This window comes from Homo sapiens, chromosome 5 (assembly GCF_000001405.40).
Source record: "Homo sapiens chromosome 5, GRCh38.p14 Primary Assembly".
Taxonomy (NCBI): Eukaryota; Metazoa; Chordata; class Mammalia; order Primates; family Hominidae; genus Homo; species Homo sapiens.
Genome location: NC_000005.10, coordinates 74,296,150 through 74,553,664, shown reverse-complemented (window position 1 = coordinate 74,553,664; position 257,515 = coordinate 74,296,150). Strand labels below are relative to the sequence as shown.

Sequence of the window (257,515 nt, the reverse complement as noted above, 5' to 3'; positions counted from 1 at the left end):
ACCTCCTACCATGACTGTGAGGCCTCCCCAGCAATGTGCAACTGTGAGTCCATTAAACTTCTTTCCTTTATAAATTACCCAGTCTTGGGTATGTCTTTATTAGCAGCATGAGAATAGACTAATACAGAGGGGCAATAGGGAGTTAATGTTTAATGGGTACAGGATTTTAGTTTGGTATGATAAAAAAGTTCTAGAGATGGATGACGATGATGGCTACACAACAATGGAGATGTGCTTAATGCCACTGAACTGTACATCTAAAAACAGTTCACATATAAATTCTATTATGTATGTTTTACCATAATGAAAACAACAACAACAAGAGATTTAAAAATTCTTAAGTTTTTTAAAAAAGAGATTCACTTGACTAGGTGGGATGCATTTTTCTTTTTCTTCTTTCTGCCCTCATTCTAGATTTAATGACTGGTGCTCTAGCAGCCTCCTTGATCTAGAGGCAAACTTGAGTACATAAGGATGCAGTGCAAAGATAAAATAAGTCTGGATCCCTAGTGCTGCAGAAACATTATATCAGTTTGGATTTCTTAGCTCTCTTTTGTGTAGAAGAGAGAAAACTGTATCTTGTTTGAACCTCTCATTTTCGTTTTCAGTGATGTACCAGTAAACCTAATCTTAATGAGTACACTCGTTCTTTTATTTGTTGACTTATTATTTTATAAAACATGTATTGAACTCCTACTATGTTTGAGGCACTGGAGATACAAAAATGAAAAAAGGCCAGGCACAGAAGCTCATATTTGTAATCCCAGCAACTTGGGAGGCTGAGATGAGAGGATTGCTTGAGGCCATGAGTTTGAGACCAGTCTGGGCACCATAGCAGACCTCGTCAATATGAAAAATAAAAAATTTAAAAAATTGGCCTGGTGTGGTGGCATGCAACTGTAATCCCAGCTACTTGGGAGGCTGAGGGGGGAGGCTCACTTGAGGCCAAGAGTTTGAGGTTACAGTGAGCAATGATTGAATGATTGTACCACTGCATTCCAGTCTGGGTGACAGAATGAGACCTGACTCAAAGAAAAGAAAAAAAAAACAATTCTGCTCTCAAATCTCAAACCCTTGCTTTCTATAAGGAAGAGCAATAACCAAAAAGCCTAGTCAGGACCACTGATGTGATGTCCGGTTGCTTCCTCTCTGGTAAGCCGGTGAATCATACTTTGTACAGAAATCTTTTTAGATAAAGCCTCTTTGTAAAGAATTCAACACCTTAATAACTTTCAGGGGTGAGACTTTGCCAAGCTCTTGGCTACAGCACACGGCTGGGTATGAGTTGTACTATCTATGACTGGGCTAATTGTATGTTGCTGATGGCATATGTATATTTATTCAATATCAACCCACGTTTATCTGAGTCCCACTTTGTACTTGCAGTGAGCAGCAATGAACAATAGGCCTGACTGAAGCCTCAGTGATGGATCTTATTGCAAACCACAGACTTTTAAAATTCCCCATTCAGTGCAGAGTCTTCATAGAGGGAAAGAACTAAGATCCCTATTGATAACTACAGACACCGTGATGACCTCATTGTCTCTGCCTCTCTCCACCGCCAGAGTATTTCTTAAGGTCCCTGGGTAATGGTAACACTAACAGGCTTCTTTGCAGATCAGTCATTAATTTCAATTTTGAAAAGCCTTGGAAATTACATTAGAGCTCAAGGTTAGAAGAATGAAGCACTTGTACCCAAGAGTGGTTGAGAGGTAAGTGGAGAGGAATGCAGAAGCCACCTTGGGCAAGTCTCTTCTCTTCAAACTTGAGTTCCTCATTTCAGAAATAAAAGTGTTGAATGTGATATTTCAGGGTCCTTCCAGAGCTGATATTCTGTGATTTCTAGTTATTAATCTGCTTGAGTGAAATGGCTTACTGGAAGATTCGAACTTGTGCCTGTCTGGAATCCTAGAGTCCTGGGTCACAGGGTGTTCAATCATTCCTTCACTCACTCATGCATTCATCCACTGAACGTTTCTCAAGTGCCTTCCAAGTGCCTGTTCTTAGGTGCTGGAACTGTCGAGATGGATATAACACAGTTGTTACCTGAAGAAACTCAGGGTGCATCTGGTGAGGCACAAATACTTTATGAGGCAGTAAGAGTGTTAATAAAGATGAGAACACAAAGGAGGAAATACCTGTGGTAGGTGGGGAAGGTTTTCCCAAGGCAACCAAATGAGAGTCATGAGGGACCACTCATGTTAAGAATTTTTGTTCATTTTCTGGTTGATACAAGGGAGTGATCAAAAGTAGTTTCTAAAAGCATCTCACTTCCAAGGAGAGTTCAGGATAAGAAAATACCCAAGGAATTGTTCATATTCATAACTTGGTGGAATGTGACAGCAGAAATTGAAGGGGCTCCCAAGAAGATTCCATGGGCTCAACAGATAATCATTCCACTTGTCTTGCACCATTAACTTAACATAGTAACATGCTTTAACATGTCGTAGAATTCAATGTCAAATGCTCGGTTTAGGTCCTAATTTTCAATAGCGTAAAAATGCAGCGGGGTAAGACTTTGAACTTAGACCTAGGCCAAATCCCAGTCTTATGTAACCTTTGGCTGGCTTCTTTACCTGTCTGAATCCCAATTTATTTTTCCATAAGTTGAGAGCAATACTGCCTACCTTTTAGGGTTATGGGAATCAAAAAAGCTAATGAAAGTAATGTTTTTGGAATTTGTTAGTGCAATGATTCACTTGTACCTGTGATTTTTAAAACTGAAATCTCTCCCCACTAGACTGGGAATTCTGAGAGGGCAACAACTCTGCTTTTACTTCCCCTTGTACCTACAGTGCCTAGCACAGTGCCTGGCTTATGGTAACAAGTGATGATGGTGATGATAATGATGATGCTGATGTTTTCTTGTAAAACATGTTGGATGATGATGAGGGACACCCTTTCAGGGTTTCCCTCTGCAATATTTGTGAAAGGACTCAGAAGTCAGATGCAATGGCTCATTCTGTTTGTATAGGCCTTGTTTCCAGGCTCTACACAGCCATGCAAGGTGTTTCTTAGATGTCAGCTGGATCAGGCAAATTCTCATAGACTATCAGATTCACAGTGTCAGCAGGAAGGAAGTCCTGGGGCTATAGCTGGTTCATTTCCAAAGTAAGGTTCAGTCATCCATTATCATCCTTATATCCAGCCACCGGATCATTTGAGTAATACTCTCTCATTTTCTCTGGGGCCAGTCTCTGTAGGAATTTTCTAAAGCATGGAGTTTGGGAAATGTAGAATATTAAGGTCTAAGTATTCTTCTCCTACTTGGATTAAATATATTCAGATATCTTCCTCTGTCAGATTTGAAAGTTAAAGACACATCTGCATTGGACCATTTCAAAATACAAGTTTGGTGTTTTAGGCCTTATTCTCACTAGGATATGCGAAGAGAAGTGTCTTTCATAAGCGTAATTCTCTGCTTGGCAATTCGTTTCTGAACATGAAAGAAAGTGGCCCCTTCCTGTTTTCTTTCCTCTGAGATTGAACCTTTACCTATAGTTTCCTGGGACAATCTCAAGATCGTGGTGTCTTACAAAAAACATGGGCTTCAAAGTCAGACAGGTCTCAGTTCCAATTTGGGCTTTCTGACTTAACTGCAAAAATGAGGACAAGTGATTTAGACTTGCTGTGCCTCAGGTTCTTTATCTATAAAATGGAAATAATAATATATACTTCAGAGGGTTATATAAATGTCAGAAAATTGAGGACATTGTATTTGCCTTAGTTTCTCATATAGAGACTAATATACTTATTTGGAAGGAATACTTGGATAAGGATAAGCCACTTTGGGTAGAGGACGAGACCCCCAAGAGCAAGCTGAGATGCATAATATGATTGATACATTGAATTGCATTAGATAAAAAAGGAGGACTTTATTTAGCTTCTAACTTGGGGCAGGTGGGACAGAAAGGGGGCGGGAGAAACAGTGAGAGGTGGAGGGAGCTGTGTTATTTGCTGGGCTCTTTCTGCATTTCTGCAAACATCTCTCTTTCCTACCCACTTGCAAATCTGTAAATTTGATTAAACTGACCGGATTGGTGTGGAAACAAGCAAAGGGGGGCTGGTTTTCCATTTGGGTGGAAAGAAAAGGCAGCAAGTGTGAATGCAGAAACCAGATGCTGAGAGATTACTCTAAAACTCCAGGAATTCATGGAAATTGAGAGGAGGGCTTTGAATTTTCACAGCTTTTTTTAGAGTTGGAAAGTTTAAGCCAAGTTTACTAGAGCTCAAGGGACAAGGAAATCCCACCGGATAGCCAGATTCATGAGGATTTGAGTTAATGTCCCTAAACAATGTACTCCATAGTGATCACCTAATAATTGGGGGCTACTATCTTTGGCTGCAATCAAATCCAAAGTTGAGTAAAGTGTTTGACTTGAATTGTCCTTTCAATGTTGGGGGCCGAGGCTAGACCAAGAAAAGAGATGCAAAAATTAGTCACTTTCTTCATCCAGCCCTGTGCTGGGAAGTATCTGCCCCTGAGTCCAGACACTAGCGTTCTTGTTTTTGGTCTCCTGATAACTAGTTGTTGAGTTTTTGACATATCTTCTAAATCTCACCTTCAGGTTTGGTGTTTACTTTTTTTTTTTAATGAATTTCCCAACAATGATCTCAAAGGAATGTCGTTGTCAGGTTTGAATGGACAGTGGAAGTGCTTTGCCAACTATAAAGTATTATAGAAGAGTAGTGGTTAAGTGTTATCCTGGCTTCCCTGGCCACACCCTGCAAGCTGCAAAAGGACATGGACTCGCTGTCTGCTCAAGACTGTATCTCTCTGCCTAACACAAAGAAAGTACCAAAAAAGTATTTGTTGAGTGAATAAATGACAACGTACAGCACTTTTCTATTTTAAAATAACCACATGCGATAATGGACTCTCTGGCACTGTCTCTCTAGCATCTATGCTGACACTCCTGTGTTCCTCTGACTCCCCACTTCCATTTTCTCCTCTTCAGCCAATGACCTTGTCCACTGCCTTATGGAACACTTAAAAACTCGTTATTGCCATTCTTCCTCTTGAACCAACTGTACCTGCAGTTTCTATTTTTTATCCACAAACCCAAGCAATCTGGTTTCTACCCTGGCACTTGACTAAAATGATCCCCAACAGTTGATGCAAATTCACTGATTGGAAAGCCAGTGACCTCTTCTCAGACCTCATTCTCCTTCACATCTTTGCAACACGAAAGACACTCTGCTCACATCTGCTCTCTGGAAGTGTCATCCCTTGGCCGTTTGACTCTACCACCCCTGGTCTCCTCATGCCCTTCTGACCATATATGGTTGCATATCCTTGTTGGCTTTCCTCCCTTCCTCTATCCCTCCCCACCAGTGGACCAAATATGCATTCCCTGCTTACCTGGTATCCACTGGGCTCCACCCTTTCAGCCTGTCCAACACGTGCCATGCTCTGGGCACCAGCGGCTGCACCGGTGCCTTCTTGCTTAGACACCTGCTTCCCATAAGCTCCAACTCATTGCTTGATTCTTCAGCAAGGGCATTCTGTATTCTTGGTGCTTGGGATCCACCACCACCCACTGTTAGCCTGGGCTGATCTCCCCTTCATGAAGCTGGCGGGCGGGAGCGGATGTCCCTTCCTCAATCTCCCCCTTCTTGGAATCCATCACAACATCCTCTGGGATCTCTGTGCAGATGATGCACAGACCTGTTTCTCTGGCTTTCACCTTACCCTCACATAGCAGCTCTGTGGCTTCCTAGCTATTTCCACATGAAGCCCCTGCCACTCTCTCAGACCCAGCTCTACTGGAATCACATCCATTTTCTTACATAACCTGGAGTCACTTTCTTCACAATCAGTGACACCACCATTTGCCCCAATTTTTCAAGTTTGTCTTTGGTTCTGGTTTTCAATTTCACCTTTGATTCCTCCTGCTACTTCTATTTCTGCCCACTCTATTCGATTATACTAAAATAATTTGTTGCCTCTTCTCCATAATGTCCTTTACACTTTCCCGTCTTTCCATTCCCATGCCATTTACATTCCAATTCCAATTTAGTTCATCATCTCTAGTCTGAATGAATACCATATTCCCCAGCCCATCAGGAGAGGGTAAGGTTTGGTTCTACATTTGGAGTTGGGTTGTCTGGGTTTGTGCCAAGGCCTTGCTGCTTCTTACTGTATATTAAAGGGCTTGTCCTTGTCCCAAACCCCTGGCTGCAAGTGCATGGTCTGCTCCCTTTCTCTGCTGGAATCCTAATCTTCCTTTGTGGCTCAGTTTGCCTCCCCTCTTCCATGCAGCCTCCCTGACCCAGCTAGTTCACATTGCTTTCATGATCCTCTGAAACACATTGGTACCTGTGTATTAACAGTACCATGTCCTAGTTAGAAAACTTCTATCAGACCAGATTAATTCATTTAGCAAATGTTTACCAAGCTCTTTCCTAGGGACTGGGAAAATACTGTGGAACAGGACATATAAGAAAACTTATATTCTAATTGTGTGTGTGTCTGTGTGTGTGTCTATGAGAGAGAGAGGTAGTTAACAATCACATAAGTACATAAGCAATCAAGAAGGTATCTAGTGATAAGTGCTATGATGAAGATTTAACGGTGATGGACTTGAAAGTATTTGATGGTCTATTTTGGGTTAGCTGTGCAGAAAAGGATTTTCCAAAGAGGGAACATTTAAACTGGATCTGAGTCATAAGATGTGTTAGCCCTAGGAAGATCTGGGGAAGAATTTTCTAGGTAAAGAGGATAGCAAGTTGAATGCCTCAAGAATAGAACAAGCTTAGTGGTTGCCAGAAGAGAAAGAAAGCCTATTGCCTGTGGGGATGAGGAAGGGCAGGTGAGAGAGGTGGTCCCAAGGGCAGGGGAACCTCTGGTAAGGCACAGCTTGGTAGCCTCAGGTAGAAGGTTTTATTATTATTATTATTTATATTTTTGGGACACAGTTTCGCTCTTGCTGCCCAGGCTGGAGTGCAGTGGTGTGGCCTTGGCTCACTGCAACCTCTGCCTCCTGGGTTCAGGCGATTCTCCTGCCTCAGCCTCCTGAGTAGCTGGGATTACAGGCACCTGCCACCACGCCCAGCTAATTTTTGTATTTTTAGTAGAGATGGAGTTCTACAATATTGGCCAGACTGGTCTCAAACTCCTGACCTCAGGTGATCCACCCTCCTCAGCCTCCCAAAGCGTTGGGATTACAGGCATGAGCCACCATGCCTGGCCAGTAGCAGGTTTTAGATTTAAGTTAGGTGTGACAGGGAGACGTTTGAGGGTTTTAAGCCAAAGAATGATATGTTTAAACTTACTTTAAAAATATCAGTCTGTCTGCTGTGTGGGCAAACAGTGGTAGATCAACCAAGTGGAGATAGAGAGCCTAGTGAGGAGGCTATTGCAACGGTCTGAGTGAGTGATGGTGGTGAGTGCAGAGAGAGAGAGAAGGGTGCAAATTGGGGTATGTTTGGAAGACAAAGATGGTGGTCCTGGTTGACTGATTGATGTAGTTGTGGGGATGTCTTGGTCTTGGCTTGGGAAGTTGGGTGGTAAGTGTTGCTGTTTACTGAGGTCAAAGTGGCAGAAGCCTGACAGGGGCACAGGTTAAAGTGTTTTTTGATGGCCTCATAGTGACTTCATAGAGGGGGTGAGATAAACTGAGCCTTGAAGAAGGATTAGGAGAACAGTGAAAGGGATGGGTCAAGATCCTGGGAAAACCAGGGTCTGTTTTGGACATGTTAAAGTTCAAGGTGTCTACTAGGCCTCAAAGTGGGGATAGTGTCTGAAATATATATATATACACTTTTTTTTTTTTTTTTGAGAAGGAATCTCGCTCGGTCGCCCAGGCTGGAGTGCAGTGGCACGATCTCGGCTCACTGCAAGCTCTGCCTCCTGGGTTCACTCCATTCTCCTGCCTCAGCCTGCTGAGTAGCTGGGACTACAGGTGCCTGCCACCACGCCCAGCTAATTTTTTGTATTTTTAGTAGAGATAGGGTTTCACCGTGTTAGCTAGGATGGTTTCAATCTTCTGACCTTGTGTTCTGCCCGCCTCGGCCTCCCATAGTGCTGGCATTACAGGCATGAGCCACCGTGCCCGGCTTGGCGTCTGAAATATTTTTATTCACCTTTTTTATGTGCACATTTCTTGCTTTGCAACCTAGAGAGCAAGCAACTCAGGGTTAGGGATCGTGTCCAATATGTTTTGCATCTCTCACAGTGCTAGGGAAAAGCCCTATGTACAGCAGGCCTTCATTAGATTGGAATGAATGGATATATTTGATCAGCGGGAAAACTAAGGACTAAAGATGACTGAAGATGTCAAAACTAAGCCTTTTCTAATTAGCTCCAATAATTTTTTTGAAGTCAGACTTCATTGACTCTAGCAGTTTTTCAGCCCATGTTGCGAGACTTAGTATTGGGGAAGAGAGAATCCTAAAGAGCTTTGGAGTCCAAAATTCACTGCAGAGGGACTTCTGTTACAATTTTGACCCTCTACAAAACCTCAGACTACCAAACAATGGCCTTTTCTGTTCATAATTGTGCTAGGTCTATGCTTTCTGACTTGTCTTCTTGCCTGCGATAGCACCCCAGGTTCTGTTCCCTGTGGGGCTCCTCTAACACCCCTCCCCTCACTGATCTCCAGTCTCCATTGCCTGAGGAACTCTCTTTCTTTATCAAAAGCATGTCATCAGGAACCTATTTAACACCCTGCTGTGGGTTAGGGAGCTAGATATGCTCCTGGCCTCAAGATTTCTGACAACACTTTAGAATCTTTCTGCAGAAATTGTCATGGCTCACTCATTTCCATCACCATCTTCAGAGGGTTGGGGAGGTGACAGTGAGGACATCGTTCAGGCTCTGCAGCATGTGCCTGGATATGGGTGTTAACCTAAAGCAATGCACATCTCCCGGGCTGTCTGTGTTTCAGTGAAGTGGCTGAGAGAAAATGCTTGGGAGTCAGACAGCGCGGGCTCTGAGTCCTGACTAGTACTTTCTAGCTATATTTCTAAACCTCGGTTTCCTCATTTGGATCATAGGCTTTTAAAGATCTACTTTGCAATGAACAAACAGTTATCAATGAACAAATGTATGTAGGGTCACAGTGGCTGACACAGTCAGCATTCAATAAATGGTAACTTCTGCTATTATTATTATTATTATTATTATTATTTGAGACAGAGTCTTGCTCTGTCACCCACACTGGAGCACAGTTGTGCGATCTCAGCTCACTGCAACCTTCACCTTCCGAGTAGCTGGGACTACAGGCATGTGCCATCACACCCAGGTAATTTTTTGTATTTTTAGTAGAGACAGGGTTTCACCATGTTGGCCAGGCTGGTCTTGAACTCTTGGCCTCAAGTGATCCACCTGCCTCGGCCTCCCAAAGTGCTGGGATTACAGGCATGAGCCACCACACCCGGCCTCCTGCTATTAATAAAATTGGACATACCACGTAGAACACCAACAAGGGACTGAAAACAGACACAGATACAGCAAGAAAGTGCTGATAAAATCTTTTAGATATGAGAGAGGACAAAACAGAAAAAGGAAGAGTTTTTGCAAATGTAGGTGGTGAATGCACACGTGGAAACCTGAAGGCTATGTTATCAGCCTGATTCAATTCATGGGGACCTGATAAGGGAAAGGTAATATTTCCTGGAACTCACTCCATCAAGAACACAAAGATTTTATGACTTCTCTTCTTTCAGACACGCACAAAGCCAACAACACAATAGATTTTCTTTCCCAAATCCCTTCTTTAGAAAGCTTTGCGGCTAAGGACAGTATCTCTATGTAAAAATCCACTCCAGGGGGTCACTGACTGCCTCTGGGGTCAGGAAATGGCTCTCTGAAGAGCTTGCTGGGCTTTGTGGTTGGATGCCAGGGCTGAGGATTGCATTAAGTTCTTCGAATAAGCCTGTAGTTTGGCAAAAAGGCTTTCCTCCTGGGCAGCTGAATAATTTTTAGATGATCTAGCTGGCACATCGTGGAAACACGCTAATGAGTCAGGAGTGATCTGACTCCTCCCCTCACCCCACACCCCCGTTGCTCAAGGGTAGAGAATTTCCAGGGAAGCCAGTGAAAGATTTATGAGACTAATCCCGGAAATATTTCTTCCCCATCTATTCTTCTCAGCAGGGGTGCCAGCAGCCCTGGGTCTGGAGTGTGAGGGGTAGAGAGGGCAAATTAGAAGGGGACAAAAACGCTGACTTCTGCCTTCAAGTGCTAGAGAAATCGGCGACTATAGAAACCACCTAATTAGGGTTCCACTGTCAATAAAATATTCAGGTCTTTTTTTGGAATGTGCCTGCCTGCAGGCCCCACAGAGCTTCATGGATGAATTTGAGGAGGCTTGGAGCATTGTGGCTTGTGGAGCATGGAGTGGGGGAAAGCTTGTTTCAACTCTGGGCTGGGAGGAGTCTGACAAGTGAGCTCTTCTGACTCACTTTTACAGGGATGAGGGGGAGGAGGCTGCAGGGATTTAGCGGCGTAGGGCAGTGTCTCCCGTCACCCGTGAACTTCCCTCTCCACACCCTGCATGTGCTGCATCTTCTTTGGGTGGGCTGACCTCTCCATGACGTCCTGGTTTGGAGGGCTGTCCTGTCTTTCTTATAACTCCAGGCTCCTTTTATAGAAAAGCGAGGGGATGGGAGTTGGGTCACTGGAGAATATCTATAACAGGGTGCCACTCTTGGGTTAAAGAAAAGCTCCTGTGTGCCTTCAAAATATGATTTTAAAAAATATATAAAAAGGTAAAATAGAGTAAGAAAATTCAATCCTTCTGGCTCAGTTTCAGTCACGCATGGGCAAAGGGAACAGAACTATCAGGCATGATTATTTGCCACGACTTTCCCATTTTTTGTTCAGAAAAATATTTTAGTTGTAAAGGTTGGGAAAACTAGGCTATTTGAGTTTTGCCTCTTATGTCTTCCCCCACCCTGTTTTCTGTAAAGACACTGCTAGAAATGGCCAAAAAGGATGTCAACACTGGAAGAGGCTTCAGGCGCCAGCAGAGCCTGCTGGTGAGTAATGAAGAGAGGCATAAACCACAGGAAAGGCCCTTCTCTTGATTAACACGGATTCCATTCAGCATCACCTTTCCTCCTTGTTTCAGGTAGCCTCAGTCCTAAGATGGAGAGACCTTCTAGTCTCTGAGGAGAATGGTCCTGGGCTAACCTTTGGTTTGGACTTCCCTCAGACCCTCAATGGCTGCTGCCACCTGGGCACAAGGATGGCCTTCCTACCTGGGTCCTCTACCCAAAGCTTTCCAAACACAGATGTACTGTTTAATAGGGAAAAGGGACCTTTTTTTTTTGAGACAGGGTCTTGCTTTGTCACCCAGGCTGAAGTGCCCCAGTACAATCACGACTTACTGCAGCCTCAACCTCCCATCTCAAGCAATCCTCCCATCTCAGCCTCCTGAGTAGCTAGGACCACAGGTGTGCACCACCATGCTTGGCTAATTTTTAAATTTTTTGTGGAGATGAGGTCTCCCTATGTTGCCCAGGCTCGTCTTGAATTCCTGGACTCAAATGATTCTCCCACCGCAGCCTCCCAAAGTGTTACGATTGCAGGCATGAGCCACTTCCCATCTGGGGACTTTTAATAATATAATTTTGTGTAACTACTGACAGTCTTGGTAGCAGAAAGGGCATCCATGCCATTTCCCTTCCAGAAATTTCCAAATGGTCTCTGAAGATCTCAGAAGTAAGACTCTCATTTTTGCTAACAAAAGGAGGTTACCTAGCTAACTCCACCACTGCATTAATGTGTACATTTTGAGTACATCATTTTTTTTGGTACATCTTTTTTGAGTACAACTTAGTACACTAAGTTATAAATGGACTGGACTTGAAAATATTTAAATTTTAACCAAGCATCTAAGAAAACTCCAATTTGACTACAGGCTTCAGGTCCTTACCATATATGTCCCAGATTTCTGGGACAGTCCCAATTCCAAATATTCAGTATTGTGGTCAGACAAGTATTTTGGTTCAGGAAGTATGAAGTCTGCCTCAGGGAAAGAGGTAGGTGGCTGTCATAGCCCTAGTTTGCATTTTATAGTTTGCTTATATGGAGAGCAGATCTTGGGCAGCCTTCCAAAACACCAGCATCTGAATTATCTGTTTAAAATTACGAAAAACACCAAGTCATCCAATGTCAGGACTATTTTCAGTTTCCTGTCACTATATTCAACCTGAGCCCAATAGATTGTGTAATCTATTTAATAAACAATTTCTCCCTACCTGGCTAGCCCCAGAGATGAACAATTGTCACTAATCCAGGAAAGATTCCATTCAACATGTATTCACTCATAGCCCTGGGTTCCGTATGAGGTGAGGTATGTTACAGCAAAATTCTTCTCCTTTCAAAACCAGAAATAATAATAATTAATAAGCTTCTGATAATGGTTCATCCCACATTGTCAATTTATCTTTTGGAAGAAGATCAAAATGAATTAACCATAGAGAAGTGAAGCCAAACGGCACAGTTTCAAGATTTGACTGTGAGAACAAAACTTTTAATTAGGAGTTTTGAATTCTTCTCATGAGATCTGCAGGATTCCAGACCTTATCAACACTTGGGAAAATCCAGTGGATTTTTTTTTTTTTAAATAACCCCATGTTCTTTGCTAACAGGAAACAGAAAAAGACTTTTTTTTTTTTAATTTGGAATTGGTTCTGTTGTAAATTAGGATGACACTACTAAACAGTTTCAGATATAAATTACTTTCAATGATTTTTTTTTCCCTTTCATCCAGAACTGGAGCTTGTATTTCCTGTTGATAAAAGAAAAAAAAAAAAGGCACTGTATTTACCAACCTCCCTGATCCAGCCAATCCCTCTGGCCTCTGTCTTTCAAATGAATGTGGAATTTGCTTGAATCTGAGGAAGTTTAGAAGCGGAGCTCCAGACCACCCACTTTCAGGATCTATAAGATGGTGCTGGAGTTAGGCTGAGCTGAGGCACTAATGCAAGCTCATGGGTTAGACCAGAGGTTCTCTTGACTCCATCAGAAAAAGTAGTTTGCAAATATCTTCTTGCTAGTGTCCTCCAGTGGAGGGGCTGACTCCAGGGCCCCTGGCTGCTGACACAGGTTGAATCAATCTACTTGCATGTGTGGAGGAGCCTCTTTTTATACACAAAATGTATTTAGGTGTCTTCATTTTTTATAAAGTGGGATAAGAATGCCGAACATCCTTCCATCCATTACCTATTATGTCTTTCTACTAGGAAAACTGCCTTGAAGTCAGGGTTGCTTCGCATTTTCTGGTGAAGCACTAGTGCTGATTTTACCAAGTCCTAGAATCATAGAATATTCAGCCTGGATCCTTGTGAGTTCTTTTATTTGACGGGTGTGGCGACCATGGTCTAGAGCGCTATGAGGACTTTCCTAAAGTAATAGTGCTACTACTTATTTATTTGCTAATTTATTCATGCAACAATTTTTTCACATCTGCTATCTTCTGTCCTTAAAGAGCTTACAGTGTGTTCTGGAAGATTGCCGATAAGAAAATAAACATTACAGCCAGGCACTGTGGCTCATGCCTGTAATCCCAGTACTTTGGAAGGCCAAGGTGGGAGGATTACCTGAGGTCAGGACTTCAAGACCAGCCTGGCCAACACGGTGAAACCCTGTCTCTGCTAAAAATATAAAAATTAGCTGGGCGTTGTGGCGGGCACCTGTAATTCCAGCTACTCAGCTACTCAGGAGAATCGCTTGAACCTGGGAGGCAGAGGTTGCAGTGAGCCGAGACCGTGGCATTGCACTCCAACCTGGGCAATAGAGCAAGACTCTATCTCAAAAAAAAAAAAAAAAAAGAAAAAAAAGAAAGAAACATTACAAATGGTGATATATTTCATGAATGAAACAGATAGGCTGCTCTTGTAGAGAAAGAACAGGTGAGTGGTGGGAAGGGCCTCTTGGGTAGGGTTGCCAGGTTACGTCTTTGGGAGATGCGGTTTTAGGCAGTGGGAAGAGGAAATTGGGGGTGTGCTGAGAGTACGTTGCTGATAGAAGGAGGCAGGGGAGTTATGGTAAAGAAATGAAGACAACCTCAGGCCTTGATTCTCTGGCAGAAATCCTTTTCAGATTTCAAATGAATATCACTAGATCTTGAATGACCAGTAAGGTTTATTATTAGATATCATTCTAAACTGCTCTTTTTTTCTTTCATCTATCACAGTGGAAATAATATAAAGGCTACACCAAGTGAGGTTTTAGATAAAAAACTTATTCCATTACATTCTGATATAGAGAAGAGATGACGTTTACACCACCAGGCTTGCTGGGTTCTAATAGAGATAAATAAGCTCTGAGTACAAGATATGCACAAGGATAACTCAACACAGCCCAACTCCTGATTGCCCCTCCTCAGCTAGAAATGGACTTGCCTTTGGCTGGGTGTGGTGGCTCACACCAGTAATTCCAGCACTTTGGGAGACCTAGGCGGGCAGATTGCTTGAGGTCAGGAGTTCAAGACCAGCCTAGCCAACGTGGGAAAACCCTGTCTCTACTAAAAATACAAAAATTAGCAGGGTATGGTGGCATGCACCTGTAATCCCAGCTACTCGGGAGGCTAAGCCATGAGAATTGCTTGAACCCAGGAGGCAGAGGCTGCAGTGAGCTGAGAACGCACCACTGCACTCCAGCATGGGTGACAGAGTGAGACTCTGTCTCAAAAAAAAAAAAAAAAAAAGAAATGGACTTGCCTTCCATGTGGCTCTAGGTCTCCCCAATGGCACTTAGAACAATCTAGTTTTTCTGCATCCATCTGTCCTCTATGGTGTCTTGTAAGTTCCTTGAGGGCAGGGATGAGTTGAACTCATTCACCAGCAAACCCATCACCCAGCATATTGCCATGCTCATGAAGACTGCTCAATGAATGGTTGAATGGTTGATATAGAAATACTTAATCTTTAGGAAGATGTGATGCTGGAAAAACAGGGCCATTTTTCCCTTTTATGGCTTTTGCACAGTGCTTGTTATAGGGAACCCACAATTATTACTGTTCTTACCAATAACTGAAAAAAGGCTGTTAGAGGATCCTTGCTTAGTTCCTTTGATGAGGCCATTGGCTCAGTGACAAGAATATTACTGAGGATGGAGAACCAAACATTGAGCTGTTTAGCAGAACTTGCAGCAGAGCTATCATTGCATCATTCTGCTGAGATGTGAAGTAATGTCTGAGCCTTCGGTTCCCACTGTAGGGCAGCTCAGCCTGTGCTCCCAGTTCGGACAGTGACATAAACCCTGCATCCTGTCTCCTGACCCTTGCTCTAGAGGCTCCAGGTCAGTCCCACAAGAGGCAACTTGGCAGCCAGGCCCATTAGGAAGTACATGCAGCCCCAGGAGGTTCTCACAAGTATAGATCAACACTGTGTTTGCCATGGAAAGTTTGGAGGAAAGACTGTACGCCACTCAGTGAAATCCTTTCCTCTAATTCTCTGCTCCTGTCCTGCTTGCAAGCAAAGGAGAACAGCACAAGGAAATTGGGAACTGCATTGTTCTGAGGCCATCTACCCAAATGAAAAACAATGTAAATATTTCACACAAATCCCAGGTCAAATTCCTGTATATACCAAAGCAGAGAAATTTCTCTGAAATGATGGTCGTGGAGAGTAGTACCAATGATGAGAGAAGTTAGGAGTAGAACCCAGAGCCAGTCTGTCCCTGCGTGATGGGTACCGGGGGAGATCCCTCCTACTGTACCACCGTTCTGCAGTCACACTACTTCCTCATTAGAAAAACGCTTTCTCAGTGGCAGGGGAAGGGTTTAAACGCTCCAGAATCTGAGCTGACAATGGGATGTTGTTGCAGGTCAGAAGTGAGAGATAAAAACAAAGATAATAAAAAGGATCAATGCCCCTAATTTGTTGATTGGCTCTCTGCCCCAGCTAAACACTCAGCCAACACCCAGGGAAACTGGGCCACAGTTAACTGGGCATTTGGGCCAGAGGCACTAAGAGGTGTTTATTATTTAGTAGTGGATTCCTGGCTGGGCACGGTGGCTCACGCCTGTATTCCCAGCACTTTGGGAGGCAGAGGTGGGCAGATTGACTGAGGTCAGGAGTTCGAGACCAGTCTGGCCAACATGGTGAAACCCCGTCTCTACTAAAAATACAAAAAATTTAGCTGGACATGGTGGCCTGTGCCTGTAATCCCAGCTACTCGGGAGGCTGGGGCAGGGGAATTGCTTGAACCAGGGAGGCGGAGGTTGCAGTGAGCTGAGATCACGCCACTGCACTCCAGCCTGGGTGACAAGAGTGAAACTCTGTCTCAAAAAAAAAAAAAAAAAAAAAAAAAGGTGGATTCCTGAGAAGTCCAGTGTGGTGCTGCTTGACTGTTGTCCTAGCTACTTGGGAGGCTGAGGGAGTATCCCTTGAGCCCAGGAGTTTGAGTCCAGCCTAGGTGACATAGATTCTGTCTCTAAAAAAATTTTTTTTTAAATTGTTGGATTCCTATGTCCATAAGGAAGACTTCAGGAATGACAAGCTTGCCTCCTAATTTGGCTCCTCCTGAAGATACAGTATGACCTGCTTTACTTTGGGTTTAACATCCTATAATTACTGTCAGATGAAGAGAGACAAAGATTCACTGTATTTCTTACTAGTTTCTTTTTTCTTTATTTTTACCTAAAACATAAGCTGAAAAGCAGCAGAAAAAGAAAGACCCAGTACTTCAGACTAGCAGTGGGGCAAAACCCCCACATTTAAAAAGAAATACTAGTTTATTATGTTTGGGGTTGGAATCACCAAGAGACCAATTAACACCTTATTTTTAGGATTAGCCATTCTGGTATTTGCAGATAGTTTCTTAAACAGGACTGTTTGGAGTTCACACTGTAGGAGTAAGTGAAGTGTTGATAAAAGAGATTCCAGAACAAATAAAGATTTCTACAGTAAAAGCTGGGGAGGTGTGTAGGGCTCCAGTCTTTGGGTTCACAGCTTGGCTCTACATTCATTGCTGGAGGAATCCAAGCCTCACAAAAGACCGCTTTTAAAGAAAAACTCTATTTTTCTTAGAAGAACTAGGTAAGTCTAGTTTTTCTCTGAAGTTTGTTTTGTTACGTGTCTCTGTTACCACCATCCATGCAGTTCTGGGGGCCTGCATTTCCCAGGATTTGTAGCTTTCGGCTGAATTGAAAGTTTCTAGCTTGGGAATCAAATCTTTGTTGTTCTTGCTTGCAACTCGTTGTTATTTTAAATTGCTTGCATAATTGCCAAGGTAATTTGCATTTAGAAGAGATTGACTGCATTTTCTTTACCCATCCTTTGCTGTATTCGTTTGGTAAGCTTTTAAAGAATAAGTTTTGTAACGGGGAAGGTGGAGGTCAGATATTGAGGGTCAATTTGGTGTCTCACTCAGAACCTGCCTCTCTGCAGCATTAATGTGGTTTCTCTATGCTGTACTTTCCCACTGCCATCTCCTGGGGAAATAAGGCGGGGGGCTTCTTTCGAAGAATCTATAAAGATTAGATTAATTACTGGCCCACAATCCCATTATGTGAACTCACAGAGCCAAAGAACATTAAAGCTGGCAGAGAATAATTTAACCTTATTTTATAGATGAGGAAACTTGGGCCCAGAGAGGAAAAATAATCCCCCTACTTCTCCCACAGTCTCAAAGCTAATTACCAGCAGAACTGGAACAGAAACCAGGTCTTTTGATTTCTAGATTAGGATTCAACAAGTATTTAACTCATTAATTAGAATTTTCCTAGTTCCAACCTGGATGTCTTTCAGAATGGGTGGCTCAATTTTTATGTTTGCTGTTAAGATTCCCTCAGGGCTGCCTGGCTAATTTTATTACTATTTTGATTTTACTCAGTCAACATTTCAGAAATTTGCAGTCTTCCCATCATCTGTGTCAGAACTATCTGTTAAAAATGCAAATCTCTAGCCTTTTCCAATCTTCAGAATCCGAGTCTCTTAGAGTGCCCCCAGGATCTGCATTTTAATAAGCTTCCTTGGAAGAGTCCAAGGCACTTGAGAACAATTTTACTTGGCTCAAAGTCAAGTAAGTTAATACATTTTGTCGATTTAAAATGTTAACGTTTTGGAAATCAGGTGGCACCTTCTCATCAATGGTCAAGTAGGAAAAAAGTTGTTTTTTACATAAATGTTGTATCTGATAATCAATAGCGACTTAGGAGTTGAGGCCATGTTAAATTTCTCTTTTAAATCCTTTAGTTACTAAAAAGCAAAAACTTAAATTTGTATCTGAATTCAATTTCATGGCATTTGATTCTTTAGTGCTTAAGTTCTTCTTTAGTAGCAAAGAAAAAATATTGGGAAATTTTATTTTTTCAGGCCATGGGCAGCCTTTACTGAACCGTTATCTCCACAACTCAAGTCCTGTTCTACAGATTTTTCAAGACTGTTCATTATAAGACTCTGCCTTCTATTTTATAGTTTTTACTTTCTGAGATTACCTCTAAATTTTCATGCATATTTATTGTAAAATTTCTAACAAAATGTAGAATGATTAACTATCTCTATATTCCTGAAAGGGTTAAGGAACTTACCATGCATTTTCTATTCATTGAATGCCACTCCCATAGTATTGCTATCTAGGTTTTTAGATTTACCTTTTAAAAACACACATTAGTTACTTAAAGTAAATAGTTAATCATATTTATCAATGATTTCTCAATTTTGGGGCTTAGCATGTGAGTGATAACACACTCAGTCTTTTTTCTTGAAAATGATTTATTTTACTCTGCTGTGAATGATAGTTTACCTGGGTATAGAAGCCTTGGTTGATAATTGGTTTTCCTCAAGGCTGTGAGAAGATTATTCTGCTGTTTTCTGGCACCCATTGTAGATGAGAGTTAGTCTAATTGTCTTTTCCTTGCAGGGCAGCTGTCTTTTTGCTTTGGAAGCTTTCAAGATTATCTCTCTGCCTTCAATGTTCAGTAGTTTCACTGAAAAATGTTTCCTGTTATAGGTTCGTTACTATGTATTCTTTTTGGCACTTGGTGTATGTAACCTTTTCTTCTGAGAACATATATCATTTTCTTCCATCTGAAAAGTTTATAGTATCTCTTTGACTATTGATTCACAGATATTTTCCCCTATTTTATTCTTGAACTCCTATTAGACATATGTTAGATCTTCTCAATATGTCTTCCATGTCTCTGAATTGCTATTTCATGTTTTTTCCCCTTCCTTAACTCTTTATTGCTCATTCTGGGTAAGCTCCTCTATATAACCTTCTAATTTATTAATTCTCCGTCTTGTTATACCCAAGACAGAGTTAATCCTGTCTATTGAGTTTTTTACTCAAATACTATGGTTTTTATTACCAGAATTTCCAACTTGTCCCTTTTAATATCAACCTGCTCTTGTTTCATTTTTTAGTTATTTTCGTTCACAATTTACTATTCATTTTTATGAATATTCCTCCTTTCTTTTTCTCCTTGATGGTTCTAACAATCCCTATTTTATTTTATTTTTATTTTTCTGAGACAGGGTCTTATTCCAGTTGCCCAGGTCAGTGTGCAGTGATGCAATCTTGGCTCACTGCAGCCTCAACTTCCCTGGCTCAAGTGATTCTCCCACCTCACCCTGTTGAGTAGCTGGGACTACAGGTGCATGTCACCACACCTGGCTAATTTTTTTGTATTTTTAGTAGAGATGGGGTTTTGCCACGTTGCCCAGGCCACAATCCCTATAGTAAATTCACTTTCAGATTCTATTACAGGCATATCTCAGAGACACTGTGGGTTCATTTTCAGTACAATGCAATAAAGCAAATGTCACAATAAAGTGAGTCGCACAAATTTTTTGGTTTCCCAGTGCATATAGAAGTCATGTTTATACTATTCTATAGTCTAAGTATGCAACAGCGTTATGTCTAAAAATGTACGTCTCTTAATGAAAAAATACTTAATTGCTAAAAATGCTAACAATCATCTGAGCCTTCAGCAAGTTGTAATCTTTTTGCTGGTGGAGGGTCTTGCTTTGATGTTGATGGTGGCCGACTGATTAGGGTGTTGGTTGCTGAAGATTGGGAGGTCTGTGGCCATTTCTTAAAGTAAGACAACAATGAAATTTGCAGCATCAATTGACTCTTTCACAGAAGATTATTCTGTAGCATATGATGCTATTTGATAGCATTTTACTCACAGTAGAATTTCTTGCAAACTTGGAGTCAATTCTCTAACTTTCCCACTGCTTTATCAACTAAGTTTATGTAATACTCTAAATCCTTTGCTGTCATTTCAACAATGTTCACAGCATCTTCACCAGGTCTAGCAGATTCCATCTCAAGAAACTACTTATTTGATCATCTGTAAGAAGAAGCAACTCCTCATTCTTTCATGTTTGATCATGAGATTGTAGCAATTCAGTCACATCTTCAGGCTCCACTTCTAATTCTAGTTGTTTTGCTATTTCCACCACATCTGCAGTTACTTCCTCCACTGAAGTCCTGAACCCCTCAAAGTCATCCATGAGGGTTGGAATCAACTTATTCCAATATCTTGTTAATGTTGATATTTTGACCTCCTCCCATGAATCACAAATGTTCTTACTGGTATCTGGAATAGTGAATCTTTTTTAGAAGATTTTCAATTTACTTTGCTCACATCTATGAGAGGAATCACTATCTATGACAGCTATAGCTTCATAAAATGTGTTTCTTAAATGGTAAGACTTGAAAGTTGAAATTACTTCTTAATTCATGGGTTGCAGAATAGATATTGTGTTAGCAGGCATGAAAACATTAATATCCTTGTTCATCTTGATCGGAGCTCTTAGATGACTAAGTACACTGACAATAAGCCCTAATATTTTGAAAGAAATCTTTTTTTTTTTTTTTCTGAGAAGCAGGTCTCAACTGTGGGCTTAAAATATTCAGTAAACCATACTATAAACAGATGTGCTGTTTCCCAGGCTTTGTTGTTTCACTTACAGAGCACAGGCAGAGTACATTCATCATAATTCATAAGGGGTCTAGGATTTTCAAATGGCAGATGAGCATTGGTTTCAACTTAAAGACACCATCTGCGTTAGTGCCTAACAAGGAAGTCAGCTTGTCCTCTGAAGCTTTGAAGCCAGGCATTGACTTCTCCTCTCCAGCTAGGAAAGTCCTAGATAGCATCTTCTTCCAATAGAAGGCTGTTTCATCTCCACTGAAAATCTGTTGTTCAGTGTAGCCACCTTCATCAATGATCTTAGCTAGATCTTCTGGGTAACTTGCTGCAGCTTTTATATCAGCACTTGCTGCGTCACCTTACACTTTTATATTACGGAGATGGCTTCTTTTCTTAAACCTCATGAACCAACCTCTGTTGGTTTCAAAGTTTTCTTGTGCAGTTCCTCACTTCTCAGCCTTCATAGAATGGCTTAAGTGAATATTGTGGCTGGTATGATTTTCTATCCAGACACTCAAACTTTTTCTATATTAGCAATAAGGCTGTTTTGCTTTCTTATCATTTGTGTGTTTACTGGAGTAGCACTTCTAATTTCCTTCAATAACTTTTCCTTTGTATTCACAATTTGACTAATCATTTGGCCTAGCTTTCAGTCTGTTTCAACTTTCAACATGCCTTCCTCACTAAGCTTAATCATTTATGGCTTTTGATTTAACATGAGAGTTGCGGGACTTTTCCTTTTACTTGAACACTTAGAGGCCTTTATAGAGTTATTAATTGGCCTAATTTCAATATTGTTCTGTGTCAAGGAGTAGGGAGGCCTGAGGAGGAGAGAGATGGGAAAATGGCCGGTTGGTGGAGCAGTCAGAACGTATACAACATTTACCAACTAAATTCATTGTCGTATGTGTGTGTGACTTGTGGCACTTGAAAATAATTACAATAGTAATATCAAAGATTGCTGATCACAGATCATCATAACAGATTAATAACAATGAAAAGTTCGAAATATTGTGAGAATTTTCAAACTATGACAGAGACATAAAGTTAGCACATGCTTTTGGAAAACTGGCATGATAGACTTGCTTGAAGCAGGATTGCCACAAACCTTCAATTTGTGAAAAACAAAGTGTCTGCAAAGAGCAATGTAATAAAACGAGGTATGCCTGTATTTCCATTTCTTCTGGAATGAATGTATCCCAAATATTGATTTTCTTGGCTCCCTTTCTTAATGTTAGTTTTCTTTAATTGTTTTAGAATTTTAACTTGTGTGATGTACATTTCAAGTGGCATCACACACACTTTCTCTCTTCTTGCTATACCTTTCCCTCCCTGCTTGGTCACAGGGCCCCAGTCCACAACTTGGTTTTATGTTGGTGGCCCTGAACTTTTATCTTACGATGATATTCAGATATTACAGATTTAGTCACTGAATCAGGAGGCAGGTTGGCCCAAGTCTTGGTCATACCTGCTTGTTCCTACTTTTCTAGATGCACATTTATATAAGCCCTAACCTTAGGTAACAGCTGCACCTTTTTTTAGGGCAGAAGTTCCTCACCGCATTTAGGTTCAAGCAATAAGCCTGGATCCAGGCACCAACCACCTAGGGCCCTTTTACTCCCAATACTGCAGAGGAGTTATCTTGCCTATCTGTGTGTGTCTCCAGAGCCCACAAGCTCACAGCTTTAGTAACTACTGTGTTATATTTCTGGTCTGTTTCTAGCACATAGATATTTATTTTTCTTTATGTATGTATGGGCATGTGGTTTACTTTTTTTAAAACTTTCTTTTAAATTCGTTCTTAAAATATTTTATTTATAATTGCTAAGTGTTTGGAGTGCAGGTAGCGACTTCAAAGCATGAGCTTACAATGTCATTTTGATCTGCAGAGGCAGGCTCTGGGGATGAAAATAGCAGCAGTTCCTATGATGCCATCTTTGAGACATCTACCATTACCGCTACTGCTATGTTGATATTGTCCTTTGTTTCCCATCTATCAAGCATTATTCTCCTAAAAATGGCTCTGTGTCTGACAAAGCCCACTCAACATAGATTAATTCTCTCTTAAATGACTTTATTAAGCTCATTAATGATTCACTTAGCAACCCCTTTTGTAATAAATTTGCAATATTCTCTAAAGAAATCGATCTGGAGAAAAGCCAGAGTGATTTAGGAAGGAACATGGTTTAAAAATGAGTGAGTCATTCTCAAAAGCACACAACATGGCTGTAGAAATATTTTAATATGTTTATATCTTCCACAGATTAAACTAAGATCCTTTGCCAATAAAAAGACAAACAATAGAAAATTCCTACAGATTAAGAATACCAACCAAGATTTCAGTGAACTTACTTGCTTCAGCTCTGGGAGAACAGTTATGACATGGTGCTGAATTACATCAGTGAGGAACTAGAGGTGAGACTGGGATACAGGGGAATTTGGGTTTAGAATCCCCTTAGCAATGCAGTATGCAAATCATGAAACAGCATAAAGACACATGAATTATGCAAGAATATATAAGGGGTTTCCAGAGAAACATCAATTTCCATTATTAAAAATGGTTTGGTAAAGCAGTCCAAAAAATCATTTTTGGCAGGTCACTATTTTTAAGTGAGTTATTTGAAGTTCATCTACATTTTTTTCCCAGCGTTACACTTGGTGGTTAGGACCCCTTGTTACAAGGGGCCATATTAACACATAATTGTGGAAATGGACAAAGAAACAATTTTAATTCATATGGTAAGAGACAGGATAAAGATATGCAGGTGAGGGGTTCCCTAACACAGTCTATGAAGGTCAGAGAAGACTTCCTAGAGGAGGTAATGTCAGAGCTAACCTTTCGTGGAAAAATAACCATGCATCAGGCAAAATGGGGTGGTGGTGGCAGGTAAGAGTAAGGGGAGTTGCAGTATTTCAAGTATGGAGAAAAATAGGGTCATGACATACATGATTATTACTTTTCAGATGACCAGCATCTGCACCCTCTTCCTTTTTTATGTTAACATGATGATTTTATTTTTTAAATTTTTATTATTAATATACAATATTTGCACATATTTATGGGATACATGTGATATTTTGTTAAATGCATAGAGGGTGTAATGATCAAATCTGGGCTTTCTATCACCTTGAGCATTTATCATACCTATGTGTTGGGGACATTTCAAGACCTCTCGTATAGCTATTTTAAGATAATACAATACATTGTTGCTAACTATAGTTATGTTACTCTGCTATGGAACATTAGAATTTTTTCCTTCTGTATAACTATATGCTTGTACCCACGAACCAACCTCTCTTCATCCTCCCACCTCCAACCCTTCCCAGTTTACCCCCTTCCTTATATTGCACCGACTTCCTTTGGAGAATTACCTCTTCCTGTACCTGTCCTCCATAGTTGTATTATTGGCAGGAGGTAATGTAGGGGTCGCTTCCTTCTACTAGGGAGTTGAATGAATCACATTCTCCTTTAGCTGACCTCGGTACAACCATGGTACGAAGCTGCGGTGTACCGCTCAGATGCTTTTTGCTGAAACTTTGTTCCTGATCCAAGGCTGGACCGAAGCCTGGGAGGAAATTCATTGCAAGGTGGCAGGCCTGCTGGACTGTTCCTATTAGAACATTCTTGCTATACTTTCCTCCCAAGTGTCCACTGTTCCTGCCTTTTCCCAAACTTCAACCCTCAAATCATTTCAGTAAATTTCATTTTGTTTTTAAATGGTGAAACTATTTCATTTTGGGAGACAGCAAGAAGTTCAGCATGGGTGGAGCACAGCACATGCATAGTGGTAGGAGGAGGTCGTTGAGAGGCTAGAGAGATGGGTGGACTAGAAAGTGTCTTTTTTTTTTTTTTCCTGAGATGGAGTTTTGCTCTTGTTGCCCAGGCTGGAGTGCAACGGTACAATCTCAGCTCACTGCAACCTCCACCTCTTGGGTTCAAGCTATCCTCCTGCTTCAGCCTCCTAAGTAGCTGGGATTACAGATATGTGCCACCGTGCCCAGCTAATTTTGTATTTTTAGTAGAGACAGATTTCACTATGTTGGTCAGGCTGGTCTTGAACTCCTGACCTCAGTTGATCCACCCGCCTCAGCCTCCCAAAGTGCTGGGTTTACAGGCGTGAGCCACTGCACCTGGCCTAGAAAGTGTCTTATATGACATCAGAAGCATCCCAACTTTATTCCCTAGGCATTGGAAAGCCTCTGAATGATTTTAAGCATGAACAGATTAATATTATTTTTGTGGCAGCTCCATGGTGAACTATTTGGAAAAGGGTGGGAGAGAGGACAAGATTCAAAGGAGGGAGAGGGTACCTAGAGAAGATGCAGTAATCTAGGCAAGAAGGGATGATGGCTTGAGTTTCCAGGAGCTGGACTACTCAGTAGATGGACTATTCATGAGGAAGGGTGAAATGTGAGCCCTTGCTGTCAGGTATGGAGAGCTAAAAGAACAATGGATCCATACCAGAGATAAGGAGTATAGAGAGAGGGGCAGGAGTGTGTGTGTGTATGTTAGCTGGAGGGCTCAGCTTTGGTTCCAGTTCCTAACTTTGGACAAGCAACGGCTCTTCTGCTGCTGCAGCAGTGAGGAAACATCTGTCTACCAACTAAGATGCTGACTAACGTGGTCCAGGCTGGTGATTCCACCTGGGCAGGCCTGGTCTGAAAGGTGGGCCTGGAGCCTAGTGGAGAGAGACAAGCTGGGCATGGTGGGCCGTGGTTTGGTGAGAGTTCCAAGAAGTTCAGACATAAGAGGCCAGGCCTCCTGCCAATATAAGTGCTGTTGCCTCTGCTCACTCCTTTATCCCTCTGGTGGCCCCCAGGGCTGGTCTGTCTTGTTCCCTTTCCCCCTCCCCACACCTGTTGCCTCCTGCAAGATTTCCATCTTTCAGTGACGCACTGAAAAGTTCCTCTGACAGTGGAGAGAATGGTTTTGGTTTAGAATTGAACTGGGGTCCACACAACAAGTGTTTGGCTTCCTTGGTGGCAGAAGTAGGACTAGGAAACAGAAGTAACATCTGGTTCAAGATTGTTTATTGAGTTGATTGGTGCCAAGGTAGTTTAAGGCACCAGACCGTGTGACCATACTTTGCCTACTTTTACGGAGCTCACAGCCTGAGATTTCTTTACATTCTGGCAAAGTAGTTACTGGTAAAACTCAGTTTTGCAGAACATGGCATTCTAGAAGCAAAGGGAAAAATTACAGTTCCAAGGGAGAACTTTCATTCTATTGGGGAAAAGTCTATGGGGAAAAAGAACAACTTCCCTTTTCTTCTTCCTCATTTCCTTGGAAGTAGAAAAGAGGTACTCAAAATGCTCAGACCACCTCATCTCTGTACTTTACCATAAAATGCTTTGATTCCAGGACATCATTTCATGTCAGCTTTGGCTTATGGATCTAGGAAGAACATGGGGTCGTTGTAGACAGGAAAGGGCAGATCCCAAAGATAATTTTAAAGCAGGGCAATCTAGTTTTTAACATGAGGTGTGTTTTCTCCAACCTTATTTTTCTTTGGACTTCTCATCACAAATGATAATATGCTTATCATTTTGAATGATATTTGCTTATCACTTATATCTTCTCCTGGATTAAGAACTTCTTGAAGACATGACCTTGGTTTTACTCACTTTCTTACATTGTAGGGCCTCATGCAGAGCCTAGCACCCAATTAAAAAAGCTCAGTAAGTGATTGTGAAAAAGATGTGAATGATTTTCAGAAACTTCCTTATTCTTCATGTTTCCCTCCCTGCCTCCCCTTTCTAGAAGGCCCTCACCTATTCAAACTTAAGGATAAGGGAAGCGGAGGAGAGCATATTCAGGGATCTAACACTTCCCTACAGGAATCTGTATCCCTTACCTAGTTCTGACTTCTCCGTACCAGGAAAAGAATCTATTATTCAGTGAAGCCTCTGAAACTTATTAACATTAAGGTCCTTAATGACTGGTAACGGCATGCTTCCTTATCAAAACAAACCCTTTTATTGATAATATAAGGCTAAACCTTGATTTTTTTCTCTCTTTTTTCTGAATCTCCCCAATTTCTCTTTCTTTCTGATCACCTCTGTATCACTTTCCAATCACCTACTCACAAAGAGATTGAATAATTTTCAGCCTCTCTTGGTTTTTAGTAAACTCTCATTTGGGGTTATTTTAAGAGACAAGCAATGGTCTGAATGTATATTAAGAAGTCTAAGAAGATAGGACAGTCTCTAAATTAATTCATCTTTTAAATAAAAGAAAGCAGCAAGTCTTCTAAGGGACAAAAGAGAGGGAAAAAAGTCTAGGCTTATGCACCTGTAGCAGGCCCAGCCAATGTGTAGCTATGCTGTTGCAGAATCTTAGAATCACTAGTGTGTGCTGTACTTTGATGTTCACCTAGCTTTTGTGTGTGCTTTATTTCCCTTTCTAATTTCTCCTTAGAATCTTAGCAAAATTCTTTTGAAAAGCCCACCATATGTCAGCTGAACCAAAAGAGGGAGAAGAAAGGGAGCTTTGTGTACATTTAGATGAGAAAACAAGACTTGTGGTAAGAGTCTGATATAGCCCAGGGCTGGGATTTCTAATTTTGGGGGGTGCCAGACTCCTTTGAGAATCTTATGAAAACTACGGACTCCTTTCTTAAAAGAATGTACATATGCACAAAAGTTTGTGTCCAGTTTTAGGGAGCCAGAAGGCTCTGTAGATCCCAAGTAAAGAACCCCTCTCTTGGCAGGAGGAGAAACTGTGGGTGAAAGCTGATATTGGTTGAGGCCCTCATTCCTTCCAACCTGAATCAGTTCTTTTCTGAGATAATTTTTGTCTTGTCCCTTGGATTATTTTATTCCATCAAGATCACTGTGATTAATAGGTTACATTTATTATTTGTTAGCATGTGATCTCACTTAATCCTGCCAACAACCTCATGAGGTAATTCTATTATTTGCATTTTGTAGATGAACCTGAGATTTATCAAGGTTCAGGAACTTGTCCTCAGGTCCGACAGCAATTAATTCAAATCCAGCCCATGCCCTTAATCCCTTTGCTAAACTCGTCCATATTTTTTGTGTTCTGTTGTTTTTAAGGATGAGATTCCTTCACACATCTCAATGATAAAGAACACCAAGATGGTCCCCAGTTTTACAACCATGTACAGATGCATCCATTTCTATGAATGTCATATTCTTAACAGAGCAAGCTGTTTTCAGAATGTTCAACTGCCATTCTTTTTGACATTCTGGGCAAACCCAGCCCTGTAGGGACTCTTTTTCCAATAAGTGCTTGTCAGAGGCAAAGAAGATGATATTGTTCTCATTAGAGGACAACTGATGTCCTTCATTTCCATAACTATTATTTGAGCACCTACTGTAAGCCAAGGCCCTATGTTGGTACCTCAGTAGATCTCTCTGCTTATTGCTGACAACTCAGTGGGGGAATGGACACTGCTTAGGCAAATGTTGACCAGAATTGGTATATTTCAGACCAAAACTTCTGCAGAGTAATGGTTCAGGAGACTTAAAGTTTTCCTCCTAAATAACACGAATGGAGTGATCAGAACTTGAAGGGGAGAAGTTTATATTGCTATTGGAATGTAACCCTCATTAAGGAACAAAGAAAGATGAACTGGAGAGGGGCCTGGGCTTGAGCTTCCCTTATGGTTTTCCCATAAATTCACCATTATAGCTGGGAAAGCTATCAGCAGCCACAGCGTATTAGCCCATTTTCACGTGCTGATAAAGACATACCAGAGACTGGGCAATTTACAAAAGAAAGAGATTTAATGGACTTACAGTTCCATGTGCCTGGGGAGGCCTCACAATCACGGCAGAAGGCAAGGAGGAGCAAGTCACATCTTACATGGATAGCAGTAGGCAAAGAGAGTTCATGCAGGGAAATTCCCCTTTTTAAAACCATCAGATCTTGTGGGATTTATTTACTGTCATAGGAACAGCACAGGAAAGACCAGCATGAGAAGAACAGCATGGGGTCCTTCTGACAACATGTGGGAATTCAAGATGAGATTTGGGTGGGGACACAGCCAAACCATATCATTCCACCCCTTACCCCTCCCAAATCTCATGTCCTCACATTTCAAAACCAATGATGCCTTACCAACAGTCCCCTAAAGTCTTAACACATTTTAGCATTAACTCAAAAGTCCACAGTCTAAAGTCTCATCCAAGACAAGGCAAGTCCCTTTCACCTATGAGCCTATAAAATCAAAAGCAAGTTAGTTACTTTCTAGATACAGGGCGGGTACAGGCATTGGGTAAACACAACCATTCCAAATGGGAGAAATTGGCCAAAACAAAGGGGCTCAGGCCCATGCAAGTCCAAAATCTAGCAGGGCAGTCAAATCTTAAAGCTCCAAAATGATCTTCTTTGACTCCATGTGTCACATCCAGGTCAGGCTGATACAAGAGGTGGGCTCCCATGGCATTGGGCAGCTCTGCCATGTGGCTTTGCAGGGTATAACCTCCCTCCTGGCTACTTTCACAGGCTGGACTGGTGTTGAGTGTCTGTGGCTTTTCCAGGCACACAGTGCAAGCTGTCCGTGGATCTACCATTCTGGGGTCTGGAGGTTGGTGGCCCTCTTCTCACAGCTCCACTAGGCAGTGTCCCAGTAGCAACTCTCTGTGGGGGCTCTGACCCCACATTTCTCTTCCACACTGTCCTGGCAGAGGTTCTCCATGAGGGCCCTGCCCCTGCAGCAAACTTCTGTCTGGACATCCAGGCATTTCTATATATCTTCTGAAATCTAGGCGGAGGTTCCCAAACCCCAATTCTTGACTTCTGTGCACTTGTAGGCTCAACACCACATGGCAGCTGCTAGGGCTTGAGGCTTGCACCCTCTGAAGCCATGGTTCGAGTTCTACGTTGGCCCCTTTCAGCAATGCTGGAGTGGCTGGGAAGCAGGGCACCAAGTCCCTAGGTTGCACACAGCAGACGGACCCTGGGACCAGCCCATGAAACCATTTTTTCCTCCTAAACCTCCAGGCCTGTGATGGGAGGGGCTGCTGCAAAGGTCACTGACATGCCCTGGAGACATTTTCCCCATTGTCTTGGTGATTAACATTCTGCTCCTCATTACTTATGCAGATTTCTGTAGCTGGCTTGAATTTCTCCTCAGAAAATGGGATTTTCTTTTCTATTGCATTGTCACGCTGCAAATTTTCCAAACTTTTATGCTCTGTTTCCCTTTTAAAACTGAATGCCTTTAACAGCACCCAAGTCACATTTTGAATGCTTTGCTGCTTAGAAATTTCTTCTGCCAGATACTCTAAATCATCTCTCTTAAGTTCAAAGTTCCACAGACCTCTAGGGCAGGGGCAAAATTCTGCCAGTCTCTCTTTGCTAAAACATAACAAGAGTCACCTTTGCTCCAGTTCCCAACAAGTTCCTCATCTCCATCTGAGATCACCTCAGCCTGGATTTCATTGTCCATATCATTATCAGCATTTTGGTCAAAGCCATTCAACAAGTCTCTAGGGAGTTCCAAACTTTCCCTCATTTTCCTGTCTTCTTCTGAGCCCTCCAAACTGTTCCCACCTCTGCCTGTTACCCAGTTCCAAAGTCGCTTCCACATTTTCAGGTATCTTTTCAGCAATGCCCCACTCTATTGGTGTCAATTTACTATATTAGTCTGTTTTCACACTGCTGATAAAGACATACCCAAGACTGGGCAATTTACAAAAGAGAGAGGTTTAATGGATTTACAGTTCCATGTGGCTGGAGAGGCCTCACAATCATGGCAGAAGGCAAGGAGGAGCAAGTCACGTCCTACGTGGATGGCAGCAGGCAAAGAGAGGCCTTGTGCAGGGAAACTCCCTGTTTTAAAACCATCAGATCTTGTCAGACTTATTCACTATAATGAGAACAACACAGAAAAATGTGCCCCCATGATTCAGTTACCTCCCACTGGGTCACTCCCACAACATGTGAGAATTCAAGATGAGATTTTGGTGGGGACACAGCCAAACCATATCACATGGTGTGGCTGAATAGGACAGGTACACACCCACTTTGCAGTGTGGGCCATTAACAACTGTGGGGCATGCCATTTTATTGATAATTGTATTACACAATATAGAATTGTAAGATTTAACAGGTAAAAGGGCGATGTTAAGAATGTGTTGTGCCAGGTGTGGTGGCTGATGCCTGTAATCCCAGCACTTTAGGAGACCAAAGTAGGTGGATTGCTTGAGCCAGACAGACCAGGCTGGCCAACATGGCAAAAACTCTGTTTTTACAAAAAATACACAAAATTAGCCAGACATGGTGGTGCACGCATGTAATCCCAACTACTTGGGTTGAGCGGGGAAGATTGATTGAGCCTGGGAGGTGGAGGCTGCAGTGAGCTGAAATTGCATCACTGCATTCCAACCTGGGCAACAGGAGTGAGACTCTGTCTCAAACAATACAAACAACAACAACAAACCAGAATGAGTTGTGTAGAAGATTTTAGATTTCATTCTAGGCCAGGGCTCACCAGGTAGGATTCCTCACTTTCCTCACCTTTCCCATTTTCCAAATCCTAAGTGTGACAAAGACACATAGCACACCCTCCAGCCTTTTAGAACACACTACACACCTCTTGCACAGGGGAGAACAGGCCTGCCCTCATTGTTCTTTTAAAACAAATAATTCTTATAAGATGTTGCATCATGTCAAATATAAACACAGGAATTGTCTTGGTGCACACAAAGCACATCTGAAGAAGTGGCTTTGATGAATTGTTTTTGTTTGAAAAGTTAATACATATTTCCAGGGAGAATGAGCTATTCTAAATAGGATATTTTCTTTCATTCATACACAGTCACAAAATTCAGCAAAACTCCATGTAGGTGGTATTCATGCCATGTCACAAATGCACAAAAAGCAGGATCTTCTCCACAAATGCAGATGTTGCCTTCACTCTTCCTAGCTGACATTTGTTTTTACAGTGGTGAGAGTCAAGGATAGTGCCACCTCTCCCTGTGAACATCCTTCCCCACGAAGCTCAGGAGCCTGTGCCATTTAAATATATGTCTTGTGCCCTGAGAGTTAATGCTGGCGGTACCTTTAGGTGCAGTTATTTCCTCACTAGCTCAGAAAAACCAGAATGTAGCTTTTTCAAATAGGCAGAATGGAGCTTTTGAAAATGCAAATGTGTGTGTGCGCTTGAGACAGAGGATGGCTTATAATTAATGAATTTTGTGTATTGCTTTTTGTGTGTGGGGGGGTCAGCTCAATAAAAAACACATTGCCTTTTTTTTGTCAGTGACAGATATTCTTATCAGAAACAAGGCTCTTATCGTACTAGTTTCCCTCTGACAGAAGAACAAGGGACTGCTGTGCATGGTGCTGATGGGGAGTGCAGAACAGACACTGGGAGTGGCCAGGGGTTTCTTTAAAGACCATCTGAAAACATTGGCATATTTATTGGAATAGTCATTAAGAAGTATTTTACTTAATACTGCAGTGTGAGGTCCACTATAGGGTTAAAGTGGGGATTCCTCACTGTGGTCTGTAGTTTTTAAGGGGTAAACTTGCCAACTCTTTAGAAGAGACTGAACACCCATCACCTACTTTGTAGATGGTAAATTTAAAAAAAAAAAGCAAAAGAAACACATTTCTTTCCATGGACTTTCTGAACTTATTCATTTTTAACATAAATTTAGTATCCTCCATGAACATTCAAGAAACAATGCCAGCTGGGCACAGTGGCTCATGCCTGTAATCCCAGCACTTTGGGGACGCCAAGGCAGGCGGATTGCCTGAGGTCAGGAGTTTGAGATCAGCCTGGGAAATATGTTGAAACCCCGTCTCTAAAACACAAAAAACAAAAAATTAGCTAAAAACACAAAAAATTAGCCAGGCATGGCAGTGCACACCTGTAATCTCAGCTACTCAGGAGGCTGAGGCAGGAGAATCTCTTGAACCTGGGAGGCAGAGGTTGCAGTGAACCAAGATTGTGCCACTGCACTCCAGCCTAGGAGATAGAGCAAGACTCTGTCTCAAACGAAACAAAACAAAACAAAACAAAAAGAAACAATGCAGAAAACACTAAGTAGAAGTTTAGGGGCTCAAAAAGAGACCTCATCTCACTGAAGTAAAGGCTGAAGAGCAAGGGCCCTCTCTGTGGGGTGTGTATGTGGTGAGCAGGGGTCATGTTTCTGAGACCCTTTCTGAGCAGTTGCCTTTGTGAAATTCTTTTACCTGGTGACTAGTTTGAGGACAGTCATTGAAAAATTTAGGGCTTCTAAACAGATTCCAAAATTGACGTTGATGTTTTACTTTCTGGAATAAAAATAATTCTAGAAGGTTCTTTTTCCTGAAGGTGTAGACACATGGAAGCTCTCTGAAATGAGTTTAATTAAGGAATTAGAAGTATCCTTTGGTATGCTGAGCAGTCTGCCCAATTTTCATTTATAATGAAACCTACCTAGTTGTGTGACTTGGCCCAGCTACTTTTATTTCTCTGTGCCTCAGTGTTCTCATCTGTAAAATGGAGATGCTAATAGTATCTACTTCGTGGAATTCTGAGGATCAGATGAATTGGTGGCTATAAAGCTTGTGGCACGTAAGAAGTACATAGTTAATGCTATGTGTTAGCCCTTCTTCTTCTTCCTTCTCCTCTTCCTCCTCCTCCTGCCCCCCACCCCCACCCTTCACCTACCCATCTTCCCTACCTCTAAGCAATTATTGTCACCAGATCATGTGATCACACTGATCTTCTAGCCCGAAATAGTCTCATAATTTTCCAAAAGAAAAATTCCCTTGAAAACAGAATAACCAAAAGAAGACAGAGAAAGAACTCACGTGTAAGATTCTCCTTTAGTCTTGCTTTTCTTCAGGTCTTCTCTCCAATCTCACAAGCCTAAGGGCCAGGGCTTGTTTTCCTTGCTTTGGCCAAGGAGGTTAGCCTGGTCTGGGGAGCCTGGTCTGGAGGAAGGAGCACTGGTCCCAGAGCCTTGTTCTGGTCTTTGTTCTGTTTTACCTCTGTGCAGGGTTGCGCAAGTCATTCCACCTCCCTGAGACTCGGTTCCCTCCAGTACAAATGAGAAGATTGGACTAATCGATCTTTAGGCCTCTTCACAGTTTGGACAGCCTGGGGTTTCAGCCCCCTTTGAACCTGCAAACTGCATGTATAATTAAATATCTCCTGACTGGAAATGTCCTCTGAGCTCAGGATGGGCAATATCTAAGATTCGGGGTGTCAGTGCATTTCAGCCCTATTAACGCCTGTATTTAGGATGGGAGCTTCGTCTGTCCCAGGGCTGTGGTCATCATTCACCACCGGGAATCTATAATGACTGTGAGCCATTCCCTTTTTCTCTCCTGACCCTGACCCCAACTTCTTGGGACTTCCCCTTAGGAACAAAGCAAGAAGTGCTCAGATGAAGGCGCTGTGCTATGATGAGCAAGGCCACAGAACACTGTGACTTGGCAGAGCCGGCACGGTCAGTCAGGGAGAGTGTCACTGAAGAAAGTAAATCCATCAGCTCCCCTTATTACTATGTAAATGAATTTATCGTGACTGGGGGGCGGGGCAAGGACAGGGAGGCCTCCTGGAGTCCCAAGGGCTTCAGCCCTTCTGATTTGCTGGGAGAGCTGCAAACAGGAAGACAGCCCAGGACCACACCTATGTTTGAGAGCAGCTCCAGGGGCAGCTCTGCAGGGAGTGTGGCATGCCCTGGGGGTGTCGTCATCATTGCCATCTTAGCACTAAGTGTTTCACTGGACTCAGTCTTTCCAGCAGTGTCCTGAGAAGAGTGTCCTAAGTATGGGGTGGGACAGGGTGGGCACTGGAGAAGAGGAAGGGTTTTTTTTTTTTTTTTTTTGAGATGGAGTCTCATTCTGTTGCCCAGGCTGGAGTACAATGCCATGATCTCGGCTCACTGCAACCTCCGCCTCCCGGGTTCAAACAATTCTCCTGTCTCAGCCTCCTCAGTAGCTGGGATTACAGGTGCATACCACCACGCCCGACAAATTTTGGTATTTTTAGTAGAGATGGGGTTTCACCATATTGGTCAGGCTGGTCTCAAACTCTTGACCTCAGGTGATCCACCCACCTCGGCCTCTCAAAGTGTTGGGATTACAGGCATGAGCCACTGCGCCCAGCTAGGAAGGGGTGATTTTGGAACAGAAGTAGCATGGAGGGTAGAAAAACCATGAGGCAATGGTAGAAAAACCATGAGGGTAGAAAAACCTGGGGAGGGGAGATGCTGTTGGCAGGAGCTGATGCGGAGGCAGAGACAGATGGACATCCTGCTAAGATGGCAGTTTCTACATTGAAGTAATCAATGCCTGTGATTAGGCCTGAAGGAGTGCTTTCCGGGAGTGCTGGAGCTGTTCGTGTCCCTGGAGCTCGGGGCCCTGGCAGGGGTTTGCTCACGGTGGCTGCTCTTGCGCTCTCACATTTCTGTCTTCCTGCCCTGGCTCATGGATCTCCACGTGCCCACACCACCCCCCTCCCAACCCAGTTCTGATCATAGTTTTAGCTTGTAAGTTTGCTCAGAGACAGTTTAATTTCATTTCTTCTTACAGGCAAGGAACCTGAGGTCCAGAGATGTGAAGAGAGGTGGCTGATGTCACACAGCAGGGCAGGACTGGAACCCACGTCTATGACCACTGATTCAGTGCCAAAGGGAGAGAAGGGGGAAGGGGATTCAAATTTATTTAGAGCTTTTCTGTCCTCAGCAGAGAGAGCTCTAGTTACTTGTATATCAGCTATTTCATTCAATGTTACTCTGTGGGGTAGGTATTATCATCCCACTTTACACATGAGGGAGTTGAGATGTTGGAGAGGCAAATTAATTTGTGCTGACAAATTGTGAACCCTCATCAGATTCCAAGCCCCATCTTTGGGACCTTCACACTCATGTTCTTTCCTCTGTGCCTTGTAATACAAATGTCCAGCATTTCCATTACTCATGCAGCTGGTGAATCAAACCAACATTAAGCCTGTCCCTGGCTCTTCTCCCATCAAAACATGGCTGATCTATGCTCCATTCATTTTCCATCCTTGGGAGGTCATGAGTTTCAAACAAATTATTTGGCTTACACAGTACAGTACTGAAGTGAAATTTTGTCTTTTGTCCCTTCCAGGTATCCTAAGCAAGGGGTGTCTTCTGTCCCCAGGAGTTACTTGTCAATATTTTTGGCTGTACAATGATTGTGTGGTGGTACTGGCAATTAATATCCTGGGATTAAGGAGGCTGAACATCTTTTAATACTCTAGACAGTACTATACAATGAAAAAATATCCTAATCAGAATGTCAGTTGCACCCTGTCTGAAAAACATGGTACTTCTTTAAAATGAACGTGTCTTCCCAAAGACTGTGTTTCATTGCAGGAATTTGGGACAGAGGTAAGCCCTCTGGCTTTTGGTCTGGAGATCCTTGCTGCAGTAGGACATAGTAGATGACTGCATAGTGTTCAGAGAAGTCTGGCTCTGCTTAAATGCATCCTGTATAACGTTCCTACGTTCTCTAAGCTTCATTTCCCTATGTGTTAAATGGGGATAATTATAGCATCTGCCATACAAGGATTGTTGTATTGTTTTAATAAGTCACTATGTATGGAGGGCTTACAATAGTGCCTGGTATAATTAATCAATAGATGTTGGCTTCAATCCTATATATAATGTAATGCATTATACAGAATCATTAGGACTCCTTTGTAAAATGCTCAGTTATGTGTATTAACACTTTGAAATTCCAGGCCAGGCGTGGTGGCTCATGCCTGTAATCCCAGCACTTTGGGAGGCCGAGGAGTATAGCTCATTTGAGGTCAGGATTTTGAGACCAGCCTGGCCAACATGGTGAAACCCTGCCTCTACTAAAAACACAAAAAAATTAGCTGGGCATGGTGGCACATGCCTGTAATCCCAGCTACTCAGGAGGCTGAGGCAGGAGAATTGCTTGAACCTGGGAGACAGAGGTTGCAGTCAGCCGAGATTGTGTCACTGCACTCTAGCCTGGGCAACAGAGTGAGACTCTGTCTCAAAAAAAACAAAAACAAGAACAACAACAAAAAACACACACAAAAAAACAAAAAAGACTTTGAAATTCCTATTGTTTCTTTAAATTTGGAGTAAAAGAACCTCCCAAATTTTAGTATTCTTAAAATATCCACCAGCTATTGGAGAATAAGGGTTCTAGTAGAAGTTGAAGTGTTACAACTATATCAAATTTAAAAAAACCAGATACACCTATGAACATTTTCCCAGGCTTGAGTGATGCCTCTGGGAGTGAGTTGTCTCTTCTTATCTGGATCCTGGGATGGACACTGGTGTCCCTGGGGTAATCCATCTGCGCTCATGTCACATGCTATGGCTAGGAATAACCAGGAAATACTGGAGTGAGGATTCACACTGGCTCTTTTACATTTTCCCAAGGAGGAGGAGGAAAAGAAAGAGGAGGAGGAGGAGGATGGTTATAGTGGTTCTTACAAATCCCTCAGCTGGATGGCTGGATTTAGGGCTGGGCATTTGTGCTTTCAAGAGCCAGGTCATTCTAAAGGAATGTGAGAAGTGCATCTCTGAGGACAGAGATTAAACAGTGGGAAAATAGATAAGTGATCTGGGGGTCTGTCGACTAATTGCTAGCTAAAAGTTAACATTTCACTAGCTCCTGCTGAGAAGGTAATGGCCAGGCTTCACACATGGAGTTTTATTATGAGAAGAGAGAGTAGCAAGTGTGGGAAGATGAATTTATCATCCCTGCACACACACCACCTCAAAACACACCTGTTTTTTTCTTAAACAGCTCCTTGTTTAGCATTCTTACAAAAGGCATGATAATGTTGGAGGATCAATGTAACATACTGTAAGTGATAAGAAGTCCTAAATGTCCTAAATTTATTAAAGGCCTGTTGTGTCCTGGAAGCTGTACTAAAGCCTATGGAAGATGCAAAGAAGAACAAGGAGTGAGCCTTGGCCTCAAGAGATTTACAATATATTAAAACACCTAAGACACCAAATACGAGTGCTTTTCAGAGTGGTTCTTAGAATCACAGGTCTGTTACAAAAGGAGATTCTTAAGATCCAAAGCAGATGGGACCTAGGAATCTGCCTTTAAAACAAGCCCTCCAGGTAATTCTGATCTACCCTGTGGTTTGAGTAGCATTGGCCCAGAGCAAATGTAGGCTCTAAGCCTGGGGTATAAAGGCTTCAATTCTGTGTTATATAAGCAGTGTAGCCATATCTTGTAGGAGAGCATCAAGGCATATTTGAAAGAAGTGTGCAGCCTATAGGCCTCAAGATGAGAAATATGTGGCAGGTGTGTTTGCAAAGTGGGGGAATTAGCATTGGGAGGGAAAGAATAGCATGACCTTCGTGGTGACCAGTGGAATAAATAAATATAATCCCAATGTTTATGGAACGTCTTGTTGAGTTACTGATGTATTCATCATTAGGGTTTAAACCTAATGCTTTTTAGTGTGCTGTCAGATCAGGAGGGAAATCCAGAGGCTTGCTTCTCCACAAATATTTATCAATGGATGTTTTGGGAATTAAAACATGCCAGGAAATAGGGGCAAAGTACACAAGTGCCTGTCTTTGTGTGGGTAGGTTGTGTAGATTGGGATATTCACTGGATGGAATAGTTGGTGACCTGTATTTATTTGGGGTATTCCTGTTTGTGATGTTGAAGGCTAATTCCTAGGAGAAGAAACTGTGAAATTTGCAAAGAAGAATTTATAGAGGGCCAGTGAGCAGACAGAGGAATGATTGTGTTGGGAACAGGAGGCAGCTTGGGAAGCTCAGGAGTTGTTCTATTCCCTGGCTGTCTCCCCGGAGGACTTTCTGTGGCAGAATCCAGGGCATGTTGTCCAGCCTGGGATCAAGAGGCTAGGAAGGAGGTGTAGGAGTGTAAAGCCTAGAAGTGGACCTATGGCCGAGCAGAATGGTCCCTGCTTTCTGTGACTAAGGCAGCTCAGAGAGTGCTCAATTTAAGCCTGGAGTGGAAGTAGATGAACTTGCTGGAAAGGAGCATGATCCTCTGGTGGGGCTGCGGCAGAGTGGAAACGTGAGGACATGGAAGGAAACTGGTTCATGCTGAAAGCGCAAGTCCCGTTAACTGAATTGCAGAGAACAGTGTCTGTTAGCCTAACCTTGAACCCTGAGATGTTCCTCCACTGCTTTTATGTGACTAGCCATGGGAAAAAGGAGAAATAGAGTCGTAGGCTGGGAGAGTGATAGACTGGGGTGGAAATCTTTGGACAAATCCATTTCTTATTCTCTAGGTAGTAATGGGCCATGAGTTGAGGAGTCAATAGCAAGAACTCATAGGGGAAGACTTTGGTATGTGTTTGGGATTGTGCCTTTGGGAGTTTTTAAAATCCTGAGATGAGGGAACAGACTACTGTGAAGGCATGATGGATCCTGTGAACTGAACTTTTTACTCTGTCCTTGGGACAGTTATAAATTGAATGTTATCCTGGCTGGAAAACAAAGGACACTTAGTTTGCCCCTTTCCTGGCCCCTGATTGGGCACTTTGGCTCAAGGTAGACTGCACTATTTTTGTTTAGTAGCTTCTCCAGGCTGTTCTTTTTGTTACTGTAATAACTAGTTAAAGGTTGTGAAGCATGTTCTCCGACCTGTGTTATAACTCTTGATCCATCTGCAGGGCACTGGGTAACCTCATCCTCCTGGTCCTGGGTTTCTTTTTGGCCCCAAACAAGTGGTGAGGGGATGCTGGGCTCCATCACACCGGAGGTTCAATTTTGCATGGTGAGTAAACAAGCAGAGAAGGCTTAGAAGAGTCCCTTTTCCAGGAGTACCCCACAAGGCTGGTTTGAAGCAAGGCTGGAGCCCCAGAAAGCTGTTCTTTAGCTCCACAGTGGCAGCATGCCCTGTAGGAACCCCTCTGATCCTTTGTGACACTCTTGTTCACAGTCCTGTGAAACGGTGCTCTGTGGGAGACTCTAGTCTGCTAGGAGAGCTCCCTTATTCTCAGCACGGACAGAGGGAAACCATGAAGCAAGGGACCTAATTTATTTTTCAACAACACAACACACCAGTGCATACTCTTCCAAGTAAGTGAGTGTTAGCCCTTTCAAAGTAGCTCCAAAGTGGAGTGAAAATTCCCCCTTGTCCCTCTGTCATTTTCTCCGACTGTATTCAGTGAGGAAAAGTCTTTATGCTTGGAAGGTAAATTGATTCTCAAAGACCATCCACAGTCCTTAGGAGTCAGGTTCAGTAAAAAAAGTAGGCCTAATTGTAATATCCTAATATTATCTTCTTCATGTAAAATGGCTCTGAAAGCAATGACAACAATAATTCCAAAATGATTCCAAAAAATGGCAGCCCAGTTGAAATAATCCTTCAAGATGAATATTTTCATGATAATGTATAAGCCCCTTAGTAATGTGGCTAATCTATTTTTTAAACCTATTTCTCTCATATATATAATTCATATGCCTACTATTATTTGCCAACTAATACTAAATTTATAGTTCTCAGTGAGAATTGTTGTTTATCTAAAACAAACTGTTTCTGTATTTATAAGGTTCTTTACACAAATAAGGTGTTTAAAAAATTGGCTTTGAGCAAACAAAAATGCAGTATGATTTTACTAGAATGATTGCTTTGGTCAGCACAACTATGATGGACTAACAGCTTTTCTTCACTACATGTTGATAGAGTGAGAAGATTTAAAACAAGCATTATGTACATTAGCTGGGACACTTACTATTAGTGACAAATACTAGGAGAGAGGCTCTACTTGAACAGGCTCAAACTTAACTTAAAAATTATTTCTGCCTGTAATGGACCTTTTAGTTGTCTGAGCAATTGAGTGCTTTAAATAACCCCCATACATATCAAGGACATTCTAAATTTTTTTCCTTGGCATTTGGAAATTTCAAGTTAAGGATGCCTGCCCTTGCTCAAGTTACACACTCTTCAACTTGGGCAGTTGAGCAGAATTCAAAAGATAAGATGCGAATGAGTCTATCTATTCATGTCATCACACTTTGCTAAATTGCCAGGCTATTTGATGAAAGGATAGCTCAGTTCTCACTAAACTGCAAGTGGCTTTGGCAGATCTTTAGCTGGAATCCACTGAGGAGCTCTCATTTCTGAACACTGATTGGGAAACCAGTTGTATTTTAAAAGATTCTAACGATTTAGAAGCTCTGAGACCCCTTTAAATCTCTGTTTTGAGAGACCCATTGATTTATAGTAAAATATGAATGTAAGAGATGAACCTGTGGCATCATAACTAAGGGCGCTTGGCACTCTGGAAACTGGCTCAGAAGGTAATCAACATAGAGCTAGAGCCATAGTCTTAGTTTTTGCTGTAGTCAATCAAGCAAAGGGGAAATTTCTACTCAAAAACACATAAATAATTTTGATTTTTTCTGTATTACCTTGAAACTTCAAATGGGCTTATAAATAGGAAGAGAAAATATTGCCAGATGGGTTGTATTCAGTAGTTATTTTTAAATGAAATAAAAAATTATGGCTAAATCTATTGCCTAAAAATTGTGCTGTAAAATATGTAAATAGCCTGTATCATTAAAGCCTTTTCTTCGAGATACAAATAAATGGTTCAGAGTCCAAACTCTTCCTTAAGAGTTCAATTTACTTCTTCAAATTCCTTAAACTTGAGATAGGTTTTGCAGTTAAATACTCCTCATTTGCATGCTTAGTCAGAAGGGAGTATTATATATAGATTATATGGAATCTTAGCCTATTTACAAATAATGAATGTTACTGAAAATATTCTGTCATAGAGACACATGCGTGTGTATGTCCATCACAGCGCTATTCTCAATAGTAAAGACATGGAATCAACCTAAATGGCAATGATAGACCAGATAAAGAAAATGTGGTACAATAACACCATGAAGTACTATGCAACCACAAAAAAAAGAAGATCATGTCCTTTGAAGAAACATGGATGGAGCTGGAGGTTATTATCTTTAGCAAACTAATGCAGCAACAGGAAACCTAATACCACATGTTCTCACTTATAAGTGGGAGTTAAATGATGAGAACACATGGACACATAGAAGGGAACAACACACACTGGGGCCTATCAGAGGATGGAAGGTGGGAGGAGGGAGAGGATCAGGAAAAATAACTCATGGGTACTAGGCTTAATACCTGGGTGACGAAATATTTTGTACAACAACTCCCCATGATGCAAGTTTGCCTATATAACTAACCTGCACACATACCCCTGAATTTAAAATAAAAGTTAAAAAAGGACACATTATACAAACGATGTCAAAGGAAGTTTTGAAAACAAAAGTTACTCATGACCCCACTACCCCAGCATATTTTTTTATTTTTATGTATTATCTTCCAATTATTATTCATGTACATTCATATTCTTATGTACTTGCAATCATTATATGCACCATTTTATAGTCTACATTTTCATTTAGGATATCTGTGCTGGTTATTGGTTATATTATTGAGAATATTCAAAAAATACAAGAAAAATAAACAGGATGTTTGAAACTCATAAGATGTGTTAAGCACACATTGCTGTGTAAGCAAGTAGCTCATGTGATATAGGCAAAACTCACTAGCTGTGTTAGGCATGCAGATAAAGAAGAAGCAAGCAGACTGTGCAATGTGGGCAAAATATAGGTAGTGGGTATATGTTAAATATAGGTAGTGGGTAACCTGAAAGATGTGTTAAGAATGGAATGGAATATATAATGGAACAAATAAGATGAATACTTTTAGATAAAGAAGAAACAGAAAGATTAAATCATATGATTTGGTCACTTCTGGGATGACAGCTATGCCATCCCTAAATTGGCACCTAATAGGAACATCCATTATACCCACTATGGGCCCATATGTACTTGACCCCAAAAATGCAAATAAAAATCTATAGTTGCTCAGCAGGCTGTTTGGCAAGTTACAGCTATAGCCAGCTTTACTTGCCCTCAGATCTCTGTGGAGTATGAGCACATCTTAGCTCCAAGCACATTACATTTGCTGGGCCTCTTTTTTTAAACCTCATTTTGGGTCCTTATAACCACATCAGTAGCAGAGGAGGCTCATGTGGAGGAGAAAGAGACAAGGCATATGAACAATTGTGTAAGTAGGAATCAGGCAGTGTGGTCCTCCCAGTTGGCTTATATTTACCTTACCCTAAGTGTGTTAACCTAGCCTGTCTAGTTCCCCTTACATCTTGCCATGTGTTTTAAATAAATTTAATACATTGTGCAATATCAGCATCTTATTGCAAATATGTGAGTCTGTGACTCTTTCTATTCCATGACCCTGGGATAGCCTGCCCGGTAGTGTACTAGGAGGCTGCCATATGACAAGGGCTAGCAAATGAGCTAGGTAACTTGAAGGGAGGAGAAAGAGAGTTATTAGGGTTTTAAACTGGGCTTAAGGGTATAAATCAACTGAATAACATGAGACTGTACCTGGCACTCATCGGAGGCCATTTGTGCCAAAGACCCTTGGCTCTGCAAGCCAAAAAGTGCCGACTAACCAACTGTTTTTTTCCTATAATGGAGAAAGCCCAAGAGAAGGGAAAGAGGGAAGAGTTGTGTCCTAGAAGCTGTATCTTTAAAAAACAAAATGCTTCCATTAAAGTGTTGTAATTGAACATACTTCAGAATAGACAGTGTGAACCAAGCATGATTTGCTGCTTATAATAAACTAGGATAGATCAAACATTTGAAGTTACCTCCTAATCAGGGATTCATACTCTAGGGTAGTAAGTGAGCATTTGAAAGACCCTAATTTGGAATTCATACCCAGAGGCCATTACCATAAGTAGACTTTAAATAGGCCCATCTAGATCTGCCTTAGAGAATTTGTTAATTCTTATAAGGGATGCTAGAAATTTTTTATTGGGGAGCTGAATGACATTCTATTTATGTGCATTGAGTAGAAATATTCAATTGCATGAACAGAAGACAAGACTCTGGTAAGTCCAAAAGCCTAATACCCTTTGGAGTGGTGGGATACTTGGTTTAGAGCTTCAGTCTAGTCCAGTGTTCTGCCACTTGATAGATGCTTCTGTCACCTAATCCAAATAGAATATTAGCTTAATCTTGCCACTAGAATATGGCCACATCTACCTCAGGTAAACTTTTCATGGAAAGTGTTTGCTGACATGCTTAAAGGACAGAGAAGCAGGAGCTCACCCATTAAAAGAACAGATTACATGACTTTTTTGGCCTGTTTGTTAATAAATGTTTACATGTGTGCTGAAAGGTAGCTTGATACTTGTTGTTATTATAATATATTGTCAAGAACTGTGAATGGTCTGAGACTTAGCCCTACTTACAAGTTAACAAGGTGGTCTGCCATAGTTTCATGGATGTTGGTAGAAGACATGAGACTCTTCAGTCAGAGATGAAGGACAGTTTATCCCTCACAGCAAAAGCAGTAGCCAGAGTATTAGCATTTTTGTCCCAGTTCCTCAAGCCTCAATCCCCAAAGTGTGATGGGAAGGCCAGGTGACACCAATACATGGAGTGGATTATGTTACAGGAGATGACCCCTTCATTGAGGGAAACGGGATCTTATATATCTTATAATGGGAAGCAAACTCTGGAGAGAGACACTCTGTCTTCCAAGATTATTCACTATACAAACACTTTTGAAAAGGTAGTCCAGAACAAAGGCAGTCAATGTCTTGCTAACAAGACATGCAGAAAGTGAGGGAATCATGGAGAATTGTCTCTAGGTCCATTTTCTGTTGTTTATAACAGAATACCTTGAAATTGTGTAATTTATAAGGAATGAAATTTATTTCTTACTGTTCTGGAGGCTGGGAAGTCCAAGGTCAAGGAGGGACACCTGGTGAGAGCCTTCTTGCTGGTGGGGACTCTCTGCAGAGTCCTGAGGTGGTGCAGGTATCACATAGTGAGGGGGCTGAGCATCTTTGTTCAGGTTTCTCTTCCTCTTCTTACAAAGCCACCAGTCCCACTCCCATGATAAGCTATTTACCCATGAATCCATGAATGGATTCATCCACTCATAAAGGCAGGGCCCTCATGACCCAATCACCTCTTAAGGCCCTGCTTCTTAATATTGTCACATAGGGGATTAAATTTTAACATAAGTTTTGCAGGGGACAAATATGCAAACCATAGCCTAACATATAGGCTCTAGGAATGAGGTGTGAGGGAGGAGTCCTATTGCCTTCACCATCTAAAATCCCGGGAGACAACCATATTCACCAAAAAGAATACGAAAATTGTGGACAGCCAAATTGTTCCAGCCCCTCTGAGCGACGCCAGCTGAAATCTCTCAGCAGAAGTGGTGGGAAGTCCCTGGCTGGGAGCATTCTGTTTGGTCCCCCTGCCTAGTTGGAGAATCCCACCGCCTTCCAATGCAGCAAATGGCTGTGAGGAGACTCCAGAGTCAGTTAGCTTTCCCTCATATGAGGGAGCTTCAGGGCCAGGGGCAGGCCCTAAGCAAAGATGCCTTGGTTCTGTGGGCTAGGTCACTGGGCAAGAAGGCCAGCACTTAGGGAGCAGACTTCCAGGCTCTTTGTACTGGATTTTCTGGATTCTGTTTGGTAGACTCAGATACAAACATATAATTATGTCACTGAAAAAAGGTTTTACTGAAAAAGACAAAACGTATGAAAGGAGTCTCAGTAAACAGAGTGCACAGAGAGTGAACAGAAGTGTAAAGTGATGGGTTGGGGAGGTGGGGAAGGAGGCTTCGGGAGAAACTAACAAGCAAAACAAAACCATTTCTTGTCTAATCTTATGTCCCTAGCAAAGGTGCAAACGGAGCTATCAGTACTGCAAAAGATAGCAATCATATTGGTAAGCAGGGGTAAGCATGTTCTTGTTTTAAGCTTACTTTAGATATCTACCCCCTTAGGGACTGGTTTCTTGGAAGAAGCAAGCAGGGCATTTGCCAAAGCTATCAGTTTCTAGATATTCAATACCTGGCTTTGGTAAAGCATGAAGGGGAACATTCCATCAGGGCAAGACTGAGATTAAGACATAGAGACCTGATCGAGAAACAGATCAGCGTTTTAACACACCCAGTCAAGGGGAAATGAAAGGCTTCCCTAGCTGCCCCATTAACTGCAAATCCTCAGGCCAACCGGGGGGCAAATGACAGAAGGGAGAGGCTCCACAGAACACCATTAAGCAGCTGCAAATTGAAACATTAATCTCTGTGATTCGGCTTAAAGGAACACCAGTTCTCTAGTTGATGAAAATGCTGATAGGCTCCATGCTGGGAAAGTTCTGGTTAGAAGGGTGGCCCTCCCTTTGGGGAGCTCCAAGGACTGGCTTGGGGGATGGCAATTCCCATGGCAGCATCCAAGCATTTTATTACAATCGCAAAGGGGAATGCGTGGTACTCCTTTGGAAACACTCTCCTGGAATTTGCAAATATTTTCAGCTCCAGCAACTTAATGGCTTTTCTCAGAAGCACCAGATGAGGGAAAGGGATCCTCTTCTGCCATGATAGTGCCCATTCTTTGTGTTGAGCCCTAGAGAAGGGATTGGGAGTCTTGTCAAATGAAATGTGGGCTATCACACACTATCTGTACGCTGCTGCCCACGGAGCTTAAAGCAGATTGCCTGGGTCTTAAAGCAGATTGTCTTCTTCCCTCTCAGAGCTGGGACTGTTTGTGTGAGGGGTTGCTGGATATGGGGCTACTGTTGGGGCTCCAAGGCTTCTCACAAAGGACTCTGCCTCTTTGGAGTCGAAATAAATTAATGGGGTCCCAGGCCTGCTTCAGAACATTCTTGGTACATAGTAATATCTAACAATGACCACCCACTGTCTATGTTCCCGCATCTGCTCCGAGTGCTTTATATGTATTCATTCCTTTGAATCTGCAAAACCTCTCTGTTCGGTATTGGACACTGAGGCAGAGACTTTAAGTCACTTGGTCAAGGTGATCCAGCTTACAGAGGGTAGAACCAGCATTTGAACCAGGCAGCGAGGTGTTAGCCTGGGATATACCACTTCTCGTTGTGTGCACCCAACTGTTAGTCACTGACTGGTAGGCTGCTGTGGCTGGTGGGGCCTCTGCTCTGCAGAGATTGCCCAGCCACAGCTTACCTGACCATGCGGCTGTCTGCATGGCACCCACTTCTGCATCCTCTAGGCTGGGCTCTGCTCGCCAGTCCGGACACCCTGATTCTCTGTCCAGCTGCTTTACTGGACTATTCTTACTATTACAGCCTCCAGTGCCTGTGCTCTATCTGCAGGGCTGGACTCCTTCCGGTGGGGAGGGAGGACAAGCTGTGACCCCCTGGACACCACAGTTGTCCCTTTCTTCAACAGTTAGCTGGGCGCTGCCCCACTGTGTCCTCAGCTCAGCTACTGAACCTGCTGCTGGCTCATGAAGCATCAGAACTGCGCTGTGCTGGAGTGGAAAGAAGAAGGCTTTGGGGCCGGTGAAGTGAGATTGAATGCTATCTCTCCAATGGATCGGCTGTGTGACCTTCATAAGGTCATTCATCTTTCAATCGGGGCTTCCCTTGGAAGAAAAGATGAGCTAACCTTTATGAAAGCACTTGACACAGGGCTTAGCACACAGTAGGCTGTCAATAAATCTTAGCTCTCCCGCCCTGCCTTCTCCATGTGAAATACGGCTATTCAAAATAAAGAAGTGTTAGCCACAGGCCCTACGAATTTTATGTGTTTGCTCAGCCCCCCAGGGGAGGAACTGTGAGTGTATGTGGGGTCGATGTATGAGCGGGTAAAACTGGGCAGTGTATATACCAGGCTATTAATAATGATGTGGCTCATATGTTTGAAATTCAAGGATATGTTCATACAAGACCTAAGTATGTTTTTACAGCTCCACAAACCATTCATCCACCCCAGCATAACTTTTTTAGTGCCGGTTTTAGAATTGTGATGTTTTCTCTTTTCTCCTTAAAAAGCGATTTACATTGCAGAGCAGTTTCTGGCCTTGGCATGCTGTGGAGTTAGTGCCTGGACATTTCTTTTCTTTAACTGTTTATTAAGGATGAAGAATCTAGCTTGGAGATATCTTAAATCCTACGAATTTTGTCAAAAATTCAGCTCCAACCACTTTTTGAGCATAAAGAGAAAATAATTGGTTTTAAAATACGTACATAAGTTTAAACGTTGGGATCCCTGCCGAGACCTGGGGAGGAATTACGGGAATGTCAGAACCTGGAGAATTCCCAGAAAGGCTGGGATGAGGCGCTCCTGGGGCCCTTGAGGAAAGGCTGATCTGGGTGGGAGCATGAACCCAGCTTGGTTTAGGGTTTTCCAGGAAGTGAAGGCCTGCAGTGCTGTCTTTGGCAGCCCAGATAAAGGGAAATTTCATTCATAACTAACTTCTACCTGAATTTGAGTACGCCATGGGAGAAAATTATGGCTTTGGGTTTTCTTGCCAAAGTGATTTGAATTCCATCCAGTTCTGTTACAATGAAAACTGCCCTCCATGATTGGCTAGATGGTATATTTAACATTCTCATTACTTGCAGGATCAGGAGCTGCCAATTTGAGTCCTATCACTGTGATGTTGTAACTACTGATGCTCCATTTTCCAGATAAAAAATAGAAAAATATTTTGAAAAATGTGTAGAGCTATCTATAAACAAGAAGCTGACCTAGGACACATAGCTTTTGACCCCTTAATGGATTATTTAATTTATTTATTTCACTACTGTCCTCTCTAGCCCATTTGACTGCTGCTAATTTGGACATGGAAGCCAGTGACTTTACCACTGACAGCCAGCAGGACAGGCTTCATGGGCATGTGACCTGTGTAGTAACCCATGGCCCCATCCTTGAAAGCAGCCCATATCTGGTTTAATGCTTTGCTGCGGGTGTCTTGAAATTCTTAATACTTTTTGAAAAAAGGGGCTTGCATTTTCATTTTGCAATGGGCCCCCAAAATTGTGTAGCTAGTTCTGATGGCCAGACTTACCCCTGTTCATTTGCCTGGCTAGGTGGCGATTCCTTTCTTCCTTCCCTCCCTCTTTGGTCCATATATGTCACTTTGACGCCCTTTTGTTGATGTAGATGACTGTTTTACTTCTCACAGCCTCTATCTGCTATCTGGGAGGTTTGGCCAACTTGGGAAGGGTGAGGGCTGTGAGTGCACAATCCAGATTTGAGTGGGTGGCAGAACGCTCTGATACTCAGGAACACATTGCATCTCTACAGGGAACCTGTTGTGTGTCTTGGAGTGAAGACTAGAAGTGACTGTGTCGTCCACAGCTATGAAGACCTGTACATCCACTTAGGAAGGTGTCAGAGTTGTGGGGATGGCAGTGGTCAGGGGCATTATTTTGAAAGTAAAAGTAAATAGAACGGGATGTTGAGGTTGATGAAGCCCCAGAACTGCAGTGAGTAAAGATCCATCTTGATTAAGTTGCACATGCAGACAGGGGACATGAAGCCAGGCCTTTTTATTTGTTCATATTGGCATACCCTTACTTTTTAGTGAGGCCCTTGTTGTTCCTTCATGCCGACATGTAAGTAAAATTGCTCTGGGTCTCAAGATATAACTGTCTGTCATGGCTTCTTTAGAAAGGATTTTTGAGTAAAACGTCAGGGCCAGTTTGGATTTCACAGTGCCAGGAATCAAATTCCTGGTCAGTGTGTGAAGATTGAGGACTTTGGTCCCATAGTCACACACAAGTGCAAATGAACATGTAAGCACAACTGGATATCATAGAAATCTGGATCACAGAAAGATGGACAATCGGGACTAAGCTAGGACTGTGCACTCCAGAGGGGTGACTGGAGCTAAATCCAGTCTTCATCTGGGGGATGTGTCTGCCCGGAGGTATTGCCTCTTAAACATCCATGCTAATGGGCCAGGTGTAGTGCCTCATGCCTGTAATCCCAGCACTTTGGGAGGCTGAGGCAGGCAGATCACTGGAGGTCAGGAGTTTAAGACCGACCTGGCCAACATGGTTGAAACCCCGTCTCTACCAAAAATTACAAAAATTAGCCAGGCGTGGCTGGGCGCGGTGGCTCACGCCTGTAATCCCAGCACTTTGGGAGGTCGAGATGGGCAGATCACGAGGTCAGGATTTCGAAACCATCCTGGCTAACGCGGTGAAATCCCGTCTCTACTAAATATACAAAAAATTAGCCGGGCGTGGTAGCGGGCGCCTGTAGTCCCAGCTACTTGGGAGGCTGAGGCAGAAGAATGGCGTGAACCCGGGAGGCGGAGCTTGCAGTGAACCGAGATCGCGCCACTGCACTCCAGCCTGGGCGGCAGAGCAAGACTCCGTCTCAGTAAAATAAAATAAAATAAAATAAAATAATAAAATAAAATAAAATAAAATAAAATAAAATAATAAAATAAAATAAAATAAAATAAAATATAAAGTAAAATAAAAATAAATAAAAATTAGCCAGGCGTGGTGGTGTGCACTTGTAATCCCAGCTACTCACGAGGCTGAGGCGGGAGATTTGCTTGAACCCTAGGGGATGGAAGTTACATTGAGATGGCACCGCTGCACTCCAGCCTGGGTGGCAGAGTGAGACCCTGTTTAAAAAAAAAAAAAAAAAAAAAATTAACACAAAGGCTGACAGCCCTCAGAGAGATTCTTCATCTCGAATTCTACCATAAGAATTAATTATTTTTTTTTCTGATTTTAAAGGCAAAAATTGAACTTGGTATAAAAGCTTGAAAATAAGTGAAAAAGAACAATAAAAAGTACTCATAATCTCATAACCCAGAGATGATCATTGTCTTCTTTTTTTAAAGGATTTTGTAAAGGAGTAAGTCCTCTGGGGCATTAAGGGATGATTTTATATACAAATTTTATGTCACATTAGCCTGTAAAAATTCCCCTCTTGTGTATGTGAATAGTCTTGAGAGATAAGTGTCTTGTAAAAATGATTTTGTGTTTCTGCAAACTTGTTACTGGAGACCATGGAATTTCCTTTTTCTTTTCTTCACTGTGGTGGAAAAAGATGTTCGTTAGATTTGGTCTACTTAAAACTGAGAACTTACAAGTAAAAATCCACTCTCCTTTTTTTTTTTTAGGAGGGAAATGATTATGCAGGTGTTCAAATGAGGTTTTAACTGCATATGCAGAGACTCTTAAGCCAGTGGCCTTCCTGTGTTTGTCAAACTAAACTTTGGATTGTGATTGTGCCGAGTTTCCTGTGCTGCTCTTATTAATAGATCCTGTGGATAAGGATCTCACAGACCTATCTTTGAGTGGCCAGTGTATTCGTGTTAGGGGGGAGAAGTGATTTTCATATGGTATGTTTTTTCCTTCTTTAGTTAAAAAATCATTAAAGCCTTTTGTGTTCATATGACTTGAAAGGCAAGGGGACCTATAGTTAACTTGAGAGTTAAATTATAACTTCTACCTTCTGTGTAAAGATAAAGACTCCTTTTTTAAAAAAATCAATGACCAAGTTGGTTGGGTGAGGGGTGTTTTCTCATACCGTCTGCTCTTTCTACTTTCACCTGCTATCCCCTTCAGCCTTTAAAGAAAAACACTTGATGTGTGAATGTGGATGAAAATGACTATTTGGTTTTTGTTTTGTTTTGGAGTTCTAACATTTATTCAATTTAATTCAGCCACCATTTCTGCATGGATAGACACCTACCTGGTGAGCTGGAGGTGCGGGGAGGATGGAATCACAGGCAGAAGGCCCACAGTGCCTGACCTAGAGGGGTGTTGCCGCTCCAGCTGGGTAAATGGAATCTTATTCCAAGATATAAAGGATACAGTTGTTTACAATTTCCTTAACCGAGGAGCATTTGACAGGGATGATAATATTAGGGTAACTGACTTCACCTGCAGTTTTTTCTAAGGGCTAAAACTGAGCCAGAGGCCTCTGTTAATGGAACTGGATCTATTGTGAAATTACATCAGGTTTGTTGGGGCAGCAAACATGAGGTCCTCTTTGTCATTTTGGGGGTTTGAAGCCATACCAAGGGCCTTGGTCAGGATGGGCCCCAGGAACATCTAGGTTGATTCTTTCCCCACTCCTTTCACCTAAATTTCCTTAGAACTGTGCAGAGTGTGTATAGGCCTATGATTGACACCTCTGGGATGAGATGGGTCTCTAGTCCTAGCCCGTGGGTGCAGGTAGAGAGATCATAGTGACTAGCTGGGGCCAAATCTTCTACTGGGCTCCTTGAAACTGCCACAAAGGATAGGTCAGAAGTTCCTGACCATCGTTTTAAGTTCTGGTTGGTTTGACCCTTTTGGCTTTTTTGTCCATCTGATGAATGATCACCAAATTGTCACAGAACAGAAGCTAGACCTTCTTTGGAAGTATTATTTTGTTTTGCTTAACATGCCTTTGGAGTGATAGCTTTCCATTTCTGGCAGCAGAAGTGAAACACAGATTAGATAGCTTGTGCCCATTTAGATAATATGTTGTTTTGTTTTGGAGTTCTAACATTTATTCAATTTAATTCAGCCATCATTTCTGCACGGATAGACACCTACCTGGTGAGGTGGAGGTGTGGGGAGGATGGAATCACAGGCAAAAGGCCCACAGTGCCTGACCTAGTGGGGTGTTGCCACTCCAGCTGGGTAAATGGAATCTTATTCCAAGACATAAAGGATACAGTTGTTTACAATTTCCTTAACCGAGGAGCATTTGACAGGGATGATAATATTAGGGTAACTGACTTCACTTGCAGTTTTTTCTAAGGGCTAAAACTGAACCAGAGGCCTCTGTTAATGTAAGGTTCATAGGGAGTTGGTACCTAAGCCTTTTCATTTAGAGACCTCCATCCTTAGCCTCTGAACTTACAAGCCTTCTCTTAGCTCATAGGTCTTTCTTAATGTAATCGATGTGTTTCAGAAATGCTGCCTGAGATAATTTATTTTTGTACAAAGCAATTATATTTTTATAGGCAACAGAGATGCTTTTTCTTTAAAAGAATCAAGTTGTGCACTATTTTCTAAAAAGAGCTGTGAATCTCCATTTTATCCTCTACATCAAGTCTTTTAAAGTAGGAAATATATATTCATTAACAAGTAGGCTAACAATTATGCATTAAAAATGATAACAACGTATCTGATAATTATGTGTCTTTTGAAAAACAAACCTGAAGACTTCTTCTGAATGGCACATTCTCATCTTGGAAGAGGATATTCTTTGAATAGTGTTTTGTTGTCGTTGCCCTCTGCTCTTCTGACAGACGGTTTTGCCGTGATTGGTGGTATTTTCCTATCATGTTCCATTTTCAAATGTTAATCATTAGTCATTCTTCATGACCTCTCCATGCAGCCGCCAGAATATAATTATTAAGGGCTGCCTACTTGCACAATGATGGGGAGGGGATCTGAGGGTTACAAATGGCCCAGGGTCATGTCCCAGGTCAAAAAAAGATGAAACGTTAGTCTAGTGATCAGCCCCTGGGTCCTGGGAAAGATAGACCTCTAAGAGCAGTGGAAACTGAGAAGGAAGAGTGTCTGCATGCACTCAGGGCTCTCAGAGCCCCCTTTGATTTGTTGCCCATTCCACACTAAACTCTGTTTAGTAATAAACAGAGTTCAATGGCCAGAGTCTAGACAAACAAATCACGGCCTGGAAAACCCTGTGTTTTGATGACATGTTATGTCTTTACAGCGTGTGGAGGATGGAGCCAGCTTTGAAATTCTAATGCATGGTCTTTGTGAGCTTGCAGCAAATCAGAGAGGCTGAGTCAGGGAGACAGACAATCAGGCCCTGCTCTGGCCAAATTAGAAGGCATTCCCCACTTTGTGGCTTGTGATTTTCCTGCTCTGTCTTCCTCCAGGCATTAGGAAGCTGTCGTGAACTTTAGTGAAATGTGAGAGGTTTAAATATTAATATTTCTGAAGCCCTCAGGGTAGACTCAACACCTGCTTCCCCTGCACAGCTGCCCTAAACAGTTTTCACTGGAGAGACTATTTTTCTCTTTAAACAAAATATTTTATCAAAGTTGGTTTTTAATTGAGCCAGGGCGCCTTCATGTTCACTGGCTAGATTTATCTCTGCCATTTGGAGGGGAAGAGAAATCTCAGAGCTTCCTCATTTACTTGCTCTTTCCTCCCTCGCTCCATCAATGGAAGTAGAGCATCAAACAGGGATACCTTGGCAAGCTCAGTGTTAGCAGCACAAAAGACAAACACTAAAATCTCATTTCTGTTGGGACAGAAACAGAAAAAAATGCTAAGGAAGGGCTGAGCCTGCTGAGTTCCCTGTAAAATAATCCCTGGAGTGAAAACAGCAGCTTGTTCTTCTTCTTTTTTTTTTTTTTTTTCGAACATGTGCCTCTTATACAGTCCAGGATGATCAACTGTGTATACAATAAAGAATGCTTAGAAAATGTGACTGGTAGTATTTTTCTGTTAATGTATTTGAGCTATTTTCATTTTAAAATAATTCATTTCCAGCATGTATGGAGGGAGGTTCTTTTACAATTATTCAAATACATTTTTCCTTGCAGGCATTGAATTGTTTACTCAATGTTAATGGTTCCTTACAAATATTTACTGAATCTCTCTGTAAACTCTCGTCTAAATTAGACCAGAAGGTTCAAAACTCTAACTCCCTTTTGCTATCCAGCCTTTTAAGGTAATCTTTCTGCTGGTATCTGTACAATTAACTGAGAGCATTTTAATAACAGGGAATAATAATTGCTGTTTGCTTATCATCAAGAGGAATTTCCCCCTTGTGAATTTACTTTTAGGAAGACTAGATTGTTATGTAGCACGCGGTGATGCTGATAAGGACTTTAATTACTGTGTGAGAGATTTTGGTGGACGGGGAACAGGAATTTGCAGTGTTTTTGCTCATATTTTATGGAGAATTGAGAATCCTAAATTTCTGTAATTGCTGAAAATGTGGGAACTGCTAGAGTAAAAGGTGTTTATATAGATAGCCATAAATCTACAAAATTGTTTATGTGTGCAACAAAGTGTGCAGATATGAACAAAGGATCAGGTGATAAAAACCCAAAGCTTATGTTTTTTGCTACTCTTTTCAGAGAAAAGACTTTGTCATGGACATAAATTAATTCCTCTATAGATTTTTCTTTTGTAATAGTGTATTTTAATAGAATGTCATTTCCTTATATATTTTTGTTAAGAAACAAAACATAGCCAGGTCTATATATTAATTTAAATTTTAATTGCAACATGAAAGAACAATACCTGATTCTACTCTAACATTTACACCAGAGGTGACAATGTTCGTGTTTTCAATAACTTAATGCCTTTGTTAATTAAGTTTCAGGGATCAAGAACTGTATTAAATAAGCTCAATTAATATATATGCATAAATGTGTGATGAAATAGAAACATATTAAAACTATTTCTACATTACTGCATATATTCGTCAGTTTAAACTCTGAAATTCAAGGGATTCTTTGTCATCTTTTATGTGGGAAAGTAGATGCAAGTCATGTAGCTGCAGAATGTCAAAGGTAGGAGGTTTAAGAGTTCACTAGCCTGATCATATTAATTCATTCATTTCTACATTTATTCAACAAATGAAGGCCCACTATGTGCTCAGTTCTGGCATCACCATGGTGAGCAAAGTAGACCAGTTCCCTCTCTCCAGAGATGGATGTTGGGAAAAAGTGACATGATCAGATCTGCATTTTGAAAAGCTCAGCCTCATTTTCTTTGAAGTTTTATAGATAATTATATAATTCAGGTAAACTACTGGAATAGAACCTTTTAATTCTAGGAAAATTTAAAGAGTGACATGTATTCAGTGATGAACTATAAGTTTCTGAGAAGCTTTCTAATATTACAGTGGTTTGTATTATTGTTGTGTTGCTGAAGTTAGAAAAGAATGATACTATAGATAATTCCCCCTGACCCACATTCTTTTTCTAGACCTATTTATTATTACATATAAATTCCATACATTTATTGAACATATAAATTCCAAAATTTTTGATGGCTTAATTAATAGTTAAATAATGCATCAGAATTCACAAACAGTTGAACTTAATCTTTACCGTGGCACTCCATTCTCCTTGGTAGCTGAAAATGTAATCTTCCAAACTCAAGGGAAACAGTCCACGTAGTGATGACCCAGTCATTTCCTGCCTAGATTTAGTCATTTGCAGGGTTCTGCTCTCCTCCCTTTCTTAGGGGTGGCATCTAAGTTCACAGATGGGGAGGGGTTGGTGGCACTTGCGGAATGGGTTTGGGGAATCCTCTGGTTCTCTGGCCCAGGGTTGGCACTCTGCAAGGTGTTTTCGGCCCTCTGGTCTTTAAAGGCTATTGGCCTCAATCCCTCTGGATTGTGCTACTAGGTCCACATGGTCTGTCTTAGTCTGTTGGGGCTACTGTAAGTAAGCACCCAAAGTGGATGGTTTATAAACAACAGAAATTTATTTCTTAAAGTTCTGGAAGCTGGGAAGTCTAAGACCAAAGTGCTAGCAAATTTGATATCTGTGGAGGGCCCTCTTCCTGGTTCATAGATGGTGACTTCCTGCTGGCTGTGTCCTTACATGGCAGAAGGAAGAGGGGGTCTCTCTTGGGTCTTTTTTTTTTTTTTTTGAGACAAAGTCTCGCTGTTGTCACCCAGGCTGGAGTGCAGTGGTGCAATGTTGACTCACTGCAACCTTCGCCTCCTGGGTTCAAGCAATTCTCCTGCCTCAGCCTCCCGAGTAGCTGGGATTACAGGCGCCTGCCACCACACCCGGCTAATTTTGGTATTTTTAGCAGAGACGGCATTTCACCATGTTGGCCAGGCCAGTTTTGAACTCCTGACCTGAGGTGATGTGCCTGCTTTGGCCTCCCAAAGTGCTGGGATTACAGGTGTGAGCCACTGAGCCTGGCCTTGGGTCTTTTTTTTTTTTTAAGGGACTTAATCCCTGTCATGAGAGTTATATTCTCATGACTTAATCACCTCTCAGAGGCCCTACCTTCTAATTCCATCACCTTGGGGTTAGGATTTCAACCTAGAAATTTTGAGGCAATACAAGCATTCAGATCACAGCATCACCTCCACTTACCAGACCCCCACATTCTGCATTCATCTTGTTCCAGTCAGGAGACCCCTTCACATCTGTGGCCCTTTCTCTGGCTTTCTATAATCTGGTTGTGGGGGAAGGACTCTCCACAGACACATGACTGGCTGTCTGTGCTTCTTCCCGCTGGATCCTGGGGAATAAATTTGCTGCACAGGCCATGCTGCTCTGGGAACCTGGGATCTCCTCACTGAAGTTACCTGAGGCAGGGCATGGGGGTGGGGCATGGGGAATAGAGCAGGTAACTCTACTGCTGTCCTGCTTCATTCTCAACACTCTACTCCCACTCAGAAAGATTTGTAATCTCCCCTCTCCCCAGTGGAGAGAAAATGGTTTTCTAAACCATTATTCATGGATAACCTTTATATACTGATTCCTTCAGGGCTTTGGCTCTTGATATTCAGATCCAAGCATTTAGACCTCAGAAAGCCTTTTACTGTTAAAAAGCCTGGTTTTGCAAATCAGAGGGTTTTGGTTTTCAAGATTATTGTCTTTACTATGAGTTTAAAAAATTGTTATTTTGAAATGTGGTTGCTTTATTTGTTCTCATGTCTTTTGCCCTCTTCCTGGCCATAAACTGCAGCCTCAAAGTACAGTTTTAATGGAGGAAAAATAGGAGGCAGGGGTTGTAGGGAAGGCTGTAAGAGAAGGAAAGTGAATGGGTCAGTGATTAGAAAAATTTACAGGCCAGGCGCAGTGGCTCACACCTGTAACCTCAGCAATTTGGGAGGCTAAGGTGGGAGGATCACTTAAGCCCAGCAGTTTGAGAACAGCCTGGGCATCAAAGGGAGGCCCCATCTCTACAAAAATTTTTTTTAATTTGCTGGGCATGGCTGCAGTGAGCTATGATCACACCACTGCCGTCCAGTCTGGGCAACAGAGCAAGACACTATCTCAAACCAAACCAAACCAAACCAAATGAAAAAAACCCTCAAAACCCATCAGTAGTGTTTCCCATGACCAACTCTGCTGTAATTAGAGGGGGAGCTATACTAGAACTTCTTTATTTTGTATTTATTCAGGGCTTGCCCCACTCTTCAGAACCACTGTGATGTGCCAGTTTGCTTTTGTTTACAACTTTCTTAGCAAGGTCTTTATTGAGGCCAGTTCTATATCTGACCAAAATTTATAACCTAATTTACCCTGAAAACTATTCTTGCTTCTGCTTTCTATGCCTCCACAGTGGTTTTAAAATTTGCCAAGAGTGAAATCTCACCCTAAAGCCTTTTTCTTGAAAGTGATTCCTAACCCTGAGGAGTGGATGATTTACATCACTCTTCAAAAATCATTACACATAATGTAGGATGACATGAGATGTGAACTGCCAGCCATGAAGAGGAGAACACAATGCCAGGATTTGTAAAAATGAGACTTTCTTGATTCAAACAAAATAACCATTACCAGATTACCACTGGGGGTCAAATAATCTGTTATCCCTACTACATTTCAAGCCATTGGACACTCCACTCAGCTCTCTAATAACTTGACTCTAAAGAAAAACCAAATAGCAACCCTGTCTTGAGCATGCCTGGCTCAGATTGGGTGTTGAGAAGTATCTGTTGACTGTCTGATGGCTTCTCACAGAACGAGCAGAGCTCCCGGAGCTGTGAGCATTCATTGGGCATCATCCAACCACCTCGTTTTTCAGGGAAGAACCCAGGAGGCACCTTGACATAGGAAACAGGACATGGGATCTTCTTCTGTGGGACTAGTGTTAGCCAAACCTTGGCACCTAGATAATTTTTTGGTGACTATAGGAGAGAAAGCCCTGCTCTCCTCATTCTGTGGGACAAAGTTTTTCTGGTGTCCCCAAGGATACAGAGCCCTTCCCCATTACAGAGCCCTATACAGAGCCTGTCCCCTACCCAGAGCCCTATACAGAGCCCTTCCCCATTTAGAAGAAGCATGGAGACTGAATGACAAGTTACAAAACCAGCTACAGCCCAGGCTTGTGGCACTTGCTGCCTCTTTCATTGAGAAACAATGTGGTCTAAAAGAGTAACCCTGAGTTCAAATGTTATCTCTGCTCTTTCTATAGCGTGTTTTAAATAATAATAATTTCTAAAAATATTTTCCAAATATGTAAAGTTATATGATCATATTGAATATGTTTCTTCAAACTATATGCTCCTCCTCATACATTTGTGAGTTGCCCATCCCATGAGGAATCACTGAATTAGAGTTTTTTAATGGACCCCCATGCTTATCTGGAGTGGGAGCACATACTGTGGAATAACATAATCAATCTGAATGTCATTAGCATTCATTATCTTTAAACGCATGTAGGAGACAGCTATATGCTTAGGGCACTGTCTAGATGGACCCACAGCCTTTGATTTCTGGCACCTTGCAAGTCAAGATGGTTCTGCAGTAGACAGGCATGAAGGAACTGGTATATTGGCAAGATCACATTGCAGTTGAGACATTTTCATTGTACACAAGCATAGGGAAGGAATACTTGGGATTGTATGGAACATACTGAGTAATGCAGAGAATGAGAATTGGGTGTGGAGATGGGTAGAGGTTAGTTAGTCTGGAAATTCTCAAAGGTGGTGATTGGATTTGGGAGCTGCTCCAGAGAAGGGAAGGACACAAAGAGGGCTGGTCCAGCTAATCAGGGATAAATCCAGGTTGGGATGGAATAATCAGATAAGTCATGATCATTGGATCATGACTAATTTCAAAGGTTAGAAGAGCCCTGGAGATCTTCTGATCCTACCAATGAATGAAATATTTTACACATTTTGTTCTGGTTCTAGGCTACAGGGAGAAATAAGATAATTTCTGCTCTCTAGATGCCATCAATCCAGCATTTGTGTGTCAGAGTAAGTACAGTACAGAGTGTGGTGTGTTCAGAGGAGATGCAGAGCTAGATGGAGGGGCAGGCACTTGGGGAAGCTTTACAGAGAAAGAAACATTTACAGATGAGGAAACTGAGGCCCAGAGAGGCAAAATAAATTGTCCAAAAACACACAACAGAGAATTAACAGCTGAGATCACAACCCAAAACCTCCATCCTTCCATAGGATGGATGATAGGAAGCTATCATCCTTTCAGGAGATATTGCTGGTTGCTGTGGGTCTGTCTGAGGAAGGAAAAAAATCACAAGGGAGCAGGGAGCCATGAAACACACAGGGAGTGGCTCTGGGGTTTCCTGACAACAAACCTTGAGCTTGGGGCTTGGCTTAGGACACAGAAGACCTGCATTCTTAGGATCTCTTAGATGAAGCTGAGAATGAAGCCCACACTGGAGAAAGTTGAGAGATGAAATCCTGGTGACTTCATTTGACCTTTGAATCCAGCTATGTCTGAAGCCAGTTCATGGTCTGAAGCCAGTTCTACCCATGTGTGATAAGGAATCTTACAAACTTGATGGCCTCATCCTGGGAGACATTTTTGTATAATGATGATGGACTGGACTAATTATTAATGATTGGATGGAATTATAGGAATGTGCCAGCCAGCATCTTTTGTAGTGGTGTATTGTTTTGACTTAAGAGATCTCTGTTAAAAAACCAGAGGGTAGACTATGACATTCTGAAATATATGTCTGGTCTTTGTTCAATTTCCTGACACATAGACCTTAAAATCCTTGGAATCTCCAGAATAATAGGAGTATTTTTTACATAGAGTATCTTTTGCTCTCTTATTAGAGAGCTGGTGGCTGGGAGCCGCTAGATGGCTGGTCACAGGAAAGACCAAGGCGTGGTTACAACATTGGGACTTTCAGCTCCATCCCCAACCTCCATGAAACGGAAACGGGTGGAAGGTTAAGTTGATCATCAATGGCCAATGATTTAATCAATGATGCCAGTGTAATGAAACTTCCATAAAAACCCAAAAGAACTGGGTTTGGAGAGCTTCTTGACAGTTGCATCTGTGGAGGTTCTTGGAGGATGGTGCTCTTGGAGAGGGAAAAGAAGCTCCACATCTCTTCCCCGTACCTCGCCTTATGTGTCTCTTCCATCTGGCTATTCATCTGTATCTTTTGCAATATCCTTTATCATAAAATGATAAATGTAAGTAAGTGTATCCCTGAGTTCTAAGACCTGCTGTAGCAAATTAATCAAACTCAAGAAGGGAGCCATGAAAACCCCCGATTTATAGGTGGTTGCTCAGAAGCTCAGGTAAAACAACCCAGGGCTTTTGATTGGCATCTGAAGTCGGGGGCAGTCTTGTGGGACTGAGCCCTCAACCTGGGGGATCTGACACCATCTCCAGGTAGACAGTGTCAGAATTGAGTTAAATTAGGGGATACCCAGCTGGGATCAGCTGGAGAATTGCTTGGAGGGGAGAAGTCCCCACACATTTTGGAGACCAGAGGCTACACAAGCATTCTGTGATGTGAGGGTAAAGTAAGAGAGCCTGAGTTTCTTTGTTCTTCTATCATCAGACCATGGGATTTGGCTCCATTCAGTCTGAGTTATGACATACTGCCCCAGAATCTTGATTAGTGCAATTGAGCAGATGTGGCTGCCTTGACAGTGTTGCTCTTCCTGGCCTTTTTCGTGGGCTGGCTGAAAGGACACTGCGGGAAGTTAATAGTCTCCCTGTGGAGACTGTAGATGTAAAGATGGGGAAAGGACATTCTCAAGATGCTGAAGAGGATAAGAGCAACAACAATTGTTTCAATGTGGTTTTTGAAGATTCTCTGGACCAGGGGTAGCCTCAAGGCAGTCTTCTGGCAAAGTGTACTTCAGGAAAATTTGAAAAAAAAAGTATGTCACCAAAGCAGTGGAAAATACCCACCCTGTGGTTTTAGGATTTGCTGTTCAAATTGTATGAGAGCTAAAAATTCAGAGAGGGAATTAGCTAGGAGTCAGGCTGCCCATACATGTTATTCATGTAATTAGATGATGAGAAGAGAATTCTAAAAGCTTCCAATTCAATTTCTTTCATTTAGGGTATTCTTATTTAATTATCTGTGATCCTAAGGGAGCAGCCTGAGAAAGTGTTGAAAATATGGGGAACAAAGAGAGACAAGAAAATCTGAAAGTGATTGTAGTTAATCTAATGTATGTACTTTAGGATTTTGGTCAGAGAGATTCACAGCCCATTGGGTCCCTTCACATTTCCTTGATACACTAATAGAATCTGATTTCCTAGTGTCAGAATGAGAAATTCTGCATAACATCAGAAACACATATATTTAGAGAAGCTGGAAAGTGACCAAGTGTAAGCTGACTGCCCATCTGGCAGCTGGAAAGATGAACTAATATGACTCTTGAGCCCCAAGTTTGGTATGAAATAGCAGGAAGAGCTGGACTAGAGAACATTATTGTAGAGAGTGCTCTCACTGGATGTCATGGGAGGAAATCATTGGCTCTGCTGATTCTTTCTGAACAACCCAAGAGGCTTTGTCTGGTGTATCAGATGCTTTTAATTGATTTCAGTAGTTTTATCTCATTTTCTGGGTGATCTAACTGCAGAGTGTGAGTGAGCAGAACAGGATGCCATTGCTGAGAAAAGCATTATTCATGTCATTGGAGGAGATTTTTAGACAAAGGAACACCTAGAAGTATGCTCTTGATACCGTTATCCTGATGGGTTGGTGAGGGAAGTCACCAAGTCTCTGAGTCAGAGGACTTCTCTCCTTTAGCCTGAGAAAACTCGACTTCCAGGGTTGCCAGTCTGCTAACGATATGGGAGAAGAGTCCGTAATTCCCACACCAGTGAGTGCCCTCCTTGAATCTGAGTGGAGAATTTCATTATATTGACTCATTTTTGAGCAAGAGACGCCCAAATATGTAACGTAGCACTATCCTTCTCTTATATTAGGTTGAGCTATATGAAAGTGAAGATAGTCAACCTTCTTTTTCTAACTTCAGAAATGACAATTTCATATAGTTCAATCTAATATGTTAGCAAAACTCAGTAGTGGTGTGAAATATAGGGGTGCTTTATTCTTCATGAGACCATTACGGCCTGTTATTTTCACTTCCTATTGAGCTCTCTGAAATAAGCCAAATTGAAACTCCCTCTTGATTTCACACAGATGGGGCACCAGCTCTGCCCATTCATGCAGCACCATTAGTCTTCAGTGCCTGCCACGGCCCAGGTCTGCCCGACTGGATTTTCTGCTTCTCTGTTTGGGTAGCCAATGTCAGGTTCATGGATTATGCTTTTGCTGCATGTCTGCTATTACTAACACAGAGAGCTGTCCAGTGATTCCCCACTTGTTTTTAAAGAGATCACCTTGCTTTCCTTTATCTCTTGTTTTGGCAGGGGGTGGGAGGAAGGTTCTTTTTTTTTTTTTTTTTTTTTACAAAGCTTTTGCTCAAATTTTGTCTCAGCATCATCAAAAAATTACATGTCAAATACTCATGTAGCTGAATTTTTTTTTCTTTCAAACAGACATTTTCTGGCTTTGCTGACGCATATCTTGGCTATTGTATCACGGCAACACAGCAACTCATATTATTTATTACTTATCCTGTAGCATATTAACTTTGTTCCCATATCTATGCCTCTAGGATAAACTTTAGGCAAAGTTTTTTCTCCATTAAAAAAATTTACATTTACATTTACATTAAACTTTATCTGTAACAGAGGAGGCGTTACAAATCAACATAGACAATTATCTAACCATATTGCTCCCCACCCAAAAAGAGTATACCTTTCACCAGTATAAAAATAAGGTTCAAGTGGATTGGAGAGCTAAATATGAAAATCACAACTTAGAAACTTTTAGAGAAAAAAGAGGGAAGATTAACATTTGAAGACATTGGAACAGAAAGGAATTTCTTAAATGAAACATAAGGAACATATAACAAAGAAGATTTATACACCTGACTACATAAAAATTAGTAAACTTCTGCATGACAAAGCACTGTAAATAGAACTTAAAATAAAACTCAGACTGGGAAATTTTTCCATTTCTAAAATTCAACAAACAATAGGTATCAAAAATATATGAGTGATTTCACACCAACAATTTTAAAAATGGGAAAAAGTATAAAGGGGCAGTTCCATAGAGAGGAAGGGCAAATGGTGAACAACAACTGCAAAGACGCTCAACCTCATGAACGACCAAGGAAATGCAAATGAACACACCAGTAAGACACCATTTCGTATCCACCAGACAGACAAACTTCAAAAGGCCTGCTAACACCAAGTGTTTGTCAAGGATCTAGGTAAATAGAAACTCATATTCATTGTTGGTAGAAGGCAGATTTTGCACTATTCCTTTGTAGAGCAAATTGGCGATACCCAGTAAATCCTCTATGACTTAGTTATTTCACTTCTAAGTATGGTTATGCATTGCTTAATGATGGGGATACATTCTGAGAAATGTGTGGTTAGGTTGTGTGAACATCATAGAGTGTATTCACACAAACCTAGACAGTATAGCCTCCTGCACACCTAGGCTATATGGTATAGCCTATTGCTCCTAGGCTACAAACCTGGATAGCATGTTGCTGTACTGAATACTGTAGGCAATTGTTACACAATGGTAAGTATTTGTTTACCTAGACATATCTAAACATAGAAAAGGTACAGTGTTACAGTAGAAATATAGTATTATTTTATAGGCCTAACATCCTATATGTGGTTTGTTGTTGACCAAAATGTCATTATGTAGCGCATGACTGTATTTACTCTGAGGGTCTATGACAAAAGCTAAAGGAGCACTGTTTGTTCCAGCAAAACAGTGGAACTGACCCAACTCTGGTGACTAGAGCAGGGGCTGGGCAAATTAAGCCTCCTGGGCTCAAATCCAGCCAAATCCCTCTTTGCACAGTTTGTGAATAGTTTTTATATTTTTATTGATTGATTGATTGAGACAGAGCTTTGCTGTGTCACCCAGGCTGGAGTGCAGTGGCACGATCTTGGCTCACTGCAACCTCCACCTCCTGTGTTCAAATGATTATCTTGCCTCAGCCTCCTGAGTAGCTGGGATTACAGGTGTGTGCCACCACGTCCAGCTAATTTTTGTATTTTTAATAGAGACGGGGATTCACCATGTTGGCCAGGCTGGTCTCGAACTCCTGACCTCAGGTGATCCGCCTACCTCAGCCTCCCAAAGTGCTGGGATTATAGGTGTGAGCAACTGCACCTGGCCAGTTTTTACATTTTTAATGCTTAAAAATATCAGAGACAAATATTGTTTTATATTATGTAAAAATTTTACAAAATACAAATTTTAGTATCCACAGTAACGTTTTATTGGAACACAACCACACACATTCATATAAGTATTGTACTGTGAGGGCCTTGAGGTGCTTCTGATGTATGCTAGAGTTTGAGGACCAATGGGATAGAGAAATGGATAGACTGTGGTATAGTCATAAGAATAGTATGCAGTAGTTAAATGTATTAGATCTAAATGTATTAACATGACTAAATCTTGAAGTAAAAAAATTGCAAAAGGACATGTATAGTGATACTACTTTGTACTTTAAAAATAATCATGTGGTTCAAAGATACATATATAAGTAGCAAAAGTTATAAAACCTGCCCATGAATGATACATCTTAATTACAGAATAATGGTTACCTCTAAAACCAGAGGGAGGGGGAAGAATGAAGGAGGGGTTAGATTTTAGCTGTATTTGTGTTTTATTCCTTAAAGGGACTCAAATTAAATATGACAAAACATTAATATCTGTTAAATATGAGTAGTGGATATGTGTGAAATTTGTTAGAGGCTTGAAAAATTCATGATTAAAGATAAGAAAAATTTAAGCCACACCTTCTCATTGAAAAAATTAGGAATATAAAGAATAATATCAAATACTTAAATATTAAAAGTGATCAATAATCCTACCACCTGAAGGTAATTACTAATAATATTTTGGTATTTTCCCTTCTAGTCTTTTTTTTAACCTATGCATAGTAAAATAATTTTCATCATATATTTATAATTTTGTATCTTTTCTTTTTATTTAATATTGGCTCTTAAGAATTTTCCATGTAATTATTCTAATTTTTATAATAACCACATATACTTCATATTTGTATAGCACTTTTTTCTGAATTTAAGCATAAATACACACTTGCATAAAAATTTGGAGAATAAAGTACATAGAAAAGTGAAATTATCTGTCATTGCAGCACTTTGATGTGATAGTGTTTTATGTATATTTCTCCGGTCTTGATTGTTGTTTTGTATCCTTAATTTTTTAATTTAATATATCATGAAATTTCCTCCATGATAATTGTTCTAAAACCTGACTTTATTTTTTAAAAATTTATTTATTTATTTATTTTTTTGAGACAGAGTCTCTTGCTCTGTCGCCCAGTCTGTAGTGCAGTAGTGTGATCTTGGTCCACTACAACCTCCGCCTCCCCGGTTCAAGCAATTCTCAGGAGGCCTCAGCTTCCCAAGTAGCTGAGACTACAGGTGCCCACCACCATGCCCAGCTAATTTTTTGTATTTTAGTAGAGACGGGGTTTCACCATGTTGCTCAGGGTGGTCTTGAACTCCTGAGCTCAGGCAATCTGCCCTCCTTGGTCTCCCAAAGTGCTAGGATTACAGGTGTGAGCCACCGTACCCAGCCTAAAACATGACTTGGAATGGCTCCATATAATTCTATTATATATGGATTAAGATATGCACACATTTAATGAATTTTCATCTGTTACTCTTCATGTTCACTCTGTCCACATCTGTAAACATGAGAGAGAAAACCAAATAATCTATTGGCAACATCTGTGGGACCAGAGAGGGAACAGCCAGGCTTGGAGAACATTGAAGGAAAGACCCCTGTGCTCTGGGGAAGGGGTGGGAGGGGTGTTACCCTTGATTCTCACCTAAAAAGGGCTCTATGTGAGTTGAAGGTGAATGCTTATCTTCCACCCTTACCTTCTTCTGGCCTTAGGTATGTTCCTTGCTGACTTGCAGGGTAAACTTTTTGGGGCAACATACTGTATGGTTCTCACCTTCCATATTAAGGAGACAAGTGATAACTGTTGGGTGGTATAGGAGAGAAAGAGTTTCTGGAATCCTTCAGAAATGAAGACCCAGAGAAACTGAGAAATCTGTGTATTTTTATGTACAGTCATACAGAAGTATGAATGAAGGACAAATGGGTTTGATCTAATGGCAGTAAATGGAGAGGAACTTAGCAAGGCCTGTTTCTTCAGATTCTTCTCTGCATCCCTATGTCTTTGTTCCTTTCCTCTGGGTATAGGGAGAACTTGTCTATAATGAGGGTCTTATGATCTACTTTAGGGGAAAGTCAGAGAATTCTTTTATGGCCAGCTGCAAGGGAGAATGGCTGAAGAAAGTCAGAGAGAACATGCTTCTGCTGTTTTCTCAAATCCAAGGTGCCATATTTTGGGGTTAGTGTGTTTTAAACCCCACCATTCCCTGAAACTTCCCCAAAAAGTTTTACAGTCCAGAAACTGGGTATTGGATTGTCCTACAAGTTACTGAACTTGTCTTTTATTCCTGGGGATAGGCCAGTTCAGCTAGACAGTTAATAGTTGTGTTTCATGTCAGGAGTTAGTGTGGCAGGTCGGCTTCCATTAGACTTAGACGTCTATATGGTCTGATCAATCAGGTATTTAAATGAGTCATTTCTATGAAAACAAAGAAAAACAAAAGCTAATGGTTAGAGCAAACTATAAACTCAGTTTTTGAATCCAGATGACAGATAGTCGAGAAGATTTCTAAATTTGAGCTTGAAGCATCTTCAGATGGAGTGAAGACAGGCAGGGACACTGACAGATTTTTCTGGTTTGCAGTTTGAATGTCATGAAGGTTGTCCATACATAAGCTATTGTGGTGACTTCTCTGAAGTCTATATCAAGTCATCTAGCTTCAGCTCACAGGGCTTCAGGAAAGGGGCAATTTTAATTTCAGTGACTACACGTCAGAAGGATTGGGAAATATTAGTCTGGAGAGTTGCAGCCAGATATTGGAGGAAACTATAAGAATTTAGAATCCAATCCAGTTTGCAGGTAAATAACAAAACCTCAAAAATTATGAACAAGGCTAGAATCTAATAACAAGCACACTATAAATTTTTTCTGAAACATAATTTATTTCTCTGTAGTCATCCCCAGTTTTACCAAAAATAACCAAAGTAGACAAATTCACTTCCAAATTAAGTTTAGTCTCATTAAACTTGGCCAGTTTATTTACTAAGTGTAGCAAGAGTAGTGATTGACCATGTAGGCTCTGTTAAAGTTTGCTTTGCTGGAACTTTTCATAAGGAATCTCAGACTAGATTTTTAAAAGTATTTTGAGGTTAAGAACCTCATCCAAGGACTTGGCCATCAGACTTTTGCAATACCTATAGTTTTGTTGAATTCCTCTCTTCTCAAAGTCCTCAAAATCTTCTGATGTTCCTGGGCCTGCCAGGAAGTGACATCCCTTACTCGCCTGTAACTATGTAAGGGACCCATTTATAAGAATCATGTATGCAGGGTATCAGGTCAGTTTTTTAACCCCTAAGAGGCTTTATTGGCACCATAAAGTCAACCTTAGTTCCTTAAGTTGTCTGGTCACATCTGAAAACATGACATTCCAGTCAATGCCTTCATAATATAACCAGTGTTTCCAACTGTATCTTGTACAAGGAGAATAGATTTTTATTAAACTTACATAAATATGTTATTTATATAATATAGTTATTTATATAAATGTTATTTATATAAAAATATAATCCCTGGTATCTTATAATCCCCTTTAACAATTTTCCAATGTTAACATCTCTGGGTTGTGACTTACAGTCAAAGACTTTCTAGGGTCAATAAAAATCAAAGACTTTCTAGGGTCTTGGCTGAGCTGGTATCTTAAAGCTGTAGTTTTCAACCCTGGCTAATGTTTTCAATGTTAGAATCCTCTGGAGCATTAAAAAAAATCAGATGCCTGGTCCTCACCTCAGAGATTATATTAAATTGATTGAGATGGGAGAATATGCATCTGTATTTAAAAAGCCCCCCAGAGTTGAAACCATTGTTATTTACAGCCTTTAGTGGAAGGAAAAATTATAGCAATCAAAGACCAACTAAGGGTGACTCTTAATAAAGTTACGGGACAACTTGGCTTCCAACATTTAGAGAAACTCAATAAGGTGTCCTAGTCCTACAAGAAAAAGCATTTGGCTTGGAATCAAAAGAGCTATCCTGGCTCCACCAATTTCTAGTTTTATGACCTTAGACAAGAGATGTTGTCTCTTCCAGACTTGTTTCTTCCCTTGTTTAATAGCCACATACCTACTTCACAAGGTTGTTGTGAGAAATAAACATGATAATGTAATAACATACCTACCACATTCCATGACACATTTTTGGTGCCTATAAGCAGAAGTTTTCTTCCAAATATAAATTAAATTAAAAGTAGATTTATTGAGCCTGGAAGAAAAATAATAGAGCTAAGTGTGGCTTATTTAAACCTTTTGAATATATTTCTAGTGTTTAGGTCCCCAGCTCATTTACATGATAAAAATAGAAGGAACAAAACTATAAGGGCCAGTGTCAGCTTAGTTTCTCATTTTTTTTCCAAAAAATACTTAAAGGAATTGAGTGGAAAGAACCTATGCTAAGAAATACAAGTTTACGTATCCAAAATGTTTCCAAATCCACCCAGCCACATTTATAGAAGAAAGGGCTGGTTTTCCTGACAGCCAGCGATCACAAATGCTAATATGAAATGTGGGAAAGTTTATATGATAGTACGGTAGGCCCCCCTTATCCCTAGGGTACATTCCAAGATCCCCAGAGAATGCCCGGAATCACACATAGTACCAAACATTATAGCAGCGGTCCCCGACCTTTTTGGCACCAGGGACTGGCTTTGTGGAAGACAATTTTTCCATGGACGGTGGAGGGGTTGCGGGGGAGGGGTTGGTTTCGGGATGAAACATATCATCAGGAGTTACATTCTTTGTTTTATTTTTATTTAATTTATTTATTTATTTATTTATTTATTTATTTATTTATTTATTTATTTATTTGAGACAGAGTCTCGCTCTATCGCCCAGGCTGGAGTGCACTGGTGCAATCTCGGCTGACTGCAAGCTCCGCCTCCCGGGTTCACACCATTCTCCTGCCTCAGCCTCCCGAGTAGCTGGGACTACAGGCGCCCACCACCACGCCCGGTTAATTTTTTTTTTTTTTTTGTATTTTTAGTAGAGACTGGGTTTCACTGCGTTAGCCAGTATGATCTCGATCTCCTGACCTCGTGATCTGCCCGCCTTGGCTTCCCAAAGTGCTGGGATTACAGGCGTGAGCCACCATGCCCGGCCAGGAGTTACATTCTTATAAGAAGCCTGCAACCTAGATTCCTCACGTGTGCAGTTCATAGTGAGGTTCATGCACCTATGAGAATCCAGTGCCGCCTGATCTGACAGGAGGTGGAGCTTAGGCGGTAATGCTCACTGTCCCACTGTTTACCTCCTGCTGTGCAGCCCGATTCCTAACAGGACACAGACCAGTAAGGGTCCCCAGCCTGGGAGTTGGGGACCCCTGCTATATAGGCTATATATTTTTTTCCCATACATGTATATGTATGATAAAGTTTAATTTATAAAATAGGCACAGTAAGAGATTAACAACAATAAAAGAAAACAATTAAAACAATATTTTGTAATAAAAATTATGTGGATGTGCCCTCTCAAAATATCTTATCGTACTGTAAACCTTAGCAACCTCAGCATATGATTTTTTTCTTTCCTCAAGTCAACAGCTTTCACCTTTTCATTTAAAGGAAGCGCTTTACAGTTTCTCTTTGGCATGTCAGAATTGCCAGCATCACTACTCCTGGGCTTTGGGCCATTATTAAGTAAAATAAGGGCTCTTTGAATGCAGGCACTGGGATACCACAACAGTCAATTGGACAACCAGCTGGCTACTAAGTGACTGACAGGCAGGGAGTGTCGGCAGCATGGATCTGCCGGACAAAGGGACAATTCCTGTCTCAGTCAGGATGGAGAGGCACAGCCCTGAGATTTTATCTCACTACTCAGAATAGCACACCATTTAAAACTTATAAATTAATTATTTCTGAAATTTTCCATTTAATATTTTTGGACTGTGGTTGGGCATGGGTAACTGAAACTGCAAAAAGCAAAACCATGGATGGGGGTGGTGACAAGGACTTCTGCACCAACATAGACATTATTCCCCATTTTGGCGTTTGGTAAACAGTGTGCTTTATATTGCATTAAAGTTAATTTCTTTATGTATCATAACCGTTTGCTGAAGAGATACATAATGGTCCAGCCTTTTTCCACTATGAGAAAAAATATTTTCCAGCTGCATTGCATTTCTGGAAATGGAATCAACCGTAACCACTGGCACCAAATATTTAGCAGTCTGGATGCTAGTGGAGAGAAAAAGGGAAGAGTTTGCACTGCTCTCAAATCGCCTTTGCCACAGGGTAGTTACTATAATGTGATATTTCTGTGCTCGGAATAGCCAAGCTTGCGGGGAAAGCCAACATTCCCAGTGCTCAGAGTCAAACCACAACCTGGAATTGTCATGCCCAGGTGGGCCTTTATCTTGGATGGGTGAGGAAAGCCCTTTTCCATGTATAGCCAATGCTTGATGATCTGCTTCTGTGGATAGCTCACTTTATGGATTATTCACAGCAAATTTTAGGCCAAGCCCGGATCCTTTTCTCCCAACTGTCTTGCCACCCACTATGAGGCTCTAAACTGTCTCCTCCACTCAGCTAATGTGTGCTGAGAAAATTGGTTTTAACGCCACCATGCTTGCATTGATTAAATGCCTATCATGTGCCAAACTTTTCGTTAGGTCAGATCTCTATACAATTTTGTAACATAAGTGGTATTATCTTATTTTCCAGAGAAGGAAACAAGGATTTAGAGAGTTCAACATACTTGCCTAAGGTCACACACACATTTCAAAACAGAGTTAACTTTTAGGTTAACCACTCACTTTTGATAACTTGAGTCTTAGAAACTTCTCTATGAGTGAGAGGAATCTGACAAGACTTTTACCAATTTAGTGTGGTCAATTTTAAACCAGTCTCTTTATACATGAAAAGCTAAAGGCATTAAGCAAGTAAATCAAATTCAAGCTGTGTAACAGATACTCTATGATTGTTAGTGAGGTCTTTAAAAATAAAATCAGTTTGCTTAAGTGTCTTTATTGCTAGATATTATTATTACAGGGAGGATTACAAAAGTAGTTAATTTTTTTTGGCCAGGTGTGGTGGCTCCCGCTTGTAGTCCCAGCAGTTTGGGAGGCTGAGGCGGGTGGATCACCTGAGGTCAGGAGTTCGAGACCAGCCTGGCCAAATTGGTGAAACCCCATCTCTACTAAAAATATAAAAATTAGCCAGGCATGGTGGCATGTGCCTGTAATCCCAGCTACTCGGGAGGCTGAGGCAAGAGGATCGCTTGAACCAGGGAGGCAGAGGTTGCAGTAAGCTGAGATTTCACCACTGCACTCCAGCCTGGATGACAGAGCAAGATGACTCTCTTGTTAACATTTCTGTTTAAAGCCCATTACCTTTGCTCCTTGTCTTACTGTACACCCTCATTTCCATAGCAACAAGACAGCATGCAGAGGGGGCAGCCACTGGCTCTTGAGATGATGCAAATGCAGTGGAAAGTTCCACCTTGAAAGACAATATGCAAATCACTTTAGCATATGATAAACAACAAAGAAAGTGATGCTTTTTTGGGGAGACAGCTTATTTGGTTTTTGGAATGTGCTCATTTTTCTGACAGCTTCTCTATCTTGTTTTATCTTTCTGGCCTTACTTTGTTGAGACCAAAATAAAATCATTAAAAAACAAAAATTCAACCTGACATTGCATGTGATTCCATGGCAGATGTAGTGATTTGTGCTTCCAGAGATAGATCTTGAGCAGAACATTTCCAAAGCCTTTTAATTGTGCAATGAATTTGACTCTTTATTAAGTAAAGTTGTTACTAGGATATAGCTGAATAGTGAGATATTCCTCTGAAATAAATTTTCCCGAGTTTTTTTTTTTTCTATTGAGGACCTCTGCTATTATTTTTCCTTGTATCTTGCTAAAAGATTTTTAATATACTCAAATGCTTAAGAGTATGTACTATTAGCCTATATGGCCTTAACTTAGGGAAATAAGATTTCCTTTATAGGATATTAGAAATAATGTGAATCTTTTCGGCTCCACATTACTATTTTTGAGTACTTTCAAAATTGAGTTTCCCAAGAGGGATATCACTGCTGGAATATTCTGTCTTGAGACAGTCAACTGAATAGAATGAACAACATAGGCGTTTATTTTATATTTTAAAAATCCTAGGCCTGTTTTAAGTATCCATTCTTTGTATAACACAAAGCACAAGGTAAACAGGATGTGTATCTTGTAGGAGTAAAAAGAATACAGAAATGGTGCTCCTGTAAAGTTGGGGGAAATGCCTATAACAGCTCACTTTGTGGCTAAATATAGTCACTCTTCACACCTATTCATTGCTATTATTTATAGGGATTGTTCTTAGATATCTTTCCCCTAGGTTCAAAATTTCAAGTGATCAAGGATCATAGAATCCATCTTTAAAATCTTCTAAAGGTAATAATTAGACACCGTAACACCTCCTTTTATGCATGCATATCGTGTAGCTGTCACACGCCAGCTGAATGCTCTCAAGTAACACCTTCTCTTTGAGAGTTTTTGCACACAGCTTCCCGTGGAATCATGCTTGCATACGGGATTTCCACTCATAAGGCCCTGAGCCTTCCCCTCGAAGTCACTCACTGCATGCTTTGCTCTACTGAATGAGGCCAGTGGCCAGAAGAACTCAAAGTGTGGGTCTCTGGCCACCTGCAGCAGAATAACCTGTGGTACTTGGTACCTTTTAAAAATGCAGAGCTGCAAATCCAGACCTATGGACCCATCTCTGGGGATGAGCACGATCATCTGAATTTTCAGTAGGCTCCTTGATTATCATTGTTATTCCTGATGCTGAAGAAAGTTTGAGAACTGGCTCTCAGCTAAGGAATGTCGAGGGTGGGGGCTGTCTGGGGCTAAGAAAGCCTTCAGGTCCCCATATACACAAGCAGCCATTAACACCTGCTCTTCTGTCTTCCCTGGTCACTGCACCAACCCCTCTGCGGCCCCTGCACTTGAACCCATCATCTGCCTCCTCACCAGGTCTTAACAAACCCTTCTGGTTTCTCCTTGTAAGTTTTTACCTTAAAGTGTATTGAGAAATGATGTAATGTGTGAAGCAAATTAAATTGTGCATTATAAATTAAATCATTTTTTGACTTAGGAATGGGTGTGTGTGTTGGGGGACAAGCTGATGTGAGGGAGTTGGAGAGTTTTGTGCTTTTGTCTCAGGGCTCTGCCCTCATAGAATGACCCTGATCACGCTGATTCTTCCTGGATGATGGGGGTGAAGGTGGGAGTGCAATAGCCAGGGATATTCCATGCAGGGGCTGATATGAAAACATTTCCATTTCCATTCTTGATTTCATAGCTTTCATCTTGCACAGTTTGCAGCTAGAATCACGCTTGATGAAGAGCTTTTCTGGTTATTAAAAAAAAACAGAAAAAAAGTGAGATGGACATTTAGATGGATATGATTTCGGGGCAGTATGGCTATCTCTCTAGTGGTTTGGTTCAGATCTATAAAAACCGTAGCTTGCATTTCCTGAGAATAAACCAAGTCGTGGCTATGGAAAAGTGACCCAGAAGCATTGATGGATATATGGAGAAACCTATTTGGGTTAAAAAAAAATTCACCACAAGTGGATAATTTTGAGCTGATCTGATTTCAATGTAACCAACTAATATATCTGAGGTAATATGAGATAAATAAAAGGGAAAACAATGGATATGCCGCTGGTAGGAAGTTTCAAACTGAGGCCTGTCTCTGAGAATCACAGGTGAGACATTGTTACAGAGTTCCCTGTGATCTGGGAATGTAGAGAGTCACACTGAGTGTGTGATATGGATGTATGGTAGTCATCTTTATTTTCTCTAGGACTAGGCTGGCCCTGGATTCCCAGGCCTGGTACTTAGAGTGATATCGAGTAAGTCACCACCCTCACCACCCCAGGTTTGAAAACTGACAAAAGTTCTGCCTTCACTTCTGTGCATTCCTAGCCATCCTGTGCCAGAATTGAAATTGCTCTGGAAAATTCAGGGTCTCTAATAAGTGCTTGGCAAGGCAGCACTTTTTCTGATAGCATAGGGAGTAACAGCTTCCCAGACTGACCAGTTAACACATAGCAGAGATCACACATTGTAAGAAGGGAAATTAGCAGGGAAATATTACTGATACTTAGGGGACAGGCAAGACCCAGGGTGCAGGACTGATGGCAGCTAAATCCAGGTAGGGGAGGAGACGGCTAAATCCACGTAGGGGAAGAGAAAGATGGAGAGCACCAGGTCTCTGTAGATGGGGAGGGCCATATGGAAAATGTGGAAAGTAAAAATGAGGGCAAGAAAGGATAGTAGTAATCTTGTTATTTGCAAATGATGTATGGCTTTTCATAGCCATGTGTTCTTTTGATCATTCTGATATGGGAGGGGGGCAGGGAAGTGCTGGGTAGAGAAAGGCGGTGTCCTTGGCCAGGGCTCCACCCTTGGGCCTGTGCCCACAGACCTAAGTAAGAACAGGCACTCCTGTGTTCGCGCCCAAATGTTGCATTTTCCAAGACCACTCTGACCCACCATGCTCTGCATCCTGTGTCCATATAAACCTGAGACCTTAGTGGGCAGAAAAACAAGCAGCTGGACATTGAGAGGAGAAGAGGAACAGAGAGGCAGAGAGTGGCAGAGAGCAGCGGGGCGGCACAGCAGAGAGAGAAGAGGAAGGACATCTGGACACCAAGAGGAGTTCAGCTGGGGCCGTCTGAGAAGAGTTTGGCTGCTGGGGGGCTTGACTCCAAGGGAAGATCACCTTCCCACTCTATCCCCTCCTTCCTGCTCCCCATCCATCTCGCTGAGCGCCACCTCCATTACTCAATAAGACCTTGCACTCATCCTTCCAGCCCACGTGTGATCTGATTCTTCTGATACAATGGGCAAGAACTCAGGCTGTCACACTGGTCCCCTGCCCTAGCGATAAGGCAGAGGGTCTGTTGAGCTGATTAACACAAGCCGTCTGCAGACGGCAAAGCTGAAAGAGCACACTGTAACACACACCCACTTGGACTTCGGGAGTCGCAGACACCCACCCCTAGATGCAGCCATGGGGCCAGAGCCCAAAAAACGCTCCCCACGGTCTCTGCACCTGCCGTCTGCATACTTCCCCTAGGGGTTTGAGTGGTGGGGCAGTGAGCCACACCTCCGCCTAACGTCCTGCGAGGGGGATAAGGGAACTCTTTCAATTCCAAGAGCCCTCAAAGCGTGAGGGTGGTTGTTATCCCCATTTTACAGCTGAAGATACTGAGCCCCAGAGAGGTAGTGACTAGCTAGGACTAGAACGCATATTTTTGTCGCTTGTTTCATTCTTATATCCATATCTATTTCTCCCACTCTGTGCTTTTGACTAATAGACTCAAAATAACCTCAAACTAACTCTGCCTACTTTATAATTTTGCCCATGAATAGCCTGATCAGGGAACGAGAGGTTAGAGAAGGAGGCATACTCAACAGACTGGACATTTTGCCTAGGTTGACTTCTGCTAAATGATGTTCATGACTGATGGTGTTTTGTTAGGCTAAACTGCATAATGGTTCTTTAATGTGGGTAAGACAAGACCACCCAATTCACTTTTAACTGATGAAGCTGAAACCAGATCTTTAGAAATGAAAGGCATATGCATTAGCCTTGATAATAGATTTCCAGATGGCTGGAATCATACCTCTGTCTCTGCCTTTGGCCAGTGATATTGACCAATAAACTGCTTTATGTCAATAGATCATGAGATATAGTGCGAGTGAATGTTACATGTAGATAATAGCCTTTATTCAGGATCTTTTATGAAACCATTTAATGTACAACCTTCGCTTAAAGCTCTCAGAGGGGAAATGTTCCGAGAAACCTTTCTAGGGTGAAAGTTTTTTATGTGATTTTTTTTTTTTGAGAGGATAACACATACTAAAATTAAGCAAAGTGTACTTGAAAGAAGGAAAAAGGTGACGGATTTGTGAGTGGTTTTGAACAGTGCTTGTAGCAAACGGCACTGCTTTCCAAGCGTCCTCTCCACAGATGTAATTTTGAAAGCAGTTTTATGAGTGACACGCAAAAAGGTGGAAGAATATCCTTATGTAACTGTCATTTGCTCATGGAGAAGCATGATTATTTTCTACTCTGCTTTATGTAAATGTAAATGTGTGTTTCCGAGAAGGTTATTCTCCCCTGTGAATTAACATAGTCCATCTCAGAAGGGGTGATGAGTCGCTTACAAGTAAATTTTGACATCCTGGGATGTTTCTTTGACATTGAATTTCGGGAGATTGATCTGGTTAAGGCTGGTAATTGTGCCTCCTTCCTTGTGGGCTGTGTGCATATTTGCATGGGAGGGAAATGAATGCAAAGGCAGATGCAGAGTGCTCGCAGCACTTGGGAGTTGGCAGATGAACTCTTTTAGTGGTTGTTTTTTAAAAATTGCTTTGAGTGGTCTGGGGAATACATTAATTTAATATCCTCTTCATATTCAGAATATGTAACACCATTGTGAGAAATAAAACCCCAAGGTGAACAAGATTGAAAGTGAAGGCAGCGCTCTAAGGAGGAAGCCAGCTGGCTTGAATGGTGATGTAAACAGCCTTGGAGGTAGGAAAATGAAAAGTGCATCCCAGATATTTGTGTGTCTGTCACATTGGTGCTAGCAAGGGTGTAGAGATGTAAGAGATTTTACATCTTTACTGAGTCTGCAGCAAGAATCAGAATTGAAGGGCAAATGTGAGAAATGAGACACAGTTCGTAGGTTTCCAAGAAAGATAGGGTGACAAAATTGCCTGTCACTCCGATTTCAATACTTGTCATGCTGATCTGAAGAATAACATAACTGATCTAAAATTAGGACAAAATAAAAGTTTTTGATAATGCATGGCTCTTGATTTCACAGCTTTCTCTTGCACAGTTTGTAGCTAGAATCATGCATCATGAAGAATTTTTCTGGTTATAAAATAATGGCATTGAAATATTACAAATAACTGTGTCTACTTTCTTTTACATTTTGTTATCCATATAATTTAGACATAGATAAGTTTATGTAGTCATGGATGTTCTCTTAACTTCTCTTGTTTAACGGTTTTTATTTACAATATGGACAAAGCATCATTCATTCCTTCAACTCAACAAATATTCATTGGGTGCTTACTATGTGCAATGCTCTGTTCTGAGTGCTTTTTCAGGCTTATCTCCTCTAATTCCCACAAGCCTTAGGTCAATTCTCCAGAAATCAGACACTGAGGTGGAGATATATGATGTATGTGCAGAAAGTTTCTTGGTGAATGCCTTTGTGATCAACACCTATGGGGAGCAAAGGCAGTGAGACTGGGAGGCAGTGAGAGAGGAAGGAATTGCACTGAGATGTAACTGCAGCAAGGGTGTCAGCAGATCCCACTGGGTGCTCAAGCTGGGAAGGCCTTCGAGAGATGTATCTTCTTTTAATTTTTTTTTTTTTTTTTGACTGAGTCTTGCTCTGTTGCCCAGGCTGGAGTGCAGTGGCGCAATCTTAGCTCACTGCAACATTTGCCTCCCAGGTTCAAGCAATTCTCCTGCCTCAGCCTCTGGAGTAGCTGGGATTACAGGTGCGCACCACCACGCCTGGCTAATTTTTGTATTTTTAGTAGAGACAGGGTTTCACCATGTTGGCCGGGCTGGTCTTGAAATCCTGACCTCGTGATCTGCCCACCTCAGCCTCCCAAAGTGCTGGGATTACAGGCATGAGCCACCTCACCCACCCGAGAGTTGTATATTCCTGAGGCAAAGAAAGTAGGCTTTTATACATCCCCATCCCCCACCCACACACCCCATCAATGGTCATTAGATATAGATGCCCCCAGCAGAAGGTGTTACCCTGGGGAAGACAATTTCTCATCAGCTGAGTGCCATCACCTGTCAATATTTCTAGCAGTTGGGGACAGATGCAACAGCACTGAAGTGGGGCTATCTGGGCAGCCCCCCGTAACGTTCAGTATGGTATTATCTCCATTTTTACACAAGAAAACAGAGACTCCTAGAATTTAACCACATGCCCAAGGTCACACAGGTGCTAAGTTGAGGTGTCATGATGAACCCCAGGCAGTCTGATGACTCTCATGTGTCTGTGTTATACTCATAAGAGTAGACTAATATCCTGTAACAAATACCCCCTACATAGACACACTGAAATCCAGGGGCTTAAAGAATAAGAAGTTGATTTGTAATGGCTCGCACTTTGAGCTGCTATTTTGTCTCCTCCCAATTGCTGCAAACCAGATAAATAAACTAGTAAACAAAAAAGATAATTTTGAAGAGAGAAAAGTGCTCTGAAGAAAATGAAGATGTATTAATGTTGAGTTAATATATTGATGGCACTTTTACTTTCTGCCACCACCAGCTATCACACACACCGTGTGTATGGTGGAGACCACTAGTTCTCCCATTCGCCTACCTGGGCACACAGCTGATGTCATTAACCAGTTTCACTTGTAGTGATATGGGCCATTTCCCAGCCTGGCAAACAGAGCCCGTATACATCCTTCTCCATGCTCCTTCCTTATGCTTGTGGGCTTTAGTGGCCAGAGCGGTCTTGGAAGCTGGAGCAGAGTTAGGTCTGCTGTGGTCCTGGGTCTCTCAGTGATTCCATGGAGCAGACAGCCCTTGACCTAGAGTCCTCACCCTGGACTGCTACATGAGGTAATAAACATATTCCTTAAGCCCCTGGATTTTAGTGTGTCTGTGTAGGGGTATTTGTTACAGGATCTTAGTTTAGTCTCATGAGTACTGTGTAGAAATTTATTTAAAATACTTTAGTATAAGCTGTATAAGGTATGAGTAGTTATTACTAGGGTGGCATGATAATTTTATTTGTTGTCAACTTGGCTGGGACACAGTACACAGATATTTGGTTGAACATTATTCTGGATGTTTCTGTAAAGGTGTTTCTGAATGAGATTAAAGTTTTAAAAGGTGGATTTTGAGTAAAGCAGATTAGTATACATAATGTGAATGGACTCCATCCAGTCAGTTGAAGGCCTTCATAGAACAAAGACTGATGTCTTCCAACCAAGAAGTAATTTTGCTGGCAGATTGCCTTTGAGCTGCTTCTGTAACATCAGCTCTTCCTGGTTCATCAGCAGACTGCCTTTGGACTTGAACTCTAGCTCTTTCTTGAGTCTCCAGCCTGCTGGCCTACCCCATCAGATTTTGAACTCTCCAAGCTTCTGCAATTACACGAGTCAATTCTTTAAAATAAACCTCTGTCTCTCTGTCTCTCTGTATACACAACACACATGTGCATGTGCGCACGTGCGCGTGCACACACACACACATGTGCGCACACACACACACACTCGCATCCTCTTGGTTCTGTTTCTCTGGAAATCTCTGACTAATACAGGTAGTTGCTATCTTTGAAGCACCCAAGTGAGGGCTCTCTCTACTTCAGAGATAGATACCGCATCTTCATGTTATAGAAATCTATTCAAAAAGATTTATTAATTAGCATAAATAATTTTTAAAACTGGTGATACAGAGTGTATTAAAAAATGCATGGCTGGCTAAAGAGATTTTTCAGACACTATTGCCCTTATCAGTATGACTTACGAGAATTTGTCAAGCGCAATAGCATTAGGCAGAGCTCTGTTGGGCCAGGCCACATGTCCCCTGCCCCACAGAGGACTCTACTGAGCCTGATCCAACTAGGAGTCTAGCTGATTCTTCTGTTAGAGTTTCCTTGTGCCTACCTCTGAGTGAACCTCTCATGCAAGGAGTGTGCTGGTGAGCCTGAGGACAAAGAAGAGAGACCTTACCCAGCTTTAAGGGACTGGCTGTATTGGCTATTTTTTTGTGTTTGTTTACTAATCAGTATCATATAGGTGGCCCAATTTGACGTGAAAGTTGCCTTCATTCTAACCTAATGTATCCTTTTTCACCTTTCCTCTCTGAAGGCTGTCACTGTTTACCTAAAGAACTGACCGTTGTTGAGTGACGAGCTTGACTTTGATCAGTTTCCCCAGGAAGGAATTAAGGCAGCATAGAGCAGCATGGGCAAGAACATGGACGGTGGCTTTAAAGGACCTGGACTTGAGTCCCAGATCTGCTGCTTGTTAGTTGTATGGTCTCTGTGAACACATTCTTCCTTCTCACAGTTTCTTTATCAAGTACAGTCATCCTTCAGTTTCCACAGGGGATTGGTTCCAGGACCCTCATGGATACCAAAATATGTGGATACTCAAGTCCCTTATATAAAATAGTGTAGTATTTGCATATAACCTACATATATCCTCCTGTATATTTTAAATAATCTCTAGATTATTTATGATACCTAATACAAAGTAAATAACATGTAAATTGTTGCTATATTATATTTTTATTTGTATTATGTTTACTGTTGTATTATTTTTAATTATTATTTTTTCCAAGTATTTTTGATCTGCTGTTGATTGAATCTGTAGATGTGGAGCTTAGAGATGTGAAGGGTTGATTGTATGTATCTGTTTCCAGGGGCTGTTGGGAAGATCACATGAGCTAGTGTCCATGTTGTGCTTAACATAGTGCCTAAATAAATGTCCACAATAAGTGCGAATATTACTATTGTTAAAGAGTGGTTCTGTATATTGGAGGCTTTTAGATAAATGAGGTTGAATTTTTAAGCATTGTTACAAAAAGTAAACGGTTTTGATAGATACATTTCTTACTTGGCTTCTTAATAAAGAGAGTCAACATTGAGAAAACGGTCCTATTCTATGTTTATGTAAATGTTTACATATTCTATGTAAAAGCCCAGGTGTTTACTACCTAGGTATGAAGAGAGGGCTATAAACTAATTCTTTGAATTACCCTGAACAACATTTTCTGAGCTGTTTTGAGAGTTGTCACTGGCTGGGTGCAGTGGCTCATGCCTGTAATCTTAGCACTTTGAGATGCTGAGGTGGGTGAATCACTTGAGGTCAGGAGTTTGAGACCAGCCTGGCTAATATGGTGAAACCCCATCTGTACTAAAAATATACAAATTAGCTGGGCATGGTGGTGCACACCTATAATTCCAGCTACACGGGGGGCTAAGGCTTGAGCCTGGGGGGCAGAGGTTGCAGTGAGCCAAGACTGTGCCACTGCTCTCTAGCCTGGGTGACAGAGTGAGACTGTCTCAAAAAAAAAAAAAAAAAAAAAAAAAAAAAAAAAAAAAAAAAAAAGAGAGTTGTTACTATGATTTTGGAGACCTGAGTGTTCTGTGTTCAAATAAGTTTGAGAAATACTGGTGTATTCATCTGTTTAGGCTGCCATAAGAGAAACACAGTCTGGGTGGCTTAAACAATAGAAATTTATTTTATTTATTTTTTATCTGAAAAATTCAAGATCAAGGTACAGGCAGGGTTGGTTTCTGGTGAGGCCTCTTTCCTTGGCTTGCAGACAGCCACCTTCTTGCTGTGTCCTCGCATGGCCTTTCCTCTCTGTGTGCATGTTCCTGGTGTCTCTCCTTTTTATATGGACTCCAGTCCTATCGGATTAGAGCCTTACCCTTAAGACCTTACTTAACCATTATTACCTCCTTAAGGGCCCTATGTACAAATAGTCACATTGAGGGTTAGGGCTTCAACCAATAAATTTTGGGAAGATGCAATTCAGTCCGTGACAATTGAGTATGAAACAAAGATAAATGTTTGTTATAGGAATTTATTATCCTAAAGAGACTCTCCAAGAAGACATATGCTATATAGTGTTTCCCAAATGTATTTTTTCTTTGAGATTGCATTTTAATTTTTAAGAGTCACTTATTACAGATTTGGGAAAAACTGCTGTAAACTATTGTGCTAGTCCTGAATGTGTGTCTTGGTGTGTGCTCAGAGAAGGCTGGGGCAGGCAGGACTGTTGGTTTCTGTGCAAAATATCCCAGTTTGTCCTCACCTTCTAGTATTGGTTTTGATGCTGGTTTTTATAGCCATCCCTACCAGGGCAGTGAGATACCACTTTCTTTGCAATAGTGAGTATGTTGATCACAGCCTATCTTCTGTCATCTTGGCTGTTTTGGTTGCTACTCATGGTCAGATGCCCTTTCACGGCTCCCCTGGAAGGCTGAGAGTGTACGACATCTAAATATTAATAAGCGGTATGCCATTGTATTTAGAAAGCAGTTCTTTCTCTCCCTGAAAAAAATGGTAATACTAAAATATTATGCTCTTGGATTGACATTGCTGTAATATGATGTGTGCTCATTTGTATTCATGCAGAGCTTCAAAACAACTATCCTAGCCTGCAGATTCTCCTAATTAAATAGCTGGGAAAAGCATCTACCATTATCTCATTTGAACTTTCTGTAATTGCTTATTTCCTCCGCTGCTTCTTCTTTTTAATGTATAAATAAAGCTTTCGGATTTTAATTTCCCTGTGACTCTTCTTTACCCATAAATACTACCCTTCTTGACATTTTTTTCATCAGTTCATTTAAAATAAAAGTTTATTGCATTATCTTTTAGATGCAATGTCAAAAGGCAAATTGCTGTAATTCCCCATTATTAAGGAATTATTATTAATAAATATTGTGATTCATTGCTGCAAAACATTAAAGCATATAATTTTCTCCTCTGTGAAGCTTCATTATTTAACACATGTGAAGCTTCCATATTATTTGGTGGTAATATTTAGAAACACCATTCTCTAGAGGCAGGATATGTTTTAGAAATGTGGCCTCTGGAGTTGTAGAAACCACTTATTAGCTGTCAGAACTTGCATGATTTATTGAAATCTAGAAGTATCATTTTACGAATCTATAAAATGAGGCTATCTTATCATTTTTTTTGGATCTGTGTAGTTGCAAGGATGATAAAGTCATTCAAGAGAGTCTTAAAGGGAGGTTTTCTCCAAGAACATAGTATCAATTGATCATTAATTGACTGAATGATTGATTGATTCATTCAAAAATCTTGAGCACCCAATACATATCACAAGTACTGTTCTAGACACTGGAACTAGTGTCATGAACAAAAACAGGCAAAGTGCCTGCTCTCTCAGCGCTTAGCAGAGGGGAGATGGATGGCATCTGCCAGGTGGTGATGAACACTACAAAGATAATGAGGCAGGGTATGGGCAGGGCTGCTGCTACCCTTCATAACATTTTTGTGCAAATTAGGTACTTTACTGCTGAAAGATGTCTTAATTAATACACAAATCTTTGATGGCTATGATGTGAATGGTGCCCCCTGGAGTTGTGCAGTGCATGTCTTGAAAGCCACATGGCAGCCCTTCAAGTGACAGAACCACTGCAGCAAAAGTACTATTTTGCATAATGTAGTCAGGGAAGTCTTCTCTCATACGGTGACATTTGAATAGGGATTTGAATGAATGAGGGAAAGAGCCTTACAGACATTTAGGGGACAAGCATCCGAGGTGGAAGAAACAATAAGTTCAAAGACCCTAAGGTGGGTGTGTGATTGGTGTGTTCAAGGAGCAGTGAGGGCACCCAGGGTAGCTGATGTGAGTACGCAGCAGGGACCGCTATGAAATGACAGCTGAGAGCTGAGGGTGGGATGGGGAGTGGGAGAGGGGTGGGCGGTCGAGCCACATCCTGTAGGGCCTCGTAAGCCAAGATAAGAACTTGGTATTCTGAGGGAGATCAAAAGCAATGAGATGGTTTTAAGCAGAAATGATGTGATCTGATTTATATTGGAGGCAAGTTGGGAGGCTACTTAGTAGACCATCCATGTAAATCAGGTGAGAGATACTATGGCCATGGTTTGGACTGGAGGGGTAGTAGTGCAGGTGGTGAAAAAGTAGTGGGACTTTGTATGTATTTCATAGCTAAAAGCCAACAGAGTTTGCCAACAAATAAAATAGGAGTGTGTGTGAGACAGGAGTTTGGAAAGACGCCCATGTTTTTGATCTGAGTGACTGCTAGGAAGGGTGGCCATTTACTGAATGGGGAAGACGTCACGAGGAGCAGGCTTAAGTGGAAGATCAAGAGTCTGGTTTCGAACACATAGAAACACCTGTTGGAAATCCAGATGGAGACCATGAGCAGATGGTTAGATGTACGGGTCTGGAGATCAGGGAAGAAGACATTGGAACTAATGGAAACCAAGAACAACACAATATTGAGAGGGGCTCCATGGGACTTGAGTTGAAGGTTTAGTTTAGAGTTAAATCTACTTTAGGGACTTCAGGAGCAAAGGTGTTTTTCACAATTGGGCTCCTGCACCGCTAGCATCCAGTTACGCTGATGTGTCATCTCTTTTCCCAAAGCAACTGAAGCATTCTTTTTAAACTTTTAGCTCAAATTTCTAAGAGAGGAATTCTGTGGGGCCCGGCTTGTCTTTTATCCTTAGTACACAAATTGCTGACTGGTCGGATCTGCTGCCTTTTGCTGAGGAGCCCATTCCCTGTCCAGTGAGCTGTGACTGCTGTCGCAACTGAAGTCACAGGGTAGAAATATGACTGCCTAAAAGTATGGTGTGGACTGGGCAGTAATTCTTAGGAAGAGAGTGGCTGATAGGCAGGAAATGGCTGAGATCTCCTGAGTAAATTCTGTGTTACAGAGCTGTTATGAGACTAGAAGGGAATAACATGAGAAAATGCCTTGCTGAGTTTCAGACATATTTTAACTCACAACTATAGGGAAAACAATGAAGCAAAAGAGTAACTCTTAGGAAGGGAGTGGTTGATAGGCAGGAAATGGCTGAGATCCCCTGAATAAATTCTGTGTTACAGAGCTGTTCTGAGACTAGAAGGGAATAACATGAGAAAATGCCTTGCTGAGTTTCAGACGTATTTTAATTCACAATTAGAGGGAAAACAATGAAGCAAAAGTGATACGTGTTTTCATGCTTGAGATATACAATCTATGATTAGGTTGTAATTATAGGGGAAGAAGCACTTAGAGTTCTGCCTGGCATCCCATTTGCTGTTTATCTTGCAAACATTTCATTCTTGAAATTCGGTTCAGCAGTGACCTTCCCAGGAAGGCCTTCCTGAGCACTCCATTAGTTGACACTATTTCTGGGTCATAAGTACCTCCTCCCCACACCAGAGGGTTTATAATGTTTTAAAAATTAAAAATATATTTTTCAGGCCTGGCGCAGTGGCTCATGCTTATAATGCTAGCACTTTGGGAGGCCTAGGTGGGCAGATCGCTTGAGCCCAGGCTTTCAAGACCAGCCTGTGCAACATGGTGAAACCTTGTCTCTATTTTAAAAAAGAAGCATTTTCAGCTTATAAAAGGACTCATGTTCATTGTATTAATTTGGAAAATACAGACAAATATAAAGAAGTAAAAAGAAAAAAAGGCACCCATAATCCCATTACCCAGAAATGGCCGCTGTGTAACATTGTACACTACTTCTCCCACTCTTTCCAAAAGAGAGAGAGAAATCACTCACGTCTACACAGACTTACAGGGCCACATCTTACTGCTATTCTAAACTTTATTTAACCATTTCTCTATTTTGAGTGTTTAAATTGTTTCCAATTTTTGCAATTATAAATTATGCTACAATGAACTTTTTGTATATAAATCTATTCACATTTGTGATTATTTCATTAGAGATTTCTTGATGTTAAAATTGCTGGGTTAAAGTGTATGTACTTAAATGTTTTAAGCATATATTTCAAAATTGTTTTCCAGAAAGACAACCCAATTTACCTTCTTAAGCAGGAGTTTATGAAAGTAGACATCTCTCTATACTTTTACTAGTACTTAATAGTGGTATCTCATTGTAGTTTTAATCTGCATACTTATGATTATTAGTAACTGGTAATTAGTAAGGCTATTTTCTAATGTTTATTAACCAGATGTATTTTCTTGAGAATTATCTAATTGCATATATCTGTCTTTCATTAGTTCCTAATGTTTTTCCCATTAATTTATAGCAACTCTTTACATATTAAGAATATTAAACCTTTATCACATTGTTTGAAAACTGATTTTCCTCTATCATTTGATTTTAATTTTGCTTAGAATATTTTCTGGTAGACAGATGTTTAAATCACTTTATGTGCTCAAAGGCAAATATCTATTTGTTAAATATGGGTGGTAAATATGTGAGTGTTTATGATATAATTCTTCATAAATAAAACAAATTTTAAGTCACACCTGCTCATTAAAGGTTTCTTTCATTTATACTTAGAAAGCTATTGCATTTTCCCATTATTTTGTGAAAAATTCATTTCTTTTCTCTTAGTTTGCTTCATATAGTGCTGTAATTAACGTGTCTATTTTCCTACTAGACTATGAATTAGAACTTTGTATCTCTGAGTCTGTAATGTCTAGTAGACCCCATTAAATGCTTATTGTATAAATGAAAAAATAATCTCTTGAGGAGGAAGGATCATAAGAAGGATATGTGAGGTTGCAACCTGAGTGTTGGCTACATACTCATACTGAGGCTGTGGGAATGATACAACTTAAAAATAGAACTTAGCAGGAATGACTTGACACAGATTTCATGGTAGAGACTTCCTGAATCAGTCAGAATACTTGAGACCCCATGGTGAATATATACCAATCCCGTCCTTAAATGCATCCCTTTCCCAGGGTTAAATAGCATGTGCACTTTTGTTGATGATGCTGCACAAATATATCAACAGTAAGAAAGGCAAATATCACCGTGGACACTCCCATTGCCAAACTCCCACGTTACTTAAGAATGGAAGCTAATTGTTTGACGTTACATCCTATATCTTGCATCAATAAAGACTTGTGGGATTAGACTTGTCTTCTGAAAAGAGGGTGAATTCCTTAAGGGACCTAGCCATGTTAATTTTACCCTATTATCTATAGTGGCCAGCAAATTGCTGAATGCATCATAGATGCTCCGTAAATACCAAGGGATTATAATTGTCTTTCTTTTGTAGATTGCTATTCTTAGTGATTTTGCATAAAACAGGAGGACTTTAAAAAAATGTTTTGAGTTAAAAAAAGGACATATATTTTTAGACTTGGGGTCTTGCTGTGTTGCCCAGGCTAGAGTGCATCAGCTATTCACAGTTGCAATCATAGTGTACTACAGCCCTGAACTCCTGGGCTCAAGCAATCTTCCTGCCTCAGCCTCCTGAGCAGCTGTTACTACAAGCGTGTACCACCTCACCAAGTGAAATGGGGAAACCACTGGGCCTCTCAAAGGTCATACTGAGCAGATGATAACAGCACCATGAAAAGCACCCAGCCCTTGGTTTGTTCACAAACCTTCATTCCATATCCCACGTTGAACTGCCTGCCCTGCCTACCTCTGTGCCTGGCTTTTTTTGTTTTTAACCTAATGCTTTTTTATATTTAGTCGAGAGTAAATTTTCTAAATATAATGTTAAATCTCAATGGAATACACAGACTATTTTTCGAGCCTCATTTTGAATTCTTTTTTTTTTGAGACAGAGTCTCACCCTGTCACCCAGGCTGGAGTGCAGTGGTGTGATCTTGGCTCACTGCAACCTCCACTTCCCAGGTTCAAGGGATTCTCGTGCCTCAGCCTTCTGAGTAGCTAGGATTACAGGTGTGTGCCACCACATCCGCTAATTTTTGTATTTTTAGTAGAGATGGGGTTTCACTATGTTGCTCAGACTGATCTTGAACTCCTGACCTCAGGTGATCCACCTGCCTTGGCCTCCCAAAGTGCTGGGATTATAGGCGTGAGCCACTGTACTTGGCCTCATTTTGAATTCTTATTTTTTAAATACTGTCTATAAACATTTGGAATTTTATTTTTTAAAAAACAATGATACCAAGCATGCTTACAAGGTGGCCCTGGGGGTCTCTGGACCTTTAATGCAACAGATGGGAGGAAGAAGAGGCAGACAGGAATTCATGTTTCAGCTTACCTTGCTATTTTGTGTCACAGATAAGACAGCTGTGTCTCCCTTAAATCTGTAAAACAGCTTTTTTGGGTAAGCACTGCATCTTGCTATCTTTTTCTGCTCCAGGCTGGAGACAGATAACAGAACATTAAAACAGACTGGAAAAATTAGGCAATACAGTGTGAGTAAAGCAATTTGGCAAAGCTAAGTAAAATGAGAAGGAAAGCTCTATAGTCTGACAGTGTTGAGTGACTGGCTGTTGTACGAAAGAGGTCTGAGTTCCATGGGTCAGAAAAAGTCCCGGGCAGCACTATGCAGCTGTTTGAAAAGAGATTTTGCTGTGAAATCAACAACTAGCTTTGTTGGCTGCTTATACAAAAAAAAAAAAAAAAAAAAAAAAGAAAGTAATATATGCTTAGCTTACTTACTAGCATGAGCTCCCAGTGGAGACCATTGAGATATTCCTTGCTGACATCCTGTGCAGTTATTTACTTTTCCCAACAGCTGTTGTTTTCTTGCCTTGTGTATATTCAGCCACAGGTGTAACTTTTTACGACCTTTTCTTCCATTTTTTTTTAATTGTGGTAAAATACACATGACATAAAATTTACCATTCTGACGATTTTTTTTTTTTTTGAGATAGAGTCTTGCTCCGTCACCCAGGCTGGAGCGCAGTGGCACATTCTTGGCTCACTGCAACCTCTGCCTCCCGGGTTCAAGCGACTCTCCTGCCTCAGCCTCCCAAGTAGCTGGGATCACAGGTGTCGGGCACAACACCCGGCTAATTTTTTATTTTTAGTAGAGACGGGGTTTTGCCACATTGGCCAGGCTAGTCTCGAACTCCTGACCTCAGATGATCCACCTGCCTTGTTTTAAGTGTCTTGTTCAGTGGTATTGCGTACGGTAAGTCCTCACTTAATGTTGTTGATAGGTTCTTGGAAACTATGACTTTAAGTGAAATGACCTATAATGTAGCCAGTTTAACATAAGCTAATTGATATAAACAAGAGTTAAGTTTCTAAGTCATATTTCTGGTCACAAAAACATCACCAAACTTCCAAATAAAGACTCCAAACACTTCTAATATTAAATATTGAAACAAATGTGGGCTATACATACATTTAAGAAATAAAGATTAAAAGCAAGCAAAAATTATATATCCAATTTTTGGTGAATTGGTGAGTGACAGCAGTTGTAGTGATGGTGGGTTATATCAAGGTATAAATGTTTGCAAATCAAAAATTGTCCGGAGTACCTCCTATCACCACACAGTTCAAAAACAAGAACAAATAGGGCAGGCTTGCTGAATGCTTTTGTACAGCATTGTTTATTGTAGTTCATTTGTATGATTATCATAAAATTTATAATTTTCTATTTTATAATAATTTGTAATCATTCATTCATTCATTCTTTCTCCAACCTGCTTATTTCAGTTCAGGATCATGGGTGGCTGAAGCCTATCCTGGCAGCTCAGGGCACAGGGCAGGAACTGACTCTGGACAGGACGCCCTCCCATTGTGGGGTGCACTCACACCTACACCCACTCATGCTGGGATCATTTAGACATACCAATAAACCTAACATGCATATTTTCTGGACATGGGAGGAGGCTGGAGTACCTGAGAAAACCCACACAGGCACATGTGCAGACTCCACAGACAGTGGCCCTAGCCAGGAATCAATATTTTCCTCATCAACGTTATAATGAAATGACTTTGATCAAAATGATGTTATTCAAGAACCTATTGAATTATGTTAGTCAGATTTCTCCAGAGAGACAGAACCAGTAGAATATCTGGAAGGGGACGTATTAGGGGGAGCTGACTCACACAATCACAGAGGGTGAGAAGTTCCACCACAGACCGACTGCAAACTGGAGAACCAGAGAAGCCGGCAGCATGGCTCCATCAAGTCCAAAGCCTCAGAACTGGGGAAGCTGACGGTGCAGCTCCAAGTCAGTCCTGATGGTCCTGGGGAGACTGCTGGTCAGTCCCAGAGTGCAAAGATGGAGGCACCTGAGTCTGATGTCCAAGGGCAGGAGAAAAAGTGTCTTACTCCTGAAGGGAGTGAGAAAGCAGACAGGATGACTTCCCTGTCCTCTGCCTCTGGGTTCCAGCCAGGCCCCCAGCAAAATGTATGGTGGGCAGGTCTTCCTCTCAGTCCAAAGCCTCCTACTTCAATCTCCTCTAGAAACACCCTCACAGGTGCCCAGAAGCAACACTTTGCCCCCCACCTGGGCATCCCTCAATCCAGTCAAGGTGACACCTAAAATTTACCATCATAAGTACATCCATGGTTTAGGTGGATTTTTTGACACTAGAGTTCTCTCCTCAAGATTTTTTGCCTCAGGCTCATGAGGCAACTGGAGAGTGAACAGATTGGCACTTGGCATTGTATAAATTGGCCTGAAACTTTCATTTGTGTTTAAAAAACTTGGACTAACTTAATTTGGATTTTATTTTTAAAGGGTATTGTTGGTGGTGGTGATAGTTGTGCAGCCAACAATAAAACCTGGCTTTGTTATCAAATATGATGTGAAGGGAACTTCATTCATGTGACAATTCAGTTAAAACATCTTTGGAACCTCAGGAATCAAATGTCTGTGAGACACTAAAACTGGTTTTCCAAACTGGTGTTCATTCCTGGGCTGGGAATGAACGCCTGCTCATTTGCCATGTCTCCTAAAGACAGTGAGTGAAAACACATTGTCCTCCTACACCTTCCATGTTGGTCCTAGGGAGCAGTCACAGGATTTTAGGAAAGTGATATTCTGTCCTGTACCATGGTTCCTTCTGCAGATAATAGTAGCATTTTTCACATTACTGAAGAGCTGAAAGGAATCATGAGATCTATGAGACTGGCACAATAGAATTTTTAAAATTTCATGTGTGCTAAACCTGCTCTGTTCTTATAAAGCATCTTGTACACCAAGAGTTTTCAATACGTTCTGGATGGTGTGTATGTGTGTGTGTGAGTGTGTGTGTAATGTTGCTGTGAATGCATGTCATTGCTTTAATTATCCATTTTCCCCTGCTTACCTAACTCCTAATAGGAACACAGGTATTAAAACAAATGAAGCTCATATTCTTCACTGCTCGCTTGGCAGGAATTCTGTCTTGCCCTATGTGAATGATTATTTGCAAAACAATCTTACAATTGAGAAATAAAAAGAAGAGCCAGGTAAGCCCCTGGACAGAGTTGTTTGTTGTTTCAGCAAGATATTTCAGAACGTGTAGATTTCATTTTCCTGTCTCCCATTCTTGTTACTTTCCCCTTTCCTCTCTTCCCTCTTTCCTCCTTTCTTTCTCTGGTGTGGAACATACTACTTAGTTAATGTTGTCTTTCTTTGGTAAGTATCTCTGTTTATTACATTTGCTGAGCTATAGCTAATACATGGAATTCTGCATTTTGCATCTTGTTTAAATATTGCAGTTTGTACTCCATAATATCCTGCACTTAAAGAGCATGATTACTGCTAATTATCATTTAGAAAATTGTTTTTGCTTGATTAAGATCTTAGCTATGTGTACTGAAATCTAGTGGGTCTTCATTATGTGCAGTATTTTCTATTCTATACTTGCTTAAATATTAATGTATGGAAATTTAGCTTCATCTGTCCTACCTTTTGATGTCAGAAGCATAATCAGCATAATTGGCTTAGATTGTTTTTTTCTCCTGTTTGTATTTCATATTACCTAATGTCATTAGTGAGTTGACTACTGAGTGGGTAATCTGCATTTCTGAACTGCTTCTTGAGCACATTATTACCATTGATTTTGATTATTTTAATTCCCATTCACCCCAGGCAGTCCCTCAAGCTGTGCCATATTATTCAAATAACTGCTTTCTTCCATTCTGGGAGCAAGTCTGTTTCTGAAAACCCATCGGCATTCTTATAAATACTGATGTTTTCACTTGGTCTAGGGGGCAACTTGATTTTCATAATATATGGGTGAGGATGGGTAGGTAGCTCAAGACTTGTGTGCCTTTATTCTGAATGGTAGGTAACATGGCAGTCCCTGGTGCCCATGAGGAAGCAGTGCCTGATCCTGCCTGCTTTCAGAGACTGAGCTGGATAACTGACCAGGTTCCACAGGGAGCCTTGCCCCTGGGCTCCTCATCCATAGGACTCCTGTGTAGTCTGACTGCTGGTACACAGCAACCGCACCTCTCCTTCTCTTCCTAAGGCTTGCAGGTCTGCCTTTTGCCCATGGAAAATAACGGCTGGACTGACTTAGGGATTGGGATCCAACTTCCTTTTGGTTTTTGAGTGTATTCCAAAACTAACTGTAAAAAGAACCCCACATTAAAGTCTAAGCTTGGCTATGGTCAGCCACAGATTCTGCTAACCCTCCGGCTGGGATACATACACTCAGTTTTCCTGGTGGTGGTGATTAAAGTCATTTGTAGTTGTACAGAACCTTGAATGTTATGGCTATAAGAGAATTTAACAGCACCAGTATTCTACTTCTGTCTTTTTATAGACAAGAAAACAGAGGCCTGGAGAGGTAAATAATTGGCTGAGGTCACACAGCTACCGAGTGGCAGAGCTGAGTGGTAAAGAGTCCCCTCTGTTCAGACAGGGCTCTTTACTTCTTAATGGTACCTTGTTACTGGATGACATAGTGTAACAGCATATTGTACACACCTGCTGACCACCATGGTCAATGTGGGTGATTGACAGCTTTATATGTGTATATGTAGCCCAATGTGTTTTTCAGGCCAGAGGCTTTTATGAGGGAAATGAGAATACAAAAATAATATAATTAAAAGCATTTGTATATATGTGTCTACACACAAGTATATGTTAAGGGGATCAGCAGGGTTTTAAGCCTGCTAAATTCTAATTCTGCCTGAATGTAAACTGAGTCAGAAAATTAAAATGTTGTGTTATGGTTTTCCAAAAAAGCAGAACCAATAGGAGAATATATATATATATATATATATACACACACATACACACACACACCCATAGTCATATAAAGATTTATTACGAGGGATTAGCTCATGCAATTATGGAGGCTGAGAAGATCTGCTGTCTGGAAGCTGGAGGGCCAGGAAAGCAAGTGGTATAGTTTCAGTACCAATCCAAAGGCCTCAGAATGAGGGATGACAATGCTATAACTTCCAGACCAAGTCTAAAGGCCCAGAACCCAGAGTGCCAAGGTCTACAGACAGGAGTGGATGGATGTCCCAGCCCAGGCAAAGAGAGCAAATTTGCCCATCCTCTGCCTTTTTGTTCTATTCAGACCCTCAACAGACTGGGTGATGTCCACCCACCTTGGTGAGGGCAATCTTATTTACCCAGTCTACTGGTTCAAATGCCAATCTCTTCCAAAAACACCCTCACAGACACACCCAGACATAATGTTTTACCAGCTATCTGGGCATCTCTTAGCCTTGTCAAGTTCACACATACAATTCACCATCACAAGAGTCTCTCTTCTCTTTCTCCTGTTAGGACAAGCTCTTTGCTCCTGTAGTGCTGGAGAAATACAGTAGATTGGTGCTCCTAGAAGGGACGGCATGAGTGAGACCCCAACCCCTGGTTAGCACTTTTCTTCACTGTCTAACTTGAACGAAGGATTTGGAAGTGGAGGCAGCTTTCTTGGGGAGACCGGAGGGGGAGAATTGGGTAGGACTTTTCTGTTTGAAGTTTCTGTAATAATTAGTTTAGAAACTACCAAGGTGTAATTCCTGATGAATTTCATTATTGCAGAGATTCTTAATTATCAAAGAGGTTTTAAAATGTTTTAACCAAGAAGCCTCCAGGGTGAATATTTTAGAATATGTGACATTAGTTAGTGTCCATAACCAGCAGTTCTTCTAACAGTTGCTTTAAGTTAATTTGGCCTCATCAAAGGAGGCAAATAAAATTGAACGAGACAGTATTTTACTGCACATGTCTAGAAACAAAAATCTTAATCCTAAACAATCATTTCCTGATGTTTCCTTTTTTGGGTCAGCACTCTCCTTGTTTTAATTTGTTGGTTTCTGGTATAGGGATGTGGGCTAAAATCTTCCCTTCACAATTGTGTGTGAGAACCAGGTCTGCCGGTACACCTAAAATACACCCACATCACACCACCTTCCTTTACGATTAGTTAAAAACTCAAGGCAAGTGGCTCAGTTGGCACTGAGTAAAACTTGGACCAGCTGGACATTTGGAGACTGAATTTTTGTTTGAGTTGCCAGAGAACTTTCAAATTAAGTGGACTTGGATACTTAACAGACTAATTTACTCAGATGAAAAGGTCCAAAGGATAGACTTGGCTAGCAATTTCTAGATTTTTGAATTTCACTGACCAATAAAATTTCTAAAGTGATTTTGGAGACCGATATAGGATTATCGACATTTGTTCTTTGCCAAGTAAGAGCATTTAAAAAGTACCAAAGCACCACCTACTATGAAAAACTTAATATGGTGTCCTATTTTCATTCCACCAAAGACTGATAAAAACTGGCATTTGACAACTACTGAGCCAAGTGACTTTGTAAAGTCCCCTCTAGATATAGCATTGGTTTGCATTTAACCTATAATCCACTGTGACCCAAAGATCCTTTTCTTCCTTATTCATTTTTTTCCCTTCTAAGTAACTCCTTTTTTGCTTGAATCATCTTTCTTTCCCCCTGTCACCTATCCCACCTGCTCCCACTGGCTCTTCCTCCTCTCTTGTTCTCCAGTGTTTCCCAGGGAATTTCTCAAGGGTTGTGTCTCACCACACTGGGGTATTCCTGTTTAAGGGGCTGGTTTCCCTGTTTACTGGGCAGTGTTCTCAAACCTAGTGAGCATGCATTTATGTAAAATATTTATGCCATCCATTAAAATGGAAAATATCTTTGTTTTGCTGACATTGACCTGTTCGTAGCTACTTCTTGGATATAATTCTCCAACTAGCTATGTACCTACCAATAGTTTTGTGTTCTGAATATTTTTCTTATTAGTTACTCTTGTGTTGTATGAGACTTAATCAAAAAAATCTTTTTTGAATCAAGATCTATTATGTCATTTGCTTCTCTTCAATCTGCTGGGCCTATTACTCTGTCATAGAAATAGATTAATGAGCTGAAAATTTCACCAGAGCTTGTTTTCTCATGAAATTTGCTGATCTGTCTGCTTTTGTTTGGGCCAGAATTTACAGTAACTGTAACTCTGGTTGTTTTTCAACATTTGGCTTTCCAGTTTCAAGAAAATATTTCCAAAGTATGCAAGAGTGAAAGGAAATAAAAACTATTTTCATAAATTATACAAATAAACCTGTTTCTGATACTCATAAAATCAGCTGGTTTGGCTTTTGGATAAAGTTTAAGTTAGTGCATGCCTCATTCAAATGACTTCTAGGGAACTATTTTATACAGTTAATATGAAACAAAACACACTTCTTTAATGAGTTATAGTCTTATATTCCAATCATAATGAAATATAAAGTATAGCAGGTATATAGTGGCATCGCAACTTAATTTATTTGCCCAGGTTTGAATGAGAGGACTAGATATCTTTTGGCTAATAAAAAACAACACTAGGCCAGGCACGGCGGCTCATGCCTGTAATCCAAGCAGTTTGGGAGGCCGAGGTGGGCAGATCACTTGAGTCCAGGAGTTAGAAACCATCCTAGGTAACATGGGGAAACCCTGTCTCTACAAAAAAATAAATATACACACACAAAAAATCAGCCAGGTGTGGTGGCACGCACCTGTAGTTCCAGCTAGTTGGGAGGCTGAGGTGGGAGGATAATTTGAGCCTGGCAGTAAGCCAAGATCATGCCACTACACTCCAGCCTGGGTGCAGATCATGTCTCAAGGAAAGAAAACAAACAAACAAACAAACAAACCACTATACAAATTCTTTAAACTTCAGATAGATATTTCTTTTATTCTGTCTCTAAAAAATGCAATAAAAGCCTCAGTTCATCAGGCACCATAATTTCTTAAAAACATTTTGACAGACATTTTTTCAGAGATGGCTTTGATATCTATGGAGTATTTAGGATCTTGTATGGTAGAAAATGGAGTTAAACATGGAGGAGATTCTAAGATTTTCACATAGAAACATTCTGATCCATGCCGTCTAAGAGTAAAATACCAACACGTTCATGGTAATGTTGAGCTCCTGGCTTAGCAGTTTGGATCTGAGCAGCAGAGTTCCAGGAGAGCATGTGGCTTTTTAAGTACATATGGGTTAAGCGTTTAAAGCATTGAGTGAGTATCAGCTACTGTGTAGGGCTCTGCCCTACCTCAGCAGTAGTGTAGTGGACAAAGCCCTTGTTATGGTTTGCATTTGTGTCCCCACCCAAATCTCATGTCGAGTTGTAATCCCCACATGTCGGGGGGGACCTGGTGGGAGGTGATTGGGTCATGGGGGTGGATTTCCCCATTGCTGTTTTCTGTGATAGTGAGTGGGTTCTCATGAGATCTGGTTGTTTAAAAGTGTGTGGCATTTCCCTTTCTCTCTCTTTCTCCCCCATGTAAGACATGCTTACTCAGTCTTAGTTAGTTCTCTATAGAAGTGTGAGAATGGACTGATAACAGCACTGAACTTGGAATCCCTGGGTTCAAGTCCTGGCAGCTCCTTACTAACTACTGACTTGAGAAGATTCCTCTCTGAGCTGTGGTCCCCTCATCAGGAGAATGGCAATACTCTATTCAAAGGGTTATCATGAAGATTAAATGACATAATGTGGATGAAAATATTTGATAAACTGTGGAGTTCTATACAATATCACGTATTACAGTTGTGTTAACCCTGTTAGAAGCAGGTGTGGCTAAGAATTGATAGAGTTTAACTACACACATTCCTACCCTGGACATTCTCACCTATCAATGTATGGCAAGTCTGCCCCACCCCTCCTTCTCTGCCCTGCTATGTTGATTTGATAGCAATTATGGGGCATCAGTCTTATGAAATCATATTAGGTCTTGTAACGTCACCAAAGGGACTCCAAGTCAGGATAGGTACAGGCCTAGGGTTCCAGAGGGTTGATAATTATTTTTACTCCAAATTGTGAACTGATATATTTTTCAAGAACCAGAGGTAAGAAAGTTAGATTCAAAAGTAAGAACATGTCACCTGGTTGGAGGTAGAAGAGAGAAAATTCCACCCTTGTGGCATCTGAGCATGGAGCCCTGACAGAATGGGGGGCATGTGAAGACCTATGCTTTGTTCTTGGCACTAAAGAGCCAGTCTCTTGGGCTCCTTGGCAGGAATGAACTGTAGCATTTGTTGGGGCAGAGAGAATATTTAAATGGAGTTAGTTTCAATTTCTCAATTTCTTGTCACTAGGGATGGGTAAGCCAGTAGTGCTCTATGTTTTCAGAAAGCCTTGACTTATTTTTCAAGCATTTTGGGTTTGGCTAAATTTTACATTTGTTTTGCCAGCTTTCTTTTCTTAATTATTAATATTAAACCCATGTGCATAAATCTGAATGGAAATTTAATAGCCATTTTTATATTTGTTTACACTCAGTTCATCCAAAACTGTGTTGACTAAAAGCTGTTATATCTTATAAGAATTCCTTGAAATTTATAAAAATTTCTCTTCATAATATGTCACACTTATGTCCTCACTCCCTACACACAAAAAATTGGATTTGGGGATGGTTATGATGGAATTCCAGTTCCAAATGCATGATTCTTGTGACAGGGTCCGAATAATACAAGTGAGTTTTCACCATCTTTTTCACAGTTGACTTTGAGGCAGTTGTTTTGGTAAACCCCCAAATGAATTTTCTTTCTTTTATTTTCTTTGTAAGACAAAGTCTCACTTTGTCACCCAGGCTGAGGTGCAGTGGTGTGATCACACCTCACTACAGCCTTGACCTTTCGGGCTCAAGCAATCCTCCCACCTCAGCCACCCAAATAGCTGGGACAACAGGTGCATACCATGATGTCCTGCTAATTTTTGTATTTTTTTTTTTTTTTTTTTTGAGACAGAGTCTTGCTCTGTTGCCCAGGCTTGGGGTGCAATGGCGTGATCTCAGCTCACTGCAACCTCTGCCTCCTGGGTTCAAGCGATTCTTCTGCCTCAGCCTCCTGAGTAGCTGGGATTACAGGTGTGCGCCACCACGCACCAGCTAATTCTTGTGTTTTTAGTAGAGACGGGGTTTCACCATGTTGGTCAGGCTGGTCTCGAACTCCTGACCTCATGATCTGCCCACCTCAGTCTCCCAAAGTGCTAGGATTACAGGCGTGAGCCACCATGCCTGGCTAATTTTTGTATTTTTTGTAGAGCAGGTGTTTCACCATGTTGTTCAGGCTGCTCTCAAACTCCTGGGCTCAAACGATCTGCCTGCCTCAGACTCCCAAAGTGCTAGGATTACAGGCGTGAGCCACGGCACCTGGCCTCCAAATGAACTTTTGACAAAGCACATGCTATTTTAGAATACATTATTGCCCATCCCTAGGCCTTTCACACAGTTGCCAGACCTATGGAAAAGCAATTTCTGTGACCCAGCATTTTTTCCCCCAAGTATAGCACACAAATTGGCTCTGGGGAGTAGGAGATGAGTAAAGAGTAATGGTAATTTCCAAATAATTCTTATCGTCTCATTGCCCAGTAATCCATCCGTGTCTCTCTTAGGTTTTGTATGGTACTAACTACACCAGCAATGTTGATGTAAAGGAAAACACATTATTTTGTTAATGATAGAATCATGGTGTTATTTTGTTATGGTCACAAGGTACTATTCTATTCATAACAGTTTGTTCTCAGATGACAGCTGGAGTTGGACCTGGAGTTACTAATATTAGAGGTGGGGGTGGGAGAGGAAGGAGGTTTAGTGATTGTCCAGTTCTGGGCGGAGAGATCTTTATTACCAGAAGGTCTGAAATAATAAATGAAACAAATATAAACCTGGCCATATGGTAGATATATAAATGCATTTGAATTAATAAATTTAATCTTAAAGATTAAGCATTTTTATGCCTAAAGAATTATAAGCATTAAATTGAATTACATAGCCAGAAAAATAGTACAGTTGTTTATTCTTAGGTTGTTCTCTCCTGTCCTTTGTCCACAGAACAGAGCTGTGTCTCCTTGAATTGAGAATTAATTTTGTACTTTATCTCAGTTAATACAATTTTAAATGTAAATACTGTACTTTAATGAGCATAAGATTGGAGGGTGGAAAAGGGATCCAAAATCGTTAGATAGTTGGTCATAATTTATGAAGTTGTTTGCCTTAGAAGGTGCACTGTTTACTTTTTTTTTTTCTTTTGATAGAGACAGGGTCTCACTATATTGTTCAGGCTGGTCTTGAACTCCTAGCCTTAGCAGATCCTCCCCCTTGGCCTCACAGAGTGCTGGGATTACAGGTGTGAGCCACTGCATCCAACCTGTTTTTATTTTTTAATTAAACCTTCTATTTTGAGATAATTATAGGTTTACATGCAGTTGTAATAAATAATAACAGAAAGAAAGGGCATTATCAAGATGGCTGACCAGAGGCACCCAGCACTCATCTCCTCCACAGGCAAAACAACAAATAGATAACTGCATATCAAATAGAGTGTCTAGGGGAGAACAGTGGAATTCAGCAACCAAGTGACAAACACCCTCCACGTGGCTCTTAATATCATCTATTTATTTACTATGTCTTTCTATTTTCTTGACAAAACTCTTATGTTTCATTTGTTTCAAGTGTGTTTGTAACTGCTCATTGAGGCATTTTACGATGGCTGCCTTAAAAATCTTTGTCAGATAAAGCTCTTTGACAGAGATGTTAGATATCTCCGTTCACTCAATGTTGGCATCTTTTTATTGTCTTTTTAAATTCAGTTTAAGAACTTCCTGATTCTTGGTGTCATGAGTGATTTTTGATGGAAACCCGGACATTCTGGGTCTCATGCTATGAGACTGTGAATTTTAAACCTTGTGTTTTGGCTTGCTTCCTCGGCCACCACTCAAACAAGGAGAGGGGAAGAAGCACCTCAGTACCGGCTGATGGGGAGAGAAGTTGCTATAGTTTGGATGTTTGTTTCCCCAAACCTCATGTTGAAATTTGACCTGAATGCTGGAGGTGGTTTCCCTACTGGGACGGGTTTGGGTCATGGGGGTGGATCCCTCATGAAGAGACTGATTCTCTCCCCCGGGTCGGGAGGTGAGTGAGTTCTCCTTCTGTTAGTTCCTGAGAGAGAGAGCTGGTTGTTAAAAACAGCCTGACACCTCTCTCCTCTCTTTCACTTCCTCTCTCACCATGGGATCTCTGCACATGCTGACTCTGCTTTGCCTCCCACCATGAGTGGAAGCAGCCTGAGGCTCTCATCCGAAACAGATGCTGGCATCATGCTTCTTGTACAGCCTGCAGAATCATGAGCCAAATAAACCTCTTTTCTGTATAAATTACCCAGCTTCAGGTATTCTTTTATAGAGCAACACAAACACACTAAGATAGAAGTCTGGGTTCCTCACAGGCATCTATTAAACACTTGTGGGGGGTCTCCTTGTGTTAGTCCATTTTGCATTGCTATAAAGGAATACCTGAGGCTGGGTAATTTATTAAGAAAAGGAGTTCATTTGGCTCATGGTGCTGCAGGCTGTACAAGCATGGTGCTGGTATCTGCCCAGCTTTTACTGAGGCTTCAGGAAGCTTTTACTCATGATGGAAGGTGAAAGGGGAGCAGGCATGTCACATGGAGAGAGAGGGAGTCAGAGAGAGAGGGGAGTAGATGCCAGGCTCCTTTTAACAACCAGCTCTCGAATGAACTAATAGAGGTGACAACTCACTCATATCCACGGGGGTGGCACCAAGCCATTCATGAAGGATCCACCTCCATGATCCAATACCTCCAACTAGGCTCCACCTCCAACACTGGGGATCACATTTCAACATGAGAGTTAGAGGGGGCAAACATCTAAACCATATCCCTTCTCATAACTGCTGGGCAGGCCTGGGAGCTCCAGCACTTTACCTGGCTTCTCTGACACTGCCTGGCTGGGAGGGGTAGTAGGCATGCTTTGTTATTGCTCCCTGTGTGGCTTCCACTGACAGCACAGGAGGGGAGGTCGCCTTGTTACCACTCGTGACAATGGTAATGATGAGCATCCTGACTCTCCACCAGGTTTATGGCAGTAGTCTATCAGGGAAAGAGGAATGACTTACTGTTGCTGAGTGAGGGTAGTAGTTCAAGTTCCCCATGTGGTCTCTATATTTTGGAGTAAGGGTGGGACATGTTAAAAATCAGCAGGGATGAAAGTCCTGGCTCCCTTCTTAGTGCATGCTTGTCTTAGTCTGCTTTGTGTTGCTATAACAGAAAACTACAGACTGGGTAATTTATAAAGAAAATAAATTTATTTTTCACAATTCTAGGGGCTGGGAAATCCTTATAGGGGACCTTGAGTGGCCAGTGTCTGGTGAGGGTTTCCTTATTAAGCCACCTCATGGTGGGAGGGCAAAGAGACAGCAAAGAAAAGCAAGATGAGGAACTTGCAGCTTCAAGCCCATTGATAATCAGCATTAATCTGTTTGTGAGGTTGGAGCTCTCATGATCTAAACACCTCCCATTGGGCCCCAACCCCCAAAACTGTTAGATTGGGGATTAAGTTTTCCACACCTACTTTTTGGGATGAGCGGATTCAAGCTATAGCAGCCTCCCATAACAGGCTCCAGAGGGTAAAAATCTAGGCTTTCCCTGAGCCTTTGTTGGCATGACTGAAGCTGGGGACATACTTTTTCTGTGGTTGTATCAGGGCAGTTATTGTCTAAAAGTCTTCTGTCTTACAAGGCTGTCTAATTCCTAGTCTTTTGGCTAAAGTGAGCAAGCTTTTGTTGGGGTTTTGTTTTTGCTTTTGCCTTTTTGCCTGTGATCGATGGCATTTATGGTTGCCAGCTTCTTTATCTCCAATGCTTGGATATATGAAGCAAAAAGACATCCCAGAAAACTTCCCACCATTTTGTTTTTTCAGTCTCCCAACAGTTCCTAACAGTTCTGTCTTTTTTTCACCTTTAAGAGTCTTCTATGTTTGTTTTATACATAACAGCCAGGCTTTTTTGTTGTACTTAGTGGGAGGAATAGGGAAAAGTATATCTACTCCACCTTCCCATGTTCCCATTTTAAACAGAAAGGGAGAGATGAAATTGATGTCAGGGAAAAAAGTATGTTTTTCTTCCTATTGATTGGGAAACACAAGTTTTGTTTATTTTTAACTGTCATTCTTGAGTCAAACATTTAATAAAACTGTTATTGCCTTCCACACTCCCTCTACAGCTACAAAAGCTTACATGTTTTATTTTTCACCAAGGTTGGTCATTTGTAGCTTTGCACATGTCAGCCAGCCCTAGCAGAGGAAAACACTGGAAGATAGTGTCACAGCCTTTGGGAAGGCTCATATTTTCTGATAGCTCTCATTTCTTCGGCCGTCTGTGTCTTCACCCTTCACAGACATTGTAGTTTATCAGCAATTTTGTTTTATCACCCAACACAGGAAAGGATTTTGCTTGGCAACACGTTTATCATGAATAACATTTCAGGTCCATTAAAAATGATTATTATCGCCAAAGCTCTATTTTGAAGACCGTTTTTTAACTTTGCTATTAGCTTTGCCTTGAAAAATTGCATTTACACATTCACACACACATACACAGATGTGGAGGCTCCAGCGTAAAAACTGGCTGTTAGCATTCACATTTTATTGAACCAATAAATTGTGAGTTTAACATTTTAGTCAAATTGAATGCCAAGTGTTTCATTTCAGACTCTAGTGTCCATATTGACAGGACTTTAAATCCACTACGTGTGCATCTGGAGCTTGTTAGATGTTTATAGTTTGAATGGAGCCAAATGTCAATGGCACCTTTGGTCTATGGAGAGACCCAGAGGAGCAGGCAGTTACTCTGCCTCTGTGAGGCAGGAACAGGCACCAGAGGGCCAGCTCCTCACTGATTCACAGTGTGCAAGAAAGGCCTTGGCCAATGGGAGATTGGTTGGGTTTATAGTTACATGGTTCCTCATAATTCATCCCCAAGGCACAAGAAATATGCTCACAGAGACATGCATGAGAGGTTCTACGATGGGAAGACAAGCATAGTCTCCCTGGATAATACTAATAGAATTTAATAAGATGGAGTGTTCTGTATCTGTGCTGTTCAATATGCAGCCACTAACCACGTATGGCTACTGAGTATCTGAAATGTACCTAGTGCAATTTGTACTTCGTGCAATGGAATTTTTATTTATTTAATTTTAACTAGTTAAAAATTTAATTTTAATAGGCATATGTGACTGTTGGTTGCGTTTTGAACAGCCTAGCCATAAAGCCAAGTCAGATGTGAAGAAATACTAGAATTTTTGTTTTTTTGTACCCATAATTACTCAGAGTGATGATATTTTATTTCATCCATCCATCCATCCACCTCTGAAGTGTACATTAAGCATTTCTATGGAAAGGCACCATGATAACTGTGGAAGACACACAGGCACTCACTATTCTAAGCCCTCTTCCTGTTTCAAAATGTCCTATTCAAATAAATTTCTCTAGACTCAGAACAACTCATCATGGAAACACACGACTGTGGGTTCAGACAGAACTTGGTCTCGTTTCCACTTCAGCTGTTTCGCCTCCTTCAGCAGGTTACCTAACCCCTCTGAGCCTCAGTTTCTTCATCCATAAACTAGGACTGAAACCCACCTAAGATGGCTAATTTTATGTGTCAACCTGACTGGACCACAGTGTCCAGATATTTGGTCAAACATTATTCTGGATGTTTCTGTGAGGGTGTTTTTGGATGAGATTTACATTTAAATCGATGGACTTTGAGTAAAGCAGATTGCCCTCCATAATGTTGAATAGGCCTCATGAAACCAGTTAGAGGCTTGAGTTGAACAAAAGGGTGACCCCCACCTGAGCAAGACGGAGTCCTCTAGCACAGCCTTCAGCCCGCATATTTAGCACAGGCTCTTCCTGTACTAAAGGTACAGGAGATGGTCTTTGAATTTTTTTCCAGCAGATGGTCTTTGAATTCAAACCAAACTCTTTTCCGAGCCTCCAGGTTGTGTCTTCCCCAATCAGCCTCCACAGTCTTGTAAACCAATTCCTTCAAATAAATCTCTTTCTCTGCATAATACACATCTGTTCTGGACTGAATGTTTATGTCCCCCTACAATTTATATGTTGAAGCCCTAACCCCCAATGTGATGGTGTTTGGAGATGTGGCCTTTGGGAGGCAATTAGGGTTAGATTAGATCAGGAGGCCATGGTCCTCATGATAAGATTAGTGACTTTATAAGAAGAGGAAGAGAAAAAGCTCACTCTGTGTCCACCAATGAGAAGGTGGCTGTCTACAGGCCAGAAAGAGGCCCCTCCCCAGAACCTGACCATGCACTCTGGTCTCTGACTTCCTGCCTCTAGAACTGTGAGAAAATAAATTTCTATCGATGAAGCCACTCAGTCTATGGTGTTTTGTTATGACAGCCCTAGCCGACTAACACAACATCTTATAGGTTCCGTTACCCTGGAGAGCCCTGACCAATACACCACCTCCCGAGGTTATTGAAGAACCTAAATGAGACACATGCAATGTGCCTGTCAAGTGCCTCGCATGTAGTAGGCACTTGCTGGGTATCAGTGCCTTTCTCCTTCCCATAGCACAAATATGGCCCCTATTCCTGTCTAAGCCTTCCCACTCGTGCTGTTTCTTTCACTTGGATGCCTTTCCTTCTCTTCTTCACTATTTAAATTCTAGCCATCCTTCAAGGCCAGCTCATATTTTGCTTCCACAATGCAGCTTTTCTAGATGACTCCGAGGGACAATTTCTCCTTTTTCCAAATTCTAGTATATTGAAATGATACGCCTTCAGTATTTAATACTTTTGAATATGCTTCTTTGCTTAAATTTCTAATAACAGCCACTATTTAGTGACTACTTACTGTGCATCAGGTATGTAACAAGTGCTTGCCACATATTCTCTTGTTTAATTCTCAAGATAACCTTATACTGCAGGCACTGGCATACCCATTTATATTTCACAGATGAGGGAATTAAGGTCCAGAGAGGTTAAGTGTGTGTGATGATCTTTTAACGAAGACGTATATTTGGAATACCTCATGATACATCTCTCCTTAGTATTCTGTTTCTCCTCCTTCACCCATAGCCTTTCTTCTTTTAAAGTTGAGTGTGAGTTTCGTTGGCCTGTGAGGGAGATGAAAGGGACAGCCTGGAATACGGGATTTAGTGCATCTCCTGGGTTCCTTCCTGGCAGTGGCACATTCCATGGTAAATAATGTCCACTACTCACTTTCCCAGCCTCCTTTGTAGCTTGGCATGGGCAGGACAGTCAATTCAGATCAAAGTGACCCGAGGACACATTGCTGAGAGCTTTTGTGAAATAGGTCCTTCCTGATGAAAAAAGGGTCTCATGAGCAGAAACTTCTTTTTTTTTTTTTCTATCCTTATTTGGATACTGAAAAGGGAGGCCTTGTTGCCACAGCCACCCTGTAGCCATTGATGAATCTCAGATGTATTATGCCAAGTCAAAGAAGCCAAGGCTACATAATGGATGATTCTATGTATCTGTCATTCTTGCACGGGCAGACCCTCAGAAAGCTTGAGGAGCACTGGCCTACACAACGGTTTCCTTTAACTGCTGCCCCAACTTCCATTCCCACTTAGATTTATAGCCAAGATGTCCCAGTGTCCTTCGTGGGAGCCATCACTACTCACCTTTCACTAAAAGGACTCCCAGGCTGCATTAGGAAGGCAGAATTAGCTCATACCTGATTAATCAAAGAATAGCTTTTTTAGCTCTCTCTGTATGGTAAATAAAAAGCATTCTCAGAAATTTAATACAAAGCTTTCTTTCTTTTTTTAAATCTTTGAACAATCGAGCTTGTAATTTTTCTTCCCAGTATGTTCCAAATCTCTCTGACTGCTGGAGAAATTGGATAACGATTCCCTTCTCTCCTCATTTTATCACATATTGTTTTGTTCCAAATAGTTGGAAACAGCTGGATTTTTCATTAATCTGTGGGAAACTTGGAAATTGCCAAAGGCTGGCGACCAACTTAGATGTGTGAAATGCGACATTGAGTTCCGGAAGAGACAGCATTGCAGCTCACACGGTATTGGTTCACGGCCTCCTGCAGAGGGATGTTTGGCAGGAGGGGGTATCGTGCTTATCGGGGTGGTCATGCTCTCATTTCTGGGAGAGAAAGTGAGGTCTCAGCTCCCATGCTGGCACCTGAATAATTAGGCCAATCCTCATGTTGGCGTGAGAATAACTAACCCATGTTGACATCGTAACCTAGTACTGGTGGGAAGGACTCAATATTGTTGGAAAGTACATTTCATCACAGGGAGAATAATCGGTTATTCTTGGCACTGCTGAGTTTGTTCTGAAATTGAGGCTAACTCACAAGGAAGATAAGCACGCTTCTCCACTCCCTCCTTCTGTAATGCTTTAGGCTCTATGAATTTATCAGCTCATAACACGGTGTAGTCATGATTGCTAGGTATGTTGATTTGAGAGTCTGTGTGATCCTGTTGAGTTGTCTGGAAATTCAGTAATTCTATTATCTAAGAATGTTTCCAAAAATGGCAAGAGGCTACATAATCTATTTTAAATGTAAGTGACCATTTTCCTGATCTATCAAGAAAGGATAATAGTGGTGTAAAGTTGAGAAATCAGACAGAAATGGTTAATTGAATGTTTCCCTGTCTTTGAGGTGGTATTCAAACAAACTCTAACCAAGGCCCCATACCTTTCTGTCCCTATCTTTTTTTTTTTTTTTTTTCTGAGATGCAGTCTCACTCACTCTGTTGCCCAGACTAGAGTGCAGTGGCACGATCTGGGCTTACTGCAACCTCTGCCTCCCAGGTTCAAGTGATTCTTCTGCCTCAGCTCCTGAGTAGCTGGCATTATAGGCGTGCACCATCACATCCGGCTAATTTTTGTATTTTTAGTTGAGATGGGGTTTCACCATGTTCCCTGGGCTGGTGTTGAACTCCTGACCTCAAGTGATCCTCTTGCCTTGGCCCCCTAAAGTGCTGAGATTACAGGCGTGAGCCACCGTGCCTGGCCACTATCATAGATATGAAATTCTTTCTTTTTTTTCTTTTCTGGAATTCAAGTGACTTTTAAAAAGATGGGAATTTATTAGAAAGATATGGCGTATGTCAATGGAAGCTGAGGGCAAGCATCTGGAGGGACATATACAGTTGGATAATTACTCTGTCTCACTGGGGCCACGTTTTCTCTCATCTCTGACTCTCTCTGCTGGCCTATTCCTTCTGCCTCTTACCAGAACACTCCCCTTTATTTTCTTTTGAACTTGCATGGTTGCCCCAACTGCAACTTTACATCACTTCCCAGTTTTAGCACCCAAGAGAGACTGGCAAGACCCCTGAAGCCCCCCTGCGACACCCTCTATTTCCAAGTGCAGTTTTTTTTTGGGCCTAGGCTTGACTTGGATGCTCACTTCCGATTTAAATGACACGACTTGAGGCCAGAGTCCCAGGACCTGCTGTTCAGTCAGAGGGGTGGGGGGATCACACTCTCTAAAAGAGACATGGCAGGCAGGCAAATTAACCACAAGCAAACTCGCTACACTTCCCTGTAAATATCACAGTTACAAATATAAAATACTAAATGATGAGAATATTAAACACTGTTCAGAAAGAAAAATAGATTCTAATACAGCTTTGCTTTCTACCCCAGCAGCCGAAACAGATTGAGTGAATCAAGAGGGATCTGCAGACTGTATCAGGTGACCCCAGAAAGAAGGGACCCCAGAGTCTGTTTCTATCCACATTGACTCTGCAGTCACTCACCAAGCTGAATTCATCAAATAAGCTAAACCAGTTTAGTATGGCCATGGTATTCCTGACGATCGGGGTCTGTAGTGCTTGGGAAATTATTATCACCTAAGGTCAGGTGACTAAATGGCATCCACCGTGCTGCTTTTAAGCTACCATGGACCTTCTGCAAACTAACAAGGAGAGGCTCCTTGCACAGAAAGGAAATGGAGACAGACTTAAGAAAGCTGTTTTACAACTTAGAATCTGTCCAAGTGGACTCGCCTCTTTCAATAAATGAGTTGAAATAGCCTCATCGCTCCTTCTCATTTCAAAACATTAGCCTCTTCATTCATATGTTTTCCTTTCCATTTGCACCTTTTCCCTGTTTTGAATCCATATCATGCATTTGACAGAACAGGGGCCGCCTTTCCTTAGCAGGCGTCCATATTTGTCTGTCTATCTGCTCACACAGGTTGCTGTATCACCTAAGAGGTAAATTTGATTCTCCCACCTTTCTCTAGAGACAGAATGGGGTTAAGAATCAGCCCATCCAGAGAGGCCACATCCATCCAGCTGAGTGACAGAAGTTTGACAGTGGGAGGAAAGAATGTCACTGGGCAGGAGGAGAAATTATAGTTCAAGGGTGACAACATGTGTGTAGGAAGCAGCCAGTGGTGCAGTTTTGGGGAGAATAAGTGGAAACAGAGACTGAGTGGACTCAAGGAGGAGGTTTAGAAGACAGCAATTGGAAAGAACAGGTGTTCCCTCACCAGGGAAGGGTCCCTGACCTAGAGCAGGGTGCTTCTAGGGAATGTATAGGCTGCATATAATCTCCTAAAGCAGAATCCATCCTTTTAACTTGGTTTTCCTTCTATGTGTTATGAATTTATTAAGGGAGTGTTCCCAAGAGGAACTGGTATGGGAGTGGGAGAAGTGTGATAGGGAAGAGGAATACAGGAAAGTGTGCAATTTCAGGAAAAGTTCCTTGGAGAGTGGCTTCAACCTGATCATGAAAGGAACTTTGCAGGTCAGTTTGTTCAGCCCAGATTGACCTAGAGTGTTGGGCCTAGAGTGTGCCCAACTTAAGGCCAGGAATTCAGGCATCCACACACCTAACCCCTCAGTCATTGGCTAAAGGCTTTCCTCATAGAGTTCTACTTTGTTTGTTTGTTTTTGAGACGGAGTCTCGCTCTGTTGCCCAGGCTGGAGTACAGTGGCATGATCTTGGCTGACTGCAACCTCCGCCTCCCGGGTTCAAGCGATTCTTCTGCCTCAGCCTCCCGAGTAGCTGGGACTACAGGTGCACGCCACCACGCACTGCTAATTTTTATATTTTTGGTAGAGATGGAGTTTCACCATATTGGCCAGGCTGGTCTTGAACTCCTGACCTTGTGATCCACCTGCCTGGGCCTCCCAAAGTGATGGGATTACAGACGTAAGCCACCGCGCCCGGCTTCTAGCTGGTTTTTAAGTCCACTGTAGAATCAGAGAGAACTGTCTATGAAAAAGCCACTTTGTCTAAGTAAGTGCTTTGGCCCTTAAAACCTGTTGACACAGGTTACATGGTTATTTCCTATGACTGACCAATTCATTCATTCATTCATTCAACAAACTTCCATGGAGTGCCTGCTACGCATGAGAATTGTGCCAGGCACAGGTGATGCAAAAACAAATAGATATTTCCTCTTTTCCAAGTAGCTGAGTAGACAAAGAAATCCCAGATTCTTATAATCATGGAGTTGTGAGAGCAAGATTCCCATCTTATTATAGAAGTGCAGCTTTCTTGCCCACTGATTCAATTGTCACACAAAATCATCAGAGGACTGAAGTGTCTTTTTTCTAGACTATTTTTTAAATAACACATAGTGGTATTTTCTTAGCCTTCTTAATATACTTAAATTAACCTCAGGCTTGAAGGACAAGTTCTCTAAAAAAATCAAGCTTTGGCTGGGCACGATGGCTCATGTCTGTAATCCCAGCACTTTGGGAAGCTGAGGTGGGCAGATCACTTGAGGTCAGGAGTTTGAGACCAGCCTGGGCAACATGGTGAAACCTCATCTCTACTAAAAATACAAAAATCATCTGGGCATTGTGGCACACACCTGTAGTCCCAGCTACTCAGGAGGCTGAGGCAGGAGAATCACTTGAACCCAGGAGGTGGAGGTTGCAGTGAGCCGAGATCGTACCACTGCACTCCAGCCTTGGTGATACGGTGAGACCGCCTCAAAAAAAAAAAAAAAAAAAAAAAAAATCAAGCTTTGGGGGAAAAAGGAAGATATTAACTCTATATTTTGTTTAGTATACCAATTCTCATAAAGAAATATTTTCTTTTTGATTTTTTTGAAGAGTGGAATTTTTCTGCTGGATGCTTCTGAATTGCCCTAATGTCTCATTTAAATAGGTAAATTGGTAGATCAATAGACAAAGAAATAAATACTTAGTGAGCACTTACTATACATCAGGTACTATACTGGATACCAAGGATGTATTTAACGCTACAGAAGACTCCCTGGAGGGTCCTTGTTAAGATTAGATTTGGAAAAAGCTTGTGAAAGTTTCCAGCTAATTTTTAAAAATGAAGTGTGTGTGTGTGTGTGTGTGTGTGTGTGTGTATGAAAACCTATCAACAAAGCTGCTTTGGCTCTGTGTGTGTGTCCTCTGCTATCTTATCCTCACTATAAATTCCTTTCACTTGCAAAATCACAGTTGCTAATGCTATCAGCACACCACCTGGATCCCCTCACCCTGACCACTTCTGTGCTCATCTGCCCAAATTCCAGCCTGCCAGCCTCAGGCTTTCTTTACCTAAGAGTGTTGCAGCCAAGGTCTGTGGGACGGTAAGAATGAGATGCTAGTAAGAGTCTGTATCTTATCGGTACCAAGGCACAAGGAATACCGGCATTCCTCACCACAAGACTCCAAAGCAGAAAGGATTCTTAAAGTGCAGCCAGCAGATGGTGGCTGTACATAGGGCAGGGCACTCCTTCCTGCTTCTGGGCTCCAAAAAAACATTTTCCATAATATCATGTGAAGCTCCAGGGTGGGGAAGAGAGATGACTGCTGAAAATACTGACAAATTCATTCTATACCCAATGTCATAAAAAAATAAGAGAAAGCAGAAGAAATTTTGCTTTGGACAACAGACAGAAGGTTACTAAAATCAAGACTGCACGTACTTTATTGTGTTTTTGGGGGCAAGGGGTGGTGAGAGAGATTGTGAAAAACTGGTGCTAAGCTATTTTTAAGATTGTAACCAGCCCTTTAATCTTTAAAAAATATTAATGATTATGGAAATGCCAAGAACAGCCCTAAAGAAAATGCTGACCACTAGGCACAGTGTCTTTGGGTCCCTTCCAGGCCAAACCTGAGAGCACTAAAGAGGGTTGGGGGAATGGCATCTTAATATACTTCAATTAACTATTGTCCTGAACTTGGTGTCTTCAATCAAATAAAGGTGAGTACAGCAAGGGAATAAACAACCAGATTAGTCAAGCAACCTAGATACTGTCTTTGCCGCTGACTATGAGACACAGAAACCTCTGTGTATTGTGGGTGAAATCAATCAGAGTCTGGTGGCATTGTCAGCTGGAGTCAGCTCTGTGTCCAAACTTGGACTGTATGTCTAGAATCTGTGTCTTAATGTAAATTGGCTTATGGCTCCGTCTCCCTTGGGCATAAGCTTCCATCGTCCAGATGGCAGGGTGACCCCGGTGGAAATAAACATATGGTAGGCTATATCTGTCGCTCACAGAGGAAGAATAAGTACACTGTTTGTAAGAGCCAATTAAACAGGAGTCAGTGCCACAAACAGTGGACATCTCTAACAATAGATTAACAGGAAAGTAAAACTTTGCGGTAAGGGCTATTGATAACTGGGGAGGGAAAAGCCTATCAACGGGATGCTGCATGTTGGTAGAAGGTGGGGGAAAGGAGGGATATAAGAGGAGATATTAAAGCCTGGATATGAATTGTGCTTCGAAATTCTTCTATCGGGGAATTGTGGACAATTGTTGACAATTCCGCCATAGAAGACAGAACAGCTACTTGTCTTGTGGATTCTGGTCAACTTCCGTATTCTTTGGAGAGTGATTGGCTTAGATGGGACTTCCCCAGGAGAAGATGCTAAATCAAGGATCAAAGTGCAAGCAGTTAATTTATGGAACAATGGTAGGAGAGTAGGGAAGTGAAACAGGAAAGTGAGAAGGTAAGCATTAAGGAGAGTGTCATCAAGCCAGCTACCACCCTGAGGGACTGGGAGTTAATCCCTCTGGGGAAGATCTGGCAGCCAGTGTGGAAAACACTCACTCAAAGTCATCCCACCTGAGGGGCAAGGGAGCACCAACTCTTTTTAGTCATGAGTTGAGGACTATTCATGGGGACATTAATTCCACAATACTTTGCTTGCCTCCAAAACAGCAAAGTGGGCTTAGGCAAGAAGAAAACACTCTTCGGTAAAGAAAGACTCATGCTGGGAGTTGAAATTTGGGTAGATGTGCACAGAAGTGGTCCGGGTGAGGGGATCCGGGTGGTGCGTTGATAGCATTAGCAACTGTGATTTTGCAACTGAAAGGAATTTATGGTGGGGATAGGACAGCAGAGGACATACACTCGTATATTTATATACATAAAAATGTATATATGCATTTATTTGTTGCAGAAATCATACCTGAATGGTTGGAAATTGGCACAGAGAAGAATAGGAAAAAGTTACAGTTCTGTTTAAGAAAAAATAAATACCACTTAAGACGAAATAAGTTTCCTTCTTCCTGTTTCATCTGTACTGCTTTCACCCTTTTGGAAATGGGATGTAGCAAAGGGAAGATGTTGTTCTTATGACTAAATATGATTTGAAGATAAAAATGCTAACAGGAATTATTTGGCAACATGGAACTTGCTCTAAGCCTACCTGAAACTTGTGATACATTTTGTGATAACATCATAGGCCACAAAAATCATGAAACCATGCTCATGAACTAGAGCTCATCGTGTCATGCCTATCATAGTTTTATTAGGTAACTTGCTACACTGAATTATAAAGAAGAATATTTATTTATTGGGTTTACTTTATGAGCCATTTGCTATAAAGGAAAGTCTAATGAGCATCTCCCCTTGGTGTTGATTGTATTCTTCTTTTCCCTACAACATACATGAGCGTAAAACAACGTATTTTCGAATCTCACAGGAGGGAGAAAGTGAGGCAGAGAGGGCTGCATGGAGCAGAGTATCTTCAATTGTTTTATTGGGGGCTATGGAAATATTCATTCCATTAGGAGGTGTGTTTGAGTCAATGCCTCATTTCCCTTCTGTGAGGGACAGAAATATAATGGGGCAGTGTCATAGCGTAGGGCCCTGGTTGATGGCCAGTGAGACTTTCCTTGCTACAAGGAAGATTAGCTGTGTCACAGACATATTTACTCCATTTTAAAATCCTGATGCAAATAGGAGAAAAGGAAGTGCATAGGAGATAAAAATCTAAAAAAAATGGGGGCCACATAAACTACGGTTGGCATAATAAGAACTAAAGGTATGCTTGGGTGACCAAGACTTAGGTAAAGACCAAAGCTGGTGACCAGCACTGCTCACAAAGATGAGTACTTAGCTCTGAATGGCTTCTTTCAGGTTGGTTCCATCCATTATGAAATAAGAAATATGGCATTATCTTGTAAATTTAGAATATACAGAATGCAATTTTATAATCAAGAACCAAATATTTTGAATGGGAAAGATGTTAAAAAATTTAATTTTCTGCCAGTGGAATCTTGGAAAGGCAGCCTGGGAAAGTGGCTCTGCAGCTCCCCCCCTCCCCTGCCACACTTGGGCTCAACTCTTATTTCTACTACTCATTAGCTGTGTGACTTTGGGAGGTCACATAATCTCTTTGTCCTTCAGTTTCCTTCTCTGTAAGGTGGAGATATTATAGTGTCTATCTCATAGAGCTATTTGTAAAATATTTAACAATGTCTGTCACATAGTAAACCCTACAAGTGCTTGTAGAATACAATACAAAAATCTTGATGGAAGCCCTTTTATTATGCTCCTTCTGTATCTCAGAGAGTTTTCCAAACATTTAAATTCAGCAAATATGTTTTGAGCACTCACCTGGACTGGACATGCACCAGGCACTGGTCAGAATGAATTTTCATGGTCTCTGCCCTTCTGGGTGCTCATGAGCTAGCTCACAGCCTTTTCTTTGTTAATTAGATTTTTAAAATACTTGCAACAGTGATAAACTTATGAAAAAGTATGAAGTGCAATATAAATAAAGTTTTTTTCTCGACACATGTGAGAGTAAGTGTCACAGAATGCCCATCATTCCAGAGTACTTTAGAGTGTCCTTCCTACAAATAAAAATATTCTCCTCCATAACCACAATACAATTTCCAAAATCAGGACAGTCACAGGGGCACATTATTACCATCTAATCCTCCAACTCCATTCAAGTTTCAACACTTGTCCTTGCAACGTTTTCTATAGCAAAAGGATCCAGGTTGAAATTACATGTTGAATTATGTTGTGATATCTCTTCAGTCTCATTGAGTCTAGACTACCACATCCTCAGTCTTCCCTTGATTTGCATGACCTTCACACGTTTGAAATACTGGCTAGATATTTTGTAGAATGTGCTTCAATTTGGGTTTGTCCGATGTTCTTTCATGATTAGATTTAGGTTGTGCTTTTTTTGGCAGAAATAAGAGAGGAGTGATTCTGTGTTCTATTCATGGTGTCTTAACAGATAGCACAAGATTTTACATTGTTCTCAGCTAATGTTGGTCATTGTGATCACTTGATTAGGATAGTGTGTGCCAGGCTTCCCCACTGCAAAGCTATTCTTTTCTCTTTTGTAATTTATAAGCATTTTGTGGGAGAGGTATTTTGAAACTATGTAAATATTCTGTTCCTCATCAAGCTTTCAATTTGTTTGTTTATTCATTTCAGAATAGACTATTTTATTCAATGGGTTATAATCTGTTGCTATTATAATTTTTTGATGCTCAAATTATCCCTGATTTGGCCAGTGGAGACTAGTCAAGCGGGCCTCTGTGTCCTCTTGGCATTTCTACCTCATTCTTGTTTATTTATTTCTTTTTTCTTAAAAATTATACTTTAAGTTCTGGGAAACATGTGCAGAATGTGCAGGTTTGTTACATAGGTACACATGTGCCATGGTGGTTTGCTGCACCCATCAACCTGTCATCTACATTAGGTATTTCTCCTAATGCTATCCATCCCCTACCGCCCTACCCCCTGATAGGCCCTGGTGTGTGATGTTCCCCTCCCTGTGTCCATGTGTTCTCATTGTTCAACTCCCACTGATGAGTGAGAACATGTGGTGCTTGGTTTTCTGTTTCTGTGTTAGTTTACTGAGAATGATGGCTTCCAGCTTTATCCATGTCCCTGCAAAGGACATGAACTCATCCTTTTTTATGGCTGCATAGTATTCCATGATGTATATGTGTCACATTTTCTTCATCCAGTCTATCATTGATGGGCATTTGGGTTTGTTCCAAGTCTTTGCTATTGTTAACAGTGTTACAATAAACGTTCATGTACATGTGTCTTTATAGTAGAATGATTTATAATCCTTTATATATACTCAGTAATGGGATTGCTAGGTCAAATGGTATTTCTGGTTCTAGATCCTTAAGGAATTGCCACACTGTCTTCCACAGTGGTTGAACTAATTTACACTCCCACCAACAGTGTAAAAGCCTTCCTATTTTTTCACATCCTCTTCAGCATCTGTTATATCCTGACTTTTTAATGATCGCCATTCTAACTGGCGTGGGATGGTATCTCATTGTGGTTTTGATTTGCATTTCTCTGATGAACAGTGATTATGAGCTTTTTTAATGTTTGTGGGCTGCATAAATGTCTTCTTTTGAGAAGTGTCTGTTCATATCCTTCACCCACTTTTTGATGGGGCTGTTTTTTTCTTGCAAATTTGTTTAAGTTCTTGGTAGATTCTGGATATTAGCCCTTTGTCAGATGGATAGATTGCAAACATTTTCTCCCATTCAGTAGGTTCCCTGTTTGCTCTGATGATAGTTTTTTTTGCCATGCAGAAGTTCTTTAGTTTAATTAGATCCCATTGTCAATTTTGGCTTTTGTTGTCGTTGTTTTTGGTGTTTTAGTCATGGAGTCTTTGCCCATGCCTATGTCCCGAATGATATTGCCCAGATTTTCTCCTAGGGTTTTCATGGTTTTAGGTTTTACATGTAAGTTTTCAATCCATCTTGAATTAATTTTTGTATAAGGTGTAAGGAAGGGGTCCATTTTCAGTTTTCTGCATATGGCTAGCCAGTTTTCCCAGCACCATTTATTAAGCAGGGAATCCTTTCCCCATTGCTTGTTTTTGTCAGGTTTGTTGAAGATCAGATAGTTGTAGATGTGTGGCATTATTTCTGAGGCCTCTCTTCTGTTCCATTGGTCTATATATCTTTTTTGGTACCAGTACCATGCTGTTTTGGTTACTGTAGCCTTGTAGTATACTTTGAAGTCAGGTAGTGTGATGCCCCAACTTTGTTCTTTTTGCTTAAGATTGTCTTGACTATATGGGCTCTTTTTTGGTTCCATATGAAATTTAAAGCAGTTTTTTCTAGTTCTGTGAAGAAAGTCAATGGTAGCTTGTTGGGGGATAGCATTGAATCTATAAATTACTTTAGACAGTATGGCCGTTTTCACTATATTGATTCTTTCTATCCATGAGCATGACTGTTTTTCCATTTGTTTGTGTCTTTTCTTGTTTCCTTGAGCAGTGGTTTGTAGTTCCCCTTGAAGAGGCCTTCCACATCCCTTGTAAGTTGTATTCCTAGGTATTTTACTCTTTGTAGCAATTGTGAATGGGAGTTCACTCATGATTTGGCTCTTGGTTTGTCTATTATTGGTGTATAGGAATGCTTGTGATTTTTGCACATTGATTTTGTGTCCTGAGACTTTGCTGAAGTTGCTTATCAGTTTAAGGAGACTTGAGGTTGAGACGATGGTGTTTTCTAAATATACAATCATGTCATCTGCAAACAGAGACAATTTGACTTCCTCTCTTCCTATTTGAATACCCTTTATTTCTTTCTCTTGCCTGATTGCCCTGGCCAGAACTTCCAATACTATGTTGAATAGGAGTGGTGAGAGAGGGCATCCTTGTCTTGTGCCGGTTTTCAAAGGAAATGCTTCCAGCTTGTGCCCATTTAGTATGATATTGGCTGTGGGTTTGTAGTAAATGGCTCTTATTATTTTGAGATACGTTCCATCGATACCTAATTTATTGAGAGTTTTTAGCATGAAGGGGTGTTGAATTTTATCGAAGGCCTTTTCTGCATCTATTGAGATAATCATGTGGTTTTTGTCATTGGTTCTGTTTGCACCCTCCCAATACTAAACTAGGAAGACATCGAATCCCTGAATAGACCAATAACAAGTTCTGAAATTGAGGCAGTAAACAACAGCTTATCAACCAAAAAAAAGTCCAGGACCAGATGGATTCACAGTCAAATTCTACCAGAGGTACAAAGAGGGGCTGGGTATCATTCCTTCTAAAATGATTCCAAATAATAGAAAAAGAGGGACTCCTTGCAAACTCATTTTATGAGGCCAGCATTGTCCTGATACCAAAACATGGCAGAGACACAACAAAAAAAGAAAATTTCAGGCCAATATCCCTGATGAACATTGATGCGAAAATCCTCAATAAGATTCTGGCAAACCGAATCCAGCAGCACATCAAAAAGCTTATCCACCACGATCAAGTCGGCTTCACCCTGGGATGAAAGGCTGGTTCAACATACGCAAATCAATAAACGTAATTCATCACATAAACTCTTGTTTATTTCTACCTCATCTTCCTTGCTTTTTGGCATGATGAGAAGTTGTACTCATCTTACACTTTCTTCCAGGTTTGAAATCAGCTGTTTCTCTAAGTAGCCTGAATTTCCTTTAGTGGAGAAGAGTATTTAGAATACTGTGAATATCTGGGCACTAGGTGCGCTCATTGCCACTGTGATGTCATTGCTCCCAGGTCCTAGCCATGGACAGAACTATATTTATTTCTATATTTATGTATGTATATTGAAAACTATTCATTCACATCAATATCCAATTCCAATGCAACAATACACAGGGTTCATTCTAATTTTCTCCCTTTCTGTTATCCCTAAAATATCTACTTAACTGATCCATCCTCCTATATGTAACCCATCTCCCAGCTCTGTTGCTGCCCCCTACTCCTTGCAGCTCCTCTTCTATTGTAGCTGCCTGGATTCCAACACCTCATACTCCCAGCTCCTTCCTTGCTGCATTTGCACTCTGGCTTATGTCTCCCTGTGGATACCCCACTTACCTGGCTTGGGCTCCAAACCCCATGCCAGGCCACCATCCCATGTGAACCCATTTCTCACCCTGCTCAGGCTTTCTGTCAGTCATTTTCAATCTGACTCCTAGCAGATTTTTAAAAGGATCCACTTGGGTAGATACAAAATGAGTTTAAGCAACTAAACTCTGGGAAAAAAAAAAACAACCCAAGCCCAAATCTATTTAATAACATGTATTACATTTTAAAATAGGTAGATTAGAGTACTAAAATAAAGTTTGTTGATTCTCTTCTTTTCCACTTTAACCCTTTAAATTAAAACAAATACTAGGGCTTAGCTGGGATATGTAGCAGTTGGCTGATGAGGAAGGAAGTGAAGATGATGCTGCCTTCTGGGCTGGCATCTACATAGTGATTATGCAAGACTAGGGTGAAGGAGGCAATGCGGAACAAGGACAGAAGAGGCAGCCTCTTTTCTGCCTTTATTTTATGATTTTTAATCTTGACTTGAGAACCAGATGTTCTGATTAAGGAATGACTGAGGACTGGGGACATGGCCAAGGTTTCAAAAAGAGGCAATGGACAAAAGATGCTTCTGGTAGACCAGGTGACGTCAGAAAGAAAATTAATCTAATTTTATGTAAGTGAATTTCCTCCTGAACCAGGATAGCAGGAAATGTAATCTTTCAGGAAAGACAGAGTTGGAGATTTCATTTTCTACTTATCCCTTTTCCCATGCTAGAGAAACAGTTTTACTTCAAAGAAGCAGACAAGGAGGTGTTTCCTGCAGGGTGAACAGATTTGCAGAGTGGGCTGGTGCTACTCCCTTGATGAGGAACCTCTGTGTGGGGCAGCCTATCTGGGGAATTAAATTGTTCTCTGGCCCTTGCCTGCTGGGCTGCAGGGCCTCAGTGATGGGGATGGGGGGTGGGGCACTCCATAGTTCCCGTGGCTAAATGAGTGCACGTAGCAGGATTGTCCTAAGCTTTGTTTAATGGCATTTCAATGGGGGAAAATGAAGTTCCCGGAACAAAATCCCAAATTGTTCTTGCTTTATCTTCCTCCTAAATGTGTGTATTTCTGAGCCGAAAGGCAAAGGAAGTAAAACTCCACCCACCTCTTCCCCATCTGACCATGTCAGATCCCAAGTATTTGTCTGTGCTCCAATTAAAGAGACGAAGATTCTCGATTTCACCCCAGCTCTTGTCAGTACAGGGAGCTCTTAACTTTCCACACGGAAGTAGAGAAATGTAATTTTGAGGAGAAGTGCTGATTTTTATTGGGCATGACTTAACTCAAGCTGCATCCCTGTTTTTTTTTTTTTTCTTTTTAAGAATAATCACTTCAAAATGATTAATGATGCCTGAAGCCTGACCAGTCTTACTTCCTGTGGTGAAATGTGGAACTTTTGTGCATGTCTGGGTTCGTAGGAGGGTGTGCACCAAACTCTATCAAGAGATAGTTTCCCATACTGTACAAACAGTTGGGTCATTGTTCAGAAAAGCTGACTCTCTGAAGGAAACGTGCTACAGAGTGGTACCATATCCACAGCGGGGAGGGAAGGCTTTGCTTCAGTTACAGAAGGGAAGTAAACTCATTTCCTTCTTAAGGTGCCAGAACAAGAGAGTTGCTTTGTCAGCGGGTGCCTCAATCTGGCTTTTTTGTTGTTGGTGGTGGGGGTTACGAACAATGAGGATGATGTCTTTGAAAACAGGTAGGATTTTTGAAGGGTCACAATAGAGGAATAGGTAGAACAAAGAGTCACATCCTGCTGGGACGCAACCATTCTACTGGACCTCTAGGCTGATCTGGGGGAACAGACTCCTCAGGGGAGCATCCGGCCCTTCCAGCATTTCCCAGGAGCAGCCCTAGCCTGACTGCCAACCACTCTTCATTGAGGACCCAGAACTGGTCTGCAGCAAATGCATTTAGCATTTTTGTGAATCCTGTTTGGAAAAGAGCATGGATGATGCTTATTTAAGAAAGCTAAAACTAACACAGAATACTATTGATAGATTTTTTTTTTACAGGATTTTGGAAGTCTAATAATTGTGTCATGTATATGTTCTCCTACCTCCTTCCCCACTCCTCCATGCTATTCTTTGCATTAATACTCTGAGAAGGGTGATTTGGTGAAAAAGAAAAGCAGACCGTCAGCTTATCTTTTCTGGAGCTCTGAGGAAGCTCTATAGTGATCCTTCCCTTAATAAGTTGTTTTATAGAGAAGCTGAACTTTCCACTGAGGCACAGTGCATGGGATAAAAGACTGGCTTAAGAGATACAAAGTCAGAAAGGGGAAAGGGATACTAGCAGAGCTCTGAGTGCTGAGGGTGGTGCGAGAGAGTGCGTGCCTGTGAGAATGCACACGTGTGTGCAAGCCTTCTCTCTTCTGAACAAATTCATCCCAATAGGTCTCCATTTCCTCAGGACCCATAACATCACCCACTTATGGGAGGGCTATGAAGAACAATGGGTGATAGCTGCAAAGAAATATTAAGGCATGAATTATTGCTTCATGATTGTCTTCTATTAGAAAAGCCACATGTGAGACAAAACAAACAAACAATTCCTCCCCAACGCCCCCCCACCAGCATACAAAAAGTCTACACTGGCTGCTCCTGAGCTGAGCTGTTCTTAGGATACGTTGTGTAAACCAGGCTCTCAATTGCAGAACTGCATTGGCATCAACTGTGTTAGAAACCATAAGTAATTTTGGGCACACTGCCTAAGGGGTTGGAGCCAGGAGGACTGATCTTTATGTTAACAGGCAGAGCACCTGCCTGAGAAATCTGGGAACACAGGTTTTCTTCCCACGACGCCTTCTTCATGCGAATTAATCTATTAGCTGGTATGTGTGTCAGTTTATTTAGGAGCATATGTGCTGACAATTGGCTTCCGACTGTAAAATACGGTCTTGAGGGAGAAAATGATTAATTGCCTGCTTTAAAGTGTGTGTGTGTGTGTGTGTGTGTGTGTATGTGTATGTGTTTGATGACAGTCACTATTAGTATGCATGTGCCTATAAAACTAAAGGCAAACTAACGGCAAATAACCATTAAGACATTGAAATGTGTGAATAAACAAATATAAAAGAAATAGGGCTGTGAACATCTCAAATAGGTCTTTACTATCATAAACATTTTTTGGGGGGGTCTCTGCCTATATCTTACTTTTAAAATGTTATATGTGTTAGTAAACTCTTCATTCTTATCAATGTGAAAAGAATGTAGGAATGGGATTACTTGGTCCCTTGTAGAAATCCAGAGTAACAGACTAGATAATATAGTTTCCAAAATACAAAATGTAGGCCATTTATGGTTGTGAACTATTTTCCCAAATAAAGATACTGAAATAAGAAACAAAACAAAATTGCCATTGTTTCATTATAAAAAGGGCATTTTAACACAGAAAGCAGAAGTACATAGTCTCAATAAAGAGCAAAGCCTTGAGTTGAATATAAGTAATGTGATGAAAGGTCACTGCACTGTTTTTATCTTTCTCATTTTGCTGTGGATGGATATTTGGGAACCCCTCCTTTTTATTGGCACTCTGCATTAGGAATGTCATTATAGCAGTGGTGCTCAGAATTCAAGCGAAGATAAATGGGAAGAGGGATGGCCAGTTTGAAGGCCAGTTTGCCCAGGATGGAGGTATGACAACACTCAGTAAGTGTCTAAGGCACTGCTAAGTGCTTTATGCACATTGCTTCATTTAATTGCTGTCTAGTTTCCAGAAACTGGCGTAAGGATGCTGCTTTCCATTGACCAATGGTCCATCAGCCAGCTACTGAGAGCTTTTGGAGAGTGGCTGTGACTAGCACTTTTAGAAAATAACCAAATGAGGAGCTGAGAAAACAAATTATTGCTGAGACAAAGAGGGTGGATGAGATGGTGGAAGAGGAAAATGGACCAGCTCAAAACTTAAAAATAAAGCCATCAGATGCTGCAGAGGGGGAAAGGAGAGTGGGGAATGAGGAGCAGTCAGTTAGCTAAGTGATGAGGAAATAATCGAGGTCAATAAAGCAGATCCAGGGGTAGGCTGGCAACAGAAATCAGCTTGTACATGGTGCCAACTGGGTTTGGGAAGTTTGGTTAGATAGCTGTTCCAGAAGACAGCAAAGTGATCGTTTTTTCTTTTTAATTTCTTTCTTTTAATAGAAAGATTTGGACTTTCAATCACTCAACAAACATTTATTGGGTGTCTACTAGTAAGGACTGTGCTAAGTGCTGAGGATTTAGACATAAAAGGAGCAATCTCTGCTCTTAAAGAGCTCTCAGTCTGGGAACTTTTTGAGGAAGTCTGAGAGGTGAACAGACAAGGCTAATGTCATGTGTTAAAAGCTCTGGGAGAGGAAAGCCTGGGGCTCTTGCCACACAGGGCAGAGAGTATTAATGATGCAGGAATTTTTTTTGACCCCTTCATCGGACTTGCTACAGGGGTGGTCCATTTACCAGGCCCACTGTGCTCAACCTTTTGCAGGAGGGAGTGCATTAGCAAGCGAGTGCAGGATCTGGCTGGATGCTTTGGGTGCTGGCAGGAGCAGGTTCCATGTGGCCCCATGGTGGTGCCCAGATGGGGATGCCTGTGACCGCCGAAGCCCCAGAGGGTGTGTTACGATGATCTCTTAGCTCTGCCATCTGTGGACAGCAGTGTGTTATCAGCTCAGTGGGCCCCTTGCCTCATCACGTTGGGTGGCTGTCCTCTGCCAGCAAGGGCAAAGGGCCAGTGTGACAACCTTTTTTGAGTACCCACACTTGGTGGGTCCTGAGCTCTTGTCCAGTGCCCAAGAAGAATTAGGTTGCATGGAAACTTGAAGGATGGTGGAGGCAGAGAATTTTTTTTTTTTTTAGTGATGGAAGTGGCTCTCAGTAGAGAGGGGATAGCTGGAGAGGGGACAGGATGGGCAGGTAATCTTCCCTGAAGTCTGGCTGTCTCCACATGGCTCTTCTCTGAAGTTAAGCTGTCTCTCCTCTGAAGTCTAGCCGTCGCTCTGAAGTCAAGTCACCTCTCTCCAGTCAAGCCACTTCTCCCTCTCTACTACTGAGTCTGGGGTCTTTATAGGCACAGGATAGGAGGTGGGGCAGGCCATAGGTAGTTTTGGAAAAGGCAAAATTTGATTGGTAAAAAGACATTATTCAGAAAGAACCAACTGGGTGCAGTGGCTCACACCTATAATCCTAGCATTCTGGAAGGCCGAGTTGGGTGGATCACCTGAGGTCAGGAGTTCTAGGCCAGAAAGAACCAATCAGGAGAGAGTGGGCAAACAGGGATAGAAGTTCCCACTTCAGGCTGTGGGTTTCAGGCTTTTTGGCTTGATGGTGGGGTTTCGCCAGGGACCCACCCTTGTCTGCCTCTATCTATCATTAACTTTCACTGAAGATGGCCGATGGTTGGGAACAGCATCACAGAGGTCAATGCTGAGCTAGGCTTTGAGGGATGATTAGGAGTTTTCTGGCAAAAAATGGAGGAATGGCCTTCCAGGCAGAGAAAACAGTGGGTGCAAAGGAATGGGGGGATCTCAGTGAGCTTCACAGCTGGATTGGAGAACACTATAAGCGTAGCATTGACTTGGGAGGCACTTATGAGTTGCATTGCACACTATGCTGAGTAGTTGGGATTTCAACGTACCAGTAGATCAAGGGGAAGCAGCCAGCTGAGCAAAGGCACGATATCCAAAAAAGAGGGGTTGTCACTGAGGGAAAGGGAGAGGAGCTGAGTGAGGGTAAAAGTGTTTTCGAGGTGGGAAGGAGGAATGTGAAGGTAGCTGGTGAGGGACAGTGTTGGTGTCCTCTGCACAGTAGCTGCTGAGGCCATCTGGCTGTGACGAAGAGATGAAATAGGGAGGGGGTTTGGAGGAGGGTCCTGGGGAATTCTAAAGAGAAGTAAAAGGATTGCCATATTGTTATTATTTGAGATTCACAAAGACTTTCATCAGATACGTAACTGATTCTCATTGACACCATTGCCCCTACATCTGTTGTTCTGCTTTTAAATGAAGTGTGATATTTCTTTCCAATATCCATTTCCTGCAAAAATATCAAGTGACAGGCATGGTCGTTCTGAACAGGAGCCAAGGTGTGTTGATTACAAATTCTCTGTCCTCTTGTTGAAACTTGTTTATATTTCACAGAGTCAAACATCAACCAGCAGGAAGGACCCTTTATGGAACACCAGTCAGGACTAGTGGTGGGAGCTTTTTAATAAAGAGGACAATTAGGACAAGTATTTGAAGTCATTAATGTGTATCATTAATGTGTAAATTTCTACCAAATTTTTTTTTTAATCTGAAAGAGAAGAATGGCAGAATAGTGTGGCTAGGGCAAAGAGCACTTGTTCTGGAGTCCAGAGGCTGTGGGTTTTGACCAGGTCATACCATTAATAATCTGTGTAATCTTGGGTTAATCTTGGGTGAAACGACTTCTTGGTTCCAGTTTAGATTACATTTTTCCTTTTTTCCCCTCACACACCACAGTGATATAAATACAATTATGATAGAGGACTGTAGACTTTCAACACATGATTTTATAGATACCAAGAAATAATTTCTGGAAATAATTCTGAATTCTATTCCTATACCTAACTCATAAAGTGAAATTGACTACTTCGTGTTATCAGTTTGTGAAAAGTTGAGTCTGCTTATGGGATTCCACCATAAGAGAAAAAGGGACTGGAATATGAGAAGATCAGCATGTGAGAATCAGAGTCATCTGCCATGGGAACATTTTGGAGAAATTAGAAATGGTAAAAGAAGCAGAGGCGGTATAGAAGGCCTCTGATGTTTGATGTTATCCATATAATGTTAACATATAATTTAGATGATTTGTGGCTAGTTTTCAGAAGATAAAGATTTATGAGTTATTTCTTTGATAAAATAAAAGGGGGAGATGAAGAAAAAAAAACCTTTTCACAGGGATAATAATGATACAATCTATTCACGCAAAGGATTTTTTGTTTGTTTGTTTGAGACGGAGTCTCGCTCTGTCACCTCGGCTGGAATGCAGTGGTGCGATATCTGCTCCCTGCAAGCTCTGCCTCCCGGGTTCACCCCATTCTCCTGCCTCAGCCTCCCCAGTAGCTGGGACTACAGGCGCCCGCCACCACTCCCGGCTAATTTTTTGCATTTTTAGTAGAGACGGGGTTTCACTGTGTTAGCCAGGATGGTCTCAATCTCCTGACCTCGTGATCCACCCGCCTCAGCCTCCCAAAGTGCTGGGATTACAGGCGTGAGCCACCGCGCCCGGCCGCAAAGGGGTTTTTTTTTTTTTTTTAAAGGAATTAACTACATGGTAGACAGAATAATGCCACCTTCCAACTCCTTACTCCCCTTAACCCACTGCCCCTGCCAAGATGGCCATGTCCTGATCCCTGAAACCTGTGAATATTTTATCTTACAGGTCAAAGGGACTTTGCAGGTGTGATCACGTTAAAGATCTTGAGATGGGAGATTGGAGATAGATCACAGATTATTTGGGTGGGCCCAATGTAAGCATCTTATAAGGATCCTTCTAAAAGGAAGGTAGGAGTGTCAGAATCAGAAGATGATGAGAGCAGGGGAGAGAAGGAGGTGTGATGGTAGAAGCAGAGGTCAGAGTGATGCCATCACTGGAAGGAGGCCCTGAGCCAAAGCAGCAGATGGCCTCCAGAAACTGACAAAGGCACAAAATCTCTGCAGGGCCTTCCGAAGGAATGCAGTCCTGTCAGCACTGGACACCTTGGTTTTAGTCCCTTAAGATCTATTTTTGGACTTCTGACCCTCGGAAGTCTAAGATAATAAAGTCGTATTGTTTTAAGTCATTTAAGCAGCAAGAGGGAACTAACAAAAACATATTGAGTGGTCCTGATCCTCTGGGTTACATATTGCTCCTGCGTTACAAACTTCTCTGTGCCTTTAATTCACCCCAAACTTTTTTCTCTTGTAGCCCTGGTCATTCTTTTGTGTAACTGTCCCTTTAATTTTTTGTTTCCTCACTAGATGTAAGCTCCCTGAGGTTAGGGAGGGCAGGGAATTGGCCCTTTTTGTGTCTCAGTTCTGGGTGCAGAGCTGAGTATGAAGTAAGAACACAATCATGGGTTAATAATGTGAACTAATCAAATCGATGCCACATGAAGGATTTTCAAATGGATGAAAAGGATCACATGGATCAAAGGGAATCGTGTCTGCTGCTCCCGCTTGGTAAGATCTGGGTGTCACTCTTTGAAGATACCAAATGAAGGTGAAAATGGCTTATGAGAGAATGCAAGGAAATGTCCTTTTATTTCAGAACTCCTTGGTTCCAGCCATTTTCTTTTCTCCTTTTCTTCCCTTACACTGAAATCTGGCATGAACAGTTGGCTCCTGTGGGTGACTGAGCCTGGATGGGCTGTGAGGCCCTCTGAGATGACCAGCTCAGGCAAGGTCTTTGCCAAGTCTTGTTGAGTTCACACAGCCTATTTGCTGGAATGATCCCCACGTGTACTGATCCACCTTTAATGCTCTGTGCTGGGTCTCTTGGGGCTAGAGGCCTTCTGGAGACTCCATTTAACATCTGCTCTCTAGGTCTGGGCTTTGATCCAGCCTTCAGATGCTCACTGATCTCTGGGGCAAGGAGAGTCTTTTCTGTCTGGATGCTGGTTGCACCTCTTCAGTTTGTGGCCAAGTTCTTGTGAGACTTGTCCTCTCCATGGGAGATATTTTAATGGAAGCTGGGTTTTCACTAGGGATCTGCTTCCTATCTTCCCTCTATGGCCTTGGCCAAGTTTCCCTAGAGGCCGCACTGTAAATTCCACAATTTTGGCTACTCTGTATCAGCAACTCTTGGGTTCCTGTGCCTCAGGATCCTAAAGAAGGCCTGGTCCTCACTCCTACATGAATCCTGTCTGTCCTCTATTTCATTTCTTCACTTACTCTCCATCCTGGATATCTTTGTTTATCAAAGGAGCTCCCTTCAGTCTTCCCCAGCAGCCATGGGTGGTCCTGAGACTTCTTTCTCCACACAGGGTGGCCATTTTTCTCCTGCTACTGAATTGCTATTTCATCCCGTACATTCTCATGGTGAAGACAGCCTCCCTCTTTTTCAAAGAAGCCATAGACATTTAAAAATTTATAAAATAAAGAAGTATTAAAAAAAGAACACAAGTGTGTTCAGGCTGCAACTCTTGTCTTGCAACTACTGATTTGCCAGAGTTGGCTTAGTGGATGGAGATGGGGAGCTGCCCACTCTCTCTGTCACCAGGCTAACAACAGCTCTCAAAAATGCATACTAGGTTGAAAGAATGGTCATCTTGGATAGAGGAAGGCATTTCAATAAAGAAATTAGAATAACATGGGGGGCATATACCCCAAAAATTGAGAGCAGGGACTTGGCAGGTATCTGTACACCCATGTTCATAGCAGGATTATTCACAACAACCAAAGGTGGAAACAATCCAAATGTCCATCAGCAGACACAGATAACAATGTTTAAATGGAGAAACAAAATGTAATGCAATAAAATATTACTCATCCTTAAAAAGGAATCAAATTTTGATACACACTACATTGTGGATTAAACTTGAAGATATTATGCTAACTAAAGTTAGCCAGACATGAAGAGACAAATATTGTGTGAGTTTATTTATATGAGATACCCAGAAGAGTCAAATCCTTAGAGACAAGAATTAGAATGGTATTTACCAGGGGCTGGAGAAGGGGAGAATGTGAAGTTATTATTTCATAGGTGCAGACTTTTAGTTTGGGAAGACAAAAAAGTTCTGGAGATGAGTGGTGGTGATAGTTGCATAATGATGTGAATCTACTTAATGTCACTGAATTGTACACTTAAAAATGATTAAAATGGGTGGCTCATGCCTGTAATCCCAGTACTTTGGGAAGCCAGTGTGAGAGGATCACTTGAGGCCAGGAATTTGAGACCACTCTGGGCAACATAGCAAGACCTCATCTCTAGAAAAAATAAAAAATTAGCTGGCTGTGGTGGCGTGCCTCTGTGGTCCCAGCTAGTTGGGAGGCTGAAGCAGGAAGAGCACTTAAGCCCAGGAGGCCAAGGCTGCAATGAGCTGTGGTTGTGCCACTGTACTCCAGCCTGGGCAACAGAGTGAGACCCTGTCTCAAAAAAAAATGGTTAAAGTGGTAAAAATTATGCTATGTATATTTTACCACAATAAGACATATATTATAAGTATAACATGGAAATTGCAGTTTTGTGGTTTTTCCACTATTTATATTCACTTTTTGGTCAAGAATCTGCATTAAAAAAAACAAAAGATGTGCAAAAATTGTTGGAGGAGATTGTCTATTAATATAGTTTTCATTTATGTGTCTTCTTCTTTCCAAGTAATGGTGAGAAAATCTTATTTAAACAGCACTCAAGGACACACTCCTACTAAGTAATTTTTTCCTGTGACTTTTGCACACTAATATACAAAAGAAAACATGCTTAATGAGTCAAATGAGTATTTGCAAAAGTTACCCAATAAGCTTGCTGACTGTGGCAACTCCTTGTAGTTGTGCCAGGTAACCGAGATTTTGCAATTCATCCACACATATTGAATAACACTTTTTGTCTTGGGATCCTTTACTTCACATAGGAAGTATGTGACCTCCAGGTACCAAGCACTCTGAAAGAGAGCTTCGATTCAAACAAAGTAAGCAGTTGGATTCCTCTTCGTTCAGGTAATTTTTGTGGCTGATATTTGTGTTGAATTTTTGAAAAACAAACACCACCTGCTTGTCCTGAGAATAAGAGTATGGGTGAAATGAATACAGATTTGATGGGCAGATGCCCTGAGCACTTGGCGGACTTATAGGGTGATTTCTAGTGAGTCATTTTGCCTGCCTACAATGGTACAGTAAGGGTTTGAAGTGGTCCACACGATACCTTCCAGGTCTTCCCAGGTCAATTGAGGTTATCTACTTTTTTCTAATTTGGGGTGCAGGCATGCTGAGAATGGAATCACCTCCTCTAATATAATTTTAAATGAAAACAATATTAAACCATAAAAACTGTATAAGGAACTTCAACGAGATTCTAGTATTTTTGCTCTGATGACTAATTGGGAACAGTTTTGAAATATCAAATTGAAATTATTTTGAAGTGTCCAACTGATAGGGTTTGGATCTGTGTCCCCACCCAAATCTCATGTTAAATTTTAATCCTCAGTGTTGGAGGTGGGGCCTGGTGGGCAGTGATTTGATCAAGGGGGCAGATTTCTCATGAATGGTTTAGCACCATCCGTCTTGGTACTGTCCTCATGACAGTGAGTGAGTTCTCATGAAATCTGATTGTTAAAAGGTGTGTTTAAAGCATTTCCCCCCTCACTCTCTTGCTCTTGCCAAGTGATATTTCTGCATCCCCTTCGCCTTCCACCATGATTGTAAGATTCCTAAGGCCTCCCCAAAAGCCAAGCAATGCTAGCATCAGGCTTCCTGTACAGTCTGCAGAACCATGAGCCAATTAAACTTCTTTTCCTTATAGATTACCCAGTCTCAGGTATCTCTTTATAGCAATGAGAGAACAGCCTAGTACATGGACCTTCTTATTCTTCCCTTCCCCTTCCCTCCTCTTTCCTTCCCTTCCCTTCCTTTCCCCTCCACTTCCCTTCCTCTTCCCCTCTCCCTTTCCCTTTTCTTTCCTTCACTTCCCTTCCCCTCCTTTCCCCCATCCCTTCCCCTCTCTTCTCCTCCCCTTGCCTCCCTTCCTCCTCTGCCCTTACCGCCCTTTTTTCCTTCCTTCCTTCCCTCCTTCCTTTCTTCCTTATTTCCCCTTCTTTCTTTCTTTCTTTGTCTTTCTTTGCTTTTGTTTTGCAATTCATGCACCCCAGTACCGTTTATTTCACTTTTTGTGTCATCCAATGATGCAAAAAAATAAAAAGCCAAAAAAAGCCAAATAAAACCCTATCTGTCCTACCATACTGTAATGTCTTCAGACAAGGATTGTAGGTGGCTACAAGAATATATAATGGGAGATGTAGGGGGAGGTGTAGGGAGTTGGCAAGTAAATGATTGGTCAAAGTTATCTGAAAACAGAAAAGACAGGGAGGGTGTGGGGTCAACCCCCAGCCCCAGCTTTTTCTTTTTTGCCAACATTCCTCCCTAACTCCTGCACACAAAGCCTGAACTCTGGCCTCTTCTAGGAGAAAATGGATGGGAACCCAAAAGAGGAGAACAGGAAGTGATGTCATGCATATGCTTTCTCTTTGGGACAGGTGGGTGGTGTGGGTAGTGCTGGGGTCCTGTGGTTTTACGTTGGAGACACCTTGTCTCTGAAAAACCAGACAGTCGCATGAGGCTGGAAGGTGGAGATCCCATGAGTTTCCTACCCGGGGCTGTTGTTGTTAGACCCAGAACGGGGAGGAAGAGGACCCTGTGGTTTCTCTCTGGGTTGTTCATATGACTCAGATTGGCCTGATGGGATAAAGGGAAGACATGCTGTCCCTGAGCAAAGATGATGTATTTGACAGGGCCTTTTCCTGATAACATGGAAGTGGAGGTTAGCTTGGAGCAATGAAAAACTCCTCTAGTAGCATTTGAAATATTGCTAAATATCAATCATGGTACTAAGTTATATCTATTAGCCCAGCTAAGTGTTTTTATTATATCATTTCTTTTTTAACCTTCTGATACACTGCTATTTCCTTTGTTTAAAACATATGAGGTAGGTATTATTATTATTATCCCTGTTAAAAGATAAACTGAGGCATATTAAAATTTTGAAGAGTTTATTTGAACAGATTGGGATTCATGAATCAGGCAGCTCCAGGATGCAGATAGTTTGGGGCTCCAACGAAGAGGGGTTGGGCGAGGTTTTTATAAGCAAAACTAGGAGGCAAGGCAAAGAAAATATTTGACTGGTTAAAGTGGAGCAATAACCTCCAAGTCCATAGTTAGAAGATAGTTGGTGGTTTCTAATTGGTAAAGTCCATAGTTAGAGGCTAGTTGGCAGTTTCTGATTGGGAAAACATAAGTTTCACTTTCTCGGATATGGCAGTTCACATTGAATTGAGTTTGGGTTTGCTTACATGGGAACCTGGCAGTAGGGCTACCTCAGTCTAATGGTTTCCCAATTAATTATTTTAATGCTCCATCTTAGATATTGAAACTGTAATATGAAGTTATTTGCCTAAAGACAGGGTGACTAAGGGGCAGTACTTACTACCTCCTTTCTTTACTCTTTCAACACTGTTGATTCTTATATTTTACTTAGAAATAACTTGATCCACTGTGTATGCCAGGAAACAAAGTGAAGTCTTATTTGAAAACCATCTCAGGGAATTTGCTGCAGGTAGAAGAGAGAGAAAAGCGGTCTTCTCTGAGCCAAGCTCGTTGCCAGCTTAGGCAGGCAGTACTTCCCACAGCCTGGCTACTTTGATGGCTTAAAACAGGCATGCTGTAATTTAACTAGCATTAGGGAGTGACAGTAAAAAGAAACCATTTTGAGGTGTGGGCTTCTTGAGGTGACATGGAGATATATAACGTTTTTTTTTTTTCTTTTAATGGTGTTTTAGTTTGGGCAATAATACAAGTTGAGCAATTTTGCATTCTGAATAAAAGGAGAAGCAAACACTATAATGTTAACTGAGGACACAGAGCTACCAGTGCCAGTGACAATGGCAGATGAGAACCACCAGCTGAAGGGATGCCAGCTTAGGGCTCCAGGGGACCCAGACCCCAGTGGGAAGCACCCTCTGGCTGGGCTGGTTGTTCTCTGCTCCTTCCCTGACTGTATGCTCTGTGCTCTGAAGCCTGGGCCTTGAGGACTGCATCTCCTGGGCCCCCTATCTTCTGGTTAGGTTTGGCCAGTGGAAGATACCAGCAAGAGCCTGGCAGGCAGGAGTGCAGACAGCTTGGGTTATTTCTTCTGTAGTTGCTCCCTGCTCTGGTGATGTGTCTACAGAAGTTGCTGTCTCCTCTTCAAAGACAGCTTCACCAGGCTGCCCCTCCTCCAGGACTCCAGTGCAAAATGGACTCGGGTATCACAATTTCTCCTGTATATCCCTTCAGCCCCAGTGGTTGTAATGACTGCAGCTATTGCTAGTCCAAAGGTTCCTCCCATCCCTTTCTTCATCTACCTCTTGCCACACCCCACTAAGCCATCCCTTCATTGTCACCTCTCCATTCACTCCATCTGAGGTTGACATCTTTTTTTTTTTTGCCAGGACCTTGTGTGCTTCTCAAATGGAATGTGCATAGGAGTTGCATGGGGATCTGATTAGATGGAGGTTCTGATTCAGTAGGTTTGGGGTGGGGCCCAAGACACTGAATTTCCAAGAAGCACCCAGGTGATGCTGAGGCTACTGGTCTATGGACCTTACTTACTTTTCCTACTCACTGTATGGTCAGAATTGCTGGTAAATATGGCCCAAGAAATGTAAAAGTTGAGTCTCATTATAAAGCACTGTAAGTAAAAATGTAGGCTTCTTCTTATCCTGAAAGTCAGGAATGGTTTTTTGTAAAAACAACAAAAAGCAGAAGACATTCTGCTGTTCAAGTTTGGCTCTCCACTCTCACCCTCCCCCGTGTGTGTGTGTGTGTGTGTGTGTGTGTGTGTATTATAAACATAGGCAATTGAGGGATTTCCGGGTTCACTAATGGCTGAATGATTGTGGGTCATTTCAGAAAATCTGAGCCTGAACACAGGGACAGGAAGGGTGGTATGGAGATATAGAGCTTGTTTTTTTCTTTTTTTTTTTCTTTTAGACCAGGGGCAGATTAAGGCCCATAGGCCAAATCCAGCATGTCATCTGTAGTTGTAAATAAAGCTTTATTGGAACACAGGAATGATCATTTGCTTTAAGTATTATCTATGGCTGCTTTTGCCCTAAGTCGGCAGAGTTGAGTTGTTACAAGAAAGACTATGTGGCCATAAAGCTTAAAATGTTGACGACCTGGCTTTTTACAGAAGAAGATTACTGATCCCTGGCTTAGGCTATTGTGTAAAGTTTCTCAAGAATTAAGATCTTTGAGCAAAAAGGAGTCTTAGGAATCATCTTGTCTCATTTCACAGATGAGGAAATGGATACTCACATTCTCCCCGCTAGCTTTAATCTGTATTTTTAAAAGACACAAGGAAAAAATTGGAGGGAATTTGGAGGAAAAAAACCCCAAGAATTAGATGTCCTTTGAGAAAAACCAAACTCTAATGATAGAAGTTAGGAAACTAAAGATGTGACAATAATTACTTCCAAGTTATTAGAGAAGCAAGCTGAACTGTTATTCTCCATTTCCACATAGGAAAGGTTTTTCCAACTTTAAATGGGTCAGATGTTGGAATTATATTTCCAAGGGAGTCCAGGGCCTGGATATCTTTAAAACAGATATGAACAGCTGCTCAAAATGACTTAGGCTAAGATTGATGATATTTCCCAGGCAGCACCCTAACTTGCCATTCATTCCTTCACTACCAAACAGTAAGAAGAAGTGAGGGGGCCCAAGTCAGGAGTCGGGCAATTAGGCACGTGCTCACACACACACAGAGGACTCTGTTCTCTACACCCCTGGCCATGTTAAAAATCATCTCGAGGCTAATGAGACGTCAAACATTTGTGTAAGCATTCATCACCTGGGATGAAGGATGCCTCTGAGCTTAGTAATTCTGAGAATAGAATGATGGTATTAATACCTTAGGCCCTTTAAAAATAACTTTAGTAATAATTTGTAACCCTTGTAGATACAGAGAAGAAAGTGTGCAAAATTTTGATTTGTCATAGTACATGTCATGGGCTGAGGCAGTCATTGCTAATGAAAGCCAGCTACAAAATTATTGGACTTTTTTTTGTGTAAAATCTTGCTTTGGGATGCTTTAAGCTCTTGGGAGACTCAGCTCTCTAGAGACTAAATAGAGAATGCACAGTTCTCTTGTTTTAATTGTGATCTCTGAAGATGAAAGAACTATATATTAATTTCTGTATTTCCAATCTTTAGTGCAGCCTTGAACACTGTAGGTAGAGAATAAATGTTTATTTTTTTTATTGGGGTGGGGATAGGGTGTATAGCAGGTATGCATTATATTATAGTATTCAGTCTTTCAGAAAAACAAGAAATGCAATCATGGTGAGCTACCAAGTATGGATAATTAAGACAATTACATTGGCTCTGAGAAAATGTGCTTCTTGGTCTCAGGCGCTCCTGCCCTTCCCTGGGCATATCAAGGTCAGCCTGGTTTAGATCTGCTGACAGGTAGCAATTGCCTAAGCAGTACATTTCTGTTAATTCACACTGAGATCTTGACAATAATGCTTGGAATTTATATTGAGTCTTTCATCTTTGAAGTTCAATGTTCTAACTCTAATCTTTATGACTTCCTTGTGAGGTAGGAACTAGCCAGTTGCTTTTATTGTATTTTTACAGGTGGAGGTGGGGAATGTGACGGACATATAGGTTCAAGGACCTGCTTAAGGGCTCTGAATGAGTCAGGGCCAGGGTGGGAATGGAGCTGGACATTTTGTAGCCCAAATAAGGAATAAAATATTTATTTTTTTCTCCCAGGGAAAAGTTGGGTAAGTGCAGTATGCCTTTAAAAAAAATCCTTAGGAGAGATACATTTGCAATGAATCTTATGTAGCTTGTTTCAAATATGTTTAGAGTCAGAGAGATGGAAATCAAAGAAACTGCAAAGTCTATATTTTCTAAAATTTCTTCTAAAGCACTCATAAGGTCTTTGGTTTAATTGCTGGATTTAATTTGAAGCTTAGAATATATTCATCATTCCTACTTTCCCATTCAGCCCAGCTTTTCTTCCCAGATTCCCAGCTGATCTTCTTTCTTTAAAGTAACTATTAAACTGTCTCTGTTTCAACTCGCAGGCTTATTATGTCTTGGTGATTATCACTCAAACCTAAGGCTTAGGCATATGCCTTTTCTCTGATCCTAATACAGTCCCTGAAGATCAACTCAGCAATGACAGTTGAAAAATGCAAGACTTTATAATTGAAATATGATGATTATTTGGAGGACAATATAGAGTTGCAATACTGTTTAAAAACTAGTCTCTGTAAACAACAATAAAACCTAACGTAATTATACAGAGAGATGGAATAATATATGTTAGGTGAACAAATAATATCAGCTTCCTTGATGCATCTTATTAGCATTTATCAAGTAGTTAATAGTCCCAAAACACTTGACAGATAATCCATAGAACATCCTTTGTAGACAATTAAATATTCTGATTGGAGCTTTGCAGAGGAGACACACCAAGTGGCTCCATGACTCGACCAGAAGGAAAGATGGGAAGCTGCGGTTGGACTGGGCATTGGAAGACAGGAAGGTGGGGTTGGACTGGGCATTCTATAAAACCCTGTCCCTTCAGAAAGATAACGTTGAGAGCACTGCTCCTCAAACTTTATTCTCTTTCACAGTTACAAATTGAAATCCAAGCAAGAAGAACAGCTATTTTAATTTTAACAAGTTTATATTTAATCAAAATAGAAATGTAGTTAATTTACATCAGAATTAATCCTTGCCTGCTGCCAGCCTTATTTGTGAAGACCAAGCAGATTGCCACTTACACTGGGTGATTTCAGAGGTACAGGAACTTCTCTGCTCCTTTCCCTCCAGGACTCTTATGATCCTTTGACATTTAAGTGTATTTGCTTGAGGTAAGACTTTGTACCAAAGGACATCTTGTTAGATGGCCTAGAGTAACAATAAGATCTTGGAAAAATGGGACCCATCTTGTTGCTGCCAGAAAACATTGTGCAGTAGACACAGTTTCCTTCTCTGATGGCCATTATGCCATGTTGTAGATGTTAGGTGTTGCAAAATGTATTTTAAGATAAAGGGAACCATTTCTGTCTTTGGCTAACTCATTCTATGGCGTTTCTTCCCCTCAAAAAACTTATTCAATGATATTTTACATTGATAACACAGAGAGATTAAAACAGATTTTGTAGAAACAAAGCATGTATTGAATCAAGATATAGGAAATATATTAAGGTTTTAGATTAGTAACAAGAGATTATTATTTTCTATATTGAAAAAAAAAACCTGAAAACTTAAGAGACTTTCTTGTCCTTCAGCTATTTCTACCCAAAGGTTCTTTAAGTTACTATACTTTAAAAAATGTCACCAAAAAATCTTATGTGATATAAAACAACCTTGGAGACAGAATTCTGTGAAAAGATCCTGACCTAATAAATACAAGATTTCTTAAATTAGTATTTTCTGCAGAGTTGCTTTTAAAAATTCAATTCCTGCAATATGAAGAAAAATATGTTCACTTTGATCATTTCTGACCATACAATGACAGGAATAATATTGGCTAATCCTCAAAGGTCACCCATTGTTCCAAGAGCTTTACATTTCTACCACAGTTAATCTTCATGATAATCTCATAAAGAAGGTGATGTTATTATCATCCTCATTTTGCAGACAAGAAAACTGAGACTCAGATTAAAAAGTATTGACAAAGCCATATGACTACCCATGGGGAAGTCAGGATTTGAACTTGGGTAATCTAGCACCAGAGCTGTTCATACCAATCACCTAAGCATAGGCCAAGAGGGAGGCCTTTGGTCCTGGGGTGAGGTATTAAAAGCGTATCACACAATAATGGAAAGTTTTAAGGAAGGCGTTCCTAGTGAGGAAAATCAAACAGAATTTGAGTATAAATCAAACAGGCTTTGAGTATAAAGTATTTACAATAAGAATAATGACTTATGGTCAGAGATAATGCTTTGACTTAAGTCTATTATGAGGCGTAAATGATTGGTTTGAGATTCTTTCATTAAAGCTGGCTTTGACAGCCAAAAGAAGAGAGAAGAGGGAACATTAGCAGAATGACGAAGGCGGTGTTGTCATGTTTTCCCTAGACCTGGGCACCTGATGCTCTGCTTTAAAACACGTAAGATCTGTCTAAGTCAGTGCTCCTACTTTTAACATACATGCACTATATTCAACTATGTTGAAGATGGTTTCAAATTCTTGCATCCTATACCTCTCTAATGTAATAATGATCATTGTATTTGAAATGAATTATTATCACTTATTAAGAGCTTATTTTAACCATCCTTTTGTAAAACTGCAGAGATAGACTATTGAAACGAAAAAACTACCCTGAAGTAGAAGCTGGGTAGAATTTGAAAGCGAGCCCAGTCGGCGTCTTACTGTTTAAGTCTTATCTCTTAGAGCCAGGGATGAAAGGCAGAAAGACCAGTCAGTCTCTTTCCTGTTTGTTTATTTCCTGGCCCTCTTGTCCCGTCTGCAGCTTTGCCCCCAGAGCTCCTCATCTGTATTTATTTTCCATCTGCTTCCTGCTCTCTAGACAGTCTGAGACAGTCTGCTCACCAGCCAGCAGTTCAGACAGAGAGGTATAAATATTGTAAAGTGCACAAAGGCCGTGCTAGGCAGAGAGGGACAACGAGCAGACGTAAAGATGCTGGTATTGCAGAGAGATTGTTTTAGGTGGGATTAAGCAGCAATGTTCTTTGGAGTTAGTCAAGACTGCTATCCATGCTGGAAGATGAGCTCATGCTTCATAGGGGGAAGGCTACTGGGGACATGTGTTAGCTTCATTTCAGAAGGAGTTTGTGATCAAGCCTATTGTTTTCCTCTCTTCTGCAGCTATTTCTTAAGGTCCTTTACAGTAGACCGTATTATCTGAGCCAGCTCTAAAGGGATTTTTGTTGTTGTTTTGTTTTGTTTTGGTCTTTCGTCATTTTGACCAGTGGTTTTAGACTTCTGGATATCACAGACTTAGTTAAAAAAAAAAAAAAGCTAAAAATATATATAAATAAAAGCAAATCTGTGTGTGTGTAAAGGGAGGGGGCAGATCGCTTTAGGGTTGCCAGTTTTCATTTGTGCCAAGAAAGGATATTGAAAAAAAGATGATCATCTCTTCTCATTGCTTGCTCTATGAAAGGACAATGTATCCCTAAAGAGTGGGAAGCAGCACCATCCTTCCCAAGAAAGTGCTCAGCAACTTCAAACCCATACATATGTTTAGAAAGATATATTTACAATTTTTAAATGTAGAAAAATCATAAAGTAAAATTTTAGTTTATCATGCCACCTTCTAGACACTTGTTTTATCGCAAGTTTATCAGCTTAAAGATTTCTGCTCTACAATATGAAGCAGAGCCCAAATGTCCAGCTTCTGGGAGTGACATTTTAAAATCACATTCAGTGCTATAAGTCCATTCTCCCATAATTATGTTGATGCAAATGAAAACATCATTTCTGGTGTTACTTCACTGCATTTGGAATATCCTGGGCAGAGCGATACTTGCAGGTGCCCGAGCCTATGAAATAATTTGGAACTACCTTCACATTGGTAATACTTAGACTCCACATTTGTTAAGTGGGGTGGCGGGGGGTGCTGGTGGTAGTCACTGAATAGAGGAAGGGCAGAGAAGGAAAACTGGTAGAACTCAGTTTTGCTTTGACTGATGTGAGCAATTAAATGTTGCCCCCAGCCCTGAAAACCCTACTCTACAAATCCAAAATCCTTTAGTTAGCAGAATCTGTTCTCCTATGAAGACAACAGAGAGACATATGTTGTTATTTGAACATGCTCTCAGAGGGCTGTGCAGTCCCACCCATGAGGGAAAATACAGTTTTCTTGGTTATTTTGTTTTTAGTGATTTTAAGAGCTCCTGTGGTATCATATGTTGACACCAAGGAAAGGTGTTTTATTGACCCACTCTTTACCAGGGCCCACATTCTGTGTGAGCCAAGAGAAGTGGACAAACAGCGGCTTCCCCTACCCCCTACTTCCTCTGCCCCCTCCCTGGGTTGGGGGGAGCAGGAAGCAATAGACAGCATGTCTGGGCGGTGGGGAGAGGTGAAGGGATCAGGGAGGTCTGTAAGAGACAGGGTCACACAGTGTGGCCTACAGCAGAGCAGAAAAGACTTGATCTGGGAGAAATTGATCTGAGAGGGAGGTTGCAGCTCCCATCTGCTTTGGCCTTAAACCAGGATTGGGGAATGACTGATTTAGATACAATTTAGTTGCTATGGGTTGAATTGTATCCTCTTAAATATTATATACTGAAGTCCTAATGCTCAGTACTTCAGAATGTGGCCTTACTTGGGACTAGTCATTGCAGATGTAATTAGTCAAGTTGAGGCAGGTGAGGTCATGCCTTTGACCTTGTTTTCTGGGCAATCTGTGGCCGTCCTCTTCATTTCTTATTGCTTCTTCTAGGTGCTCTGCTTGCCTGGCTATAAAATGGCTCTAGACCAGAAGGATACTCAGGAATTGGCAAGAAAAAATGAGCACAACTCTCTCCAATATTCGTTAGAATTCACAGCTGTACCAAGAGACACCTTTGATTGGACTAAAGGTCACCCAGGACAAATGTAGAACACTGCAAATGAACTTTGAGTTCCCATGGTAGTTGATCCTGGGAGAATATTGCAGGCATAGTATGATTAACTGAAGTTCCCATGAGTCTAGCAATAGGTTCAAATAAATGGGAAGAAAAAACTACACTCAGAGTTCCTCCTTTTTCCTAGGAAAAGTTTTTTTATGGATGCATTAATTGGACTTCACCCAGATGCAAAGCTTATAAACTTAAGAGTATGGCAAACATTGGTTGATTTCCTGAACATGCATGGGAGAGATATCCTTGTTATCCTTGTTCTCCAGAAAGGCACGTGAGGCAGGAAGGTGCATACTGCACGAACTCAGTGTGCCATGCTGCCAGAGTCAAGTTTCCTAAGCAGATTTTCTTCTATTCTTCATGCTTTCAATTGTTCTTCTCAGTGCCTAACAGAGACACAGCAAGTGCAGAAGTGGGAGTTAAGTGGGAGGAGGAGGACAAAGTCAGAGTGGATTGTTAGACCAAGACACAGGCTTTGGAAGTATCCAGGGGTAACTGACAACGTGGCTCCATCTTTCTCTGAGGTTAGCGTCTTTAATTATTAAACACAGAAGCTTCATCAACATTTGGACTCCTTGGAGACAACCAGCAATTATCTCAAATTCTGTTCCCACTGCCACCCCTCCTCAACTTCAAAGGAAACTCATTATCAGGCCCCAAATTCTTCAAATTACTTTCCCATCATCTTAAATTATGTTTATAAGTAGTTCATAATGAGAGTCTAATCTCACCCTTCAGATTACTAAAGAAGCTCATGGTAGATAGACTGTGATAAAATTATTCCAAGTCAGGGTGATTATCATTCTTCACAAGAAGATTTTATTCACAGGTTTGTTAAAATTTTAGAAGATATTTTATGTACATATATTTACAAAAATAATTTATACAAACTTCTTCCTGACTTTTATTTGCAAATTAACATCCAAATGAGACTTCTTTTCAAAATGCAATATTTTATGTCTTGCTGATGAGTCATTAAGAAACATATTAAATTGTAATGAATATAATGAGCTTGTCTTTGAGGTTGCCAGTAAAATATAGTCTTTGTTTTCTAGAAGATTGTCAACTATGTCTTTGTTTTCTAGAAGATTGTATTTCATGTAACAGAGATCAAGACGTGCCTGAGATTTCAAGCCCATATTCATAGTCAGAAAGCCTAATTCATTAATTTGAAAAGTGTTCCTATTTTGGTTTATCCTTGACATCAACAAAAGAAAAGAAAAAAAGTAAATAGAAAATAGGCAGGTGGAAATGGATACAAAGTTGTTAGGTGTCATATTTTGTTAACCAGGATGTTTTTCAATGACTATTTCCAGTATTATTTCTTAAAAATTTAAATAGATACTAGATGGTTAAAGTAGATGCTAAGATTTTTTTTTTCTGGAAATCATCTTTATATTGAACAAAAGATTCAAAAGTGCATCAGGCTGCCCTTGCCCTCCTGAAGTCTTTCTTCTTCTCTACCTCTTGTTTCCCTTCCTCACAGTTGCCTGCATTCTCAGACAGGCTCTCCCCTGTGGCAGTGAGGTATTGGCAGCTATTCATTGTGTCCTTCCAGGCTGCAAAGGAGCAGATGGCCTGGGGGTGGGGGAGGTATGTGAGAGGGAAGAACAGGAGTCTGACTTTAAGAATTTCAAGATTTACAGGGACAGATAGCTACTGAGTAACAATTACAATTATGATACAAAGTGATATGATCAGTTAGGATACGCAGAGGTTGCAATGGCAGCATGAGGAAAAGGAATCTGATACAACTGGAGGAAGCCTAAGAACATTAAGTGGCATCCATCAGACAGACAAATTTGTAGAGTGGGTAGACCCCAGGGAGTTGTCAATAGCATGATGCCCACTATATGTGTAATAAAGAGTTAGGCAGTAAGTAGATGGAGTGATGGATCGGTGGATAGATAGAATCTATAGCTCAGCTTTTTGTAGATCCCATCCTCAGGAGACCCTTGGATCCTGACCCAATCTCCTTATGCTTATGGTTGTTCTCTCATGCTTTACTCCTTGTTCTAATTCTATAATAAAGTCAGAAAAGTCACTTGGGGAGGCAGAAGCAGGGAAAGGTTGTACTTTACACAACTGTGGAAAAACTGCGATTAAAAAGTTTAAAAAGATGATATAATACCCATAAATCCTTGTGCATTTCTGAATATATCTGATTACCTGTTTAGGATCAGGCAACATAATCAAAATGGAAACGTTGCTATGTGAGCACATTAATTTTTATCCCTGAACTCATGGCACTAAAGACTAAATCACTGGATACAGATAGGAAATGCAGAAGTGCTTTGGAAGCATAAAAGACTACTCCCAAGGAGGAAGTCAAAAGACATTCAAAAGGGAGAAAGACAGATACAGGCAAAAGAGGTAAAAGGCAGGTGGAGGGCTGTCATCATTTCTCCCTATTCTCTGGCTGCTCATGTGTGAGCAGCCTACTATGGTCCTGAGTAGCCCAACTAAAAGGGGCATTATAAAGAGATAAGAGGCCCAAATAGATGAAAAGAAACAGAAAGTGGAAGGAAACATAGAATGGAAAGAGGAGAGAAATCTTGTTTGGTAAATAAATTATAAAGCAGTTGATGATTCATTTCCCTAACATCAAAGTTAGTGCGTTTAACTGAGGTAATCCTACTGTGATTCTTGCTATGGGGTCCCCATTCTACAGTAGAGAACAGCAGCCGTCACAGGTCACTTCTTAGCCACTGCAGATAATTCAACCAGAAGAGCCCCAGTTACAGAGACATAGGCAAGAAGAAAGAGTAAAGTGTGTTTGCATTGTGCACAGACAGTATTATCATTAGCATGATTATTGTTTGAGGAAAACCAAACAGAGCAAGAAGAGCCTGTATTTTTTCACTATTTATGGAATGCTTTGCTAAATACAGACACAACTGTAAATCATTCTGCTTCTAGGGCATTTCATTTTGTTTGGATCCTATTGGTTTCCTGACTGGTCAGAGAAACCTCTTGCAGTCTGTCAATTAAAACACAGTATCACCTCCCTAATTGGTCCTGATGGTTGTAAAGAGCTGTTTGAATTCCCAAAAGGGCCTGAATAGCAAAAGAAATGTAATTCTATTACTTTAATGCCTACGTAGTAACTCAACTAATGGCTATAAAATGTTGCCAACAGGGGGACCGTAGGGACTTGGAATTATCATTTTATCAAAAAGCATTAATGGATGTTTGTATATAGAAGATTAAAAGAAAAATGTACTACATGGCTAAATTCTAAATAGATTAGATTAATTTGTTTGTAATAAGCATACAGGTTGAAGAGGAGAATACATCCTGCTACATGGTTGGATACAGTCTGCTCCTATATGAAATTTGAAAATTCCCTCTTCTTCCCCAATGTTTAAGACATTTATATTACTTTTGTTAAGTCCTTTTGGGGATCGTCAGGTTCTTCAAACTTCACCTTCTTTCTTATTGCAGAACCTAAAATATTACCCTGTTTCTCTTTCTTCCACCAATAATCCACTCCATGACTTTGCTGTGTTCTTCCCAATAGGGTCTGTGGAGTAGGTTTTCATCTAACCTGTTCCTCATGTTCTCTGAAGACAAACGTGCAATCTCTTGTCATGTATTGATTTTGAAACAGACAATAGCTGAAATTGCAAATGTGGGAAAATTATGAATGTTCAGACACATAAAATTATTCGAATCACAACCCCAAATACCTTATTTTCTCAAACAGCTGTCATAAGCTCTCTAATAATGTTCTTTTTTTCCTCCCTCAAGTAATCTAGGGGTCCTCAAGGAGAGGTTTACAGGTGTCCCCAGGCCCTCCTGCCTATGGATCTGAGCTGTCCCAGGCTGCAGCTCCTCTTCCCTGTTCTCCAACCTGGAGTCACTCTTGCTGAGCTTATGAGGCTTGTCAGGCAGGGCAGGCACAGTTGTAATCACTGAGTGCCAAAGTTGGCAATGGCCTCTGGCAGAGTCAGGAAGAAGGGCTCCTGTCCTTTTGTGTCACACTGTGTTAGATGTGGGACATGAGCCCAGTGGGCTAAAACATCTATTGAAACAGCTACTCAAGTTTTGTTATGGTGCCTCTCCCTAGGACCTAAGCATGTGGTCTAAGGGATTGGGCTGGGCATTGAGTAGAGACCACTTGCTCCATGTAGACCCCTCCTACACCCTCTTTGAATTCTAAGACTTCGTTACTCAGCCCTATTCCTGGCTTCTTCCTCTCTTATAATGAGCTGTCTCCTGGGGGTACCTGCGTCTTCCCTGAGAGTGGAATTTTGCCTGGTACTCCACTAGACTGTAATGTGCCCAGATCACACACTTCCCAGCAGCAGGTGCAATGCTGGCTTGTTCCCAAGAGGCTGCTCATTCCCCATGCACTAGACTTCCATCTGGCCCAAGCCACCAGCCTAAGCCAAGAGAGGCCTGGACCCTGCAAATGGATGGCAGAAAACCCAGGCTCAAGCTGAGATCCTCTGCACAGGCATGGTCTCTGGTTCCTGATTTTGAAATAGTAATTGGAAGACCTGGCTGCCGGCCCTCTGCTGTCTGTTTTCTTTCTGATTATAGGGCTCACCAAACTCTTCCGAGAGAAAAAGCATACATTTTGAAATATTGAGTTTTGACTCTCTGTGAAGGCCTGCAGAGGGATGTCAGGGATACCTGAATGGTTGCTGTCTGTTGCCTTTGGCCTCTGCTGTGTCACAGCTGTAACCCTGCTTGGGCATTACCTGAAAAATCTCAGAAGCGTAGTCTTCTACAGATTTCTGGCTATCTTCCGACAGATTCAGAATTTAGTGTGATCTGAGTTGGTAAGATTTTCCTAATTTCAACTTTCACATCAAGATGGTATGCAGCAAATTCTACGTGATAATTATTAAGGATAGAGCAGATTTCAGCTTTGTGACTAGAAAAATACAATCCAGTCTATTCATATCTTGAAAAATTTCGAGAAATTTTCTCCTGTGCAGAAGAAACCAACTTCAGAAGTCACGAATGTGTTAGACAAAGATAAGAGCCAAATCTAAGGTCAATAAAATATTTACTCTGACAGCTGTCAAGTTTGCATTTGTTTAGAACCTGAAGTTATCTGTCAGTTGTCTATGAAATTCACTGCTTTAGCTTTCAGTTTCCCAGATTCTCTTCTATTTGTTACCATTTTTTTTTCTAGCTTCCTTTCTTCAAAATTCACCCACCATCTCTCATAGCCCCACTCCCATTGTGATTTCATCTTTCCCTGTGTCCTCAGAGGTATCAGAGATGCGGCAAGGCAGGCTGTACAGTGCTTGGTGCCGTGGAGCATTTTTTACAGCAGGTTCTGCAAAGTTGACTGTAGATTTAAAGCAACCTTTACATCCTATCTGAAGTGAGTTGATTTATGAGTCAGTGTTTGGTAAGTACTCAGAGATCCTTACATTAAATGCAAGATCCAAGTGCACCGTATTATTGCTTCACTTATTTGTCTTTTGTAAAGCACCTGGTACCATGACAATATTCACTAAATAAATAACAAATGAAACACACTTCCTTCTCTATTTTAATAATATACTATTCATGCAATTTTTTTTCCCAGAACAAAGGATCATTGTACGGAGTTGCTCTGCCAATATTAGGCTGATATCTTATTGCAGGCAGAGTGAAGAGATAAAATGGCATGACACAGGAAAACTGATAAAGTTTCTTTTCAAAACAAAGGAGAACAAGGCAATAACACAAAATATGATAAGCCAAGAAATGATTCAATAGAATTAATACAAATATGAATGTAGTTCCCTTGATATTTTAATGCTTCTCTCAGTTATAAAACAATACCCACATGCCCAGAGGAAAATTCAAATTATAGTTTCTTGATCAATTCTATGTTGTTTTTCTTTAAAAAAAAAAAAAATCTGTTGTCTTCTGCTATGATTCTGTCCTTAGGAAATCATACCAGAGATGTTTAACAGAGAGCAGAACCATTGCCAAACATTTCTAGTGGGAACTGAGCTACCAGATATTTTCCTCAAATTATAGAAAATTGCCATTTGTAAAGTCCACATTATATTTAGCTTCTTAATTTAGGATTAAACATCTGTAACTTATTGTTAGGACATCCGGAGAGTTTGCAAAATTCTATAATAGGAATATTGTCTCTTTCTTTAGTCCCATGGTGTCTCCAAAGAAAGTTGTTTTGGTCCCATTTGTAAAGATTTACTGATGGTCAAAGGAACCACTATGTAATTTTAGAGTAAAAAAATTGCAATGTAATTTTGACATGTTTTCACCCCAAACTGCCACCAGTTGACCAAGGATTCTGATGGTGGTCACCCTTTAAGCTGCCTGACGTACCCAAGCTGGGATCCAGTGGAACAGAAGGGGCAACTTTATCTCTTTCCCCAAGGGCTTCAGCTGGAGACCAAGATGCCGCAATAACACAAGCCTTGGAGAAATTTAGGAATGGCCATGATTTCCCCCTGTAGGCTCCACTAACAGTCAACTAGGAAATAGTACAACTTATTCTTAAAACATTAAAGAATGGACAGTGATCTTTTAATGACTAAATTTAGCTGAGGGGCTTAGAATTTCTGAATGATCAAGGGCAATGTAATAGAACTTGAGTCTTGCATTTACAAGCTTTTCAGATTAGCTTTAGTTCAGTTTCTTCAAATATGGTCAAGGAAAGCTTCTGAGAAGACACCACATTAAAGCTGAGCTGTGAAGGATGATGAAGATGATATAGGAATAAAATTCAAGAGGAGGTTTTCTGGCTAAAGGAGTAGAGTGGGTAAAGCAAAGCAGTGGGAAAGGACATGTGCGTTTAAATATTCGTCAGAGCTCCCCAGCGGCCCTGGAGGTACACATGAGGCTGGAAACATGTTACAACACTCTGTTCTCCCAAACTATTGGCATTGATGTTATTTCCCCTGGAAAGCCTTCTCTGAAACTGGATCAAGTGCCCTTTCTCTGCTTCTGGATCCCTCTGCCCTTGTTCCAATTTAGTTCTTAGAGCAATACATGCATTTATTTATTTTTTCTTATTTGACTTCCTCTCTCTGGTTTAAGCTCTTTAGAGGAGGGTCCTTGTCTTGACCACTTCTGCCTTCTTACTGCCCTAGACAATGCTTGATAGGTGCTCAATGAATATTTTTTGAACTGAATAAACAATGCAAACTGTTCCTTAAAAGATGCTTTTAAAATGTTTTAAATTTTGTTCAAAGGCCTTAGACTAATTGTTTTAAAGGCATAAACCATGTATTAATAATGAATGTGAATATATTTTATAGTTAAACTATTAAAATAAACTTACTCTAGACCATTATAGAAAGAACAGAATGCAATACCAGATGGGTACCTTTTGGATCCACCTGAAGGATTTCAGCTGTCAAATTGCTAAAAGTACCTCTTTATAAAGGAGTTTCATCTATGTGATAAATTGCTCATACCAGGGACTATTAAGATAGCAATACAGTAAGTCCTCACTTAACACTGTTGATAGGTTCTTGGAAACTGCAACTATAAGCAAAATAGTGTATGACGAAACCAATTTTACCATAGGCTAAATGATATAAACAAGAGTTAAGTTCCTACAGCATATTTTTGGTCTCAAAACATCGAACTTCCAAATAAACACCAATATACTTTGGATATTAAGCATTGAAATAAATTTGAGTTATACATAGATTTAAGATTAATACAAACAAGCAAGATAATTGTTCAACTGCTTATTCCAGTTCAGGGTCGACAGTGGCCAGAGCCTATCCCAGCAGCTTGGGGCACAGGGCAGACACCAACCCTGAACAGGACACTTTCCCATTACAGGGTGCACTCACTCACCCACCCACACTCACTCAGGGACAATTTAGACACACCAATGAACTGAATGTGCATATCTTTGGGATATAGGAGGAAACTGCAGGACCCAGAGAGAACTCACACAGATACGGGGAGAGCATGCAAACTCCACAAAGACAGCGGCTCTGGGGAGAAATCTATTTTTTTCCTTCTCATCAATGTTATAACGAAATAATATTGAATGAAACATTATTTGAAGACCTGCTGTTGAAGTGGGTAGAACCCCTATAATCTGCCCGGGAAAGACTGTGTTGGAGAGAACTTGGACTTGGGGTCAGAAAACATGAGACAGCTCTGGAAATGGCTATGGGAACCTGAGAAGCTATTCAGGCCCTGATCTTCAATTTCATATCCACACACTCTCAAACAGAATATCAGCTCTGCTTGCTTTGCAGAGTTGGGAAGATAAATTAAGATAATGTAGATGTGAGATAATAAACTACAAAGAATTCTCCTTTTTATCATAATGGTGCAAGAAACAAGTTGAATTGATATCTCAAATCCTAGAATGTCTTTTGTTCACAAGTTCAATAACATATTCCAGACCTTAGGACTTTTGATTTGATAAGGAATCCGTTGATTGTACCCTTACCTCTTTCTAACCTGATAAGGAAAGGAATATAAATCACCAGTAAAGGAATGTAGGGTTATAAAATTTATCCTTGGCAGGACACTGTATACCCTCTGGTATTTAACACCAAATCCCAGAGTCAGATTCAGCCTCCAGGTAGTTTTTGTGTAGAGCTTATTAATAACTGCATGGAAATATCCAATGGCAGGTTCTGGCCACAGTTAAGTTGAGTGCTGGCTGGACAGATGAGCTCTGCTCTCCAGCACATTTCTCCCATTCTCTGCTCTTTTCCAGGATGTCAGGGGGTGGCTTTTGCCAACATGTTGAAAGGCCTGGCCAGTTTTCCTTCAGTGCTGCTCAGACTAGGTTACAGGGAGGGTTGGCATGTTCACCAACTCTATTTCTACACTGACTGTTCTGACAAAATTTAAACCTGATAGGGATTTGTCACTCCCTGGTGGCCCTTTGCCTTAGTTTATGACAGGCTTATTATCTTTGATCTTCCAAACCCAGGGAGTAGAGGATGGGTGTTTGATTTCATATACCAGGTACCGTCGACTTTAATTATCTTCTTGAAATCCGTCCAGCATGCAGGGATGAGGAACTGAAGTCCCAAATCACCCTGTAGTTTGGACAGTCTCTAAAACCAGAATGTGCATATATAGTTTAGTTATGCAGTATTTGTCAGGAAAATGCCATATTTTGCTGAGTTGTGATTTTCTGATATGCCCCATTTTAAATTAGACCTTTTTGTGTGTGTGGTTGATTTATAATTCTGACAGAGAAATAGCTATAAAATATAAAATATGTAACCAGCCAGGGCTGGAACACAGCCATATAATTTCTCCATTTGCTCTGCTGAAGTTGGTCATATGTAAATCCTCTTCTTTGCTTGGTGGCAGAGTCCATGGATGGGAAAACTGGAAGAACATTGTAGAGTGGGAGTTAGTCATATCATGTTTAACAGCATTAAGAGTCAAATATTTTTTCTCAATTTCAAATAATTTCTCTCTTAAATTTTGGTTAGTTACCTGGGTCCTGAACTAAATATCATTTAGTTCAGTCAACTGTGGAATTAGAGCTTGACAAAAAAATATATAGCCAGGCGGCCAGGCGCCCTGGCTCATGCCTGTAATCCCAACACTTTGGGAGGCTGAGGTGGGTGGATCACAATGTCAAGAGATTGAGACCATCCTGGCCAACGTGGTGAAACCCCATCTCTACTAAAAATACAAAAATTAGCTGGGCGTGCTGGCATGTGCCTACAGTCCCAGCTACTTGGGAGGCTGAGGCAGGAGAATTGCTTGAACCCGGGAGGCACAGGTTGCAGTGAGCCAAGATCACACCACTGCACTCTAGCCTGGTGACAGAGCAAGACTCTGTCTCAATATATATATATCTATATCTGAATCTGTAAAATTAAAATGGTGATATCTGTCCTATCAGCCTCATGGCCAGGGAGGGAATCCTATGGTGGGAGGGTGTAGTGGGTAGGGTGTATAAAACAGAAGGCTCTCCAGAGACTGTAATGTTCTATAAATGTAGTGTATTGTCATCACTTGGCCCACAAATACAGATATTTGAGAAACTGATAAAATGCGGTTGAAAAGGAGGCATTGTGTTGTGCCCAGAGACATCCTGTGGCTCATGGGGAGGGGATAGCCATCATAGGCTGCCATATGGACCTCAACTTACAGGCCCCCATGGGGACAGAAGCCATAACCTTAATTTTGGAGATTGGTTCAGTGTAGGAACCACATTCAAAAGTCTTCCATGTATAAATTCAGAGAAAGTGATGAGCAAAAAAGTTAGAAGCCGGTGGAGTGATGATTAGACATGCATTTATTTGCTGTACTCTAATGTGGGGTTTGAAAAAACTGGTAGACTCTAACAACTTTGTCAAGATGCCCTTCCCAACTTAAACCATTCATTTCCTCTTTCTTTATCCCTTACACTCCAACTGTGGAGCAGCCTGTGGCTTAGCCAGCAGCCAGGCATGGAATGGGGGTGGGGGGTTTGGGTGTGGGAATGAGTGTGCCTATTCTTGGAAGCTGGAGTCCGGGGTTTGAGTCTAGACTGCACCTCTACTGAGTAACTCGGAAACCATGGACTATCTAATCAATGCAGTTTGCCTGCTTCATTTATTGTGAAGCTCTAAGCAAAAGCTCTACAGAAACTGTAGAGTCAGCCATGTAAACTAATATTATTATTACTATGTACATCAATGTGCATGAATGTGTGTTTATCAATGAAATAAGCAGAAGGGAGAAAGGACGCCATATTACATTTTTACAAATTGGCTGCCTAATTTGCTTCTTAGTTAAGCACATGTCAGAATGCTTGGCTGCCTAGTTGTGGTTGTGAAGGATGTGTCTAGAAGTTACTGATCAAAATACACCCAAGAGCTCTGCCCTGGCTGCAGAAAGGGAGGCAATCTTCCACTGGTGATTTTCACACTTTATATTTAGCAAAAGTAACTTTTTTCAAAAGTCTGTTTGATTGTCAAGAAGCTTTTCAAAAACATCTTCTGTAGGAACAAAAAGACCAAACCTTCCTTCCTGCCCACTTCTACCCATAGGCTCTCTCTCAGTTCTTTCTTCCCCTCCTCCTACGTGCTCTTTCTACCCTATTCTTGCTCTCCTACACGCCTGCTTACTGTGTATTTGTAGTCCAGAAGTGGCAGCTGCCCACACAGATGAATTCAGTGGGTCAAGGGAGACACTGTATCCATAGGAACCTGAAAAGAGCCAGGCAGCCTCTGCTGTCCAACCCACGTGTCTGTGATGTGGCCAGACTGGCTGATGAAGGAGTTTTGCTCCAGTTATGACACTTAGGAACAGACAGGGCAGAAACTGACAGCTTTGATCCAGACCCTGGGATGTAAAATGTGCCCAGCAGGAGCCATTGCGGGCAGTTGTCAATCACTTCCTCTTAACCTGCTCCTGGGATCCTGCCTCTGGCTCCAAGCTGAACACTCCTAGCTCCTGGCCAGGCTGGCTATGGTAGGTAAACTAGAAGAGAACCTGAACTGGGAGCTTATTTTTTCATTCAACAATGATCAAACATGTACTAAACACCAGATACTGTGTAATAGTATGTAGTAGTAATAGAGGAAATATTATATAATAGTAATAGAAGAAAACCCAAATAAATAAGATATGGTTCTTCCTTTTAAGAAGTTGACAGTTGAATGGGAAAGACAGAAATGCACACAAAAAATTATAATATGTGACAAGTGCTACTTCAGAACCAAGCATTGTGGGAACCACAGGAGGAAGTCACAACCTCTGCCCAGATGCAGGGAGGCATAAGAGAGGTGTTTTTTGGCCAGGGTTGTGAAAGATGACTCAGATTCTTCCACATGGAGGAGATAAGCATGGACATTTCAGGCACAGGAATTTGCAAGAAGAAAGGCAGCGGAGCATGAGGATGTTCAAGGAATTGTGAGTGTCTAATGTGGCCGAAGCAGAGTCTTCAGTGCGGGTGGGTGGGGCAAATGAGAGGGGACAGGTTGAATGAGTCACTTTGGAAAGGGGCTTGAGAGCAGTGCTAACGGGATTGGATGAAAAAAGGAGCCAAGGCAGATACTGTAAAAATACCTTTCATTATGAAAATCTAAGCCTGCAGAAAGTCTATTGCTGGTATTTATGCTAGTGACATCATCAAATCTGTGTTTTGGATGGGAGCTCTGGGGCAGTGTGGAAATGGACTGTTGTGGGAGGATGGGGAAGCTGAGTCAGGGAGGTCCATTAGATGGCTATTGAAAAGCTATAAGAAAGAAGTTACGAGAAGCCACAGTAAGGCAGAGGCAGGAGGACTGAGGAGCAGCTTAGTGGGGTGTTAGACACAGTAAGGCCCCAGGGACTGGTTGGGGAGAATGGTTTGGGGAGTCAGCAATTTTCTAACTTAATGGATGAGGTGGAGGGATAGGAGTGTGAGTAACCCATCTGGAGAGCCAAAGCCCAGAAGGAAGCTCTTGGGGAGGATGGGAGAGCTTCTGACTCTACTTTCCACTTAAGACAGCAGTTCTTTGTTAGCTGCTGAGTTCAAGGGCTCTGAATTGGGAAAGGCCAGGGGCTGAGCTCAGCAGGCCTGTATCTTGGGACTAACCTTTAAAATATTTGAAAACAGCTATTTAGCCCTCCCTTGGCTTTCTTATCACCAAAATAAAGCCATCTCAATTCCTTTAATCTTCCTTCCAGGGCCTTCAGTAATTTGGGTTGATCTGTTTTCTTTCCTCTCACTTAAAATGCAAAGCCCCAGGTTAAAATAACACATGAATATTTCTCAAGTTATAGATGTAATTATATTTTTTATGTTTGCTGTGTACTCTTTAGTGAATATTACTTTAATTCTCAGCTTTAACACTTTATACTTATTAAATATCTTCTTTTGCTAAGAAAAGTTTAAAATTTTTAATTCATTATTTTTCACCTGCTCACTAAATATTTCCTCCCAACAATATGCTTGCCAGCCCTCCCCTTGGTAATCAATGTCTTCTCAGGAGCCCCTGTGGTGAGCCTCCTCTTTTCATGACCTATTATTACAGAATTGCTACATTGCCATTGAAAGCAATGGCAAAAACTGCAATTACTTTTACACCAACCTAATATTTGGGTAAAGTTCCAGACTCTGATTTCATTAAGGAAGGACATCCCCCTGGCCAAATGTCAAATAAAGGAACAAACACAGCCTGTCAGTACAGTGGTGGTCTGGGGAAGTCTTCCAGGAGGTCCAAAGACTGAGTTTGCACTGGAAGAAGGACTGTGCTGGTATCTTGGAGTTATTTGTCAACATGGAGAGAAAACAGCTCATATTCTTAATTATGTTACAGTTGGAAAACATTGACTGAACAGTATCTGGCCTAATCATTTTAGGCCTTCTGAATACCCTGCCTGACAGGTGAAAGAAAAAGACATGGAAATTTTAGGAAGTCCTGAGTTTCATTCAAAGGTATTCATGAAGATGTTCCCTGACCCAGAGAATTCTTAATAGTTGGTCCTGCAGGTTACAGCTTGGAGGGATCTCCTTTCAGCCAGCCTTGCTCCTTCCAGAATGGTGCTGTCACTGATTCAAAGCCTCCTGGGCCAGAAGAAAGTGCCTAAGATGCACCTCCTTGGTCAGAAGAAGGTCCCTCCCCTGGGTCTTGCTACCTCCCTGGGCTCTACCAGCTCAACAAGGCCAAGTTCCTTCGCCGCATGGCCTTGGCATTCTGCTGGCTCCCTGGCACCTTTCCCTTTGCTGTCCAGGATTCTTTGATGCTTTCACTTTCTTTTTTCCTTTCTCCTTTCCTCCAGCCAGCCTTTCTCATCTAAACCATGTAACTCAGAAATATTTTTTAAAAATTCTCCCAAGGATGATAAATAAGTATCACTCTATTATAGAAGTTAATTCATTTGATACAATGGGCATTAAGGCTTAATTCTACTGTGGCAGTTTGGTTGAGAAAGACTGTTGGGACTATGGAATATTTTTTCACCATGGGGGCGGAGAAACTCTAGTCCCCTCAGTCTCACTTCTGTCACTGATGACAGTTGTCTCAAATATTCTGATTTTGTTGGGAATTCTCTCTGATCTATTAATACCAAGGGCTTAGGTTTTTAATAAATGTTAGGGAGAAAGAGACTCTCAGTGTTCCTCCCATGCAAACTCCTTCCCTGATACAATGGGCTCAGGATTTTACATTGGGGAATTTCTTGAATTGGGGAAGGACAAAAGAGGAGAAGTACTAAGGGAGAAGAGAGTCAAGAGATTGTCTTCTTATCACCTTTAGATGAGAGCTATCTTAAAATATATCAAGTCTAGTAAGTGAGACAAGAAGTAGTAGGCTTGTCTTACTTCAAAAGATACACGCGTTAAAGTTAATAATGCTAGTTGCTGAAACTGATGCCTCTCAAATTTCAATCACTAAACAAAATAAACATTTATTTCTTGTGCACATCACAGGGAGGATGGGGGTGGGGGTGTGTCTCTGTTCCACACAGTCATTCAGGGATCTAGGTTTCCTCATCTTGGGCCTTGCCCTCCTCCCTGCCTCCAAAGTCCCTTGCATTCAACTGGCATATGAGGAAAGAGCAAGGATCACATGTGGGAGGATATTATGGACCAAGCCTGGTGAGACGCGTAACACCTGGCCTACATTCCACTGGTGAGGACGCAGTTCTCTGGCTCCAGCCAACTGCAAGAGAGCCTGGAAAAGGTAGTCCAGCTGTGTGTCCATGAAGAGGAAGAGGACATGGGTGTTGGTGGTAACCAAAGTTTGGATGTTTGAGGGTCATAGATTTTGGCTCAAAATGAGATGCTAATTACTTGTGAAAATTAGTATGCTCCATGGCAGGCAACCTCATGAAGTAATATGCTTGTTGTTACTAGAATGTTGGTTGCAGAACAAATTCCTGCCATTTCCACTTTGGAGTCATGTAATTACAGTTCCCAAACAGCATAGCAATTCTTCCTACTCTTTTGCTTCCACTTTCCCTGTGGTGCAAAATGTTTGGTTTATATTACTGACCAAAGAGTGGGCCACATGGCTTTACCTCTTCTGGGGAAGGTCTTTTTAATTTTTCTCTTTTTTCTTTTCTATGATAACAAGCCGGAGTATGGATGTTTAGGTGGCCTTGGTTGTCAGCAGGCAGGGCCCGGGGGATCTCTGTGTGTGGGGAGGCTGAGCCTGCCCATTGCTGGTATACATGCCTCTTGGGGCAAAAGTTATCATGGTCCTTTTACATCAATAGAGCATAAGTAAAGGAGAGCATAATTACTATAAGGGTAACATTCCAGGATCCTAGTATTTTAATATTGGAAGATATATTAGAATTCATAGAGTCAAACCCTTTGTGTGCTGAATATGAAGAGGAACAGAGGGGTAAAATCCTTTGTCCTCAGTGTTATACAGCTAGAATGGACAACACACAGTTAGAACCTGGGCCTCCTGACTCCTAGACTTCAGCTCCAGCTTGTTCCTCTCACCAACAAAAAGTCAGGATTTTCCTATCCTGATGATATTGGTTGATGCAAAAGTAATTGTGCTTTTAGCTGTTAAAAGTAGTGTCAAAAACTACAATTACTTTTACACCAACCTAAAAGTATTATTCAATCAACCTTGTGCAGATCCTGGTTGGAACCATATAGAGACCCGGAGCCATAGGAAGCAGGAGACAGAGGATTTGGTTCTGCTCCCAGCTCTGTGTGGCCATGGCTGTGTGGAAGGCCCTTAGGTTCCTCAGATATAAACCAAATAATTTGATTAGATCAGTGGTTTTCAAATGATTTTTATATAGGGAGGCCCAGTGTCTTCTGGAGCTCCCTTAGTAGCTATTTTGGCAAACAGGAGTGGAGTTTAGCTATTTTACTTATCAATTCCTTGTTAACTTTTGTTAGAAGTTTCCATGACTTAAAATGGTTTGAAAACCCCTGGAGGAGATAGTCTCTGAGGTTCTTCCTGTCTTTAAAATTTTATGTCTCTTCTAAGTGTACTTCGGGTTTCATTATTAAGGTACTTCATAGAGGAGCTGTTTAATTGATGAAAGAAGACATGAAGGTTTGAGTTGTTCAAGAACAAACCAAGGTTTGCTGTTTGTCACAGTTGCAGATTCAAATGCCTTTGGGATCAAGCAGGTAATCTAAAGGAGGAATGACTGTGTCATGGGCTGAGTGTGTCTCCTCCAAATTCACATGTTAAAGTCCTAAACCTAGTACCTCAGAATATGACTGCATTTGGAGATAGGGTCTTGAAAGAGGTAATTATGTTAATGGAGATTCTTTGGGTAGGCCCCAGTCTGTATAACTGATATCCTTATAAGAAGAGGGAATTTGGATGCAGGCACGCACAGAGGGAAGACCATATGAAGACACGGGGAGAAGAGGGCCATCTATAAGCCAAGGAGAGAGGCCTCAGAATGAAATCAACCCTGGCGACACCTTGATCTTGGACTTCTAGCCGCCAGAATTGTGAGGAAATAAATTTCAGCTGTTGAAGCCACAGAATCTGTGGTGCTTGGCTACAGCAGCCCTAGCAAACTAATACAGAAAGGTGTGTGCATGCACGTCAAGCAATGGGGAGTTGGGGGGACCCCGGCAGTTTTGAGTGAGCTCATCCCGGTTGAAAGGGGAAGGTGCTCTTCAGCTGGGCTGATTGTTGCCGTGTGGGAATAGTGGCTCAGAGGTGCCAGATGTTCTGAATTTTCAAGTGAAGCAAGACATTTTTTTAAATGTGAAATTTCTCAATTGTTAAGATATACGACACGGGCAAATAAAACATGTCTGTGGGCTGAATTTGACCTACAGACCACTGGTCTGTGACCCCAGGTTTGAGGAAACAATTTAGAAGTGACCTCATGAAGCAGAACATAACTAGAGAGTAAACATTAAGAGCTGGAATACTGAATTAGAAGCCAGGACACCTGGCTGGCTTTCATGGCCAGACTATTCTGCTGTCTGACCTTGAGCCAGACCTCAATTCCCATTCATGTCGGACGAGGAGGCTGAAATCCCTTCCAGCAAAGGCCATCAGAGATTTCAAGTCTGAGTGCCATATTCTGTAAACATCAGAGAATTATGGCCAAGATAATTACTCTCCACCTGGCTATTTCTAAGAATAAGTGTCTGATTTTCTAAAGTCAAAAAGAAAGAGATGGAATGTCATTAAAGATTTAAGTACATAGGAGTAGATAAAATATCCCCATGTCAAAAAAAAAAGCTACTCAAACTGGGAAAAAACAAAAAACACAGGAGGAATTGCTTCAAATGACTGTCATTAAAAATATTGGCAAAAGAGAATAAGAACTTCTGCCTTTCATTATCAAAACCTGCTATATGAAGTTGTGTTCCTTTGCTCTTGTACTGGAATTGTCACTGTAGGGTTTTCTTGGCTCATTTTTTTTTTTTTTTGTCAGCATTTCAAGGACAAGGTATGGTAGACATGAACTAATAATAATAATGACTGAGCCCTTACTATGTGCCAGGTAATTTACATATACAGGCATTTCTGCTGTAACCTAAAATTACACTTTCTAGAAAATGTTGCTGTCTGCAAAACTTGGCATAAAAAATAATAGGACTTATGGGAAAAGTTGGGCCAAGGCAGACCATTCAAATCCCATGCAACTGTGATTAAGGAAAGCAATCACTACTACCTGGGGAGATCATTTGGACCACCTTGGCAGCAGCTGAGGGGCTAGAGGCTGCCACACGGGTATTAAAATGCACAAAAGCAATAAAGATGAAAAGCTGGTAACATTTTAATTAGACTGACACTGGCAGGGGCTGGGACAGGGCGATGGAAATGTAGCTTGGAGTCACAGGGCTGTTGTTAAGGTGCACACAGGAAGCCAGACAACCTTCCACAAGCTGAGAGCTCACAAGGCTGGAGGTGCACCTACCTGAGGAGGTAGCCCTGGTGGCAGGTACTCATTTAAACATTTCCTGGAATACAGCAAAAAGATTTCTGCTGCTGGTACAGCAGCCAAACCTCAAGCCTTTTCCTTCCCATTGAACGTTATGGTTCTACTCCTGCTATCTCAGGACTTCTTGGTTAGTAAAAATTACCTACGAAATTATGGAAACCAGTGCAATTTTCACATTATACTGATGTCATTTCTCTGTGATCAATCTCTGATGGGCTAATTCATACACGGAAACGGTAGCAGAACAGAATGTATTATCTTATTTAATTCTCACAATTCTATGAGGTATTGGAGGGAGCGGTGGTTCCCACATTAACATGCATCGGAATGACCTGGAGGACTTGTCAAAACAGATCCTTCTGTTCCATACCCAGAGTTTCTGATTCAGTAGGTCTGGGGTGGAGTCCAAGAATTTGCACTTCTAAGAAGTTCTCATAAGGTACTGATGTTGCCGGCTGGGGGACCACATTTTGAGAACTACTGTATTACAGGAAACTGATAATGGGCAAGATCTTATGACTTGCCCAAGATTGCTGCGGGAATGGACCCAAGGTAGGCCTAAAACTTGGGCCTAATGAGGGTACTAAGCATGAGAAATAGACCTTTTATGACCTATAAACACTTAGGAATGTGCTGAGGTTGGTTTCAGTAGTTACTTGCACCTAGTTAGCAGGCAGGTATGCAGCTCGGGCAGCTGGGGGGATGGGTTTGTGGTCAGCAGCAGCTGTATATTTTCATGGGGACTGGGAGACATGGGGGTCTATACCTCCACCTGCTGGCATGCTGTGTGGTCTCGTTTTGCAAGACATCTCCCTCAGTTTCTGTATCACCTGCTGTTTAGGAATTTACTCCTGGTGTGTGTCTGTTAGAGTCCCACCACCCATCACATGACCTTTCCCTGGAGGCAGCTGGCAGGCACCCAGCCTCAGGATCTCTGACTCTAGCACCCAGGAACTCTGACTGTTGCACCTGTGTCCTCCCCTGCTATGGTCTGAACGTTTGTGTCCTTTCAAAATTCACATGTTGAAATCCTAACCCCCTGTGAGGAGGTGGGGCCTTGTGGGAGGTGATTAGGTCACCAAGGCCTGGCCTTATGAAGTAGGCCCAAGGGAGCGTCTTTGTTCCTTCCATCATATTAGGACACAGCTGGAAGAGGTCATGTATGAGCCAGCAAACAGGTCCTCACCAGACACTAAATCTGCCCAAGCCTTGATCTCGGACTTTCCAGCCTCCATAACTGAGAAATAGATGTTTGTTGTTTCTAAGCCACCCAGTCTATGGCACTTTGTTGCAGTAGCCCAAACAGACTAAGACTTCCCCCAGCTGGTTGCAGTGCCCCCTGGAGACTTTTGTCAGAGCTTCCCAAAAGAGAGAAGGGAGTTTCCCTCTGACTGGCTTATACCCCTGCTTAGTGTGGCTTGCTTCTGGGATACATGAGACAAGGTATTTGAGTGCGGCTGAATAAAAACCTTGAGTTTGAGCCGCTCTGTGTGCTTACCAGATCTCTCAATAATTGACTTTGCTTGCTTTGTTTTTCAGGTTGTAAAATTTGTGGGGCAAAGGCGGTATGGAGTAATGACAGGAAAAAGAATGCTGTCCATTTTTACTGTGAAAAAACTCCCTATTTCAGAAAGATATACATTAGGGTTGTGAGGTTGTAGGCTGAATGAAGATTGGAAGAAACTTGTTGATTATTATTAAATGCCTCTCAATATTTCAGAAGACATTCCCCCACCCTGAAAGTATAATGTGATAGAAAGAACTATGGAGTTAGGCAACCTGTGATTTGAGTTGTGCGAAAACGGGAAAGTTATTTGTTTAGTCAAAGCCTCTGTTTCCACTTCCATCAAGTGAGATAATAATATGTACTTCACTAGGTTATTGGGAGGATGAAATGACTACCAGTACTGCAGATACATTTCTGATACCCACAGCTTCCTGAGCAAGGTATAGATTAGCTATCTCTTTGGTTTCCCTGAGGTAGCACAACAGAACCAAGAAAGTTCTTATAAAATGTGTTGTTCTCAATTTTGCACTTGCTTCGAAAGAACTAGAAACCAAGGCATGGTGCCATCTCAAGAAGACAGAAGCAGAAGCCTGCCAGAAACTGGCTTGGTTGAAACTCTGGTTCAAAGCATCAGGAAGCTAGCCATTTTCCCTAACTTCTCACTAACATATATACAAAGAGATTTTTAAAAAAGATAAAATGTACAACACTGAAAAATGACTAACAACCAAATTCCAGCATTTTGAAGAAACTGACAATAATTCTAAGCCAGATGGAGAGAACCGAGAATAACCGGTGTAGCTTTCCTCATATGTCATACCTCTACTTTGCCTCCCCCATTTGAAGACCTGGTGCCTATATCAAACAGAAAACTGTCCAGTTCTGTGAGGAGAGCAGAGTGCCTCTCTATACGTTTCTCCCACAGCCACCTGCCCTCTGCCTCTTGTCCCCACTCAGGCTGCCACCCTGTCATATTTAGGCCAAGACCCCAAATCTCAGAAAAAAGGTGATCAGGAAGTAGTGGTGTGCTGACAATGGTCCAAGGCCTGAGTGGGGTGGATACACCCTTGAATAATCCCTTCCCCTTGAGAATGAGTGGAAATTGTGACTGGCTTCTAGCCAGTTGAGTACCGTGAAGGTGATGGATGTCACTCCTGTGATTATGTTACATTATCTAAGAATTGTCCTAGTGGGCCCTAACAAGAGATTCTTTTGCTGGCCTTGAAGAAGTAGGCTGACATATCATGAGTGGACCTGGGAGAGGGCCACATGCAAGGAACAGAGGGGGCCTGTAGATGCCGAGAGCAGCCCTGGCTGACAGCCAGCAAGAAAGCAGGGACCTGCATTCTACAGCTGCAAGAAACTGAATTCTGCCAGCAACCCCCTGAGCTTTGAAGAGGATCTCAAGACCCAGAAAGAAATGCAGCCAGCCAACATCTTGATAGCACCCTTGTGAGACTCCGAGCAGAGGACCAAGCTAGGCCATCTTCAGACTCCTGCCCCGCAGAAACTGTGAGATAATAAATGTGTGTTGTTTTAAGTTGCTAAGTCTGTGGTCATTTGTTATGCAGAAAAAAAAAAAATAAACAAACCAGTACAATGAGTTGTAGTCTTTATGATGTAAGCATTGTGGCAGGAAATAAATAAACTCCCAGGAAGCAGAGCATGCTGGAAATGAGAATGATTAAATTGTTTCTCTGGAACCAGAAACCAGATAGTGGAGGTCAGGGGAAGGTACCACCTCAAGAAAACTGAAGGAAAGTCTGTGGGAAGTGAAACTTTGCCTGAGAGCTATAGATATACAAACCTGTCCTACAACTGTAAATCTGATAAAGAGATTCCAACACACTGCATGTGACCAGACAAGGGGTGAGAAGGGCCAGAGAAAATCAACTTTTCACAAACCTACCAAGAAACATCAAGGAAGAATAGGAAGAAACTTACAAAATCCTAATGTGAGACTAAAGAGAAGGCTTCCTATTGAAAATATTAAGTTTTTTTCTATAGATTAATCTATAATTTAATGCCATCCCAATAAAAATCTTAATGGCATTTTATTTGGAATTTGACCACATAATTCTAAATTATTCAGAAGAATGATCATTTAAGAATAGCTAATATATTTTTGAAAAGAATAATAATGAGGGTGTCTTTTTGCCTTATCAGAAAATTAAAACCATCTTAAATTCATAATGATTGTAATGTATATAGTATCAGCTCAGGAATAGGCAGGTGGGCTAATGGAACTCAACAATTTAAGTCCAGAACATACCCAAGGCTATGTATGTATGTACCCTTGTGTATTTGTGTTGTTTTGGTATACAATAAGGCCGGGCGCGGTGGCTTACGCCTGTAATCCCAGCACTTTGGAAGGCCGAGGCGGGTGGATCACGAGGTCAGGAGATCGAGACCATCTTGGCTAACACGGTGAAACCCCGTCTCTACTAAAAATACAAAAAACTAGCTGGGCGCGGTGGCGGGCGCCTGTAATCCCAGCTACTCAGGAGCCTGAGGCAGGAGAATGGCGTGAACCCGGGAGGCGGAGCTTGCAGTGAGCAGTGATAGCGCCGCTGCAGCCCCGCCTGGGTTGAAAGAGCGAGACTCCGTCTCAAAAAAAAAAAAAAAAAAAAATATTATTTCTAATCAGTAAAAAAAAGACTGGATAAATCTATAAATGGTGTTGGGAAGAATGATCAACCAATTGGTACAAACCATTTATATCACTACCTCATACATGACACACACACACACAAATTCGATCAATTTAATAATTATGTTAAATTAAGTTTAGCCCAAAGCTGTCTCCTTACATATGAGACTTTTGGTCTAAAGTTTCCTCCATATATAGTGAACTGAAACCCAGCTGGATGTGTAAACAGACTGCAACCTACTCATACAAATCGCCAAGCTTTAGCCAACCAAAGGCAGCTGATAGTTCAAACCAGGTTCAAATAAGGCAAACACAGAGCTGTAACCAATCAGGCTGTTTCTAGCATCACTTTTTTTTTCTGTCTGTAAATTCTCTTTGATCACATGCAGCGCTGGAGTGTCTCTGAGTCTATTCTGGTGGTGGGGGAGGTGCCTATTTGCAAACCGTTCTTTGCTCAGTTAAACTCTGTTAAATTTAATTTATCTGTAATTTTCCTTTTAACAATTATAAAAGATAAAAATGTATAGGTTAAATAAAATATGAGTGAATAATTTTGGTGTTTTGGGGGGTAGAAAAAGCGTTTCCAAGCAAGATACCAAAGCCAAGAATCATTAAAAAAAAAAGATGACTGTTATACTTTATCACACAAACAATGAGAACTTCTATGTGTCATAAAATTTCACAAAAATCTTGAAAGGCAAACAAATAGAGGGAAAAAATGTGATGTAAATGCCAGGTGTTGTTAAGCTTTGAGCTTTTACTAATCAGTTAGAAAAAAATAACCAATAGAAAAAATGAGCCAAGGCGAAAAAGAGGCAACCACAAAATACAGCAACCCATGTGTTTGCTTTGCTCTGCATACTTTTTTTTTTTTTTTTTCCCAGAAATTGTGATTTCTTGGGCTTCCAGGAATAGCGCTGTTGGGGCACTGCCCTTCTCCCCAGCCTCACTGTATTTTTCAGGAGCTGTCCAGTACCAATCATCTTTCTGTCAAGGTTGGTTTTCCTGCACATTACCCAGGAATTTCCAGTAAATGATTAGACCTTCCTTCTATTAAAAGATATTGCTAAATGGAGATTTTATACCCCTCCACAATTTCACCCTAAAGAATGGATCAATTACTAAAGCCTATTTTATTAAAATAATTATATTTCAAAATAGATATGGCTTTATCTTTTTATGATTATGAAAGCAATTCATACTTCTTGTAAAAACATTCCTATTTTTCAGAAAGATATAAAGAAAACGGCAAAAATGCCCTTATCTTGTTGTCCAAAGATAACTTCTATTTTTCTTTGTGTGTGTGCACACATTAATGCACATACATTCATGTGAGCATGTGTTTACTTATATTTTTATAAAAATGAGATCATACTTTCTTCCCAGTTCAACAATATATCATATCTTTCCACGTCAGTAAATGTAGATGTACCTCATCATTTTAAATGAATGCTTATTATTTTTCAAAATGAATATGCTGTAATTCATTTAACCAGTCTCCTACTGATAAAATTAAGGTTATTTTTTTTTCTTAACCATTATTAAGAGCTCTGTAATTGACTCTTTAATGCATATTTTTGGCCATGTGTCTGGCTACTTCCTAAGAATAAGTTCCTAGGACAGAGGTGATTAGTCAGTTGTCCTAAGGGAAAAAGAGCCAGACAAGATGATTTGATGCAACGGCAAGCTGTGATATTTGAGGAAGAGAAGAGATACTGAGTTGATCACAGTCACTGTCACTTGAATCTGTGCCCAGCCCAGCTCTGTGGCCACATGTTTGGGTCCTAGGGAGAGAGGAGGTGCTAGCTGCACTGTTTTCAGACCCTTGTGACAGTGGGTACGTGAAGGAGAGGGAGTTGCTCCTCCAGCTCTGATCCAAGCCATTATGTAGCTCTGGGTCAAGCCAGAGCAGGGGCAACCCCAGTGGGCTTGGGACAGTTTGTGTGTACTTTTGTGGACTTCATGGGGACTCCCAGAAACACAAAGCAGGGGCTGGCACAGACATGTGCCAGGGAAGTTTGAGTCATTACTTTTGCATGATTCTATCTATACCCAGCAGCAGGTAAGGCCTGGAGAAATTTAGATTATACTGTGATTACTTGTGGGTATAAACCAACTCTGTATGCTTAATGCTATGAGAATACTGAATGTACACTCTATTTTTAAGCACATACACAAGGCTTGTCCTTTCTGTCATTTTACAGTCTGAGTACCTTGGGGCTTGTTTTGTCTCACCTATTGTGTACTCAAAGCCAAGGTAAGGCCTCTTGGATTCTGTTGACAGCCATTTGCCAACTCAGCCATATGTCACTTAAGTTCTTTCACCTCTTTGTTTAAAATTGGGTATGCAATTGGTTCTCTCAAATGAAGCCTTTCAGCAATTTATAACCATATAGAGATTATGGTTTTTGTCTTTATTCCCACTTGTTAGCACAGTGCCTTCCCACAGTTCAAGGGAATCAGGTATTGAACAATAAAGAGCAACCAAATATCCAAAGTAGGGGAGTGCAGCAGACACTGTCTATTGTCATCCAACACTCATTCCCCTTCCTGCCCACTCTCCTTTCTCACTAAAAAAAGTCTAATTTATTCAGGAGCTGGGTAGAGGCTCATTAGTTTCAGCTTCCTTTCCAAGCCCCCAAAATAAAGCATGATTAGTTAAAACCAGTAACCATCATCTCACTTTGCTTGGCCTTTCGTTGGGTGAAGAATGAGTGTGTGATCCTGTTTTGGCTAGTGAGATGTAAAGGACAGTCCAGTGAGGTGAGTGTAGTTTCCCAAATGGAAAAAGACAAAGTCCCCCAAGAAGGCGGGGGGACTACACCTTCTACCTCCCTGGAATGGGGAGGTACCATCTAGAACAGCAGGGACCATGACATTGTAGGCGTGAGGATTCTAAGATGATTGATCAGTGGAATTGAGAGTACCTGGGTCCCTGAGGGCATAGAGAGCAACTGAACCCCCAGCAGTTGCTTTTCTCCATACTTGCTGCTTAGCGAGAAAAATGAATTCCTGCTTTTTTTTTTTTTTTTTTTTTTTGAGATGGAGTCTCCCTCTGTCATCCAGGCTGGAGTGCAGTGGTGCAATCTCAGCTCACTGCAACCTCCACTTTCTGGGTTCAAGCAATTCTCCTGCCTCAGCCTCTCAAGTAGCTGGGATTACAGGCATGCACCACTATGCCTGGCTAATTTTTCTATTTTTAGTAAAGACTGGGTTTCACCATGTTGGTCAGGCTGGTCCCAACTCCTGACCTCAGGTGATCTGCCCATCTCGGCCTCCCAAAGTGCTGGGATAACAGGCGTGAGCTATGACATCTGACCACATGAATTCCTATTTTTAAGAGTCACTCTCAGTTGAGTTTTCTGTTACTTGCCACCAAAGCATTCCTAAGTGATACACAGAATAAATAAAACAAGAGTGACATGAGTATCAAGGAGCATAAACTCTGGAGACAGAGTTCCTGGTTTTGAATCTAAGCTATTTTATTTGCTAGTTAGTTTTGTAACTTTGGCTGTGTTAGCCTCTCTGTGCCTCAGTTTCTCCATCTGTAAGATAGAGACAATAATAGCACCTACTTAATAGATTGTGCCTGATAGTCCAGAATAAATCCCAAAATATCAGCTTGACTTCTTTTTGCAGCTATCACAATATACAGGTATCAAATTGGAAAATTATACCTAGATTATTTTTAATAAAAGAATGTAATGCATTTGCTAACATATCATTTGAAGTAACCTTGGATTGGGAAATGGTTTGTAAATTTTTTTAGCCCTTCTCATATTTATTATGGCCAAATGTAAAATTGTTAGTCTCTGGGATGGCCTAGAATAAATATTTATGGTTTTCCACTCACATAAAACAAGAGTAGAGTTATTCCCCATGTGTCTTAGACTTATTTGGCTCTAAAGAGTGAAACTCCACCTGCTTCATAACTATAACTCCTAACAAGTTTATATTTCTTTATGTGCCCATCTTTCCTTTCAATATATTATTCTTTCCTAAGTTTCTATTTTTTCTCAGAAAATTTTGAAATCCAATGGAATTTGCATTTCTGCTTCTTTCTTCTAGTTGTATCTTTTTAAGAAAACCAGCAAACAATGGCTTATGTTAATGAGGTGTCATGAGAAATACAAAGGAAGCAGAGACACCAGTCTTTGCTCTTCTGCTGTTTATAGTATTGTATATCATGGTATGCAGTCACCTGGTGTTCTGCTTTTACAGGAGGGTTTATTAAGTATGAGGCATTGGGCATTCATATCATGGTTGGCCCTGAAACCTGGAGGTGTTCCTCTGCCACTGCTGAAGAGCAGGTGGTTACTGAAAGAGAACAAGGTGAAGGCCCATTTAAAATCGGGCCTCAAATAAATGTGAATACCTTTGGAATTGTTTGTTTGTCCAGGCTTCTGATTTCAAGTGAGTTGTATTTGTCAGGTAACACTATGGCAATGGGAGCATTAAATTAAGAGGTAAATTGGACATTCTATCCATAGGTGCCTCCCTCTTGACTTGGAGGAGACAGGCAGGTCTGATTTTGGCACATTTGGGAATATGGGAGCAAACACATGCCAGCTCCTTCAGGCTGCTAATCATAGCTTGGATGTCGTTTGCCTCAGGCAGCAACAAGGATTTATTAAGCCCCCATGTGGGGCATGGCATTGGATTAAGAACTCAGATTCTGTTGAGGCTCTGGCTTTGGAATTCAATCTTATACTTTTGCTTGAGGTAAGAAAGCATTCACAGTAACCTCATTCTTCTGCAATGCTCAGATGATGACTAAAGAAAAAATCATTCCAGTGAGCCAACATTAGGTATCCCATCCTCTGGCACAAAGAATCAGGGAAGAGGTATTTAAATAGAGCAAAACCACATCAGTTTGAAATTCAACGACCTGAAACCAGACAGTCAGAGATGGAATCACAGAATGTGAGAATCAGAAGGTAATTTAGTGATCACCTAGGCCACTGGTTTCCAAACTTTAGCATGCATTGTGATCACCTGGTGGGCTTGTCAAAATAGAGACTGCTGGACCCTAATGCCCAGGAACTATAATTTGGTAGGTCTGGGACCTATCCGAGAATTAAGAACTTAATTGGGTTGGATCCAAGAATTTGCATTGCTAACCAGTTCCCATATAATAGCGATGTCACTGGTTTGGCTACCACATCTTGAGAGCCACTGATTTAGATGACTCCTGTACTTTACAAGTAAGGAAACTGGAATGGAAAGTTGAACTGTTCAAGGTAACAGTGCAGAAAATGAAAGGGCCAAGGCTAAATCTAGTTCTTTTGAGTTCAGGTTCATTGTTCTTATTTCTGTTCCACCATTCATGACATAAATTTACTGTGTCTACAATAACATATATTTTCTTAGGAATAATAGGAAACTCCCCAAATCTTTGCATTCCCACTTGGTATTAATCGACTTTGGGAAGTCATGTAACCACTCTACTGTTTCAGTTTCTGTAAAGTGGGAAAAATAGTAATACTTGTAATAATAGGATAACAATCCTCTCTGATATGATGGTTGTGAGGATTGACATATAATATTATAGATATATAGGTATATACATCAAATATTTATAAAGTTCTTAGAATAGTGCTTTGCAAACTGCAATTATTGTTACTAAATATTAGCTATTTCTAATTATTTTGAAAATATTTTATATTACCAAGATTTCACTCTATCTGGTCAAACTGGTTGATATAAGAATAGTAAAGGTGACTAAGAGAAAAAAAGTCAGAATATGGCTAATCCCAAAACAGATTATTTAAAATAATTGGATTTTAGAGTGAGTGTGATCTTCTAAATTATCTACTCCAGCCCTCTCTTCCTATGCAGGAAACAGAGAAGTCACAGAGAAATTAAGTGATGTGTTTAAGCTTTTGTAGCTAATTAGCCGTACTGGAGTTCTAGAACTCAGTTTAATCCTATGCTAGTCAATATTTTTGAATGTAGCATTATATTTTCTTAGTCCACTTTCTTTTGCTCATAAAAGAATATCTGAGACTGGATAATTTATAAGAAACACAATTAATTTTTTATAGTTCCGAAGATGGGGAAGTCCAAGGTTGAGGGGTTATATCTGGTGAGAGCCTTCTTGCTGAGACCCTGCAGAGTTCCAAGGTGGCACAGGGCATCACATGGTGAAGGCGCTGAGCATGCTGGCTCACGTCTCTCTTCCTCTTTCTATAAAACCACCAGTCCTACTCCCATAATAACCCATTAATCCATTAACCTGAAAATCCATTAATGCACGAATGGCTCTACCCTCATGCTCCAATCACCTTTTAAAGGGGTCACCTCTCAATACTGCCACATTCGGGATTAAGTTTTCAACATGAATTTTAGAGGGGACCTTTAAACCATAATGAATATCTTCTTACAGTGTTATCTCTATTTCCTAGTGCTATGAATTCAGCTGAATTGTAGAGTTGACAACATACCGTTGCTTCAGTATCTTGTCCTGCTTGTTCTGAATGCTTTTTCCTAAATGCTTTATTGTTGTTGCTGTTGTTGTTGTTCCTGCATAGGGCAAAATGAGATGCCTTTATTTCTATTAAGTTTCAAAAATACTCAGAAGGATATGTGAAGCTATTTCCTACCTGCTTGTTATTCTACTGTGTTTCCCCTGAAACTTTCCATGTCTTGAGATGACTCAATACCATGGAAAGCAAATTATTATTCAATTTAAAAATCAAGACTCATTTAAGGTATCTAAATTCCAATTTGGACAGCAAAAGGTTAATAGCGCATAGAAAAAATTCCAGCAGCCCACAAATCTAAGCATAATTATGTATGAACATGAGGCTTTTATTGCTGTCAAAATTAATCACTTTTCAACTTCCAGCTGTTAAAACCCTTCTGGCAGTTCTCCAAGCAATTCCCCTACAGTTACTTTTCCTTCAATTAATTTCTGGTGCAGTTCACAGGCTCCTGTTACATAAGCAGCAACTGAAAAGTTGACTTCTTGGGCTTTCTTTCTCTTTCCTTCCTTTCTTCCTTTGCTTAAAACTAGAAAACGACAGAATATGAAGCTTACTACTTTTACTCTTTCAGCTTGACTCTTAAAATCTAGAAACGAGCAGTGTGGAATTAAAGTATTAGTATTTATTATAAAGCACTTTATGTGTGTGAAGTGATTTGTAATAATTTTTATTAGCCATTTCTTTCCACCGTCCTCTGAGGTACGTGAATGTTGTTATGTTTGCACTCTACAGCCCCACCCACTTTTCTCCCCCAGAAACTTTGCAGGAAATGGAATTTACAAATCTTCAGCACTGGGTTTAACCCCGATGGTATGCACCATTTATTTCTGGGATGGTGGCTACCTTCGCCACTCCTGTAGGCATACAGGTTTGTTGTGGTGGGAATTATCTCAGAAGGAGAAGCCGTGAGGTGCCTGAAGCTGCCCAGTTGCCTCAAAGCTCTCGTGGTGGACTGCACCCCCAACCCCCATTCTAGAAGCAGCTGCCAAGAGACTGGTTGAGTTCTGAAGGGCAGAGGCCTGTGGTAAACTATGCCATTGTGTTGACTATGAATCCTCAAGGAGATTGATAAATGATCACAGTGTATGATTGTATGAAAGTCTGCATCTTTGCATTTGCTTGGCACAGACCGAGTGCTTGCACATGGGTACTGGGTCAGATGTGTTGTCTTTCCAGTCTTCCTTCCTGGGATTCCAGAAGAATAGTCCTTGCATCCTTTCTCACTGCTGTAGAGATCTGAATGAAGGCCGACGCTGCGCTTCCTAGGGACGGGGAGTTCTAATTCCTCTCACCTCACCTGCATTATCAGGGCATATGCTCTTCCACATCTGAGTGAGTTAAGCCAGTTTCATTTCCCTGGTTTGTCTCTTCCAGCTCCCTCCAAAGTTGCCTGCCCTCTTCACACCTGGGGTGGAGGGCGCCTTCCCTGGGCACCCTCCTTCTCCTCCTCATCCACCCTGCTTCATGCTGTTCCATAATTGCACGTTAAAATGCTGTAATGAACAGATGCTTCTAGTGTGTAGTCTCTTTGTAATTTCTGCTATCATCCTCCATTTTCATGCAAAATTAATGTATTTCCAGATGCTGATTCCTGAGTCTTTCTACCCGATAGTGGCAGTGCATGAGATTTGAAACTGGGCAAGGGGGTATGAAGATGTGTTTGGGGCAGAGGTAAAAGAGTAAAGAGGTCTTGCCTATTAAAAAAAATGTAAGAATGCAGCAAACACCTTGTAGTGCCTGTTTGTTTTATCATGAATATGCAGTTCTGTGCTACCCTGTATTTATGTGGTTGGGAGGAGAGACTGCAGATGCAGGGGAAATCTTCATTCCATTCTTATCATTCAGACTCTAAAGTGGCTTGTCATTGAAAATTTGGGCTTTGAAAATTCAAGGCTGTCATAATTTAGGCTATGGAGCAAGATTTCTTGTCCAAGCAGGAGTCTTGCTGGTCAGTGGGCTGGGGAGTGATTTGTGTGAATTTATCTCAGCACGAGTCCCCTGAGGCTGGTTTCTAGGCTGCCTTGGTTAAAAATAGCCTGTTGATGAAATCACATCCTAGCTCAAACCTAGCCCAAGGAAATGGCTCAAGGCCCGAGCACCTTACTGGAATATGAAGCAGAGACAGATTCACCAAGAAGTCATCAGATTGTCCCTTTACTACAATTTGCACTGCAGTGAAAAATCTGTGTCAACCTCTCCCTCCTCTTTCAAAAATTAGCTGGTTAGATTCTCACAGGACTGCGTTATTTGACTCCAGTCAGGGTAATTTGGACAAATCTTACTGAGCCCTGAATTGATGGTCTAGAGTGAATTGAGTCAGGATTAAAGTCAGGATTCTCTGAGTCTGACGACCAGAGGCCAAGACTCTTCCTTTGGGAAGCTGCCAAGACATCTAAGAGACAGGCTGGAGATCATGTTGAGAGCACCAAGGCCAGGAAGGACTGCTGATGAAGTTTTGTCCTTCTGTTCAGTATTTAACGTACTTCCTATTTGTAAGACATTCCTTAAAAATTGCTACAGGCACAGTTTTTGTTAATTGGCTTATATAACATGCATGAATATTATTTTTCACTGAAAATACCTTTTTGTACATTATGTGCTTGTTTCCTTAATTGGATACTCTGTGGGTGGTTTGGCTAGATTTGGTGTTCCCTAGACCTGTAGATTCTATCATTCGAACTCCAAACATCTCACCAAACTCTACCAAGTGTAAATTAAAAACAAATACGTATGCAGTCAACAAGTTGGGGAGAAGAAGTTCTGTTTGGCATTAGAGTCACTTTGCAATTGGCAAAATACAGTTACAGTAATTTATATTGCTCTTATTCCATCTGCTTTCTGGCTTAAAATGTCCTGGATTGCCTCAAACTCTGAATATGCAATATTTTCCATTTACAAAATTTTCCTGCATAATCCATTTTATTTTTCAGAGAACTTTTGAAAAACAACATTGGTTAGTTTCATATTTCTAGAGTCAAGTTTTATGTGATATGATTTTTAATCTTATAAATGGATGATAAAGCCTGAAGAGATAATCCAGGGAAACTTCTAGAGAGAAAATGTTTGTCCCATGGACTCAGTGCAAATTCTGCCAACAAATGAATAGTTCACAGCAGCTGGACTTTGTAGAGGCAGAGCCCACATAGTCTCAAGTAAATTCCTTCTGAGGCCTGCAGCTTTCTACCACCACCCCCTGGTTATGTTTAAATACGTTCTGCCTCCATGCCTCTTTGGAACTTCAAATTTCTTTTTGGAGCCATGGAGGCATGAGTGTTTATAAATTATCTTCTTCACTACTCAATTATGAAAGGAGGAGTAGAAATGAGTGCACATGTTGAAGATTATAGGAAAACACGCAAGTTTCAGAGTCTGTATGATTCTGGGACAGGGGAATGGAGGTGAGGGGATAGTAGCTGGTCCTGGGATTTGGCACTCCTGTCTATTCATTTGCCAGGAGTTACACTCACCCACTTCTGTGTACCGTATTAGGGAGGGAAGGTAGGGATGGAAATCATAGAGTAAACAGTCTCATCAATTCCAGCCACATCGCCTGAGTTTTCAAGTGATAAATAGGATTGTTTGGAAGGCATTGGCAGGCTCTTTTCATGGCATTAGGTACTATTTAGAAGACAAATGATTTGAAGTTGTCTTCTTAGTTGAGAAACATTTGCAAGGATTTTCTGTTTTGCCTCTTTCAACATATAACACTATTATTTAGTTTAGTTGTTTGTTTGTTTCCTAAACAGGGTCTCACTCTGTCACCCAGGCTGGAGTGCAGTGGCACAATCCTGGCTCACTGCAGCCTTGACCTCCCTGTCTCAGATGATCCTCCCACCTCACCCTCTGGAGTAGCTGGGACCACAGGCATGTGCCACCATGCTTGGCCAATTTTTTTTGTGTGTATTTTTTTTTGAGCCGGGGTTTCATCATGTTGCCCAGGCGGGTCTCAATCTCCTGGGGCCAAGCGATCCACTGGCCTTGGCCTCCTAAAGTGCTAGGATTAGAGGTGTGAGCCACTGCACCTGGTCCACTAGTTTAGCTTTTATCCTACAAAACTGTCTTCAGTTGAATTATAACAATGACTTACATTTGAATTCTACTGTCTAATTTTCACAGACATTATTTCATTCAATACTCCTGTGATCAAGACTTTTTTTTTTTTTTTTTGATACAGAGTTTCACTCTTGTTGCCCAAGCTGGAGTACAAAGGTGTGTCCACCTCCCGGGTTCAAGTGATTCTCCTGCCTCAGCCTCCCGAGAGCTGGGATTACAGGATCCCACCACCATACCCAGCTAATTTTGTATGTTTAGTAGAGACAGGGTTTTGCCATGTTGGCCAGGCTGGTCTCCAACACCTGACCTCAGGTGTTCCTCCCACCTTGGCCTCCCAAAGTGCTGGGATCATAGGCATGAACCACTGCACCCAGCCCTGTCATCAATACTTAATTGGAGCCGGAAAGGAAGGTATCATTAACTCACTGCTCGGGCATGGAAATTAAGAGAAAAGTAACTTGTCCAGGCTCACAGGGCAAGTTGGTGGCAAAGTGGGGACTGCAGCCAAAGTCTCCTGGCTCCTAGTACAGTGTTTTCTATTGGAAAAAGCAGTGTTTAGTGATGCTTATTAGCTATTGGCATCCTTCATGAAGATGGTAACATCTCTGGTCCATCAGGAGGGAGGTACATTGTGCTTTCTTCAGTAGACACTCATATGTAGGTTATTCTTCAGTTTGTAACTGCCCACAGCACCTGTTATGCCAAGTTATTCTTACCTTGCCTGCTGGATTTTCTGGACAACCCATAACCTTTGCTAGAAAGAAGCCTGCACGTGTTCTATTTCTGGAGCTTCGCTAGTCTGCCAGCAGTACTCAGGTCCCCAGGGTACCTACCTATTTCAAGTTGCTTGAAGGTGTGCTTCTGGGCACCTGGGAAGTGCGTTGGACCCCTAGAATGTACCTGCCCTGGCTGATACTTAATATGAAAGCTGCCTCGTTACTACTGTCCTTATCAGCTCAGTACCCAGGGAGGTGTCCAGGCCTGGACATTGCTCCTCAAACAATAGTTTGGTTTCATTCCAGGAGCTTTTGTTGTTGCCGTCTTATTGGCTGTTATTTGGAAAGCTTAGAGATGAGGCTAGTTTAACAAGTCAAGAGTCGCTGTGAAATATCTATTTTGCTGCCCTGTAAAAACAGAATACATTCTCTGATTTTGACTGTGGTGAGGAGCTTGATGCTGGATTGATGCTACAACAACTTCAAAGTACTGGCTTTCTTGAAGGTACAAAGAGTTGAAGCTATCACCATTTAGCTTTTAGATAATCTGCACATTTTGTTCTTCCCTGCTGCTCAATTGCCAGAGTTTAATAAGGATGCCTTAGAACACATGATCTCTCCTTGCAGTTTAAATCAATCACCCATTAATTGACACACAAACCTCTCTAGAAAGAGCTCATCTTCTTGGTTTCTGGGAATGTGACCTGGTTCTCTGTTCAGGTATAGGGTCACCTTTGTTCTCTCTGTTTGTTTCCCAAGCTTTAGGTAAAACTTCTAACCAGGCATGGTTTGTCTTCAGCTCTATTTAATTTGTTTCAGAGGCTTCTAATCTACTTTAGATCTTTCCCTTTCTCCCTCCAAACTTCAATTTGAGAATGAATTCCTACTGCAATAATATTAAGGGTGGGGCCTTTAGGAGGTGATTAGATCATGAAGACTCTGCCCTCATGAATGGGATTCGTGCCCTTATACAAGGGCTTAAGGGAATCTGTTTGTCCCTTTTCGTCCTTCCATCATGTGAGAACACAGCATTTGCTCTTTCTGCCACGTGAGTTTGCAGCAAAAAGGCACTTACCAGACAGCAAATGCTGGTGTTTTTATCTTGGACTCCCCAGCCTCCAGAACTGTAAGAAACAAATTTCTGTTTTTTATAAATTACCAAGTCTAAGGTATTTTGTTGTAGTAGCAGAAATAGACTAAGTCTCATTCATAGACCCGGTGCTTTCCAGCTGCTCAAAATTATTTGCTGTGCAGTCCTAACTGGGTCCGCATTTGATGGCATCTGTGGGTCATTACAAGGTTTCTTTCCCTCTCAAAATTCTCCTAACTTCTCTTGGAAGCCCTGCCCTTTCTGTTTATAATAAACAACTTCTCTTTTAAAAAAAGATAGCCATTATGATGATTACTATCAACACTATTATACCACCACCATTACCCCCTACTCTTTGCCAAGCCCTGAGAACACACAAAAATATAAAAAGACTCTCTGCCCTGGGAGAGTTTCTAATCTGGGTGCAGGAATATAAACACTATTGATCACAAGTCAATTCCTGTCTTACTTCTAGGATAAAATGCTTATGCATTCCAATAGGAAATATAAGAGCATGATGCCTTAGCCCATGGTACTTTTGAGAGGCCAATGAAGAGATATTCAGAAAAGGCAGGGACCCTGAAAAAATCATATCACATCAATGGGTATCTACAAAAGCCTACCTTTAAAATCTTCTCTACCACCTGTTTCCAGCTGATGGCCCTGTGATTGTCCATAGTAAAACCACACAGGGTGTATTTGGGGGTGGCCTTTTTTGTTGTGGGGGTGATTCTGTGAGTGTTGCTGTAGCTCACCCTAAATTACTCATGTCCATCCTAAAGCACAGCGGAAGAGATGTACATGACTGTCAGACCAGAGCTTCTGCCAAGCAGAGGCAGGATGCAACAAGACACTTGAAAGCAGAAATCTTCCTGTTTCTGTAACATTTCCAGCTGGAAAACCAATCAGAGCCACACATTCCAGCTACACTTGGGAAACACTGAAATATCCAAGTAGTAATCACCTAGGTATGCTGCTAACTGCAGCTCAAAATAATTCTGGGGTTGCCAGTGCCATGTACCTTGTAGGCTTCCAATTACCTGTGCTCACTTCTCTCTTTTCTCCAAGGACCAATTATTGGGGGAATTTGGCATTTCTCCTCCTCTCTGCTTCAGCCATTCAAAGAAAGATTGTTATACACCAGAATGTCTGACCATTTTAATTAAGCCAGTCAAAGGTAGGTGCTGAAACAGTTTAGCCCCCGAAGCAAGGATTAAACACTTAAGGTTGAGGAACATAGAGGTTAGTTAGTGTCAAAGAGTTGGAAGAGACCCTAGAGTAGGATGACCATACATTTCAGTTTAACCTGAAAGCCCCTGTCTCGGTGTAATTATTATCACTTCTTTTCTCTCAAAAGTGCTCAGTTGGGACAAAAATGATATAGCTACTTTGCCTTAAAGATTATCTAGTCTGCCTTTCAGTTTGGTTCAAATTTAATGTAGAAATTATCTTTCTGTGAATGATGGAGACTTGGGAGATGTAAAAAAATAAAAAAAAGCTTTTATTTTATTTAAACCTTAAATAAACCTATTTATTTTTATTAAAATCTTTCTGTTTTCTCTTCCTTTCAAACACATGGTCATCTGTTTGCTATTAACCACCAGTAATGGGGGACTCATACTTTGCAAGGAATCTCTAATTAATGAGTTCTCAGTTCTGCATCAAAATCTTCCTTCCTCTGGCTTCACCCTTTGATTCTAGTTCCTTCTTCTGAAACAATCTAGAGTAAATTTCTTCTCTCTTCCACAAAATATTTTCCATTTTGGTATATTTGTGGTGTCTTTTTCAAGAAAATAATCATGTTTACTTCACTTCCTTTTTTGAAATTCGAAGGAAACTGATCTGATTTTGGACTGAGATACCTTATTTTATTTTTTATTTTTTTGAGACAAGGTCTCGCTGTGTCACCCAGGCTGGAGGGCAGTGGTGTGATCAGAGCTCTCTGCAGCCTTGCCCTCCCGGACTTAAGTGATCCTCCTACCTCAGCCTCCCGAGTACCTGGGACTACAGGAGCATGCCACCATGCCCAGTTGATTTTAAAAATTTTAGTTAGCAAATAGCTCTTGCTATGTTGCCTGGGCTGGGCTGGTCCTGAACTCCTGAGCTCAAGCAATCCTCCCAACTCAGCTTCCTAAAGTGTTGGGATTGCAGGCATGAGCCATCTCGCCCAACTGGACTGATATGTCTTAAAGACAAAAGCAAGAATTTTGCTAAGCTCTATTATAGAACTCCTAGGTACATGCCCAATTGTTTGGAGATTGTAGGTAAGATCATGCAGGAGTTACCAACAAAATAACAATGCCAGCATCCTGTAGTGAAAACTTCTTTATGACATTGTTTTATGAATGCAGGTGAATGACCTAGATAATGTCTCTAAAACTTTACAGGCAGGACATAAGCATAACATGAAGAAACAAGGCTCTCTTTAAAGACTATTCCAAGCTAATGATGGAAGCAAGATTCATAGGTTTTGTTTAAAAAGAAAATGTATTTTATTATTGTAAAAATAACACAGGATGATTGTTGAAGATTTACTACACCTCAAAAAAAAGAAAAAAAGAAAAAGACTACCATCAGAGATAATATTCCATGTCCAGTTGATTTTTAAAAATTTTTTGATGTACGTCCTTTTTTTCTTTTCTCTATGTGGATATACTTGATAAATAATTTAACAAAATAAGAATCATATTGATATAGAGTTTGCTCTACTTTTGTATTAATATTAGATAACAATTATTCCACTGCACCATTAAATAAGCCTTAACATTTGATTTTATGGTTTCAAAAGACTCAACAATATATATTTTGTACTTTTCCAAACATCTATTGTTAGAGATTGAGGTTATTTTTAACTACTCCTCTAATGCTGCAGGCTACATCCTCAATCCTTGCCTGCTTCACTGATTATTTCCTTAGGATAGACTCCTAGAAGAGATTCTGGTTAAATAATTTTATTAGTTGTTTGGGGTGTCATAACAAAATACTGCAGATCTGGTGGCTTAAACAACAGAAATTTATTTTCTCACAGGTCTTGAGGTTGGAAGTCCCAGAACAAGGTGCCAGTCCTGGTGAGGGCTCTCTTCCTGGTTTGCAGATGGCAGCCTTCTTGCTGTATTCTCACACGGTGGAGGGAGAGCTCTGGTATCTCTTCCTCTTCTTATATGACCACCAGTCCTATCAGTTAATCAGTTATAGCCCCACCCTTATGACCTCATTTAACCTTTATCACCTCCTCCCAGACTCTCTCCAAATACAGTCACATTGGGGGTTAGGGCTTTAACATGTGAATTTTTGGGAGACACAAGCCTTCAGTCCATAACAAAAATATAAATCTCTTTAATCTTTTTGATCTATAAATATCAACTGTAAGGTTGAACAAATTTAGAGTCCCACCAGCAAAGCAGTGGGATTTCAGCACACTTTTCTCAATGTAGAGCATCACCATTAAAGAAAAAGAACCGTAATTAATTTGTTATTGGAAAAGTTGTAACTCATGGCTTTAATTTGGATTTCTTTGATTCCTAATGAGGGGAACATTTTTCATATGCTTATATGCTATTCATAGTTTTATTTCATGAATGAACTCATCACGCTTTTGGTACTTTTATTTTTTTTCGGCTTACTAATTTGTATGAGCTATTATAGAGTAATAATAAATTACAACTGATGTTACTTAGCATTTACTATCTACCAATATTGAAGGCAAGCAAATAACATATAGATGCTCCTTCAAATGTTCATAAAACTCTCTGCATTATGCTTTAAACCCCCGTTTTAAAGACAACAATCCTGAGACAGAAAAATTAAGTAGATTTCTTATAGAAGTTTATGTCTACTGCATTCAAATTATATCTGTGATCATTGCTCTGGTCCTACTGTGTTTTGGTTCTGTCTTTGGTAACACCTATTATTTGCAGATTGAATTTCCTTTCTTTGTGCTCTACATATATCATCTTCCCATTTGCCTTAAAAAATAACACATTTTTTTGGACCTCCCTCCCCCTTTTATCTTCTGTTCAACTCCATTCTGCACATTACTGGTTAGATTTCCCAAGGTCTGTTTTACTGCCCTCAGGGCTGACTTCATTTCTCATATTGTAATTTCAGCCTCCTTATCTCACCCAGCTTCCTTTTCACCTGGGTTTATTGTCTTTACATTCCATGGCGTTGTCTTTTCATCTCATTGCGTTCTTTCAGTTCAGCTTTTTGGCTTTCTGCTCCTGTTTCAGAGAGGCCATATCTTCTTAGATCCTACTGAAAATAATAAAAATATTTCATACCATTTTCTCTTTTTTTTGATAGCAAATCATTTTCAAAGGTGTGTTCATCTTCTTGATCTCTGGGATATTGTTCCCTTTCCCCTGAGGTTTCATACTTTTTTCATAGGCCCTCTATTTAGTTTGGTGTTTACTAATCCTTAGATTAGACAAGTTCCCTCTGCATTCAGTGTTTGCCAACACACAGATTTTGTGGCTCTGCTGTAGAGAAATAAGATCTCACTCTCTTGCTTGATTCTTTGACACTTTGAACTGAGGGAGTTGGTGGAAATTTAGAAGCCCGGCACACACTGCTGTTGGATATCTTAGAGTCTTTTTTCTTGCTTATGTAGCTTCAATATGAGGGCTACATCCACTAGGATGTAGAGCATGATTCTAGACCCCGACAACTTCCTGCTCGTTGCTTTCAGTTCACAGATGCAATAGAAAATGTGAGTGGGGTGGGGTTAGTGGGAGAGGATGCGGTGGAGAACAGGTGATTGGTGTTTTACTCTGGTACCTTAGAAATAAGCACTTGCACAATAGAACTTACTGTTCAGCACTGACCTAGGCCTTTGAGACAGGGCAGACAGGGGAAGGACCAGAGGCCATCTCACTTTCTTTGCCATGTGTGGGTTTCCCTGCTTCAGGAGAACACCTGTAGCTTGGCCACTCACTGTTTCTCTGAATCCACCTTCTGCTGTCTTGGAGTTGGTGAAAATGTTTCTCCACATTTTGGCAATTTGTATTCACGCTAATTTTGAATTTCATTCTTTAAAACATGTAGTGGGGAATGTATGTATATTTACTGGGAAATTGAGAGAGGTTGAGTCATGGACTGCTAGCCAGGTGTCATTGTAAACTGGAAGTTCTTCACACTGATATTTTTTTGTTTGACAGTTTACTCCCAGACACTGAGCTTTGTCTGGATGTGCATTAGTGGCACCATCAGCATCTGATCATTTCTTGACACCTCATTCACCCACTTATCCATTGCCAGGTCTTTTTGCCATGGGTCTTGTGTCCGTGGTCTTCTTTCCATCCCCACCACTTCCACCGTGGCTCAGGCCTTCACTGTTTGCCATGGTGTCATGTGGTTGCTGGCTGCCTGGACTGGCAATCACCAGCCTTGCCTCCTTTTCCATGCTTCGTATTACTGTTAAACACACTCTTTTTACTGCCGTGGGACAGTATCATGGGTTCCTAAAACTGCTCAGTGGCTCCTCTTTGTGATTCTAATAAGTTCCAGGTTAACATAGACATTCTAGGTACCTCATGACCTGTACCCAACCTACGTTACCAGTCCTAACACCTTTACTCTATTCCTGTACCCTTTGCTCTTACTCAACTGGCTTATCCTCCATTCACAAGCATGTTCTACATTTCCCTGCCACCACCCTTCTACTTACGTCATTCCTTCTACTGTGCTGGGATCTGCTTCTCTTTTATTTCTCTTTGCAGTAATCTTAATCATCTTCTAGAACCCCATTAAATGCAATCTTTTCCGTGAGGCCTGAATGCAATATCTTCTTTCTCTGAGCTCTGAAACTGGATCATCTATTGAATACATTCTGCTTTGTGTTGGAGTTTGTGTGTGTGTGTGTGTGTGTGTGTGTGTGTGTGTACTACCTGCTACCTCCCCTTCTAGATTGTAAGTTTTTTGAAGTCCCCCATCACATTTTACATTGGTTAAGCTATTCTATTTTGCTAAGCCCTAATTTCCTGATTAAACTGAGTGCAATAGTAGTGCTTAACTTCTAAGTTTGCAGCATTGTTAAATGGAATAAATCATCTAGAGTGCTGAGCAGAGAGCTTGACATACAACAGGTCCTCAACATTTATTGGTGGAACAAATAAATGAATGAGTCTTCTCGTTTTCTCTTGAATCCTATATTATTGCAAATGCAAAATGTTTTCCTATCCTAAACTTTGCTAAATTTGCAGGGCCCTCAGTACTAGTTGCATTCCACATTTTTCTTGAGCATTGCCAGAAAGTTTAGGGGCAAGAAGGGAATGATCAAATGTAACTACCATTAGTGAAAACCACAGGCACTGAACAGCTGGATAATGTGAACAGACAAGTTCAGCTGAATCTCCAGAAATGCATCAATCATAGGATGATGGCAGCTTTTGGGGAGAGTTAAGAGATGCTTGAAAAGGAGCCAGAGTGTGGAAGAAAAAAGATGTTTAGAGTTGGGTTTTCAAAACCAAAGTCTTCATCATGGCCAACAAACTATGGGAAGGTGGCAAATGTGTGTAAAAAGACCTTTTCATTTTCTTGAGTTCTTTAGAAAATTGGAGAGTTTTGTTTGGTTTATTTATTTATTTATTTTTGAGCAGCTTAATAATAGAAATTGCCTCAGGGATGGCGTCTGCCATTGCTTTTCAAATGCAATACTGTTCTCCCTCCGGGGATTGTGCTGCAGAGGCTCCTGGAGTGAATATTGCAAAAGCCACTAATAATACTCCTTCTCAGGTAACATTTTCTGGTATAAAATATCTTGGCTTAATATAGTCTAAAAACATTGAAGTGTAATGTGGCCAACACGATAACTTTCTGAAATACAATACTATTGTCCTTACTTCTGTCTTGGTTTCTGTGGTGTCAGAGGCCCAAAATGAATCAAGATGACAAATCCTTAGCTAAGGCAATGTAGAAGCCACCATGGTACTGTACAGGAATTATAGTCTCTTATTTTTCCCGGGAGAGAAAGCATGGAGTAATGTAAAGAACACTGGATGAGTGTCAGGATTCAGCTTCAGGAGGGGAAAGCCAATAGACTTGGGCCCAGCACTTAACCACTGTGCGCCTTATCTCTTAATTGGAAGGAATTGGGCTACAGGGTCTTAGGGGTCCTTCTAAATAAGAAGTTTTCAATTCTAAGGTTTCTTCTGTCTGGAGAGGAGCATATCATGATGGATTGGTCTCTGGAATCAACAGGCTTGGTTTTGAACTAAGAGATCTTCGACCAGTTGCTTACCCACCCGTGGCCTCATTTTTCTTATATAAAAGATGGGGATAGTGATATTACTTGTATCAGTTTGGATATGCAGCTGCTGTTGATTTGTTGATTCAGCTGCTCCACAGGAACCCACGCTCTTTTTGATGACTTCACCATCTTTAATTTCATCTTCATGTTTGTTGCCTCATCTTATAAAAAGGCACCAGCCTCTCCAGGTATTAAGTCTTCATTCCCATCAGAAAGCAGGGGGTGGGAGTGGGAGGTGATAGCAGGATTTTTTTTCAAGTATATGCATGGGGAAAGGGTCTATGTTCTAGGGCTGCTTCTTCCTTTTCTCTGAAAAGGAACAACTTTTCCCAAACTCCCACATGACTTCCCATTGTATTTTATTGGCCAGAACAGGACCACAAGACTCCTCACCTGTGGGAAGTTGGAAAAGTCTTTTTCAGCTTCTGTGATAGTGGTTAAGGGAGAATGGGTTGGAAGTCCTTTGAAGTCAGCCAACAAACAGGTTTGCCAGTCCGCCCCAGGTGACGTCAGAATGTCATGAGGTACGTGTAGTGGTTAATGCTGGTTGAGTGCTTAACTCCCGGGTCACGGCCTGACCCAGAGCCAGCACTGGATAACTGTTAGTTACCCTTCTCTAACAGTCTATTCTTCCCTTTGCACCTGATTCAACCTCACTGCAGTAATTTTCAACTTTATCATATGAGAATCCAGAATCCTTGATATTTGGCACTAGAAGCCCCTTGACTTCTTTCTCTTCTAGTAATGCACTGCTTTCCTGTGCACTGCTCATGATAGCTTTAGTGTCTTGTCCAGGAGTGTGCATGTCTTAAACTCACAAAAGGAAAGCTGGGTCACACAGCAAGGGAGGCTGAGATTGTCCTGTACAAGGTGTTTTGCCTGAACAAAGCCACGGGCCATTCCTTATGCATGGGGTACCATGCTTTTCACGATGACCCTGTTCTATTCTGACCTTAGCAGTCTGGACCAGAGGATGGTGCCTGACTCAAAAGGCAGCCAGTGAGAGGCTGCAGTGAGATTTCTGTCCAATAAGAGAGGTCCATAGAGAGTAGTAATTAATGGAACTAATCAGTCTCTCTGTCTTAGTGTCACTAAGTGTCATTCAAATATGCCAGATTTTAGAGATGTGCATAAGCTAAGAGGCACGTAGAGAGGAGACAAGCAAGTAGATGGCACAAGAAACGGAAGCTGTGAGAAGGCAGAAGCCATGAGATGGATGCATTTGTTGAAGAGGCCTTAGCATCTGAACAGAGAATGGCTGACTTGCCATTATGGGAGGAACAGCACATGCTGTTGAGGGACAAGATCAGATCTCTGGAGCTGCTGCTTTGCCTAGGGTGTTGCTATGGCCATCCTGTATCCTGGAGCATGCCCCAGTTCTCCCCTGGCTGGGCTGCCATCTTTCTTGCTCCTCCGGGCCCCCTCTATGAACCCCTTATTCTGAAGGAATGTGCAAAGATCTCTGATCTTGGTAACTATGGAGCCCCATTTACAAAGGAATTCAAATAATTTAGGCACAACTGAGTTGTCCTGTTACTAATTAGAGTAAGAGAGGGTGGCTGATGTGCAGACTTCTTCCACCTGGCTGCCCCTCATGGAGCAGCCACCCTCATGGTAGGAGAAACCTACTCAGCAAAGATGAGCTGCGATTCTATTCTGTGCAGGCCCAGGGCCCACCAGCTGGGCACCAGGGCCCTGGCCCCCCATTTGCTGGCCAGAGAGTCTCTTCAGAGGGGAATTCAGGGGAGGCTGCCTTGCCACCAGACAATGGCTCCGTTTACATAATCCTCACTAGGCTGTGGCTGGTGTAATTCAGTTATTTGATTGATTTTATATTGTGTGATGCTGGAAGAAGTGAGGAAACAACAGGTTTTTGGCTGTACCCTCTGGCCTGTTCTGATCTGTCTTGTTGGCTTCAAGGATTTCACGAAGCTTTGTGCTGCTGCCAACTGTCTCCCTGGGTGTTGTTCACAGGCAGCATCCTGCTTCCCATGTGCATATCTCCACAGAATCCGTAGGAAGTGGGACCTAACCCTTAAGTTGCCGGCTCGTGGGTGGGGCATGCGGGCAGCAGAGGTTTGCGTGGAGTCTTCAGTGGCCCCACATGTTGCAGAGTTTCTCAAATGTTTAGTGCTCAAGCTCCATCTTGTCCCTTTATCCCCAGGAGAAATGGCTGTGTATTGGTTTGATTGGAATGATCTCCCTATGTCTGGCAGCTCTAACACAAGTTAACACAGCTTTAAAAACCAGTTTTCTTGATGTCTTGACACAGCAGATTTCCTAGTATGGAATTGTTAAGCCACATTTCAACTTCATTTCCAGGCATGTGTCTTCCTGTTTGTTTGTTTGTTTGTTTGTTTTTTGAGACGGAGTCTTGCTCTATCTCCATGGAGGCTGGAGTGCAGTGGTGCCATTTCGGCTCACTGCAACCTCCGTCTCCCGGGTTCAAGTGATTCTCCTGCCTCAGCCTCCCGAGTAGCTGGGACTACCGGATTATCGGCACGCGCCACCGTGCCTGGCTAATTTTTGTAGTTTCAGTAGAGACGAGGTTTCACCATGTTGGCCAGAATGGTCTTGATTTCTTGATCTCATGATCCGCTCACTTCAGCCTCCCAAAGTGTTGGGATTACAGGCGTGAGCCACAGTGCCCGGCCCTGTTTGTTAACTTGAAGGTTCTGCCATTTCTTATAGAGCCTCCATCTCTGGCATTTATTGTTGATACGTTGTTTCTTTTACTTTTTGTATGTTTATTTTTTATTCAAGTGAGACTCATGTTGACACATTTTGTTTTTCTCTTTTCTTTCAGCTTTAACCAAACTTGAGTAAGAACTCCCTGACTTGGAAACACTCAAGTTTCCCACACATGACTGGATGGCCCTGGCCACACTGGGAACGGAATGGGGGCCTCCCATTGGAACTCAGGGTGGAGGGGGAAGCTCGACCAGCTATTGTGGCCCCCACTTCCATTGACAAAGTAAGTGTTGCAGACGTGGGTGGGTGGGATACAGGGTGTGGGGGCTGGTTAGTGCCTGGCATCTGGAATTAAAACCTAAACACATTTCCCTTTAGAAACAATATTATTCACGAGGGCCAAAAGCCCACTAACCCCCCCAAGAGCTGAACGCTACGGTGTAAGTTCTATTAGTGATTTTTAATTCTGGCTGTGCATTAAAATCACCTGGATGTGCTTTAAAACCCTGCATGTGTTCCTCCAGCAGAGGTTCTGATTAAACTAATCTAAGCAAGAACCCAGGCATGCGTACTTTTTAAGTTTCCCTTGGCCATGCGCGGCGGCTCATGTCTGTAATCCTAGCGCTTTGACAGGACGAGGCAGGTGGATGGCCTGAGGTCAGGAGTTCGAGACCGGCCTGGGCAACATGGTGAAACCCTGTCTCTACTAAAAATACAAAAATTAGCTTGGCACAGTGGCACACACCTGTAGTCCCAGCTGCTTGGGAGGCTGAGGCAGGAGAATTGCTTCAACCCATGAGGAAGAGATTGCAGTGAGCCGTTATCATGCCACTACACTCCAGCCTGGGTGACAGAGTGAGACTCTGTCTGGAAAAAAACAAACAAACCAAAAACAAAACCAGTTTCCCTGGAAATCCTAATGTGCAGGCAGGGTTGAGAGCCCTGAGATTTTATATCTGGGTCAGGACTAGGCTGAGGCCAGAGAGGTGCCTAGGTACAAAGTGTCAGGAGGTGCTCGCTCTTGGAGCCGTGCAAGTTGGCCCACTTTGCAGGTCACATTAGGAACTTCGTCAGCATGGGAGTCAGTGTCTTGGATGGAGATGGGTTTTAGTTTTAAACTTACCTATTGTGAAAAAAGTCTTTAGGGCACAACCCATTTATAATTTGGTGATTTCTCCCTTCCTTTCTTCCTGCTTCTTTTACTGTCACACTCTTTTAACTCCTCTCATTCCAAACCTCTCTGCCTTGTTTTTACTCTCTCCTCATTTCTAGCACTTTCTTCTCCCCCTGCCTCCTCCTCCTCCTTTTCCTCCATCTTCTTTTCCTTCTCTGTTCTCTTTCCTCTGAGGGCGGCTCTTCCCTTTCTCTCTTCTTGTGTACTTTGGCTATTTTTGTTAGCCACATTCCCTTCTCATTATTCCAGGCCCGTTCATGTGTCCTGGATCGCTTTCTGTTTTTCTCCCTCCCCCAGTCCCTCCACTCCAGCACGCCCACCATTGCCCCACCATTGGCCAGTCTAGGACAATTCTCCCAAGGCTCCTCCCAAGCCCACACTGGCTACATCAGCCTCCAACAGTTGTTCATGGACCTTGCTTGGCCCTTGGTGACACCAGATGGATTTTTTATGTTGGGAGTGTGGGTGAGGGGGTAGTTCAGGAGGAGGAAATAAAAATTGGTGAGGATAGAGAGATTAAACTGTCACTCTTTTTCGCCCTGAAGCTACTTTGAGGAGTAAAGAGAAATGCCTGTAAAAGTTTTAGGCCTTGATTCATGGCAGAATTGGGAGGCAGGTTCCCATCGTGCCACCCATCCCTGGCAGTAAAGCTACCCAGGCTAATCTTTTGACTGTTTGTACCCTCTAGGTTTCCTTGAAAGATAAACAATTCTATCATCCTTTTCCTCAGTCAGCCCCCTCCAGCACTATTGGCACTTCTGCAGTTAGAAATAAGCTGCTTTGCATCACAAATGGGCCAGATCTTCAGAGCTGGGCCAGCAGCTCCTTTTTCTTGTGTGGGAAAGATCAGAGTAAGGAAAAAAGCCCAGAGCCCAGAAACATCAAGCTGGAACCGTTGAAAGGTTTTCTTCCTGCCAGACTTTGTCCAGACAGGCGGATAATGCAACATCCTTGGGAATTTGTCCTGGAATGGTCTGAGTCTTGTGGGAGAGGAATGAGGTGCTTGTCCAGGACTGTGCTCTTTTATCCACAGCTGATTGCTGTCACTTTGGTGCCTTGGCCTGTCCTCATGCACCCGGTTCCCTCCTGTATCCCAGGAATGCAGGACAGGGTGAACACACAGTGCTAGGGGAGGCCCAGCTGTAGGCCTCTCTGCTCACTCAAGGAGCACAGCCTGGGTGTGTCCACGCATGTGGGACTGGTCTTTGGGACCAACCACTTAGATCATCCAATTTTAGGGTGGCATTAACAGGGTATCTGGAAAGAGGCTGAGATTGCCCACAGCATGCCTGTGAGAGTGAGGGCAGAGGAGGTGGGACCAGGATGGCATTCACTGCACCAATCTCCTGCTGCACGAGTGTGATAGAGAAAAATGAACAGACAGCCTGTTGGGCTTTGAGCAGGCTGGCCAAGAGGGAATGGACATATTTTAGCTGAAGGGTACACTGTCTTTCCCTGTAGACAGGGCAAGAGAATAGAGAAGCAATGTTAGGTGGCAATTGTAATAATAATTACATGGTCTTCATGATACATGTCTTCAACTCATTTTCATATGCACCTTGCTGGAGCCTGCAGATAAATACCACACAGCAAAGTACTCTTATCTCTTATCCTCATATCACAAGAATTCAGAGTGTCATGTGACTTGTCTAAAATTTATATTGCTAGTAAATTGCAGAGCTGAGTCCTGTCTTGGCCCATACCTTGAAGTGTCCTGCTTAAGTGTCATGATATTGCACACTCTGGAGTTTCAGCCAGCTGCTTTGGTGAAACCCACATTGGATGTCATCAATGGAGTCATACAAATGGGTAAAATAAATAGGCAACTTAGTGAATTTGAATTCAGTGTGGGTTGGGATGGTCATTGCAGGAGGGTACTAGAGGGGCAGAAGTGGGAGTGGCAGGTGTTCTTCTCAGTGGCATTTGCCAGGTATAGATTAGGGCCACAATGTGTCCACTGTGGTCAGTCGGCAATCCTCAGGAATGGGGTCCAGCTAGGATGGGAAGAGCTGCCATGGTCTAGGGGAGGAAGCCTGAATTTTCAAAGGCTAGGGCTAGGGTTTCAATGAGAAACTGAAAAGATGATGGGAAACCAAGGCCCACATGAGAAGACGGTGAAAAATCTAAGCCCTCCTCATGGGGGCAGAGTGTGAACATTAGGATCAGATGCTTTTGTGGCATCTAGGGGCTGAGTCTGTCTTATTTCCCAGTAGACCCTCTTCTCTAGTAGCTATGACAGATTGTACTTTCCAAAGATGGCTGCAGTAATATCTCCCATCTCACATGCTTATTTTACACTGTAACTTTAACACTCCTCTCATGGAGAGGTGGAATCTATGTTCCTTCCCTTTGCATCTTGACATGTTTGTGACTGTGGAAGAAGTCATGCTATATGTCTTCTAAGACTGGGTCAAAAATGGTACCATGGTTTCTACCTTACTCACTGGAATGTTCATGCCAAAGCCCTGAGATGCCATGTATGCAGCTCGACTTCTCTGAGATTGCCATGCTGGGAGGAAGCCCAACTAGTCCATATGGAACAGCCACATGGAGAAGCCCTGAGACTGCATGAAGAGAGATATCTGGCCAGTCCCCAGTTTGTCAGCTTCCCCACTGTTTCAGCTCCCACCACCAACTGACTTCAACTGCATGACAGACCCCCAAGCCACAGCCACCCAGTAGCTTCCCAAATTCCTGATCCAAACAAAATATGAAAGATAATAAAATGATTGCTGTGGTTTGAAGCCACTATCACTAGGCTGGTAGTTACCAAGATTTGTTATTCATCAATAACTGGAACCATGCAGAACCCAGTTCTTATGGCCCACTTGGTGCTGGGATCACTGGGAACAGGTATGAACACCTGGGCTGCATTGGGATGAATAAACCCAAGGTCAGACCCTAGTGCTTGCTTATGTTTGGAGAAAGCCCCATCCAGCAGGGCATCTTGTGAGTATGTAAAAATTCAAGAAGGTCCAGTTGGCTAACATTGAGAAGGTTCCAAATGAGAGTGCAAGGTATCCCAACAGGAGGTGGAATGTATTAGTATTCAGATATCCAGGCTCATTCAGCCCATGCATCAGGCTGGTATGCAGGGACAGAGACCAGGTGTGATAGTGATTCTCATGAGGTGTGGTTAAGTATTAAGTGAGGCAAATCTGAGCACGCAGCCTAGTTCTAGCACATAGAAGCTTCTCAACAAATACTGAGCTATTCTGATTATATTATTTTAGACTTTTTCTTCTTCAAGAGGTTGTTGTTGCCATTATTGTTACTATTTGGCCTACCAGTGTAGGCAGAGCCATGGTTCTAGAGAGTCGACATTAATAAACCATAAACAAAGACCACAGTGTTCCTATTCAAAGCCAAGACTCATAACTCTAACAATTCAGAATTCACAGCTTCCAAATGATACCGTAGTAGTTCATTCCATTCCTCACTGAGGTGGGAAAGCAGATGTTCTTAATGTCTCCAATTTCCAGATGAAGAAACTCCAATTTCCAGATAAAGCCCAGAAAATCCACTGATGTCTGAAAAGCTTACAACTAAGAAGCAGCTGAATCAGAACTTAAATTCAGAGCTTCCAATTCCAAATTAGGTCCTGTTTTCTCTATGCACTCCTCTGTGTTGATGCATAAGACCTAAGTTCCTCAACTCCCTCTTGGCCAGAGACCAGAGCAGGGCTTAGCCCACTCATAGCTTCAGGCCAGGTGGTCCCCAACATGCTGAGTGGAGGCGGGAGAGGTTGGGCGCCTGGCAGGTGACAGTGCTTCCTCACGCCTCACAACTGCTAAGACAAAAGGAAGGCACTCTGGGTGGGGACAGTAGCTGCTGCCAACCCAGAAGTAGTTCAGTGGTATAAGGGAAGTGGCCTCCTGCCATCAGGGCCTTGGATGGCACCGTGCTGTCCAAGTCCAAGCCATTTCACAAAATGGCCAAGTTTGAGAAAGAGCAGGTTCCTGTGAGTGTAAAAGTGGATCCAGATGAACATTCTCTTCCAAAGTCTTCGTGGAGCTTCCCCAGTGGGAATTTGGTGTCTTCTCCCTGTGTCACTGCAGACACGTTTCCCTAAGTTTAGTCTTGTCACACGATAGTGCCTGCTTTTAAAGTTGCCCATATGTGAACCGCACGCTCACTCTCTCCCTCCTCATGGTGTTAAAATGTGGGCGTGTGAAACACTCCTCCCCGGTTGAAATCCTTGTCGTGTTAGAACTATGTGTCCATTCTGTCCCCCGAGGGAAATGGAGGTCTCTGGATTTTGGCTAAAGCCCCAAAGCAGAATGCGGTGGGCAGTAAGTGTCTGCATATTATAAAGAAATCAGCCCCTCCAGAGGGAGGCCAAACAGGCCCTTTGCCCTTCACCCTGCCCACTATCCCATGAAGTCCACATTAGCAGGAGACACAGACTCATAGCAAGGGGAATCACTGACTGGTGAGCTGAGGGCTTTTGGGGACGGGGCTGTGGCATTTGCCCTCCCCTTCCCATGTTGCCCCCTTCAGGCAGGTGAAGGAGGGCTGAGGAGAACCCTCATCAGAACTGCCCTCGGGTGTGGCCCCTGCCGTGCCCTCTTCCTGGGAGAGAGGCCCTCTCTGGAATTCTTCAGCACACTCCTCCCCATGAAGCAGGAGCCAGAGCCTGTGGGATTAAGGGGACGTGTCCTCCTGGAGACCATGCCTCCGCCTCCCCATCACGTTCCAAGTGTCCAGGCCTTCAGAATGTGTCTCTTTCCAGGGCCTGCTCTGATCTGCTTTGGGTCCTTCCCCCAAGGTGGACTGTGCTCAGCTCTGGGCAGCAGTTTGGGAAGGATATGGGTGGATCTTGGATGTACAGTCTGGGTGGCTCACTGCCCTTATGGTGTGGAAAGGATTTGGGAGTGGGAAGAAAAGCAGAGCAGCTTGTCGGCCAGTGACAGGGTCTGAGGATGGGAGGAAAAGCTCAGATTCAAATTCCAAGAAGACCGAACATTCTAAATGCAAACTGACCTTTTAGGCCATTGAGGAGCTATATTTGTCAAGGTGGGAAGCTAGAACTTATTTTATTTAATAGTAATTTTGACTTGACTTGTAACTTTGAAACATTTCAATATTTGGCATTTTGGTCTCCATTTGGCTCTTGCCTTCATTGGCTTTTGCAATGTAAGGGGGACCTGCATGAAGGAAAGCTGCTCTCTGCTCCCTGGCTGGCTGAACATGATGTACGGAAGAGCAGGGGTTCACCCACTGCCTTGGGAGAGGTTTGCATGCATCCCTGAGAGTTTGGGGGTGGATGCAAATCTCAAGCCTGGAGCTTGCCTGGCGCACTCTGAACTCAGGGCTAGCTGGGGTGTGAGCTTCCTATGTGTGAGGTCCAGTGGTCCAGTCTTTAACTGAACTCTTGTCCTGGGAAGTGAGGCACTGATGGAAGGTGCTTGGTATTTCTTGGCCACGGCCAGAGATGGGGATGTGTCTTCTCAGCAGTCACTATCTAGAGGATGCAATCAAACGGATGCCTGGGTGTCTCAGGGGACCCTGAGTGACAGGGCTTCCTGTGAAGGCAAGGCATGTGGAACGGTCTTCCCCTTCTTCTTCCTAATCACCATTCCTCCTTCCCACTTCTGAACAAGCAGAATCAGCCTTCAGTTTCAGGAAGAAGGAAGCTTCAACATGAAGTGAGAGAGAAGTATTCTCTTGGAGGAGACTTGTTAATACCTGAAAGGCTCTTAACTACCAAAGGAGACCAGGTCTTGTTAGTGGAAGCAGCCCAGAAAGCTATGGAGTGAAGCCAAGACATTGGAGGGGCCTGGGGCTGAGAGTGGGGGAGGTGAAATCTCTCAGAGCTTGGGATGGGGGAAGGATAAACTTGTTTCCTTTTGTTCCCTAACAAGTTCATTAACCAGGTTATACTGTCAAAGATTCTGTGCTCACAAATAACCTAACACCAAACTTGGTATGTTCTTCCTTGGCCTTAATTCAGAGTGGAACATCTTTTTGCAAGAAAAATGAATATTGATTTGATAACTGGTCCTTAGGTAGGAATTACTTATCTCCTCTTAGTCTCTTCTGTAGGACGAGAATGATGGTACCTACCCAGGGAGTTAGGAAGATCACAGCGAGTGAGGAAGTGCATGTGGACAGATGCTCAGCAAGTCTCCATTTTCTCCCCGTCTCTTCCAAGCAATAAATGTATTAATATGGTTCACGATGAGAAATGTGAAACTCACAGGAGTGAGGCTCGTAACACCATTTCCCAGCCCCTCCGGCGTGGATCCTTTGTTGGTGGCTGCTGCCTGCCCTGTGCTCTCGGGTCTTGGTCTGGAGGGTGAGCCCTGCCCTTTCTTATGTGTCTCCAGTGAAGCCTTCTGCTCATGCTGAAAACAGCAAAGGTGGCTGGCTCAGCCTATCCCTTCACTCTCAATGTCTGGACAATTAATATGTCATTTCCTAATCAGTGTATGTTGATGCGTTATTTATTCTAGCATGATGATTGTGGCCAAAGATCACCTCTGGCATTGGCTCTCTATTGTTTTGTACATATTATTTCTCAGCACAGGCTTGAGAACAATGGGCTCATTGATTCCACCTGACTCTTGGGAAGGATGGACTTTGCCAGACTAAGGCTCTCTGAATGCCAGCCTGGAAGTTCATGAATCCCCTTTTAGGAGTAAGCTGAGCCTTTGCGGTTGGGAGTGGTGAGGAAGGGAATGTGCCTCTATTTTCCTTGCTATTTATTGCTCTGCATTAAAAAAAAAATCTCTTTGCTTCTCTGACCAGAAAGATGGTGTTTCATTGAGGTAGAGCCCATAGTAATTAGGCCAGCAATCAGCTTGTCCACACCAAAGTGCATCACTTGCATTCTCTGTGCACACTCTCTCTGCCTGCTCCACCCCGCCACATCCCTCCTCTGCCTCCCTGTTTACGCGTTTGGTTCAGAATGCAGAAACAATGAAGGTGTTTAGGGATCCTAGCCTCACGGGGTAGCAATTGGTACAGAGAGGCTGTGACACAGAGTGACCTGGAATTCCAAGTGGAAGATTGAGGTACGAGGACAGCTGAGATTGTGCTGTGGTCCTTTCTTAGCTGTATTCTTGTCCTGTGAGGGTCCAGTGGTCCAGTCTTTAACTGAACTGTTGTCCTGGGATGTGAAGATTACTATTGGGTGGCATTGAAAGGCCCCTTATAGAGGGTCTTTGATATTTCTTGGCCACTGCCAGACTTGAAACGTTAGTTTTGGGGATGTGTCTCCTTAGCAGTCACTACCGAGGGGATACAATCAACCCAGTGCTCTCTTTTGGTGGCCAGATGGCAACAAAACTGGTGTATCAGATATGTAATCCTCCTCTCCCTCAGCTCAGAAGGGCTGGAGGAAATCCACTCTCGGGGAGTTAAGGCTGCTCTGATATTATAAGGGTGTATGTTGGCCAAGGCTCAGAGTGAGTCCTCTGGGAACCAAAAGTCCTGAATGATGGTATTGTTGCACTTGATTGCCTCTGAGGAGTGGTCTGAAAGAAAAGAAGAGATAAAGTAGAAATGTTAAATGTTTCCAACAAAAGCTATTAGGGGAGAATTTCCTGACTCAGTACTTGTTGGCATTTTTTGAGGTTTTTTACAGACAACATAAGGTTACTCTTTTTTATGTGTGTGGTTTATTTTGTTGTTTAGTTTTTCTTTCAGCTTATTGGTTTTCATTGATGAGAGTGTTGTGCAATCCAGGGGCCCAGGCGTTGCCAGGAAAAGAGGGGAGCCATTCGGTGACCACTCATGCTAGGTGCCAGCAGAAGCCTGAGTGTGGCCTTGCTACCCTGGCTTCTGCTGAAGTTTGACCCACCCTCATCTAAACACATCGGAGCCGTTCTCTTGGCAGCCTCCAGTCTTGGGAGTGTTTTCCTTCCCACTCCTGTGGAGCACTGGCTTATTAACCTACCCACCATGTGACCCCGACTTCTGCGGAGGGGTGAATTGTGTCTTCCTCAAATCCATATGTTGAAGTCCTACCCCTAGTACCTCAGAATGTGATGTATTTGGAGAGAGGATCTTTACAGAGGCGATCAAGTTAAAATGAGGTCGCTAGGGTGGGCTCTAATCCAATATGACTGGTGTTCTTATGAAAAGGGGAAATTTGGGGACAAACCCACACACAGGAAGAACACCATGAGGAAGACAAAAGCAGAGGTTGGGGAGATGCTTCTATGTGCTAAGGAAAGTCAAAGACTGCACACATCTTTGAACATCAAATATGACACTTTGGCATTTGAGAAAACAGCAAAAGCAGGAAGGCCACTATCACCTTCCCTTAGCCCTTTTCTCCAGAAGTAGGTCATAAAATCTAGAAAGAATTTTCTGACCTTCCCCTGCAGCAGGTCATAAGACTTGATGGGAGAGCTGCCCTCCCTATAGCTGGAGGAAAGAAACATCCTTATCTCTGAGGACAGGGACACAGACGAATCTGAACAAACAGGCCTTGCTAAATTTCCCCCCCATTTATTACTATTAGGTCACACCTCCTTTGTCCAATCATACTTCTTCACAATTATCCACTTCTTCACCAAGCTTAGGATAACTTTACAGATGTTTCCCTCTTTTTTTGGGTCTTCATTTCCAAAGGTTATGCTGTGTAAAACTTATATTAAATAAATTTGCCACGCTTTTCTCCTGTTAATCTGTCTTTTGTTATAGGGGCCACCACAGTCATGAACCCAAGAGGGGAAGAAAAGATATTTCTTGTCCCCTAAAGACTTCTAGCCTCCAGGACAGTGAGATAATGAATTCCTGTTTTTTTACCCACCCTGTCTATGATGCTTAATTACAGCAGTGCTACCAAACTGATACTATACTAGTTAAATAACTTGGAATTCTCAAGTTGACTTTGTCTTCCTCTTTATGGTTTTTCCTCTCCCCTTCCCCTCACCCTCCACTGTACTACATTGGATTAGGTCATGCTATGGAGCCAGATTGGTCAACTCAAAGCTCTGCCATTTACTAGTCGTGTGTCCATAAGCAATTTGTGCCTTTGTTTCTCCATCTATAAAATGGGAATAATAAGAGTAACACCTTCTTCTTAGAATAAAGGTAATAATTGATGTAAGTCACCTAAAACAGTGCCTGCCTTGAATGGCAGAAGTTCCCAATCACTGTGCACAATCCAAGTATGTAGATGTCAAGTTTACTGAGTGCCTACTCTGGACAAATCCAGTGGTGTCAGTACTGAAGGAATAGATTCCAGATTAATAGAAGACATTGTTTCTGTTTAGCTTTTCACTCCTGGGATTTATGATGTAATTGGAGACATGAGACACTTAGAGGAAACAGTTCACAATGCAAGGCATGATGTGATCACAGGATCGCAGGATCAGCGTGCTGGCTCCCGAAAGCGTTTCTGACCCTAACAGCACCTGAGAACCACTGAGGGTGCTTTGAAAACAGACCACTGCCTGGGCCCTTTCCCTAGACCAGTTAAACAGAATTTCTGAAACTTGAATTAATTGGTGAACCCCTCTGTGCCTCCATTTCCTCATCTGCAAAATTAGGGCAATACTTTACCTCAAATCTATTGCTGTGAAAATAAAAAGAGTGAATGCACGTAAATGCTTGTAATAGTGCCTGCCACACAATAAACACTCAATAAATGTGAGCTCTCATTGGTGAATAAATATTCAAACATGAATACCTAGTAGACTCTGCTGAAGCTTTTCAGAATGTTGATGCCTATTCACTTGGAAAACTCTAAGAACGACTTTCTCTGCTGTCCTTGTTGTGTGAAGGCTATGGCAGTTTTAGAGTGCTTGAAACTAGCGCTCCTTGTTGGGCAGCATAGGAGGACTAGGTCCTTCAGTTATTTACTTAAGTTGGTGCACACAATTTAGAGACATTTTAAAGGAATATTGCAGTCAACAGCTCCACAAATAATGCTGCAGAAACACAAAGATGAGCTGGCTGGGCCAGTGGAGGAAAGGCAAATGGGTTCTCTGGTAGATTCAGGAGGAAAAGTGATCCCAGAGCATGAAGGTTTAGGATATTAAAGATAACGGGCCTTTGCTAAGTGCTAGGCCTTCTCCAATGGGCTATACATGCATGATTTTATTTAATTCTTACACCAAATGGATGGTGGCTATTATCCATTCCCACATTACAGATAAGGGATGAAGGCCCAGAGGGGTTAAGTAACTTGCCTGAAGGTGGTAGAGAAATGATTTAAATCCAGGCTGTCTCCAGATCTGCTCTCTTAACCACAGCATCACAGCCTCTGGACCCACATGGAAGACCCTGTGGCTGAATCTGCAGGTGGGTCACCTCAGATTCATCCTTCATCCTTTCCTCTTTAACTATTTTTCTTCTGTTTTGATCACCTCCTCTTGAAGAGTGAGGGATTCCCATCCTAGGGATGCAGGCATGGCTGAATGAAACATGATACCTGACACTGGACAGATGGTATGAACGGTGGTTTATTGGTACATATGTCTGCTCAAAGCCCCGGGAGGAGGACACCTCATGCCGTGCAAGGCCACATGGCTGCTGCGCTTGGAAACGGAGGGAACAAGCAGAGAGAGGCAAGCTTTGTAGCATCAGGAGAGTGGTGTGCCCCCTGGTTTGTGAGGGAGAATGTATTTACCTTGTTTGAATAATTCCTTGGTCTGGCAGGGAACTGAAGCCACTGCTCAGGGGTAAGCAGGAACTGTGTCTGGCTGCTGCTTTTTTTTTTTTTTTTTTTGAGATGGAGTCTTGCTCTTATCACCCAGGCTGGAGTGCAATGGCACGATCTCAGCTCACTGCAACCTCTGCCTCCCGGGTTCAAGTGATTCTCCTGCCTCAGCCTCCCAAGTAGCTGGGACTACAGGTGCCCACCAGTACGCCTGGCTAATTTTTGTATTTTTGGTAGAGATGGGGTTTTGCCATGTTGGCTAGGCTGATCTCGAACTCCTGACCTTGTGATCTGCCTGCCTCAGCCTCCCAAAGTGCTGGATTACAGGTGTGAGCCACCACGCCTGGTCTCTGTCTCTCTCTCTTTTTTTTTTTTAGAGATGATGTCACCCAGGCTGGAGTGCAGTGGTACAATCATAGCTCATAGCTCACTGCAGCCTTGAACTCCTGGGCTCAAGTGATCCTACCATCTCAACCTCCTGAGTAGCTGGGACTACAGGTGCAAGCCACCGTGCCCAGCCCTATTTGACCTCTGATAAAGAGTGTTGTTTGGCTAGAAAACCTTATCCTCAGAAGCAGAGTGAGGAGGGGAACTTGCATCTAGGCCATTTGGGGCCTGCCATACTTTGCCAGATGTCAAGACAGCACGTAATATTGGGTGTTGACTTTAGGTCTTATATCACACCTTCTTCTTTTGTCTTCATCCTTTCCCCCACTTCCTGTGCTTTCCTTTTGTCTCCTCTCATTCTTAGGCAATGGGTTTAAGGTCAAAGACACAGGCCTGGGCTCAGATTCTTGCCCTATCACTGACCAGCTGTGCAGTTATAGGTGAGGTTCTCAAGATCTCTTGGCTTCTGCCTTCTTATTCCTAGAAATCAGAAAATATAAGTCTCTTTAAAATGCATCTGTTTTGAGATCTAAATGAAAGCCTGAAAAGCCTTTTATCACAGTGAAAAGTGCTCAATAAATGTCAGCCATGCTCATTTAAATGGCCTAACTCTGGTAGTGACATTTGGGGCCAAAGGATAGCTCTTGATGGCTGGGTCTGAAAGCCCGTTTCAGGATGAGGTAGTGTCAGCTCTGTTAAGGTAACAGGATTGGGCCTGAGCTGTTAGAAACTTGGCCTCAATAAGACTCTAGCTGAGGTATCTTTTCTTTCTCAAGAATCTCAAGGGCTTAGGCCAGCACAGCCTGTGCACTCATGCTTTTAAAAAAACCAAAAACCCAAAACCAAACAGAAAAATGCAGCAACAATAGCTGCTTGGGCCCACATGTCACTCTATTATCTCCCACCGTTGGCCTGTGCCAGTACAATCAATTGTTCCACGGTCCCATTTGGTAACTTGGAAACTGTTTGCGCTGAGGATCTATGATAAGCACTTTGGCTGGAACTAACGTCCCTTTGGAGGTGAGGAGGGAGAAAAGGAAAGCAAGATGACCTGGCTGGGGACAGGCAATTCTCTAAATGCTGGCCTAAAGGGACTGAGTTCTTGAAAGCAGGTGACTAGAAAGAGAATATTGTTCTACTTCCTTCTTTTTTCTTTATTCTCTGGGCTCACATTTCTAAGATCTTTAATTTTCAAAACTTAAACAAGAAAGTGTATTAATCTTAAATGTCTCCCATTAATCATCAAGTCCAGCCCAGCGACGAGAGATAGATGACTCACTTCCACAGGTGATTTCTTGGTAATGGTGGGTCAAGGTTTGCCCCTCCATTTCCCCTACTGTCTCACTAATGGAGAAAGCGTCCCCTTAGGAAGTACCTGTCTTGGAGCAATTTGTCAAGGGAAAATTGCAGGTGGGAATAGCCACTGACAAGAAAATATTTCTCTTAGGGAAACAAGGTGAGTAGCATAGCATGGTGATTATAAGCATAGGCCCTACCTTTGAGAGTTGTTGTAGGATTAAATTACAGAATTAAATAAAGCACATAATTCAGTGTGTGACATAGTAAGTAGGTCTGCGATAAATAGTGAATATTTACTACACCCCTTTACATGCCAGACACTGTACTGAGGACTTTTGCCATCATTTGAGCCACATCATATTTCATTGACTGAGCTATTATTTCCCTCTGGTTTACAGACGGGGAAACCAAGATGCTACGTGACTTGCTCAAGATCACACAGGTAGTAAGAGACAGAACCAGGATTTGTACCCATGTAATCTGACTCTGAAGTGCATGTTCCAATCACTACACATGCTGCTCTCGGTGAACAGTGACTCTTACTATGAAACAGGAGGCAAAATGAGCTTGCTGCCATGAGGATAGAGCCCAGGATGTTGTCCTGTGTGTTGTAGAGTGATGTATCCTCTTCTACCTCAACGACCACTAGGTTCCTGTAGGCAAATTAGGAGTGATTGAGCCATGAGGAATAAATCCAGCCACTCCACTGCTTTTGCTGACTGATACTCAAGTTCTTTTGTAGAAACTTGAAATTCCACAATATCAGTAGGGAAGAATAAGAGGTTACTTTTAGTTCCCCAGGCAGTGTGCCAAAGGTTGAGATGCTCTTTAAAAAATTTTAAAGAGTTGCCCTTTCTGACCGTGACAAATCTCATCCCATAAATGTCAGATAAGTTGCTCTGCCACACAGCAGGTGGTCTGTCCCCAACTCCCTGTTAGTGCTGGGCCCTGGCAAAGTCAGGAGGTTGTGCGGTGGGTTCTACAGAGGGCCCTGTCCAGACATGGATGCCCTGGGGCTTGGGAGAGGGCTTCCAGAATGTGGGGCAGGAGGTAGTGCTGAAGGACAGCTTCAAATTCTGGGAATACTTGGAAGAGTGAAAAGGCAAGTCTATTTTCATATGGTTGAAGACAGCCCTACCCTCTAAGACCATTTGCAGATGTGAGTCTAGCAGTTTCTATGAAATGTCTTTGTCCCCAACTGGCAGAATCTAGAAAAACCTCGTGGGGTTGGAATGACCCAATTTGCTGACTCCAAAGCCAGGCTTTGGTCATCATGCAGGCAATTCTGTCTTCATGCGGTTGCATGCAGGTGAGGCTGGAGCAGACAGCATGTTCTGGAACACCTTAATGATGTCAGGACGCTTTTCATTGCTCATCTATCACGTAACAGCTCAGATTTGCAATGTGCTACCTGCGTTCTCCCTTTAGCACAGACAATGCGTTCTTTCAACAGTGTGCGGCTCCATGGGAAAGGCTCTGCTGAAAGTGAAGTGGTGGGGTCCACAGCTGCCCCTCTGGGAAGGAGTGGTATGGGGGCAGGTGGGGACCAGATGCCTGGCCACAGCCGAGCTGGGGATGAGCACATGGAACAACCGCTTCTGGTTACACTTACTCGTTTCTCTGTGCTGAAAGGTGTCATATAAATGCTAAGAACAGAGAGAGATGGGGCCTATTTATTTGCATTTTGTCTAATGTGAGCAGATGCAGATAGAAAAGAGGCTTAGCCACAGCCGTTCACCTGCCCCGCTAGGCCTTCCATCTTCAGTTCATTTCAATGCCTCCCGCGTCAGTTCCGCTCCAGTGCTGCAGCAGACATGGCATGGGGTGCAAAAGGGGCACATGCCCTCTGTCTTCAGTGGGTTTGCAAAACTTGTGAAAGAGACAGGTTTAACCACAGGAACCATCTGAGGACAATACAACCCAGCATATGGCTCAGTGGTAAGTCATGGGGAACAATTGAAATGCTGGAGGAGGTTGTGGAAGAGAGGACCACGCGTGGATGGGCAGGAAGGCTTCTTAGGGGAAATGAACTGGACTTGCCCTGTGAAGCTGGCCAGCAGGTAGGTGGGCAAAGATGGTGAGCATCGATTGTCTACGCCCTTTGCCAGACCCTCACATCTGCTATTCTACTGACATACTCCCCTCCTCTCTTTCAGTGGTTGGGTCTCCCTTATCAATTAGGACTTGGCTTAAAAGACTTCCACGAGGCTTTCCTCAACTGTTCTAAGTAGCAGTGCTCTGCACTGCATTATTCTCTATCACAGTATTCTGTTTTTTCCTCCCTCAATGTAATACAATGTATAATTAGATGTTTGCTTGTTTCAGTCTTCCCCATTGCATTTCAGCCACCACACAGTCAGGGGCCATATGTCTGCTTCATTCACTTTTATATTCACAGACATGCACAATGCCTGGAGCCTAAGAGGTGCTCAGTAAATACTTGCTGAATGAATGAGTGACCTTTGAGGAAAGCCTCATTAGCAAATATATTTCTTGGCCAGTTGAATCCAAGCTCTTGTTTTATATTCCAGAAAGAAAACCTGCAGATTCCATTGATCTGGCATGGAGCTGGATGTCTTTCAGGATGAAGAGTTTTCATTAAAACACAGCCACAACAAAGCAAGAAAAAAGAGCAATTGATGTAAGCATGCCAGTCAGGTTCACATGTTAAGAAACAGAATAAGGCCGGGCGCGGTGGCTCACGCCTGTAATCCCAGCACTTTGGGAGGCCGAGGCGGGCAGATCACGAGGTCAGGAGATCGAGACCATCCCGGCTAAAACGGTGAAACCCCGTCTCTACTAAAAATACAAAAAATTAGCCGGGCGTGGTGGTGGGCGCCTGTAGTCCCAGCTACTTGGGAGGCTGAGGCAGGAGAATGGCGTGAACCCGGGAGGCGGAGCTTGCAGTGAGCCGAGATTGCGCCACTGCACTCCAGCCTGGGCGACAGAGCGAGACTCCGTCTCAAAAAAAAAAAAAAACAAAAAAAAAAAAACAGAATAAAAAGAAATAAAAATTGATAAACAATTGTAAATCATACCAAGGCCCTGCATAAATATGACTTGCTATTATGCATAATACAATACATGGCATTTTTGTCTTGGAACCTGTCCAATGTGGTTTATTATTGGAAGAATTGGGTGAATCTTGTTAAAACACAGCTTTACCTGAAATTTGATCCCTAGGTGTGAACCCAGAGGACAATCTTATGGGGATTTTCCAATTATGGTTTTAAGTAAGGAGTTGTGGAATTCTCATTTCATCCTCTTCAAAATTTCTTGCTTTAAATGAATGAGTAGACTGAATTATTCTCCTTTTAAAAAACAATTGTTTTGCTTGGTGAAGACCAGAAGAATCATGCCAGTTCTAATGCAGGAGAGAAATACATTTTAAAAAAGAAATATCCTTGGCTATACAGTTGATTGCCTTTCTATTCAAATTTAATCTGAGCAATATATAATTTTAATTACAGAAATTAGAGGCTACAAATCAGAAATATCCTTACATTTCTTGAGTTAACAAAAATGATCTTCCTTTACTTGTGTAAAATTTCATTTGGAAAAAGGGAAAAGAGAGTAAAGAGATGGAGTAAAAAGATGTGCATCTGTAATGTTGGCTCTGTGCAATCAGTATCTTGATAATCATATTTTATACAAACTCTCCGGCAAAACCAGAGTCAAGATGTTTTAGGAATTACTCCTCCTCACTCCTCCACCCCCACATTCCACCACTGGGAGTCAAATTGTCTGTGGAAAAATACATCCTAATATTAAAAACGGCTTTCTGATTGAACTGTGGCATATTCTTGAAGCTGCCGTGCAAGAGTCTCTTGCAAGAGTTTAAAAATTCTATAGATCAGGTACTTAATGATTTACAGAATAGGAAAAATAACGCTGGTGGTTTGAGCTGAAAAGCACTTTGTCAGGACTGCCTATGATCTTCTTAATACTGACAAAGAATAATGATACATATTTCTATCCATTATGGTTGGGTTGAGGTGAGGGTCAAAAGCTGGGTTCTATGAGATACTGATTCCTAGACGGTCCCCATCCTCCTCATCCCCACTGGTCTCTGGGCTGAGTCTATACTCAGGCAGAGGAGAGATAACTGCTATAGTCAAACTCAGGACTGCTGTGAGGGATCTATTTCTTTCTTTCTTTCTTTTTATTTATTTTTTTGAGATAAGGTCTCACTCTTTCACTCAGACTGGAGTGCAGTGGCGCAATCACGGCTCACTGCAGCATTGACCTCCTGAGCTTCGGCGATCCTCCCATTTCAGCCTCCCCAGTAGCTAGGACTACAGGTGTACACCACCACAACCAACTAATTTTTTGTGTGTATATTTTTTGTAGAGACAGGGTTTCTCCATGTTGCCCAGGCTGTTCTGGAACTCCTGGGCTCAAGTGATCCACCTGCCTTGATCTCCCAAAGTGCTTGGATTATAGATGTGAGGCACCATTCTGGGCCAGGATCTATTTCTTTTGTGCCCTGGTTTATTTCAGGGTGTTGTATGCAGGACACTGATCAACCCTCACATTCTCTGCCTACAGTGTATATAACTGTGCTGAAGGGGCTTTTCCCAGAGCCAGACTCTAAACCTTGGATATACACAGATGCCCAAATGCTGTAAAGTACTATAGAGTGCAGATCATTATATAGTATGAATATGATCATTTCCAAAAAGCAATGTGATTTTAAAACTTGCTTTATTGCCTAAGCTCTGGAATTGATTATTTTTCAATCTTTTTTGGATACCTGTGTTATCTTGGTCAATGTAAATTAATAAGAATGATGGTTATGAATAATGTGCTGTCATTGACATTTACTTGGATGTCAGAGAATGGATGTTAGCAGTGGGGATATCTGTGTGGATGCAGAACCTGGGACTCATTCCTTCTTACTCACTACCTTTAGAATTTATTCTTCCTGGGGGCAGTTCCAAGATGGCTGAATAAGAACAGCTCCAGTCTATAGCTCCCAGCATGAGAGATGCAGAAGACGGGTGATTTCTGCATTTCCAACTGAGATACAGGGTTCATCTCACTAGGGCTTGTCAGACAGTGGGTGCAGGACAGTGGGTGCAGCACACCAAGAGTGAGCCGAAGCAGGGTGAGGCATCACCTCACCCAGGAAGCACAAGGGGTCAGGGAATTCCCTTTCCTATCCAAGCAAAGCTGTGACAGACAGCACCTGGAAAATCAGGTCACTCCCACCCTAATACCGCACTTTTCCAATGGTCTTAGCAAACGGCACACCAGGAGATTATATCCCATGCCTGGCTCAGAGGGTCCCACGCCAACGGAGCCTCACTCATTGCTAGCACAGCAGTCTGAGATCGAACTGCAAGGCAGCAGCAAGGCTGGGGGTGGGGGGGTGCCCGCCATTGCTGAGGCTTGAGTAGGTAAACAAAGTGGCCGGGAAGCTTGAACAGGGTGGAGCCCACCACAGCTCAAGGAGGCCTGCCTGTCTCTGTAGACTCCACCTCTGGGGGTAGGGCATAGCCAAACAAAAGGCAGCAGAAACCTCTGCAGACTTAAGTGTCCCTGTCTGACAGCTTTGAAGAGAGTAGTGGTTCTCCCAGCATGGAGTTTGAGATCTGAGAACGGACAGACTGCCTCCTCAAGTGGGTCCCTGACCCCCGAGTAGCCTAACTGGGAGGCACCCCCCAGTAGGGGCAGACTGACACCTCACACGGCTGGGTACCCCTCTGAGATGAAACTTCCAGAGGAAGGATCAGGCAGCAACATTTGCTGTTCAGTAATATTCGCTGTTCTGTAGCCTCTGCTGCTGATACCCAGGCAAACAGGGTCCGGAGTGGATCTCCAGGAAACTCCAACAGACCTGCAGCTGAGGGTCCTGACTGTTAGAAGGAAAACTAACAAACAGAAAGGACAATCTGTACGTCACCATCATCAAAGACCAAAGGTAGATAAAACCACAAAGATGGGGAAAAAACAGAGCAGAAAAGCTGAAAATTCTAAAAATCAGAGTGCTTCTCCCCCTCCAAAGGAACGTAGCTCTTCACCAGCAACGGAACAAAGCTGGATGGAGAATGAGTTTGACGAGTTGAGAGAAGAAGGCTTCAGAAGATCAAACTTCTCCAAGCTAAAAGAGGAACTTCAAACCCATCACAAAGAAGCTAAAAACCTTGAAAAAAGATTAGACGAAAGGCTAACTAGAGTAACCAGTGTAGAGAAGTCCTTAAATGACCTGATGGAGCTGAAAATCATGGCACGAGAACTACATGATGAATGCACAAGCTTCAGTAGCCGATTTGATCAACTGGAAGAAAAGGTATCAGTGATTGAAGATCAAATGAATGAAATGAAGCGAGAAGAGAAGTTTAGAGAAAAAAGAATAAAAAGAAACAAACAAAGCCTCCAAGAAATATGGGACTATGTGAAAAGACCAAATCTACGTCTGATTGGCGTATCTGAAAGTGACGGGGAGAATGGAACCAAGTTGGAAAACACTCTGCAGGATATTATCCAGGAGAACTTCCCTAACCTAGCAGGGCAGGCCAACATTCAAATTCAGGAATTACAGAGAACGCCACAAAGATACTCCTCGAGTAGAGCAACTCCAAGAAACATAATTGTCAGATTCACCAAAGTTGAAATGAAGGAAAAAATGTTAAGGGCAGCCAGAGAGAAAGGTCGGGTTACCCACAAAGGGAAGCCCATCAGACTAGCAGCAGATGTCTCAGCAGAAACTCTACAAGCCAGAAAGGAGTGGGGGCCAATATTTAACATTCTTAAAGAAAAGAATTTTCAACCCAGAATTTCATATCCAGCCAAACTAAGCTTCATAAGTGAAGGAGAAATAAAATCCTTTACAGACAAGCAAATGCTGAGAGATTTTGTCTCCACCAGGCCTGCCCTAAAAGAGCTCCTGAAGGAAGCACTAAACATGGAAAGGAACAACTGATATCAGCCACTGCAAAAACAGGCTAAATTGTAAAGACCATTGATGCTAGGAAGAAACTGCATAACTAATGAGCAAAACAACCAGCTAACATCATAATGACAGGATCAAATTCACACATAACAATATTAACCTTAAATGTAAATGGGCTAAATGCTCCAATTAAAAGACACAGACTGGCAAATTGGATAAAGAGTCAAGACCCATCAGTGTGCCATATTCAGGAGACCCATCTCACGTGCAGAGACACACATAGGCTCAAAATAAAAGGATGGAGGAAGATCTACCAAGCAAATGGAAAACAAAATAGGCAGGGGTTGCAGTCCTAGTCTCGGATAAAACAGACTTTAAACCAACAAAGATCAAAAGAGACAAAGAAGGCCATTACATAATGATAAAGGGATCAATTCAACAAGAAGAGCAAACTATCCTAAATATACATGCACCCAATACAGGAGCACCCAGATTCATAAAGCAAGTCCGGAGTGACCTACAAAGAGACTTAGACTCCCACACAATAATAATGGGAGACTTTAACACACCACTGTCAACATTAGACAGATCAACGAGACAGAAAGTTAACAAGGATATCCAGGAATTGAACTCAGCTCTACACCAAGCAGACCTAATAGACATCTACAGAACTCTCCACCCCAAATCAACAGAATATACATTCTTCTCAGCACCACATTGCACTTATTCCAAAATTGACCACATAGTTGGAAGTAAAGCACTCCTCAGCAAATGTAAAAGAACAGAAATTATAACAAACTATCTGTCAGACCACAGTGCAATCAAACTAGAACTCACGATTAAGAAACTCACTCAAAACCATGCAACTACATGGAAACTGAACAACCTGCTCCTGAATGACTACTGGGTACATAACAAAATGAAGGCAGAAATAAAGATGTTCTTTGAAACAAATGAGAACAAAGACACAACATATCAGAATCTCTGGGACACATTCAAAGCAGTGTGTAGAGGGAAATTTATAGTACTAAATGCCCACAAGAGAAAGCAGGAAAGATCTAAAACTGACACCCTCACATCATAATTAAAAGAACTAGAGAAGCAAGAGCAAACACATTCAAAAGCTAGCAGAAGGCAAGAAATAACTAAAATCAGAGCAGAACGGAAGGAGATAGAGACACAAAAAATCCTTCAAAAAAATCAATGAATCTAGGAGCTGGTTTTTTGAAAAGATCAACAAAATTGATAGACCGCTAGCAAGACTAATAAAGAAGAAAAGAGAGAAGAATCAAATAGACACAATACAAAATGATAAAGGGGATATCAACACCGATCCCACAGAAATACAAACTACCATCAGAGAATAGTATAAACACCTCTACACAAATAAACTAGAAGATCTAGAAGAAATAGATAAATTCCTGGACAAATACACCCTCCCAAGACTAAACCAGGAAGAAGTTGAATCTCTGAATAGACCAATAATAGGCTCTGAAATTGAGGCAAGAATTAATAGCTTACCAACCAAAAAAAGTCCAAGACCAGACGTATTCACAGCTGAATTCTACCAGAGGTACAAGGAGGAGCTGGTACCATTCCTTCTGAAACTATTCCAATCAATAGAAAAAGAGGGAATCCTCCCTAACTCATTTTATGAGGCCAGCATCATCTTGATACCAAAGCCTGGCAGAGTCACAACAAAAAAAGAGAATTTTAGACCAATATCCTTGATGAACATCAATGCAAAAATCCTCAATAAAATACTGGCAAACTGAATCCAGCAGCACATCAAAAAGCTTATCCACCATGATCAAGTGGGCTTCATCCCTGGGATGCAAGGCTGGTTCAACATACGCAAATCAATAAATGTAATCCAGCATATAAACAGAACCAATGACAAAAACCACATGATTATCTCAATAGATGCAGAAAAGGCATTTGACAAAATTCAACAGCCCTTCATGCTAAAAACTCTCAATAAATTAGGTATTGATGCAACGTATCTCAAAATAATAAGAGCTATTTATGACAAACCCACAGCCAATATCATACTGAATGGGCAAAAACTGGAAGCATTCCCTTTGAAAACTGGCACAAGACAGGGATGCCCTTTCTCACCACTTCTAGGCCAGGGCAATCAGGCAGGAGAAAGAAACAAATGGTATTCAATTAGGAAAAGAGGAAGTCAAATTGTCACTGTTTCCAGATGCCATGATTGTATATCTAGAAAACCCCATCGTCTCAGCCCAAAATCTCCTTAAGCTGATAAGCAACTTCAGCAAAGTCTCAGGATACAAAATCAATGGGCAAAAATCACAAGCATTCTTATACACCAATAACAGACAAACAGAGAGCCAAATCATGAGTGAACTCCCATTCACGATTGCTTCAAAGAGAATAAAATACATAGGAATCCAACTTACAAGGGATGTGAAGGATCTCTTCAAGGAGAACTACAAACCACTGCTCAGTGAAATAAAAGAGGACACAATCAAATGGAAGAACATTCCATGCTCATGGATAGGAAGAATCAATATCGTAGAAATGGCCATACTGCCCAAGGTAATTTATAGATTCAATGCCATCCCCATCAAGCTACCAATGACTTTCTTCACAGAATTGGAAAAAACTACTTTAAAGTTCATATGGAACCAAAAAAGAGCCCGCATTGCCAAGTCAATCCTAAGCCAAAAGAACAAAGGTGGAGGTATCACGCTACCTGACTTCAAACTATACTACAAGGCTACAGTAACCAAAACAGCATGGTACTGGTACCAAAACAGAGATACAGACCAATGGAACAGAACAGAGCCCTCAGAAATAATACCACACATCTACAACCATCTGATTTTTGACAAACCTGACAAAAACAAGAAACGGGGAAAGGATTCCCTATTTAATAAATGGTGCTGGGAAAACTGGCTAGCCATATGTAGAAAGCTGAAACTGGATCCCTTTTACACCTTATACGAAAATTAATTCAAGATGGATTAAAGACTTAAATATTAGACCTAAAACCATAAAAACCCTACAAGAAAACCTAGGCAATACCATTCAGGACATAGGCATGGTCAAGGACTTCATGTCTAAAACACCAAAAGCCATGGCAACAAAAGCCAAAATTGGCAAATGAGATCTAATTAAAGAGCTTCTGCACAGCAAAAGAAACTACCGTCAGAGTGAACAGGCAACTTACAGAATGGTAGAAAAGTTTTGCAATCTACTCATCTGACAAAGGGCTAATATCCAGAATCTACAAAGAACTCAAACAAACTTACAAGAAAAAAACAACCCCAACCCCATCACAAAGTGGGCGAAGGATATGAACAGACACTTTTCAAAAGAAGACATTTATGCAGCCAACAGACACATGAAAAAATGCTCATCATCACTGGCCATCAGAGAAATGCAAATCAAAACCACAGTGAGATACCATCTCACACCGGTTAGAATGGTGATCATTAAAAAGTCAGGAAACAACAGGTGCTGGAGAGGATGTGGAGAAATAGGAACACTTTTACACTGTTGGTGGGACTGTAAACTAGTTCAACCATTGTGGAAGTCAGGTGGCAATTCCTCAGGGATCTAGAACTAGAAATACCATTTGACCCAGCCATCCCATTACTGGGTATATACCCAAAAGACTATAAATCATGCTGCTATAAAGACACATGCACACGTATGTTTATTGCGGCACTATTCACAATAGCAAAGACTTGGAACCAAGCCAAATGTGCAACAACGATAGACTGGATTAAGAAAATGTGGCATATATACACCATGGAATACTATGTAGCCATAAAAAATGATGAGTTCATGTCCTTTGTAGGGACATGGATGAAATTGGAAATCATCCTTCTCAGTAAACTATCGCAAGGACAAAAAACCAAACACCGCATGTTCTCACTCATAGGTGGGAATTGAACAATGAGAACACATGGACACAGGAAGGGGAACATCAGACTGTGGGGACTGTTGTTGGGTGGGGGGAGTAGGGAGGGATAGCATTAGGAGATATACCTAATGCTAAATGATGAGTTAATGGGTGCAGCACACCAGCATGGCACATGTATACATAAGTAACTAACCTGCACATTGTGCACATGTACCCTAAAACTTAAAGTATAATAATAATAAAATAAAACAAAAAAAGAAAATGTGGCACGTATACACCGTGGAATACTATGCAGCCGTAAAAAAGGATGAGTTCATGTCATTTGTAGGGACGTGGATGAAGCTGGAAACCATCATTCTCAGCAAACTATCACAAGGACGAAAAACCAAGCACCGCATGTTCTCAGTCATAGGTGGAAATTGAACAATGAGAATACTTGGCCACAGGAAGGGGAACATCACACACTGGGGCCTGTTGTGGGGTGGGGGGAGGGGGGAGGGATAGCATTAGGAGATATACCTAATGTAAATGATGAGTTAATGGGTGCAGCACACCAACATGGCACATGTATACATATGTAAGAAACCTGCATGTTGTGCACATGTACCCTAGAACTTAAAGTATAATAATAAAAAAAAAATCTTAGAAAAAAAAGAATTTATTCTTCCTTCTACTGCAGAGGAATGCACTCTAAACAGGTAGATCTCTCAGTCACGCAAGTGGAATCTCCGATGTGGAAATCAAAGAGACCATATGCCTTCTAGCTTCCCTTCCTGAAGAACTGTCAGACACTTAACAAACTTTTAGGCTTGTGTGCAGCATCAGGGCAACAGGAATTGTATGAGTAGATAGAAGGCATCAGGCTCTAGCATGCATTATTTTTAAGCCAGAGAATTAAACTGAAAGAATACCGAGAAGAGAAAAACAAATTGATGAAATAGCATAGAAGACTGAGAAACAGATCAGTACACATAGGTTACTTGGATATGTGTGTTCAAAGTGGTACTAAAAATCAGTGGGGAAAAGATGACTTACTAAATTAATGATGTTGGAACAATTTCCAGGGAGAAGAAAATTGCTGGATTCCTTTCTCATACCACACACAAAAATAAACATAAGAAACAAAGTTATAAAATAATAAGAACAAAATACCGGATTTCTTCACTATTTCTAGAGTGAGAAAACTCTTTAAAATACCAATAAGTGTATCCTATAAAGAAAAATATTTATCCATTTGAGTATATAAAGTTTAAAATTAAAACAGGAAAGATGAGGCAGGGGGAGAATTTGTACCAGGTATTATAGGCAAAGGATTAATGTCCAAACCATATAAAGGAAGAGGTTGGTGGGAGGGGGAGGGCAGGTAAACTACTTACTGGGTACTATGATGACTACCTGGGTGACAAAATTATCTGTATACCAAACCCCTGTGACACACAATATACCCATGTAAGAAACCTGCACATTTACCCCTTGACCCTAAAAGTTGGAAAGAAAAAAAACAAAGGAAAATATACACATTCGAAAAAAAAGAGATAATACATAAAAGAAGAAGCCACTTTAAAAAAAAGCAAAGAGCAGAGAAAGACAATTCAAACCAGAATAAATCCAAATGGCAAATAAACACATTAAAAAAACTTTCTACCTTATTAGTAATCAGCAAAATGCAAATAAAGACAAGGAGATACACTTTTATTCCCAACAAACTGGCAAAATCAAAATGGTTAATGACATAAAATACTGGTGAGAAATGGGAGTTTACATTAGCTTATTAGTATATTTCATGAATGTAGTCAACTTTCGAGAGCAATCAGCAGTTTTTAGTAAAATCTTTGATAGGTATAATGTATGACTCAGCATTTCTACCCCTAGGTCTTCTTGTTTGTAGAGGCGAAGAATTGGAAACAACCCAAGTGTCTAGTCAGTACAGAATAGGAGTGGTTTTCAAAATATTTAGCAATAAAATAGGTACAGGCAGGCACCAGCCAATCAGAACATATGCTGGTCATAGAGTGGGGCAGGGTCCTGCCAGATCCGGGCAGAGTGTTTTGGGCAATATTTTAATAACAGGAATGGCTGTACTGGTGAGGATGCCTGAGTTTGCCTGGGTTATTTAGAGTAGAAGTCAAGGGACGGGATTCTGGATTCAGATCTTCTGGTGTTGAATTCTAGCTCTGTGGCTTAAGAGCTGTGAAACCTTGGGCTGATTCCTATTTCTGTCTTGCTTTAGTTTCTTCCTTATATACACCAGGGATTATAACAATCTCTTCCTCGTGGACTTGTTATGATGATTGAGATAATACACAAAAAGCTTTTAGAATACTTCCTGGCACATAATAAGCTCTCAATATATGTAGAAGGAAAATAGAAATGGACAAATAAAATGTACTGTATATTTATGGATAGAACATCCCATAGCAATTAGAATGAATGAACTGTATGCAATAACCTGGATAAAGTTCAAAAACAATTGTTGAGTGAAAAAGAAAGGCTTCAAAAAGATCAATTTATATTATTTATGAATGCATGTGAGAAATTAAAAGAGAAATATGGACCAGGGAGATACACATCAAATTCATGATATTGATTATTTCTGGAGAGGAAGGGGAATGTGATTGATGAGGAATACAAAATGGATTTCAGTCTTCTCAGTAATTTTTTTAAATCTAAAAGTAAAAAGTTCTGAAGCAAAATGACAAAAACATCAGCATTTGTTGATAGTGGTTTGACATTTATAATAATCTCTGAACTTTTCTGTATCTTTCATCTCTAAGAAAAAAAGAAGGAAGGAAGGAAAGAAAGGGAAAGAAAAAGAAAGAAAGGAAGGAAGGAAGGAAAGAAAGAAGCAAGGAATGAAGGAAGGAAGGAGAAAGAAAGGAAGGAAGATGGGCTAGGTATCAGGAGATCTGAGTGCTAGTACCAGTTTTGCCTCTAATTAGCTATGTGACTTTGAGCCAACCACTGAAATCTTTCTAGATTTCAACTTCCTGCACGGGAAAATCAAGTTAAGATAATATTTACCTTAAGGGAGTGTTTTTGAGAATTCAGTGAGATCTGGGGCATAGTTCTGTAAATGCTAAAGCTCTACTCAAACGTTAGTTAAAATAAAATTGGGTTGGTGGATTAATAATTCCTGAGACTTCTGTAGCTCTGATGGCCTGTGGCTAGTGGAGGTATTTTGAGGAAGAAGCAGGGCTATGTATATAAAGTTCTTAGCTCAGGGGCTGGCACCTCGCTTGGAGCAGAGACTGCTGGATGCCTACATAGTATTGATTCTCTCCTTCCTCACTCACAGGTTCTGATTGTATTCTGGTTGGTGATGGGCCTAGATACAGAGACATATTTCCTAGCCTCCTGTAAGTAGGAGTTGTTTGTTGGGTTTCCAGAAATCTTCAAGAATGCTGCCTCAACCGGGAGAGCTACATGTTTTGCCTTTCCGTTTTTCCTGGTTCTCTCCTAGAAAGCAGAAATGATGGCTGGCATTCCAACAGCTATCTTGGACCATGAGGTGACCTTGAGGATGAAAGCCATATGTTAAGTATATGGCAAAGAAAGATAAAAAAGCACCTGGTTTTCAGTAACTGTGGAACTTCCATTACACCTCGGGGCTGCCCACCTCAAGACCTCTTTTATGTGGGGAAAAATAAATTTGTATATCATTAAGTCACTTATGTAAGCTACTGTTATATGCAGAGGAACCTAACCCTAACTAATACATTTTTGTTATTCTGAAGATGCTTATTCTCTTCCTATGTGTTTTGACTAGGTAAATGGATAAAAATGAAAATAATAGTAAGGATGCCTGTTGCTCTGCTAGCTATGGAAGGAGAGGAAGCCTTCAGTTGCTCTCTCCCTTCCTCACTGACCTGTTTTGTTGCTATGAAGATTGTCAAGGACATGCCTCCAGAGGAGACAAACTCAAGGAAGGCTCTGCTGTGTAGCAGTCCCATGGCCCCGGGCTATCCTTAGCTCTCATTATGCCACTCACATTGGTGACTGGGGAGGAGCCCTTCCCCCGGTAGTCTGAGATGGCAAGCATTTAACTTGTTGCCCCTGGTCATACTCAAAGGCAAGACCACAAAAAACACAAAATAGCTCTGCCTAAAGTGGAGAGGAGAAGAAAGAACATGATTCATGTTTGTCAAATCTTGCATTTATTATGTGGTCCAAAGCTTTCTAAGGTCTGATACTGCAAATTGCAATTTGTACTCTGTAGGAAAAATATTATACCAGTTATGAATAAGTACTAATCAATACTAACCAGTAAGCAAGACCTCAAACTTTGGCCATATGGAGAGCTAGATGATCATTTTTAATGTAGCAGAGAAAAGAGAGAGACGCAAGATGTTCCCTATAAACTTTAGTAGTAAAGAGGACATAAAAGGAATCCATCAGCCCCTTGGAGCCATGTGTGATATGCAAGGTCCCAAATGAGAAATTCTCTGGAACTTAATGTGACAGTTCCAGCAATTTCACCCGAGATACAGATGTTGTTAAGGAAGTGGGTTAAAAAGGGAATAAAAAAGAACAAAAAAGAGACATAAAAATTCAGAGAAAGCGAAAGAGGGGAATATAAAGAAATGAAAGAAAAAAGCCAAGAAAAATAAAGAAAGGAAAGGCGAATGAATGGACAAGGGAAAGAAAGAGAAAGAAAAAAAGAAAGAAAAATGAAAGAGAATGAACAAAAGAAAGAAAAGAGAAAGGAAGGAAAGAAGGAAGAAAGAAAAGGAAGGAAGAAAGAAAGAGAACAAATTTAGAAATCCTTCAGTGAAACTTTCTCTACCTCCTGAGTCAAATAAAAGCTCTTTCTTGGCAGTGGGTTGGTGTGCGAGGTGTGATTACTTGAATTCAGGAAAGAGCCCGAGAGAAGTGTGCTTGCTCTACTGAGAGCGGTGGTACCCTTAGCATGTCTTCCTGCACTTACATGCAGCCAGGAAACTCCAGGCCATTCTCCATGGTGCGCACCTTCGGGGGGTAACACAAACCTCAGTCCTGGGCAGCCTCATCTGGGTTTTAATTCTGATACTACCATTTATGAGCAGCGGGTCATTGGGGAGGTCACTTAACTTCTTGTAGTCTGCTTTTCCTTGTTTCCATATCCTGGGATTATCACCCTCCCTTGAAGAATTTTTGGGGAGAATGAAAGGGCCATTATGCATGAAAATTATTGGCAGAGGGCTTGACCCAGAGGAGCACTTCCATAAATGAGATGCCTGCCTCGTGCGTTTCTTCTCCTTCACTCTGCTCAGATGTTATCAGAAGTGCCCTGGGCTGCACTGGTGAGATTCTCCCTGGCTCTGGGGTCATGGACGAGAATAACCGGCAGAAGAGCACCAAGGGCAGAGCGTTTGGGGAGGTCCACCCAGTGCCAGCAATAGGGGTGCAAATCTGTAAAGAATTAAAAAACAATGACAAATCAACTAAAATGGGATCTGTTTTTTGCTTTTTTGTTTTTGTTTTCCTGAGACACGGTCTCACTCCCTTTGCCCAGGCTGGAGTGCAGTGGCACAATCTCAGATCACTGTAGGCTTCATCTCCAAGGCTCAAGTGATCCTCCCACCTAAGCCTCCCGAGTAGCTGGAACTACAGGCATGCACCACCATGCACAGCATATTTTTGTATTTTCTGTAGAGATGTGGGCTCACTATGTTGTTCAGGCTGGTCTTGAACTCCTGGGCTCAAGCAATCCACCCCCCTCAGCCTCCCAATGTGTTAGGATACAGGCTTGAGCCACCACGCCCAGCTGCTTGAAATACTGCATACAATCCCTGAGATCCATTTTCTAATAGCACCATGTACCCCCACTTCTAAATAATGTCATAATAAAAACTCTTCCCTGACAAAATTTTCAATGATCTAAATGTTAAACAATAGTTGTGGTTACTGTTGAGTTTTAATGCTATATAGGCTTCAAATCAGCACATTTTAATTATTTACCTTTTTTTTTTTTTTTTTTTGAGACGGAGTCTCGCTCTGTCGCCCAGGCTGGAGTGCAGTGGCGCAATCTCAGCTCACTGCAACCTCCACTTCCCAGGTTTAAGCGATTCTCCTGCCTCAGCCTCCCCAGTAGCTGAGATTACACGCACGTGCCACCACACCCAGCTATTTTTGTATTTTTATAGAGACGGGGTTTCACCGTGTTAGCCAGGATGGTCTTAATCTCCTGACCTTGTGATCCGCCTGCCTCAGCCTCCCAAAGTGCTGGGATTATAGGCATGAGCCACCGCGCCCGGCCAAATTATTTACCTTTTAATAAATATGTCTTATATGGAAGTTAATCCAGAAACTCCCTGGTTATGTGAAAATAAGCACTTATTTGAAGAGTCAGTTCATAATGGCTTGGAATTCTTTAAGCTTGCGTTGCCATTTGTTTCTTCAATGCTTATTGTGCTGGATATTCCTACAGTAGATTTGAAAAAGAACAAGGATTGCAAAAGACAAAGAAACAAGTTGAATTACCTCATTTCTGACACTCAAACATTTTGAGTGTTTGTGTTTAAAATTTGAAACGGTGAAACACTGAAAATTGGTGCGGTATGAAATTTTTGTTAAGTGCATATTCTAGTTCATACATAAACTGTTTTACTGAATGTAAATAATAGCTTTAAAATGGAAATGCACTCTTCTTTTAAAATTATAATTATTCCTTTTAAAACTAAATAATGAATCCAGTAAATAAAATAGTACCACAATTGTATGATTTCATAGCTGCCTGACTTGTATTTTTTGTAGACATTTTGGTTTTATTAAAATTTATTTAGATGTCGCTGGACAATTCTTTATATAAAATAATATATTGTAAAGAAAGGATCAAAGCTCATGCTGTAAGGTGGATATAAAACCCTTGAATAAATAGTTGTGCCTTTCCCTTTTATGTATGTATAATAAACTTTCCCTCTCTCCCTTCCTTTCTTCCTTTCTTTCTTGCAGGGCTATATTGTATAAAAATATAGTAAAGAAAAATTTTCACTGCCTTTCCTGGCCACATTATTTTTAAAATTTCCAATTATTGATAGAAATAATTTTGCTGAATAGAGGAGGAGGTATTAATGATGATCTGCCGTGGCTGTGAAATGTGGAAGATAGGCCACTGACAATAGGTTTCCCTGTCCTGAGCACAGAACACCCAAAAAGGCATGTAGCTGCCAAAGCACAGGGCCTCCCAGCTGTTTGAAGAAAATACTTTTACTCAGCTCAGGGTGCTGATTTTCCAGTCCTGTGAGCTCCAACCTTCAGGAAAATAGCAGCAGCAGTAGTCAAAACAAATAGCTTCTCCAGGCATCAGACAGCTATTTCCATCATTTTCTCTCCCAAATGGCCCAGACTTAGACTTCCTTCAGTCTACTTCAGATGATCCAATAGTTGCACTTTAAAGTCAGCCCACTCTGCAAACTGTGCAGGAAGGAGCAGCCACGTTGTAATCTTTTCTCCGTAAAGTTCATTGATTTCTTCCTGTTGTACTGTGCAGTGCTTTTTTCCTAATGCCCTTTTGAGACTGAATTAAACTTTAATTCTAGCTGAAGAGGAAGGGCTGGGAGGGTTGGACAGCACCGCTACACCATCAGTGAGACCATGGGGGAGTTAATTATGCTCTAACTCTTTCGTGGCTTGGAGCTCATTACTTCCCCTTCCCCTTAGCCCCCGTTCCCTTTAGAGCTGTTTAGTTATTTCCAGCTGAAGTTGCTCATCGCCTGGAAGAGTCTCCTAGGACTCAACTGCTTACCAAACAATAACTGGAGCTCTTTCTGTCCTGCTATAAATGCTCTCCTTCACTGGAGATGTTTCTTTTCACAATAAAAGCCTGGATTTATATACAGTCAGGGCAGTGCCCTCTGTCCCGCTGGACTGGGCCAGACCAGGTCAGTGGTAAAATGCATGATGCAGTGTCATGGGCAGACAGCAGCTAATCTGTTTCCCCAGCAGGTCATTAACACAGGTGAACACAATCCACATCAAACATGGTTTCCTTTTTAAAGGCCCTATTTATAGCCCATTAGTAGTTAGGGCGAGTGAGAACAAGGTTTTTGGTGGTAAGAATGCAATCCATCACAGTAATTAAATGGGTTTAAGTACGGTACTAACCTGGAGAGTGCAAAGAGTTCTAACTTGACATATTTACCCTCCAGAATGAACAAAGGCAAGGGAAGTTCCTGTCCACTGTCAGGACAGAAACCTCTGTCTTTCAGCATGTTTCTGCTTTTAGGAACTCTATCCATCTCTGTATTCCTTCGTGTTCTGTCTCTCTTTAAATCTCTTTCCCTGTATATCCCTGTCTTTCTTTGTTTTCCTAGCAGATTTCTTTTTTTTTTTTTTTAACAAAACCCTTCTTCACTTTAACACTACAATATCTAATAGCATAAGTAAATTCTTCCAGAAATTAAACCAAAAAACAAAACAAAACAGAAAAACCTTTACCATACTGCCCCTACTTTCAGCATTTTACCCTTTAGGCCTCTTGCCAACTCCAGCCAGAGTAACGCACTTGGCTATGCAATTAGGTTTTTCCTCAAGATTTCAGAGTGGTCCTGGTACTGCCTTGTATCTCCCTTGCTACCTGCTTTGGTTCAAGGGCAAAAATTCAAGCCACTCAGCTGATTAGATACCCCCCTCAGCCCCCACCCCTGCTGAGAATGTGAGCTTCCCCATAAAATGCTGATCTTTGGTGCTTACAAAATAAGCAGCCAAAAGCAAATCTCAAGCTTTGAGCACGTAATTTTTACCTGTACACTGAAGCATATCACGGACCCTAGAGCTAAGGTGCTGAGGCGCCAGGGATATCAGACTCATTTCGCACAACCTCCAGAAGCAGCTGCCTGCGGAGGGCCCCGGCAGCTGTTTCATACACAGAGCAGCAGTGCACACTGGTTTAGGATGGGAAATGAAGAAGGGGCACCATATCCAGTTGCAGCCACAGGAGGCACCGAAGCAGGCAGGATGTAATTATCCTTGATGCATCTCTTTGCCTCCCAACTTCAAGAAGTTTATAATTCCTCCTTACTTAAAAAATATAAAAAATTATATATGGTCATAATACCAGCCAATGCTGGCTTCCAGAAACAGCTTTCAAATTTGCCTCTGTGGAAGAGGTGACCCAGGAGGGAGAATGCAAACACTAGCAACCACGTTTTTGAGGGCCTGGCTCCAGGCAGACAAGATAATGTGAGAATTTAGGGTCATCAAAAAAACACCAGGTCAATTTATTTTTCATAAACATATATTTTATGCTACAGTAGTCATGGTATACCAGAAGAAGATTATATATATTTTTTTACCTTTCTACTATAGCAGCAGGCTTTACATTGATAAAGGGAGGTTATGTACCTAATAAATGACATTTAATGACTATAAATTACATTTTTTCTTTTACCCCTTTAAAAATCATTAAACATAGCATACATACAGAAAAGTCTAGTATAACAAATAATGAACACCATTATTTCAAAGGATGCAACATCATCAGTACCCCAGGAACCCTCATCTTACTTTCCCCCCACAACCCTTCATCTCCCAGGGGAAAGCACTCTATTCTGACTTTTAAGGTGATCACAACTTTCTTTACAGTTTGACCACCTCTGTATCCCTAAGCACTATAGTTTAGTTTTGCCTGCTTTGGAACTTTAGATAAGGAAAATCATATACAAGATATTATTTTGTATCTTCGCCTCTTTCACTCTGTATTGTTTATGAGCTTCATTAATGTTAAGCGCATCTCTAGTTGATCTGTTTTTATTGCCATTTGGCATCCCAGGGTATGGATATGCTACAGTTTACCCACTCCCGTTGGGTATTTATTTACCCACTGGTATTAACGTTTGGGTATGTTCCCTGGTGCATGCATTTTTTCTAGGGTTTTTATGTAGGAATAGAATCTCTGGATCATAGAGATGTATATCTTCAACTTGACTAGTGTTCTGTGTGTGTCTATTTGGCATCCACTCATCACAGGGCCAAGTATATTAACTGTTTTTTCTCATTTTCTGTATTCTTGATTCTCTGGCATTTGGGGGCCTTGCAGACCCAGGGAGATACTGCCCCTCCCAGGGTGAGCCAATTCCTAGAGATTGCAAAGGGCTTGGCCAAGAGCATACTTTTCATATACAAGCCAACAAATCCAGGATCTATAGTCCCAACCGCCTTCCTTATCTAACTCTCACATACCAAGCCAATACTTCTTCTGCCCTAAATTATCCCAGGGCCAAGTTCCAGGCAACTTGAGATCAACCCTGTAACCCAAGGGCTGATAGAGGCTATTCAAACTAGCTCATCCTAAACTGTTTACTCTGCCCTGCCTTCCCTTTTCAAGGAAACCGTCATAACGGCTGTGCCCCCAGCTTTCCCCTACCTCCTGTCTTCTGCCTCCTGATCATACCGGTGCTTCCCACGTGGCCCTGCATGGTAAGCATGCCCCCTTCTCTTGGGAAATGAAGTAATAAATTCTACAGTGGCATTAGCTTCTCTGTGTTGTCACTCAGTCATGCCTCTATAAATTAAGTCCTGGGTATAATTTCAGAACAACTAGAAAATGTCAAACTGCTTTTCAAAATGCTGGTGTCAGTTTACACTCCCACCAGCAGTGTATCAGCACCTTTCCAGAGATGCTCCTTGAATGAACAGGATATTTCATTGTTGTAATATCATAAAATCAGAATTTGAGTACATCTGGGCGAGCTTCCTGTTTCAGAGATCTGTGCTGAATGCATAGTGAAGTCATTGCTGCAAAGCCATGGCCTTAGCCTTAGTCCTGGCAGTGGAGCAGTCAGGAGGGCACCTGAAGTCATGTTCATTGGGTCTTAAAGGAGAAACCTTAAGATTCACAGTGAGTGGTGAATGTTGATTCTTTTGCATTCTGATGTAATCTTTTATTTTTAAAGTGCTGAGCTATTTTCTGAATCCGCATATGCTTTAGTTGTCTGCTCAATATCTAGTTCTCCTGTCTTTCTTACCAAGAGAACTATGATTTGGTTTAGGAGACAATGTGCCCAGCCCTAGTGATGGATCATGCCTGGCCCAAGTCAGTCAGGATAATTTCCTTCCAGCTTACCAGCCTCCCTCACCTTTGGGGGTGAGACATATCCCCTGATCATGTGACTTGGTTTTGGCCGATGAGATATGAGCAGAAGTCTGGGGAGGAGGCAGATGTAGCTGGAACCCCCTTATCATTTCTTCCTGTTCTGACTGTTGGAGTTATCTCCAGAGATTTAGGAAACATCTTGAGGGGATAATTGAATAGAATTTTCGAGTCCTGATAATGGCAAACCATTGAATCAACATCAGCAGCCACTTTGTTCCAGACTTCTTATGTGAGAAAATAAACCCTTGCTTGTTTAAACTGATTGTTCAGGTTTTTTTGTTGTGCAGCTACATGCACTCTTAACTAATACACTGAAGGAAGCCCAAGTGTCTTCGTGCAGAAATTTGTAATTTAAAGGGGAGTAGAGTGGGAAGTGTTGCCTCTGAATGATGCAAACATGAACACATGGAGGATTGCCTTTGCCTTTTATTACGTACCCACTTCTTTAATTTTTCACAAATGAATCCATGTATTTTTCTGTCACACATCTGAGCATTTACTGTGTGCTAGGCATTGACTTTGGTGCTGGGGATAAGTAAGAGAGTGTTGTTATCCTCAAGGGCCTTGTACTTTATTAGGGAGACAGACACAGAAGTAGCACTATGAATACTAATAATGTCAGTGAGATAAGTGAATGACAGAGGAATGTCCAAAGTACATGGTTAGCACAGAAGAGGAGTGCATCACTTAGCCTAGGGTTGGCAGGGGTTGGGAAAGGGTAGCAGATAACCCAGGAAGGAAGTGAGTTATGGATAGTTGCTATTATTTAATCTTGAAGTCTTGAAATGTCAAGAGGATTTATAAGTCACCTAGAAGGGAAAGGACATTCCAGGCAGAAGGAACAGGGTATGTAAGGGCACAGAGGTTTGGAACCATGTGATATGTTGGGGAGCCACTGTCCAGTATTATTGGAGTGTGGCCCTTGAATCAGTGTAAATGTAGTTCCCAATACGAATGGGGCAGTAAGTGTCAAGTGCACTTTTACGACATAAGGTGACATATTTGAGTTGTCACCTTTACAGCAAGGGCCATGGGGTTCATTTGTAGTAGGACCAGGTCATGGGGTCCATTAGTCATGGGACCAAGATCAATCCTTGGCAGTCTTGTTTGCTAGGGATCGTCTAATTTTTAAATGGCAAATAAGTTTCGTCTTGTAGTCAGATCTGATTGGTAAGTAAGCACCCAGAATTCTATATTTTAAAGAATCAGAAGCTATATCTATTATCAGCAAGAAAGCCTTGATTGATGGTGTGGAACCCATGGCCATGAATTTGCCACCTTTTTTCTAAATGCCTTGCTCTGCAGTAGTTCAGACCCTGTGGAGGAGCCCTCCAGAATCCAGCTCATGCTGTTTGCATATTGCTTGCTTTATTATGTGCGCAATGCTGCTCTAATCACCAGAGTTACCATTATAAACTGCATCAGCCATCTGCGTGCCTGGGAAGAACAGATACTAGGGTGAACACAATTTAAACTCTCCTGGCTTTCAAATGACAGGAAGAGGAGGTACTGAATGTCAAGGTCTTATTTAAGGAATGATAAAACAACCCGCTTCATGTGCTATCATTAGAGCAACCACATTTGTTATAGATAAAAATGAAGAACAATTTATATTTTGAGTCTTTCTCTTTCTCTCTCAAGCTAAAATGATCTCAACATTCCATCCTACAAGCTGTAATGGTACAATGTGTGTATAGCAGGCTGGTTTGATTCGCAACTCTGAAAGAATCAGTTTCCTTGTACTGAAAAATAAAAGCCCTCTGTATTCAAGTGAAGCCCTGCCTCAGGTAGCTGGGTTCTGGAACACATTTATATTAAATTAAGGGACTGGAGAGAAACAGTTCTAAGTGCTAAATTAATATGATCAATGTATTTTTAGTGCACCTATGGAAGACAAAGGTGATTTTCTTGTTAAATGGCTACTCCCAGATCATGTGGGCAGACCCCAGTCACATAAATGGTGCATGCTAAACCTAAAGGACCATTGACTTAATGAAGACAAGAAACGAGACACACTCCAATGCCACGGGAACACAGCGAAGAGAAGCTCCTGGGTGTCTGTGGCAGAAAGAAAAACTACAGAGCATTTTAGCACCGAAGTGACAGCCGGGAGAAATCATTCTTTGTTGTGTGGACTTGCATGGGTTGTCATCCCTGAACCCAGTTTTCTCATCCGTAAAATGAGAAAAACACCCCACAGCTTCATTAAATGGATCTGGCCAAATGAGATTCTGTGTGTGAAATGGTCTTCAAATTATATAACACCACGTAAATATTAGGTATTATAATTACTATTGTTACATCATAAGTCTATTACAAGATTCAGAAGAGATAATGCAGGTGAAATTGCCTGGAAAAGTACTACGGAAAAATCTGTCAGGAAAAGTACAAATGTAAAATGGTAATTGAAGTAATAGTATCAGTACTTTTAGTTATGAGAGGCTAGAGACAGTATGAGAAGTACATGAGAGGGTACAAAGGCATTATGTAAATAGAAGGTTTAGAGCATTTGAAAAACAGGCAAGTGGTCAATTCAATGGAAACAGAAGACAAACCCTGGAATTTCCCAGAACAGAAGCATCCATGTTAGTGGAGTTGTGAGCAGGTTAGGAGTCATCGTTCAGACAGTAAGTCCATACAGCATTTTATACTTAATAGGCCTTTTGATGATCAGCATGAGAGACTGACTCAGGTTACAATGAAGAAATTGAGATTCATTGGTGGATATATGTAGGCAGAAATCTGTACCAGACCTCATGGGGGAATTGCAAAGAGCCAAAACTCATGGAGAATGGTATGTCCATCAGGAACTAGGAGGTTACACAGAATCAGAAGCAACTCTGGGAGCTGGATTGCCTTGTGGTCCTAGAGCAGCAGGAGTTTTCTAATTTTCTACTATTTGTGCCACTGCACAACCGAGTATCTCATTGCTCTTCTGCATGTCATTCAGTTTTAGCTGTCTAGGACTGCAGGCTTTCCCCTAGCTTTTGCCTGCCCAGGCTTCCTCTTGCCTGTGGCTTCTGCTACTCTAGGTTTCTGCTGAAGGCCTCTGGGCTTCGGTTTCTTTCCTACCTTTCCACTCATGAATAGCTCTATGATTCTCATTTAGACGCTTCTAGAGAGGGACTCTGAGTGCTTCCATTGATCCCCCTTGTCTTTGTTAGGCTCAGCTTTTGTGTCAGGGCGACTCAGAGAGGAGCTGCTCTGAGGTGAGACTTCTACACCTAGATTGTGATGGTTAATACTGAGTGTCAACTTGATTGGATTGAAGGATACAAAGTATTGATCCTGGGTGTGTCTGTGAGAGTGTTGCCAAAGGAGATTAAAACTGGAGTCAGTGGGCTGGGAAAGGCAGACCCACCCTTAATCTGGTATCTTATCAGCTGCCAGCACAGCTAGAATATAAGCAGGCAGGAAAATGTGAAAAGAGAAACTGGCCTAGCCTCCCAGCCTACATCTTTCTCCCATGCTGGATGCTTTCTGCCCTCAAACATCAAACTCCAAGTTCTTCAGTTTTGGAACTCGGACTGGCTCTCCTTGCTCCTCAGCCTGCAGATGGCCTGTTGTGGGACCTTGTGATCATATGGGTTAATACTTAATAAACATATATATATTCCTTTAATTCTGTCCTTCTAGAGAACCCTGACTGATACAGGGTTCAGACCAATCACCTGCGAATGAGGATCTGAACCTGATCTGAACCTAGCAATTTATGCTCGAAGAACCCCTTCCCTTGGGGCTGTTGGTGGGCACCCCTTGGGGTGGCGTGGGGCAGGTGGCTTGGAGTGGGCAGGCACTCCACAGTTTTCTTGTTCAGTGCACATGTGAGGATGCTTGGAGTTCTGTGACACTCAGTTTACCTTCCACTACTAGGTCAGTAGGAGCAGTGGCTTGCAAAAGGCACTTTCTGTAAAAACAAACACATTAAACAAATACCCTAAGTACAATCATGATGATAATGATGGCAAACAAGATGAAGGAGGAGAAGAGGGAGAAGAAAAAGAAGAAAAATGTAGGGATTTTGAAATGTGTTCCTTTTAAGACACTGTGAAAGAAAATACACACTGTAGAGCAGGTGTGTCCAATCTTTTGGCTACCCTGGGCCACACTGGAAGAACAATTGTCTTGGGCCACACATAAAATGCACTAACACTAACGATAGTTGATGAGCTAAAAAAAAAAAAAAAAAAAAAAAAATCTCATAATGTTTTAAGGAAGTGTATGGGCCAAATTCAAAGCTGTCCTGGGCTGCATGCGGCCCACCGGCCACGGGTTGGACAAGCTTGGTGTAAAGTGTCAGGAATATTATGCTCAGCTGAAGCCGAACTTTATTTTGGATTCTGGTTATTTTATCTAAAGCAGCTTCGAAGTGGCTTCCTCGACATAATTAAGAATCTCAGAATTTTGGAACAGAAAGAAACCTCAAAGAAATCTACTCTTTGGTTAGACCATTTTGCATGATCTAGTCCCTACATCTTAGAGAAGTGGAAATGAGGCTCTGTGAGGCTGAGTGGCTCGGCAAGCTTGGGAGGCCTCTGTTCTGTGATTTCAGAACACAGCGGTGATTTCAGAGATTCTCTGCCACAGAACTGCTAACTCTGGTTGGCTGGTTTCCACTTGAGCACTTGTGTAGATGGAAACCTTATTGGCTTAAATAGTTACCTCTTTCTTGGGGGCAGCTGGCCTGGAACTCCTGCCAATCTTTCCCTTATAAAACAGAAATCTACTTTTTCTATAAAGGTGTGGTGTATTTTCTAAGCTTTATTCAGACCCTGGGTGTTCCCAAGCCGTCTTTCACTGTCACATTCTCACGTCCAATTTATTCAGCCTCAGAGCTGTTACCGAATGGCTAGAACCAGAAGCCACACTAGTTTCCAGGTGTTTGTGAAGGATCTGGCCACTAACAACACAAAACAAAAATAATACCACAATGTCACTGCCGTTTTAATCAATCTCCCAACTTTATCACACAACAATGGCTATCCTGGGTGAAGCTTTTTATGAGTTTTGTGTTCTGCCAACAAACAACCAAAAAATAAAATTGGCACTGGATTAAAAAAATTCATGTTATAGTGGTAGCTGAGGTGTTCTCGTGGTTCTAAAATGATAAACAAAATAGCCAAAATATGTATAAGATATCTGCCATGTTTAACTGTGTGGCTCTGGGCAAGTTACTGTCTCCACCCTTTACAATTCCTATCTGAACACTGGGATATTTGTGTTCTTAGCACTGTCATTGGCTTACAGGAAATGCTTAATAAACTACCTATTAATATTGAATACCTTTTTATTTAGTCTTCATAAGAACTGCATAAAGCTCAGAAAAAATCAAGTAATTTGCTCAAGTTCTAAAAAGCAGAAAGTGGTAGAGTTAGCATAATTAGAACTAATTATCTGAATTCAATTTGGTGGTCTTTTTGCTTCACCAGAGCTAACCACAACTGCCATGTTTTAGGGCTAGGCAATGGGAACCCCAGTGTGTATCCTGGATCTGACTCTCAGCTCCCAGGATTTAGAAACCCCAGTGCAACCCCTGTCTCAGTGCCTCTCTCCTTGGAGGCATCTTGTGGGCCATGCCAACACCCACTGCCCCTCTGCTCTGACAGGTGGCAGGATCCTGGGCTCTGGAGGTGTTGAAGGAGAGGTGTAATTTTCCTCCTCCCCTGCCTATGGGTTGGACTGTTTGACACTCCCTGAGGGGCCTCAAGAACTTCTTGCCATAGACTCTAGGCTCCTTATCTTGGTAAATCAACATAATGCTCACCAAGTTGGCTTTCCTCAAGTTAAGGTGGCTGATGTGTATGGAAATACTCAGTAAGATTTATTGAGGGCCTCACAGAAAACTTGGCAGGTTTTCTTTCTTAAGTGATGACAAAGGTGGCCCTTGCCAGTGAAAGGCCACACTGTTGGCCACCCCTTCTGAAATAGTCTTGTTGACTAAAGTTCTGTGCAGGATTTTATTGGCACCTATAAATAGACAAATTGGCAGCTCCTTGTTTTCTTTTTTATTGACAGATGTGGTGGTGAGACTTGCTCTTGGATGCTGTCAGGAAGTATCATCTGACTGCGTTTGCTACCCTGGGGGAGACAAACAAAACTTGAGTGAAGGAAAATGAGAACTCACCTGAAACCAAGAAGAGTCTTTGGAAAAGGATTTTTGTGTAGGTCATCTGGAAAGTGTTTACTCTTAGCAGTTATGCATAACTATAGTCTTAAGAACAAAGTGAGGTGGGGGTGCGGGTAAGGGTGGGAATGGGGTAGGGGTAAACGAGTGGGTGGAGACGTGTCTGTGTGTCCAAAAAACTGCCCCAAAGCAAACATGGCCACGTGCACACATCTAAACCAATGTGTCTCTTAAGACTTTAGCCTCCAGTATACTATGTAGTCGCTGCATTCGTTGACTTTCTTGTCTTACTCAGCAAAAGATGTAGACGATTTCCACTATCTTTCCATAGACCCTCGCTAAATGACCAGATGGGAAAAGTCTATTGCCTGACCAAATTGCCAGTCAGCCCATGAGCAGTCCAGACAGTGCAGGATTTATAGAAAAGGAATTTTTATGATTTCTTCCTGCCCAACCCCCACTAAGAAGCAAAGGCCCTACTCTTGACCTTGGCATCCCCTTGTTGCTTTCTTCTCGTCCATGACACCTAGGCTTGATATTCTTTACCTTGGGTATTCTTGTGAATATTTGCTGAATTTTCATTTACACCAAATACAATTCAGAAGACAGAGGCTTTCCAAGGTATGAGTGTGTAAGTATGTTAAAGAAAAGCTCTCAGCTTGTCTCATGGTTTAAAGTCCTCCTAAGATATCTGAGCTGAATCTAAGGAATAAAGTAGATTGGTTCCTCCCTGTCTGATGAGTTTTATCAAAATGTGATAAAATGTGGTAAAGAAAAATGGTGGGCCAACTTCGTTATAGTTCTACTGAGGGACACTGTACAGGTAAACCAGGCCATAACTCATTTGTCCTGTGACAGTTTTTATTATTCTGTTTTTATGCAGTTTTGAAGAGTGAGGGGAATTGCCCTAGACAACAGATGTGAGAGACTTTTTTCTTTCTTTCTGTCCTGTGGACAGGCCTCAGGCTCCAGCCCAGTGACTCATTGTTGTGGTATTATATACCTCAAGATGAAGTGTGTGCGGTGGAAAGTGTGGGCAGGATTTATCAGTGCGACTTCTTCCTTTGAAGTATCAAGGCAGGCTACTTTGCTGATGGTTTCTGGAACCTGGCCAAGCCCCAATATACTGTGAAAATAGCTGTCTTAGGTTTTCCTGGCACATGAGAACATTTGCACTTGATTCTCAGACCTCCATTGCTTTCTGATGTTTTTGAGGCCAGTGTTCTTGGGATTTAGGGCTCAGGGCCAGATTGTAACCCTGCCTGTTTGTACTCCTTCAAATGCCCCATCCCAACATGGTTTTGATGGCTCCAGATACAGACTGTAACACCAACTTGAGTTCCAAAGTGCAGGCTGGCTTTAGGTTGCTTTTAAGCATTCATGCATAAATTTCTCTATAGCCCACATTTCCTGCTACCCTGCCCCCACTAACAAAATGCTGACTCTTAAGGCGTTTTACTGTGACAATGCTTTCTACGGCAAAGCATCTTCACATTTTCAGCTTGAAAGCAAGGCAATGTGTACGCGGAGAAAAACATAGGAATACCATGATAACTCTATCAGTAAATTGAAAAAATAGGGCTGGGCATGATGGTTTTACACCTGTAATCCCAGCACTTTGGAGGCCAAGGCCAGTGGATTACTTGAGGCCAGGAGCTTGAGACCAGCCTGGCCAACACGGTGAAACCCCGTCTCTACTAAAAATACAAAAATTAGCTGAGTGTGGTGGCACGCGCCTGTTATCCCAGCTACTTGGGAAGCTGAGGCAGGAGAATCTCTTGAACCTGGGAGGTGAAGGTTGCAGTGAGCCAAGATCATGCCACTGCACTCCAGCCTGGGTGAAAGAGTGAGATTCTGTCTCAAAATTTAAAAAAAGAAAGAAAGAAAGAAAAAGAAAGAAAAAGAAAGAAAGAAAAGTTCTCCTTTTCTAGTTAAAAAAAAAATCTATCATCTATTTGCCTGTACCTTCCTCCTCCCACCTTTATTCATTGTCATACTGTTATTAATTTTGGGAACAAACGACATAAGAGCCTAATTATGTTAGACTCCCAGACACCCTTCCAGAGGTGAATGATCAGCCACATTTCTCATCACCCAGCTATGTGTAATAAATAGTTTCCTTGTAAATGCGTATTTCCCAATAGATGCCCCATTTCAGGTTTCCCTCTAGCCTGGGAACCAGACTCTGTCATTCCTGATTAAAATATTGCCAGCCTGTGCTGGGGAACCCATAACTAACCTTGCTGAGCATCTTTTGCACTTTCTCCTTTTGAGTGGGCAGACCCTTTAATAAGGCAACTTGATGTGACTGGACTTGAATCTGGGGAAAGTCTTAGAAAGCTGGCAGATCCATGTCAATGTCCTCCTAGTTGAAAAGACAATTGATATGTTTGCAGGTTGGGTTCTGTTATGGGCTGAATTGTTCCCCCCAACCCTCTCAAATTCATGTGGTGAAGTCCTAACCCCCAGGACCTCAACGGGCCCTTGTTTGGAGATAAGGTATTACAGAAGCAATCAAGTTAAAATGAGGTCATTAGGGTGGGCCCTAATCCAATATGACTGATGTCCTTACCAAAAGGGGAAATTTGGGCTGGGCACGGTGGTTCATGCCTGTAATCCCAGCACTTTGGAAGGGCGAGGGGGCAGATCACGAGGTCAAGAGATCGAGACCATCCTGGCCAACATGGTGAAACGCCATCTCTACTAAAAATACAAAAATTAGCTGGGTGTGGTGGCGCATGCCTGTAGTCCCAGCTACTCGGGAGACTGAGGCAGGAGAACAGCTTGAACCCAAAAGGTGGAGGTTGCAGTGAGCTGAGATTGTACCACTGCACTCCAGCCTGTGTGACAGAGCAAGACTCTGTCTCAAAAAAAAAAAAAAAAAAAAAAAAAAAGTTGGGGGGGAAATTTGGAGACAGATCTATACACATGGAGACTGCCATGTGAACATAAAGACAGTTCTCTACAAGCCAAGGGGAGAGGCCTGGAGCAAGTCCTTCCTTCACGGCCCTCAGAAGGAACCAATGCTGCGGACGCCTTGATCATGGATTTCCAGCCTGCAGAACTGTAAGCCAATAAGTCGGTGTTGTTTAGGCCACCTCATCAGTGGCACTTTGTTGCGGCAGCTCCAGCACATATATATGTCTCTTTGGCAGCAGGTTCTGAGGCAGAGATGAGTATGTAGGGCTTATTAGGGAGTGCTCTTGGGATAAACTCCCATGGAAGAAAAGGGAAGGGGGCAGATTGGGACAAGGGATAATTTGAGCTGTGATGTAGTCCCAGCAAAGGTCTCAGCTGACTTCATGGGAAGCTCTGGAGCTGGTATGGCGCTTCGTTGTTGGAATATGAGCTTGGGCCTTTATAACTCCCTGCTGATCAGTCACTGGGTGGGGGCTGCCTCTGCCTAGTTTTCATAAGCCTAGACAAATCCCGAAGAGGATTGACAGTTGGGGATTGTATTTTGGGAGCAATTCCAGCTTCTGCGGGATAAATCCTTCAATCCTCATGGGGGATCTCAGTGGCACATCACAGCACCACCATGAATACATGTCACCAGGGGTTGGCTGACTTAGGAAATTTGATAAGCCACCCTTAATTTTCAAAATGGGGTTGAACTTTGTAAGGTGTGGTACTGTTCAGTTCTCTTTTTCTTTCTTACTTTCTAGGTGAAGCAGGTTGTGGCTCCCCCAACACTTCGATCCTGTCCTGGGTGAGAGGTGGGGCATGGGAGGTGTATCAATCATTATCTAGACAGAAAAACAGAAACTACTCTGGATGTTTCAAACAGAAGGAATTAATGGAGAAAGAATGTTACCAAGGTGTTAGATGGGCTGGGGAAGCACACAGAGAGGGAAATGTGCCCCAGAGATCAGGAAGCTGGGGTTTTTCAACCTGGGTTGAAACCTGCAAGCCCACACTGTCTGCTGAGTTTCTAAAGATGCTGCTGCTGTTACCATTGCCACAGTCGGATCTATGCTGTTCTGACTAGGAACCCCGGACACTACATTTTGATGCTGGTGAAACCAGGACTGACACCGCTAAAGCTCAGTGTCACCGATGGAGCTGCCAGAGCCCATAGTTGCTGACCTCGGTACTACTGCTATTGGTGGCTCTACCAGTAGCAGACAAAAAAGCCTTCTTCCTCCTATATTCTAGCCTTCCTCTAGCAAGTGGACTGCAGTACAGAGGAAGGCATGGAAGAATGCATGGATCTGGGACCAGCAGACAATAGTCCACTCTCTTTCAGACTAGCTCTTTGCTCTGTCTCTTCTCAGTGTACTGTCCTGAGAGGGAGGTCACATAGCAATGGCCAGGAAGCCCCTCCCCAAGACTGAGGAGAAACCAGGTCTACTAGCTCTCATCCAATATTCTCTGAACCACATCATGGCATAGCTAAAGCCCTGCCTCCCTTTTTCCTTTCCTTCTGGTTTCTGAGAGGAATACTGGGTCACCACTAAAATGTGGACCACAAAAGGGCCAATAAGATCAACTATGCTACCCAGCCACTTCAGTCAATACCTGTCAAACTGATGTTTCAACTGAATTTCTGGTTGGTTGATTGAATTGGTCAAATAAATGTTCTCTGGACACATGTATTTCTCTGGGACATTGACAAAGTAGCAGCATCTACTTATCATGGATAAAACTTCTTTTATTTATTATCTATTGGCTTTTTACAAATAAAACTTCTTGCATTTATTATCTATTAACTTTTCAGGTGATTTTACATTTTTCCCCATTCTTTCAGCAACCATGGACATATCATAAATCATCCTTCTTTCATCCATTTGTTCTTTCAGAAATTTACTGGGGAATCAGCTATAAACAAGGGTTTGTATTTTGTATAGTGGAAGGAATACAAAGAAGTAAAAGAAATAACCCTACCAAGAAGGAGTTGATAGCTACTAAGAAGGAGTACACTTTTACAAACAAAGTAACTGACCTGCAGAAAGAGAACCTGCAGAAAGTGCTAGAATCAGCCAAGAAAGTGCTAGAATCAGCCAAGACTTCTAATTGGCAAGCCGAAGCCCTCCCCATAAACAACCCCCTACTGGTTGAATACTGAGGTGACACACTCAGTTGCATCAGCTCTAAGATTCAGGTCAATGTCTCTTATTATTTTGAATGGCATCTGATTATAGATTAATACGTGTTTTGTCTAAGGTTACCTTGAAGTGTCTTCGTTTGTCCTCATGGAAGTGACTGAGCATGCTTGATTTTTTTCCATGTTGCTTAGCTTTCAGATACAAATTAAGCAATATATTGTATTCCTTCTGTCTAACCATGTGGTTGGTATAATTTCTCCACAGACAGCTGAATTCAACAGCCTGTGTGTAGTGATTCAACATAAGTAAGGACAAAACGGTAGGTGGTAAAGGTTGTCAGAAGGACACCTGGGCCTTCACTAGGTGCTGCCACTAAAGCCAGGCCATCAGATATGGCAAACCTCAGGGTGCTGCCAAATCTTACAGACCAAATTCTTTTCACCTGGGAATTTTACCCATTCATCAGACCCAATATTTCTCCTAAGTCAGGAGACACGATGAGAATTTTATCAAATCAATTCTGCAGTTAGTAACTTGACTACCATCTAGCATGTTATTCTAGCCATCTATCCATTTCTTCAAATCATAGACTATTTCAGGATATTTCCCCAATCATACTCGGATCTCAAATGATAGGCTGAACTCACTCTGCCTCTTTTGAGTGACCACTGTGCTCAACAGAAGCACTGATGTTACCATGGTTTCCTTAGTGACAGAGATATTACAAAGGGGAGAGTATGGTTGAGGAGGCAAAGCATGAAAGGGAAAAGGGGCCTTGATATTCCTGTGTGCAGAGTGCTAGCCAGACTTCACTGCCTCACACTGGGGACAGTTGTCCAGCTCATGAAAGATTGCTGTCAGGGGATAAAAGCCTCGTTTGGCTCACTTAAGATTTGTGAAGTATGTTCTGTGCATCAGGCATTTTACCATTTTAATTTCCAGAAAAGACAGCTAATTTTTCCTGTGCATCTGGGATGTTCCCCCAGGATAGCAGAGATGAGAAGGCAGTTTTGTGGTGCCACAGTTGTATATGGGCTTAATTTGAAATGATTAGTTTCATTAGCCTTGATATTCTAATTGTATCTCTACATTTCACCATCTTGCATAGAGAATATGCAAAACAAAGGGCTATTGAGCCAGGGTTGGAAGGAGCCCTGATTTCGATTGTTTCTCATTTTCCTTTTGGTTTTCAATAGAAATCAATCCCTAGTGTTCAGTAAGGCCTCCGAGCCATTGGAGCCATTTAGCAGAGCCCTGCTAGGGTGTGCGCTTACCTGGACAGGTTCCTGACTAGTCATCCACTGCTGTCAGGACTTAAGGATGATGCTTATCAAGGTTCTTCTTATGCTGCTAGAGAAACTGCCACCTATTTCTCAGAGATTCTTTCCTGGGTAGAGGTACCTAAATGTTGCCCCAAGTTCCATGGAGTGTGATAGCCACCAGATTTGACTTCAATAATATTCTTCATCTCAGAAGCCGGGGTGACTGGGCAACTTGTAACATTTTGTGTTTGTAAGGTGGTGGGATTTTATAGAATAATGAATCTTCACAGAGCCCTGGGTTGCTAGGGAACCTCGATTTAGTTCCACTTTGGAATGAGGAAAATATGAAAAGAAAAAGAGAAGTAAATTTCTTAGAATTTCCCCACTCATGTTTCAGTGCTGATACAGAATTCCAGAATGACTGAGTATCCTAAGCCCATGTCAGTTATCTCTCAAGGTTGAAAGGAGAAACCCGGCGAAAGGATAGGGCAGTAAAAGAGAACTGAGGTGGCTGTTTGAAAGGGGCCATGTCTCCTCGGAGACACGTGTCTCTCTAGGAGGATCACTATACCGCATTGTTTCTCCATGGCTCTCATGTACTCTTTTGAGACCTTAGTGTGCTGTTTCTAGATCAACAATTTATGATATTTATTGAGCACCTGCAATGTGTCCAGCTTTGTGCTTGGTGATGTGAAGGCAAGAGATGTAAGGACCTGGTTTCTAATCTTCAAAAAAGTCTACACTGTGGTTGAAGTGGTGAGGTTTATTCAACTAAATTAATTTAGAAACTATATCAGATAGATAACATATAGAAGCTTATGCTACCTGTTTGCGGGTCAGAGGTTCCTTTCTTGCCATTGGAAAAGAGAAAGGAGAGAAAACACCAAGTGTCAGAGTCACTGGGAAAGGCTTCTAGAAGGAGGAAAAGCTTAAATTGTGGAAAAGAATAAGAAAGTCTGATAGGTCCCTGATATTTGTGAGCTTCTAATTACACCAATATCATGATAATTTCTTCCACAACAGAAACACAAAGAGAGTTTTTGCCTCCGAAATGACAAGCAGAGAACCACAAGGCAATGTTGAGATGCAGAGGGTGGCAGTTTCCCTCCTAGCAGAGTGACTCACTCATGCCTCCACTCCAGGGTGCAGGGCTTAGATTCATGACAGGTAAGAACAGGCCATAGGCCTTACAGGTGGCTTTCGAATACATGAAACCAGGGATCTACTGTATTTCAAGATGGGGAGATTTAGCATGAGGCACAGAGGTGAGACTGGTGAAGAATCTGTTCCAGCTAGGATGAAAGTTCGTGGAAGGAAGCAACAGGAACAGGGTCTGCTCGTAAAGGGTATTGAGGTTAGACCCGGTGCAATGATTCAAGAGGAATTCTTATATCTTATTGGACAAGCTAAAGATACGGGATAAGGGCTGTTTTAGAAACACTTCAATGGGAGTGGCATAGGAAAGAATTGGAGGGGAAGGAAAAACTAGAATCAAGGAGATGAGTTAGAATGTAGATTTTATGAGAGGATGGAGATTGCACTGGCAGAAAAGAAAGGGCAAGTCAGCAAGATTCTGCAAATAATAGGCTTTGGTGATAAATTTTCATAGACTATGAGGAAGGAGATGAAGAAAAAGGAGGGTAAGAAAAGACGGTCTTAGCGATACTCCACAACTTCCCGATACTCCGTTGTCTAAAGTAGTTTCTCCACTGTGCATGTGTGCTGGGTGATGCTTCACATGCAAAACACTCCGTGGGCCCATGGTTGTAGTTCTCTTTTTTGAAAAATTACAAACATTTAAAATTGTGGTAAAATGTACATAGCATTAAATTGATCATATTAGCCATTTTTGAGTTATACAGTGCGGTAGTGTCAAATACATTCATATTGTTGTGTAGCCAGTCTCCAGAACCGTTTTCATCTTGCAAAACAGAAACTCGGTACCCATTAAACAACAACTTCACATTATCAACCACCCCTCTCCTTTCTGTCTGTAACTCTCATACAGTATTTTTCCTTTTATGACTGGCTTATCTTACTTAACATCATGTCCTCAAGCTTCATCCATATTGTTGTGTGTGTCAGAATTTCCTCCTTTTTTAAGGCCGAATAATATTCTGTTGTACATATGTACCACATTTTGTTTATTCATTCATCCACGGGTGGACATTTGGGTTACTTCCACCAATTGGCTATTGTGAATAATACTGCTATAAATGTGGGTGTTCAAATATTTCTTCAAGACCTTGCTTTCAATTCTTTTGGGTATATACCCAGAAATGGAATTGTTACATCATATGGTGATTCTATTTTCAATTTTTTGAGGAGCCACCATATTGCTTTTCAGAGTGGCTGCAGCATTTAACATTCCCACCAGCAGTGCACAGGCATTTCGAATTTCTCCATATTCTCACTTTATTTTCTGTTTTGTTGTTTTTCGTATTTTTTGCTTGTTGTTGTAGTCATCCTGATAGTTGTGAGGTGGCCCGTGGTTGGATTTTGAAGGTATGTCATTCCACTCACTGGGTGTAATTCTGTCTCTTTTTCTGTCATTTAAGAAAACACACTGGAATACATGAGTTTATGAATGACTTTGAAATGGTGAGAATATTGAGTCAGCTCTAGTTTGTCTTTTGTAATGGAACTCATTCTGACACCTTGGTATTCTATCATGAGTAACAACTTATTTGTGACACTCCCTATGACTTACTGAGACTCATCAGTGAGTCCTGACGTCACAGTTGAGAACCACTCCTCACTGAATTGAGTTTACAATACAAAATATTTCTTCATAAACACCCAATGAAAACAGCACGTTCCCCCCGGAATCAGTGCTACCAAAAGTAAGGAAAAAGCAAAAGTAAAAAGGAAAGCCAGTCATGTAACAAGATTTTATTTCCTCCCAAGTGGCTTTATCAGAGACACTTATCAGAAACAATGCCTCTCTCCATTTACAGAAACTCTGAAATCCAAGGTTTGAAACCTGAGGCCGAAGTACCTATCACTCCTCTCTTAGGTAGATGGTTAGTGGTTCCCACCTGTCCGACTTGGTCATGTGGCAGCATCTAGAAAGGCAAAGCTATAACAATGAACAAGAGTGTTTTCTTTTTTTTTTTCTGAGGTTTCATTTACACCAACAGGCTTTGTTCAGTTTAAGGAAAAAAAAAATTTTTCCAGCAAGGAACTTACATCTGTAGAACTGCTGTAGACACTTAATAAGTAATCTAAGTACACAGTAGCTTCTAAGGCCCCTCAAAGATGATGAAAAGCTGAGGATGCCAAATGCTATACCCCTAGACTACTGTGGAATAGAAAAAAGATAGATCTTTGGCCAGAGATTCTGGTGGCAACTTTCTCCCAGCAATTTCTCCTCAAGGCCAGGGGGAAGAAAAAAATATACATAGAGGGTGTGATATCAGAAAGGCCAAGAAAAATACCCCAGTGTATTTTGTGTCTGGATGATTCCTGATATTGTTCTACTTGAGTGCTTTATCCCTAGTCAACAACTCTTTAAGTAGTTACAATAGAGTGGGTTTTTTTTTTTTTTTTGTCTTCAGCTCCAGTTTGAGTGTTTTGTTTTATTAAGAGACCAGAGTCTCGCTATGTTGCCCAGGCTTGAGTGCAGTGGTTATTCATAGGCACAATCCTGTTACTGATCAGCATAGAAGTTTTGACCTGCTCCATTTTCGACCGTGACCAGTTCACCCATCTTTAGGCAACCTCGTGGTCCCTTGCTCCCAGGAGGTCACCATATTGATGCCAAACTGAGTGCGGACAGCCGATCCACATAGTGCACTACAGCCCAGAACTCTAGGGCTCAAGCGATCCTCCTGCCTTAGCCTCCTGAATAGCTGGGATTACAGGCACATGCTATCACATCTGGCTCTAGTTTAAGTCTTTAAAAAAGACTGAAGGACACTTAGAAACTCAAGGCTGAGGCTTTTTAAGCAGCAGTGGGGCTATGAGATAATGATATCCTTAGGAGACCTTTCCTCCACCTACTCAATGCTCAGAACCAACTGAAGAACAAAGGAAAGTCAGAGGTTCTAAGCCAGGGATTTCTCTGAGACTCCTGCTCATTCTTGCGCATGGTGGAGCATCATTAATTATCCAGCCCTCTCACACTTAGAGGTTGCTTTCCTAAAACCTGCTTGAAATTTGTCTCCACCCATTTCTTTCTTTTTTTAAACTTGTAACTTTGCTTTTGGGAAACTATTACTGAGAGTAACTATGAACACACACTAGTGGGTAGTGGTAAAGAGGGCTGGGTTCAGGGTCAGACCACCTGTGTTCAAATCTTGGGTGCCCCACTTACTAGCTGTGCGACCTTGGGCAAGCTGTTTGCCCTCTCTGGGCCCAGGTTTCACAACTATAGTTGGGGAGAGTGATATTGCCTTATCAGAGAGTTGCTGTGAACATTAAGGGGATTAAAACATGGGATGCGCTCAGAAGAGTGCCTACATATAGTATGCACCATATAAATATCAGTCATTATCGCCATCCTGGGCTCCGAGTTCCAGTTCCTCTGCCCAGCTCACAGAGGAGAACATTCAAAACCCAATTGTTTCTTCTATACTCAACTCGCACTTCAGATTCTGTTGTGGGCAAAGTCTGAAGGTATTTTTGTTCCAAAATCACTCAAAATATTTTCTCTCTGACTATGAAGTGACCTTGCTTTCCCCTGCTCTTGAGTTAGTCTCCTTTTTCCTTTTTTCTCTGTTCCTTTTTCTGTTGCCTCTCTTTCCTTTTTTTGGATTTTTGTCCTCATATCAGAAGATATTGCAACCTTCCATACCCCAGTATTCTGGAGGGAACAGAGGTTCCCCTCCCATGCAGATGCTCTCCTCCTTTACTTGAAAATCATAGAAATTGTTTTTCACTTAATTCTTTTTAGATTCACTGTTTTACTCTGTTTTGATTTTTTTCTTTCCAGGTCTGGCTTGCTGCTCACAACTAAAACACCTTACACACATGTACACACATCTATTTTATCCTTGTATGGAAATGAGAGCAATCGTGAGGGTGTCAGGGAATATTCCAGGATCTCTAGAGAATATTCCTAGAGTAGGTTTTGAAAGCAGAAAGGAGAAGATGTGATGGGTGGTATAGTGGTGAGGCCAGAGGGGAAGACAGGCTTGGAGGCCATGGCAAATGCCCTTGTGCCAGACAAGGGTAAACATGTGGCCCCAGGTGAGAGCCCAAGGCAGCCATGATGGCCCAAGGAGGTCTGGTGAGGGAAGGAGACTTGTGGCTCTTTCTGAGGGAGCTTTAAGGAGCAGCACTATCTCTGACATAATCTCACAGAACTTCTAGCACCTTCCTTACCCCTCCCTGCACTGCCTCCTCGCTTTCTGTTACTCACCCCAGGGTTATTCAGGCTCTGAATTCCCTTCCAGCACCTCTCTCACTGCCCACAGGCTGGTGCCATGGCAACTGTCCTCACAGATATGCACAGATGGCCAGATAAGGCCTGGTGGCAACAGCCTGAAGCGTGTGTAACAGGACCTCACCATGGCAGCCACTTCTACTACACTCTGGGGCCCATTCCCTATGAAGACTCCAATCAGGGGGAAGACTGGCCTGTCAAGCTAAGGGCAGCTGAGACATGGTGCCTGAGAACCCTGGGAGGAGGCTCATCTCCCCACCTCACTGCTGAGGAGGGAACGAGAGACAGGGAAGGTTCTGTGGGGATTTCCAGGCTGGGTCAGTGCAGAAACATTCCCATGAGTCAGCCCCCTGGTTGCAGGGAAATGAGCCATTCAGTAGCTCTGTTACAAGTGATCCTTGCTGTGAAATGGTGCTTATACTGCCCGTGTAACTGGGAGACAATGCACACACATTTGCACAGTCTTCTTTAAAATAGAGCAGGCTAGGGTTTGTTCTTATTATCAATTTGCAATAAATTTAGCTCTGTCATTCAGTTGACCAGACGGCTTCTTTTCATCCATTTTCTCTCTCTCCTACCCTTTGCTCTGATTTTTAAGAACTGAGGACATTAGATTCCATATTTCTACCCTCAGAATGTAAGGTGGCACTTGAAATACTAGATTCATGGAGGCATTCTTAAAGCTTCAACTCTAAGTACATAAGTAATAAAAACGATTATTTTTATATTGAAATATGTGGACTTATGGGCAAAAATGAAAGATTATCACAAGCATGAGACTTTGAAGAAGCCATTCACTTGTTGAAGGCATTTGGGCTCACCCTTCAAGTGATGTATTGGCTCCCTCTGCCCTTGAGAGATTTTGGTGGAAAAGTTTGAGAACTGCCCTATGACTTGGTGACCCTTGGTGACCTTTGACTGTCTCTATACCAATTCTTGGAAGAGCAGTGATTTCTTGTGGACCACATGCCTCGCAAAATTGGGAGATATGGATTTGGGGAAAGGCTGAGCAGATTCTAACCTGGCAAAATTTCAGATACATAGTTATGTAATCATAATTATTCCCACTATAGTGGGCCATATTGATTAGCTGCAATAAGAGAAATATAGGTGACCAGAGGTGGTGATGAGATCAGCTTGTCTTCACGTTGAGGACTAATATTCTTCAATATGGTTCTTTTCATATTCTAATTCTCTGCATTAACCAGACCATATATGTTCATAATCAAAAAAGTGTATTAATTTATGATTGTATTCTCCCTGAATTTAACTATCTCATACCTAGAACTTTCTAAGGTGTGGTAAAATTGTTTACTTTGATCATTATCTCTTTCCCAAGAGGCCAAGTAGGAAAGTCAGCACTGGGTTGACCAGAGAGCTGGTAACACTGGATGGTTCACATACCATTTGCATGTTTCTTATTTGGTAGGCTCCAGGTACTTCTTTTGACCACTTTACTAGCCATGGGTTATGCACTGAGGTTGAGTTGTAGATTTTCACATGCAGAGGAAGAAATAAATGCTCCTGCTGTCCTTGGGCTCCCAGTGACTGGGAAGAATGGCAGGTACCTTATTAAGAAGTTGGGCAAATGCTGACACATTCACATTTTGTGTAGGTAGGAATATTGCACACATGTTTGTGTGGCTACAGTTCACAGACACAGTGTCAGCTTCTTCCTGGTTCTGATGGTTGGGCAAAGCTACAGTCCTGGGGAGGGGGCTCTGAGATAGTCAATAGATGTATATTTAGCTTCCAATTTTAAAATCATTACTATTTCTTTTAGCTAGGCTAAGAAATTTAACTTCTTGACATATCAGTTTGCATAATGGAGAGATATGATATCCATCTCAAGAGACAATTGTTGAGATAATGCATGTGCATGAACTAAGCACAGGGTCTGGTATGTAGTAGGTGCTCAATAAATGATAGATGTGCCAGAAGTTCTAAAACCTCCAAGGTATGTAGCGTCAAGGTAATAATAATATTCCCTCCCTCCCTAAACAAACATCAAAAGACCCCAAAACTAAAAATTCCAGCCAAGCAGAAGGCTGAATGCCAGCATATTCTGGAGACAGGGGAGAGCATCCTCTGTGCAGATACCATGTCACTAGTCATCCCTGTGTGCTAAGCCAATGAGACACAAGGATGAGTTATTAGCATAATCTCACTTTGAAACTTCTGCTCACAGAGAATAGCACTATCTTCAAGATGGTAAATAAGCTCAAAGGGATTTAATTTACCAAATGAAATGTGGATAATACTGTTTTATCTTTCAGAGAAGACATGTTGCTGCCTTTATAACCTCAGTAATGAGGCTATTACCATCTTAGAGCGACTCGCTCCTGAGTTCTGATTGAGTTCTGAGGGAGCAGTAGGCCACACATCTGCTGATTCATCTGCAGAAGTCATGCCCTCCGTTTAGCCATCTCGGGCAACTCCCTCAGTTGTGCATTGCTGTCTCAGGCGGAAGGAAAAGGCAGAGAGGAAGGGGACTGAGGGGAGGGTAATGGGATGCTGGGCTCACTGCTGTATTTTGTAAAACCATTATTATTCTTCATTGCCATGAGAGTGTCCTCATTTCTACACAATATTTTATACTCAATTAATTCCTGGATGTATCATCAGAGACTAATGTGTTTTGTGTGTATACTGACTAACCTGGGATGTGTTTTATGTTGTTATCTGTTTATATCATATTCTTTCAGCCAGCAGTAACATATTAATTGCTCATTTGGAGAATAGAATGGCTATACTGGAACCATCTTTCTTTGCTTAATTTAGTTCCTCTGTTCTTATTGAAAATGCCATTGGCAATGGGGATCAAGAGCCAAGGATTCTACTGTGATGTATTTGTGTATGTTAGATATTGAGTTATTTATTCATCTTCAAGTTCCTAGTTCTGTTGATAAAATAGGTGTCGACAAAAAAAGTCAAACTCTGTAAAATATTTGAGGAGATTTATTCTGAGCCAAATGTAAGTGACCAATGGCCTGTGACACAGCCCCAGGAGATCCTGAGAATATGTGTCCAAAGGTGGTTGGGCTACAGCTTGGTTTTATACATTTTAGGGAGACATAAGACATCAAATCAATACATGTAGGATGTACATTGGTTTGGTCTGGAAAGGCGGGAGAACTGGAAGTGGAGGGCAGGGGGATTGGGAGTTGAGGTGGTGGTGTTTCCAGGTCATAGATGGATTCAAAGATTTTTTTTTTTTCTGAGACAGAGGCTTGCTCTGTCACCCAGGCTGGAATGCAGTGGCACAATCTCAGCTCACTGCAACCTCCATCTCCTGGGTTCAGGCAATTCTCTGGTTTCAGCCTCCTGGGTAACAGGGACTACAGGTGCACTCCACCACACCCGGCTAATTTTTTGTAGTTTTAGCAGAGATGGGGTTTTGTAGTGTTGCCCAGGCTTGCCTTGAACTCCTGAGCTCAGGCAACCTGCCTGCCTTGGCTTCCCAAAGTGTTAGGATTACAGGCATGAGCCACCATGCCTGGCCAGATTCAAAGATTTTTTCATAGGCAATTGGTTGAAAGAGTTATTATCTAAGGACCTGGAATGTCTGGTTTATAGAAAGAATGTCTGGGTTACGAAGAGGTTCTGAAGACCAAGGTTTTGTCATGCAGAGGAAGCCTCCAGCAGCAGGCTTCAGAGAGAATAGATTGTAAATATTACTTATCAGGCTTAAGAGTCTGTTCTATCAATCTTAAGGTCTCTGTATTGATGTTAAAGCTGGTCAGCTGTGCTTGAATTCCAACAGGAAGGAAGGTATAATGAGGCATGTCCAGCTCCCTCTTCCCATCATGGCCTGAGCTAGTTTTTAGGTAAAATTTGGAATGCCCCCGGCTGAGAGGATGGGTCCCTTCAGATGGTTGAGGAACTTAGAATTTTAGTTTTGGTTTATATTCACAGGATTGAGAAATGATTATCAGAAGCCCAGAATCTGTGAGCTCCTCTGATGTAGAGAGGCACTGTGGCTGTGTAAAACATCACGATAGGGACCCATGTCCCCAAGTCCTGATTGATTCAGATGGCATCCGGTTTTTTTAGTCCTTACTTGGTTTCACTGCCTAGTAATGTAAGATTTCATAGGTTTGATAAATTCCTATTAGACAGTCATTGATTGCATGAGGCAAATAACTGGGTCAGAGATCTGTTGTGGGTTTTGAGCTCTCCCTGGAGGGTTAATGGGCCTGCCTGTTGAGGACAGGACATTCTTCCACATCCCTTGGCCACAGTCCCCTCACTGTCTTCCTGGCGGACCTCTGCAAGAGCTGTTGGAAGGATTGAACTGACAGACATCAGAGGTTTGCAGAGGCCAAATAGCCTTCTTTCCAACAGTGATTTGGTAATAGGCTTCTGCTCTTTTGTTTCTTGCTCAATTGCTAAAGTTTTGGGTACAGTTCTTGAAGGATTCATAGGTGCCTGAAAAGCCAATACATTCTTCCACATTGCCCTGTGCTTAGTGGTTATGCTTTTCCTCTTTATCAGCAGGAGTTAGAAAACAAGCAGATTTTCCCTCTGAGATTCTCAGTATTGTTCTGGGTTCTATTAAAATGCTGGGTTAGTTTTCAGAGGGATTGCTTCATCCTTTGAGCAATTAGTACCTTTTAAAAATTCTGACATCTTTCAGACCCTGTCCTGCAGACCCCACTAAAGTGCTTTTGTCAGAACAGTTTTAGCAGTCCTAGATCATGTTTTGCCAGCTGCTCCAGCCAGCGGTACAGAGAAAACACTTAAGCATATGGTTCAGATGCTTGCATTTTTATCTGGGTAAAATCTGTGTGAAAAGGCCCCAGAGTTTAAAAAGCCAATCAGTGTATATGATGTCAGAATGCTCACTGTTTGTCTCATTTTCTTAACATCCTGGTGTGATCTTCTAGGTGTGTCTAATTGTTCCAAAGGCACAGCTGTGTGGATTTGATTTCCCTACAAAAAAAAAAAAAAAAAAAAAAAAAAAGCCATATCCTCCAATGTCAGGGAACAGTCTATGACTTCCCTTCTGGTTCTCACCTTGGAATTTCTATGAAGCCCCCAGACTTCAAACTCTTTTGGCGGCAAAGTAGAAAGCATTTTTCCTTCAGCCTTAAAGGCTGACTTTTGATACCTTTGAACTTATCCTGAAGAACAAGGACCATTCAGAATTGATCTCATCACTCGGACTTTTAAGCATGTTCATAGCTCAGCGCTAAAAGGAAAAAAAACGGAGGGAGAAGAAAGGAAATCTTCACTGATCTTTCCTTTGTACATACTTGTGTGACCCTTTCATGCAGGCTTTTGTGGGGGCGTTGCAGCAAAAGATTGTTTTGCCTCAGAGAACAATTCTTTTGAGACACAACAGACTTATTTTCCTGGAGCTGAAATGAGTAGTTCAGCATTGACGTTTAAGGCACCCTCTGAGTCTGATCCTGGGGAAGCGGGAAGCTACTATTTGTAGTTGGAAAAAATATCAACCTCAGATGAAGCAAATCATAGACTCTACTGTTTCCTCAAGTTACTCAAGGTCAATAATGTCAAAGATACTCGCTAAGCAGTGGGCATATTCCTCTAGGTAACGTTCTGACACGATCCATTATTCAAGTCAGGCAACAAAGCTGCCAAAATCCAGAGAGGACAGACATTTGTGATGAACTTTCATCCTGAGAACTACCTTCTTGAATGAGTAGGCTATGGCCTCTCCCCATTACCTCTTTGTCCTCTATGGAAAGGATCAAAGTGTCTGAGACTGGAGTGCCTGCTCTGTGCCTAGATTGGAAAACTAGGCTGGTTTGATTTACCTACAGAAAAAGCCTGTGGCTAGAAACCAACTTTTCCCACAGCTGCCCGGTCCAGCTCCACCTCTCCTTGGGAAGGCGTCTCTCCTTGATTTGGAGATTTCCTGCAACACACTATCCTGACAGGTGACTCAGCTGCCAAACTTCCCTTCCTGGACCAATTGCACTGCTGTTGAAGCACTTATAAAGTATATGACCTAGTCTCAATTATTAGTACTCACAGAAGAGAGCAATGATGTAAAGCAAAAAACAGACCCAGCTAGCAGTCACTTCCCAGAACATGTGCTTTTGAATTGCTATGTTTTCTACTGCCGGGGTATGAGCTTTCCTAACACCAGCATAAATATCACCCACACAGCCATTTCTTATGTTTTTTATTAGATATTGTTTTTGCAGTTGATAGGAGTCAAAGAAGGTCCTTATAAAGCTTTGTCTCAGGGAGTCTGTGTCAGTAATAAGTGACAGGAAACTCAAAAAGGCTTAAGCAGAAAAGGGAATGTATTAATGAAAGGTATTCAGGGCTTCAGAATGATAGATTTGGGGGCTTAGGTTAGTTAATCACAACTGTTATTATCATCATATTTTGACTTGGTCATTTTTTTTTTGTAAGCTTAAAAGTGTCAACTCCATGTGACAGCAAGATAGTTCTTAGTTTCAAATCCAGCAAGCAATAAGAGTGACTCTTTCCCTCACAAACACCTCAGAAGAAAACTCTAAGGTATCTCATTGTCCCTGTTGGGTTAAATGTCCTTTCTAAGCCAGTTATTGAAAAATGTAATAATCATGTTGGGTGGTCTGAATCACATGTCACAATGAGCTTGTGTTATGGTCATCTCCCTGGAACCATGTAGACTGAAAATAGGAGATGAATGGATTTCTAAATGAAGATGGGGACTGTTTCCACAAGAAGTGGAAGTAGAAACTGGGTGTGACTAAGAGTACACATGTTCACTTTAGGCACAGATACAGCTAAGCAACCATACCTTCTCTAATGGTGCCAACTTCATAGCAGGCTATATCTGCCATGACTTAGTAAAAGGGGAAGAGAGGAAGATGTGTAGAGATGAATAAAACAGAATCTTTGCCTTTGAGAATGTTGGGGCCCAGAAAGTGATGCCCCAAAGACTGTTGCTGTGATGTGCTGAGGAGCCCTAGAAGCTGCCTAAGAATGAAGGTTCCTCTACCTTTGTCTTGTCTCTTAAGCACAAGGAAGGACTCTTCCTGGAATTTCTTTATGTGACCAAGAAAGCTCCTTTCCAAAATAAATGCAATTATCTTAAATGCTTTCCTTAGGGACCTCATCAAATAACCAGGAAAGATTAATCACCTGAGAAGAGAAGAGACTGGGAATCTTCACCCTGCCCAGACAGACTTTTCATCTATTCTCCTGAGAGCAGCTCCAAGAGATTACCTGTGGGACTCAATTTGCATAATAAGATGACCTTTGTTCCTGTGCAGTTCCACCCCTCACCTTCCCATAATGTCTGCCTCCCACCTCCCAGGTGCATTATTTTTCCCTAATTACTTACTGCTCCTTAAAAGAAATGTCTACACTTCCCATCTCCTTCCTCCCCTATGGAAAAGGGCATATCACTTCTATCATTCTCCTGTGATCCCCTGTGCTATGCACATTACAATAAAATTTTGTGTGCCTTTTCTCCTATTAACCTTTTTGTCAGCTGAGTTTTCAGCAAAACCTCAGAGGGCAAAGGGGTAGTTTCACTTTGGTCCCTACAAGAAACTCCACATTGTAAGTTTTGCTTTGGCTGGAGATTGCAAATTCATGGTTCAAGTGCCAACACATCTTGTCTTGTGCTCATAGCAGACTCACTAATAGGCCTTTCCTGATGAATCTGGATATAGCTTTAGAATTCTTTGCATCACTGCAATCCAGGCAGCTGGTACAAATCAACGGAGATTGGCATATAAGATACTTATTTTTCAACCTGTGTTAGATTGATGTTAGTATGTTGGACCAAGTGAACATTTATTTTCAGTGTGGTTGGGTAAAGTAGGTTGGGTGTGAGCTGGAGGAAGAAGAGAGCTGGTTGGCAACAGACCACAGATCACTAGTCATAAGGTAAAGCCTGGATCTGTATGAGGATAATTGCTAGTTGACTGTATTTCACAATTTGCGGATATCTAGCTTCTTACAAATAGGTCAATGAACATATCACATTCATTTATTTTCAAAACACTTGAATATTTAAATTAATACTAGATGAAAATAACAGTGAGTAATCAAGCCCACATTTTTAAAAACAATTTTATTGAGTAAGATCTGTGTGGGGTAGGGGGAAGAAAATTCTTATTTCACATTACTACAGCATAACTAATCTAGCTGTCTATTCTCTATGTTTAGAAATCATACTCAGTTGGTTTAATGGTAGAGTTAAAGGCCAAATCTGCCATATAGTTAAAGGCCAAATCTGCCGTGAAGCCAGGAGAAAGGATCCAGCATACAAACCATGACAGAATACACACACATTTTGGAGATGCATGCTTTCTCAAAGCTCTGAGGACCATCATGAAGACATATTAACTGAAAGAATACAAAGCGATGTGAATAGTTCCTAACTATTGGAGGTAAACATTTCTAAAATTATTTGGACAAAAAGTTAATACATTGTACAAGTTACTCTTAAATGCTTTGTGAGATACAAAGAGGATAGGCTTGCCCCTTTTAAAAGAAGAGGTAAACAATCAAGTTGGAGAGACAAGATTTACAAATATGAAAACTTAAATAACAATAAAGCACTTAATAGTAGCAAGCAATAATGGAAAAGATGTCAGTAGGCAGTAAGTGGTTAATTACCAAATGTATTATCTGAATACGAATTGTGGAAACTTTTTTGAAAGGAGCGATTAGTTCAACTTAGAGAATGAGGAACATCATTACTAAAGAAGTGAGATCTGACCTTGGTCCCATTTGGGAGTTAGGATTAGGTTAGGAAGGCAGTTTTGGTGGGGAAAGTAGTCTAAGAAAAAGGAAGATGAATGGAAGGATAAAAGTATATTTGGAAGAGAGTAAGGAAATAAGTTTATCTGGAGTTGTTATTTTATGTAGACAAGTTGAGGGAAGGGGAGGTAGTAAAAGTATATTGAGGCCCATTATGGAGGCTCTTGAACTCTGAGCTGAAGGTTTTAGATACAGTCCAGTAAGCAATGAGGAGTCCTGGAAGGCTTCTGATTGGCAGAGTGGCATGGTCTGACAGTGTTTTGGGGAGAGGTAGTTTGACATAGATGTGGGGTATAGAATGGAGGTAACTGATGTTGAAATTGAGGAAACCATTAAGGAGCCTTTTCAGCAATCCTAGGAAAGGTAAAAGAGTCCGATTTAGCTTGTTGTCAGTAGGAATATAACCAGCACTGTGAAATAAGAATCAACAAGGCTTGGTCACTATCTTAGTCTATTTTGTGTTGCTATAGAGGAATACCTGAGGCTGGGTAATTTATAAAGGAAAAGAGTTTATTTAGCTCATTGTTTTGCAGACTATACAAGAAGCATGACACCAAACTGTGGTTGTCTTCTGGTGAAGATCTCAGAAGTTTCCACTCATGGCAAAAGGTGAAGGGGAGCCAGCTCCTGTAAAGATTACATGGCAAGAGGAAGTGAGAGGGAGAGAGGAGGTGCCAGCTCCTTTTTAACAACCAATTCTTGTGGAAACTAATAGAGTGGAAACTCATTCACCACCCCCAACCCCCGCCAACCCCAGGGAAGGCATTAATCTATTCATGAGGGATCCACCCCTATGACTGAAACACCTCTCATTATGCCTCACCTCCTAACACTGCTACACTGGGAATGAAATTTAATCATGAGGGTTGGTGGGGACAAACGAACCATATCCAAACTCTAGTGGTCACTACTTAGATACTTTCCATAGAGGAAAGGGAAGATATAAAGTTGAGATTTCAGTCCTAAAAGACTGGAATAATGGAGGAATCTGTAGAGAAAGACAGTTTTGAGCTCAGATGAGAAACTTATACCTAGAGATGTTGAGGTATTGGTGAAGGTTCAGTGATCAAGTAAAATGTTCATTGCTTTGCTGTGTTGATTGCCAATGAGGTTTTGGGTGGAGTTTCAGGAGTCATCTGCATGGAGGAGATGTTGGAAATAAGAGGAGAGGGTATATCCTAGGAAAGCCAGAGCCAAGGATTGAACTAAATAATTTCTCATTTTTAAAAGGTAGATAAAGAAGGAGCTAATGAAGAAAAAGAAACAAGCTGTCAAGCGGTGGGAAGGGAACCAGGAAAACACAGCATCATGTCAGACAATAAAATAGTGTAATTTCAAGAATGAACAGTGGCCAATAGCCCATTGGCTGCAGAAGAATCAAAGAGCAGGAGAAACAGGAAAAGGCCTTTAACTTTGTGATTAGGATGTCAAAGGTGACCTTCCAGGCATTAGAACATATCAACTGAAAGAAAGTGAATGTGATCTAGAGAGAGAATTCTACAATATGACCCAATTAGCTTAATGGCTCAAATCACTAAAATCATACAGATTCTTGGTAAATCTTAAGCTGATAAATGTTACTACTATCAGAGATCATGGAAGGGAATGCTAATACCTCAGGAAAACAACAGATTACGCGTCCGTGTAATTTATACCATATGCATAGTCTTTGTTTCAACGATGTTGGTAATATTAATGCAACGCTGATAAAAGTAAACACCCTCTATATTCTAGGCACTGTACTTAGCACTTTAACACATTTGGTTCACAGCACAATTCTGTGTTTTGGAGTTGAGGAAACTGAGTTTTGGAAAGTTAAATATTGCTTCTGAGATTATATAGCCAGTAAACAACGGAGTTAGTATTCAAACCAACATCAACCTGACTCCAAAGCCCATGTATTGTCTACTGCACCAGGTGGAATAGCTTTACAAAATGAGCACTTGACATGAGAAAAATCCCTCACCTCTAGGACTTCCTGTTTAATGCCAAACTCTGTTGATAATGAGAAGGACTCCTCCTCAATGAAAAGACAGTTTCTTTTATAACATGAACATTTGTCTTCATTTGTGAATTTGATCATATTAGATTTAATCATCCACACTGGCCATCTGGCACTCACCTTAAATGTCTTGTTGTCTTGTTAAAACTTTTAGAATTATGGAAAATTTCAAAACTACGTAAATTAGAAAGAAGAGTATTATAAATCCCCATGTACCTATGCTCCAGCTTCAATATTGATTGATCAATATCTGATCAATCTTATTTCATTTGCCAGACCACTTCCATCCCCTTCACCACTTACATTCTTGGAAGGGGCAGTGGGCTGGTTAACTTTTCCTGTGTCTCACTGAGTGTCAACCTGTTTCTTTCTAGCACAAAGCATTTTGTCTAATATAAATTTGTGAGGAGTTTGGTGAACCAGAGATTTGAGGAAGAAAAAAATATTTTTTATCTTTGGAAACAATTTTTAGGTGTTAAAAGAAAAACCTTAGACAAATTCGATTTGATAGAGTTTAATTGAACAAAGAACGATTTGTGAATTGTGCAGCCCCCAAACCGGAACAGGTTCAGAGAGACTCCAGCACTGCCACATGGTCTAAGAAAATTTGTGGACAGAAAATGGAAGCAAGGTACAGAAACAGCTGGACTTGTTACAGCCCGGTGTTTGTCTTGTTTGAACGTGGTTTGAACACTTGGCCACATGTGATTGGCCGAAACTCAATGATTTGTACAAAAGTCGTTTACAGCCTGTTTATACATCCAGTTAGGTTTCAGTTCACTATCTATGGAGAAATCTTTAGGCCAAACTTAAAATATGTAAGGGGGCAGGTTTAGGTCAAACTTAATTTAACATAGGGTACTTGTTTATAACTACTACAAAATAAATTGGTAAATATACCCTATTCCTAGGCTTTCTCTAGCTAAAACTCAGGAGATCCTGAGCTTAAGAAGACATGTGCATGTGGTATGAAGTGCCTCTTGGGAATCCCTCTGCTGAGGGCAGACAGCCATCTAGTCTTTTCTGTTAGGCCAGGCAGGCATCTGTGATAGGCATGTTAGTGCTGACAGTCACTAAAATCAGAAATGAAGTGTGGAAAATGAGCAGGAACCAACAGTCTGGTCTCTGTGGGAGGTCGGAGTCAGAGTGAATTGACCTCTGCTCTGCCTCCTTTCCTCTTTCTCCACTGGAGGTGTCCAAAGCCTTAAAGAGAGATCTGCTCACAGGGGGTCACCAAAAGGAACCCACGACAGTGGCCATTGCTAAGGTCTTTAGCAGAGCCACAAATACCTGGGTCTGCATCACAGGAAAGTTTTAACTTATGCTTCTTGCAAAGTTTTGTGCTCCAGATTAAAAGAGGGTGAAGTTCTTAATTGGTCATCTTCATTTGCAATGTTTCTTCTTTTACTTTTTATGGAGGCATAATATACATACAGACAAGTGTATATGTCATAGGTATACAGCTCCATGAAGTTTCAAACTGAACATACCAGTTCAGTTTCAAACTGAACATAACCTGTGCACCCAGGTTAGGAGACAGAACATTAGTGCACCTAGGTATGCAACTGTGCTTCCGTCCAGTTGGGACCCCTCCCAGCAGTAACTACTCTCCTGATTTCCTTACAGCATGGATTACTAACAATGGATCTTACAATAAAAGTTAGAGATAGTTCTTAGAGAAATCCTTTCCTTTTAGGTCCTCTCCTTCTTGTTATATTTTTAATATCTTTTTAAAAATAAGCCAACAATCCCAGTGGTATGGGAAGTACCTAGGTAAGAGGCAAAAGCCATCTGTCAAGAGCAGTACCACCATCTCTTCCTGAGTCCACTGTGGGTTTTGACCTTAGTCATTGCCTTTCTATCTTGACTAGCTCCATGAAAACTCCTTGGAATTGATTGTCTTAACTAAAAGCTAAGAACTTGTTGCCAATGCATTGCAACACTCCCATAGCACATGTTGCAATTATTGAATCCTCCATAAATATCCATAAATAATGCAAGAAGGGGCAACTTGGTGGGTTGAGCTGCTGTGTGATGACAACTCCCGGAAGAAAGTTGTGCTTGCAAACATCCTTGAGTCCTCCGTCCGTAGATACATAGCCAGCTTCTGTGAGGCTCAGGTTTCTACTCAAAAAGAGACACAGGCAGGGTAGAAACTTGGGTCTCTTAACCATCTGACTCTCCTCAGTCTGGTTTCAAAGGGAAAGTCAGGAAGGAGAAGAGGTAAAGAGCAAGGGCTTTGGAGTCAGACAGTCGCTGGCTTCAGCCATGCCTTTACCATGGGTACCTTAAAAAATTTTTTTAAACTCAATTTCTGTGCCTGCAAATTTAGGATAATAGTATGAAACTCATATGTGACAATGTATGTGAAGTGCTAGGCAAATTATGTGCTACCTGGTAAATACTCAATAAACATGAGATCTTACAATTTTTGAAGAGTTGTTTTCCCAGAAAAAGAACAAAGGCATTTTAGATTGACAGAATGACACAAAACTTGACTAATTTTTAAATACTTAAATCAATGAATCTGGACTTAATTAGACAATTTTGATCCACTCAAACCTCTTGGTTTTGTCTATAGGACCAAAATGGCATCTTCTGGCCTTGGCACCTCAGAGACACTGCTCCTCGCACAGAGTGGCAGGACAAGAGGACTTCATCCTGCCATGGGTCCAGATTTTGTGGGAGGGGACAAAATAAAGCTTTGACAGGAGTTATGAGGAAGAAAATAATCATCTTAAAGCTCATAATGAGATAAGGGAAAACTGGAATACTTTCCCCCTTAGTCTATTTTAGAAGAAAATAAAGTGCTTTCTAACACCCTTTAACAACAGAATAGTGGAAGCTGAAGTACTTTTGGCCACAAAAGTTGGATGTACTATGGTTCTCTAATGATTTCTGTGGCTATCATGTTGCCCCCTTCACCCAACCTCAACACTGTTGCCTCTCCTCAGCTTGTACTACTTGTACAAAATTGGGGAGGATTCCTGAACTCTTTACGTTTTAGTTTTCTCCTGAATCAAGCAGGGCTATCAACAGTACCTCATTCACATGGCTATTGTGAAGAATAAATAAGATAATGTATGTAAATGGCTCAATACAGAGCCTGATACTTAGTAAGCACTCAAGAAATAATTGCTGCTGCAATTGTTATCAATCACCATCATCATCACCATCATCATCAAATTCTGAGGCATGAAAGTCTCATTGACAATCTCCCTCATGTCTCCATGGTGTAGTTTTACCTCCTGACTTGCTTTGAATGTGAAATTTTGGCTTTACATCTTTGGGTCATGCAGTTGTCCAATTTACTTCCAGCTGCCTTGGAAATCTGCCCATCCACTTCATCATTCTTACGTTCATTCTGCATCTGAACACCTGGATGAAAAATGAAAAACTCAATCAAATCTTCAGCTATTTACTCCATGTTGTACCAAACATTTAAGTTGTTCTAAATATTTGGAGCATTGACAAATTTTTAGTCTGCTTTTGGATATTTGGCAGATTAAAAATCAGAAGACACAACTTTATCCTGGGCAAGGCCAGGAAGAAACAAATCTCTTTCACGTGATCAATTTGAAACAGCCTGTTGATGTGGACAACATTTTTGTTTGACGGATCAGAACAATTTTAAAAATTGTTTTTACCAAAAAATGGGTGTCCCCTTGCAAGATGTTGGATGGGATGAAGATTAAGATTGGGGTAAGGCTATCTCTTGCAAACATTATAGTTTATAATTCCATGATTTATTTAAATTAAGATATAATTTACATTCAATGCAATTCACCAGTTTTAAGTATACAATTTGATGAGTTTTGAAACATATACACTATCACCACATCAAACTATGGACTATTTCCATCACTCTAGGAATGTCCCTCATCCCTTTACAGTCAGTTCCCATCCCTTTCAAGCACTGATCTGCTTTCTCTCACTATAATTCTGCCTTTTGTAGAACTTCATATAAATGAAATCATAGGATATGTGTTCTTACATCTGGCTTTTTTCACTGAGCATAATTCTTTTGAGATACTGCATGTCATTGTATGTATCTGTAGTTCATACCTTTTTATTATTGAGTAGTAGTTCATCATACCACAATTTGTTTATCTATTCACCAGTTGATGGATATTTGGCTATTATGAATAATGCTGCTATGAACATTCAAGTACAAGTTGTTGCACAGATGTAAATTTTCATTTCACTTGGATAAATACCTAGGAATGGGAATGCTAAGTTGTAAGTATACGTTTGACTTTTGACAAAACTGTTAAACTGTTTGCCAAAGTGGCTGAACATTTCACATGTCCACCAGCAAAGTGTGGGAATTCCCACACCCCAGTTTCAGCAACACTTTGTATGGTAATTGATATGGTTTGGCTCTGTGTCCCCACCCAAATCTCATCTCGAATTATAATCCCCATGTGTTGAGGGAGGGACCTGGTAGGAGTGATTGGATCATGGGGGCGGTTTCCCCCATGCTGTTCTTGTGTTAGTGAGCAATGATTTAAAAGTGGCAGTTTCCCCTGTACACGCTGTCTCTCCTGCCGCCATGTAAGACGTGCCTTGCTTCTCCTTCACCTTCTACTGTGACTGTAAGCTTCCTGAGGCCTCCCCTGCCATGCAGAACAGTGAGTCAATTAAACCTCTTTCATTTATAAACTACCCAGTCTCAGGTAGTCTCTTTATAGCAGTGTGAGAATGGACTAATACAGTCATCTTTCTTATTTTAGCTATCCTAGTGGATTTGTAGTGGTATTTCATTATGATTTCAGTTCTCATTTCCCTAATGACTATGATGTTGAGCGTCTTTTCATGGGTGTATAGGTCATTTACACATCTTTGGTGACCTTTCACCAAAGGTCTCCACATCTTTGGAGACCTTCTTTTCAAATTATTTGCCCATTTATTTTTAATAGATTATCTTATTGTTATTGTGTTATAAGAATTCTTTACATATTCTTGATCGCCTTTATTGAACTTATCTTCTGCTATTATTTTTCCCGGTTTGTGGTTTGCCTTTTATTTTTTTAGTGGTGTCTTTTGAAGGGGAGACATTTTAAATTTTAATAAAATTCAATTTATCAGTTTTTAAAATGGTTTGCATGTTTTGCATCCTACCAAAGAAATCTGCTTATTCCAAGGTCGTAAAGATTTTGTCATGTTGTCTTGTAGAATTTTATATTATTCTAGGCTCTAGAATTTAGATCTAGAACTCATTTTGAGTTGATTATTTTATAGGGTAAAGTGAAGATTGAGGTTCATTTATTTGTACGTAGACATCCATTTTCTCCCCAGCACTATTTGCTGAAGACTATCCTTGAATTACTTTGACATACTTTGTAACTTTTAAAGAATTGAAAGTTCTCTTTTTTTTCTTTTTTCAGTTATGCCAAAAAGTTTCCTTCAAAAAGATGTGCCAAATTATTGGGTACCATTTTAAAAAATTAAAAAGTTATTAAGAAGGTACTCAAAGATCTGTATATAAGGATGCTTATTATAACATTGCTTGTAATGATAAAAGCTGGAAACAGTTGTAGGGGATGAAAGATTTCTTTTCCTCACTTATCACTAGGTTCAAGGCTGAGGCACTATAATATAGATAAACAAGAGAAAACCATACAGTTTTATTTAATGTGTTTTATACAGTACAGGAGGCTTCAGACAAAGAAACCTGTATAATTTTATGGTAAGTTTGATGAAGGAGTCGATTGTTGTGGAGAAATGTGATTGGACAAAGGAGGTATGATCCAATGGTAATAAACTGGGGGGAACGTAGAAAGGCCTGTTTGTTTAGATTCTTCCCTGTGTTTCTATGTCTTCAGAAATGAGAATGTTCCTTTTCTGTGGGTTTAGAGTGGGCACCTTTCACATGAGCCTGTTATGACCTACTTCAGGAGAAGGTCAGAAAATTTTTTCTAGGTTTTATGGCCTACTCCAGGGCAGAAGGACAGGAGAAAGACAGAGAGACCCTCCTTTCTTTGCAGTTTTCTCAAATGCCAAGGTGTCATATCTTAAGGTAGTCTGTCCTGAACCCCATCACAATCTAAATATCTACCACCAGGAGGCAAGTTGAATAAATCATGGCATATTCATATAGTGTAATATTGCAGCCAATAAGAATCTGGATGATAATCTACATATGTGACCAGGAAAAGATATTCACAACATGCTTTAAGGGAACATGCAGAGATCACAAATAGGAAATCTGGTATTTCATTTTTGCAAGTACAAAAACAATAAAAATTATAATTGCTTATGCATATATAGAAACAGATGTAGAATATACAGTGGTTATCTTTGGATGCTAAGATTCCAGACAATCTATTTTTTTTAATATTTCCTTTTCAAAGAGTGTAAACTACCTTTAAAATTAGGGAAAACATTTCTGTTTTCTCTTTTTTGTTTTTTTGTTTTGAGACAGTGTCTTACTGTGTTGTCCAGGCTGGAGTGCAGTGGTGCGAACATGGCTCAGGCTTAAGGGATCCTGTCTTAGCCTCCTGTGTAGCTGGGATCATAGGTGCACATCACCATGCCCAGCTAATTTTTAAAATTTTTTAGAGACACATCTCACTTTGTTGACAAGGCTGGTCTCGAACTCCTGGCTTCAAACGATCCTCCTGCCTTTGCCTCCCAAAGTGCTGGGATTATAGGCATGAGCCACTGCTCCTGGCCAGAAAACATTTTTTTAACAAAAAAAATTATGTACTCTTGGCAGCAGTGTTTAAGGATTCCCAGAGACGTGGTTTAACAAATCAATATGCAACATTTTCACCTTAAATGCTTTTAGGTGGTATGAACTCTCTGGAAAGCCAGTTAGCTGCTGAAATCTGGTTTGCTTAAGCTAGAGAGACCCACAAAAGGCTTACTGTCTCAAAGATTTTGAAGAGAATGAGGCATTTAAAGCTTCATTTCCATTAAAATGCAAATTAGAATTAAGGTTAGCCATATGGTGATATTCTAATTTTCCCCCAATACTCCTTCTAACTCAAATAAGAGACAATTTCTATTTCTAAATTCTTTAATGATGTAATTCCTCACAATTAAAAGTATATGTAATATACTCTATTTTTCTATCAACAGCACATAGAAGTGCATCTGATCACTTGTAGGGCCATATGGTATGATGAGAAACTAATCTACTTTAAAAAGTTTTATTTTCCCAGAATATGTTCTCTCATTAGTTATATGTGTACCATCACTCAGCTTTTTAGAGGGTGGCACTCGGAACTTTGACAAAGCCTTAAATAAGCCTAAGAACTCAGAACACCTGGAAAATAAGGAATATTAGAAGATTAAGCATATACCACCAACTAAAGCCAGAGCAGGGCCAGACTGAAAGGCTCTGTGAGGACAAAGTATTTACAACACTGTGTCTGACTCCCAGAAGCCCCTAGAAAATTAGCTGGAGAAGAACATGGCTGCTCATTTAAGAACCACAGTCGTGTTTATATTAATACTTCCATGATCAAAGAAAACAATGTTTTAACTTCAGGGGTTCTTATATCTTTTATGATATGAAAATAATTAGAATCCTTAGCATTATCTTATTCATCATATAACCTTTTTATTACTCCTTTTTTTTTAATGTGAGAAAATTGAAGCTTCGGTAGAAAGTGTCAGAGTCTAGATTCGATCCCAGGTCTTCTGATCAAAGTCCTGTGTGTACACTCTTCCCCCACCTGCTTCCAGACCCCTTCTAGTCGCAGCCCCAGGAGCTCAAGCTCCTCATCTCCCGCTTGAGCCTTTCTCCAAGAAAATAGTCAAGGAGCCCCAGAAGCCTCTCAGGGGATAGAGGAGAAACTAAGTGAGCCAAGCAGAATGTGAATAAAACGCTTTACTCCATAGCATCAGACCCTCTGCTGGTTGCCCCGTTGTTTTTTGTAAACTATGTAGAAAGAACCTTGGAACTAGGGAGTATGAATCTGGCCACTGTGTAACCACAGGCACATCAGAAAAAGCTTATGAGACTAAGCAATTAACTAATTCAATGAGTATCTACTGCATCCTACCATGTATCCGTCACATGGCAAAATATAGCACATTCTCATTCATACTTACACTGAAATTTAGTGGTGCTGGGCAGCGGGGGACTATGTAATTGGCACAGATACCTAATATTTAAAGGCAGGAAACTTTTAGATGTAGATAAGAAAGCTAAGCATTGTTACTTATAAAATATATGCAAAATAAGTAATATATTTTTGTGGTGTATTACAATTTTCAAATCACATATTTACCAGTTGGATTCAAACAATACTGATGGTGAGAGAAATAGGTGTTATACCATTTTGCAGACAGGACAACTGAGGCTCAGAGGGCAGAGACTGTGTCTGACTAATGAGTATGTGAGCTTACACATTCTGAGTCTCAGGTATTCCTGCAGTTTATTTTAAGGCTTTGTTTGGACAAGCTCATTTTTTGTTTTGTTTTGTTTTAAGAGAGATAGGACTATATCTCTGTTTGCCAAAATAGACGAGCAAATTAGGAACTAGCTTGGCAGAATCTCCCTTTCCTAGAACGGATGTAGCAAGTTATAACACATGAGGGCCATGGCAAAGCAGCCGCCTCATAATTACCCCTGATCAGCCCTGTTGTGATTGCCCCTGACAGTCAGTCACTGGCACAGAATATGGGGATTCATTCATTCTCAATTTAAAAACCATATAAAATGACCCAAAGAGTTGTGTCTAATCTGATTCTTAAACATGCGTGTTCTGCTGATCAGTAGAAAGAGAACCCAGATGCATCAGCCTCCTTTGAGAATGCCTTTGGGAAAGTACCAGAGCGCTATAATGCTTTGAGCCTGAGCAGTGGCTGCCAGCAGCGAGCAGTCAGAACAGCTTCCACGGTGCACATCATTGACCTGGCTCCATGCCACTTGTGTTCTATAGTGGATGTTTCATCATCATGGGAAGGGGAGGCAAGGGGAGGAAGCAGGGGTCGGGCGATCATTTGGGAAGCTAGAAAGGTCAGATATGATGGCATCTGGTGGAAAATGCTTCTTACAGATTGAACAGTTTGGGGTGGGTATGAGGATAGCTCTCTAAGTGTCATTAATAAAGATGAAAATTGTTCCTGGAGAATTGTTAAGGCCCAATTATGATGGCTGAATATTAATGACATCACAACTGGGTCCTCTGCCTCTCACCATTTTCTTTTTGAAAATCTTTGGCTATTTGCCTTATCTTTAGTGCTTAAATTCCAGAAAATAACTATAGATGAGTGATTTACTTTGGTTATCTGAGCAAACAACCTAACTTACTAGAGGGAAATCAGACATAGCAGCTCTTTTTTGAGATGGCTTATTTAGGGTGTCAAGGCCATTTGTCTTCACGACCTTGCAATCAGCATTGTTCGTTTGCTCATTCCATCAACACTGTGGAAGAGACATGTGCCAGGGGCACATGCTGGGCACCATGGAGGATAAAGGGTGAACGAGAGGTAGCCTGAGTGGGTTTACAGTTGAGAAGGAGAAATGAGAGGATACACATGTGTCACAGGCTGTCCTTATGAACTGTCATGGGGGCTGAGCCCAGTGCAAAGATCCCTTCCTCTAGGAAATAAGGGAAGAAAGCCTTGGTGGTGTGGAATGG

General features: G+C 41.6%; 4 long non-coding RNA genes and 1 pseudogene across 13 annotated transcripts in view, besides 7 other annotated features; 2 read left to right on the top strand and 3 right to left on the bottom strand.

The window, feature by feature from the left end:
• Positions 10,418–10,979: an enhancer, noted in NCBI's record as "H3K27ac-H3K4me1 hESC enhancer chr5:73838511-73839072 (GRCh37/hg19 assembly coordinates)". NCBI's record gives its function as "activates a minimal SCP1, AML or CMV promoter by ChIP-STARR-seq in naive H9 embryonic stem cells {active_cell/tissue: H9 hESC(naive)}" and the evidence as "EXISTENCE:reporter gene assay evidence [ECO:0000049][PMID:30033119]".
• LINC01331 (long intergenic non-protein coding RNA 1331) lies at positions 16,892–226,221 on the top strand. 5 transcript variants are annotated; one of them, NR_197435.1, is made up of 4 exons: positions 16,892–16,995; positions 184,144–184,311; positions 218,597–218,688; positions 225,380–226,221. It is a non-coding gene; the product is annotated as a long intergenic non-protein coding RNA 1331 (long non-coding RNA). The 5 variants fall into 5 exon arrangements; NR_126354.2 differs by lacking the exon at positions 218,597–218,688 and adding an exon at positions 77,213–77,327; NR_197436.1 differs by lacking the exon at positions 218,597–218,688 and adding an exon at positions 23,104–23,255.
• Positions 37,104–37,663: an enhancer, noted in NCBI's record as "NANOG hESC enhancer chr5:73811827-73812386 (GRCh37/hg19 assembly coordinates)". NCBI's record gives its function as "activates a minimal SCP1, AML or CMV promoter by ChIP-STARR-seq in primed H9 embryonic stem cells {active_cell/tissue: H9 hESC(primed)}" and the evidence as "EXISTENCE:reporter gene assay evidence [ECO:0000049][PMID:30033119]".
• Positions 62,253–62,302: an enhancer, noted in NCBI's record as "active region_22667". NCBI's record gives its function as "activates an Ori minimal core promoter by ATAC-STARR-seq in GM12878 lymphoblastoid cells {active_cell/tissue: GM12878}" and the evidence as "EXISTENCE:reporter gene assay evidence [ECO:0000049][PMID:35858748]".
• Positions 62,893–62,952: an enhancer, noted in NCBI's record as "active region_22666". NCBI's record gives its function as "activates an Ori minimal core promoter by ATAC-STARR-seq in GM12878 lymphoblastoid cells {active_cell/tissue: GM12878}" and the evidence as "EXISTENCE:reporter gene assay evidence [ECO:0000049][PMID:35858748]".
• Positions 72,098–72,227: a silencer, noted in NCBI's record as "silent region_16093". NCBI's record gives its function as "represses an Ori minimal core promoter by ATAC-STARR-seq in GM12878 lymphoblastoid cells {active_cell/tissue: GM12878}" and the evidence as "EXISTENCE:reporter gene assay evidence [ECO:0000049][PMID:35858748]".
• Positions 88,092–88,281: a silencer, noted in NCBI's record as "silent region_16092". NCBI's record gives its function as "represses an Ori minimal core promoter by ATAC-STARR-seq in GM12878 lymphoblastoid cells {active_cell/tissue: GM12878}" and the evidence as "EXISTENCE:reporter gene assay evidence [ECO:0000049][PMID:35858748]".
• Positions 119,838–119,927: an enhancer, noted in NCBI's record as "active region_22665". NCBI's record gives its function as "activates an Ori minimal core promoter by ATAC-STARR-seq in GM12878 lymphoblastoid cells {active_cell/tissue: GM12878}" and the evidence as "EXISTENCE:reporter gene assay evidence [ECO:0000049][PMID:35858748]".
• Positions 213,289–232,078, bottom strand: LINC01333 (long intergenic non-protein coding RNA 1333). Of its 6 annotated transcripts, none has more exons than NR_197443.1 (5): positions 231,808–232,078; positions 229,147–229,234; positions 227,728–227,853; positions 214,540–214,693; positions 213,289–213,681 (listed from the first exon to the last, which is right to left on the bottom strand). It is a non-coding gene; the product is annotated as a long intergenic non-protein coding RNA 1333 (long non-coding RNA). The 6 variants fall into 6 exon arrangements; NR_197440.1 differs by lacking the exon at positions 231,808–232,078 and adding an exon at positions 230,657–231,164; NR_197442.1 differs by lacking the exon at positions 229,147–229,234.
• On the bottom strand, positions 235,380–235,679 carry RN7SL814P (RNA, 7SL, cytoplasmic 814, pseudogene; annotated as a pseudogene).
• On the top strand, positions 245,340–247,255 carry LINC01335 (long intergenic non-protein coding RNA 1335). Its single transcript, NR_105009.1, has 3 exons — positions 245,340–245,544; positions 246,451–246,526; positions 247,148–247,255. It is a non-coding gene; the product is annotated as a long intergenic non-protein coding RNA 1335 (long non-coding RNA).
• A 3,982-nt stretch (positions 247,256–251,237) lies between these two features.
• The window catches only part of LOC124901004 (uncharacterized), an 8,014-nt gene continuing 1,736 nt past the window's right edge, over positions 251,238–257,515 (bottom strand). Inside the window, exon 2 of the long non-coding RNA XR_007058821.1 lies at positions 251,238–251,297. This is a non-coding gene — a long non-coding RNA (uncharacterized LOC124901004). The remainder of the gene's footprint in view (positions 251,298–257,515) is intronic.